Source organism: Anser brachyrhynchus (genome assembly GCF_964034855.1).
Source record: "Anser brachyrhynchus genome assembly, chromosome: 12".
Taxonomy (NCBI): Eukaryota; Metazoa; Chordata; class Aves; order Anseriformes; family Anatidae; genus Anser; species Anser brachyrhynchus.
This window is the reverse complement of record NC_137707.1, coordinates 21777272-22049996: the sequence shown is the minus strand read 5'-3', so window position 1 is coordinate 22049996 and position 272725 is coordinate 21777272. Positions and strand designations below refer to the sequence as shown.

Here is a 272725-nt window from a genome sequence, read left to right as displayed (position 1 = left end):
GAAGCTGGGCCCCTACAGGAGAGCTGTGGCCTACTTCTCTAAACAACTGGATGAAGTAAGTAAAGGTTGGCCGGGTTGCCTTCGAGCGGTGGCCGCTGTCATCATGAATATACAGGAGGCTCGGAAGTTCACTATGGGACAGAAGATAACCGTGCTGGTATCACACACTGTCTCGGCAGTCTTGGAGCAGAAAGGGGCACACTGGTTATCCCCTCAAAGATTTTTAAAATACCAAGCAATACTGGTGGAGCAAGATGACGTAGAAATTGTGGTTACTAACATTGTGAACCCAGCTTCTTTCCTTAGTAACGCTCCTGACGAGCCAGTGGTCCACGATTGTATCGAAACTATGGAAACTGTGTATTCTAGCCGACCAGATCTCAAGGAGGAGCCCTTGGAAGACGCGGACGAATCATGGTATACTGATGGAAGCAGCTTTGTGAAACAAGGACAACGCAAAGCAGGGTATGCGGTGACGACCACTCAACAGGTAATTGAGTCGAAACCATTACCCCCTGGGACGTCTGCTCAGAAAGCAGAAATAATTGCCCTTACGCGGGCATTGGAACTAGCAGCAGGAAAGAAAGTAAATATCTGGACAGACTCTAAGTATGCATTTGGTGTGGTGCATGCACATGGGGCTATCTGGAAGGAACGAGGATTATTAACGGCCCAAGGAAAACAAATAAAATATGCTGAGGAGATTTTGAAGTTGTTGGAAGCGGTAAAGCACCCAGAGAAGGTGGCTGTTATACATTGCCGGGGACACCAAAAAGGAACCGCTGACTTCGAGGTAGGGAACCGATTGGCTGACCAAGAAGCAAAAAGGGTGGCCGGATTGGCTGAGGCAGAAGCGCTCACTTTAATACCAGACGGTAAAATACAAACTTTAGGTGAAGGACAGGAACCTAGGTACACACAGGAAGATCAAAAGTTAATTGGGGACCTGGGAGGAAAAGCAAGGAGTGATGGATGGGTATACCTGAAAGATAATAGGGTTGTACTACCCTCTAATTTAATATGGCCTATGGTCATGGCAGAACATAATAAGACTCATTGGGGAGCAGACACCTTATATAAAAAATCTGAGTCGAGTCTTGGTGGGAAGAAATCTGTATACTACGGTAAAACAAGTAACCCAGCAATGCAGTATTTGTTTGCATCATAACCCTAATACAGAAAATAGGGTAAAGTTCGGAATAATCAGTAAAGGAAACTATCCAGGACAACAATGGCAGATAGATTTTTCAGAACTGCCAAGAAAAGGGGGGTATCGATACTTGTTGGTTTTGACAGATACTTTTTCCGGGTGGCCGGAGGCTTTTCCCTGTCGAACCAACAAGGCAAGAGAAGTGGTTAAGGTTTTACTGAATGAGATAATACCGCGTTTCGGAATTCCGGCAGCAATGTCCTCGGATAGAGGCTCTCATTTTTGTGCGCAAATAGTTCAAGAAGTAAGTAAGGTCTTAGGGGTAGACTGGCAACTCCATACCCCTTACAGACCACAGGCAAGCGGACAAGTGGAAAAGATGAATCATCTAATCAAACAACAAATAGCCAAAATAGGGCAAGAGACTAATTTATCATGGCCTCAGTCTCTCCCTTTGGCTTTACTTAGAATTAGAGTAAAACCACGGACAAAGGAAAATCTAAGCCCTTTTGAAATATTATACGGAAGACCCTATCAGTTTTTGTTCAGCGGGGAGGACCTGACGCAACTGGGGTCGGGATACTTGTATAATTATTTAATAGGACTCCAAAAACAGTTGGATCAAATATCTAAAGTTGTCTCAGGAACCAGGGCTAGAGGGCTGGACCAACCAATCCACCCCTTTAAACCTGGGGATTATGTGTATGTAAAAGCATTTGCAGGTCGCCCTTTGGAAGAAAAGTGGACGGGACCATACCAGGTGCTGCTGACAACACATACCGCCATCAAGATTAAGGAGCAAACGGCCTGGATCCATTATTCGAGAGTGAAGAAAGCTCCAAAAGCCCCCTGGAAAGTAACGCTGGGTGACGGTGAACTGAAACTAAAGTTCAGTCAAGCAAAATGAAGACACTATGGTCAGGAGTATTTAGTAATGTAGTTAGCAGAAATTTAGTTAACAGAATTGTTTTATTTCTGTGGCTTATAGTTGTAATTGTGATTCAAGAATTGGAAGGTGCTTCTATGATGATAGAGAATGGTGGGTGGCCTTGGTCTGAAGCCGTAACCACGGAGGATAAGAACATTAATGGAAAGTTAGCTGTTGTGGTTATTTGGCGAACAAATGGTGATCATTTACATGCATTATCAGAATGGCAAAATTTAGGGGAAGGGTGGATACACCAAAGAACTGTAGGGGACGAAATTGAAATAGGGTGCCGAATGATTAATGGAACAGCCCACGAGAAAGCAACGGGGATTTTAGTAAAACCGACTTCCAAAAGTGGCCAACAAGAAGGTTGTATCCGCCCAGGTAAATTAGATTGTTGGTATAATTTTATATTAACACAGACTGTAGCAGTTAACTGTTTTTGGACTAATAATGGTCAAAAGCTCGAGATCAAGGAAGGCGAGAGCCTCATGATAAATTTTACAATATATGCTATACTTCCTACGACAGTGAGACCCCCTATTGCACTTCCTTCCCCTACAACCTATGCCCAAGCCCCAGTCAAGCTGGAACCCAAAATTTATGAAACAGGCCCATATGTAGTAAGGAACACAGGCCAACAACAATTGTTATTTAATCCAGAATGGTCTCTCAAGCGTGTTGAATTGCTAATACAAATTAACATCTCAGCAGTTCAACCAGCCTGTTCTCCTTTCCTGAAGACATCATTAGAAGGCTGGACAATATGGTCACAAAAGCAAGTACACCTCAGGGGCAGAACACAAAGAGACTTAACTGGAATGCTAGGAACAGGATTAGGAGTTTTAAATGGAATTGATTCAGAAATACTAATGAATAAGCTAGCCACAGCAACAAGCGATTTGACAAAACTAAAACAGCCCCTGCAATCATCCTTACTGGCATTGGGAACTAGCCAATGGCAAGTTTCAAAGGTGTTACCAATATGGGAAAAGGCTGAAGACCAGGACCACAGACTAATAATAGATGCACTTAGTATGGCACAAGATAATGTATCTTTAGCTCTTAGTTGTATACAGGTACAGTTATGGATGCAGGCAACGGCTGCCTTGATCATTAGGGAAGGAAGCGAAGGCATTTTTCCGGCTGAAGTCCGAAAGATTGTTTGGGACAATGCCAATGATTTCGAAAAGAAGTTCCAATCTTGGTGGACTCTGGTAAATTTTACCTATGATCCCATTATTAACATGGCTACTGCCTTTGTGCTTACTATACGTAATGCTACAGTTTATGTTATCCACCCCATTGTTGCACTAGGGTTAAATCATGAGGAAACAGTGCTCTATCCTTCGGAGCATAGAAGCTGGGCCCGGATGAAGAACGGGAAATGGCAGTCTGTGAATCTAGAATCATGTGTTACCCGGGAACAACAAGGATTTATTTGTGAGAGCAACACAATTGATGCTCAGGATGTCTGTCTTGACACTGAGCAAGGTGTTTGCCACTTTGAAATTCATCCAAATACTAGTCAAAAGACTGTGCTTGTATATATTGGTCAAGGCTGTGTGTGTTTAAGAACTGCTTGTGCTTTTGTAGAAGTAGATGAGGAAAACATAACTCTACCTAGCAAAAATCACTCTAACTTTTGTATTTGTAACTTTGTTAGAATCATCGGGTGTGATTTTTTATATTCAGCACCAGTGGTATCCCACCAGTTGATCAAGTCCAACCACACAATGTATCACAAGTTATTACCCACACCTATTGGGATGAACCTCACGCTAGTGAAGCAATTACTTAAACACCAAGACCTGATCAAAATTTTAAAAGGCATTCAGGAAGATGGAGAGAAGACTTTAATCACTGTCCACCATGATACAAAAGAAATAAACAGAGTTTTGCAAAGAGTAAAACAAGACACAGATCATAGCTGGTGGGACAAACTCTTTGGATGGTCGCCAACTGCAACTGGGATTTTGAACACATTGTGTCACCCAATTATTGTTCTATTGATGTTAGTTGGTATAAGTTTAATATTGTCTTTTGTAATACTTGTTTGGAATTGGAAATTGTTACAACGAATGGCAATATTAGCTTCCCTGACGAAAGTACATGGCAAGGTATTGAGAGATACATATCGTAGAGGCTGGGAAGAAGAATTTTTGTATTCGGAAAGGTCTCTACCGACATAGAGGAAATATAGAAACAAACAAAGGTTCTGTATAAGATTAGTAAGGATAACATTTCATGGGGCTTTGAGGAAATATGGAATAAGTTAACCTCATGGTTACCCAACTTTCAATAGTTAGAACAAGTTTTTACTGATCTGGTTATGTTATTGGTAGTAGGAATATTTGTATGTATGTCACTGCGATACTGCTAATGATAAGGGCATGCAATGCAAAAGAATTTGCATGGGGAAAAGAAAAGGGGGGATTGATTAGGGAAGCTGAGGCGATTCCAGATAAGAAAGGGTTAAGAATGAAACTATTAAAGGAGAACAGAACATTAGGTGTAGGGCAGGAAACAGATGTACGGACAATGTATCTCAAAATAGGACATACGGGCAATATATCTCGAACAAGACATTGGAATCCAAGATAAGAAAATAATGAGCAGAAGATTCGAAGAAAAAACAGTCCTTGCGGTTAGGAAGAAAGCTAATTCAGCAGAATCCTGACCAAGGGTGAAAAGTACACTGTGAGGAAGACTTACGGCCTTCCTCTCTGAGACCACCGACCACAGCTCGACGACCCCTGCCCAAGACCACTGAGAGGATCTGCGCAGGCGCAGGACACAAAAAACTGATTAGCATGAGAAGCGAGAGTAGGCGGGGTTAGATAATGAATATGTATAGGCGTTAATAAAATATTAATCACTGTGATGTATAAATTTGGGACGGCTTTTCACTTCGGGATGCACGATAGGCGGAAAGATCCCCCGTGCATCCGGCGCCGTCAATAAAGAATAAATCACTTAAAGAAATTGGATTTATGATCTTTGAATCAATGGGGAAACAAAGGGAAAGCTGCTTACCTTTGAGAAGTCGTCCTTGAGCTTCGTGCCACGGACATTTGTCTTGTGGGCTTGGCGCACAAGTTTAGGGGTCCCCATACATTGAAGGCTTCTTACCTCTGAGAAGTCCTACATGGCTCCGCCTGCCTTACTGATTTTTTTCGCCAGCAGGTGGTGGCAGAGGGCGCTACCGCCCTCATCCTGAGAACGGCAGACACAGCTTCCCAAACCGTTTTCTCAATAACGGAAGCAGTGCGAATGGCGTAGAAAACCACAAATGAAAACGGCAGAAAAACGCACCCCATGTCGTCTCGGGGAGGAAATAACTGCCCTGAGCAACGTGCCCTTCCCAGCTAGGAAGCTGAACAGCAATGTGAAAAACTACATTTCCCGGCATGCCATGGAAACCAACATGGCCGACAGGTAGCTCAAAACCCAAAGACCACGACTCCCAGCATGCTGTGGGGCAAGACCCTCAGGTCACCTGACGCTGCGGATGCCCTGGAGCCAGTCCCCGGCTTCCTGACCTGCAGCCCGACGCCCCTCCCCACCCCCCGCCCGGGGCTTTCCCTGCCCCAGCCGCTCCGCCTGCAGTATCACGTTTCCAGCAGCAGGTGGCGGCATAGGGCGACGCACCACTACTGCACATGCACGCCGGCCCCCCCGCCGGAGGTACTGCTTTTTAGCCAGCTGACTCCGCGCATGTGTGGAAGCAGGAACGGCTTCTCAAAACGTTTTCTCGTTAACAGAAGCAGTGGGATCCGCACGGAAAACCACACGGAAGCGGCAAAAAGAGGCACCCCGGTCCACTGGTGCAGAGAAAACAACTGCCCTTCCTACCTGTCTCCGTGTTGCTCCCGGCTTGGAAGCCGAGCAGCAACGTGGAACGACATTTCCCAGCATACCGCAGAAGCCAAAGTGGCCGACAGGAAGCTCGGAGCCCAAAGACCACAACTCCCGACATGCTGCGGGGCACGAAGCTTGGCAATTGCTAAAGCGCATGAGCATCTCCTCCGCCTGCAGTACCCCCCTTTCGCCAGCAGGTGGGAGCAGAGAGCGACGCGTCACCGCAGCGCCCCTTCGCCTACAGCACCGCTCGCTGTTCGGCCACCAGGTGACACCAGGCGCCGCCGCGCCACCCTGCTCCGTGCATGGGCGGAAACAGAACGGCAGGCACGGCTTCCCAGGCCGTCTGCTCGTTAAGGGAAGCGGCGGGAGCCGCGTGGAACACCACACGAAAACGGCAAGAAAAGGCACCCCGCTCCACGGGCACGGAGGAAGTAACTGCCAATCCTAAATGGCCCTGTGCCGAGCGGCAACATGAAACTACAGTTCCCGGCGTGCTCTGGAAACCAACATGGCCAACCGGAAGCCCGGAGGCCAAAGACCACAACTCCCGGCATGCTGTGGGGCAAGATGCTCCTAGCCACCGCCCCAGAGCCAAATCCGTGCTTTCTGACCTGCCGCCTACCCCCCGCGGCATTCCCTACCCCAGCCGCCAATCCCGCAGGACCCAGCCTCCCCAACACCCTTCCCTCCACCTCACCAGGGACCCCAGTCCCTCTCTCACCTGCTCCTCCGCAGCAGCCACAGCCGAAGTCACGCTCGCCAATCACTCCCTCCGAGCAGACCAGCCCCACCACACCTGGCCCAGGAAGCAAAGACAGCACAGGCGTCCCCCTACCATTGCTGCCCTTACTCCCCCCCCCCAGCCTGCAGCCTCCCCAGCAGGGTGGCCCCCACACCCAGATCGCTGGTCTGTATCCATCAGCTCCCCCACGGACAATGAACACGGGGCCAACGCCCCAGCCCCTGCCCCCTCCACACCCAGGAACCTGCAACCAGCAACACGGCCACTTACAGTGGCCACAAACAGAGGGCAGCACAAGCCAGAAAGCGAACTTTAATTAAACTCTTGCGCAGGACTCCTGGCAGGGAGACTGCGGTGGAACTCCCTGCCCAGACGTTCTCCCCTTCCCCTGTCGGGCTGCGGGGCTCAGGCATCGAGCAGGTCTGTCCGTCCGTCTCAGCGTCCATCTTATGGGGAACGGTTGCCTCCTGCGGAAATGGGCTGTGATGCACAGAAGGAGGAAAAAAAACAAAGGAAAACGGCACAAGCGGGACACAAGCAGCAAGAGAGGAACTGGGTGGACGAACAGCCAGCGGGGCAGAGGGCCAGAAAAACCACCAAGGGGGCAAGGAGCAGGACAGGGGTGATCGACAGGGTTGGACAGAGAGCCCAACAGAAGCACAACTGCGACAGCCAGGATGACCAAGATTAATAGCAATTTTACTGACATCAGAGAGTGTTGGTTTGGAATGAAATCAGAGTTTTGGTTTTTGGATCAGACATGACTCTGTTGAACAGTCTCTGCCTTTCCAGTATGCGAAAGGAAAAGCCACAAGGATAAGAACAGAAGTATGAAGCTATTATTACCAACAGAGATGCTGGAAGTAGGCTTCTCAGTATCACTTTTGGTACTCGTGGAATAATTGCCTGAAGTAACTAGGCAAATTAAACTAATATTCACATTTTAAAGAAAATGTACAGCATTGAAGAAGCTTTCAGAGTGGAGGGTAGCTGCGCTACCTAAGCGTTCCCTAGGCCTCCAACTTTACATGCTATCGCACTAGGGGAACTTGGTGTGCTGACTCTAAGGAACAGTACAGAGCGTAGAGCGGAGTGGAGACACCACAGATAGGCTCTGTGACGAGATGGGGACCCGATGCTCTTGTGCACACCGAGACCGATAAGCTGCACATTTGCTACCCTGAGCCAACGACCTGTCATGTTTTTGAAAAAACGCTGTACTCTAGTGAACTTTTGCTCATTATAGCATCATCATTATATCAAAACACACCTCCATCCCAAAAGCTCCGTGCCTCCAAGGTGCAACCACCCCTCACCGAGCACGCGCTCTGAATTTCTCCTTTAAACAAAAGCGAGATAACTTTACCAATCATAACCAAGATATGCCTGACTAGAGTCACTCAAGCTCCACCTAAAAGGACAGAAAATAATCATAGAATCATAGAATATCCCGAGTTGGAAGGGACCCACATGGATCATCGAGTCCAACTCCTGGCACCACACAGGTCAAGCCAAAAATTCAGACCATGTGACTAAGCGCACAATCCAAACGCTTCTAAAACTCCGACAGGCTTGGTGCAGTGACTACTTCCCTGGGGAGACTGTTGCAGTGCGCGACAACCCTCTCAGTGAAAAACCTCTTCCTGATGTCTAGCCTGAACCTCTTCTGCCACAGCTTGACACCATTCCTGCAGGTCCTATCACTGGTCACTAAAGAGAATAGATCAGTGGACAATGTAAATTGGCTTAAGTGAAAGGGGATGTTAGGGAAGATACCATCACGAAGGATATCCTTCCGACTTCCGGGATCAGTCGACGGGCTGAGCCTCTCTTCCCCTTGCACTGGGATGTCGTGGGGTAAGATTTGAACACTTGGTTGTACCAGATGTCTCCATGGAAACTTAGAAATCTCTAGAGCCTTTATGCCTTTTAACGCATTAATAGCCAGGATGAGTACCTGTGTATTTCATGCGTGCTCGCTTGCTTTTGCGGACAGTGAATTTATCTCCAGCAATCCAAAGAACCTGTGTCCCTGGTTGCTGTAATAAACTGCCCTTCATTGCATTGTTCCTAGCCATGATAGTTCTCATTGAATGCGACTAAATCAAGGACGTGCTACGTTATTGGTGAATCCGTGACCGTAATAGTTCAGTAACTTGAATCCGACCAGACCCATAACAGTTAGTCAGCTACGCCCCTTAACACGACAGTATTTCATAGGGAAAAACATAAAGCCTAAGATTTCTCATCCCTGAGGCCTTGGGAGGCAGGCAGAGAAGGAACCCGAGACTCTTAGTGTCTCCTGAGAATCGCAGCTTACAGTTACTCCATGTCTTCTGGTCTCACAGGATGAGGCAGAGGTATAATTAATTCCTTCTCCGTCTTGCTGGAAAGAGCTTTTCTCCTCTCTGTGACAAAGGAAAAAAATGTTATGATCATGGAAGTCATTATACAAAGCCACACTCGGTGAATTCACTATTACAGTTAAGATCGTTTTTAATCGAAAACACCTTGGCAGCAATGTTACCACTGCAAATGTAGCGCTGCAAAAAAATTCAACTCAAGATAAAGGGCGAGCTAAAAGGACAAGTAACGTGACCAAAGGCATCTGCAACAACCATCTGGTAGATGGTTGTCCACAGCCCTCGGATTTCATGGTCATCTTTCCTGACAAACGAATCCTGGAAGAACAGAAAAGATACACAACGTGTCCACAAAAACTTTTGGGGAGGCTACTGAAAAGAAAAACAAAAAAAAAAATAGAAACAGGAAGTGGCTAGTACGTCAGCTTTGTTAACAGAGTAACATTAACATACTAGAAATTTCCACGTTATGTGTAGCCCCAAGGTGGTGCTCGGTACATCCACTGATATTAACAGGGTGGCACAATATAAGAGATAGTTAATAGACCAGGTATACCTGAGGTGCACAGATTGCATATTCCAGGCAACAAAAAAGGCAGAGCACCCAGTTTGGATCAGCCTGCACGAGTCTACTGATAGATGAATATATGCAACAAGCAGAGAAGTCTTTTACTCCACAGACTCAGTTTCATTATATATATATATACATACATATACATATGTATGTGTATATATATATATATATTTATATAGATATACACAAACATTTTGAACTTTATAACCACTTCAGTAACCATCATTAGCTACACCTACGCTTAAAGCCAGGACTACACTTAGGTGATTAAGTAAACATGGAGCCTTATCTGTGAAACGCTGAAAATGCCCCATAACCGCTGGGCATCTCATGCACAGCGTACATAATTTTTGCACAAACGTGCATCTTAATACACAAAGAGGAGGGGCAAGGCAGACAAAGGTTTTAGAGACGCGTCAAGACCAGAACAACCACTGGGTTCAGATGTGCAAAGCTCAGCTAAAACCCCCACAATTCCACTGAAGGAAGGAGGCTACCTACTTGTCTGCTTAAAATAACCTCTACAAAGAACATATTACAAAATCAAAAATGAAACCATTGTCCAGCAAAACAAACATCTGGAATACAAAGGGCTAAAACTGACAGCTGAGGTTTGATTCTTCAGCAATGTCAAAGGTGTTCAAATCCTACCTGACTTCTCGTGGATGGTGGTGTTGCAGCACAGAAATGAGGAGATCGGGAAGATCGCAACAGGCCAAACGCGGTGCTGAGCTCCTAAAGGAGCTGGTGGGATAGCACTGATGAGAGTGAGACAGGCTGTCAGCCTTCTGCACGAGCTGAAGAAAAGGAGCGCAAGTGTCGGAAGAAGCTGTTTCTTCTCATACTTCATTTAATACACATCATCTTTAAATCCGGGACATCATCTTAGGGAACAGATAAAGAGGTAGAGTTAGCGGCTCCAAGGACACTTCAGGATCTTAGTTCTTTCTATAGTTAGCTGCTATCCATAAAACCGAACCAGTTAAAATAGAGTTATATTAAAAATTCTGGATAATAACAAAAGTGTGGGTTAAAAAAAAAATAAAAAAAGTCACACGCTTGCATGGAAAAGAGGTTAAATTATCTCATTCATTTCCCAATTCCCCTGCAAACTCTATGCTCAGCTCCTCTTCTCTCACTCACCTATCCAAACACAAGGCAGATGCATCAGTTCTCATCATTCTTGGTAAAAACACAACATTTTCATCTCTTTCCAGCACACTTTCCTGCAAGCTATGCTAATTCCTCCAGGCTTTTTAATATATGCTAGAAACTTCACTGTTTTATCCTAATGACCATCTCGGTGGGAGTCACCGAGCTGCTATCTTTCATTCTGCTGTCTTCACAAATACAAATAAAACAATACTTCAGCAATGCTCTATGACAAACTAGGCAATATGTGCATCGACCTCTTACATAAGGAAGGAAAGAATTCATAGACAACACCCAGAACGTATTACTTTGTTAGATATCAGAGTGGTGGGGCAGAATGACAATGCTACACAAGACTGTACCTACGCTCCTAGGATTGTACACAGTTTGCTGGAATACAAAAAAAAAGTAAGGTCGCTGTGTGGAACAAGTTCACTCACTCCATTATTATTGTGAATGGCAAGAATATTTTAGTAAGCATTCTTTTAAACCCGCAGAAATTTTTGGATTTATCTCAACTTGGCTTCATGAAAACTGAAATTTGCAGTGCAAAGATCATTTATAAAAGCTTTTAGCAGCTGACCTTTTTAGGCATGGATTTGGTCACCTTTCTGGTGGGTAATATTCATCTCTCTCCCCCTTCCCCCCCCCCACCACCAAAAAAAAAAGCTTAAAGACCACAAACTGGGACTTCTTGGAGGTGTGACTCCATTTTTCACCTTACCTAGTATACACTGTTTCTTCGCTATGCTAAGCTTTCACCATGACTGCATAACAGAGTCTCACTGATATTGTTTCTGTCTGCGAGTTTCACGTGACTTCCCCAAACTGAATGAAACGAGCATTTTCCGTTTTGATGGACATCAAAACCAGCGATGTCTGTCGTCAGCTGTGGAGTCCTGCTGGCAGTATCACCATCCCACACAATCCCATCTAGCTTTTGGGGTCCGCCCCATCCATCCTCAGCAGTGGGAAGTTCTTCCAGAAGCAAACAGACTGTTATTCGTTCCTTGGTGGAGCTGAGGCTCTGCAAGGCTTTGCTTTTTTTCTTCCCTCACTCCCCCTTTATTTCCAAGCTTAAACTTAAAACATAAGCTCGTGGGGCTGCAGCGGGAACCCCCAAATCAAATCCCAGCCCCAGCATCCCACAGTCCCCTACTCTCAGGCCCATCAAGCTACAAATGCACACAATGCTACTGACTGCAGTGGGCAGGTCCTTCAGGGCAGGGATGTCATCATCTTTTCAGGTGATGTTCAGCTCCCTGAAAGGGCTGAAATACCACGCCCATACTCACTTCCCCTACTTGATTCACACAGGTGTAGTCAGGGGAGCAGGGCCACGCCAGCACTCCCTGCTCACAAAGCTGACTGCCTACCTCCAGGTTTGCGTCATTTCCCTGGATTACTGCTACTTCTGACACATTCCTGCTACGAAAGCATAGCTCAGTGGCATTAAGCAACCACACACATGGGTTGTGCTGTCTGCAGTATTTTGTCCCACACGCTCCTGCCCCAGGACAGTTATTTAATCAGCTAGTGAGCCCATGCCTCGAGCAAGCATCTTGCTGGGTAACCAGCTCCTAGCCTTGAGGGGACACATGAAAACTTCCACCTTTGTTTCCTGGTAATGTTTGAAGTAAAAGCAGTAGGGAAAATCCCTGGAAGAAAAGTCTTCCTTAAGCTGAAGACATGCAATATCGCAAAACTGCTATGAAATATTACAAAGGCAGAATGATGGCTCAGTCAGCCCACTCTGACCAAATATCAGTGACCTCCCAAAGATCTTTCTGTTTGCAGGAGCCCGTTTTTGAGATACTTTTGTGCTGCTACCCTAGTGCATGCTGTGTGTTTCTCAGGCCACCTAGAATTCTAGAAATGCAACAGTTCTGGTTTTCCCACCTATTTATTATTAGTACCATTCTTTCAAGACAGTCAAAAGAAGTAATTTATGGTTTTATTTGGTAGAGAGTGAAATCACTTTCACTATTATGCTGTCACCAAAGTCAGCTGGAACTATTACAGAATGATAAATGAGAGATATAATAATTTTTCTTTCTTGGATAGCGTTTGCTTCAAATACTCATGCCAGGGCCAGGTTAAGGAATCCACGGGAGGATCCAAGGGAGGGAGGCTTGCCAAAACAGATTCTGTCTTTCTGATAATTTCTCAATGGAGCATTTCTCCCTTCAGTATTACTGGGGTAACGACAACGACTTGGATTTCAGAGAAGCAAGGTTTGCAAGGATAGTTAGTATCTTGAGATAGATGAGATTTCAGGGGTACAATATCAATACCTACCAAAACCTAAATTCCACAGTGCTGCTTCTGCAATATGAGGGACAAACTCTTTTGCCACAGACGGGCAGGGATATCGGACCAGCGCAGAGGATCGCTTCAGGAGTCAGCTGAAGTGGTAACGAGAGCTGCATCCCTCCGTAATAGATTCCTCGGTTTACCCGGTGCGCCACCTTCGCTCGACAACAAAACCCACAGGGTTCCTAGCGGCGGGGAGCTGCTTCTGCCCTGGTGAACCGCAGAAAAAGGAGAGAACCGGCTGTCAGAACACAGGGAGAGGAAAACCTCCGAGGCGCAGTCCAACGATCAAGCGCAGCAAGGACCCACGCCCGGCCGCCGCAGCCCCCACCCCTCCCGGCCCGACGCTCCGGGGAGGCACCCCCGAAGGCTCTCGCTCGCCTCACCGCCGGCGACCGCGCTCGCAGCCAGCGGCAACCTGCGCCTCCCGGCGCGCACAGCCCGGCCCCGGCTCGGGGAAAGACCGGCCGCGCGCCCCGGAACCCACGTGGCCGCCCGGCACCACACAACTACAGCTCCCAGCATGCCTCGGGACGGAGCAGTCCATCCAACCCAGAGCGGAGTCGGCCAAGCGCACACAACCGGCCCCCCCGCCGCCTCCCGCCACTCCGCCCCCCTCTCCCCCAGCCCCCGAAGCCCCGCGCAGTGTGGACTCCGCAGTACGCCCGGTCTGGTCCGGTCCGGCACCACCCCCGCCCCGCAGAAGGGCCTTTTCCGCAGAAGCCGGCGACCGCGTGGCATCCCGACCACCCGTCCACTCAAAAATGAGTGTTGTGGGCCTCAAGAGTGCGCAAAGAGCATAAGGAGGGCTCCTGAGAGGACGGGGAAACAAAGGGAAAGCTGCTTACCTCTGAGAAGTCGTCCTCGATCTTCGTGCCACAGATGTTTGTCTCACACACTCGACACACGAGTTAGGGGTCCCCATACATTTGAAGGCTTCTTACCTCTGAGAAGTCCTCCTGGGCTTTCTTCCACCAGACGATGGCTTTCCCAGGGACTCAGCACCATGCCACAGCTGCTCTCCCCACGTTTGTTTTTTTTTAATTTTAGTTTTAGTTTTGTTGCGTGTTCAAAATTACAATACAATCAAAATCACACCCCACCTGTAGATAACCACATCTGGTTTTCTACAATGCAGCACCAGTGGCTGTTTTTGATCTGAAAATAACTCCTCAGACCAGTGAAAAAAAAAAGATTAAGAACAAAACAAATAACAAGTACTTTAGGAGCATAAGCTCAGGTGGGGAGCTACCACCTATCAGAGCTTCCAGCTGATTCTAATACTTTCTTCTATCTAATTACAGCCTCTGTTACCAGCCTTCCCTTTCGTTTCAGCAGTCAGTCAAGCAAGCGAGCTTCCATCACCATGACACAACTATTGGATGCAGCATTTTGGGTGGTGCTTATCAGCCTGCTATATATAGAAGCAAGCTCCCTAAGACTTTTTTTTTTTTTTTTAAGAGGGGACTGGTCCAGCTTAAGGTACATTGGTGTCTTTGGGTGGTTTGTTAAGCTTTAAGAAGGAATGAAGTGCTGAATTGTCGTCTTATGCTGCTGGAGTACACTTAAGAAAATTAGATGGTGGCATTTTGTGCTTAGAATATGGGTGTATCCAGAGGAGTGGATGTCTTCCAGATCAATAGGTTCCTGGTTTTTTTGTTTGTTTGTTTTGTGGCAATCTACTTGCTGAAAGGAGTGGAAACAATTGTGATAGTCTTGAAAGAAGCCAGAAGGAAAAGGTTTGTTAGCAGTTATATTCATCTCCATGCATTTCAGGTGGTGCAGCAGCTACTATCTTGTTTTAATGGAATCTGGAGAGGCAACCTCTGAAAAATAGGAATGGGACTTATAACTATCATAGTTGAGGCTGTAGCATACTTTAAGTGTCTTGGCAATAGAGCGATGCCCGGGTGGGGCACAGAGAGGGTGGCTGGGAAGAAAGGGAAAAGAGCATGCTAAATGGTGTTGGTATGGCAGTTACACTAAGATGATTTTCCCAAATGACTGAATGCGAGTGAGTTTTGAATTAAAAAAAAATAATAGTAATGTCAGTTGTTTCTAGCTGCTTTTGAAAATGGTTATAACTTTTCTTCCCTGTGATTAGTCAAAATGCTCTACTCTGTCCTTCACATACATTTGCATGTCTGACAAAGTTTACTTTCTTTTCTGGTAATACTCTGCAAGCCAATTATGTAGAATACAAGTTCAACAGAACTAGAAACATCAATACACGAGTAGAAAGCTTTTGAGCCATACAATGCTGCAGCCATTTAAACATGCAGGTGCTCTAAAATAGAGCTGCTCAGGTGAATGAGTTTTTGACATACCAAGTTTGATATCATTCAATGAATTATAGTCTAGTTTAAAGTAAGGATATGCGTATTGCAGAGTAAAGCGGAAGCAGTCTGTGAGCAGGGTTCCTGGTGTGAATTCAAATGCTCTTGTCTCTGTACAAGTAATCACAGTTGACTGTGCTAAATCATTAATAAATTGAAGGTCACATCCTATCCACCACTTTAATCTGTTTCCCATGGGAAATAAAGTTTAGAGATAGAATAACTTATTCTATTTTATAATCACTTTTTATACTGGAGAAGTTCATGCAAATGTTTTCCTTCTTGGGCTTAGGGTTGATGCAGGAAGATCATGTTACTGGTACGACTGGGGTGAGGTGGGGGATTCGGATGTTCTGAGAAGTTGAGTGGTTTTTCTCCTGGCATCATCTGCTAAGCACATCGTATGTTTTTAAGGTGGTCAAGAAAATGAAAATGCACAGTATTAATACCTTGAAATGGTGAAACCTGAATGTAGATGACTTCTCTAAGTATGCATCTTGGTGTGTGCACCATCAGGAGATGGAACACTTGTAATTTACAATTCTCTTTTGTGCCTCTGTACTGCTTTTAATCCAGAAAAAAAGTCTTAGACTTGTACTAAAGTTACATTCTGAATGATATATTTACATTCTGTTCTGAGGCTTTATCAAACCTGACTCTGGACAGCACTGTAGCAGCAGCAATGTAGAGTTCAAAATACTGGTGAACTTTTTAGCTGCGTTATGCTGAGCTACCACTGTTGCAGATTCACAGAATGGTTTGAGTTGGAAGGGACCTCAAAGATGATGTAATTCCAGCCCCCCTGCCAGGGGCAGGAACACCTCCCACCAGACCAGGATCCTCAAAGCCTCATCCAGCCTGGCCTTAAACACTTTGAGGGATAGGGCATCCACACCTTCTGGGAAACCTGTTCCAAGTGCCTCAGTGCCCTCTGAGTAAAGAACTTCTTCCTGATGTGTAATCTAAACTTGCTCTCTTCTGGTTTAAAGCTATTCCCCCTTGCCCTATCACTATTCCCCTTGGGGAGTTCCTTCCCACCTTTCCTGTAGGCCCCTGCTAGGTATTGAGAGGTTGCTATAAGGTCTCCCCACAGCCTTCTCTTCCCCAGGCTGAACAACCTCAACTCCTTAAATCCTGTCCTTGTAGGAGAGGGGCTCCAGCCCCTTGGTCATCTTTTTGGCCCTTCTCTGGACTCGTTCTAATAGGCCCATGTCCTTCTTGTGCTGGGGGCCGCAGAGCTGAACACAGTGCTCCAGGTGGGGTCTCAAAAGCAGTAAGACCTTGAAATCATTTTCTCCAGGCAGTAAGCAGTTTAAGCTGGCTCACACAGCAGCAGTGCTGCTCACCACAGCTGAAATATATTCTCAATCCTGGGTGCTTGTAAGAGGCATGAGTGCCTTATGCCACATTCTAGCCAAACTTCTAAACCAAGTGCAGGTGTGAGATTGTGATGCCTGTCCTGGCTTGTGCAGGTAGAAAGGTTAGATGATTAAGTCTAATTCTGTTGTGGTCTACATGGCCCCCACTTTTCCCCACACCTTTTAGACATGTGTGTTCTCAACAAGGACTACTGTGAGGAGTAGTTTTCTGTCAGTGGACAAATCATGGCTCATAGTAAAAGCTGTTGTTGACTCACTGGGAGTATATGCATTTTTCTCTTTGTGCAGGAAAAGAACTTACTGAGCTTTCTAGAAACTCTTCAGCTCTCTTTCTCTTACTTAGACAACCCTTACAACCCTAACCCTACAAACTCTTGCAGCCCCCCCTTTCTTTTAACTCCTTTTTAGAGAGCTGAAGAGTTTCTCTTACAGAACCCTTACAGACCTAACCCTAAAAACCCTTACAGCCCTAGCCCTAGAAACCTCCCCCCTTGTTGCGCACCCCCACCCCCAGAAACACCCCCCCACTTGTTGCTCCCCTACCCCCAGAAACACACCCCCCCCATTGTTGCGCACACCTACCTGCAAAAACACACACACCACTTATTGCGCACCCCTACCCCAGAAACACACACACACACTTGTTGTGCACCCCTATGCCCAGAAGCACACAACCCCCGCTTGTTACACAACCATACCCTGAGAAACACACCCCACCTTGTTTAGCTACCCTACCCCCAGAAACACACAACCTCCCCACCTTGTTGCGCACCCCTATCCCAATACACATACATCACACCCCCATTGTTGCGCAACCCTTCCCCCAGCAACACCGCCCCCCCCTTGTTCTGAAACCCTAGCCCCAAACACACACACACCTCCTTGTTGCGCACTCATACCCGCAGAAACACGCCCCGGCCCCGAGGAAAAGCCCCATTCCCGCCCCAGCCCCGAGGAAAAACCTCTTCCTCTCTGTCCGAAACCCTGAGGAAAAGCCCCTTCCCCTCCGGCCCCAACCCTGAGGAAACATCCCAACCCTGAAAAGGAGCCCCTTCCCCCTCCAGCGCCAACCCCGGGGGAAAAGGCCCCACCCGGAGGAACAGCCCCTTCCCTACCCCCTGCGGCCCCCACCCGGAGGAGCAGCCCTTTCCCCTGCACATTCTCACAATTTCCACTTAGTGAAAGTGATGATAATGCCACCAGTATCTATCCAAATCTGTTCCTACTTACCACAAGACATCATTTGAGGTCACATTAAGGCACCTTTTTCACACAGTCTGTTGTTCAATCTTAACAAACGCTTAAGAATATTCTTCAAAAGTCAGGCTTACCTGTAAGCACTTGAGCTTCTGAGTTTGTTTGTTTTCTTATTATTGTTATTTTATTTTTAATGGCTGGAAAGGGAGCTTAGAAACTACATAAGTAATTTCACTGAAAACAGGCAAGGTGAAGGAAGTACTCAAACTCCTCAACATTAAACAACTGTAGAACCCAGGAACACTTACCTGCCACCAGCTTCTGAACTCGAGTCACTCCCGAACTACTTCATAGTGAAGCCATACCACCAAGGTTTTACTGTACTGAGAAGGCACCACCAACGTAGCTAGCTCCTAGAGTCACTAAAACTATTTCACAGGGATGGTAAAAAACATGAAGAAAAAGCAGTCTCCTAGGGAATACAGAGTCCGTTTCACTACGGTAGAAAAGCACCCTAGATAACCCAAGCCTCCAGCTCCCCTGGGGAGGCAATTCCACACAAGTCCTCATGATTCCTATAGAGCAAAGGTCAAATGATCCACACCTGGCAGATTTCACTTAACAAGGGTGGAGCCAATAGACCTTGTGGAATAGGCTCATCTACCTGGCTTCAGTCTTTTAAGGTCAATCGCTCCTTATCACTAATAGAAATAGCCTGAGTTGGGGCTTAGTGGTTAGAGTTGACCTAATGAATTAACTACAAAAGGTGCACAAGGGTCCTATTTCTGTTAGTCATTCTGTGAGGAAAATTAGTACAGAGCCTGTTAAAATCAATCAATCAATCAATGTATAAATAAATAGATGAAATAAAAGAAAAAAGAAAATGACCTTAAAGGCAAAATTGCTATTATAGATTTTCATCTGTCTAGTCACGACAGATAAAGAATATAGCAATCAGAATTACTTTTCTTGACATTAATGTTATTTAAATTTGCTTTTCTAAGATCTCTTCTTTACGTAGGACTTTTCAAAATCTAGCCCCATGACCTCTGACTACACTATTTACTTTGGGTGCATATAAACTCTCACGTATAAATGCAGATGGATCTCCAAATGCAGATGGATGGATATCCAGATCCTCACTCACTATTCAGGTCAAGGACTGGGCTGAAGGTTTGGGCCTACCCAAATGTATTTGGGTTTATGTAACCTATTTGGTTACATGCCTACATTGCTGTTTCCTGGCAGGTCATGGCAAGAAGATTGGCTCGCTTGGGGGAGCTTATGTACACGTGGCTTATAGGCTGCAGCCAAAGTGTTCCTCTAGATCTGGAAGTTAGAAGAGGGTTGCAGTCTCCAAGCTCAAATACAACCACACATTAGTCTGGCGCAACTGATTTTTGTGTTCCTTGCGCTAGCTGTTCCTTCACCTCCTCTTCAGAGACTAGGACACGCATCTCTTTCGTGCTCCTTCATTAGTAAACAAACCAGGAGAGACTAAAGCCTCTTTCTTCAAGTCAGGAAGATACTGGGCTACAAAGATGGTGAAGGGCCTAGAGGGGAAGACGTATGAGGAGCACCTGAGGTCACTTGGCCTGTTCAGCCTGGAAAAGAGGAGGCTGAGGGGAGACCTCATCGCAGTCTACAGATTCCTCACGAGGGGGAGTGGAGGGGCAGGCGCCGATCTATTCTCTTTAGTCACCAGTGATAGGACCTACGGGAATGGTGTCAAGCTGAGGCAAGGGAGGTTTAGGCTACACATCAGGAAGAGCTTCTTCACTGAGAGGGTGGTCGCCCACTGGCACAGGCTCCTCAGGGAAGGAGTCACTGCACCAAGCCTGCCAGAGTTTAAGAAGCATTTCGACTGTGCACTTAGTCACATGGTCTAAAATTTTGGGTAGACCTGTGTGGTGCCAGGAGTTGGACTCGATGATCCTTATGGGTCCCTTCCAACTCAGGCTATTCTATGATTCTATATCTGCCTTTGGTTTCAGCGAGAATTCAGGACCTCACAACTGAAGTTTCTTCTGGATGGTGTTTCTTCTGAATAGTATAATATCATTTCCCTTTTGAAGACTTACAAGGATGTAGTAACAAAAGTAAAGGCCTAAAACAGTACCTGAGGCATAGGCTACTTTTCAGCCTGCAGCAGACTATAGGTATGATATTATCATTTCAGACAACTATGATTTACGTTATGTGAAGTGTTCTGGCATGCTTACAATCTGCCAAAGGCCAGAAAAGGGGACCTTCATTTTAAGACTATATGGAAAAGAAAACAAAAACAACAACAGAGAAGGAACTTTTCCTTCACCTCAATGTTATTATTTTGCGACTCCTTCAAGTGTCCACAAGGAATTCTGCCCCTCTCTCCACCCCCCCCAGAAAAAAAAAAAAAAATTAGAAATTGTGTCATAGAGGTATAATTTCAGTTCACACCAGAGGACATTCTTCTCACTGAAGTACAGTTAAGCCCCACAAAGTGCCAAAAAGCCTGCCAAAAAGTAATGTATTTACAAGTTAGTTTTACATGTTGGCATTATTTACTTGTCTGGTCTTGCATTCAGGGCTTGATCTGTCGGGGGCAGGGGGGGAACATGTAATGCCGTGCAAGGTTGTTTGGTTGTATGACTGACAACATGACTTTAAAATTTTGAACTGGTTGTGTAGAAGCAAAATACAGAAGAGTGCATTATCCCCGAGGGAAACATAGAAACTACCTGTTGCTTCTCAGCTGTAAAGTTAAAAGGTGTAAGCATCTGTTAAGGTTTAAGAAAAAGTGTAATCAGCTGTTTGAGCACAATTCTTACATATACATGAACATTTTCCTCTCCAATTTCCAACTTGGAGTGCAACATTTTTCATCATACTCTTAGATCAGGATTCTGATTCTAACACTGGTTCCTACTGCAAATTTCCAGAGAAGAGAGAAGCAAACCAATCCTGACTGCTTTGAATCTGACTTTGAATCCTGACTGCTTTGCTCTGAACAGATTGGAGAGCTGGGCGATCACCAACCACGTGAAGTTTAACAAAAGCAAGTGCCGGGTCCTGCACCTGGGACGGGGCAACCTTGGCTATACGTACAGACTGGGCGATGAGATGCTGGAGAGCAGCCCTGCAGAGAGGGATCTGGGGGTTGTGGTTGACAGCAAGTTGAATATGAGCCAGCAGTGTGCCCTGGCAGCCAGGAGGGCCAACCGTATCCTGGGGTGCATCAAGCACGGCATTGCTAGTCGGTCAAGGGAAGTGCTTGTCCCACTCTATTCTGTGCTGGTGTGGCCTCACCTCGAGTACTGTGTGCAGTTCTGGGCACCACAGTACAAAAAGGACATTAAACTGTTGGAGAATGTCCAAAGGCGATGAAGATGGTGAAGGGCCTAGAGGGTAAGACGTATGAGGAGCGGCTGAGGTCACTGGGCCTGTTCAGCCTGGAGGAGACTGAGGAGGGACCTCATCGCAGTCTACAACTTCCTCGCGAGGGGGAGTGGAGAGGCAGATGACCTATTCTCTGTTATCACCAGTGACAGGACCTGTGGGAACGGTGTGAAGCTGAGGCAGGGGAAGTTTAGGCTGGACATCAGGAAGAGGTTCTTCACCGAGAGGGTGGTCGCCCACTGGAACAGGTTCCCCAGTGAACTAGTCACTGCACCAAGCCTGTCTGAATTTAAGAAGAGATTGGACTGTGCACTTAGTCACATGGTCTAAACTTTTGGGCAGACCTGTGCGGTGCCAGGAGTTGGACTCGATGATCCTTATGGGTCCCTTCCAACTCGGGATATAAAACCTGCAAAATCTAAATGCTTTCCCTTGTTCCCTGTCCCATGCAGACTTTATCCGCTACATCACCCTTCCCAGAAGCTATGCGGCAATTATAAAAGACCAATTCTAAAGACTGATGTCACATCCCACCCGCAGCACCTGGTGAACAAAAGAGAAAGCAACCGCAGTGCTTGGAAGTGCTGCTGCACGTGCTGCTCCTTGCTGCTCTCTGGCCTCGCCTCAAATCCTCAGCGACATCAGTTGAGAGCCTGTCATGCCACCTGTAAAGCAAGAGGGAGACCCTTCTCACCTTGCGCTACTCAGCCATTCTGCTCCAACCTAGCTGATGACCAGCCCACCGTCTCACACTGCTCTTCAGTGTGCAGTGTGCCCCTCTGAGGCTGTGCAAGACACCTGCCAAAGAGGAAGAAAAGCACAGGATGAGGTAGCAGCCAAAGCCACAGCACCCTTAGCACAGTTACTCTCATCCGCTCCCTTACTGCAGCTGCTCACCTGCCCCCGAGGTAGATGATTCTACCTGCCCTCATAAGCGAGCTACAGCACCCCTAAAACACAAACAGGATTTTTACTGTATTTTATGTAGTAAAAGAACTGCAGTGACAACAGCACCCCAAAAAATAACTGCTACATCTCTTCATCACTCACCTTGCCAGAGGCAGCTCAGGTCATGACATCCCATGTTGAATGCTGCATTTCAGCTTTAACAAAAAAAAAAAAAAAAAAAAGAGAGAGAGAAAAGAAGATAATCATTCCTCTGCCAGCATTAGCACCCATCCCTCAACACCATGAGTGACCCCATTTCTAATTTTATCGTTTCAAAACAGCAGCCCTCTTGCCTCAGCACCTGGAAGAGATGGTTTCAAAAAATAAAATAAATTAAAGGGAGAAACGCTTGTAAAAGTGATGGAATCAGGCTGGCAATGCAAGAGCAACACAATCAAAGCTACAGTCGGGGAGAAGAGCAGAGCTCTGGCACTCTGGTGAGGCTAGCTACAGTACAATTTGCATAGGGTCAGGGTCCTGCGAAAAACAAAGAGAGAACACACCAGGAAGCAGTAAATTATTTACACCCAAACCATCTGGCCAGGTCCCAGCCTGGACACACCACAGGGAAAGAACAAGCCGTGGTGTTCAACGGAACCCTAGCACCGCCAAAACACTACAGCACAGCAAGGCTTGCCCTTGGCAAAACACTTCTTGGCCTTTTGCTGCAGTGTGCTTTGCCCGGGGCAGGGGTGGGGGTCTGTTTAGGGCCTAGGTTTTCAGAAGCGACAAAGCTCAGAGTCCTGTTGTGTGGGGGATTGTATTAAGGCTGCCAGTTGTGGTCTCCCAAAAGGCTGTCATCATCATCATTTCCTAGGTAGCTTAGGTAGCTTTAATCTAAGGTTAGGGTGAGTATTAGGGGAGGGAAAGGTTTGGAAAGAAAGTGCAGAGACCTGATGGGAGAGGGGATGCGTAAAGCTTGCTAAATGAATTTCAGGTCTCCTTGACTGCAGTGTAAGGTTCTTGCCACTTTGCCATTAAAAGGTCACGGTCCCAACTTCAGAGCAGCGCTTTATGTCCACTTCGGAAAGGATAGACTCCTGAAGAAGAAGAGAAGCATTAACAAAAAAGAAAACCAATATATCAGAGAATATATATTTGCTCTGGCAATGCCAGAGTGACAAAATCAAAGGGGTAGTCGGGGAGGAGGGCGGGGCTCCAGTGCTCCTTGGCAGTAAGCTGCAGTGCACTTTGCCTGGTGTGAGGATTCTGTTTAGGTCTTAGGTTTTGGGGCGCGACAAAGCTCAGAGTACGGTTGTGTACAGCTTTCCAAAGGAAATTCAGTATTCTTTGAGTGCAGTGTAAGGTTCTTGGCATTTTGCCATTAAAATCTCGGAGATCCAACTTTGGAGCAGCACCTGATATCCAGCTTGGAAAGGATGCACTCCCGGAAAAAGAGGAGGAGCATTTAAAAAAGAGAAAAGCAATGAAACAGAGAATAGCTTCTAAAAGTGATGTCCTCAGCCTGGCAATGCCGGAGCCACAAAAATCAAAGCACGTGCTGGGTGTCTTGAGCTATGCTTAGCGAGGCGCAATCAATACGCACGTCCAAGCCCTGTGAACACTGCTGCAAAAGCGAAGAGAGAGCACACCAGGAAGCAGGTAAGTTAAGTGCATGCAAACTATCTGGCCATGTCCCAGCCCGGACACGCCACAGGGAAAGAACAAGCTGTGGTGTTCAATGGAACCCTAGCACCGCCAAAACACTATGGCACAGCAAGGTTCCGGGAGACCAGCACAGCCGGGCAATCCTGTCTCAGTTAACTGTGAGTTTGGACAGCATGAATTGTTAAGCCTGCTTTGTTCATATCTTGCATATCTTGTAGGATAGGCTTGCAGAAGGCTTTATGATTATTTCTTCTATCTGTATACCTCTCTTTGTTGTTTTAGTATCATCCAGTGAAAGATGTTTTTGGGTGGCCTTTCTCCTCACCTTCCTTGGCAGGGGAAAAGGAAATGAATCTCCAAACATTGCATGGGATTTATGCAAGTACGGAGCTATTACAACCACAACCCCCATCACAACTGCTCTCTCACTCCTCCTCCTCAAAAGGAAAGGGGAAGAAAATACAATGGAAAAGACTCAAGGGCCTCAAGATTCAACACAGGGACATTAATGCAATTTATTACCTATTGCTAACAAGCTAGAGCAGTGAAAAACTAAAACCAGCTTCCCCCATCCACCCTCTTCTACATCCTTCCCCCTGAACTGCATGGGGGAACAGGGAAGGGGGGCTGCAGTCGATATATAACACTTCACAGTCTTCACGGTCACTCTCTGTCTCTTCTCCATTGTGGGGTTTCTCCCACAGGATGCCATCCTTCCCAAACTGATCCTGCATGGACTTCACACAGGCACCAGTTCTTCAAGAACTTCTCCAAATATACCACAGGGTCCATCCATCAGAAGCAAACTGTTCTAACACAAGTCCCCCACGGGCCACAGTTCCCCCCAGATCTCCTCCTCCTGGTGTGGGCTCCTCCAGGGGCTGCAGCACAGAAATCTGCTCCACTGTGATACCCTATGGGCTGCCACCATGGTCCTCTCCACAGAATCATAGAATCATTAAGGTTGGAAATGACCTTCAAAATCATCTGGTCCAACCATCACCCCACTGCAAATGTCACCCACTAAACCATGTCCCTAAGCACCACGTCCAACCTTTCCTTAAACACCTCCAGGGTTGGTGACTCTACCACCTCCCTGGGCAACCCATTCCAATGCCTGACTACTCTTTCTGAGAAGAAATGTCTCCTAATTTCCAAACTGAACCTCCCGTGATGCAACTTGAGGCCATTCCCTCTAGTCCACTAGTTAGCTGTGAGAAGAGGCCGACCCCCAGCTCCCCACAACTTCCTTTCAGGTAGCTGTAGAGAGCAATAAGGTCTCCCCTGAGCCTCCTCTTCTCCAGACTAAACAACCCCAGTTCCCTCAGTCGCTCCTTGTGTTCCAGGCCCTTCACCAGCTTCGTAGCCCTTCTCTGGACACGCTTCAGGGCCTCGATGTCTTTCTTGTAGTAAGGGGCCCAAAACTGAACACAGTACTCAAGGTGTGGCCTCACCAGAGCTGAGTACAGGGGAATGAGCACCTCCCTGGTCCTGCTGGCTACACTATTTATGATACAAGCCAGGATGTTGTTGGTCTTCTTGGCCACCTGGGCATACTGCCGGCTCATGTTCAGGTGAACATCGACCAACTCCCCCAGATCCTTTTCCTCTGCACTGCTTTCCAGCCACTCTCCCCCAAGCCTATAGCGCTGCATGGGGTTGTTGTGGCCAAAGTGCAGGACCCGGCACTTAGCCATGTTCAGCCTCATCCCATTGGCCTTTGCCCATCGACCCATCCTGTCCAGGTCCCTCTAAAGAGAAGGGTACTCTGAAAGACTGGGCAAAGTAGGCAGCAGTTTGGTCTTCTCCATTCCAAAGCAGCTATGCCAAAAGCCCACTGGTACTCTTCTGGGTCCTCTCCTGGGTCTATGCCATGGAGCTTCTGCACCAGTCACAACGGTGTGCTTCTGCCTCGCACTGCCAGTTAGTCTCACTTCAGCCTTATACTCCTCGGGGTCTGATGTGCCAGGTCATTGAATCCAAACATTCCAATAAATCTGGTCGTCCCTTTCCTCAACCTGATCGAAGGCAGGGCTCCCCTAGTCTTGGTCATAGCAGCTTTTACTCACTTCTTGTAAATGAAAACAAGAAGACCCTTCATTAAGAACGGAAGAAATATCAGCCCTTCTACTCTGGGGAACTGCCCGCTGGAAACTGGAGCAGCAATTTTACTGGCAGAACCGTGCTTTTGCTGCTGTTCTTTCTTGCGACTCACTTATCTGTGCCTCTAGTGTCAAGGTAGATTTTCCCATCCCACTTCTCTGGTCCCACAGGCAAAACCAATGGACAGAGGAATCCTTACTCCTAATAGCTGAGATACTGGTCCATACAGGCAGGGAAGAAGATATATTCTCTTTGAGTTGCTGGACCTCTCAGGACAATTTCTCCACAGCTGATACGCAGGTCCATAGGGAAGCAGAGAGATTTTCTTTGTGTTGGCAGAGTTGGCTGGCCACTACATCCACCGTTGGTTCCTCTCCATCTTCCCAGCTCATCACTGCCAGTGCACTGGTATAAGACAACAGTGCATTCCATCATTTCCAAAGGCTGAGGGCTTTTTCCCATTTCCCAATCACTTTGTCAATGACCTTTTCCCTATAGAGGGATCTCAGCTGCCTGGCTTCCTTGCCCTCTAATTCATGGCTACTGTCCCCATTATCCCTGCATCAGAGCAGCCAGGTGATAATGTGCTTACCTGGATGACAGCTGAAATCTTTTAATATATCTTGCAGTTCACTCTGAGATAGAGATTAGGTGGTTTCTGACTTTTTAAAGCCTTCTGCGCCTTCTTCTTCCTCCTGTTCTCACAATGGCCCTGCATAGCAGTTTGCCTCTTCTAATTCTTCCTCCTGTTCTCTCCTAGGAGAAGCTTCTTCTTCCCTTACTAGACAAGCTGACTTCTGCTTCTATTGCTTCTTCTTGACTATAGGGGCAAATGATACTGACACCATTTGACTTTCTGGTTGAGCCACAGTTTCTGTCATCGAAACAGACATATAACAGCCACTGTGTCTGTTATGGGAGTTGGATTAGCCCCAGTGTGCTATTTTGTCATTACATCCAGAAACCTCTTCCCATTGAGGATGCTGAATAGTGTTGAAAAGGGCTCGGTAGGCATGGGCAAGGCCCCAGCACATTGCAGTGATTTGTGACTGTCTGGAATAGCCAGGGCGACAGCATACTTTTTCCCAAACATTTTAACAGTTTATTGGGATTTTGCTCTCGTTCAGAGATGAAATTCCAGAACACTGGAGGTGTCCTCTATTCTAGGTGCCTGGCCATACTATCCCACACACCCTGTCACTTCTAACTATTCAGCCTCAGGGCACATGTCTGGGTGTTATACTTAAATAGTTATTTATACGTAAAAAAAAAAAATCAATTTCTTGTACTGAGATCGGGACAGTTTAATTAAAAAAAAAGGAAGAAAAAAATAATATTAACAAAATGAATACACAAAACAAGTAAGTGATGCATTGACACCACTGCTCACCAGGTAACTGATGCCCAGCCAGTCTCAGACCAACAGTAGCCTCCCTGGCCAACTCCTCCCACTTCCATTGTTCAGCATGATACAATATGGTGTGAAATACCCCTTTGGCCAGTTTGGGCCATCTGTCCTGTTCGTGTCCCCTTTGAAAGGTCCTTGACTCTGTGTAAGTACTGCTCAACAAAAACTAAAACGTGGTGTGCTATGAGTATTTGCTATGAATATTATTCTGATCCTAAATCCAAAACACAGTACCATGCCAGCTACTATGAAGAAAATTAACTCTATCCCAGCTGAAACCTGGACAGGAACGTTTGTATGTGAGGAGAAACCTTTCCTCCCAATGCGTTTCAAAGAGCTGAGACTGCCCACTCAATGCTCACCCTTCTCTTCAGTGGGAGAATTGTTGCTCTTTTTTTTTGTGCTTCACACAAAGGCCTTTGCAGTGAGCAGGATGGGTTTTCTAAGCACATTTTCTGAGTGTAGAAGAATGTCTGTCTTTGAGACCTGAACCATGTCTTCCTGGGACTGTCTTCAAGCTAGTGCTTCTGATGTCACTTCTCCCTGATTAGGGGATAGATAGGGCAGAATCAGAGATGTGGCTTTTGTATGAACTTGTATGGTCACCTGTGCCTGACTGCACAGCAGCAGACAAGTCTTGTGTGTGTGCTCATGTATGTGATATTCCTTGGTTGAAGAATAAATATAAGCATCCATTAGCTTTCACAGATACCATTCAAACACAGATGGAGCATCTGTCACAGATACACTCTGTCTTTAGGAGAGGGCAGGCAAATACAGACTTCCAAAAGGGCTCATCATATTGAGGAAGCCTCTAGGCCTGAGTTTGTGTGTAAGTGGGTGGTCTGGATGAACTGAATCGCAATGTTTCATCCCTGTAAATCCTGAGCAGGCAAAGCTCTGAAGACATGTTCAGAAATGTGAACTAGACCTTTTTTTTTTTTTTTTTTTTTTACCCATGAATATGCCTTGTCAAATCACAGCTGCTTTGTGGTCACCTAAACCTTGCTTGTTTATAGGTTAGACCAAAGTTCCAGAGCAAGTATTAGGGTGCAACAGACTGAGAATAAGTGAGGTGGTGGCATTCTCTTAGCATGCAGTTACTGAAGGTCTAACTAGCCCATCTTGCTTCCAACTGTTGCAAGAGATTGCAATTCTGAAAATAAATTGCATTTGGTATTTGGACCAATTCCAACCAGATTTTTTCAGGTTTTCCAAGGTGTTTCTTGCCCGTGGGGGAGGTCTGGTGGGACCCAGAGGCATCCTCCTTGGTCATGTTTATCTCTGCAGGGGACAGGCAGGTCCCACGTTGATCATGACCACACAGGAGCCCTGCCTCCACTTCTTGGCTCCAACCTTGAGCTACCTGGACCAGCTCAGCCACTACTACCTTCTGCCAGGCATCAGAGACAGGGGAACAGGAGGCACAGGAAGACAGGGCTCAGGGCCTGACACCAGGGAGACGGAACACACAGGGGGACATGGGGACAAGGAGGGGATGTAAGTGAGGTCAGAGACTAAAACTGGAGGTGCATGCAGACAGGGCATAGAGGGTAACAGAGCTCAGGAGTTAGGGCTTGGAACCAGTGACTGGGGAAGAGGGATCCAGGGAACACAGGGAGAGGGACAGGTTAAGGGCCTGGCAAAGGATACAGCAGGACTGTGAAAACAAGGGACATGTTCCACCAGGAACACAGCAGGACATCGAGAAGACAGGGCTCAGGATGAAGCTGCTACTGGACAGTGAAAGACATGGTGGAACCAGGGGAACAGGGGGACATGGAGCAAGGTATGGCCTGATCCTGTGGGTTCCCAGGGCCATCCATAGTCCTGGCATGCCCTCCAGCCCTCTCCAAACACCTCATGATCCTAAGTGCCCCCCTTGATGCTACCAGATGCTGTTGTACTTCACATGACCCTCCTTAGAACCCTAAGGTGCCATTTGACCCCTCCAGACCACTGGGTGCCCACAGGTACCTCCCATGACCCTCCACATGATCCTCCATGCCTCTGAGATCCTACAGTGCACCCCAGATCAGGGAGTGCACCCCCACTTACCCTATGGTCCCTTTCATTGCCCTGTCTTGCTCCAGCCCCCTGAATTCCCAGCATTTTCCACATAACCTCCCAGTTAGGGAGATCCCACCTTTGTTGGGATTCCCAGGGATCTCTCCTTCCTCCTGGGGGAGGGCAGTGGACACCTCTACCTCTTCACCATGCTCAGGGCTCCCCACATAAACCAGGGTCAGGTCAGGGTAGGTCTGTGGGCAGGGACACAAGACATGGAGTGAGGTCAGGGCAGGTACTACCCCCATTGCATACTTCCAACAGTGCCAAACTCACCTGGGGTGTGAGGATGTAGCCATAGAGCTTGTCATGCTGAAGGACTGTTTAGAGGCGACCCCCGGCGGACGGACCCCTCCCCGGCGGGAGGTGCCGGCCAGGGTCTGCCCCAGGGACTGGGGGCCTGTTGGGAGTTGGCGCCTGGGGTCTGCCGCGGGGCCCGGTGGCCCGACGGGACAAGTTTTCTTACTTAACTCTAGGATTTTCCAAGTATTATGGATTTCTCTTTGTACCAATTTATATGTTTGCCTGATTGAGGCAACAATTTTAATGAAGCAAACTTCAGAAAATTATCTAACTTCTTACAGAACAGTATTTTCTTTCAAGCACATAACAAGAACATTGCCCACAAAAAAAAAAAAGAAATATGAGGTCATGGTCATATCTCAAGCAATAGCCCTAAACGGGGATCTGAAATAGTATGAACACACACTGCTTAGTTCTTAAACATCTTATTTCTAAAAATAAAAAATCAGGAGAAGTCTGCACACCTCAGACTGGAGGAAAAAACAGAAACAGGTTGCCCTCCTGCAAACTTACAAAGTGAATGCACATGAAGGTAAATTGAATAACAGTGAAAATCCTCAGTGGAATAACCTGTAGCAGACACTATATCCAAACTTATCCAAAAGATCCTCAGTTCTGAACTAGGGATTTCCTAACAATCATCTTTTATCACAAGCAATCAAAAGGCATGACTTGGTCAAAGATCTGCATCACTCAGGTGGATGGATGATAAAGGTAATTTCGCATTAGTCTATTCAAAGAATAAGAAGAAACTCCAATAAACGTTAACCATTCTGTAGCATAAGGACTATTTTGTTTTCAGGGCAGCATTAAAGTTTACCTTCTTTTATATTTAGAAAACTGAACATCCCACTGTAGACAGCTATTATCGTCACAAAACTATAGCAAAGGAGTGAGAGAGTAGGCACAACCTTTTCAAGGATTAGCGTTTGTTTTTTTTAAATGTTCTGCATTTTAAAGTAAAGAAACAACATTCCACTCCAATTTAACTCTATCAATAATTACTACAGTCCCCCAGATCCATTACCCAGAAGAAACAGCTAGATGACTACAGCATTCCTTATCTGTCCCATATACGCGTAATCAAATTCACCTTTGACACAATATGATACTTACAGATTCGGTACTTTCATTTAGATCTGTGCTTGACCTTTGGTACGTCTTCTCAGGAAAAGAACTAGAAACACTATGACCTAAGAAGATAATCAGAAATTTTTAAGTTATCTGAACACATGAAAAGCCAATATTGTTATTTACAGTGAGTTGCCACTGATTTGCTGTTTAGTTTCTTCTATAAGTTGCTGATCGCAAGTATTTGAATCACTATAAAAGAGACAACTTACAGTAAACCCTTCAGTTGTATAAGTACTTCTGTTCAAATAATCCCCTCCAAACTCAAAAACAACAGTAACACACTACACAAGTAATTTCAGCAATATCTAATGCTATTAAACATATCAGTAAATGCCCACGGAACTCACCTCTCAGCCTTCCTTTGTCTTGTATACTACAAAAAAAAAGTATTCCTACATCTGGTGATTTGATAACTGTTTGTGAAGTCATAAGCAGCTTTTGTCAGGATACCATTTGATCCAATTGTTGATTCAAACTGAGACAGTAGAGTAGGTTCGTGTTCAATATATCCAATTAAAGACACAGCATATTGTCTATTTGATTGTTTCTGACATACATGGTTCCTACCTGTTTCAAGATTCAATGGTACTTTCTCCTCAAACAGCACTGGCCTGAAAGCAAGTGTAGGATCAACGATTTTTGCTGGAAAAGACTCAACATTTAATGATGTCTGGTTCTCTTGATCTTTTTCAGGACTTCCAGTATTCTCTTCAGTTTCCACAAAGTGAGTGAAGTTCTTTGCGACAAGATCATCATTAATGCATACCTAAAAAACAAACAAACAAAAAAAACCAAGATCCTTATTGACCGGAATCAACATTGCATACTTATTTAGGGTATATCTAAAGTTTTAGACTTGAACGGATAGAAGGTATTAGACTTCATATGTACCTTCAAAGTTATTGCCTATGGCAAAGACCACAGCCACAGCGTTATCAGCCTTTAACACTGAGTGATCCAAGCAGATACAAGTGAATTATTTTATAACTACCATACAGCTGCTTAAGTCTAACAGTAACTACAGCACATTACTGGCAGAAGTTAGACATTTTGACAAGTGGAGCTATTTTTCCCCCTGAAGATTTGAGGACTCAGTCTTATTATAGAATGGTTTGGTCTGGAACATACCTTAAAGATCATCTAGTTCCAACCCCCCTGCCATGAGGAAGGACACCTCCCACTATATCAGGTAGCTCAAAGCCCCATCCAAAGCAAGCATGAACTGGTATTTAAAGACACTTGAATAAAGTAGTTGCAAAATACTCTAAATATAACACAAAAGGCATGAAAAATGCAGTAAATAATTCACATAGCTGTCCATTTGAATTGCTTCCTGTATATTTATATTTTTAAAGGCACATCTCATTGTAGGAGACTCAAAGACAGTATTTATTTTAAGCAAAGAAAATATCATAATGCTTGAAAACAGGTACCAGATTCTGAAAGACACAGTTTTACTGCACAGTTCAGTGTTACAATCTCCAAAACAGCTATGCATTACAGCTCCAGGTAATCGAATGGAATAGCAAAAACCAACCAAACCAAACAAAAACAACAGAAAAACAACACCTCACCCAGGATAATTCTAGTTCATTTAAAGTTATCTCCAACAATTCCACTTTAAAATGAAAGTGCTCTGGTTTTAACACTAAAAATATGTTTGCACATTTTTTATGCATTTAATACATTGTTTGGGCCAATTTTTTTTTAATTCAAGTTCCATAAAATATTGATAGCCCTAAAATTTTTGTTATTTGCTCTTTTAAAAATATATATTTTTTTTAAATAGTGAAGAACTTAATGTATTACTTCAAATTTTAAGACATCACTGAAATAAATGTGATTAGGACAATGAGGAAATAAAGATGAATGACGTTGTAGTGAGTAGAATTGACTCTGTCAGGTATCCACTGTTGCTCAGCCTTTCACCAGACTAAGTTAGCAGGAAAAGAGCTTTGGGAACACAACATTCATTTTCTGTGAGCCTCATCTGTGATTTTTCTTGTACCCTGTCCTATAATTCTAACAGTTGTAATTAGACCTAAACCAAGCCAAATTGTAAATGATAAATTCATAAAACAAATTACCTTCATCAGAAGTTCCTAAAAATGAAAGAAAAACTTGAAAGGGCAAAAAGAAATTTGCATGAAATAACCTAAATGTGCAGTTCTTATGAGAATGTGTACTTTTTGTTACGCAAGTTATCCTTGTGCAGTGCTACAGACTTGTATTTCATTTGCCTGCTAATACCTTCAAAAGAAAGGTACACATGAATGAAAATGGAATTTCTGCCTCCTGGAACACCTCCAGAGAGCTACATCAACGCAAACATAAAACAATACCTTTAATAAGTTAATGATTTAGATTCTACTGTTATCTGGCAAATGACAAAACTCACTTGCAGATAATGCTTTTCAGTCCTAAGCTGATAACAAAGTTATGATTTACATAATAAAGCATACAAATAGGTTTGTAGATCTAGAAGTATCTTACCTTTTCATCTTTTATTGTCACATAAAGAATAACATCAAATGTATTATCTTCTACAGCACATAACTTGGCTTTGATTTGCGTAGTTGCTAAATGTAGTAGTAAACAAGGAGAAATATTAACCTTGTATCATATTATCAGTATTTTTCAAGCTATACAAAAACAGAAATAATAATTAAATGAATGCAACGTATTTTTTTGAAGAAAAACTAATACAAATGTTGTAACTTTTAAATGAAACAAGAATCTAACAAGGCATTAAGATAACAGAGCTCGAAAAATGAAGTTGTCCTCAGTCTTTGAAGGAAGATTGAGAACTGAAAACCATTAATGACCTGTTCACAGAAACTAGTCTTAGTCATACACTGAAATTATTTGTATATTTATGCATAATTGTGAAATCAAGTTCCATGTTGCTATTGCTTCCTATTGACCTTTACTTTGCATAATAATGCATTACACTTAGATGTGTGAAAACCTGTAAATCATGAAAGTGCCATGCTCCATGAGTATAGGAAATTAACAGCCTAAAGACTCTTTACTGTTTTTATAAATTCATCCTCTCCTCCTCAAATATCTGTGTGTATTGTATTGTACTTGCAAATAAGCAGGTAGGTTGTTTTTCAGGTAGAGGCACATAAACAAGATTAGACAAGAACAGTAAAGGGCTGCTTTTCTAGCAACACCAACAAGTGCTCCCACACCAAAATAGAATGCTGGATATGGAAAAGACTGCATGAGCTCCTGAAACACCACACATGGAGAAGGACAACAGACTGGAAAACAAGCATTTCTACTTCACTAAATAACTACTTGGAGCAGTAGATAGTTTCTTCCAAGATAGTTTCTTTCAAGAGAGTTCATTCCAACCTGGCAACCACCTAGTCACCTTTAACAATTTATGCAGTCTGGTAAAGATGCAAGTCTACACACATTGTGGCTAAGTCAAATCACACCAAAAAAACCGAGTAACTCCCTTCTCCTTAGGATGCTGTGAAAATTAAAATTAAAAGGAAGTCCAATCAAATATATATTCCAGTACTACATCTCTGTCAACTTACTTCCCAAAACAGAAGGGCCAATTATGATTTTGACAGCATATTTACCTTTCAGAAAACTTTGAAAATACTGAGTAGCAGCATTATCCCACCTTTAGGCTGGCCTAGGAAAATAAACACAACCAATTATCCCACATCATCAAAACTTCAAACAATAATCTGAAAGGTGATGTACGTTCAAAAAAAATGTTCTCAGTTCATGCTAAGTCTCAAAAACTGTCTCTAACAGAAACATTAGCACAATCTTACTACTTTGAATGTAATTTCAGTTTTGATGTTTCAGTTCATCCATAAAATGAACTGCCTGAAAATTACTAAATATTGATTTGTCGAAGTATGATGGTTTATATCCAACATAAAATAAGGCAAATCAGGAAAAAAAATAGATTAATTAGAGTGAGAATCCACTTGTAGAACATATTAATTACTTTGAATAAGTATGTACCAGTTTTGAACAAGCACTTTACAAACATTGTAAAGACTTTAAGGTCTATAACAGAAAATTAAGTTCTTTACCATCTTCAGCAATTGCAAATAAAAAAAGAATCAAATATAAAGCATTGTAAACAAAATATAGTAGATATATGTAGAGAACTTAAGTGATATTTTGATAATTCACAAAGATGGCCCAGTCAAGATGTATGCTATTCCCATCCTAACTAAACTAGTATTTGTTTTGTCAAAGTATCTAAGGAAAATACTGATTCCTCCTTACAAAGGACAGTATAAAAAACAAACCTAACTGTCAAACAACGTGTAGTTTTAAATATTCTTTAATAACATAAATCAAGATAGGTTACTTGCTATAATGCCACGTTCTCCCATGATCTGGCAGGTCTTTGACAATAACATCCTAGAACTCAAAGTAAGGACACACAAGCACTTTTCTTTACCACTAGATCCCAGGGAAAACCTTATTCCACTCCTTCAAAACTGGCATAAATATGATAAGGAAAGTACAACAGAAATCCTAAGTATTTCAAGGAGACAGATATAATGGGGAAAACCAAAGCTATCTATAATGTTTATACATTAACAGAACTTCAGTTCAGGCAGAATGTGTAATGACCACAAACAAGATTGTCAGGAATAAGATGAGCACCTGTAAGAAACTGCACACGGATCAATTAGTAGAGAAGCTCATGTGTTGGAATCACAGTTCTGGGATTGTAGATGAAGTGCAACAACTGCCAAAAATTTGTCTGAATTTCTTAGTTTCTAAATAAACATCAAAAGATTCAAATAGATGAATAATAAAACCCAAACCATTAGGCAAGTTCTGTTTATGAATTGCTCTTGTAAAAAAGAAATTGTTTTCCACATTTTATCGCCTATGTTCTTATTGAACAGTAGCCTCTGAAGAAAAAAAAAATATTGTGATGAAATTTCACACCTAAGAAATTTATGACTAGAATACAATTATTCAACTCTACTTACACTATTTTTGCTGTATCTTCACAAAAGTTGATACACAACGTCACTGGCTTTGTGCAATACAATCTACATTTTTTTGCTCTATATGGGATTTGCATAAATGCTTTCACTGCAACTTGAACGCTTAAAAACAAAGCAGAAATACTCTCATTTTACAGAGCAGACTTTATTCTCCAGTGATGTTTCAAACACATGCTTTCATTATCCTGTATGCAACAACACATTTCTTCTAGAAGTTTGGCTCCTACAGTGAAACTCCCTGGAACCCCTGTTTTATTTATTTATTTATCTAAGACAGGTCCTGTAAGGAGCAATTAATAAACACATTTGCCCTGAATATGAATACACTTCCCATTTAGTAGAGAAACCTCAGAAAGGTTTGCAGTACAGTTTAAAGTCTTTTCATGATATTTAGACCTCATACACTATATATACCATCCGGCACTGCATATGCCATTTGGCAATTCTTACCTCTGAGTGAGATACCAGGTATGACTAAAATCAGTAAGAAGGAAATTAATAAATATACTAACATGCATCTGTACTCATTTCCCTAAAAAAAAAAATAAATCTTTGTATAGCTGTCACTAGAGCCTTGATCTATACGTAATTACCCCTTATAAATGGTTTGATGGGAGACATTTAGTAACCAGCAAGACACCACCTATATACCAAGCTTTTAAGATCCATATAGTTATCATTTTTATTCCAAGTTATTTCATAATGAAAAAGCAGTATATCATGTGTTTAATTCTATTAGAACGTATTTTAAACTCATGGCATTATCAAGTTGCTCTCTGATACAGGCACATTCCATTTAAAAATGTTATTTAACTTAAGATTTTAAAATATTTATTCTAAAATATTTTAAATAAGCTTTCTTAATTTTGTTGAATACTACAAAAACACTTGGTAAAGATTCTTGTACATGATGTTGGATATTTTATTAAAGAAATGAACCTTAAACATGGCTGAAAGCTGGAAGAGATTTTTTAAGACACATTTTAAGATTTTAGAAACATATGGTTTCATAGTGGTTTTATTTATTTATCCCTTAATAAGGTATGTTTCAATAATGTTAAATGATAACCATAAATCTCAATCATATTAAACTGACACTATTCCAGTTTGACGTCTTTAAGGAAAAGAAAAGTAGAATAGAATACATCTTTAAAAATTAACAAAACAAAGACTGGTTTGCATCCACACTGACAAGGGCCCATCACACGGCTAGCAGTTTCTTATGGACTCACACTTCAATTAAACCAAAGCCTTGTGACTATGAAACTAAATAAACACTGATTGCCAACAAAATACATTTCAGTGACATTCTCAAACACTTACTCCTTTGTTTTAACAAAAGTGTATTTGGCATAATCCACAAGAAAGCATTCTGTTTGATAATGACCTGCACAGTACATGATTGACTTAATAACTGCTCTACACCAGCATTTCAGTTCTTCACTGAAAACCACACAAATCTGAAAAAGAAAGAACAAGACAACAGGTTCTTGTAAATAGAAGAAACATCACTGTCAGTTTTCTTAGAGGCAAGAAAACGGTGTTTACAATACAGCCCCAATTTACTTTATAAACTGCAAGTACTGCAGCTTCCTTAGCGATAAAGCTTACAGACAATATAAACCACGTAGATGTCCTTTTCTACTACAAAGCAATAGTCAAAAAAAAAAAAAGAAAAAAACAACTTGGATACTTCACCCCCTAAACCAAAAAAACCCAACAAATGATCTCTTTTTATGTACACAACATAGCAATGTCTTCACCTGGCCTTTTTCTAATGTTACTGGCTTTACTTCATCCACATTTTCACAAGATTTGTCATAGAACTGATTCATTTCTGCATTCAGGTTTTTATACTCTATTTCATCAACTATGTACGGCCCACATCCTTTCATAGTAACCCAAAAGCAACTCGGATCTTCAATCTGGTGCAAACGGTAGATTAAAAAAAAATAAAACACAAGTAGTATTATCTCCTGCTGAACTGATAGGGTATTTTCATGAGCATCTGAGCAGTAAACATGAATCTTAAAACCTTCAGCAAGGCCCCTTACATTATAGGAATAGATATTCAGCATAAAGAATGTTAATAGGCATAATACATCTTTCATGTTCAGACAATAAGTTCAATAAAAGACTTTTAAACTTGGAAGTTTCTTTAGCACTGCAATTAATGACATGCATTCTGAAAGGTAGAAGCATTATTTTAAAAGTTTGTTAAATGAAATATAGTGACTTAAGTGCAGATATATAAACTTTTTACTTCCACAGTATTTTCAGAACATGAAAAAAAAAAAAAAGCCACCAACAGGCTTTTATTCAGTCTCAGAGGGTCTATAAGACAGCCAGTTTCTTTAAAATAGGGCCACAGCTTTCTGCTCAGCCTTTGTAAGCATTTACATACCAGTCTTGCAGCTGATAAGTGTACTCACTATTCTGGGGAAAAAAATAAAATCCATGATCTCTTGCAGCATTAATTAGAAACCTATTACTACACTCAATTTAAGATTACACAGGATATCTTCCATTTTAGATTTTAGCTGCATCCCTACTAACCTCTTTTGAGAGGAAACCAAGGTAAACACATGGAAAGAATGGGAAAATGTATATAATCTGTCAGTGACCCCACCATGTGTAAGAAATGACTGCTGAACAGAAATGAAGGCATAATCTTATTTGTAAATCTGACTTCTATAGTTTTATTGAAATAAACACCAAGCCTTTAAACTTTTAAAAATACCAGCACACCTGTAGTATGAAGACTTCCGTATTGCCCAGCTGCTGAGTCTTCTTTGACGCTACTGTAGGAAAGCAACAGATGTGTTCTAAAGCACATCTAAAAAGTGTACTTCTAAAGCAGGCCTACAGATTTTTGCTACTTGTGTAAGCAGCATTAGCCTAGACAACTGATTTACACGTACGGAAGACTTCTAGCCAGTTTTCTTAATGGGGCTCTATGTTGAATCCCAATGAAGATCCACCATCCATATTTATTCACATACAACCACACCCATCTTCAGCATGCCACAACATACTTGTTCTCCTGTCTCAACCTACTTGCAGCACATAGCCCATTACCTTACATCCAAAGGCCAACAAAAATATCTTCAAGACTGGGGCTGGTACAATCTAGCTACTTGACCAAACGGACAGCAAAACCCCAAAAGCTTACATCACTAAAAAAACAAAACACATAAATCCCAACGTTCACCAATAAGTTCACCAATAAATGTAACAAAATTTTTACTCATTTTTCACAGCACACTTATACTGGAACAGATCTTCTGCGTGCCATTTCAGCACAGCCTTGCACATCACAACACCCCTCATCATGGCAGCACTTAGCCTACCGCTTCAAAGCATTCACACCACGAGTGAGTAGCTAACGAAATATTCCAGAAGACAGAAGTCAAGGCAATGCCCTTCAGCTCGCAGAGCCAGTGCCACACAACCATCACCTGAGCCACTACCACCATCCCCACAGCCATGAGGCCCGAGCGCAACCCTCAGCACACAGCCCGCCCCCCCTTAGAAGCCTCCAGAAGCCACCCACGAGCCCCCAGTGCGCATGCACCGCCTGCAGGTGGCCCCGAGGGAGGCGGTGGCACCTGGTTGAGGTACGGTGGCTAGAGGCGGGAAAAGGCCACGGGTAGGGGATGGCGCGGGGCTGACCTCGGCTTGCTGAGGGCGGCGGGGTGTCAGTGGGTATGAGGAGGGAGAGTCCTGCCTTTCTTTGCCTTCCTGCTGCTCCTGCTTCAGAGGGGCTTTCCCAGATCCCAAGTCTGAAGCGCAGTGTATGCCTGAAAGGTCTAAAGGAGGCAGCTGGGGAACAATGGCACCTGGCACATCTCTGGTGTTCTACTAATGATAAAAAACACATGCATCCCCACACAGGCAGTTGTTGGAAATGTCCCCTGACATCTAGGCCCTTACAAAAGTGTTACTTCATTCTTATATCAAGCTCTGAGACAAAGAAGCAACATTATTATTATTATTATTATTATTGCTCTCCTACACTCCCCTTTCCATTCAGGCTTAATGTTTTTTTCGGCCCTGATTTAGCTTTATGCAAGGTGCCAACTCAAGGGGATGAAACATCGAGCTGGAAAGTAAAGCCCACCTCTTGGGCAGCAGCCCGTATTTGGAGGGGCTTAATATTTTGAAACTACAGCTTTAATGATCAGTATTTTTAAGTTAATATTACAAGATATTTACAGTATGTGCATTCTAAAACATATATGCTTCTATTTAATGATTAGCTTCATTTTCTAGGTAAAATAGCATCGTTTAGTTGCCTTTTTTTTTTTTTTAATAATCCTTCAAGCTCTTTTTTTGCCTTTTAGCTCCCCCTGCTGGACCATTTTGCTTTTATTAGTGACAAAAAAAGTGACAGCAGCCAATCTGAAGATGGAGAGGCAGAGTATTGACCTAGAAGATAGATTTAATATTGAAGTAACTGCTTTTGACACACAGCAGAACTTGTATTATATAGGGCTAGTATAGGAATAAATATTGGAACATGCTGGCTTGTAAAACACTTCTCTAAGAATCCAACGTATATTTAGGTTGCTGAATCATTTATTTCCTCAAAATATTTTCTTAGTAGCCACCTTCTGCCACAAAACAAAACAACAACAAAAACCTGTAGAACCACAAGGTACAGACCAATAAATAATTATCAAGATAGCTCTCCAGCAACTATGATCATAAGCATGCTTCCCCCTTTTATATTCATTGTACTACTGTGGCCAGTGTTCATGTCCAAAAGCTAAAAATCATGTAAGATAGTATACAGGATACTTTATTTGCCTCCTCCACTTTCCGTTTTTCTAATTTTCCTGTCTTCTTCATGTTCAGAAGAATCAGCCAGACTATTGTGAAGGAGATATTAAGCATAATATACTACTTAATAGAACCCATACATAGCAGATGTATAGAAGTTTCAGCAAGGGTCTGCAACCAAGAACCATCTGAGCATGTTTGGAAAGAACAGAATAAATAGGTACATATTTTTCCAACAGAAATGAATGCTACAAAACAATTCAACTTAGTGAAAATATTACAGATGATTTTATTTGAATTAAATTACAGAAGTTGAAACATAGCTTTCAGAACAGCTTTACTGGATAATTTTGTCATCATTCATTCTTACTCTTCCAGATAAAGAAAATACCACATCACAGCTCCATATACTCCACTTATTGTACCACTCACAAAATAAAAAGACCAAAAAAATAAAGTAGCAGTCCTTTCTCTTAAGTCTTTAAATCTCAAAGATATGTTAGGTAAAAAATTTAAGAAGCAAAATGTGGAATACTGAAGTGTGGAATTAGGCGTTTCCAAGGCAGTATTTTATTTTCTTTAGTTGGTGGCATCTTTTTGGAGCTGAATAATTCATTTTTTCTTTTTAAATTCCGGTCAACTTGAAGGTAAAAAAATGTCATGAATAGAAGTATCACAACTACCTTTGAAAACTGTAAAGTTTTTAATAAGTTACCATTAATAGAAACAATTTAGCTTTATCAAATATAAATATTCTTTGTAATAAGTGAATGTTAGCTAACATCTATATATACACATATACATTGGTTTTCAATTAAAATAAGATAGACTGGAATATTTTAGCAGAAACAGAATGAATTTCATTCATTTCTAGACACGGATTACAGTTGCCAAACAGGTAACTTTAGGAAGCATAGTAAAAGAATTTTTGAACTCAAAACATACTTGTTCTGAACATAAGATGTACTTTAATTTTCAGTGAGAAAAGAACCTGTGTGACCCAACAGAACGGCACTACAGCATATTCCATTATTACTGTGTAGGTAGAATAAGATGCTAATTGTTCAGTATAATCACTGTCAAATCACTTTAAAGTTTATTCAATTAATTAAGTTGATAGTTGTGTTTAATTTTCAGTATCTTTACACCATACCTGACACAACTTTGAAGTTTCAAAGACTCAAAGACTGAAGTACATATAAATCTCAAACCCACAACCATATGAAATGCTGTGGCAGGGCAATGGAATATTTAAGTCTCTTGTCCTAACTACTTGGCAACTGTTAATAAGGATGAGAAACACAGTGAATATGTAGGTAGTTAAATATATTCTAGCTTAAAACCAAAAATATTATAATCTACTATTGTAGTCTGAATAATCGGTGTTTATCATCAATGGATTCATATGTTTATATTTTGCCTGAATATTAACATAGACAGCAAGACTGTTTATGTTTTTTATTACTATCCTGTGAAATGTACTACCCTCTTTCATGAGATCTTCAACCTTCTTATCTGTTGCCATGACTATTTTTGTTTCCCCTGTATAATCTGGATCTTCTGGGTATAATTCATCTCCTGTTAAAAAAAAAAAGATAAACAAACCCACTTTTACATATATAATGCCTACCTTATTTTTCAGCCTTTGATTGAGTGACACTATCAGTTTTTAAAGTATTTATCAGGACATGAAAATCAGTGGGAATAGATTTGACAATATGAAAGTAAATTGCCTCCAAACATCTTAGTATTTAAATATACAGTCACACATTTCTAAAGTGTCAAACACACAGTGCACACATTCAGTGCTCTTGCTAATACTAACATGATGTCTTGTCAGGTAGGAATTTATATATATATATGATTGTATAATAGATGGAGAACAAGACAAAGATTTTTCTGAATGTACAAAGGCAGCGTACAGAAGGAGAAATGCCAGAATTTGTTCATAAATCAACATATTAATGTCAACCATATGAAACAAATTATGAGCAAGAACAGAAATAACTATGCTGCCCAGGTGGTCCAGTAGCTTGTCTCTGACGGTAGCTGTTACCAACTGTATCAGAGGAAGAAAAAATGTAGGAAAAGAATGCAGTAACTTGACTTCTAATAGTTTTTCCTCACAATTACAGACTAGTTTATGTCACGTGGCTTGAGTATGTATCAATTCCCAAGTTTTTATATACTTAAAAGAACCTTTATCTGTTTTCTTACCTGGTAATAGCTGAATTAAGCCATCTGAAGCAGTTAACATTATAGGCATCCAACATTCACATCCCTCTAGGGCTCGATCAGAGCTGAACTTGTGTAATTCATGAAGTGAAGAAAAGTTGCACAGCCTACACAATTCATAGAACTGAGGGGGAGCAAGCAATATTTCTCGAGATTTAAAGAGTTCAATGGCTTCTGGAGGTGATGACCACTGTTAGAGGAAAGTAAGCATTGAAATACTAGTTTCATAAGCGGATGGCAATTATCAGTAACTTTAAAAGATGTTTGCAAGGAAGTCTTTACAGAAAAAGAGCGTGAAACAGTGTAAGTTATCTGAACACAGTAAGAGCCATGCATAAACTATACTAGAACATAACCAAGACGAAATTCAAAAAGTTTTTATAAAACACAATGAAAGCAATTTGTAAAAATTACATTTTTCCTATAAGAATAAATAACGTTTAATTTTAAATGCAGGCATGCAAAATTTGGAGACTACAAGTCTGGTTTCTGGGCCCTGACTAAGTCTACTGAAATCAACAGAAAACCCTAAGCTCAATGTGAATTCAATCAACAGAGGTTGCTATGGCTTCTTCAAGGATTAATTAAAATTACCAGTGCTTCCAGTGCACATTGTTTTTAGAGCACGAATACTCCACTGTTCCTGCTTAATAAACATGGGGTTTATAAACTATTAATCTTCATCTCATATGATGACTCTGATAATTTAAATATGTGCAAAAACATTTGCAGTACATTTCTGCCATTATTAACAAAAAATTATACCATGAACTCTTCTAAAGATAAGATCTCAAGTGCTTTCAAATTTATATAGCAAGATCTGATAGAAACATAAACATAGAAACATTAGTAATACCAAAAACATTAGGTAAGGCTTTATGGAAGTTTCAGGTTTCTCTTTTAACTTACCTTCATACTTTTTATAATTTTTTAAAAATGTGAAGACCCAAATGTACCTGACTCTGAGCTGTCTTTTACTTCATGAGCAGTCTTTACTCTTTTACCCCATTAAAAAAAATAAGTCAGAAATAATATAGCTCTGAAACTAGTTTTAATAATACAGCGTGTTTTAACAAGTTTGTATGTTACTTAAAGTATTCCAACTATACAAAAGACAAAATTAGGAGCTTTTGCAGCCTTGAAACACAGCACATACCACTTGGATCTCTCTAGGCCTACTAAGTATTAACTGTATGGTATCAGCACTCTGTTGATATTGCACAAATGAATGTGTAGCAAGTGATCTAGATGTCATCTGTCTTCAAAAAATCAGTAATTCAAGGCGTAAATGTTCTGATATGAAACACTTTGAAAAAAAACAAAACAAAACAAGACAGCTTCATGTAAAGGAAATTCCTGTGAAATGTCCCTCAAGAAACTAATCCTCGTCTGTCAGCACGTTTGATTAAAGGGGGCAATCGCAGTTACTAATGGAAGTAGGAATGCAAGCGGGAGAGGACTGTCAGAAGAGGGAGACACTTGTTTTCCTCACGCCTTAAGGGAGCCCCGTCAGGAGGGGGGGGACGCTAGACCTTTGGACCATCTGATCACCTTTTCACCTGCCCTGTACTGGAAGCGAGCACAGCGGCTGGCCTGCGCCCCAGGGGGACCCCTACCGCTGTAACGTCCCGCGGAGGCGGCGCAGCGCTCTCACCAGGCAGGCCGTCACCTCCCGCTCGTCCTCGGAGGCGTGGGCTGGCCGCTCGTCCAGGCAGCACAGGTAGAAAGCCGTGTCGTAGCGGCGGCCGCCGGGGCCGGCCCTGCCGACCGGTGTGAGCCAGTTGCTCCACTCGTGCAGCGCCCAGATGTTGGGCACGCAGCCCAGGTGCCGGCAGAGCTGCAGGAAGCAGCCCGCGTCCTCCCGCACCCGGCGCCGCCACTCGCCCAGCTCGGCGGCCGGCAGCAGGCTCTCCGCGGGCAGCGGCCCGGCCCCGCCGCCCTCCCCCGGCCCGCTCCCGGGCACCAGCAGCAGGATTCCCGCCTCCTCGAAAGTCTCCCGGATGGCGCAGATACGGAAGGCGACTTCCCCGGGCAGCGGCGAGCCCAGCTGCCGCCGGTCGGTGGCGAAGATCGGCGCCCGGCCGCTGCCCGCAGGCGGCGGCTTCACGGAGCCCAGCCCGCAGAGCGGCGAGGCGGGCAGCAGACCCAACCAGGCCGCCGAGAAGTCCGCCGCCTCCACCACGCCGCCCGGGAAGACGTGTGCGCCGGGCGCGAAGCCGCTGCGGGAGCTCCGCTGCAGCAGCAGCACATCGTAGTCGCAGGGACCGAGCGCGGAGCGCCCCGGCCGCGCCGCCGTGCCCGCCGCCAGCAGCAGCGTGGCAGCCTCCCGCCAGTGCCGCAGCCGCGGGTTCATCGCGGGGCCGGCGGAGAGCGGGAGGCGGAGGCGGCGGCTGGGGCGCTGAGGCGCCGCCTGGGCGCCCGGAGGAGCCGCTGCAAAGCGCGGAAAGGGGACGGTGACAGACTGAGGGCCGGGCGGGCGGCAGCAGCAACGCCCCGCCCCGGGTCCTAACCCGCGGGGCCGTGTCACAGGGCACAAGCTGAGGGTTCGCCGGGCGGTGGCGCAGGGCACAAGCTGAGGGTGACGTGGAAGGGCTTCAGGCGTGCGGCCGACGGCGGCCGCTGGCAATTTATTTGGGAAAGTAAGGGTTGGGGCACTTTGCAGTTCACAGTTGTTCCACTCTTCCACTTCATACACCGAGTGTGACGAGAAACTGTTGAATCTTTACCATGGACCCCAAGTGTGACAAGAAATTGTTGACTCTGCTGATTTAGTATAACCAGCTGATTATACTAAAACTGGGGCAGAACGCCAGCTGTGATACAGCCAGACAGCATTCAAGTCTGACCTCCGTCTCTCCTTTACTTCCTTATGACCAAATGTATATGCAAAACTATCTTGTAACTGTGGCCTCTTTTTTCATACTTACTTAGCCAGTGTTGCTCATCGGTGATTACAGTCTTAGACAATGGAAGTGTGAGTTCCACTGCTGCTCTTATTTCCTATTGGAAGGCATTTTGAACCCAAAATCATGGAGTTTGCCTTGCATTTGCTCATATTTTGCACTTATAGTCTATTTTATTGAGTTAAATATGCATCTTGTTAGGAATGTGCCTTGTCTAAAAGCTGCTTTAATGGTGAAATATTAATAAACTATTGAGGTTTTCCAAGATTTAATGTCCGATGAGCTTGACTGCTGATCAAAAAGATTTAAGGTCCATTATGTCAGACAATTACCACATAAAGGCATTTTAAGTAGAAAGTAGTCTTGTACCAATAACGAACAGCACCACTTTAAAATCAGCTGTGTGATATATGGAGTAATAGTTCGTGTCAAGAAGATGGTTGATGTTAATAAAGAAGGGGGAGATGTGGGAGTGTGGCCACGGGGGTCGACAAGCCCCATGGTTGGTGTTAACATCAGACTCTTAACGACGAGGCCATCAGGAATGTAAAGAGTTTAGAGGGAACAAAGAAGGGTGATTCAGGAGACGCCATGCCGTCTCGGGTTGCTGTTCTTGCTGGGTGTTTGCTGGTTGCCGGGCAAAGTTGTTTGACCAATGAAGAGTGAGTGGGAAAGTACTGCTGTGGGGCGAATAGTATAAGAAGGGAGCCTGTCCTCAATATTGGACGGAACACGATATGATGAAGTTCTGTCATCAACAAAGTAGTAGCAGTTACTGATCCTAAAAGAACCCTGGTGTCCGTATGATCGTTACGCCACAAATGGCACCCGAACAGGGACCTGAAGAAAACGAACAGGGACATGAAAAAAAAACAAACAGGGACATAAACAACAGGAACAGGGACAGGCTCACAGAACAGGGACCAGGACAGGAACAGGGACATTGATCGCCTAATGAAGATGGGTTCGGCCAAACTCAGCAAACCGCTCAAAGAAGCTCGCATAGGAAGTCGCTGGAAATAGGCGCACGGGAGCTGGAAGGAAGCTCAAGCTGAGAGAAGCGGACCCGCGCGCACAACTGCCCCTCGCTGGCCGAAGGTAAGCAGTTGCACATTATGGGGAATCATACGTCATTAGAAACAAAGACTGTCCTGGTAACCTTACAGCTTATTCCCTTTATTAACATTCAGACAGTTTATGATCCTGAAACATGGGACCAAATTGAGGTCAAGGTGTGGGACTCTGCTACTAAAAACGCCAAGGTTGCGGTGGGACCTGCTCGGCACCTGTCGAGCAGTCTCTGAGGCCTTAAAGAGCCATGTGCGACCACAATCAGAAACGTGTGGTTTGCCAGATACTGAGGGACCTGCGGGCTTGTCCACCGATACTTCTGCTACACCATCGGCCCTCCCGCCGCTACTGCCATCGCAGGCCTTTGCTGTTACGTCCCCTGGTGACCTGGACGTTCTTTTGGTCCAGGCCCTATAGGCCCTGAAAAGGAGCCGGATCTGTTTCCCTTCGATCCAGGAGGAATAGGATACACAAGGCCCAAAGGCCGAGTTGCTTAACAACTTAAAGCGAGACGTACTGTTCGCACGACTAGCCCTGGAACTCTCAGGTGTTTGTAATCAAGAAAAGGAATGGAAAATGGAGACTGTTATATGATCTGAGAAAAATTAATGAAGTCATGGAAGATATGGGAGCACTTCAACCAGGATTACCAACTCCAACTATGCTCCCCAGTTATGGACATTAATAGTAATAGACTTAAAGGATTGTTTGTTAAACACTTGCCAGAATTCGGAAAACTTTGGCATGTTTATGATTCAGTTGATACCTTTTCTGATTGTACAGATTGATTCAAAGATCATAAATCCAATTTCTTTAAGTGATTTATTCTTTATTGACGGCGCCGGATGCACGGGGGATCTTTCCGCCTATCGTGCATCCCGAGGTGAAAAGCCGTCCCAAATTTATACATCACAGTGATTAATATTTTATTAACGCCTATACATATTCATTATCTAACCCCGCCTACTCTCGCTTCTCATGCTAATCAGTTTACTGTGTCCTGCGCCTGCGCAGATCCTCTCAGTGGTCTTGGGCAGGGGTCGTCGAGCTGTGGTCGGTGGTCTCAGAGAGGAAGGCCATAAGTCTTCCTCACAGTGTACTTTTCACCCTTGGTCAGGATTCTGCTGAATTAGCTTTCTTCCTAACCGCAAGGACTGTTTTTTCTTCGAATCTTCTGCTCATTATTTTCTTATCTTGGATTCCAATGTCTTGTTCGAGATATATTGCCCGTATGTCCTATTTTGAGATACATTGTCCGTACATCTGCTTCCTGCCCTACACCTAATGTTCTGTTCTCCTTTAATAGTTTCATTCTTAACCCTTTCTTATCTGGAATCGCCTCAGCTTCCCTAATCAATCCCCCCTTTTCTTTTCCCCATGCAAATTCTTTTGCATTGCATGCCCTTACCATTAGCAGTATCGCAGTGACATACATACAAATATTCCTACTACCAATAACATAACCAGATCATTAAAAACTTGTTCTAACTATTGAAAGTTGGGTAACCATGAAGTTAACTTAAAACTCCTAATCCTGTTCCTAGCATTCCAGTTAAGTCTCTTTGTGTTCTGCCCCTGAGGTGTACTTGCTTTTGTGACCATATTGTCCAGCCTTCTAATGATGTCTTTAGGAAAGGAGAACAGGCTGGTTGAACTGCTGAGATGTTAATTTGTATTAGCAATTCAACATGCTTGAGAGACCATTCTGGATTAAATAACAATTGTTGTTGGCCTGTGTTCCTTACTACATACGGGCCTGTTTCATAAATTTTGGGTTCCAGCTTGACTGGGGCTTGGGCATAGGTTGTAGGGGAAGGAAGTGCAATAGGGGGTCTCACTGTCGTAGGAAGTATAGCATATATTGTAAAATTTATCATGAGGCTCTCGCCTTCCTTGATCTCGAGCTTTTGACCACTATTAGTCCAAAAACAGTTAACTGCTACAGTCTGTGTTAATATAAAATTATACCAACAATCTAATTTACCTGGGCGGATACAACCTTCTTGTTGGCCACTTTTGGAAGTCGGTTTTACTAAAATCCCCGTTGCTTTCTCGTGGGCTGTTCCATTAATCATTCGGCACCCTATTTCAATTTCGTCCCCTACAGTTCTTTGGTGTATCCACCCTTCCCCTAAATTTTGCCATTCTGATAATGCATGTAAATGATCACCATTTGTTCGCCAAATAACCACAACAGCTAACTTTCCATTAATGTTCTTATCCTCCGTGGTTACGGCTTCAGACCAAGGCCACCCACCATTCTCTATCATCATAGAAGCACCTTCCAATTCTTGAATCACAATTACAACTATAAGCCACAGAAATAAAACAATTCTGTTAACTAAATTTCTGCTAACTACATTACTAAATACTCCTGACCATAGTGTCTTCATTTTGCTTGACTGAACTTTAGTTTCAGTTCACCGTCACCCAGCGTTACTTTCCAGGGGGCTTTTGGAGCTTTCTTCACTCTCGAATAATGGATCCAGGCCGTTTGCTCCTTAATCTTGATGGCGGTATGTGTTGTCAGCAGCACCTGGTATGGTCCCGTCGACTTTTCTTCCAAAGGGCGACCTGCAAATGCTTTTACATACACATAATCCCCAGGTTTAAAGGGGTGGATTGGTTGGTCCAGCCCTCTAGCCCTGGTTCCTGAGACAACTTTAGATATTTGATCCAACTGTTTTTGGAGTCCTATTAAATAATTATACAAGTATCCCGACCCCAGTTGCGTCAGGTCCTCCCCGCTGAACAAAAACTGATAGGGTCTTCCGTATAATATTTCAAAAGGGCTTAGATTTTCCTTTGTCCGTGGTTTTACTCTAATTCTAAGTAAAGCCAAAGGGAGAGACTGAGGCCATGATAAATTAGTCTCTTGCCCTATTTTGGCTATTTGTTGTTTGATTAGATGATTCATCTTTTCCACTTGTCCGCTTGCCTGTGGTCTGTAAGGGGTATGGAGTTGCCAGTCTACCCCTAAGACCTTACTTACTTCTTGAACTATTTGCGCACAAAAATGAGAGCCTCTATCCGAGGACATTGCTGCCGGAATTCCGAAACGCGGTATTATCTCATTCAGTAAAACCTTAACCACTTCTCTTGCCTTGTTGGTTCGACAGGGAAAAGCCTCCGGCCACCCGGAAAAAGTATCTGTCAAAACCAACAAGTATCGATACCCCCCTTTTCTTGGCAGTTCTGAAAAATCTATCTGCCATTGTTGTCCTGGATAGTTTCCTTTACTGATTATTCCGAACTTTACCCTATTTTCTGTATTAGGGTTATGATGCAAACAAATACTGCATTGCTGGGTTACTTGTTTTACCGTAGTATACAGATTTCTTCCCACCAAGACTCGACTCAGATTTTTATATAAGGTGTCTGCTCCCCAATGAGTCTTATTATGTTCTGCCATGACCGTAGGCCATATTAAATTAGAGGGTAGTACAACCCTATTATCTTTCAGGTATACCCATCCATCACTCCTTGCTTTTCCTCCCAGGTCCCCAATTAACTTTTGATCTTCCTGTGTGTACCTAGGTTCCTGTCCTTCACCTAAAGTTTGTATTTTACCGTCTGGTATTAAAGTGAGCGCTTCTGCCTCAGCCAATCCGGCCACCCTTTTTGCTTCTTGGTCAGCCAATCGGTTCCCTACCTCGAAGTCAGCGGTTCCTTTTTGGTGTCCCCGGCAATGTATAACAGCCACCTTCTCTGGGTGCTTTACCGCTTCCAACAACTTCAAAATCTCCTCAGCATATTTTATTTGTTTTCCTTGGGCCGTTAATAATCCTCGTTCCTTCCAGATAGCCCCATGTGCATGCACCACACCAAATGCATACTTAGAGTCTGTCCAGATATTTACTTTCTTTCCTGCTGCTAGTTCCAATGCCCGCGTAAGGGCAATTATTTCTGCTTTCTGAGCAGACGTCCCAGGGGGTAATGGTTTCGACTCAATTACCTGTTGAGTGGTCGTCACCGCATACCCTGCTTTGCGTTGTCCTTGTTTCACAAAGCTGCTTCCATCAGTATACCATGATTCGTCCGCGTCTTCCAAGGGCTCCTCCTTGAGATCTGGTCGGCTAGAATACACAGTTTCCATAGTTTCGATACAATCGTGGACCACTGGCTCGTCAGGAGCGTTACTAAGGAAAGAAGCTGGGTTCACAATGTTAGTAACCACAATTTCTATGTCATCTTGCTCCACCAGTATTGCTTGGTATTTTAAAAATCTTTGAGGGGATAACCAGTGTGCCCCTTTCTGCTCCAAGACTGCCGAGACAGTGTGTGATACCAGCACGGTTATCTTCTGTCCCATAGTGAACTTCCGAGCCTCCTGTATATTCATGATGACAGTGGCCACCGCTCGAAGGCAACCCGGCCAACCTTTACTTACTTCATCCAGTTGTTTAGAGAAGTAGGCCACAGCTCTCCTGTAGGGGCCCAGCTTCTGTGCCAGCACCCCCAGAGCCATCCCTTGTCTCTCATAGGAGTACAACCAAAAGGGTTTAGACAAGTCCGGTAGACCCAAAGCTGGTGCTCGCATTAACTCCAATTTAAGCTTCTTAAAGGCAGCCCGTGCTTCCCCCGTCCAGACCAATCTTGATTGGTTATTCTTGATGAGGTCATATAGGGGTTTTACAATTAGTCCATAATTATTAATCCATAGACGGCACCAACCTGTCATCCCTAGAAAAGTTCGTAATTCCTTAATGGTCTGTGGTTCTGGGGTACGGCAGATAGTTTCTTTCCGTTCTGTTCCTAACTCCCTTTGTCCCCCTGAAATCTCAAACCCCAAGTAAGTTACACGTGACTGAATCAGCTGAGCCTTCTGTTGAGAGACTCGATACCCATTCAAACCCAGAAAATTAAGGAGACTTATCGTCCATTGCATGCAGCTGCTCCTATTCTCAGTGGCTATCAAAAGGTCATCAACGTATTGCAGCAGAACTCCTTCGGTGTTTGGGGCCTCCCAAACCTCAAGCTCTTTTGCTAGTTGATTCCCAAAAATCGTGGGGCTGTTTTTGAATCCCTGCGGCAATACGGTCCAGGTCAATTGAGCCTTTCGTCCTGAGTCTGGATTTTCCCATTCAAAAGCAAAAAGCTTCTGACTTTCTGGGGCTAAAGTCAGGCAGAAGAAGGCATCTTTTAAATCCAGTACGGTAAACCAAACTAAATTATCTTTTAATTTAGTCAGTAATGTGTACGGGTTGGCTACCACAGGGTGTATATCTTCAGTGATCTTATTTATAGCTCTTAAATCCTGCACTAATCTATAGTTCTTCCCATCTGGCTTCTTAATTGGTAGTATAGGAGTATTATATTCAGATTCACACTCAACCAGCAGTCCATGTTTTAAAAACTTATCCACTATCCCCTTAATTCCTTTCCTGTCTTCTAATCTTAGGGGATATTGCTTAATCTTAACTGGCCTTTCCCCTGGCTTTAATCTCACCACTATCGGGGCTGCATTTTTGGCTCGCCCAGGGATGTCAGTAGCCCAGACTCCTGGGTAAACTTGGTCTAAAATCTCCGAAGGTACTTTACCGATGGGGTCTGCTTGTATCAGCGTTAAGCTTAGCGCGGTTATCAGCTTTTCTTCTCTCACCTTTAACCCCACCTTCCCTTTTTCAAAGACAATTTCCGCTTCTAATTGTTCTAGTAAATCTCGCCCCAGCAAAGACTTCGGGGATCCTGGTAAATATAAAAACCTATGTATTCCCATCTGTTTCCCTAACTTATATTTTAAAGGCCTTAGGAAAAAGGCTTTCTCGTGCTGGCCTGTAGCTCCTATCACCGTCACGAAATCCTCATCCTCTGGTATCAATTTCTGGTTTAACACAGAATAAGTCGCTCCTGTGTCAATTAAAAACTCCACTTCCTGTCCTGATTTCCCTAGCTTAATTTTAACCAGCGGATCTGCTAGGGTAGAATCCCCCGGTCCACTTCATTGGTCGGGAGATACACTAGCTACCATCAACCTGTTCTTCTCCCGTTGTTTTGGACATTCCCTTTTCCAATGACCCACTTCCCTACAATATGCACACTGATTCAGTCTCAGGGGAGGCTTTACTGACCTTCCCCTTATCCCATTCCCTCTTCCTTTTCCCCGAAAAGGTTCTTCTTGCCTCTGTAAGGCCGCAACAGTTGCCGCAGCAATAGCCCTACCCAGCCTTTGTTTCTCATTCCCTTCTCGATTCCTAAATACCCTCCATGCCTCTTCCACCAGCCTTTCTAAATCTCTCACATCCGGCTCCTTCACTTTCTGAAGCTTCCGCCTTATATCGTCCGCAGACTGACCCAAGAACAATGATACGAGCTGGACTTTACCTTCCTCAGAAGAGGGGTCTATCGTTGTAAATTTTTGCATTGCTGTCCTTAGTCGATCGAGAAATTCTGATGGGGTCTCAGTTTGCCCCTGTTTTATGGTATATAACCTAGACCATTTTACAGACTTTGGTATCGCACTTTCCAAGGCGATCCTAATCCATTCCTGATATCTTTTTAATAACCTATAATCACCCTCATCATCATAGTCCCAGTTTGGGTCCACTCTGGGCACATATACCTCCACAGTTCCAGGTAAAACTCCTGACGTTACCTGGGTCTGTACTTGAGTTTGTGCATTCTTAATTACCAGTTGCTTTTCCGTTTCCTATAATGCTGCCAGCATTATCTCTATATCTTTCCAATCGGGATCTAAATTCTTTACAATCAGCTCAAACCTCCGGGCCACTGATTCTGGATCATCCCGGTATCCTTTCACAGCTTCCTTCCATGAATCTAACTCAGCAGTTGTGAAAGGTACTTTTATCCGAGCTGGTCCGTTAGCCCCCATAGCCTGTCGTAACGGGGCTTGAATAATGGGCCCGACCTTACTTCGGGTTCGAGCCGTGATCGGGGTAAAGTCTCCATTCCCCCAACTCTCATTTTTCTTATCTATTCTGCCGTTTCCTGAGCTCGCCCCCACGCCTCGTTCTATTATCTGGGGCGGGAGGACATAATCCTCCATTCTCTCCTCTGACTCATTCAATTTCAAACATCTCTGCCCGATACTGCACGCCGAACAACATCTTTTCATTTTTCCTGCCCCTTCCTTCTTCATATCCTTTTCTATTGCCAGGATCAAAGGATCCTGTGGGGCTAAGTTAATTCCACACTCCTTCTGCCATTCCGGGTGGTTTCTCAAAGTGAAAAACATATCTGCGTATGACACCTCATCCCACTTTCCTTCTCTCCTTAGAAACAACATTAACTGTAGTAAAGTATTATAATTTAAGGTTCCATTCAGTGGCCATTTTTCCTCACAATCCAACTTATAAAGTGGCCACCATTGATTACAATATTTTATCAACGTTTTCTTATTTTCAGTTCCACCGGGGGATCCCCCTATATCTTTCCAATGACTCAAGATACATCCCAACGGGCTTTTCTTTGGAATCCCACTACTCTGCTGCCCCCCCATGTTACAGTTCAGAATGTTTCTTGTTACACAATACAAGCCGGCAGCTTTCCACAATAACACCAAGATCCTAGTAACGTTATAAAGAGTATAATCAAAATCCCAAAGACAATAGCCAAGGTCAAGTTCCACATTTAAACACAACGTAATACCAACCTCGCATGCAAAGGTTACTTGTTTCCCAACAGCAACTGAGTGCTTTCCAAAAAACCAAATGCCGTCCTGCAGAAAACTTTTACTTTCTGACTTACAGACGACCCCAATTGACCGGTCAACCAAATAAACCAAAATAAAGAATATAATCACTTACAATGATGGGGTCCGTGTCTGCCTCCGCAGTGATCCGTTGAGTCGAGGAGTCCCTCCGGGAAATCCCGGGGGTACCCTAGGGAGTCCTGTTCCCAGCGGGTCCTGCGGTCCGACAGAGAAGAAGTCCCATCTGGGGTGCCAGATTGATTCAAAGATCATAAATCCAATTTCTTTAAGTGATTTATTCTTTATTGACGGCGCCGGATGCACGGGGGATCTTTCCGCCTATCGTGCATCCCGAGGTGAAAAGCCGTCCCAAATTTATACATCACAGTGATTAATATTTTATTAACGCCTATACATATTCATTATCTAACCCCGCCTACTCTCGCTTCTCATGCTAATCAGTTTTTTGTGTCCTGCGCCTGCGCAGATCCTCTCAGTGGTCTTGGGCAGGGGTCGTCGAGCTGTGGTCGGTGGTCTCAGAGAGGAAGGCCATAAGTCTTCCTCACAGTGTACTTTTCACCCTTGGTCAGGATTCTGCTGAATTAGCTTTCTTCCTAACCGCAAGGACTGTTTTTTCTTCGAATCTTCTGCTCATTATTTTCTTATCTTGGATTCCAATGTCTTGTTCGAGATATATTGCCCGTATGTCCTATTTTGAGATACATTGTCCGTACATCTGCTTCCTGCCCTACACCTAATGTTCTGTTCTCCTTTAATAGTTTCATTCTTAACCCTTTCTTATCTGGAATCGCCTCAGCTTCCCTAATCAATATGTATAGGCGTACTCGGGTTTCTTAAGAATATGTAAAAGCAATGTTCTATATATTTAGAAAGTTTGACGGGTGTGTGTGCGTGTTGGTAGAGTGTAGACTCCTCGCACACCCAGCGCTGTTTACTTGCCTTTTATAAATATTACTAAATTCAGATTGAGTTGTATCTTCATTTATAACAGCTGTAATACCATAATACCACCACATAAACAAATCTGTCTTGCTATGGCAAAAATGTGATGTATAATATCTCTGGGAGAGTATTTCATAATGTTATAAATGGCTGAGTCCCAAATAGGATTACAATCAAAGTTTACAATTTATTAAACGAATAGAGGCAAGCAAACAGCGCTGGGTGCGCCGGGAGTCTCTGCTCCACCAGGACGCACACCTGTTACGTAAGGCGGTTGGTTTTTATGCTCCTAGGCTAATACATATTCATTACTACTTCTAGAAGAGGCAGGGTTACTATAATTGGTTTCCCGAATCCGAAGTCCTCCCAGGTGCAGCCTGCTTATCAGTCTCTGTTAGTTTCTCGGGGGCCGCTCGGACAGGGAGGCTCATATTCTTCCTCCTTATCTAGTGGTCTCTTGGCCGGCTGTCAGAAGTTGCTGCATGTCCGTGCAAAGTCAGCAGTTTTTCTCTGAAGAAATCCCTTTGTTCTCTTCTCGCCTAAACCCAGGCCTCAATGTTAACCCTTCAAACCCCTTAGTGGCACGAATTGCTGGACCATTCCTTACAATAACATCTAGGAAAATCTGATACCAGAGAATAGTGATTATGTTGTTTAGTTTCTATACAGGATATTTTTTATCTTTTTTTTTTTTTTTTTTTTCTAAGCCCAGAGCAGTCTAAAGTCTTGCCAGCGCTCATATGTCAAGCAGGAATATCCTGGACAATTCCTCCAGCTTCACTGCTATACAGCAATAAATTTGGCAGATCTACTTTCATAGGCATTCTTGTATGGAGGGGTAAATGTAGATTGTGGCTGGCATACACACTGCTGTTTGCACCCTCAAACACACATAAAATACAAGGATTGCAGCAGAGAAATAGTTGTGTGGTTATAGCATTATTTATGGCTGTTGTCAGCACCTGGAGCAGTCCTTTGGGACCAGACAGCCAAGTGCAAGTGCGAGTTAAGACACATGGATTATTCTCCACTCCAGTTGCTGCATTTTTCCAGACAGTCCTGGGGTGTGTAAGGTACCTCCTCCCCCTAATCAGGGTGACATCCCTTGCCTAAGGGTCAGCATATTCACCCTATAGATGGCAATTTTTAATCTTCCTTTCAGTACTGTCTTAGAAGAAGTAGTTCAATGTTCTTTCATGACAAAGTTGAAACCATCTCAAGCAAAGTTCCAGAAGTATATGAGCATATGAGTCTTTGACACAGTTATCAGGACTGGGGGTGGCAGGAAGTTCTGAGGATGAACCAACTGACGCCCAGAAACTCCTTGAACAAAAGTCTAGGGTGCAAAGGGATGTTTTGTCCCCTCCTGGTTTCCTACTAAGAAAGGCAAAACCGAAGCGCTGTGAATGTGCATCCATCTCCTCTCTCAAAGCTATATTTAGCTTGCTGGAGAAAGCTTAAAGGAGTATGGAAAACGTCCTAAAGCCAAACTAGATTTAAGGTTATCTATGAGGCATGTTTCTTTTCATCTCCAACTTGGATGACTTCTTTCTTCAACATATTCTGTTGAAATGCAGAGCTCATCTCAACTGTACCTAGAAAAATACTCTATTATCAGGAATGCCAGTCCTAAAATGAGGATACTAGTTTATGTCACTGCTGGAGTAAAAGCATTCCAGCACAGGGGCATTCTGTGTTCAGCTGGGCTTTCCTGCATTATGGGCAGTATGTAGGCAGGGAATACAGTAGACTTGTATATTGTTTAAGCTTGTGTAATAGATTGAATAGGTGGACTTACCAAATAATATAAAAAAAATATAACGAATTCATTGTACACTTTTCCAAGTCTTGTCCAAAACACGAATAAATATCAAATCTAGAAGATGCAGGTTTGTAATTATAGCACCATTATGAAGTTTATAGCTACCTTCAGACAAAACAATTTCCAACAAAACAGATCAGAAAACTAGGGTACAGATAGTATTAACAATTGGAAATGTTTTACTTCCAACAGATGCTTAATGGATTACATCTCTTGTGAAAACTGAAATTATCGTTCTAATTCTGCAGCCTTTAATTACGTGAGTAGTCTTTGCACATGTAATTTCTGATGAGTAGTGATGGCACGTATAAGTAATGATTCAGACCACTCCCTCTAAGACCTAGAACTCCAGTGTGTATTTATATATAAAGTTACACATGCAGTTAGCATATTAGATTAAGTTGCGAAGAGAGTATCATGTTTGGTGTGTCAGCTACTCCTCAGTCACATTATATGTTATAAATAGTTAAATATTTTCTTTTGCCTTTTCTCATTTCCATCTTTCTCGCTCTTTCCACCCCCGAGGATTATGCTATATATATATGGGTTCTTCAAGATTGTACAAAGGAATTGCATTTGAATTTTTAAATAATTATTTTTTCTTAAGACAATTATACATGACTGTATGATGTTATGCACTATTCTTATTAAAAACAAAACAACAAAACAAAAACAACAACATGATTTTCAAAGTCATGTTTTAGGCTCTGTAATTGCTTAATGCTGACACATCAATGAGTTTGACTGTTACATATTCTTTGAACATTTGTGTGCAAGACACAGACTTGCCTGATCATATACTTCATTGAAGTTCTTAACATATCGTGAAAAACTGACCAAAATAAGTTCCAAGGAGGTGAAAGGCACAGCTCATGCGTTTATTCTGTGATTGTGACTTCCCTTACCATGCACTTGAATTTGAACTAGCTTTTAGAGGATTTGTTTGTATAATTTGGTGGAGATGTTATTAGTAGTATGATAAACAATGTTATGTAATAATAGTATAAATAAAACACACTATTCAATCAAAACCAACCAAACAAACAAAACCAAACAGCACTGTAGAGGCTCAGGAAGCAGATTTTCTGACAGAATTACTAGAACAGAACAACATAACTGCTTTTCCTAACTAGCCTCTGCAGTTCACAGAATTTCAGAAATGCCGTAATTTTATTTATATTTGCCTACACGGCTTCTAGTCACACAGTTTCCCGCATGCAATGTTTGTCCATGGCTGTATATAGGAGATTGCAGAGGAGACTTCACATTGATTAAATGCCATGTGACTTTTCACCTTCTTAAAGGTTTAATCAGTGGTAGCTGATTAAGTTGCATTTCCAACTGCATCACAACACTGCAACAGCTAGCTGCCAGAATGGATGGCAGAATCCAGCCTTCTGCGACCACTTTATCCCAATAGCGTGAAACAGTGATAAAAGGGGCTGTCTTTGGACTGGGACTGATACCAACTTGTATCACAAGAAGTCAAAATACTGTAATCAAAATATTTTTACTCTTATTCTGTACTGAGTTAATCAGAGAACAGGTAGCCACTTCCAGTTAGAGATACTACATTTTCTTGGTCTCACTAGATTTAAGACACTACCTTCTTATAGAGAAGCCATAGCTTAATATTTTGATGCAGTTACGTCCTATTTAACAAAAAGCGTACTTAGCTAACATACAATGAAGACACTATTTGCATACATCCATCTTTTTTCATTACCTTGTCCTTCCCTCAACACATATGGATAATTTTATATGAGAAAGACACTCTTTTCTAATCCCACTTTTACTGTATGCTTACATATGCATACAGCATATGCAGCAAATGCTGCTCACGTGTAGACTACTATTTTGTCCAGATTCCTTCCTGCATTAAAAGACTTACATAATCGCATTGAGAGAGAGCACTTAGAGATCTATAATCCACTGGTCTTCCAGAATGACTTTTTACGTAATGAAAATCTGTGAAGGGTAAATATGTTTACTAGGAGTTCCATTAGTACTTAAATATAATGTATTTCTGGAAAATATACATAAACAACAGAAATCTTATATAAGATGAAAAGGAAAGCCCATAATCAATCCTTTCAGACTGCAAACTATAAGCATGTGTTTAATTTTGAATCCAAAAGCTAATGACGTCAACCAGTTTACTCAGTTTTTAAATAACTACATTCACATAAAAAAACATGCTTATGTGACGAATTTTGAAACTAATTTTATTTCATATTCATAAAGCTGTTAAGTTTAAAGTGACATTCCGCTGAGGCAACATGAGGACTGACACTTTAATTTTGGTTCTGTGTTCACTTTGTTAGCAAATTAAAAAACTGTGTGCAATTTTCTTAGATTGATAGATTGGGAGTCCTGGAATAAAATCACACATTGCTGCATTTAACAGACTCAGTTCAGATAGTTTGATACGACTGTTATCTTTGTTGCTATCAATACCACAGGACCAAATTTCACACTCCTTCAACTGTGTATATCTTCTGTTAAAGCAAATGCAAGCTTTGCTGGATGAACGAGGATAGAGTTTGGATCCTAATACAAGAACCTCTGTTAGTCTAGCCTAGTATGTTCTCTAGTTTTCAGTTTCCAAAGCCAACTTGCTTTTACTCAACAATACTGAGCAGGCAGTGCCTAAGACAACATCATGCCTGTTATCCTGAATGTTGGTGTACCTGTTTCTTACGACAGAGATTTTTTGACTTTCAAATGTCCGATTTCCCTACAGTATAAATTAAGAAATATTAATATGTTCATCTGCGGGTGTGTGAAAAGGGCGTGTTTATTTAAAGAAAACTCTAACATGAGGACTTCGTGTATTAGTTTGATCCCTTTGGTTGAAATAGGAACTTTTTCTTTAGAGGAATGAATTGAAAAGCTGTGTCAATATTTCAGTTTTTGTTTGGTTTTAATTACTGCTGCAAGCCAACCAATAAGCTACAAGAATGTTCTTTATTTTAAGTTAAATAGTGACAGTAACAAGTTTTATTCAAAGTGTAGAAAATACCACCCATGCACAGGCAAAAAAAAAAAGAAATTCAAGTCAGCAATAAGATTTTAGTATATAGCAAAGTTAACATATGTATCCTATAAATAAGAACAAAAGAACCGAAGTGGAATAAGATTCGAATTAAGCAACCAGCGTCTTCTTTTGTATTGAAAACGCAGTATCATTCTTGTTCACTGTTCAGCATCAGAGTATCTGTATTCTCATCATGCTATCTAAATATAGAATATTTTGAAGTTTGACTTCACATTATTCACTTACAAAAACAGCATTTCTAGTCTCCTTCCAGTTGTATTCCAGTGGGGAAAAATCTAAGGCTGTGAATCTAGCACATTTCTTTATTTCTTAATTTAAAAGAAACATAAGTATCTTTGAGCAGTGGTGGCTTCATATTGTTTTGATTTTGTGTGCTCTAGTGCCTGAACCCTGTCACATTGAACGTACACTTGTATCAAGTGGTTTTTTTTTTAATAGTAGATTAATAGCAGGAATGCTATCCACTTAGATGGTGCCAATCCTCTGTTACAATTCTACTTCATCTTTTAATTTCACATGGCTGAAATGTGAGATAATACATATTTTTAGGAACAAATTCATGATGAATAAATCCACAGTCAGCTTTGTCTTAAGATTTGAAAATACAATATTTTTTCAAGGTTCAATCCTTTAAATATTAATCGTGTGCATACTCGAAGTACAACTTACATAATTATAAGCTACTTATATGAAGTCTTTGGGTCCTGTATTATTCAAAATCCTCCCCACCCCAAAAAGCCATGGACTGAAAATTTACAACTTCTGAACTCACTGAGTCTTGCTTTTGAAGATGAGATTACCTAGTCTTAAACACAACTCTATAAAAATAACCATTTTTAAACAGTATATCCACTTTAGGATACTAAAATACAAGATAATGGATGCTGTAGATGCTACTATTTACTTATCCACCAGAAACTAGACTTCCATTACTTGGATTTTCAGAAATGTCGTTAAATGATCTGATTCCAAAAGGAACATGAACTTTTCAAGAAGTGCAGAATAAAGTCCAACTTCTGATCCACCTGCATGTAAACTAAGTAACGGGAGAGTGCAAAGAGTGAAAATACGCATGAATCCTTAGTGACTAGTGGTGGCAGTCAAAATTTGTACATTCTCCTGCAGCTTTTGCTCTATTTTCCATAAACATGTTTACTCAATATTATTGTGAAGGAGATCTTGACATTTAAATCAACAGACAGACTAAAGCAGTAGCACTGATAGAAACAGACTTGCCTAGTAAGAATGATGCTGGGGATCTCTAAGAACCTAAGTTAGCTATTTACAAGACACATCCTATGGAATGAGTGAAATACATAAGAAAAAAATGTGGAGTTTTACAAAACCATGGATTTCCACGAGAACAGGGTCTAGACTGGATCAATGTGCAAAACTCACATTATTCTTCAAAGTAATGATAGTCATTAGCCTTTAATTCAGGCCTCTATTTCACATTCTTTGTCCTCACCTGCAAGTGGCTAGATTCAAATTTGTTACTCGCCTTTTCTCCCCATATCCAGTTCTCTTAAGTTCTAAAGAATCAACTGGTGCAGTTTTTAAAATTGGTTAGTTCTCAACTCAAAAAGATCAGCTGTCCACAAGTGTTGACAACATAATTTTATTTAACAAACCTACAGATTATTGTCTAGTAACATCACCAGACACATCTGATTGTTACTTTTTGATAATGTGTCCATAATAATCAGTGCGGCAGAGTAATTACTTATTAAAGCCCCCACGTCATCAGGTCCTTTTATTTGCCTGTGGAGTCTGGAATGGATACTGTGTATTTACAGGAACAGAACAAATCTCCTTAGGTTACATAATAAAGGAACATAACACATGGGTCTTTTTTCAAGACAATAATAGAGCTTCTCTGCAAAGTTAGTGTCTCCCCAGTTCTACATTTCATCACTGACAATTTTTAGGTAAGCATTGGAAAAGTTTTCTGCTGCTCTTGCATTTATCCTCCAAAACTGTAGTGCATGAAATTGGACCAGTTATGGGTCCAATCCTATAGACTTCCTCTTTCCCACACGATTAATCAGACATGAATGAAATATGAAACCAAGACTTTTTGTTTTAGCTTTGTCTGTATTTCTGCAAAGAACTCAGAGGTTTTTTGGAAATGTGACTGTACATATAAAGGGAAAAATCCCTTCCCATCAATGTAAGAGATAATCTCTTTTGGGACAATTAGAAAGGTCTGCCTTAACTCTACATCATTTTTGTTTGCCAGACTACTTTCAAAAATTATTGCATCTGTTTTGGGTGGATTCACTGCTTCTGTCCTCATAGTTAACTGTGATGTTCAGACAGTTTCCTTCTACAGAAAGAATCTGAACCAGTGGCAAGAATCAGCCTTTCTGCAGGGGAAGATCGTGATAAACATGGAATAGAACCATGAGGCTTGCTAGTATTTTTCCAAACATGCAACTCTGCCTTTTTCCAATCTGGATGTGGAAAGCCATTAGTCATTAGTGTGCGCTGTGCCAACCCACGTAACTGGGTTCTGTACAATGCAGTCTAAATCTACCATCAGTATTTGCTGAACATTGCTTGTTTTCTCAGTCCTGCTCCTCGCCTCCCCTTTCCCTAATCATTAACTTATCTAGAATAGACACTTACATTCTTTTATTGGGGTTTTCATCCTTCCCCTTTCCTCCACTGAAATAATATCTTGTGTATTTGATGAAAAAAATCTCAGTGCATTCTATTCACTTCGTTAGCCTCCAAATTTGTGTTACTCCCAAATACTGTAAACAGTGAGCAGCAGCAAACAGCAGAGCCTATTCGAGAACAAAAAATACAGGTTTCTGAGAATCATGATCTATTAATAGCAGACAAATCCCTGTTACAGCCAGTAGTGTTAATACCCTGATACTTCATAGTTAACTGTTACAAGTCCAACAAACAAACACATCCTATTTGCAGGCTGATTTACATCTGTTTTCTTCAAAAAGCACGCAGAAAGAAACTGTGCATTTTAGGATTTTGAGAGGGAAAAGTTTTCCTTTATTTTTTCAAGTGCTAGGTTTCAATTCTCAGCTCACCCGGGCGACCTGTTTTGAGAAGAAACGCGAGGCATGAAGCGCTTCACAGGCAGCCATGGGGGCTGCTTTTCAGAGCCCGCACCAGCCTAAGAGAGTTTTACCACGCACACTGCCAGGACAATGGCGATAATGAGGACAGCGGAGAAAATAATCCCAGCTAGAACTTTGCTGATATCGCAGAAGGATTTATTTTCCTCCACAGAGATCATGCCAATAGAAGATGCGCCCATGCTGATGGTGGATTTGAGTTCAGCCCCAGGGTCTTGCTTAGCCTCTACCGTCCACTGGGGGACATTGACCTTCATTTCCATCTCGTACATCATTTCTCCTACCTGGTTGATTTCATTTTCTAGGTCTTTCAAATCTACCACGTCTATATTGTGCTCAGCCTCGTATTTCATGTTCTGGATGCTCATCGCCCTGGCGGCCACGCCAGAGGTTCCCCCGCTCATGCCCGTCTGGATCAGGTGCTTTTTGGGGACGTTCAGCGGGAACTCGTGGCCCAGTTCCAGGGCTCTTCTCATGTCAATCTCCAGGATCTCTAGGCACGTGGAGAAAATCACCCATAGCCTCTCGAACTCGGCTTTGTCCTCTTTACTTACGCTTTTGTCCTTCAGGACCGCGGTCAGCTTGTTCCTGTTGGCCACTGCCAGCTCCTGGGCTTTCTGCCGGGTTTTCTTGAGCTCTTCGCGCAGGTTCTGCGAGTCTGAGGTGCCGCCGATGGTCAGCACCATGTGCCGGTAGCAGGCGGTCACCTTACTGAGCGCGTCCAGCAGCGCCTTGCATTCCTCCTTCACCATGGCTCCGCCGTCCTCAGCCGCTGCCGGGACCGGGACCAGGCAGCTGCCGCAGCCCGGCACTACCAGGCATGGCGAGGGGCGGCTCCGGGTCGGGCGGGCGCTCGACACCCTCTCACCCTCCTCCGGGTCCCCTTGCGGCTCCTCAGGCGCCTCCAGGAGCCGGGGGTGCGGGCAGCATCCCTCCCTGCCCGCTACCGCCGGCGTGCGGAGGGACCGGGCTGCCTCATCCCGCCTCGGAAAAGAAAAGCCAAAGCTCCGGAGGACGACCGCCGGCTGTCCCGTCACATGGCGCCGCGCTGGGAACGCCCGTAGCCCGCCGGGCCCGGCCCTATAAGCCCTCGCAGACTCCGCCTCCGCAGGCTCCGATCCCACGGCCGCCCGCCCGCCCGCCCGCTTCCTCGCTCGCTCCCCGCCGCCGCCCGGCCGTTGGCTTCGTGCGGCGCCGGGCCCGGCCCGCCCTGGATCCCGGTAGGGCTCGGCTGAGGCGCGCAGCGGCCGGGGGAGGGGGGCGGCCGACGGCGGTGGCGCACCGAGGCTGGGTTGTTGGTGAGGTGGCCCCGCCGCTCCAGGAGCGGCCTGCGAGTCGCCCTGCGGCCGGGGGGCGCGGCGGCCTCCGCCGCGGCCTGCTCGGGGGCCGGAGCCTCCTCCCTCAGGAGGGAGAGGCGGCGGCGGAGCGCTGTGCCCGTGCCCCAGGGCCCCAGTGTGTGACCACGGTCCTCCCGCCGCCCCCAGGTTCACAGGGCGCTGCTGAAGTGGGGTTAGCCCTGGTGCGGGCGGTGGTTGTGTGCTATGTGCGCTCCCCGGTTCCTGCCCTGCTTCGTGGTGCGCACTTTGGGTATGCCCAAGTGTCTCAGGTGCTTGGGGAAAAAGGTTTGCGTTGTTCTCGCCTCTTCTGTTTGTGTTTTTTTAAGAAGGCCGATAGGAAGTGTGAGTATGCAGTCCAGAACTGCTGTAGATAGCTGGAGTCAAATCTTCGTATGTCAGAAGGGGCAGAAAACACTGAAGTTTCTTACCAGTGAATGATATTTCACAGACTGCCCTTGCACATATGTTGAAATCGTTACTACAAAGAGCAGTGAGCTCTTGACTTGTGTGTTTATTGTACATCTGAGCCTTCTAGAAAAACAGATAAAACTGTGTTGAGCACTGCAGAGCAAAGTTATGTTGTCTTTATTACCTGTGATGTGCTTTTGCCAAAGCAGACTTCTGGAGAAATTACTTGTCATAACATGTGCTACTACATGTGCCTTGATGTTTGTGGCTAACAGAATGGTTTTCTGATGTGATAGTAACTTAAAAGATGTGAGAACATACTTCCACAAGAAGGGGGAGTGTGACCCACTCCCTTATCGTGCTGCTGCCACGGTGTGGTGCGTGCTGTAGGCAAGATAGTTGGCTGTGAGGAGCAGGCTCCAGACAAAGCAGCTTTCAGGTGCTGAGCCTGGTCTGGAGAGTCTGTCCAGACTGCGCTCCCTCTTCTGGATCTCAGTAGTTTTGGAAGTCAGTCGCTTGCTCCACTGACTTTTTGTTCTGCCTTAATTTTGTACCTAGTTACAAGTCAGGTAGCTTCTGCTGCAAGCTTGCCACTTGTGGAAGAAGCTACCTTTTAACTTCCATGGCAGGCTGCCAAGTTACTACGGAGTGTGCTGAGCAGCTCTCTGCCAACTTGTGCGTTGATAGTCAAAAAGTGATGAATCAATAATGTCTGGCTCCTTGCTGGAATGAAGAAACACAAGATAATTTTGACCTTGTAAGTGACGTCTTGTAATTGCTTAATTATTGTCGGGTGGAAGAAGGATTAGCTCTAGCTTTGAATCTGGAGTCCTGTGTGACTTGTGTTAAATTTAGTCCTAACTAAAGAATGCATTTGTGTGTGTAGTAGCTGCATTCAAAGTCTGCTACACCTCACTGAACCTGCTATTCGTTGTGGCACACAAGGATCTTGGAGCTCAGTTTCTCTGAAAGTATCTGAGAAGGAGAGGGGATGTTATTTCAGCCACATGTGACTACTTAGAATTGCTGGCACCTTTGGGTTTTATCTGTATCAGATAATGCCTCAATACATCTTTAGGAGTATTAGGTGGGAAGAAAGAGGCTGTTCTTTAGATTAGTTCTAAATTAAGTGTAGCTGTATGCATTTATCCAGTTCAGGTAGATTGTGGAAACTCCTAAAATTCAAGCTGTAGTTCATCAGGCATGATGTTAAGAAAATCTAGACCTTGTTACCACTTTGATACAATGTGCTGACTAGGTGAAGTATTGTCCTGGAAAAACTATTAGGAGCAGCATAATGAGTAGGAACAGAAATGTATTTGCTGGTTCTGTGGAAAGGCTTCCTTGCAGCAGATGATGATGACCATATTCTTCCTGTTCCAGTACTCTTAAATATTTGCGAAGTCTTCTGTGGTGCATCTTGAACACTACTACTTGTTTAATCCTATATCGTCGCTGTAATAGACTTAAGCAGTATTTTAGGTAAATACAAGTCTGTTTTGTTTAAATGGCTCATAAACTTTGTCTGATGGTGTTGTTTTTGGAATAAGCTCACAAACTGAATTCAGTTGTGCTGTGGTATGAGAAAGTTGAAAGCGAAAGCCATTGTGAGATGAGGAAAGAAAATAAGAATTGGATACAGTGAAAATGAATCTGGTTGTGTGTCTGGTAACACTATGCAGTTTCCTTCAGCTTTCCTTTGACTTGTTTTCTTTTAAGCATTTTGCCAGTAAAGTGTCTAGTAATGGTCTGCTTTTTTTCCTCTAAGCTTCTAGCAGTGATGAGGTAAGACTAGTGCCGGCCTGCAGCAACTTGGTTTTCCTATTGAGAAGTGCACAAAATTGATTAAATTCATTAAATATGAACAGTATATGATATGCTGTCAACAGTGGTGGTCTGTAATTCTGCAGTCAAGAAACAGCATAAACAACTGTGCCCCGCATCCCTGTATGTTCAGTGTTCAGGCCCCAGTACGCAGGCTGGGGAAGTCTACCCCTGTCTTGCCTCAGGAACTAAAGGATCAAAATAACTGGTCTAAGTAAAATACTGCTTATCCTCATATTTCATCTCAGCTTGCGTTTGTGTGGTCCATCCAGGTGTCCCCCAGATAAATGTGTGTGCTGATACCTCTGCAAGCCTGAGGAGGTAAATACATTTCACTAATACTCGGAAGAAGCATCCATATTTGATAATGTTTTGGGAACTTTGTACCTTTTGTTAATGTTTTTCCTGTAAACATATTAGTTTTAATGTTTGTGTCTCACTGGTCAGCATTTTCTGCATTCTTTTTCCACAGCTTGTTTGTGAATAGCTCAGGCTTCCCTATTTGAGACTTAAATGCAGCTTTAGTAATGATAAGCCAGAGAATGGATATGGGTGGCGGACTTGTAGCTATTCTAATATATTTTTAAACCTGCCAGAATTAAGAACTGAGAATCTGGACTATTCTGTTGTGGGGAATGCAGCTTGTTCCTTAATACTTGACTAACACTGAGAAAGGTGATCTCCAAAGTCAGGGTAGGTGGCTGGTTAAAAGCTCGCCTGTTGAAGGATGAGGTGCTCATAAAACAGGTTCCCTGGAGGAAAGAAATAGGTGACTTAAGAGTCAAGTCCATGTGTTCTTTGGCCTCAAGTCTGAGGCAAATAAGGTTTCCACATCAAGCTATAGTGCAAATACACTGTTAAAATTGAAAGGGTGAACTTTTTTTTTTTTTAAAGAATGAGCTCTGTTTTAGGTTACAGGAGGGGGATTCATAATGAAAAGCAGCGTGAAGAACTGAAAGAAACCTGCTTGCATGGTGCTGCCCTGCTGCTGATGGATGCTGTAGTGTTGTGGGAGGCCTGTGTGAGAGCATGGGGGCAGCCGTAGCAGAAGTGGTAGGGGAGATGGAGCTCCTAGACCCTAAAAAGGGAAGTGGTGTCTGCATGCGGAGGGGTGGGCAGAGACAAAAATAAAATAAAGAGCTGGTGCTGGGAACTGGAGATGTTTTACCTTTCACTTGAAGAAAAATGTGACTGCAGGGGAGATGCTGAGAGAAAGGAGCACCTTCCTGGAATAACATTGCCCCTCCTTCCCAGAACCTGCTGCATCACTGTCACACTCAGTCTGGCATAACAAAACTTAGTTTTTCCCTGGTTTTTAGGAAGCTTTAAGCTGACTAATGCAAATTCACCGCTCCATAGTCTGATAATTCAGAGGTGGTGTTCTGACTTAACTCGCTTTCACAGAAATCTCTATAAGCTGCAGCTGAACGTAAAGGGGTAGAAGTAGGTTGTTTCCTCTCTAACTGGCCCTGGTAGTGAGGTGGGTGCATCAGAACGTGTCTTAGAGCTGTATTTTGTAAGATGCTCAGTGTTATTCCCTTAGAGGAGGGAGTGGGCTTTCTTGTGTGTCTGGAAACTGAAAAGATCTTTTGTTTTTCTTCCTTGATGCAAATGCTGATTTGAGGTCTCAAAGTCCGGACTGTAACCTTTGCCTTCAAGTAGTGTAAATCTGAGGAGTAACACTGCAGGTAAAACAGTAGCTAAAATGGTAACTAGTGTTTTATTTGGACTGAGACTAGTTAAATTCCATGGTTAAATTCCTGTCTGCTTGCAGAGTGCTTTAAGATGTTCCTGCTAACAAAAGGTGCTTTTAAAGTTTTTTGGGGAAAAGCAATTCTGTTAAAAAATAATTTAGAACTGGGCAACAATTGCTTCCTCTGGGTTTCTTTCTACAGAGCTCTGGGGCTTGCTAATATGGTAAATAAATACGAACTTTATCAGAGGTGTCTCTGTATAATGATTAGCTACTCTGAGCTGAACATCTCATAGCTGAATAATAAATTATTGCTTGTTCTGATTTTTTTCATTCTTCTGAGCCTTTCACTGAATGGTATTCTAGTTATTGGTTTATTCTATAGTTGTTACTGCTGTAGAGCCTGCAAGCCAAGATGGAATTGATGTCAATATGTGAAATGAACAAGCCAAACACAGCCTTGTGCTGTTCAACACCGAATCCGAAGTGTTTCTATACAGAATCCTTGATTGTGTTAAAGGTATTTTCTCTGTAGTGTGTTTTAGGTCCTTAATGGTATAGCAGAATATTCAGAAGATGTACTTAAGAACTGAGTAAATAGTCATATATCACTTGTAGGATGTGGATGTAATGTAGCTGTCAAGTAAATGCAGTGACATCTACATTAATGACTGTCTATTTCAAAATGCTTCTTAAAAGGATCTGAAGACTGGTAGGTCTGTAAATGTACCTGACTTGAGCATCTCTAAAGGAAAAATCATCAGTGAGAAAATAAACTTTCATAGTTAAGTCTTGCTCATTGCTTTCAGTACCAAAGGTTGTAAGACTTTGTTTCCAGTCTTTCGGGAAAAAGTGACATGCTTGGATTCCATGGTGTATAGCACAAAGAATAGCTAAAGTTAAAAACAACAACAAACAAATAAACAAAATCAACATACATGTCGTTAGAATTATCAGTCTGTTCTTAACCTATAAAGGATTTGGCTGTTCTAAGGTTATGCTTTTTTTAGAGAGTAACATAATGCCCAATGGATTCTCTGATCAGCTAGCTTCTATTCTTCTAGCACTTTGAGGGTTTTTTTTGTGTTTACGGGCATGAAGCCTCACATTTAAGTGATTCCATTTAAACATTCTGAGATTAGTACTTGTGTATTGCTTTACAGCTCAGCATGATAGAATTTAAGAAACTTAGTGTGTATGGCTTCTGACAATTTTTAATGGACTTTCACTTAAGCATTAAACAGTTCTGATAATGTATATATGGTTTTGTGCTTTTTTCTGCCCTCTTAATGTTAGTAAGTCTAAAGCTGTCCAAGGTGCAGCTAGAGGAGTAAGTCCACCACCTGCCACTTCAGTGAAATTAGATTGAAGTTGGATGTTGTGTTCTGCCAACAAATTCTCAATGGAGTGTTCTAATGTATTCCTAGAATTACTGCAACGCATTAGCTGGTGTATTCAGATGCACTTAACTTCTGAGGTGGAAAGAAATTGACTTAATCTCAAAAATGCTTGAGCCAATATTTGGGGAATCTAATGTATTCTTCTGATTCTGTGGACTTAATCTATTGAAGTGTAGCATAAAGGACTTGACTTTGCTCTAATTACTTATATTGTACACAGCTTATACATCCCCATTTCTGCCTCTCCATCAAGAATGCTGTGGATAGGTGAAGAGGAGGTTGAGGTGAATATAGCAACTTAACTGTTCAAGCTAATGAGCACTTTATCTTTCCTTTTGCATACCCACGCTATAATCATATAATATAGCCATCCACTAATGTAGCACTGAGCAGATGAAGCACTAAGAGAGGGATATTCAGAAGTGATTCTTAAATCAGTACTTGTTTGTTTACCGGTAGTTACTTGCTGCTGTGTGCAGCTTCACGTGTTCAGCTAGTAGTTGAGTCTTCAAAGTCTGCCTCTGCTCAAGCTGAGTGACAAACACTTGGATGAACTAAGAGATAAGCTCCTTTATTGGGGTTATGGCATGCTGATGGCATCTTAGTTGCATTACTGTAGCTAAAATGCCAGAATTGAACGTTTCAATGCAGTTTCTTGTGACTTGACTTCTTTTTGGAGCTCTCAAGCTCTATCATTCAACACAGTCGTTCAATAGTTGTGTAGTGAAAGAAATGTCTACCACTGAGTGTTTTAAAACTGCTTATATGTGGTAACTCATGAACCAGAACTGAAGATTGTTTCAAAATTACTGTGGTGGTCTGTGAACTGAAACAGTTCAAGTCTCTTAAGTTGAAGACTCTAGTCTCATTTTTTTCAGGTGCAAGTGATGACTTAAGAGCTGTGTGAATCAAATAATAAGTTTCATAAGAGCAAGGTTTTCTCTGGGAGTTTCCCTACCCCTCAATACATCTCTTCCACCTGTTTTGCCAAGGTGTTAAATGTTGTTCTTAATTTCTTCTTAGACAAAGCTTCTTGCTTTTTTTGATAATGAGGTACAGGTTTCTAGATAAGGGAAGTTTAAAGGATGTGTTCCTCTTTCCTCTTCTCTGCTATGGGAAGAACTCCTTGGACTTAGATTCATTAAGCTGAAAAGCTGGCAATATAGCTACTGCAATTGGAAGCACTTGTGCAGTTTTGCCTCTGCAGTCTGATGCTCAGCTGCCTTTTTGTGTCAGTGTGCTCTTATGTTATCTCCTCTGCTTCCCAGTGCATGGCATCCAAATCATCTTCTCCCACATTGTTGTGTGTAGAAGGTCTTGGCAGTCTCATCTACCACTTGACCAGATACTGAACACGAATTCACCAGTAAAGGCAGGTGAAGATGTGTTAGTGGACTAACTATGTTAATGAAAGCTTGAGAGATCATATAATCCAGCCTCCTAGCCTCACTATATCCATATCACCTTTCGTAGAGGTTTGTCTAACAGGTTCTTAAAGATTTACCATATCAGAGGCTTGATAGCTTTGCTAAGCAATCTAAAACATGTTTATCTTCTTTTGAAAGGTGTTCCTGATTTGTAATCTGAGTCTCTTTACTTAAGCTAAGGCCTGCAGATATGTTAAAAAAAAAAAAAAACTCTTATCTGCGGATACGGGGGAAAAAAAAAAGCTCTTTACTGAGACCTTGGTGCATCTGGGGATTTTTTTTACCTATTTCATGCAGTTTCTTCACCATAAGGAACATGTCTCAGATCCTGCTTCCCAGGCATCTTGCCTTTCTTGCTTAAGATTCTTCAGTCAGTTCAATCTTCCCTGAAGTGTAGCACCCAAAAAAGAGCACAGGATTCCGAAGTCTTGTCACAGCAGACTATTTTATGGGCTGCACATGTGTTCATACAGCCCTCTGCAGTGTTCAACTTGTTTGTAAGAAGTTGATGATGATTCATGTTTGGACTCCAAGCTGCAGTCATGTATGGTCTGTTGCCTAGCCTGTTGTTCAGAGAAATGTTTTCTGTAGCTGATAAGTACTGCTTAGTGAAGTCTGTCTTATCACACACCTGTGGAGTATCAGTGCTGAGATGTTCCTGCAGCAGACCTGCTGCTGCTCTGCATTGCCTCTCTTCCTTCCCACACTGCTGGCCTAGGACCTTGCATTGCATCTGCCTGATGGGAAGTGTTTACAGCAATCAGCTGTGAAATCGCTACTGATAATACTGTTGACCCATGGACTGCAATAGGACAGACCTTGTGTGAAGCTGTACTTTTACAGGACTGGATGTCTTTTACTTGCTGAACTTGGCTAGTCTTCTGAAGGTTTCAATGGATAATCCTTTTCTCTCCCATCCTCTAAGTAAACTTCAAAGCTGTGTTCCAAAACAGTTTTGGGACTGCTAACTTAATATTCTTTCACAGAAGCTCTTAATGTTGTCATTGTTTGAAAGTGGATGAACTATTTTGTTTAGAACTTCACAGGAAAACTCTGCTTGAGGCAGTTGTCTGCCACTGCCAAACTTCAGTGGTTCATGCTGAGGTTATCCAGGCTGTAAGTAACTGCTGATAACTTCATAGTGGAAATTGCCTGCAGGCTTATCTGATCATGTTTGTGTTAAGTTCTCCTTGTGCCTAATTATAAGGAAGCTTCAGACTATATGTAGATCAGTTAACAGACTGTGGATGAGGTAGCAGCATAGCTGAAACTGAAAGACTATCTAAAAATCTGTGGGATTGGGTGTATTTTTTTTCCTGCCCTATTAAACTGCCATGCAATGTTTTTGTGTCTCTTTCCTGATCTATGGAGAAGGATGTGGTTTTGGTACCGGTGCAGCATGAGGTGGTCAATATTATGAACACAACAGAATAAGCATTAGAAGTTCACACTGAGCAAGTAATGTGTGAATTATAACACTGTTGAAGAAAACAAGAAAATACTAGTTGTCTAAGGATGACCTGCTCAAACTGAAGTTCTCTTGCTCTTCTCACCTATTCCTGGGACATACAGGTGAACTTGCAGGAGGAAGTCATCCAATTTCTGTTCCTTGACTCCAGGGGGAAACGTATAAGACAGACTACTTAAGCACTTGTAAGCCTGTTAATCTCCATTCTTTAGAATAAAATAATTTTGAAGTTAGTTCAGAAAGGTCCTATTAGGATTTTTCTTGCCCTTGTGTCTAGGACATAGTTTTTATTGAGAATTAAAATGGAGGAAGTAAACAAAGGGTTCAGTGCCTCCAGAAGTCATCTTTGTCCTGTGGCTCACCTAGTGGTAGCTCTTCCAGTGCCTAGAGATTCGATTTTCTGTCTCCAGGCACTTTTGCTCACTGTTTTGCCAGATTTTGTGTCAGACTGACTTCAGATTGTTTAGACCTTTTCCATGGGAGTGGAATTGCCCACAAACATTGAATTTCGTGGTGTCTTTTAAATTATGACTTGGATATTCATATCTTCTTGTTGTACTTCTTTCCTATAAGTTCCCCTGGAAAGTTGAGGATTATTTTACACAGATTCCTGTTACACTGTCTGGTTGTCTCATTGATCTGTGTGAGTCAGTAATTGTTACATAGATAAGTCTTAAGACTGAAATGAGCATATTGTGGAAGCATCAATGTCTTGTGATGCAGTCTAATCTGCTGCAAAGGAGCAGTCAATTCATCTCTTCTGGGTTGTTTTAGAAATTAGCAGTACAAGTTACCTAGTGTGTCAAAGTGGTAATAAAGTAGATCTAAACTTCTTCCGTAAGCTTTGTCTAAACATATATGCTGTTAGACTTTTAACACCTGAAAGGGGTAAGGAAACATTATAAGGATAGCTGTGTAAAGGAAACTTTTGTGGAAAAAAAAGTTTTGTGAAAACTTCTTTCCTAATAACTTTTGTGTGACTGTAGTTACATTCATGTTAAGCATGCCATTCACAGTTCATATTAAGACCTGAAACTGCTTTTTCTCTTTGGACAAGGAATCAAACTGTTTCTGTGGTATTTCCCTATATTGTACTTTCACAGATACCATGTATGATATATTAACCATTCTTTATATGGCTTTTTTTTAAGAAAATCTCCTTGGAATATCTGAAGTCCATATGGCTATGTATGATGAAGATATCTTGAAAAATCCCTTTTATTTGGCCATTCAGAAGCGCCGTCCTGATCTCTGTACCAAAGTTGCAGAACTCCGTGGTATTGTAAGTATACAGTGTATTTAAAAGTTGCTTAATAACTAGTAGTGATATGTATTTAGATCATGTCTCCTAAGACTCATAATGATCAGTGCAAGCCTACCTGCTAACTACATGCTTATCTGCTAACATGGACCTCTCAATAAATGCATGGTAGTAAAAGATGGAAGTGTGTGCTCTTTCTAAACTTCACACAAAACTATTTTTCTTTGGTATGAACAGAGTTGTGTGTTCTTCTACTTGCTTGTAAAGCTTAAGGTAGGACTGACCTCCCGAAATTGTTGGTGGACAGACAATCACTTGTTTCTGACAGCATTTTACATAGCAAAACAAAGTTAACAAACTGAACTGGAATAAAAAAAAAATCCAGTCCTTTAAGAAGTTTGATTTGAATATTCTACAGTAAGTCTTGATCCAAATAACCCATTCCAAATGGAATATATATTTTTTATATATATTTGGAATATATACATATATATATATAATATATACATATATATTCCAAATAACCCATTTTATTGCTACTAGATTATAAATTTAAACCTTAATTGGGTAGGGCTCTTTCAATTTTTATTACCAAGGTGGTACAGGTTAGCAGAAATGCTAAAATCTGTTCACTGGTCTTATCTGTATGCTGTTATCAAATATCCTTGACATCCTTATCCTAATCTTATCCTTAATTCTTTGTATTAACTCTACTGCAGGTTTGTATGAACTTGCTAGCTCTTAGTGGGTATGGCTATTGCAGTGTTCATATGTAGAACAACAAGCATATTTCTAAATACGTGCTTACTAAAACTGAATATATAGTGATTTGTATAGGTTAAGAAGAATACAGGAGAACGTGAACAATGAATGGTTGAGCACTTAGCTTGTTAACGCAAGAATCTGTCAAATATTTGCAGAACTCAGTGTGCAATTAATATTTAAAAATAGTCTCTGTTCTCAAGTCTGACCTCTTACGCTGGTGATTCTGGTACTGATAATGGCATTGCTTTACATTGCTAGGATAAAAGTTTTTGTATTGAGTCATTGTCATTTCTGAAGAAAAAAAATCTTATTTTAGGAGTAGAATTGTCTTGAAGGCACCATTTCTGGAAGTTTCTAAGTACAGGAAGAACTCGGAACATTTGCTTCATGTTCCTTACCAATGAGAGATCTTTTCAGCGTGTATAATGTGTACCTTGTATTGAAGGGAACACCACTCTTCTGTTAGAGTACTGACTTCATGCTTCCTTCACTTTTTTTTTCTAATTGCATTATACTTTCCTGTAATTAGAAAGTGCCGATCCATTGCTATACTCCAAAGTACTTAAGTTCCTCTGATTGAAAAAATTTAGTCTGAGTGGAGAATAATATGATTAAAAGAAAATTCTAAGACTGATTGGGTTAATAATAGGAATGTAGATTTTGTACTGAAGTCAAGATGCTTAAGATGACGTTATTTGCCAGCTACTGGTAGTTATTTTGGTTACCTCAATAGACAAACGGTGAGTTCGGGCAGGCTCTATTATAGATAAATGCCTGTTACTGTATTAAATCAGATGTGCATGTTAAGTTACGATTTAGTCACGCTAAAGGTTAATGTGACAAAAAGGACAAACTTTCAAAAAGGAATGAAGTTTTCAGTATCCTTTTGCTCTGTTTTGTGTATCAAAACAGTCTAGTTCTGATCTGGTTATGCCTGGAGTATCACTAAGAAATAAATTGGCAGTACCAACAGGTTGTTCAGGTTGAAAACTAGACTTGTGTAGTGTATGCAAATGTTAAAATGTGTCTTGCTTACTAATTAAGAATGTGTCCATCTGCCAATCTTTTAGTTACAGTAGACCCAAGTTGATTTTTAACTTAGGTTTATTCTTCATTCAGATAGGATTTCCTTTTAGTTTGAAAATATATTGCAATTTTACTAGCTGCCATGTTCAGATCATTCAGATGACTGGTGCAGGTAACTTATATGGGATTTCATCTCCTCACTATTGTTTGCTTCAGTTCCATCTGTTGTCATTCAGATAAGTCACAAAATTAAACTGTAGTTAGCTATATGTCTAAGAATGGCTTTTCCTTTTTATTAAAAAAAAAAACAAACTGAAAACAGCTGTCAGTTGCCACACTTGCTGGTAAATATGTATAAGCCAGATTTAACTGCGTGCCTCTAAAGGAGTACAAAAGGCAAAAGCAGTCAGGGTTTAGCTGGTGATGTATTGCATTTGTCTCTGAGTTGTGTGTTTGGTTTTTTTCCAGGTATTAGTTCCATGCAAAGGAAGCCTTTCAAGCAACAGTATTTCTACCTGCCAGTTTGAATCCTATGTTTTGAAGCCACTAGAGGAAAATTTTCAGACCTTAAATGGAAAGGTAGTTCTGTTTTGATATCTGAATGTGGCTTGGGGACACTCCAGTAAATGATTCGCTGCAGTTGGTGACTGACAGTGTGAACTAATGGTTACAGGAGCTAGTGAGGAGTTATAGCTAACTTGCAAAAGAAGTACGTTGCCCATCTAAGCCGGTTCTAAGGGTTATATTGCTTTCTAGCAAAAGCTGAGTTTTGGCACGTATACAAGAATAGTTGTCCTGTTTAGATGGTGTTGCTGCCTCTCATTTTCAGCTTATTACTTTGTCAAGCTTGTCTGTGGTTTTTTTAGCTATTCTATCTTTGTGAACAAAATGGGTCATCCCCACTTGTGGCTGTTAGGAATTTTATTGCAAGGCAGAAGGGCTGTTATCACTTAGTTAACTACATCTTTAGCTTTCAGGCAAATAGTAGCTTGCCTATATTGTATGCGGATTCAAGCTCACCAATGCTTAAGACAATTTGGATGGTATTGAGTTGTATCTGAGGCCTGATTAATTAATTCAATAAATAGAGTAGAAATTTATTCTAAAGACAAGGCATGATAACCAATGCTAGCACTGCATAGGCTTTTGATGAATTTTTTAACTTGTCGTTTTTGCAATACAGTCTGAGATATTGCATTGGTTTGCAAGCAGTCATCTAGATCCTCCTACTGCAGATATTCACAGTAGAATTGCTTTAGAAGATGAGCATGAAAAACGTAGACAAGATATATGGTATTTTTCTGAAGCTGGGCTCTGGACTTCAAATATAAGTTGTTTTTTGGTTTCCTTTCTACTAAAAGTGCTTTAAAATCTGCAAATAGTCACTTAGTTTGTAGGATGTCAGAAACCTCTTGTAATAGTGAGCTTGTAAGGAAAGTGGGTATAAGCAAGGTTAAACTACCTGTTGCAGGCTGAAGGAATTCCAGCTTCAGTCTACACAGCATGAGGATACAAAAAAAATCACAAATCTGTGGCTTTCTTGTCTTGCAAGATTCTCTTCTTTCCTTGAAAATATAACTATGCAATGCAGAAGTCAGTAATTGTTTTGTTTTTTTTTGAAGGAGTTTTACACTATCTTTTTTTTTTGTTTCAGGAGATCTTCATACAAGGAAACCTCATCGTTTTAGGAACTGGTTTTAGTCACCATCTCTCAGTCCCTGTACTTTTTGAAGAAACATTTTACAATGAAAAAGAAGAGAGCTTTAGTATTTTGTGCATAGCTCATCCACTGGAAAAAACAGAAAGCTCAGGTATGTATTGGAGTGATAAGTCTTGTTTGCATGGTGAATAAATTAGTGTCTTTGTTTAATACATTTTCTTCATTCTGAAAAATGCTGGCTTGGTTAAACTCCCAGTACTTACTAACATGCTGATGTGGATGCTGGTATGTTGGTGGAAAGACATATTAAGTTGCTGTAGTTAAGCAACATATTAAGTTGCTATAAGTTAAGACATTAAGTTGCTATAGTTCAGTCTATATATCCCAGTCTCCACAGTTTAAAAAAAAAAAGTGGAAAACCTGATCCAGCTTGATTTTTTTTTTAGCAGTGCTCTGTTTAGTGTTGACTGCTTAAAAGTAGTATTTAATCTCTTAAACATGATATCTGTTTTCAGATGTAAGGTGGATGCACAAGACTGGATTGAAATAAATTTTCACAGTCACTGCAGTGTTTAGATGTTGTATTGCATAGCTACAAAGCAGTGCATCTGGTGGTTGTCTCCCCATTTTGTTGAATCTGTTACTTTTTGGCCTAGCATTGAAAATCCTCTTGATGAGGCCGGAACACTATTTCCAAGGTTATTAAAGTTTTGAATGTATCAGGGTTTCCTTGTGAAATTTTATTAGAAATCTGTGTTAGCTAATTAAAAGTAACTGAAGCTACTTAAAACACATGCTTTTTCTGAAATAGAAGGATCTGGTCTTAATACATAACGTCCATTTGAAATAAATAATGACAAAATGAAGTGATGCCAGACAAGTGTGAAAACAGTACTGTGAGGGAAGTATGAAAGGAAGTTATTCTAGAGAAAATACATATAGACTTAAACTATAAATATTAATGCATGTATAAAAATATTCTTGTGGAGTTCCTTTTTTTTGCTATTATTTACTGTAGTTGTATAGCGGTCTTTCAGAAGTGAGGTAACTTGTAATTTTAAAGTAATTTGAAATGAATGAGAGCTAAGCCTGTTATTAGCTAGCCTTTGGTTGCAAATGAAGGGTTTACCTAGAGAAATTTTCATTAAAAAAATACATGAATTTGAAGTGAGGGATCCGACTGTGTTATTCAGAAGGAAAGTGGATTTGGTTTAATGTTTACATGGAGCAATTTTGCCCTCCCATTCAGAGAAAATTTTTCAGAAAAGAACAGGTTATGTAAAAATCCAAAATGTTTTTTTTACAGCTTGCTTAGAGCACACTGACTTCCTGCATGGGTATTCAGTCAATACGTTGATGTGCTTTTCTTTCAGGCCTGTGCAATGCAAGTTGAGTTGTGTATGTGGCAATAAATTACCACATGGCAAAAAAGCATGCGAAATCAGTTCTAGCTATTCCGAACAAATGCTTGATGTCAAAGGCAAAAGAGCCAGCTCTAAATGTGGTTATTTAATTGCATTAAGTTCTCTTAGTTAAAAGCAACACAGTTAAAAGAATATTAAGTTGAATTAACGTTTCATTGCACACAAGTTGGCTAGGTATCTAGGGACAGAAAGTACTTTACCATGCTTACATATTCAATGAATTAACTCTTGGGTTTTGTTTTAGGTGAATCTACAGCTTCATCAAATTCCTATTCTCTTAAAAATATTGAAGATGTTAGAGAATTCTTGGGAAGGCACTGTGAGAGATTTGATAAATACATAGGATCTTTCTACCGAACATTTAAAGAACATGAAAGGAAAAATCTCCGCCACTACATAGTCAGTATCTTGTTGCTTGATGTTTAATTTACTAAATATAATTCCTGTCACTGCTTTAGATATCTTTGTCCTGAGATTTTGTGTCAATCTTCCAGAGTTGTGGGAAAGGTGCGAAGGAAGAAAGAATTTGTAATTGCGAATTACAACATCTTAACTGTCAGGTTAAGGCAGTTGTTCTAGCTAAAAATCTTATCTTGCTGTGGTTGATACTGTATGCTTCTAAGGCAGGAGAAATTTCCTTTCTTTGCTTGCTTATGCTCTGTTGCTTCGAGCCAGATTAGCCCAAATCTAAAAACCTTTTATTTTTTTCCTCTTCAGGATTCTGTCAATGCGCTTTATACCAAATGTCTCCAGCATCTTTTGAGAGATTCACACTTGGTAAATACTTCATTTAATGCACAGTACATGGTGTTACTTAAGCAATAAACTGCCTAACTTCTGCTGTTTTTTTGGCTTTTCTTTCTTTTTTTAGAAGATGCTTGCAAAGCAAGAAGAGCAGATGAATATGATTAAACAAGCAGTTGAAGTAAGCTTTTGAAATTAAGGAAAATAATTGGCAAACTATTTTAACTGTTCCTTTTATGCTTAAACTACTGTGTTTCTTTCCCCACAGATGTATATCCACCATGCTATTTATGATCTAGTCTTTAAATATGTGGGGACTATTGAGGCAAGTGAGGTGAGTTTCTTTGCTAAAGATTAGTTACATTAGTTCAATGCATTTTAAAAACCTGTTGTTTTTCTATTGATTAGGATGCTGCTTTCAACAAAATCACGAGGAGCCTTCAAGACCTCCATCAAAAAGACATTGGAGTAAAGTCTGAGTTCAGGTGAGAGATGAGTGTAGATTTTTGAGCTGTCACTGAGATCCTATCTTAAATGGGTCTCAGGCAGGCCAAAAAGTGTAATCCTTCAGACAATAGCAGACTTATTTTTCTATTCATTTGAAATAGAAAAATAAAGCTTTGCAAGTGTTATGTTAGGGCAGCTGTTGTGCTGATCTTTATCTCCTTTTCTTTTGTGTTCTTGTGCCTAAGGTTCACTCTACAGGGTGCAGAAGTGCAAATGTACTTGGAGTGGGGATGGAAATTTTTTTATGCCATTTTTCATTTCAGCTCTGAATACGTTCAAACTTTGGTTTTGGACATCCTGCACAGGAGCCGTGATGTATGCTAACAATTTATTTCAAATTATTTCATAGTTTTAATATACCACGCGCAAAACGAGAACTGGGTCAGCTGAACAAATGTACTTCCCCTCAACAGAAGCTACTTTGCCTACGAAAAGTGGTGCAAATTATTATGCAGTCCCCTAGCCAAAGAGGTCAGTAAATAGTGAATTAATTGATTTTAAGCTTTATTTTTCTTAGCCATTATGCACAAAGCACTTTGGTATGTAAACAGCTGTTTGAATTAGTCTTGTGGGCTAGCAGTGAGATTGGGGTCTATTTTGCAGGTGTTCAAAAAAGCAGAATGGATGTGAGATAGATGCTTCCCCATGATGTGAGATGGGGTACTTGGTTAGGTGTGTGTTTTGGCTAGAGCATCTGAGAAGTTTGTACGTGTTAGGACGCTTTCTCATGTAGAAGAAATGAGGGTGATCCATTTTAATGATCTAGCAGCAATCCTCAGTGTTTCTTGTCTGTGCTCTGTGATAATCTTGAAATCAATACTGTTGAGATGCATCTTCTGCAATGTGCACTATTGAGGGGGTGGTCAGACAGGCTTTCCATCTGTTGTATTCAAAGTGCCACTGAATTCACAGAAATCATTCTGTGATAGGCTTGCCTTTCTGTGATGGACCTCCTAATCTGATACTTATTTTATCAAGCCTGGAAAGAGAAGATAATACCTACTAGGTAAATGGAGCAGTATCCTAAACTAGTGCTTCCTTCGCAGCATCCTTTCCTTTCTTCAGGAAGACTCTTGGGATATGGAAAAGCATGTCAACTTAAAGGGTAGCATTTGCCATCAAGAAGTTTTGAGCTAGTGCTTTGTCTCCTCCTGTGTAGAAAGGAGGGAATGCTAATCAAATACTGCAACTGTATTTATTTTTTGGCTCCTGGCAGCCTATTTTGAAGGGACATTGAGAACATACTTTTGAAAGGCTGCTTTGGTTACTTAATACACTGTCTACTAAGAGAGCTGATCCTTAATCTTAAGAGGCATGACTAATATATGTAATTTCTTTCTTCTAGTTAACATGGAAGCTGTGTGTGCAGATGATCTTCTCTCTGTTTTGCTTTATTTACTTGTAAAAACAGAAATCCCAAACTGGTATGTAACTTCTTCGGCTATACATAGCTCAATTGTATTTTACATAACGGTGCTGTAGGGGCAAATGTTTCTGGATATTTAGTAACAACCTACCCAAAGTGTAAGAGGGGCTTCTGTAATGCAATAAGCTATTTTTAGTAGGACAAACAGCAAAGATGTGTTAAATGTAACAGAATTAAGGGCCTATCAGGAATTCTGGAAGTGCTATCAGGAAGTGCTGTATGTTTTGATTCCCAGTCTAGAAAACAATTTTAATGGGGGGATCTTCCATTTGCTGGATCTGCGTGTCCCATATAGACTTCATCTATGATGGAACTATAACCTTTATGCAGTTTCTATGTGCTCGATGCACTTTGTGTAGAGAAATAGTTTGAATGCTTAATTGCTTGCTTCTAGTTCATGCCCTTCTATTTATCTCACACCACTGCCAGGAAAAATGTATCTAAACCTTTCATCTGTACCTGAACTGAGTTGTTGTGTTGGTGTATCCAATATCTCAGATATTAGCATTTTTTCATTAATATGTAGATATTAATTTACACTGGTGCTTATGATGCTCGAAACAGTAACATGCTTGAAACTTACGATGTGCTTTCTTACCACTGTCCTTATCCCGTCCTTCATGTTCTTTATATCCAATTCTTAAATTTTTATCGGACAGTTAAAAGAAGTAGTGTTCTGATCCATTCACAAAGCTCAAAACAGCTGTGATTTTGCTAGCCTAACAATTTCTTTAGAAGCTTTTTCATAACCCGCATTTACTGCATGCCTGGACTGCCTAAGATGAGTTGCTGTATTAAAGCACATCTTGCTATAGTGACATCTTCTTTAGTGGCTTTAACTTTTTATTTCAGGATGGCCAACTTGAGTTACATCAAGAACTTCAGGCTTTGCAGTTCAGTGAAGGATGAATTGGGATACTGTCTAACCTCAATTGAGGCTGCAATAGAATATATACGACAAGGCAACCTCTCTGACAGATCAACAGTAAGCTACTCTTAAAAGTCTGTTAAATGTGATTTTGATAAACTTGTTGGACTGTAACACTGTAGGGGTAAATTGGTCAGAAGAAGCAAACAGCTAATATAAGCTCCTTTTTTTCCCTACTTTAAGGAATTGGTTAGGAGGCAACTGTACCTGAAGCAGAAGCTAAAATATTAGAATGGAGTCCTAGTGCTGTAGCAAAACTTGTTTGCTGTACACTCCTAGAGGAAGTAGTTAAATGTTAAGTTTGCCTCTTCATATGATCAGAAAAAATGACAGATCTATTTTCAACAGCTGAATTTTCAATAAGCTTTTAATACCTCCTGTGGTTGTGAAAGCAATGCAGTATGTCAGAGTAGGCATAGCTCAAGCTTACACACACTTTTGTTAATTTTATAAAACCTGGCTAGCAGAATGGAGATTGCAGTGTAATGTAAAATCAGTAAATCTTCATAGTGTTTAAATACCGAGTGTTTGCAGTGTAGATGACTCTGCACCAAGTTGATAGTTTAATGGGAGTGCAGGACTATATGATATTAGGTGGTGCTTGAAGGTCAAGTTTGGCTCTTAGTGTTTCTAACCTAGCAGGGTTAGGAAGCTTGTGGATGTGTAAGTTATTTGCTGCTGTGCAGCTAGACCTTCTGTTAATCAGGTCAAATCCCTGCAGGCCAATCAAGGATGATACTGATGTGACTTTAGAAACTTTTGTAATCTTAAAACTTTTTAGCTTATTTATTAAAAGAATCCAGTCTTAACTATTCCTCATAAAAAAAAAATCTACTATTGCAAAACTAGATTTTTGTGATCTGATGTGGAAATCAAAAGGAGTGAACTCAGAATTGGAATGAATTCAATATGTCTCAGTCTGCCCAACTGTAAAGCAGGGGCTGGCACTGGCTCAGTGTGCAGTGCTTGGGATGGGACAACATGGGGCACAATCTTTAAAGAAAAAACACTTACCTGTCATTTTATTCATTTGCTGGTTTTGGTTTTGTTCTTTTCTGGGATCTTTCCATGAACTTGTCATGCATGAGTTTTTGTACACAAAAAAAAGCACTTTCATTTTGTGTGTAAAGAGACTGTGGTATTTCTTGTTTGTATTGTATCTAATTCTGTTTAAGAAAAAAAAATAAAAATGTTGGTTGAAAAGGAAAACAACCTGCCAGTCAACTTTGCTTCCTGCAGTCGCTTGGCTGTCATTAATAATCAACGTACAAATAGCAATGCTGATGGTCTGGATGGAGAACTGAAGCCAAAGTAGAACTGTCTTCCACAAAAATGTGAGCAAGTTGGAGAAAATAAACTACTTCCTGTGAAATGCCTGGTCCTATCCTTCCTTACATGGCTGAGGATAGCATTCTTTTACTGGGGTTGCCCTCTGACTATAGCTTCTTGATAAATGCTGCTGCCAGTAAAATGGACTTATTTCTCTGGGAGGTGTTTGTCTTGAAATATGAGAGATGAAATATCTCTGTGCAATTGACATAAGGGCAGTCTCATACTGCTTATATTAGTGTCTGCCTGCTCTTATGAACAATGCATATTAGTGCAATGTTTCCTTCCATATCTCAGCTGGAAGAGCTCCAGGCTTGGAGTGCTAGTTTCCTGCTTTCTACTTTCAGTGAGTGTATAGGGAGCAAACAATGTGAAAGGCAGAGTAAAGGAGGGGAGTTCCCAGGTGTCAATGTGACTTGAAGATTAGATGGAAAAACAGCAGAACCCTGAAGAGAAGGAAATGAATGACCCTTTGCTCTCTAACACAGATGAAAATAAAAGAGCTGCACTACCCTTTTCCCTGGTGTAAATGGAAAAGGAGAAGAAGGTAGCAGGCAATGAGGAGACAAACTAGGTAGCAGGTAGCTCCTTGACAGAAAGTGAGGAAGGGGAGTGAGGAGGTGGGAGAACATGGCAGGAACTTCTGATGGAATTGCTGTCACTTCAGAGACTTATTAGTTGAGATACTTCGTACTTCCTTTATCCTATAGTAAAAGCTGCTTTGACCTTCAAGGGGCAGCAGTTGTCAGGTTGATGTCCCATGGCTTCTGTCTCCAGATTGTGCTCAAAGGGGTTGTGGGATCTGAGCAGGAACATTGCTGTGCCCTTGGCCTTCATTACAGCCCCTCATGTGGCTACATTTAATTTTATAGATGGCTTCAGATGGAGCTTCCGGCAGCTGATGAATGCTTTTTTTCCAGTCCCTAATGAAGCTAATTACAGAAGGAGAACTCTGCAGGGAACTAGTGTACCTTGTGGGATAATGGGCATATCACCTTCATGTCAGTAAGCACTTGGAAACCTGCCGAATTCCTTCACCCAAGATGATGTGAGTCTTGGAGAGACATTTTGGGTGGGGTTCAAGAGGAGGAGAGAAGTATGGAACTGATGGCACAAGAGAACTCCATATTATTTTCTGGTGCTTGTCAAATTTATTTAGTGGGATTCCAGTTAATGAGTATTGGATCCTTGTTAAATTTCTATGCACAGCTAGTATGTAGCAAGACCTAGCTCAGAAGGTTGAGGCAGGGAGCTGGTAAGAGCCATACACTAGAAAATCAGTAGTATTTAGACTTTTGCATAGAAAAAGCTGTAGGTGACCATGAAGTTGGAACTGAAGAAGTGCACGTAGGAGAGATCAGGAAAGGAAGACTAAGGAAGCTGAGGATAATAAAGTTTTTGGGATGAAGAGTGGGAGATCCTGGGAGATCCTTTTTGCAAGTCCTGAATTATCTATGGAAATCGTCTTGGATTAGGTCTATTTGTAGATATACCCTTATAGGTACATATCTTTTTTCTATGTATAGAAAATAGCGTTAGATAAAAAGCTCATTAATATTTGGTTGTATATCCAAATCCAGGGGATCAGATTTTAAATCTAGGTGATACAGATTTAAAATAAATCTGTCATACCAGAAAAAGTACCATTCTAAGCAAAACTTTATGTAACTCCTGGAGTTGAAGTAAAGCTGTTACAAGCAATTTTGTCTTTGAAGGCCTTATTTTGCTTGATATTTCGACCAATATCTAATTCTTCTGCCATTTCTTTTTTTCCCACTTTCTTACTATTTTTAAAACACAGGGTTTCACCTGAGATGGACTTTTTTCTGATTCATATAATAAAATAAAGGTCTTCTCTCTGTGTAAGGATTGCTGTCTTAAATTGCCCTTTGAATTTTCACACGCTGTGGAAGGGACAATATTAAAAGTACGCTAAGTTTTATTGGTTATTTGGATTCTGAGGGGGAAAAATGCAAAACATGGGAGCAGCTCATGAAGCTCTGATGAGAGTTTTCAGAAACTGACATCTGTAGTAAAGCTTTAACATTTTTTCTAGTTAATAAAAGTTTTTGATCTTTTGATCATTTATTCCTGATCACACTGAAGAATCTATGTAAGGAGATCGCCATTTACATGCCTTGTAATTCTGGAAAGACAACACGTAGATATCTTTTGCTGAAGTACTTAGGTTTGAAAAATCAGTGAAGATCATCACTTTCATGCATCTAAACACAAAACCAGTAAAAATAATTTCAGATCAGCCAACAGCTTATTCTTCATAATAAGGTGAAGTCTGTGCTAATGTTTTTTCACCCTTCAGTACAAGGAAAAAAGTGTTTCTTACCTTAGCATAAATAGCCCAATATAGCATGCCTACCCAAATAGTTTATGCTTTAAAAACTGTCAGTTCAATTATATTATAAGGGAGGGAGAGCTTATAAACATACAACCACATGGCTGTGTAGATGTGTTAGGAATGTACAAACTGACTTGACTAGTGAATTTACAAAGAGACCTTTATGAAAGAGATTTTAATGTTGTGATAGGGAACAGATCTATATTATTCTGATTGTAGCTGCTCAGTTTCTACTGTGATCTTGGATAATTTTCTATTATAAAATCTATATGTATATTTAAAGTACTTAAAGAAATTCTGTTTATAGACAATTTACCATAGACAACTTACCATGAAGTACAGATCTCAGCTATTATCTCTGTAGACCTCACAAACACATTTCTAACAATGTTATTGGCTCTAACAACGGAGGGCTTTTTGGACAGTTTTACAAGAGACATCTGTGCTGATTTTTGAAATTCCTTAATGAAATTTCTAGAAAATCCTAACTTAATTTTTGGTGTTCAAGTGACCTTGTTTAGTTGCAGTTCAGTAGTTTCTGAAAGTTCATGCTGACTTCCTACTCACGTTAAGAGCTAAGTCAGACATTATTTATATCTGGTATTTACTGTAGAAACCACAGCATAGATCTTAAACTGTCAAAGTTGATCTGATAATTGTGTGTTCATCTTAACTGCAGTGATCTTCAGTTTGGTGGATGCTGGGAGTCTTGCCATTTTTAGGGGTTTAGTTGATTGTGGTCAACCGCTGCCTGTGGTTGGCAATGAATGTCATTTCTTTGGTTATATTCGGATGATGACTACGTGTAAATGTTTTCATCTACTTTATGTGAAGAAAAGTGTTTTCTTTGGATTAAGGTTTTATTTCATGTGATGTTCAATGCTGCCATTTCAAAATATTACTTGAGAATTTTCTCCTGTTTTTGGAAGCGTATATATTCTTCTAAAGTATATCTTCAGATTTCTCAGAAAATAGGAGCTGCCATTGTGGGGGTTGAGCTACATGTCTGCTTAGATGAATCTGCTCTTTTCAAGAAACTGGTAGGAAACTCAATACAAGTGAGTCTGGTGCAGAGTAATACTTCACGTGGCGTAACCTTTTATTTTCCAGTACCCAGCAGAGAGTTCATGAGTGTCTTTGAGTTAGAGTTACAACTGGGTCATCCCGTTTAGTGGCCACCAGTAGGCGTGCCTTACGTGAATTTGTCAAATGGCTTTTTGACTCTATTTATATTTTTGACATTGGCAGCACCTATGTCAGTGAGTTCCACAGCAAGAGAACATTTTCTCCTCTCTTGCTTCTTTCTGCTCCCTTCCCAAACCTAATATGATGATTTTGTTGGGTGTCACAGTTTTTTGAGGAACAGTGAATAATCATTCTTTCTTTGTTTTCTTCAGACTTTCTGTGATTTTATAGACTACTGTTGCACAGTCAAATCTTTTCCAGAGTGAAGAATCCTTATTTGTGTTCATGAGAAAGCTTCTCTACAGGTCTTAAAAAAAGGCAACAGTTCTTGTTGCCCTTGTCTTTTCTAGTTGCCTAGTTAGCTCATGGAGAACTACAGTAAAGGAATATTCTAGTGAACATCCACTTATTTTTTCTTTGGACAGCAGTTGTGCAGTCCTTTAAGCCTTAGAAATAGAATCCTAAATGTGAAACTGACTAATAGTTAAAAAGTGGTTAATGGATGATGTATTTTTTTTTTTAACTAATAATGTTGTTAAGCTACTTCATTTTCACTTGTGAGTATATGGATAATCGATCTATATATTTTACCTTCAGGAATCTGACAGACTGTGTGACAAGCTGCTTTTAAGACAAAGGATGAACTTGTTGTCCCAGATGTCTGCTACTCCGATAGATTGCTTATTTAAGGTAAACAATGGTGGCATTATGTATGTACTATTTATTTCATGTTTGTATACCATCCTTTCTGATTTTCTGAAATCTAATGCAGTGTTAATTATGTTAGTACTACAAAATATATGTTAGTAGCTGTTAAAAGTGTATTTGTGTTTCTGTGCCAAAACATTACCAAGTTAAAACAGTTTTATGGATTTCAGTGCCTAAGAAATTTGGACTCAGATGAGGATGAAATGCTACTGCTGTTGGTGTTGATCAGCCCATTAAAGCACATATAGCTGCTTGTCTCTCACTACTTTCAGTGCTTAAAATTAAAGAGGTTGATAAAATAATTTAAATGCAGTCACCTGACAGCTACTTCATATTATGCGCTAATCTCATATTGTCATTCTAAAGGAATTTTGCCTATACAAGGAAATAAAGCAGAACTTCTAATAATGTGTGTTTGCAGCTTATGGCTAGAGACTTAGTAATTGTACAGAAATGTTTTTTGCACAGGGAGATCAATTTTGTGACTGAGTCTAAAGAGAATAATGGGAATTGTTTTAATTTTTTTTATAGAAAGCGTAGTAAGCCAAGAACATTCTTTTTAATACTGAATGCCTGTTAAGGGGTTTTGTGCTGTGACATTGTTAATTTCTGCTTTCTAATGCTTGAATACATGTCTTTAATAATCAGTTCCTTTGGTTTTGTGCTTTAGTAAATTACTTTTTTTTTCTGTTTTTTTTTTTTTTTAAACGCTTTTTATATCGGTTCCTCATTCTCTCTCTTTCCTTGGCATTTTGTAGCATATTGCTTCAGGTAATCAGGAGGAAGTGGAGCGATTACTAAGTCAAGGTGACAGTGACAAAGACACCATACAAAAAATGTGTCATCCACTTTGTTACTGTGACAAATGCGAGAAGCTAGTTTCTGGGTAAGCACTTTTCATCTCTGCAAATACAGAAAAAGCTAGGTACAAGTCTTAATCTAAGATTTCCTTTAGAAATCATGCTGCTTTCAGTTTCAGAGGATGTTGGGAGCACTTCAGAATATAAGAGAGAGTATACATTCATATGGTTTGAAAAAGCAGAAGAAATATTGGGAGGGTACTGAATACCCTGGAACCAGGCAAATTTTGTGATGGAGGCTATATGTCTCTGGATGAGTGTAGTGCGGAATGTTTCTTCTCTTGAGCCTAAGTTACACATCATGGAGAAAAACACTCTCAACAACTATAAAGCTCTGTATAGAACAATTTGTCAGTGTGTAAAGATCTGTATAGAATAATTTATCTCTTCATCTCCTCATTCCCCTGCAGCATAGATAACTGAGCTGCTTTTAAATCGTTTTACAGGAAACTGAATGATCCTTCCATTATCACCCCATTTTCCCGAGATGACCGGGGATACACACCACTTCATATAGCTGCTATCTGTGGTGAGTATTGTTGTTTTCCTTCATTAATACCTTCTTCTCCTTATTATCTTTATCTTCATGTTAGCATCACTTCCAACATTGCATTATACAGTGAATTTTGCATTAACTTGTTTTCTGCATATTAGCTATGGGAACTGGTATCTTGGCCTACACTGAGGTAACTGAATTTTCTTTTAAGCTCAGTTTCGTAAGAGTAGATTATTGTTCATTTGCTGACTGTTTACTTTTGCCTTAGTGTTTACTACAGTAGTCCTTCAGTTGTGAAAAAAGTAAAAATGTGTCATCAGAAAACAGTCTCGTTTTTAAAGAACTGGCAGATTGAAAAATTAATAATTTCTTTGTACTGCAGCCGACTATGCATGGGAGATCTGTACTATCTCCTGACTTGTAATGTTCACCATGCTATGGATGTTATATTTATTAGAAGATACATTAACTTTCTTTTTGATTTTTTTTAACTACCTCCTTTCTTTTATTGTTATCGTGAATCCCAACATGAGAATGCTTTGTGTGACATGACTTTATTTCACATCCTTTTCTTACTCATAAGATACAAATGTCATTTGCTTTTAGCTGGAGATTCTTTTATAGAGCATTGACCTTGAGATCTGACTTTACTATGCAACAGGAAAAACAAATACCAAGGAAGTAGGAAGCAAATATATAGTATGTAGAAACATAGTATGCAAAATGCAGGATATTATGTTTGAGTATGAAAAATAGCAATATTCTTTTGCAAAGTTTACTTTTCTCTTTTAATGACTGTATGTTTTTCAAGGGCAAACATCATTAGTGGATTTACTAGTCGCAAAAGGAGCCATTGTCAATGCTACAGATTACCATGGTTCAACTCCGCTTCACCTTGCCTGTCAGAAGGGATATCAAAATGTTACAGTAAGTACTAAAAGGCTTAGTTAGAAATAAAATCAAATACTTAACCTAAATAATAAATGTATGACTCTTACTAAGCTGTTCTACTGTTACTGTCGTTTAGGCCTTCTGAGGTTTTACTTAGATTTGTATGTGTTGTCAGAATTGAGAATCTCAGCGTCTGTATTTGCATATTTTATTTTTTCCTATATTAGAAGGTTTTCTGCCACTTATAATAACCAAGTAATTGGCAGGTATGTATGCCTGATAATTCATCTGTTTTATTAATACAAACCTCTGGTACATAGTACAAATGGAGAGCCTGTTAACTTTCTGCTCTTGATTAAGGCAAAAGAGCCACTGCAGTCGTTGTGATTAATTAAACGACTTCAAATTCTTTTTAGGATAGACTGTGTATGTTAATTATTGTGTACTTGAACGTTGTATATCTAAGATCCTTGAATTACTATTGCTTAAATTAATTTATCTTCACTTCTGTAGGCTCTTAATATATAGGGTAAATTAGCATGTAGCATATATGTTGCAGTGTTCGCTGCAGTAGGTGATTCATTTTTTCAATGACAACTCTGAATATGTAAGCAGCAGCTTTTATTTGGTTCTCAGGGTGGGGCAAAAACAGTGCAGTAATGCCAAGAGGGACTGTATTACTATTTGAAGCAGGAGAGACCTAGACAGTTTTTCATGAAGTGCTTCATCATGCTAGAAACCTAAAGGAATATACAGAGTAGCAATTGTTTGTCCATTAATTTTTTAGTTACTTAAATGTCTATTTTTCATTTTTCTCCTAAGCTTCTCTTATTGCATTACAAGGCAAGTACTGACGTTCAAGACAATAATGGAAATACTCCGCTTCATTTAGCCTGCACTTATGGTCATGAGGATGTAAGTAATTGTTTTGTGACAAACTAAATGGACATCCTAATGGAATGGAATTAAACTGTGATGCCAGTTTGCACTAAACTTGCATGTTTGAAAAAGTAAATGAAAGAAATTCGGAGGGTAGCTATTTAATGCTGTAAATTAGGACTTTATTCAGTAGTTCATAGCAATTTTTATTACGCATTCACATTAAAGATAGTATTATTGTGCAAATTTAGTTATTTGATTTTAACTTTTTCGTTAATGGCACTGAACCATAAAAGCTTGCCTTTTAGGCAAAGGATTATATGAGTAGCTGTGAAAACAACCTGTTTAGGATTGCCCATGTTACATGAATTGAGGGATGGTACTATATTTTATTGATGGCTTTCCTTTTTTTTCCAGTGTGTCAAAGCTTTAGTCTACTATGATGTTCGTTCCTGTAGATTAGATACTGGCAATGAAAAGGGAGATACTCCTCTCCATATAGCTGCTCGTTGGGGTTATCAAGGGATCATAGAAGTGCTTTTGCAAAATGGGGCAAATCCAGATATTCAAAACCGGATGAAAGAGACGTCCCTACAGTGTGCATTAAATTCCAAGGTACTCCTGTTTATCTTCCAGCTTGAGTTCTTTCTGATGCAATTCCACAGGCATGTAGATGCTTACCTGTTAACAGGTTTTTGTGGTCTAGTATGAATAAAGTAGAAATGTATGCTTGCCTTTGAGGAAGAAGGGTCATATTTTAAATCTAATAGCATGAATGCAGTCTCTCTGTAGTACAGACCATAAAATTGTAAACTGGTACTTTCAATTTGCTCGGTGATAATCTGTTACTAGTATTAGGTTGTCAGCTAATTTGTGTTTCCATCAGTGGAGTTACATTGGTTTTCTTTATTAATATTTTTATGCAGATTTTGTCACTGATGGAATTAAACTATCTTACGTTTGAAAGGGGACAGAGTGCTTCTGAGGTAACAACCAGTACAAGTTGCTAAACTTGTTTGTGTTTAACATGCTTAATCTGATAATGTAAGTTTCTCTGTTTGCTTTTTTGCCAACTTGAAGTCACCACTTAGGTCTCCTCAGCACTCTGTGGAAACTTTCAGCAGAGGATCATCTGTCTCAAGCTTGTCATCAGCATCAATTGATACAAGACAAGAAGAAATAAAAAACAGTTATAAAGAGGTAAGACTGAGGTATAAGCAAAGTGAAGGAAGCTGGGAGAGTGATACTTTGCAACTCTGTTTTAAACTGGTTCTTCAGAAAGTAGCCTTTTCTTAGGCTTGGAAAATGAGAAGCTGCTGTCCTAAGGTGCTTCTCACCTTAGTATCTCAACACTTATTTTTCTATCTTATCAACTGCTCTGCTGTATATTTCTGGGGAAAAATTGAAAGCTCGTTTGGAGTAGTTGTTCAAATTTACCACAGTTAATGACATAATTTGAGATTTTGTTGAGTTTTAAAATAATTATAACGGCAGTCAGTAGTCCCAAGGACCTTGCTGTCTTGACCAAGAATTAAATGCTATTGTTAGGTTACAGAATCTCTCAGAGAAAACAAACTAATACAAGCATACTGGCAAGCAATGTATCAAACTGGAATGTTAGGACAAGTTTTTAAAATAGGCATAGGATATCAATTTTGTGAAGTGTGAAGAAGTACAGACTGTCTACTGAATATATTTCATATGTTTTTACTGGTTTTGCTTTGTTTGTACCAACCAAGATTTCTTCTCTGAGTTTTCTGTCTTGGCTTTTTCTTGTGTGGGATCTCAAATCCATACTTTCCATTTATGTCTTCCCAAGATTGTCATATCATCACTCCTGATATTTTTCTGTTTATTTTTTCTTGATCTTCCTGGTCCATTTTTTTCCAAAATGACCTTCTCAGTATTTTTGTTTCTTTCCATATAATTTCTTTATTGAAATTCTTCCTTCTGTTGAAATGTTTTTTTCTTTTCAAAAGTTCCTGTTTTCTAAAAATCTTCAAGAAACTCAAAGATGTAAAGTTTGATTGGACAATATTAATTCATGCTTCAGTGTCATTTACTCTGAGAGCCTTAATGTAGGAGTGTACCTCCCTGTTTGTGCAGAGTCAAGCTCTGTAAATAAGGTCTAATATACACTTACTAGGTCGAGGATTTGCTTTTCCTTGAGGGAACAAACTTATCACTCCTGAGAGCTAAGACTGTAGTTTAAGCCAGGGAAAAAGATTACAAGCAGTTTACACCTTATATTCTTGAGGTTAATGACCTCCTCCTGTAATCCAGCTTTAGGTCATTTCTGTTTGCCAAGTTTCACATGGGCTCACTGCTGTTACTCTTACTAAGCAAAGAGACACCAACCTAATCCTGAGAGATCTCCATAAAGGGAATGCCACTGGAAGTATAGGAAATTGGTAAGGTTGGTTTTCCAGATTTCAAGGCTTAGATAATGAATTAAAGGAATGCAGTGAAATCTTTATTAATCAATACTGCGCATGAATTAAACTCTTTGCTTCAATGAGTCAGTCATGGCATACGTCTTGTCTTGTATGTGGCTTGTTTACAACAGAGAGTAAAAGAACTAAGCATGTAAATTTGGAACTTCCTCTTGTCGGAACTAGTAATTCTCAGCATAAATTCTGTTCAGCAACAGGAAAACTGAGTATGCAAGTGAATTACAGTAGATATCATCACCTGGCTTTCTGTTTAATCTATTTTTATATTTAAAGGAGAGTTCTATTCTTCCACAGGAGGGAGAAAGCAAGCTGGAAAGATGGAGAAATGCAAGTAGCAGACATTTTACCCAAAGTACTCATAATAAATCATCTATAAGCTGCATAACAGATGTTGTACATTTCTCCACTGCTAGGGCCTGAGATAGTTTTTAGAACAAGGAAGTTGTTATTTCTGGAAATAAATTAGGGGAACTTGTGGGTCTTAGGCATCTTCTGTGTGATAACACTGACCCCTGAAAATTGTGAAAAACTTTACATTCTCTGGTGACATTATTCTATATGATTAGGGAGCCGTGTCAAGGGAAATCTGTGGGAAGTACAGATCTCTGTAGTACATATTGTCCGTTTTAGGTGTACATGTGCAGAGGCTGGGATACAGCTTAACTACTTTCAGATGCCTGACAGACAGTCGTTTAGTCACCTATTTTCCTCCTTAATCGGTAGAGAGAAATTAGTACCTCCAGAGAGCAATTCATCTCAGACACCTTAGATGTTTGTTTGAGCTGAGTTGGACTCAGGTGTTGTTTGTGACTGCCTTCTATTTTGTTGTTACCAGAGAGGCAGTTTAGATGACTGGCTCAGATTTAGATCCTCTGAGATCCCCTTTCTACTCTGCATGGTTGCAGAAAGATTCTTAAGTTTCCTTAAAAGTCACTTTCTGTTCTTGCAGAGTTGGCTGCTCTGCATCTGTTAGCTATGTCTGGGCCTACCTAACCATTCTGTTTATCCAAATGTAACATTATTAAATATATTTAATATCGTTGGTATTTGTAACCTGACATTAAAGCAATAAATGACATAATTCTTTACAGAAATGCTGTAGAAAGAAGCTGATAGTTTCTACACAAAATGTAGAGTTTATCATAAATAATTTGTCCATTCGTGCCTTTCAAAAAGTTAAAAACAGTATTTTTTTTGCTATCAGCTGTCTGATAAATATTTCTGATTCACAGAATATGCTAGAGTTATAATGAGAATAACAACTAGTTTGTACTAAAGTGGACTACGTTCAACTTAGTTAAAAATAAGCAATTCCCTTCCTCCCCACCCTTCCAGGAAAGTGAAGACTACTTGAAGTGCTGTAATGGTGAAACACAAGCTCAATGTTACTGATGTACAAGTTGCAATTAGTAACATAAGTAGAGCTATGAACTCTCAAGGTGTGTCCATTTATTTCTATTCTATGAATAATAATGCCTCCTCTGAGTGATACTGTCACATGTGCTGTCTAAAAGGACTGCTCCAAGAATAGTAGCATGCTTTCTGGAACAGTGGGAGGTAAAAATATTTTATTGCTCTCAATTATATCTTTCTGTACAGTATACAGAACACTTGATACAAGCATGTTGAGATGCAGCTGTAATGAACAAAGTAGTCATTTCCAGAGAAAGACAGAAGTGTGACTAGCTCCATGACATCTTCAGCTTGCATGGTGTTTCTTAATATTGAAACAACTTTGCTCACACAGCAGCATCTTTGGTGATAATGGCACAGTACTAGAATAATTTGCTATAATGATGAATCAGTCTTTCCCAAAGCTTATTGAATGATTCTTCAACAATCTGCAGATGCCAAACAAGTTGCCTAGTGATAATGTTAATGGAGTCTCCATGACCTTTCACTGGCAACTGTGCCATTCGTATCAGATCAGATCCCAACTCTTTAATGTGAAGGTAGAGGATCGGAGAGGTGCGGAGACAAGTACATCTCATTCTCCTGCTTTCATGAGCAATAGGGAGGGATCAATGGAGTGGCATCAGTGCACTGCAGAGCAATTACCATCTCTTTTGCAGGGATGCACCACCTTGTTCCCTCTGCCCACTTGCCCCTTTCTTCCATGCAGAACTCTAAGCAGAAGAATACCTACACAAAGCAGGTGTGCTCAGACGTTAGCTGGCCTGAATGTTTTTATTCAATTGGACTTGTTGCTCCCCTGGGAAAACTGTCTTGAGTTGAAGAGGTTTGGCTTTTGCTGGTGCTAACCTAGCATACCCTTTGATATTTAAATATCAAACATTTTAAGTAAGAAAACAAATGTATTCCTTACAATCAAGCTACGTTTATAAATGCTTGTTTTTAATATAGGAATAAACCAATAATCTGCAGATGTGAAGTGGGCAATTGGAAAGCATCTTATCGATCTTAAACTGTTCTTTGTTGTCTAGTAAAATAAAACAACTTGCCATCCTTCGTGCTTTTGGTAGCATATAGTAGCTCAGCAAGAGCCCAGTCAGTAGTAGTGTTCATCAGCATAGGAGTTTGTCCTGAGTAGATTTTTTTATAGTGTTAGGTTCACAACAGAAATGTATGGTCGGTTCCTGCTGAAGCAGAATAATAATGTGTATTAGCTTACATGTCTTTTGTTTAGGTAAATGCTGTTTAACTGAGCAAGTCAGAGATCATCAAATGGCTGCATATTCACAGCTTTTGTATTTCATAAAGGAAGAAGTTTTTTTTTCTTTAAAATTTTATTAACAAATATGAAATGGGCCAGCACTAATCCTACTACGTGAGCTTAGAGGGTTAATAAAGGACACAGGATTTTCCATGTACAGCTTAATATTAACAAAGCAAATAAATTGTTTTCTTCATACATAGGTGGAAAAACTCCTCAGAGCAGTTGCTGATGGAGATCTGGAAATGGTGAGTCTTAGAATGGCTGTTGAATATTCACATTTAAGTCATTCAAATTGAGGAAGCTATTTGTAAATAATACTAAATGAAGAATGCTTTGCTAAGTATCTTCCTTCAGAAACAGTCATGTAGAGCTCATTTTCTACCAAGAATTTTCACTCCATATCCCCAAGTCATTTTAACTACAGTACTTTCCACATTACTCAAGTTCATGTAAAACTGTTCATTGTAATGAGGACTGTCCAACTGGATGGCATGTTTACGGCTTGCATATCTATTAAAAAAAGGGTTATTTAAAAATTATCTTCTTCTGATGGCTGAGGTCTGTCTCCATAGGAACAGAAGCATCAGAAGGGTCTTTAGCGCTGTTGTAGATTTCCACTGTGACAGCCAGTTGAGCTTTACAAAGAGGAGGCATTAAAAAAAGTGCTATGCAACTGGAAGATTAATAAAATAAAATAAAAAAATATGCTGTGATTGTTCAGGAAGCCAAAGAAAATAACCTGTGTCATCATCATAGCACCTGCAAACTTCAAAAGCACTTATACTTTAGATTGGAGATAATGTTGTTAATCTTAATTAGCTGACCTAATGACAAACAATTCTGCATTTTGAATATAAAATTTAGCTTGCTTTGATAAATTTTCTGTGTCTTTAGTGGGGAAAAAAGTATATGAGGACAGCATGGAGGGAGGATCTACCTAGAATATGTTAAGCTTTATTCTCAAAATGTGTTTCAGAGTTCTGTAGCAGTTTTTGGGGGGGAGGTTCTCAAGCTATACATTTTATATGTTTAGTGGCTGCTGAATTGGTAGATGATTATAGATCCATTGTGGGTGGAGATTGTTAAGAATTGCCTTAGCCCATTGTATGTTGCTTGTAAGAAAGCTTTATATGACCCTAAAAGTTAGTATTGTGTAGTAGTAGTCAATACTGCTTAACATCAATTTTTGGTCTTTCATTCATAATGATTGGATTTGGTGGTCAGCAGTACACTGTGGCAAAAAAAAAAAAAAAAAAAAAGAAAAAGAAAAGTCTTCTCTATAAAAGAACTCCTGTGGAACAGCTTAAAGTCTGGCACATGGTACAATTTAGCTCTGCTATATATTCTAGAAAGTGTGTTATTCTGAAATGTAAAGGAGATGTTAGATGATAAAGTTAACTGGCAAAACGAGATTATGAATGATTTCCTGAGATACTTCAGTATATGTACGTTCAATGTTTTTACCACAAATGAAAAAAAAAAGGCTATTTCACTGTTATCATAGAGATAATGCATGGGATTAGCATGTTCAGATTTTTGGTGAGACTCCGGTATCAGAATATTGAGAGATGTGCATTTGGATAATGAGAGTACCAGTACTGAGTTGTGACAGGAGGGGAAAGTGGCTGTTGAAGAGTCTTGCCTCACTGAGCGTAGTACAAACCCAGAATGATACACTAGATTGGTGTCGGGCGTAACATGGTCAGATGGTGCAATAATGGAGTCTTAATACAGTCACTACTAATTCTGAGATGTCTTTAGTTTACAGTGGATTAATGAATTTCAGTGTAAAAATGTATTTCCTTTTTTTTTTTTTTGTTGTTGCATAGAATTTAAGGTCAGAATGAAATGCAGTAAGCATCGCTGCTGGAAGATAGCATAGGAATGCTCTGAATCCTAAAACTAGCTTCACTGAAGGGCCTCTCTCTTAAAAAGGAGGCAATATACATTGAAGAAGAAGTAAAACTGTCAAGCTCCTGCGAAGTTACAGGCCTAAGAAAAGTCAGTCCCCTTGCAAAGTTTGGATATTCAGTAAATATCATTATCCTTGTCACTTCTCATGTTTGTTAAAGCAAAAGATGAAACAAAATTCATGTTGATGTGAGCTGACACAAATCTTGGTCTAATCGTCATCTCAGCTGAAAGGATTTGGAGGGTTTGAGCAGAGGTGAACACTGAAGTCTTGATTAGGCAGCAGGAAGTCATTTATAATTTACTTCACTGCTATACTTGGTGAACTTTCTAGCTGCTTTGTCAACAATAACATTTGATTTTTTAAATTTGTCCTTGGGGAGATGATGCCAGGAAATAGATATATAGTCTTCCTGAGTTATTCACAAGTACATGGTTGTAAATCTTGCTTGTGTAAGATGCTGATATGCAGATTTATCAGGCTGTGGAACCTTTGGGCTCTATAAAGAAAGACTTGCTTTTTATACCAGGTACGTTATCTATTGGAATGGATGGAGGAAGACTTGGAAGATGAAGATGACACAGTCGGTACATCAAAACCAGAATTCTGCCATCCATTGTGCCAGTGCTCAAAATGTGGGCCAGCACAAAAGGTTGGAATATTCATTCTATAAAAAGAATAATTTGTGTTCATATAATTTAACTTCTAGCTCTAGAGAAACAGCATTCATATTACCCATTATCTCTGTCCAAAAAGTAATAAAATATGTACAGACCAAAGCAGAGTTCACCTGATGATATTAAATTTTCTCTTTTTAACTAAACTGTGGAAAAGTTTGGGCACAGGATTAAGTGTTCAAAGGCTTGCTTGATAATCTAATGGAGTGAAAAAACTTCGCAGTTTGCTTTTAGAATACGTGGACTCCTGCCATTAAGGTTTGAGCACCTTTGAATAAATGGGAACTATACTTTCCTGAGCCTCAGTTTCTTCTGGTCCTCTTATAGTTTATGTTGCTAACTGTCGGAGTATCTACTTATCTGTTAGTAATCAGTTTAGCAAGGAATATTTACTAATCCTATAATCGATGTAACATTGATAAAACCTTGTTTTAATTGCACGATCTTTCATACAAGATGTATCCAAAAATTCTTCAGAGATTAAATAAAATTGCAAAGACTTCCTTTTCTTTATTTATCGTGGAGTGTAGAGGAAAAACAGGTTTTAAAATACACATTTTAAAAATAAGGAATGATTCAAGCTTCTTGGAAGTAACCAGTTACTTGCCCTTCAGTCAGGAAGAATTGCTATCTTTTAAGGTGTACATAACTGGCTAAGTCATTGCAAAATAAACTGAAGTATAAATTTTCAGGAAAAAAAAAAGGATTAAGTTTTTCTAAATTCCTCACTGCTACCTTACATTTAATTTGTGCAGGGTAAGAGGATGCTAGTTGTCCTTAAATGCTTCACATGCCCACAGTAGTTTATTCTCTGACAGCCTGTGTCCTTGCACTTCTGAGTACAGAGGTCAGGTGATAAAGATGCCTGATCCTGAGACTGAAGTTTTACTGGTATCAGGGGAAGGAATAGCACTTGCAGTGGAATTTACTTGCCTACTGAATGAAAAGCAGAAGGAACTTATTAACTGATCTGGTTAGGCACACATTTGAAAAGAATGCTGAGGACAGGCAGAATGAAGGATTATCTAGTACTGTGAACATTAGGCACCCACACAGTTTTTGAGAGCAGTTGAAAATAGATTTTCTGTACTGTGTAAGCTGTGTTCCAGGTAGTTTTCTCATCTTTACTCCCCAGGGGTGTCTGTGCTCTGGGCCAATGTTACTTCCATATGACTAAAATTGATTTTATTTTCAGTTTTTGTCTGTATTACCTAGAACTTCATGTAGCAGTCAAGTAGGTGCATAGTGTCTTTCTGCAAGAGCATGAGGGTCTGTTTATGAAACATAACTCATAATATTAACACCAACTCTCCATATGTAACAGCATCCTAACAGCTATAGTTTTACATTAAAAAAATAAATGTGCATTTTACTTCCATCTCAACCTGCACAGCTTTAGCCCCTTTTTAATAACATAAATACTTTGACTGGAATTTCTATATAAGTATTATTATATAAGTAACATATTATTTTAATATAAAATTTTATATTTTTTATTTATTTATTTTATTTATATTATTATTTATTATTTATTATTATTTTTATTTATTTATAAATTTTATTTATTTTTATTTATTTATTTTATTTATTTTTATAAATATTTATATTTATAATATATTATAACATATTATATATTATTATAAGTATTATTATATAAGTAACATGATTAATTATATAGTTTTGTTGTATATTTTCCTCAACAGAAATTTGCAAGGATCCGTAGTAAAGGACTTGGTGTAAATGTTTCAAACCAAGATGGTTTTACACCACTGCATATGGCTGCACTGCATGGACACTCTGAACTTGTCGCTCTCTTGTTGAAACATGGAGCCAGTGTCAGTGCCAAGAATGCTAAACATGCAGTTCCTCTTCACTTAGCCTGCCAGAAGGGTCACTTCCAGGTAATTGAGCCTCTTCTTTAAATAAAAGCTATTTAACATTTAACCACCAGCAAAAAGCTGTTTTGTTAAATTAGGAACAAGACTAACCCAGTACCAGTTAAAATTCATTCAATGTTTGCTTTTTCGTTTTCATTTCTAAAATCTTCTGTCAGGCTCTTTCCAATGAAGCAGTTTCAGTAGGCAACCATTTTATCTTAATGGTATAAAATACCATTTTGCTGCCAATAATGGTACCATCTTAAATCAAACATTTAAACATACATTGTGCAGCTGAATCTTTCTGTATGTTTTCTTTTTCCCTTCCTTTCTTCTTCCTGTTCAAGGAGGATATGTATGCATCTGTTGATGCTATAGACTTAGAAATTTCAGTTTGCCACGCTGTTAAATATTTACTATATTTTCAATAAGGTAACTCGTTTAGTAGATTATGGGACAAGTGAGCTCTTAGGGTAGCTGATAACCTCATCCCTAACTTGAGGTCAGGGAGGCAATAGCAATGAAGGAGAAGCATGAGCTATTGAGAGCAGGATATTAGTACAGGAAAGGAAGTACATGAGATAGGAAGAATACCAACCAGGAAAAAGCAGGTGCAGATAGGAGACTGGAAGTAGGAAAATGCACAAAACGTGGCTTAAGAGTAAGGAGCTGAGAAATGCAAGGAGTAAAAATAGTGAGAATCGTGAAGCTCATGGGGAGACAAAACACTACAGAAGCAAGAAGGAAACAAGAATACAACACAAACTTGTAGGTTAATGAATATTAATTTATTTTTTGTTGTTGTATTTTTTATTTTCTAGCCTTTCTTCAACTTGCCTTTTTTTTTTTTTAAGTATGAGCTAAAATGTGAAAACTGGTATGATAGTAATAGATGCTTATGTTTACCCTCTGTTTGGCAAAGGTGAGATTTTTCTCCAATCTTTTTTTTTTCCATCTCTTTTTTCATTCTAAGTTAAAAAATAACTATATATATTTAAAGACAAGTGGGAGGGACTTTCACTGCATGATCGTGGTTAGATCTTAAATTAAAAAGTTGTTACTTCTTCCAACAGGTGGTAAAGTGTCTGATGGATTACAATGCTAAACAAAATAAAAAGGATATATATGGAAATACTCCTTTAATTTATGCATGCTTGAATGGTCAGTACGAGACTACTGCCTTGTTGTTACAGGTAAGATCACTGAAAACAATGTTCAAAATAGTATTTTTGTATGTGATATCTGTGCTTATGTAGTACTCGGGATTAGTATATTTTTAAGCATTTCTCCATCAAAACTACTCAGAAAAAAATGGAGAGTATTTGTTCTTGTCACTTCCATCAACCCCCTCCATTCATAGCTTTTGATTAGATGAATATTACTTTGCTATTGTACAGCTAACTGCTTTTATGGAACTTCTCTGTGGCAGATGGCAGGTTTTCTTGCTTAGGACTATATTGCATAGGGTTTTTTGCATTGTGTGATTTTTTTTTGATCTCTTTTAAACTTGGAATATATAGTAGATACATGCAAAAAATGAAATGAGCTTATCCATGAAATTGTGGCTGTGAGAGAGAAGGAAATAATATGACCAGGTGGCTTATTGTTCAGCTGGTGATTGCTAGCATATGCTTTCTGTTTTTGCATACAGCCACAAGGCTGCTGTTGTATTGTTCTCATTGATGCATGGAAACTGAAAGGGGAGAGAAACAGAATAATAATATGCTATCTCCATTTTATGCTGCTCTTTCTTTATAACTTCTATTTTATTTTGCTGTCCAGCATGGAGTTTCTGTTAACCTTTCTAATGCCAAAGGAAATACAGCACTGCACGAGGCAGTTATAGCGAAGAACGAAGCCCTGGTAGACTTGCTGCTTCAGAATGGTGCCATGACGCACATAAGGAATGAAAGGAACTGTACCCCTGCAGACTGTGCTGAGCCGGTGAGTACAGAAAGTTTGTTTCCAAGGTTTGATTTTCTTCAGGTTCCATAGGCATAATATAAGAAAGAAAACAAATATAACTGTTTGTCACAACATTTTCAGCCCATCATTAGCCAAGACTTCTGTATTTAACAGTTGTATGACATAAAGACTAAGATGTCTGTTTGTTGCCCTATGTACAATATACTTGTTGTGTTTCTAAAATAAATTATCCTAGACAAGAAAGATGAGTGTAGAAAGAGTGAAAGCACATATGTGTATGAAAATGACATTAAAATCCATGCCAGCAGTGGCAAAGTGAGCAGAAGAGATGCGTGGGCTATAGGAAAATGAACACCTTGTTCTCATCAGTAACATTGCCAGCAATCTTCTTGTTCTACCTACTGTGTTTCTTCCTTTGTGCTTTTTGATACCTTTTATCTGACCATCAACAACTCTGATGTTGAAAAAAAAAAAAGACGTTCTGCAATACTAGATTATACAGCGTTATTTCACTCTTTAAATGACTTGATGCATGATCCCTATCTTTATACATTAAGTAGCTTCTGAGGTGTAGCATAATGGCTGCAGAATTCTGTATTGCATCAATTTCAGTATGTGTATTATAATTTAATCATAAATATCTTAGTTGTAAATAGTGTAATTTAAAATAGTAATCCAGGACTACAAAAGCATTCCGGCACAGCGCAGCTTAGAGAACACTGGTTTTGTCCCTAGTCAGACTGATACAATTTAAAGTTCGTATTTATAAAGAGGTACTTTTGTGTTTGTTAAATTCATTTTGGCAGTTAACATGCTCTGCATAGACTAGAATCCTAAATTGTACTTTTTATTCCTTTTTTTTTTTTTAATACTGGTGAAAAATTTCAAATTAAGAATTCAAATATCATTAAGTTGCTGGAAACAGCACCAAGCTATGTACCTACATCAGCAGAGAGAGAAAAGGAATATGAGCAGAATGCTACTATCAAGATAAGAAAAAAAGGTACATGTCCAATTTCCACTGGTATGAATAGCAAGATTTAGGAATTCATATGTGGCAATATGATTTACATACCATTAACGAAAACAAACTATTTTTCATATTTATTACTGGAACACCTAAAATACTATAACTAAACTCAGCAGACTTGCTTCCACAAACTCAATTTTCACTTGTTTGGTGCATGGTGGGTGGAATTTTACATACAAAAGCATTTAACCATGTAATTCTTGTCCATTTCAGTGCAAAGTAAAACAGATTAGATCACCTGGAGTTACCATTTCTATTGCGCTAAAACAGATTAGGGAGTGATACTTCAATTTGTTACTGTCTCTCAGGTTATGGGACAGAAATTAAGAGCTACAAAGCTTTCTAGGCCAACAAGCAAGATTTGCAAAAGAAGGTATTTCTATAAATGGCAGCATATATAGTGCAGTCTAAGCAAATATGTTGAGACACACGGTACTAGTTTGACAGCACAGCTGAGCTGATGCAATGGCTCACTTAGAAGAGAAATGGTGTTACTCCTGGTCCATCATCACCTCTTCCCTCCCTCCCTCAGCTTCTGGTTCTCTTTATTCACTGCTTCCTTACGCTGCCTCAGAAGTTTCTCAGAGGATTTCCCAGCTGATATAATTCACTAACGTGGGGCAAGAGATGTAACAACTTTTGAGCTGAGCTGGATAACTCAGCATAGCAAAGGGTCTGCTGCCACCACAACTGTGGAAAGAAGGGAATGAGGCTGTGTGACCAGGAAGTAGGGAAAATAAGGAGAAGTAGTGCTCATTTCAGCATCCACAAGTTTTAGTTAGACTTTTCATAATAACTGTTGTCTGCTTCCTGAGGAAAGAATGTAAATATTTTGTTAAAATTTATCACTGTATGCTGATGCCAAAGACTGAAACAGTCCTTTCAGATAGTATGGGAATAGCTTTAAAAAGACCAGTAGAAAGCATGACTAAGTAATATTGATGAAAAGGTGGAGTAGCACGTGTGTGTTAGTTACTTCAGGTTTGTAAAAATTGGAATTAAGATTCTTGAAAGTCCAGAATTATATAGGGTCTTCAGAAGCTTGGCCAGTCATGATAATCTGATCAAGAATGCTTTGTCCCAGAACATAAAATACTTTGAAGTTTCCAAAGAGAAATGGTGACTGATTCAAGTTACTACTATTATAGTTTTACCGTAAAAGTTTAAATCAAATGTCAGTAGATATCACTTTTCATTCAGAACTGATCTTTAAAAAAAAATCTTGTGTGCCTGTAATTTTATCTACTTGTTCTTTTCAATCCCTAGTGAATTCTAAGCCATGTGAGAAAGCCGATGATCCCTTAAGCAGACAACATCAACTGGTCCAATCAATTAACAGATTTAACAAGTAAGTATAGAAGCTTCCTTGGAAGTACATTTATTGTACTTGAGGGAGGGGAAAACCTGGCCCGTGAAGGAGTACTTGCAAATGTATTTAAAATTGTTTTTGCATTGTTACTTGGTGTACTATAAATCAGGAGTTTCTGAGCCAGACTGTTTTAAAAATACCTTCTTAGTGCTTCACTCAGAGGTTGGGTTTTGCTATGATCTTTTTAAATTTCAATGTATATTCTGCGATAAAACACGGAATAGTAGCAGGCTGTCATTTTGCAGAAAAAAATTGTTGTAGCCCTTCTATGTTGAGACAGTGCCACCTTGTGGATTTTCAGTGATCAAGACTTGTGAAAAGACTTGAGGTATGTTTCTTTATGAAGATAAATTTATTTTTTTTAATGTGTTTTAGAGGGAAACATTTACGGAGAACAATAACAAGAGACAAAAGTGTCCCCAGTTTTGACTATCAATTATTGTATCAGGTAAGAGGAAACACTTACTTGAATTATTTGTATAATACTTGTTTTATCTGCTATTAATGTAGATACGTATAACTTTACTAGTGGTGGTCAGAGAATTCTGAAAGTTCTGTCCTATTTGCTAAAAAGCTAATGTTCTATCCTTGTCTGAACTTCAGTGGTGCTTCTCTACCATCTCTGAAGGTTCTTATTCTTCCTTTTAAACCTATTAAGTATCTTATTGCAGGCTTCATCTCTTTGTCTTGTTTTCTCTTTCTTGTCCAGCAAAATCTAGGATGTACCAATGCTTGAAAAATGGCATCTTGTGAGAATAGCTGTAGCCAAGCAGAGGTGCTATTGACAGGGCAGAAAACTTTCAGTTAATTAAAATTGGGGTTTGTATGATAAATCTGCTTCTAGGAGGAGAGTGTTTGCAAGGGAAATAGCAAGCTACATGTTGCAATGTCAGCTGTATCACAACTATATCGTGTGATTAATTCATCTATGGTTGGATGTAGTAACTGCTGGATGCTGCCCTCCCCCTAGAGCATGTACTCCCTCCTCTTTACACTGGCTGTGACTCTGACTGGAAATTTTGCTTACCGATTTCAGCACACTAAATCAAGAAAAAAATCTGTTCAAAGTAAGCAGTTGTCTACTACGTTAGTTCAGTAGCTGCCCATTCTTAGATTGATTATAGCCTTAGAAATGCAGTCTCTGCCTCTCATCTCTATCTATGAAACGGAATACTGTTCTATTTCATGGATCCCTTATGAGATTTAACATTTGCAAAGAACCTCGGGAATGCCAAATTAATGTTATAAAAATTGAATATTTTACTTGTTCTTTCTAGTATTAATGATAATATCCCACTACTTAATTAAACATGGCATTTAAATTTTATAGTTGTGGATCACTGAAGGCAGTATGTCATGCAAATACAGCAGGTGTCAAAAAACTAATATGCAACTGATATGTAGCACTTTTACTATGTGTGACTGTCACGGCTCTCTGAATTTACGAGCCATACAGGTCTGAATTGTTAGTTTTAGTCATACATAATGTCCTTCTGAAACTTTTTCAAAAATGTTGTCATTATTTCAGTAAAAGGGTATCATAATTTCTGCCTTTAATTCTTATCTTAGAAAACCTGTCATTAGCATACTTGGCATCTTATTGTTTTTTTTAAATCTTAGTTAGCATTTGCAAAGTGACCAGTAATCAAGGAAGGCCATCATCTTTGAAAAGGAAAAATTAGGAGCAATTATGGAAACGGAAGATGAGAATAGTTGTAATAACCAAAAAGAGTCTTTAAGAGGCAGTAGAGGGGTGTCTTCCCTGACAGACAGGATCTGGAAGCAGACAGTTTGGCTTTTGTACACGGTTCTGCAGTGTCCTGTCTGTATTGCTGCTTACTTATTTCTTAATGTTAAGAGAAATGGCTGTTACAGTACCTTGAGACCCGTATTATAAAAGCTATTCAGAAGAGTTAGGGATCATACTAGCATAATGCAGTGAAATGCCTCGATTATCTTTTCAGTTCTGGTACTGATTTATGTGTAGCCTGGGGCAGGTTGGTCTCTTCTCATCTTGCTTCCTCACATCTAGACTGAAGATAGTATCTGTCCTACAGAGTATGCTATTTCTAATCCTTGGCTGTGTTCTCACTGTTGAGAATACCATGAAATTAATGTGATAATTACATTCAAGAAACACTATGTTCACTTACATTTTTGTAATGAAGAAACTAGACAATGCTTTTAATGTACCATTTTTCTGTTCTCACAGTTAGCTATTAAAAGCTTTGACAAAACCAAGTTAAAATCTGTTGAAACGCTGGACCAGAGCAAAGTTAAGATGATTGACACAGGATGCAGTGCTGAGTTTGTGAAACATGATGACATGCTAGAAGCTCCTCAGAGGAGTAAATTAATGCACCGAAGACACACTGTTAACGTACCGCTTTCAGCAGAGAATGTCAACGACAATAGTTTATCCAGCCCTAGAAATCCAAGTATTTCACAATCAAGAGACTGTTGTGATGACTTGCTTTCCAAACACTGACAAGGAAGCGCAAACTTGGTGTCAAAAGCTGAGGAACTAGGTGGTGTTAATTTCTATATCCCTTTGCTGTATATCAAAGAATTCAGTGACGATTGCAGCTATGCCTTCAGAACAGAACACAAGGATGACTCTTCAACAGAAACAGAATGTTCCTAGCACTTTTGAAGACTGAATCCTCTGTTAATGTTGGAGGTAAATACACAGACAGATCATTACTGATCTCGACAGGGAAGTACTGAGAGGCAGACAACAAAATTACTTTCCTATTCTACTTAGCACTTACTAAAAAAAACTATATGTAACGGTAAAACAAACCAATTCTTGTATTGTATTTTTCAGCCACCCCCTTTGTTTTTAGAAGTCTTTAAATAATTTTTGCATTTTCAGGTTTTACCACTACATCGGATAAATATATATAAATATATAGATATTTATATATATAAAGATATATTGGATAACAAGCTATTTATTGCCAGAGGTAAATGAAACGTCTCTATTTTTATTGTAATATTACAAACCATTATAGTATATATTTCTGTATATTTCAGTAGCTGGGAAAACAGTAGTCTGTAACATCTGTGACACCGTGTTAGACATTTATACATGCTATTAATGTGAAGGGAACTAATCCTTGCTAATTTCTTTGTAATGCTCCCCTGTATTGGATCTGCAAGATGAAGTTCTTTTTAAGAGCCAAGACAGTGGAGAAAAGTAGAGAACTCTTGCAAACCTGAACTTTAGATTCACTGTTCACAGCCTAATTAGAAAATGTGCAGAAGCAAGCACGTATAAGGACACACTTTTTTTTTCTTCTTCCTCTAAAGCAATTCATTCAAAAAGATGCACAAATATTCATGATTCTGAACCTGGATAACATCTTCAGACAAAACTGCTGCGTAAAAACCTGTTCTGGACTGTTTCTTAAACAGGTAGACTTCTATTTCTGAAAGGTACCTCTCATATCAGTACGCACTTGTTGGAATAGGTCAGGTATTACACCATTCCTAGAGGTGTAGACTGAAGAATCGAAAGCTCCTAAGCAACTGAGATGACTGCTTGGATTTGGACTTCATTTTCTACTGTTTGATTAAGGGAGGAGAATGTGTAAATCGCACAAGACAGGTTTCTAAGTGCAGTATTCTTCATTCTTGGCTCATCACATCCAGCCTGCATTTTATTTCATAAAATATTTGTATGAATAATTCTGTTCCTTTTAGCTGTAATATCTGTAAACTGCCTGGCAAAGTACAAAGCTGGAGGACATACCGGTGATTTTTTTCAAATAACTTTTTAATTGAAGAGATAAAATGTGCATTAAGTGCACATATGGACACTTGGAGTTTGAAGGTCATGTGTTTATTTTTCTAATAATTTATGAGTTTATCTGATTTTTCTAATGTGCCTTGGATTTGTGCCAAAAGATGGAAAGAAAAAGCTAGTAAAATAATACTTCAAAACACTGTTTTCTTTGAGTGCTTATTTAAAACATTGAATCTTTTAGCAGATTTACTTCCATTTGTTTTTGTGGACAGTTGAAGAGTTCACCTCACATCTCTGTGTAAATTGAGGAATCTGTTGGAATTTACTCTCAAGTTCAATAGTACTTTCTTCCCTCTCCCTACATTCATAGATTTCTAGTAGGTAATAGTATTACAACTAGTTAATGGATATATAGTTACTGCTACAAGGTTGTATGGTTTTGGATTTAAGGTATAGAGGTGCACAATGCAGAATTGTTAGTAAAACTGAACATTTTCACTTAAAACTTTCTTCTCCTGCTCCACATTCCCATTAACAAAAAGAAAATGGTAGGATCGATGTTCAGCTATGGCAAACCAAAAGAGCAAGAGGAAAAAGAGATGAGATGAGACTTTTCTTCCTGATGTCTTAGAGTAAGTCACTTATCCTTACCTATAATAAAAACAAGAATTATTACCTTAAAGCCAGGCAATGCTGTTTTTGAAATAACGTAGATAATACTTCTAAATTTTACTTAAACTTTTATTTATCTGATTTCCAAACTAAGTATTGAGAATTTAGTTCATCTTAATTACACTATCTTTTACCTAAATGATTCTTGTATCGAGATTTCCTCACAATAGGGATAAGAAAAATCAACTTAACAGCTTTTTAATACCGGTGAGACTATGCTCCAGTATGCTACTAAGTACAGATTATACTGCTCTAACTATGAGTCAGCACAGTGACAGTAAGTTCAGTGTCAAGTCTGTTTTCTTAGTCCCTAATAATGCTAGTGTGGTTGAGGAGCTTTTGAATGACTTTGTTAGATAGGTTATTAAATAACTTTGAAAAGCGTGAGAGGTAAGTATCAGAGGATGTGAACTCTGAATTTACTTACACTTTTTTTTCCTTCTATTAAAAACAACTTTTAACTGCAATAGATTATGAAAAGCAAGACGTTAAATTATTCTTATCTTTGAAGCATAAAATGTTTTGTTGTACTCTGCAAGCAATGAAATAGCTGCAATAACTTGATATGAATGACTATATAATTATTTAATTAATTTTACTCTTAAAATTTAGTCTGATTAGACAAGTACGCATCTACCTGCTATACAGGGATACTCCTGCAACTACCTACTTGAGGAAGTGTGGTGGTTTTACTGGGGTGGGTGGCTGAGCTCCACCACAACCGCGCTCTCACTCCCCCTCCTCAAAGAGGAACGGGGAGAAAATACGATGAAAAGGGCTCAAGGGTTGAAATAAGAAGGAGGAGATTGCACAGTAATTATTGTGACAGGCAAAACAAGACTCAGCATAGGGAGATAGTAAGATTTATTGCCTATTAATATCAAGCTAGAGAAGCGAGAAACAAAGAAAGCAAAAGCACCTTCCTCCCCATCTACCCTCTTCCACCTCCTCCCCCTGAACAGTGCAGGGGAACAGGGGAATGGGGGTTATGGTCAGTCTATAGCGCTTCTTCTCTGCTGCTCCTTCTCGATCTCTCTTGTCCCCTGTGCTGTGGGGTCCCTCCCATGGGATGCAGTCCTTGGTGAACTGATCTGGCATGGGCTGCCCACGGGCAGCAGCTCTTCAAGAACTGCTCCAGGTATGGGTCCGTACCATGGGGGTCCATCCCTCAGGAGCAAACTGCTCCAACCTGGGTCCCCCACGGGCAGCAGCTCCTGCCAGCTCACCTGCCAGCTCACCTGCTCCTGCGTGGGCTCCTCTCCACAGGCTACAGGTCCAGCCTGGAATCTGCTCCGGCAGGGGTCTTCCACAGGCCGCAGCCTCCGTCAGTGCAGGTCCACCTGCTCCACCATGGTCTCCTCCACCGGCTGCAGTGTGGAACCCTGCTCCACCGTGGTACTCCATGGGCTGCAGGGGGACAGCCTGCTTCACCACAGTCCTCACCACAGGCCACAGGGGACTTCTGCTCCGGTGCCTGGAGCATCTCTCCCCCTCCTTCTTCACTGACCTTGGTGCCTGCAAGGCTGTTCCTCAATCCTCTCTCTCTCCCAGCTGCTGTGTGGTGTAGTGTTTTTTTTCCCCTGTCTTAAATATGCTATCACAGAGGCGCAAACAACATCACTTATTGGCTCAGCTCTGGTCAGCAGGGGGCCCTTACCTAACATGGGGCAGCTTCTATATTCTCACAAAAGCCACCCCTATAACCCCCCCCCGCTACCAAAACCTTGCCACGTAAACCCACTACAGGAAGACCTAAGGTTCTATTCATTCTAAACTCGCTTTTGTATGGTGCTAAACACAACAGAGAACTAATCCACAATAAGCAGTCACTGAGCATGGATGTAGGAACAACAGTGTTCTAAAGTGCCACAAATCTCCACGTCAACTTGATACTATTACATTTGTGGGTAGTACAGATGCCACTGAAAGTATGCACAAGTGTAAAACGTTAAGCCAAAAACTATACCAATACAAGGAAATGGGTTAGCTAGGAAAAGTATTGCTGATAGATTTTACAGGAACTGGCCACCTGTTAAACTAGTACTTACCTTTGAAAAACTTTTATCCCCGCAAATGAAAGAAATTTACACACATACCAACAGTAGCTTACTAATGCAACTTAATGCTAACTCGGTGCATATTGCCTACGGTAGCTTTTAACAAAATCTGTATTTTAATATAGCAAATATGTAAATACATTTTTTTCTTCAGAGTTTTGTAGAAAAAGTTCAAATTCACAGGAATTAACTTGTGTTTTCTGTTGTTACTGTATCAAAACAGTTGTCCTGTTGAACCCGAAACCTATTTAAGTGACCAGGCCGTTGCTTCGCTTTTACTTCAACGTTAAGTCTAGGATAAAGCTTATTTCCAAGCATTTTAGACATATAGTTTATGAATAAAAAAGGACTTACATACTGACCAGTTCCAGATAATGCCTAACAACTGATTCAGGTAAACGAAATAGTTTACAAGATTCCTTTGACATGCCTAAACAAGCTTATCAATTAAACAATATTCAGAGATATGATGATCAAAGGCTAAACTGGAATAGGATTTGAAGGGAGCACCCCTAGAAGCACCCATCAATCTGTAGTATAAACATGCTAAAATCAACTTCATAACCTTGTTATGATTTGTCTGCAAAGCATGTTACTGTACAGTCCAGTTTATTTCTGTTTTTGGTAACTGAGATCCTAGAACAGCCTTTTTAGAAGAACAGCAAGGCAATAAAACTTAATGAAGTAGCATGTAATAAACTTGGGAATAGGAATATGAAACATGGATACTTAAGATACACCCAAAGAGAAAACTTTTCAACAATCTGTGACCACACCTTGAAAATCTTCACTGATAAAGGGTCATTTTAAAGTCTAAGTAATTTAGCATATACCCATGAAATTACTGAAGTTAAGGAAGCCTCATTGTAAACAAAAACAAACAAAAAACAACTAGTCTACTCCAAACCAGACAAAAATAACTGTTTAAATACTTTTTAACCACATTTGCACAAGATGAAGAACACACACACTAATGCTCACTTGAAAGGATTTTATTCCATTCCAAAAAAAACACTGCAGTTGAGATCATACATGTTTCTATTTAATAATGTCAGAAAAGGGCTTTGTGGTAATAGTGTGTTTATCAGCACAACATTACAGTATTTATCTAGCATCTTTCCATAACCATATTTTTGAACAAGTGTACAGCACAAGTTTTACTTTATGCATGCAGAGTTGCAGAAAATTTAGGAAAACTGCCTTTTTTTTTTTTAAGTTAGGAAACACTCCAGCCATTTCACAAAATGGAGGTAGTTTTAAGAATATACAATAACAAGTGCCTGAACAGTGCTATATTACACAGTTAATTTTAACTTGCTTTTTTTGAGATAGCTTGATAATTTCATAGGGAAACAGTTCATTTATGGGTTGGTAACAATTTTACACAGACTGCCTGATAAGATGCCCTCTGATCCACATACCAATAATCGCCACTTTGAAACTTTCACTTTATTTTGTAAATTTCCAGTGAAGACTTCAGAGTCAGAGAGTTGCTGGAGAGGCTTCCTTCAGGGGCTCAGGAAATCTTGTTTCTAACAGTTTGTAATTTAGACTCTGGAGCTAAGTCTTTTAAACTCCTATAGGGACTGGCTGTTCCAAGCCTTACACTTAACATGAGGACAAGTTAAGGTACGTCCAATAACAGTAAGTTAAGGGTGTGCAGGTGCTGAAAGCACAGCTTACGCACTGAGTAAGGGGCAACAAAACGTTCATGCTAATGAAGCAGTGGGGAACTCCACACTGCTCAGGCTTCTTATACTACAAAAGTTTAAGTTATAAAATTCCCTTCTCAGGTGTATTTTACAAGACAAGTTCATTTGTTTGGCCTTTATATAGATTTATATTAAAAAAAGTAAAGAAACGTAAACATTTTCAGGTTTTCCGTTCTGCCTGACAACTGTTGCCCTTTTTCAGGCCATTTACTTGGCAGACAGTCTAACAGTAGTATTTATTAATCATCCTCTTCATCAGAATCCAATACCTTCCTTCTGTTGAACTAAAATGAAATATACAAAGTGAAAACACAAGGGTCACAGTAAGCCCAACATAGAACAAGCCTTTCAAACTCTGCCCACTTAACAATTAATATATTACAAGGAACAGAAGAGTCACCCCATCACAACCTTCCAGTCCCCACCTGCCATAATGGTACAGTACAAAAGCACAGCAGTCTGTCTCACAACAAAACACCAATATCCCAGTGCTAATATCTGCAAATTAGATTATTGAGAAGGACTTCTATAATATAATCCCAATACTTATCGGTGTGTGTAGCAGTGATGGTAAATAAGAAGTTCACTTCTATGCTGAACTGAAATGGTATACTACATGCAGTTTTTCTGCTCTCTTTTTAACTATTTAAAATTATATTTAGGAAATGAAGGTTACCTTTACTGTTGTTGTCTTCTCTGTTTGCTGACTCGCTTTCTCAAGTATTTCTATCAAAACTTGTTCTGTTATCTAGGGAAGAAGTAATATAAATACATTCTGAGAGATGTTTAGTAACAAAAAAACTGAATTACACTTTCTCTTCTTGTAAAAGTTGTTTGATAGAATTCTGTAATAGCCTTCAGAAGTTCTTAATTGCCTTTTTTCAGTTAATTTGCAAATATTAAAAACATTCAATATTTTTGAGGGAATTAGGTTTGAAAATGAATGTATGTGAGAAAATTAAAAAAAAAAAAAGCCATAACTCACCTTTCCAGGTAGCTGTCCATATCTTGCCATCTGTATAAGGTAATTCTCTACTGCTTTTGCTTTGTCTGGTTTCACAAGTGCCAGATTGCTCACTGCAATAAAAACAGGCTCTATTCAATCATACCTGAATAGCTTCACTAGTAACTAAAGAGTGACAAAAGTCCTTATGACTTCATGCCAGGGTAGTGAAATATAAATCAAAATCACAGAATCGCAGAATTGTAGGGGTTGGAAAGGACCTTGAAAGATCATCGGCTCCAACCCCCCTGCCAAAGCAGGTTCCTTAGAGCAGGCTGCCCAGGTAGGTGTCCAGACAGGCCTTGAATATCTCCAGAGGAGGAGACTCCACAACCTCCCTGGGCAGCCTGTTCCAGTGCTCCGTCACCCTCACCGTCAAGAAGTTCTTTCTCATGTTGGTGCGGAACTTCCTGTGCTCCATCTTGTGGCCATTACCCCTTGTCCTGTCCCCACAAACCACTGAAAAGAGGTTGGCCAAATCCCTCTGTCTCCCACACCTCAGGTATTTATACGCATTGATGAGATCCCCTCTCAGTCTTTTCTCCAGGCTGAACAGACCCAGGTCTCTCAGCCTTTCTTCATAGGGAAGATGCTCCAGGCCCCATATCATCTTTGTGGCCCTCCGCTGGACTCTTTCCAGGAGATCCCTGTCTTTTTTGTACCGGGGAGCCCAGAACTGGACACAGTACTCCAGGTGAGGCCTGACCAGGGCAGAATAGAGGGGGAAGATCACCTCCCTTGACCTGCTGGCCATGCTCCTTTCAATGCATGCCAGGATCCCCTTGGCCCTCTTGGCCACCAGGGCACACTGCTGGCTCATGGTCAACCTGTCATCCACCAGGACTCCCAGGTCCTTCCCCTCAGAGGTCCTCTCCAGCAGGTCGTCCCCCAGCCTGTACTGATACGTGCGGTTGTTCCTTCCCAGGTGCAGGGCTCTACACTTGCTCTTATTAAACCTCATTTGGTTTCTTCCTGCCCATCTCTCCAGCAGGTCCAGGTCTCGCTGAACGGCGGCACAGCCTTCTGGCGTGTCAGCCACTCCTCCCAGCTTTGTGTCATCGGCGTACTTGCTGAGGGCAGACACTGTTCCCTCATCAAGGTCGTTGATGAAGATGTTGAACAAGACCGGACCCAGCAGCGACCCCTGGGGAACACCGCTAGTCACAGGTCTCCAGTCAGACTCTGCGCCGCCGATCACCACCCTCTGAGCTCGGCCAGTCAGCCAGTTCTCAACCCACCTTACTGTCCACTCCTCTATCCCACACTTTCTCAGCTTTGCTAGCAGGATGTCATGGGAGACAGTATCGAAAGCCTTGCTAAAGTCAAGGTAGATGACATCCACTGCTCTCCCCCATCTACCCAGCTGGTGATGCCATCATAGAAGGCAACAAGGTTGGTCGAGCACTACTTCCCCTTGGTGAATCCATGCTGACTACTCCTCATAACGTTCTTCTCTTCCAATTGCTTGGAGATGGCATCCAGAACAAGCTGTTCCAACACCTTTCCAGGGACAGAGGTGAGACTGACTGGCCTGTAGTTTCCCAGATCCTCCTTCTTGCCCTTCTTGAAGACTGGAGTGACACTGGCTATCCTCCACTCTTCAGGCACCTCTCCTGTTCTCCAGGACCTTTCAAAGATGATAGAGAGTGGTTCGGCAATCACCTCTGCCAACTCCCTTAGCACACGTGGATGCATCTCATCGGGACCCATGGATTTGTGTGTGTTGAGCCCACTCAGACGCTCCCAAACCACTCTCTCGTCAACCAGGGGGGAGCCCTCCATTTCCCAGACCCTTTCTCCTCCCTCCAGGGTTGAGGAGTCCCGGGGGGGAGTCCTTGAAGCAAAGACTGAAGCAAAGAAAACATTCAGTATCTCCGCCTTCTCGGCGTCTCCCATTACCAGGACACCCCCCTCGTTCAGCAAGGGACCCACATTATCCCTAGTCTTCCTTTTACTGTTTACATACTTAAAACCTTCTTATTGTCCTTTATCTATTTTGCAAGCCTCACTTCTAGGTGGGCTTTAGCCTTCCTCGTCGCGTCCCTGCAGGCCCTGACAACACTTCTATACTCCTCCCAAGTGGACAACCCTTTTTCCACATTTCATAGACCTTCCTCTTCTGATCTTGTCGATGAGCTCCTTGCTCATCCACACAGGTTTCCTGCCCCCCTTCCCCGATTTCCTACTCTTAGGGATGCACCGATCCTGAGCTTGGAAGAAGTGCTGTTTAAACGTAGCCCAGCTCTCACAAGCACTCTTGCCTTCTAGCAACCTAGCCCATGAGATACCCCCAAGCAGGTCCCAGAAGAGGTCAAAGTTGGCTCTCCGAAAGTCCAGGGCAGCAATCTTGCTTTTAGCCTTACTTCTTCCACCGAGTTCCATCTTGAACTCCACCATCTCATGGTCGCTGCATCCCAAGCTGCCCCCAACCTTCACATCCCTAACAAGCCCATCCCTGTTGGTAAGGACAAGGCCCAGAAGCACCCCCCCCTCATCAGCTCCTCCACCACCTGCGTCAGAAAATTATCTTCAACACATTGTAGGAACCATTTGGACTGTGCGTGCCTGGCCGAGTTGCTTACCCAACAGATGTCTGGTTAATTGAAGTCCCCCATAAGAACCAGCGCCTGGGATCGTGAGGCTTCTACCAGCTGCTTGTAGAAGGCCTCATCGACCTCCTCCTCCTGATCTGGTGACCTGTAGTACACACCCACAACAGTGTCTCCCATACCAGCCCACCCCTTAATTCTCGCCCACACACTATCCACTTGTCCTTCACCCTCCCCCAGGCTGAGCTGGGTATACCCTAATTGCTCCCTCACGTAAGGGGCAACCCCACCCTCTCGCTTTCCCAGCCTGTCTTTCCTAAAAAGGACATAGCCCTCCATGACAGCGTTCCAGTTATGCGAGCTGTCCCACCATGTCTCTGTGATCACGACGAGATCGCGGCCCTGCGACTGAACACAGATCTCGAGCTCATCCTGTTTATTTCCCATGCTCCGTGCATTGGTATACAGGCACTTTAGGGAAGCAGCAGGCACAGTTACCCCTTGGAGGGATGCAAGAAGATTCCGGATGGGGTAACGGGATCATTACCTTCTCTGAGGAGCCCTTGGACAATCCTATGGGACAACTCAGAGGTTTTTCCCTACTATCTTCAACAGTGTCAGCAGTGACAAGTTCCCCCAGCCTTTCTCTGTCACTTCTAGCTCCCCTCACTTCCCCCGTCAAACCAAATCCCTTCTTCAATATAAGACAAAGATAAAAAAGCTGTATTTTTTTACATATTTCTTTCTTTAAATACTTGTTCTTAACTAATTTTGAATCACCACAGTTCCTACTATTAGTTCAAAAAAATTGGATTAATGTCATTCAGAAATCAGTTAACCACCCCCTTCATTGGTATCACCAGTTAAAAAGCTGTAGCGGTTTCCACCTCAACAATGTTTTCTATTTTAGCCTCTATACAGGCATGTATGTTCTTGATTTAAGCAGCACTGAGTACATTAGGTGAGAAGTCTTTATTAGAAAGTTACTTGGATACTTACATCTCGCACGTGCTGCTTGATCGAGAACTTGAGCTAAAATAGTATTTCTTATTTCTGCTTCCCTGTAACAAAAAATTAGCTACACATTAAAAGTGGGATTTCAAACACCTAAAATAATACGCGCAATACAATAAAATTTACAGAAGACTTTCCATTCATGTAAGTGACTTTTTGAAGTCCCTTCAAACCCTACATTTTATATGGTTTCTTCTATAGCGTTTTCTGTCATGGAGAGCTGTACATACATCAGCAATAACGTTACTATATAGCTGACAACTTATTGCAAGAAATTGAGATGGAGTTTACTACTTACACCTTATTAAAGTTGATTATTACATCCTGCTAGAAAAACAAAAGCCACGCTACCCCCTGTAAAGATTCTAAATTAATTTCCATCTAGAATTTCACGTAAGATAGTCTGTTAGAGCACGAGTAACAAATAGTCTGTGCAACTCCAAGATGGAACTAAACCTCATCATTTATTTAGCAGTTTTCAGTAAGTCTTCATGTACTTACTTGCCTAGGTGTTCACAAAACCGGAATTTTACTTTCAGTATTTCAGTTAATACAAGCCATGACTGTGCGCTCTCACCTCAACTTCTCACAAAAGTCTGGCTCTTTAAATATATAATTTTACTTTGAAAAGATGAAAATTTACTTTTTTTTTTCCTTCTTAAATCTCTCACATTTCTGTTTCTTTGCTGGTGTTTTTCCAAGATCAAAAAATTCAGACAAGTATTCCAAAGAAACACAATATTAAAAAAGAAGTTAGGAAAAGATTCAAAACTGTTAGATTTAAGACACTACCGAAAGTCAACAGTTCCCATTTATACCTCTGTTTTGCTTCCTGTTGTGACGGATCAGCAGAAGAATCCTAAAGAATGAGATCAGAATAAAATACTATTATAATTCAAGGACATTCCACACACGACAACAAGTTTAAGTATTTTAGCAGAAATCAATATCAGCCAAACCTGCCTGACCACAAACTAGATCCTAAAAATAAAAATCTACTGCCCTAGCAAATACATGTGCCACACTAGTTGTTGCTTTCCTCACAAAGCAGTAATGCAAACTAGTCTGGTGACTGCTGCTACTGGGTCTAGCCACAGATTGTTCTAGGTTTGGAGATTAAAAGGCCTCCTGGTTAAATCTAAGACAATAAACTTCCCTGAAGTCCAGAAAACAAAGACATTAAATCCTTTAAAGCAACCTATCGAGAAATGCAATGCAATGCTTTGCATTTATCAATGCAGAAAAAACACAATCCTATCAGAGGATTTCAGGACTAAATTGGCAGGTAACTATTCAGAAGTAATAATGAGATTAAAGTGAACCTAACGTTGCATCTGCACCTCAAATTTTACAGGTGACACTTTAAAGCGTGAGAGCGGAATGGGAAATCTGAGACACTTCAGCTCCCAAAACAGACGTGACTGAAAAGACAGATGGCAGGGACCCACACCGCTGCGGGTGGCAGGGACAAAGGCGGGCAAAGACTGCGGGCAAAGACTGTGTGCGGGGCCTGGCGGGGCGGGCAGCGCCCCTCAGAGACCTCCTGCTCCCCCAGCAGCAGCACCAGGCGGCCGGGGGCCGCCGCCAGCACCTCGAGGCCGCAGCGCAGGGACCGTCAGGCCGCTGCCGCCTGACCCGGCCCGGGCCCGGAGCTTTCACTCAGGGGTACACCGCGCCCGTCCCCGCCTTGCTGATGGCAGCGGTGGGACAGACCCCACAGCGGCAGGGAGCGGGGTCCCCCGTCCACGCCTTACCCCGTGCTTGGCCTGCAGCTCGGCCAGCCGCTGCTGCCGGAGTGCCTCCAACTCCTCGTCCGCCATGGCTGAGGGCGGGCGCCAAGCCCTGCGCCTGCGCCACCGCTGCCAATGCGCGGCCGAACGCGGGGCTTGATGAGGGGGACCGGGGAGCCGCGTGGGGCCGCCCTGGAGGCCGCCCGGCCCCGGCAAGAGTGGTAGTGCGGGGGGCTGTGAGCCCTCACGGGGGTCTTTTTCTGTCGGGGGTTGCTCCCGTCGCTCCCCCACACGTCGAAATGGTTCTTTGTCCCGATATTGAAGGCTCCGTGCTGGACGGAGCAGCTCACGGGGGAAAAAAAATTCCCGCTGGGCTGAGGGATGGTCCTTCAGCAGGTTGCCGTGGGCAGCGTTGCCCGAGCTCCTGGTCAGTGAGCTTATGTCCTTGAGACCTGTCCGGCTGGTGAACCCGCATGCAGTTCAGTTTCTGTAACATGACTGCAGCTGTAGCAGTGGTGGTGGCGTGAGAAGAGCATGTAGGAAATTACAGCTCCTTTTTCGAGGGGGGCTGACACAGCTGATCGATGCTCAGGGAGCCCGAATCAGGCCAAACCAGGCCAGGCTGCCTTGTGGCTCTGCTTCCATGAGGGGTGCTTATCTTATGCCAGGTAAGCTGCTACTGGGCAGGCAGAAACAGTTTTGCTTTGATGTGCCCGTTTGTCTGTATTGGTGCAGCTTGCCATAATAGTATCATAGTGCTTCAGCAGTGTCTTCATCTGTTTTCCTTAAAAAAAAAAAAGGGGGGGGGGAGGAGGCAGTGCTTTGGTTATGCTTCCCACACGTGCTGCCTTGACTTATTTCCACAATTTGTTCAGCTGTGACTCCCCAAGGAATAACTTGCCATGCTCTTACCACACCTTTCCAGTTCAATCTGTGGTTGGCAATTAGGACTAAAAAAGAATGAAATGATACTGCTTCCTGCCCCTCAGTCATGAGGTCTGGCCCTCTCAGGAAAGAAACCAAGGGTGTAGGAAGCTGACAAAAGGAGCCAGCCTTCATCAGACTGGTGCATTCATTTTGGTACAAAGTCACTCTAGTATCTAGTCAAAGTGGCTGTTGCAGGCACACTCCCTTGAGAGCTTCCGTCACATCAAATGGGTAACTGTCATGGAATCATACAATTGGAGAACGACCTGAGTTGGATCACTGAGTTCAATTTTGATATCTGAGATTATACCTTTTGATGTTGATCATTCACGTGTTCTTTTTAAAGGCTATATTTTTTTAGTCATACTTAAAGATTTTACTTAACTAAAGAAACAACCTAAACACCAAAAGCTGTTTTTTTTATAGGTAAGTCACAATTTTCTAAAAATAGAGGTTTCTATAGAAATACATTACCAAGTATTTCTAGTCTAGTTTTAAAAAATAACAAAAAGTATCAAGGGCCTGTCTCATTAATACTTTTAATTAAGACCTGCTGCAGTGAATGCAGAGACAGTTAATGGAGTGGGATTAATTTTCCTTGAGTGGAGCTTTCCATGCTTGCATGTTTGATGTGGGTAACATGAGCCTGTCAGTCCTCCCTTAAAACCTTGCATAAACCAAATAGCAACCTGTCCATCATGCTTATAACTCGCTATTGCTAAATTTAAAATCAGGGTCTGTTTCAGGAGCATGTGGATTTAGTTAGGTTTTGTTTTTTACTTCCATATTAGCAGCAGAGGGAGCCCTAGTTCTACAGAAGAGTATTTGTTGCTCATTACACTATAAAGCAAAAACCACAATCGTTGTTTTGCTGTGCAGTATGTTCTCACAGATGAAGCTTTAATCTGCATCGTACATCTCTGTTGCTGTAAATTCATGCTCCATTATACCACCATATGCTTTGATTCAGTCAGAGAAAGCTGCAGTAATCCTAATACTTCATCTAGCTTTACAGATATTTGTGTTGGGTGTTTAGTTGCATATTGTTTGCTCACACACTTAAAGGTTATGTCTTAATAAGTTGTTTTAAATGTTTTTTTTAGCGTGAGCTGGCAGTTGGTGAGTTTTTATGTTTTGAGAAGGTATCATTGTAGTTATTGTCAATTACAATATGAGTTTCAGGAATCAAAAAAGGAAGGTATGTTTTGTTTTAAAAAATCTGGAGGCATTTTAAAAAATTGGAGGCAAACGCAACCCAGTGCTTTGAGTTGTATTTCATTTTTGTCTAGTCAGCTGCCTAGTTTCTTTTTCATCAGCTTGGAGATTATATATCAATACCTCTGTAAGCTGAACAGTTGTGAATGTGGAAACATGAAGGAATAGATACAGGTTTTTCAAAACTGGCTGAGTTATTTTAAATTGTATGTAAGTGCTATGTAGTTGTTAACTACACTAGATATAAAACATACTGTGTAGAATATAAATGTTACAGATAGCTAACTACTATATACAATCTATATAATTATATATTGCTGTAATTATGTACTATAACATAAATTAGATATGTTATACATACTACATATAATCTCTCAACGATATAAATATATTTGGAGCTATAAGTATTTAGTATATACTTAAAGAAAAAGATTTTAAGGATTTTTTTGGGTATGTACTGTTTTGAGTTACTTTAAGAGACATAATTTTCCAGTGATAACTGGGCTATTGAACGCTTCTAAACTAAATAATCATTGAAAATTTATGCTTTGTTGCTTGGCCAATGAGGGCTTAAAAGGTGAAAAACGGGATTGTGTTGTGGTAGTTAAATTTTAAACCACTTTGTGTGGCTACTATTTTGTCCTACCTGAGACATCAGGTCAAATTTCACAGATATAAATGAATATCAGCAAATTCTATGGGAGTTAAAATTCATGTCATCAGAAGGCAAGACTTTATTTCAGACACTGGAGGGCCCAAGAAACATTTATATTTTTTTTCACAAGGTTTTGATCTCAATAAATAATACTTCTCTTTCAGTAATGTCTACATTAGCTTTATAATTATCCTTAAAAATTACACTGTATAATAGTAGTAACAAATGAATGGCAACAAATGAATAAGCTAATAAACAAAACATTCTCCTTCTATAAGCAATTGTAAATAAAATCAAATATCTACAGGTATGACAACACTGCAAAATCTGTGTAGTAGTTCTGATTGGGAGATAAGCTAGAATTCCTTGCTTGATTAAATCCTTGTTTAGTCATTTCTGAACTAAATTGTAACCATCTAATTAGTTATGTGTGTGATCACATCATGCCTATTCCAAAGGGAAGCCATAGAAAATCTTTCTTTTAACTCACATTCTATAAACACATTAAGGCTAATAAGAATTACTTGCATCTCAGCAATCTGCACAGGTGCTTCAGGAGTGGGCTCTAAATCAATAAATCCAGTCTTGAGAAACATTGTGCCCTGTTGAGGTCACAGATTTACAAAGATTTGTATGCAAAAATATAAAAGTACAAGAGAATAGTCCTGGAAATTGAATGACATGGACATGTGAGTCAGAGATGTGCAATCTCAGACTATAAAGGGCAGGAATAAAAGAAAAGAAAAACATTATTCATTAAATTTATGTTGATAGATTATTTTTTGTATTACATTTTTTTTTCCCAACTCTGGCATTCCTGAAACAATATACAGCAAATGTTTTGAAGGAATATAATCCATATGGTGCCATGAAATCTGCAGAACACGCTCAAACTTCTTCTTGTATTATACATGTAATAGTTTGATACTGAAGCCTGTAAAATCCTTGAGAGTATCCTAGAGAATTCAGTAGGAAGTGAATCAGGGCTTAAGTCCAACATCTGTAAAGTGCTTGAGTTCATTCCTGACTTTCAGCCTTTTGCAGTATTTCTTTAGGATTCTCATCCACGGATTTGCTGTGCTACAGAAGTGCCAATAGTTTTTGGAACCTGGCTGAAGTCATTCATGTGACTTTTATTGCTTAAGATGCTATCTTTGCCTTATTTTTTTAAACATTATATATTTTTTATTATTATCATGAATTTAAAGCATAAATGCTTTTGGTTTTTGGCCAAAGGCTTATACCTTAGATTGTTCATTCTCTTTCTGGGTAAAGTATCTGTGCTCATATGAAGCAGCTGTGTTTAATGAGCTGGAGCACAGCAAAACCAATAAAACGCTGCATTATCAGCACATATATGAAGTGAGGGGAGGACTACAACTTCTTTTTCAACTTAATTTTTTTTTAATTGTAATCATATCATCACATTCTTTCATAACAGTATTAGATGTATTGTAAAATTCCTGCAAGATGAATCGCTTATTTGTTGGCTTGATTCATGACAAATGTTGACTGTATTGTCCTACTGTCCTTTCTTATGGACTTTCATTCGTACCATACTTCAGATTCAGGCTGTCCAAATAAGCTTCAATAAGGATGGAGGCGGGACAAGCTGGGTTCGGGGGAGCTGTGGCTAGCGGGCAGCTCCCTTCCGGACGCCCCGCGGGGCTGTGCTCGCAGGAGGGCGCCGCACGGTGCCGGCCCCAGCCTCCGCCCCGTCCCGCGGCGCTGCCTCCCGGCCGGCCCGGCCCCGAGGGCGCGGCGATCGGACGCGGGGCCGCCCCCCCCCGCGCTGTCCCTCCTTCCTCAGTCCCGGCGCGGCTGCTCGCAGCGCCCCAGCGCCCGCCCGGCCGCCGGCATGGCCCGGCGCGCGGCCGTCTGCCTGCTGCTGCTGTGCTGCGCTCTGCCGCTGGGCTCTGCCCGCGCCGCCCCGCAGAGGACGCCGTCGTTCGGCGGGCGCGTAGCGGAGAACCGCCCGGCGGGCACGCGCGTACAGGGGCTCAGCGTCCCCCTGACGCGCCTGGGCGCCCAGCCGTGGTGTGCCCAGGTGCGGGGCCGCCGCTGGCGCCTGCAGCTCCTGGGCGAGGGCCACGCGCACTTCCAGGCGGCGCTGCACGCCCGCACCGCCCGCGTCTGGCTGCGCACCCGCCGCCCGCTGGACCGCGAGGCGCGCCCGCTTTACGCCCTCCGCCTGGCCTTGCGCTGCGCCCGCCGCCCCGCCGCGCCCGCCGAGCCGCTGGCCGCCCTCACCGTCCGCGTGCTGGACGCCAACGACAACGCCCCGCGCTTCGTCGGCGCCCGCCCCGCGCGGCTCCGCCTGGACGAGACGCTGCCGCTCGGCTCCGCCGTGTGGCGGGCGCGCGCCGAGGACGCAGACGCGGGTGCCAACGCCGAGCTGCGCTACTTCGCCCGCCCGCCCAGCGAGCACTTTTTCGTGGTGCCGCGTAGCGGGAGCGTGCTGCTCGTCCGTTCCCTGCTCCACCTGCGCGCCCCCATCCCGCTGCGCCTCTACGCGCGGGACCGCGGCCGCCCGGCGCTGCTCAGCGCCCCGCTCGAGCTTGAGGTGCTGCCGCAGGCCAAGCGTCTGCCCTCGCCGCCGGGCCCCGCCGACGGCCCTCAGCGCCGCCGCCGGGCCCCGCCGCTGTCGCTGTCACCGCCGGTGCCCGAGGACGCCCGCCGCGGCCGCCCCCCGGGCCGCTTCGAGCCGGCGGCCCCGGCCGTCGAGGATTCGGCGCTGCCTGTGGAGACGGAGAGCGACGCGGCGCGGCCGGCTGCTCGCCTGCACGGCCCCGGGGCGGCCGGCGGAGAGCGCCTGGGGCGCGGCCCGGAGCGGCAAGGTGGGTGCCGGGCCCCCGTCCCCGCGGTCCCCGTCCCTGCGGTCAGCCCCTCTCCTGGTCAGCAGCCTCGTGGTCCGCCTGCCGGTAGCGCTAAAGGTGCCGAGGACCACAGTTTGGTGAGCAGGGACCCGCAGCTGTGTCATGGCAGTTATCGGAAATTAGCAGCTTCAGCTCTTAAAGTTCTTTGTCGTTCATGCGCAGCATACAGCAAATTTATAGACAGTTAAATAGCAAAGAGTGTTACTTGTGTCATACACGTGCAGAGGTGAAGCATGCCCTGCTGCTTACAGCCGAGTGTCTTCCACTAAAACCCTTCCCGACCCTGTGCACATTCGGCTGGAAGCATGCAGCTAAAGTTGAGATTTGAGTCGGTGCTGAAGTTAGGCATGTCTGACTCACAGATACAATGCGAGTTTTTGCAACATTGGTGACTTTGTATTTGTGGCGGCTCTTTTAAAACAAAATATCAGACAAGTCCCATGTGCACCATTGAAATGTCACGCTTCTGATTTAAATTGCCATCAGCATTCGTGGAAGCTTACTCAAGTTAAATAGGATAGCTGATTTGATTTGTCTCTGACTGATTATATTTGGTACTTTTAAAACTTCTTTTTAGAAAAAAAAATGCATTGTCTTGGTTAATATTTTCCACCTATCAAAACGCAGCTTAGTTTAAGCATACTTTCAGTTCACTGGATGGTGAATATCTCTATCCTTTCCTGTCTTTTTGTTGTTTTGCATAACTGCAACTTTTGTTAATCACAGAGCAGCACAGGCAGGAGATGTGGAAAGCTGCCCTCAATATTCCTTTCCATCCCTCATCTTTTTGGTTTTCTGACTGAGGGGCAAGCCATAGGAGTGAGAGGCAGTTCGTTCCTTGGTGCCTATTAAATCCCTGAGGATGCCTGCAGGGATTCTAATTAGCGCTGACAGTTTCAGTGACACGGATGTATCTCCCTGTGAAGTGGGGCAAGATCACCAACTTGTTTCACTCAGGTCCTGAGCAACAGCTCTCAGATCTTGCTCTCGTTCATTTTTGACATTTGTTATGCTTATCACAGCATATTGATGTCAGTCCCTTGTACCGTGCTTGCACAGTGCTCTGGCTTGAGCTTTGGCTGCTAACCAGGAGGCTGATGGACCAATTTCCAGAACACAGATGCTTTCTGTGTCCTCTCTTCACTACTCAATCCTGAGCAAGGCTGTACGCCAACGGGACTGTCATTACTCAGAGGCAGTGACAATATCTATCGGGTCAATCTGAGCGTGCTTTTGGGCTTTTCTCTCTCTCCATCATATAGCTCAAGTTTCAGCCCTTTGTTGATGCCACAGCTCCCTCTGTCAGGATCAAGAAGATGTTGTTAGAAAAGTGGTAGCTAACCTTGCCCCAGGTTACGACAAGTCTCACCTTTGTGACGGTTTTCTCTCTCATCTAGTCTGAATATTGAAGTCTGAGATTGCCTGGAACAAGGCTTGTCACACTGTCATGCCAGAGATGTGTTTCCTGAAGCAAGGTTTGCTAACCCACTTAAAAAAAAGACCAATAAACTTTAACTTATTTTTAGGGATTTTTTTTTCCTCTGTCTTGAAGTTCTAGTAAATAGCTTGTGTTTTCCACTATCTTGATATATTACTGCTGGTAGGACCAACTATATAAATAATCTTTACAGAATATGTAGAAAAGAGAGACTAGGCAGAGAGCAATTAATTGTACACAGTATAAATGGTGTTCTTTAGATGCTAGTGATTGTAAGTTTCTTTAAAGGAGCCTAAACTGAAAAATATGACTTTATTAATAATAATTTTTTTGATCAGGTAATGGTTAACAATGACTTAACACCTTTAAAACTCAAGTTGCAGAATGCTTGCTTTCTCATTTTATAGGAGTTACAATACATAAATACTTGAAATAGATTTAGAATGCTATGCCTCTTTCCTGAGAGATGGCTAGCAGAACTAGAAGTTTCAATTAAACTGAAATAAGGACATAAGGACCACGTACAAGATTGCAAAAGCTCCAGGAGAGAAAAAAAAAGGTATTTACAGAAGTACAGAAGTGAATTTTCGGGGTGACTTCGCTGTGTATCTTTTCATGGATACTTGATATTTTGTAGACTTAGTTTTTAACATAGTTTATGTCTTTTCTGGAAGCAATATACCGAGGCAATATACTGTACCATACCAAGCAGCAACAGGAAATCTGGACCTATTGTGCAAAGTGCCAATTTACTGTATGAGTTCTGCTGTACTTGCAGAGGAGGAGATACAATCTTGTTGTGTAGTTCAACTTCAGGTGAGTTCCTTATGTGAACTCTTAGAAGGCAGGCTTAAAATCTTGAAGAGGTTAGGGAATAAATAAATCACAGATCAGTCAAGCCTGATAGATTTCAGAGTTTGTGGCCTCTGCCTCACGTCTTGGGAGCTGTGCTTAAGCAGCAGGGGTCCCTTCCCCAGCTGCACCAGGACACGGTGTGCTATACCTGGCCATGTACCTTGCTGACCCTGATGCTGCCTTGCTGACTGGCATTCCAGCTTGGCCTCAGATGCACCTCATCGCTGCACACTTGTCTGGTGATGGCTGAGCTGCTGGATGAAGCAGATTTACATCACAGGACCTGTTTGACTCTTCTTGCTCAGTGACACTGAGGTCCCTGCATACCTTGCTTTCACTCTGTACTCCTAGTTCACCTTCAACAGGCAGAGCAGCCTGTCCTTGCTGCTCCTTAGCAGATGAATTCTGCAACTTCAGCAGCAGCGTACATACAGTTATATAAAATATTGTCTCTACCTTGAGAAATATTTTCTCTGCCTTGAGAGCTTAAATTGCTTTGTGTAGATGCTGGACAGGAATGGGGATGTAATCTTAAGAGAGCTGAAGCCACTAATCTGAAATTAAAATAAGAACCAACAGTATTTACATTTTTCATACCTTACAAATATGTTGTTAAAATACAAACAAAACCAAAGAAAAACACCAGGAAAACTTGTACTTAGGTTCAACAGAATTCCTAAATTCCAGGGCTTGACTTCCTGAGCAATTTTTTTGGTATGTGGTCCTTGATGAGCACATTCCTCTTGTTGACCCCAATGCTCATCCAACCCTGAGCCATGTTCTTCAGTTAACCTTTCCTGGAAGAAGTGATGGTTATGCTCATGTTTTCTGGAGCATTTCGTTTTTTATCCCATATCAATTATTAGGGCACAAATAGTTTATTTAGTCTTCACTGAAGCATAATACTGTTTCAAGTTTTTACCCAGTAGATAGAACGTAAAATACCTTAGATTGTTGTGCACATTAATATTTTAACATTGAGCTAACATCTAATTTGAGAAGGAGCCATTATTATTTCAATAATGCTTGGGGGAAGTGCATGAAAGATCCCATCTCTCTAATCATCTGTCATCTCAAGCTCCTTTGACCTTACTTCATCCACAGGCATTAGCCATGTAATCCCCTGTTGTTCATTTTTTCTTACCAGAGGATTTACTGAGGGTGATGTTTGGCATGCCTTCCCAATAGTTAACAGCGGTCACTTATATTTGTCCCATTTAAATCAACATACAGAGTGGAGGTACCAACAATTTTAGTGATGTGTATATTTTAAATCTTGACGGTTTTCATCCTTGGAAACCGAGGATGATCTGTTTTAATTTTATCTGCAGCCTTAGTCCCCTGCTAGCAGTATCAATTCTCTCTGGATGATCCCTAAGTACTAAGTAACTCCTGGTTGATCTTTTTCTTCTATGATTCTTATTACCTTTTCTTTTATGAATTATTTTAACAGTTATACATCAAGCAGGGCTTAAGCTGAAATCATCATCTATCATCTGGCAGATGTGTTTCTTTAACCCACAATGGGTTTCATGCTAGGAAGTTGAAAGAAAATGTACGTTCTGTGCATATTTGGCACAACTGTGGGTGTTTACAGTTTTGGGATGTTACTCATTTGTGGTAGAAAGGAATATCTCAGGAAGCTTCAAAGCACCATTTTGATGTTTATTCATTCTGAACATTTTGATGCTATGTACCTTCTATGGCAAGCAGTCAGATTAAAAATATCTTTATGAGACTACTGGGATTTGAGCACCGAAGCTGTTTAGATCTTCTGGCTGTTTATCATCTCAAACATTTAGTTTCTACAAAAGTAATACATTTTTTGTTTTTTTTTTTTTTTTCAAAGATCTAACTGAATTTCAGTTACACAAACTTCAGTTACACAAATGTGTTAATCTGAGGGAAGCAGTAAATTAAAGAGCATATAGATAGGATCTTTCTCAAAGCTGGTTTCTAGCATAACAAATTGGATATTGATTCCATGACTGACATAGCAATTATGTTACACTTTGATTATGAAATAGTTTTATTTCATAATCATAATAGTTTATTTTTGCTGACCTTTCTTTTTACAGTTAGTCTCAGAAGTGAAATCCCCAATTTGTAGAAAGACTATCTCAAAACTTTTTTAGTATATTAAAGTTTAGATTTTAGAATAAAAGAGGCTGAGACTTATCCCATAGTGTGGTGGTTTTACTGTGCTAGGCAGCTGAACACCACAACCGCTCTCTCACTCTCCCTCCTTAGAAGAGGAGGGGAAGAAGTAAAGGAAAGAACAACTCACGGGTTGAGATAAGGATAATTTAATTAAAGGGAAAAAATAATTATTAAGGAAAGATTATTATTAATTAAACAATTTAACTAAGGGGGAAAAGGGAGGGGGAAAGGGAAAAAACAAAACAAAACAAGTAAAGGCTATGTGGAAGTGCAGAGGAAAGAAATTACTCTCTACTTCCCACAAATGAGCGATGCTTGGCCATGTCCTTGAAGCAGGGCCTCAACTCACGTAGCTGGTGTTCGGGAGGAGGACAGATGTTTTCACAACGAGAGCCCACCCCTCCCCTATTCTTCCTTTTTCCACCTTTTATTGCTGAGCATGACATCATATGGTATGGAATATCCCTTTGGTTGGTTTAGGTCAGCTGCCCTGGTGATGTTTCTTTCTCACTTTTTTGCCCACCCCCTAGGAGGGTTAGAGAGAGTCCTGATGCTGTGCCAGCACTGCTCAGCAGCAGACACAACACTGGTGTGATACCACTGCTGTTCTAGCTACAAGTGCAGAGCACAGCACTGTATGGGCTGCTGCAGGAAAAGTTAACATCCCAGCCAGACCCAGTAAATTTTCCTTTGACTTCCAAATATTTGGTTGTAAACAGGAAACAAATTCAGTGTTTGGAAGACTTTTGGTTCACTTAATAATATACAGTATTCAGACATGAACTCCACTTTTTTTCTTTTTTTTCCTTATTCTGGTAAGAGGTCATAATTCCTTACTAGGAATTAGATGGTTAATCTTATGCATATAAAGAAATTCTACATCTTTAAATGGGAATTGCATATAGAAGTATTAGATTTGAGAAAGCTGTTCCATTTGGTTTGACTATTTGAAGATACATAGTGGCCTACAACACTTCCATTAGGGGTGTAACAGTAGTTATTAATACATTATGCTATGGAGGTATTTCACAGTTTCAGGTTTGCTGCTGTTTTTTAGAGTTGCAAGGTTTCCTGCAAGATGGACACCTGCACGATGAGCCAACTCAATGTTCCTAGCCCATTTTCAAGGCTAGAGTTTGGAAAAATGGCTGGTGGAAGAAGGTGTATGTGGCTGTGGTGATGGAGGCTATGGTGAGGAATCCACCTGAAGGCTGTGGTCCAGGAGAGAGCTGGACTGGATGACAGACCAGATAAGAAGGAATGGGTGCTGATTAGGTGGGGATTTTGGGTGTAGAAAAGTGGTACTGGGAATGGATGGTCAGGGCTATGAGGGAACCTGAGAACAGAGCAGGAAATCTGGGGCAACAGAGAGGAGGGCAGGTGGAGGGAACTGGGACAAGTGTTAAGGAAAGGCCAGCTTTGGGATAAGGACAGTTGGGGGTGGTAGAGCAGAAGAGAGCTGAAATAGATAGGAAGGCTTTGTATATGTGACAGCTTACTCCTCACCACAGCTTGTAATGGAACCTGATATTCTTCAGTCTTTCTTCCGTGATGCCAATAAATGTTTGTGAAGTCTCACAGTGAAGTATCCTTTCTCCCTGGAATAACAGTGCACTTAAAAGATATCACTTTATTGCTCTTCCTTAGCTCTAGTGAGAGGAGTTCTCACTTGAGTGACATGAATTGGCTCAGTTTACTGATGATACATGTACATTTTGATACAGGATATGCTATTATAATCTTTCTCTTTTTTATTATTTTTTTTTCTTGAAAGTTTAAATTAATCAAGGTTTCCTGTTTTTCATGTATTTAGGTTAAAATCAGGTAATGCTAGTTCAAATGACTTTCTGTGATGCAGAAGTACAGCAGCTGTGCTTGTGAGGCTGCTGATTTCGGTGGCATTTTTTTTCTTGCACATGTTGGGCTGCAGAGAAACAAGCCAGATATTTCCCCCAAAATTTAAACAAAACTTCAAGATGTCTTCCCGTCTTGAAATAGTCCAGTAGCTGCTACCTGTTAAGCAAAGTCCTCTCATTATAATGCTTTTTGGTAATCAGTCACCATTAATTAAGACACATGATTTGTTATCTAAGGATGTCTGTTGTGATTATTAATTTGCAGTCATTTATTTCACATCTGGGCATGCTTGGTTTTTCTGCCTGTTGCTGTCAGCAGATGGATACCGCACTGGGATGTCCCTGATAAAATGGTTATCATTTTACTCTCTTTTAACTGGTAATTTATGTTAAGATCCACCCTGCCACGATCATGTAGCTCTGACTCTTTCTTTACTTTTGTTTTCTGGTTCTTTTTTTTATGCTTTAACTTCTATTTTGAAAGCCAGATGAGGGTAAGGACATGACAGACTGTCATTATGCTATCTACAAAAAAGATGAGGTGTATTAGGAGGGAATGTGGGCTGTCCACAGCTTGAGTCCATCAAAGTTATCTGTTTAGAAGGTTTATGTTTTATGAATGAGCAAGCTACTGTACTTAAAAGTGGCCTGTCATATACTTCATGAATTTTCCAAAATGACATTAGAGAAATGTTTGTACATTATTGCTCTTTTTTTTTTTTTTGAAGGCTATATGGTATGATTGGGTATAATAACCAGTAGCTTTTATCTCATGGTGTGGCATGAAAATGGGAACAGAGATTTCTCCTGATTGGAGCTAGAGGCTTAGGACACTAAGAATTTTTCTGGAAATGTATCTTCCCAAACTTGAAGTCAGCAGATAATTTACATGAAGAAATATTGTGAGAATGATGTTTTAAAAAAGTCCAGTGTGATATTTGCAAAGCCCCCTCAAAACAGCAATGCTTTCTCAACCCAAACCAAAATATTTCATAGAATCATAGAATATCTTGAGTTGGAAGGGACCCATAAGGATCATCGAGTCCAACTCCTGGCACCACACAGGTCTACCCAAAATTTTAGACCATGTGACTAAGTGCACAGTCGAAATGCTTCTTAAACTCTGGCAGGCTTGGTGCAGTGACTCCTTCCCTGGGGAGCCTGTGCCAGTGGGCGACCACCCTCTCAGTGAAGAAGCTCTTTCTGATGTGTAGCCTAAACCTCCCCTGCCTCAGCTTGACACCATTCCCGTAGATCCTATCACTGGTGACTAAAGAGAATAGATCGGCGCCTGCCCCTCCACTCCCCCTCGTGAGGAATCTGTAGACTGCGATGAGGTCTCCCCTCAGCCTCCTCTACTCCAGGCTGAACAGGCCAAGTGACCTCAGGTGCTCCTCATACGTCTTCCCTTCTAGGCCCTTCACGATCTTCGTCGCCCTCCTCTGGACACTCTCCAACAGTTTTACATCCTTTTTGTACTGTGGTGCCCAGAACTGCACACAGTACTCGAGGTGAGACCGCGCCAGTGCAGAGTAGAGCGGGATTTTATTTGTCCTAATTCAAATAAATAACAAACCCCGAGTTTTCAAAAAAAATTTGTATATCTAAGGTAAATGTGTAGAAGTTGGAGCAACATCAAAAACAAAAAGCAAAATACTAACTTGAATAGTTAATTTTCTGATAGATGTAGATGAGAATGCAATAACGATATTGACTTAAAGGCTTGCAAGACTTCTAACGCCCTCAAAATCTCCATTTAAAATAAATTGAAATGACCTAAAAATGCCAGAGCAACCTTGCTTCTTACTCATAATTGTTTAATCATAATAATACAATACCTTTTCCCTCAGTAAATTCAAGGCATGTACTGTATTTGTCTGCAATTGTAGAGACATGTTCACTCAAGTAAATATTCTATATTGACAGACTTTAAAAATCAGACTGTCTGGCATTGTCCGTTTTATCAATTATACGGAGGCAGAGAAGCCTAAATTTTTAATGAATACAAAAATTTTAGTTTCAAGTCTTGTCTTACAGAAGTATCCATTGGATTTTTGAGAGAAAAGACAGTCATGTAATCCTAATGAAATCAGAAGTCTGAAAATATGTTGTATTTCATAGATTGACAGCATCCTTTATAATTTGACATGGTGAAAAGTGATGGGTTTAGGGGCAACTCCAACCTACACTATTTGAAATTGCAATCGAACTATTTCAGCATGGATGAGTTTTGAGGCTTGGTTTAACCAGTGCTGCATTCAAAAGTTGTCAACTGAAAGGCTAAGTATTAAAGCCTTCTCCTCCTTCCTGCCACCCTTGGTCTATCTATGTAGATAGGTGGGGAAATGTATATATTTTTTTTTCTTCTAAGGATGAAAATTGTGAGACACTGCATATTGATAAATTTCCTGTGAGCAGAAACTTGGATCAGCTAATCAGTTTTTTTACCCAATGTAGTCTGAATTCACAATGTGTAAGTCAGTATATGAAGTCCTTCCTGTGTTTACTAGTTTTCAGCCACAGATAAATACACATGAAAATTAAATTTCAATATGCATGAAAAATCATAGGTAGATAACTGTGATGAGGTTTCATCATTGGATTAGCAAGATTGATTTTGGTGATAGGGAATGAATTTCAGTACTGCAGCTCTTGTCAGTAATACTAAGTTAAAAAGAAAGTCATTCCAACTGGAGGGACTATCAGAGAAAAAGCAGACTTCAGAATGAGCTGCCCTGAGAAGGACTTTTGGTGAGAGACAAATTGACTCTAATAGGGAATTAATCAGCTAAAGCACGAGAAGCCTATGGATTAGAGATTATAATTTTACTGTTTTGGGTTTTATTTTTTTTAATACATAAACTCAAAAGGAGAGGCTGAGTTTTGATATTGCAAAGGGCAAATAAGCGGTGTTTACAAATGTGTGGGAAAAGCAATCTGCTTGCATAACCTGTTTTCATTAGTTTCAGTAGTGAAGAAAAATAGAGGGAAAAATATTTTTGATCAGATAAAAAGGTGATTTTATCGTTTTGAATATGAAGCAATATTTTCAGTATAACGTCTAAAAAATTTTAAGTGTTCCAGTGTTATGTTATTGTCATCATATGCAGCAAGAGGCACCTTGAATTTCATCTCTTGTTGCTCATTATATGAGAAAGCAATTATTTGATTTTTTTCTCTGTTGTCTGAAGAAAGGGAAAAAAACCTGTTAAATGCAAAATCTGCTTGTGTGCCAATATAATCAGCAGAACTATAGGAGGATTCTTTGAAAGAATGAAATTGTGTAAGATATCTTCAGTGTACATGGCTTGAAAGTCAAGTATCCTGTGTTTAATATTGAGAAGTTCTTATTGTCAGTGTGTTACAGAACAGTTTGACAAATATTTTAGGGATAATTAGGCCTTTGTCAGATTCCTCATGGGGATCTCAGTAGTGGGTTGACTTACACTGCTGAATGTGGTTGTAGGTTTGTGTACTTGCTGTCAGGGCCTGGTATTCTGAACTGATAATTTAAGTAGAACCTGTTTGTGTGCTTGTAGGACTTAACCCAAGTACACAGAGGATTACCAGTTTTAAGCTGTTTCTGCTAAGATTTTGAGTGGAATTGTAACTTATTATGTCCCCCATAGTGTAGTACTACCAATAAATTACTATTAATCATAAATCTAGTGCAGATGTAATAATACAATAATTTAGTACTACTGTTAATATGCTAATGTACATGTATAATTAGTATAGCTGCTGGGTAAATATTGGGGATGGTGATATGTGTTTTGATGGAAGGCAGCATTGAGACACCTTAAACTATCAAGTGAGGTACTGTTGGAAAATTCTTTCTTCCACTATCTTTGAAGCACAAATAGTGTTCATAAAGGATAGTGTCTAACCATAAAATGGGGGAAAATGAATTTCATATACCATATTAAAAATAGTTAGAGGTCCATTTTAAGCTCCATTCTGTAGAAAATCAACTATTTTGTAGGAAAATGACTATGTCAGTTAAAAAAGATGACAGTTATAAGAGACTGCATTTTGTAATGTATATGTCATGACAATTACAACAAATGGAATGCTGCAGTCATTGGAGTCTGAAGTTATCCTTGAAACAAATCACATTCACGTACTTACTTATACTTGGGAATTCTTAATGTTTTGTCCTGCTTGAAATGCGTATGTTACACATTATCGTTCATGTCAGTCTCTTCATCACATTTGTTGTCCTCTGGTAAGTCCTTGTCTGATCATGCTTCATTGGACACCCTGATGTTGTTTCTACAAGTTGTCAGGTCGCATTTGTAGGTCTCTCTGCAGACAAGTACAGTCCTGTGCAGTTCTGTTACAGTTCTTGCTTTAATATATGGTATACAGTCAAGGGAAGACTTACATATAGTCATTTTCCTCTGGTCTGCCTTTATCTGAAAGTGAAATCATGTCTAAACTTGATGATTTATTTAGTATTTTTGCTTGAGAATCAGATAGCCTGTGGTTGATGGAAGAAAATAACATACCACTAAGACCTGCAAGGTCATATGCAGCAGATACTTATACTGGTCAAGAGAGACAATTACGCCTGTCTGTCTGATGGTGTGCATTGCAGTTCATGCTGACTATCCTAACGAGATTCTTAAGAATATTCAGATGTTTCAGAGGTAGCCAACACATTACTGAAAGCTTTGATCTTGCCAAGATGTCAAATGACATTAAGGTCTCTTAATTATTAAAACACAGGTACTTGGAGGAACTTTTCCAAGTCCTTTTGGTTTCTGATTAATAAAGCTTATTAGGTCATTAGAGGATTAATCTCAGTCTTGATGCAGTTTTCCACAGTATTGCAAGAGGTATTTCCCAGTTATAATTAGGTACTGAGAACCAGCTTATTAATGTTCAGTGAAGTGGCAACCATGACAAGAGTGGATTTTGTATCCAGGTTTGTTAGTACTTGTTCAATTCAAAACAGTTAATTTTCAGTAGTGACTTAAGTTTTGGTAGATGAATACATGCATGTTAAGAACATCAGCAGAACCTGAAATCAAGTCAGTTCACTTGTTGATTAGGATACTGATTTCCAGACTCCAGAAAGACAAAAATTGGTAACCTTTCTACTCCCGATTACGTTGCCAAGGTGGCACTCAAATCCTCAGTAGGTCTTTCTGTGTTGGAGGCACATTTTCAGAGATTCTTAACTCAGCTTCTAATTTAGTGCTTGCTATCTTAAGCCTGCAGTATGCCCTGGCAAACCAAGTAGTGGGTGTTTACAAACATGTGACAGCTTCTGTAAGATCTGTTCTTTTGAGAAAAGTCAGGCAATTTTGACACTAACTTCTCCCCTTTACACTTAAGTCTTTTTGGAAAATCTTGTAATTAAAATCTTCAGAACATTCAAGCAGACATTGATCTGCTTCTGATTTGGCACTTCTTATATTGAACTCTTCTTGTTCTGAGTTGTCATGGTATATTTCACCCTCAGACACAGATCAACAACGAACAAGTTTTCTCCTTTGCATTTTCTTTAGGTTTCTCAGACTGCTTGTCATGGGACTGATGGAAAGCACCTTCTGAAACATGTCTCTTTGAAACACATCTGGTTTTATTTACTAGGGTAGTCAGAAAGAATATCCATGCTGCTGCATTTTACATCCTCATTTTTGAATCCTTTTTTGTGTTCCTTCTGGCTTCTTCTATGATAAACATTTAAGCAGCATCTGCAAGCAGAGGAGAAAGTATGCAACTGCTTTCATAGAGTCTTTCTAAACGTTGAAGCGACTTATATCTAGGTACCCTATGATGTCAGTGCAGTAGGCTCACCTCGTGGTCAGTCTCTTTTTGTGTTGAGGCAATCTCAGCATATCTTTGGAAATGGGGGCTTCACGTGCAGTATTATATGCTAGAGAAGTCAACCTGCTCATCCTTACACCAGGACTTTCAGCACTTCTGGCTGCTGAAGTGCAATGCATAACACAGTTTATTTCAGAGTGTAGAAGACTTGTAAGACTTGGCTGCACATTGTAACTGGATTTTTTTTTTTTTCATGAAAATGTAAAAAGGGGAGTTGTATGTATTCATAGCCTATGGTGATGCAAGAAATGTTTCAGGTTCTCTTTCAGGAAACTGTTTCGGTGACTTACTATTCCATAAATCAGAAGCTTGTTTTTGCTGTAGCCTCTGTTTTTATACACATGTTGTCTTAAACTAATATTAATTCACTGTAACATTAGATTCTGAGTAGAGGATATAATTATAAAGAAATTCATTTGAATTTAACAAGTTACCATCAATTCAATTTCTATGCTAGAATTTAGATGAATGAATGCAGTTTTACAAGTGTAATGGAGAAGAACTTCTGTGATTGTCTTGGGTGAGTGCTGATTTTTATACTAAGACGGTTTTCTTGGTAAGAACAGAAAGTTCTCAGAGGTCATGATGGGTTAAGTTTCTGGAAGCTGAACTAAGAAACTGGTATTTGACATTGTTAATCACAGCATCAAGGAGTTTTCTTTACGACAATCCACTTACTGGTTGTTTACAGACTGCAGATTATGATAAGGTGTGCTAAATATGCCACTTGCTATCAGACAGAGGTTACTAATTATGAAAAGCTGAGACTTCCAAGAGGCAGACACAAAAGGTGCATTAGTACTGCTGCGGAAGTTAAGGGGTAACATCAGTAAATGCATACATCAGGTGAAAGTAATATATTTTAGATGGAACATTGGTGTGCTTTGGGAATTGATGCAATGCTGCAATTAGGAAAGAAGAGAGGGAGAGTACAGTCGTTCAACCCAAGTGGCAAACCTTCCTGGAATAATATCCCTCCCTAGCAAGACAACAATATTTACAAGATTAGACCCTTTGGTAACACTATATTTAGTCATAAATACTTTGTATTGCTAATTAAAATTAAATTAAAACTGAGAAATTTAGTTGTTCCATTCTGTACTTACAGGTATGTTGTTTCAGTTCTTGTAAAGCCATTTTGAAGATGTGTGTGTGTAGAAGTTTTTATGTATGTATATATAATAAATACACAGGGAAATCAAATATTAACACGATCATCTTATAAAATTCTGACTTTTCATCCATTATTAAACTTGTGGATAAACCATTTTGTAAATGTAGACAGCTGTTCTTGCACAGGCCATATTCCCTTTCAATTCCCCAGGCTTGTTAGCTTGGGCATAGTGCCATGTCCGTGCAGCTGTAATGCTTTCAGAGTCAGATTGGGTGTGTGCTCACTGCTTTTCTGGAACCAGGAGCATTAAACATGGATGGCAGGAACACTCAAGTTGGCCTCTGTAGTGCGGCTTTCTACAAGTACGGTGCCAGTCCACTTGCAGCCAAGCTGGCCAAAAGGCCTACATTTGTTTATACTGTGCTCTTTGGTCTTACTGGTAAATATCATCAGTTACAAAAAAAAAAAAAAAAAAAAAAGTATTTGTCATAGTCTTATCATAGTTTGATGTCTTCCCAGTGAAGTTGCTTCAGAATCTGAGCTAGCTGTGTGTATTTGGAAGAAGCATTTACCAGCTGGAAGTATACACGGGCTGCTGATTAAGGAGCGCAGAGACAAAAAGGCTTCCTGTCTGCAGCAGCATTTTGCTTTCTTTGACACTGAAGCTTTTAGTCTATGCTTTTGTCTTTCATTTAGAAACATTTTTCACCCAGGGTTTTTTTCTACTTCTTCCTCCTTTAACTTAATGCTTGGAGACATCAGAACATTTTCTTCGATCTGACATTTTTCCTTTTTGTTACTTTTTCAATGATGCCTGCCTGCTATTTATTACTTGTTCAGGAGCTCTGTTGCCCTCACTGGTTGGTTTAATAATGGCAGCAGCATAACAAGTACTTTTCCATCAATTTTTAAGGATATTCTGTTTCTGATTTCTGGATAATTGAATAGTTCCATTCTCTGATGGATTTTTTTTTTTTTTTAAACAGCATTCAATTTTTAATAGAAGTGAAAACCATATTAAGACTTAAGTGAACTTTCCATCTCGGAAATTCATTATTTAGGGTAGATTGGTTAGAATCTTTTTGACGGCAAAAATGTAATTACTTTCAACGTTCAGAATTGTTGTAATCATTGAATATACAAAACAATATTTTTTTTTTCTTCCAGCAAAGTGCTTTCAGGAAACATGTGTTTAAACTAAACTTTGAAAATTTAAGAATGTGTGAACTTTCCTAAAAAGAGATATTGGTAGGAAATAATATGGGGTGGCCCTGATCTTGCAGTTTGGCAGTACTTGTGCTGGTTATTTTATTTTATTTTTTCCATTGTGTCTGGATGCTGTTGGTTGTAGGAGAAGAGCCAAAGAAGTCTTTCTGAATTAAATGCCAACCATATTGCAGACAGTACACCCTCAGGAGTTGATATGTGTTTGCTACTCTGAGTACCATTAAATAGCTAAATATTTATTCATTTTTCTTACTGTTAGGAAAAGATCAGTACTTGTTGCACTTAGCACTTACTGCGACAGATGCAAACGACAATGTACCTGAATGGGCCATGGAGCCCTTCCCGTTCTTGGCTGTGGTTTCTCCTCAAGCTGCCAAAGGTACTCAAGTATACAAGCTGCTTGCGGTGGATGCAGATGAAGGGATCCATGGAACTATAGAATATTTTCTCTTGGAAGGTAAATTTAAATCTCTTTGTTACATTTGTATGAAGCTTCACTATTTTAACTTTTTTTTTTCTCTTATCCTCAGTTTCTTTAGTAGAAGATGTTCCTTTCCTACTCAAAAAGATTCATAAGCCTTTGGCTTTGTGTGTGAAAAAAATAAACTTTTAGTGAGCATATGGACAGATTGGTCAGATCGGAAGTGAGTTCTCTCTGTAAAGTTGGGTTCCTGCCCAGATTATTGCCCACAGGGGTAATGGGGACTGGAGTGGTACTGGATTGCAGGGCTTTGCAAGGGGGTGGCAATGGTAGCCATAGTCAGCACCCTTCTGCTGCACTGACTGTTTATGAGAGAGGACACTACCTGAAGCAGAGTTTGTTGGGTGGAAGAAGCTGATGTTTCTTCTCCTTTGCGGGAGCATCTGGGTTATGCCTTATTTTTGCACAGCTACTATAGGCTCGCTGATGTCGCCTCTTTGTTGAGGCTCTTAAAATAAACTTCAATAGTAATTCAAAACTGTCTAAGGAGAAGGGGAGTGGTGATACTACTCCAAAGGTGAATCTGTTCTTCTTGACCAGGACCCTAACAGGGTGTTTTCTGCTAAGGGATAGTTAGGGGTCAAATAGCAGCAAAGTACTGGAGGATGAAGAAGAAGAATAATTGCCCAGGAAAGTAAAATGAGATTAGAAATGTAATCACTGATGTAGATAATGAGTTCAAAACAAACTCTTGATATTTTTGTGTGTACGTCAATTCTAAAAGAAAACCACTTCAGGAACTGATACCCCATTTTCTTCTCCATTTTACTGAAGTAAAAGTGTTCGTGCTGACAGCAGTTTGTGGATCTGTCTTCTTAGGTGGAGAAGACAGATTTGAAGTTGAGAGGGACACAGGCTGGATTAAAATGACAGGTTTGCCATTGGTGAGGAACAAGGAGTATTTACTGACTGTACTGGCAGCAGATAAACTTGGAAACAAAGGGTCTCCAGCCTCTGTTTCTATAATTGCTGGATTTCGACCACCGCAGTTCAGCAACATGTCGTACTTCGTTCATGTTCCTGAAAGTATGGCACAAGGAAAATCGTAAGTAACAGTAACAAATAATGCAGTGAGATTGTGTTCTTAGTTTAACTTCTGTTTGATCTCTCCAAAGCCTCAGTATCGTTTATGAATCGTAAATAGCAATTTAGATATCTTAATTGAAGTGATAAATATCATTTGATTGATGTATTCTTAGTATTGTATGATATATAATGTATTCTTTCTTCTTATATAAAGAAAAGTGGTAACGAATAATTAGAATTTCTTGCTTTTGAAATGATAAGAAAAGTATTAGCAGATGATGATTGTGTCCTAATTTTCAAAGAAAATACGAATCAGAACCATTACATCATAAAGAAAGATACCTTGTGTAAATGCATGTATGAGTTCTCTGTGCCAACATTTGAAAAGTGCCTTCTCCACCAAGTGAATATTGAGAGTAGGGGGGGAGAGGGGAGACTGTCTTTGCTGTCTTCATTAATCACAGTGACAAACTGAGCAAAAATGAAGATGCCACAAAAATTGTCATTTTATTTTTCCATCCTTTGTCTAACCACGTGGATCTAAATATCACGGAAAATGTTAGTAACGTAGGTCTACCTGAATACTCAGTTCCGTCTTTCACAAATTGTTTTGGTTTTAGGGCAGACATTTCCTTTTCCAGTTGAATCGAGAATACTTTTGTCCAGTAAATGTCTTCCTTTTGCGGCCTTTCAACTGTTATTTAACGCTATGTTATCTGTAGTATTCTGTTTTACTGTTGAGTCTACAACAAACAATTGTACAGTGTCTGAGGTTTGATAAGATAAAAAAAAATCAGCAGCTGTTAATAGCAAATAACAAGTTGTTTGTTTTTTTTTTCTTTTTTAAACTGCAATAAATTTATTTAGCACAGGTATAAAAGAAATTAAAGAACCGTGGAATGCTACAATACCTAACTGGTATCTGCTATATTGGATTCAATAATGTTTAGGAAGAAAAATAGTGGAATTCGTAGTAAATATTTTTGTCACTATTTAAAAATATGTTTGCACAATTACGTTGATAGTAGATTAATCAGTTTGTGAAGTTACATGGCAATATCCACAAGGAATTAAATATTTCATATGGTTGTTACTATGTCATAAGAGGCTTGAATATAAACAATGTGCCCAGCGAAAGTGATTTACTGTTGTGTGTTAACCCATGTGTGGTCCTGAAAATCAATGCAGAATCCTGAAATTCTGATATTTATATTAGACCAGTTGCAGGAAAACAGAGTCGCTGGATTTCTGGGGTAAGGATTTCACAATTGTAGGTAGATTTAAGACTGCTGCTGACAAGAAGTGTTACCAAGTCTTTCTTTTCTTCTCACCTGGCATTGGCTCTAGTATGCTAGCTGTGTTGGAAGACTGATCCAATGACCGACAAAGCAAAAAAAAAAAAAGATTTTTCAGTTGGGTTGTTAAATGTGTTCACAGCAGGGCATCGTGATTGTTCGTGGTGACAGAAGGAGAGGAGAGGTGGCATGAACTTGCAGCAGGGGTAGGGAGTTAGAAAGAGGGCAAAGTAATTCCTGTTGGCAGGAACACTGACTTGTGCTGGTTTAAACTGACTGTGAGACCACATCGCAGAAAAATAAGCAGAAAGAATAAAGCAAGATAATGACCTACAGCAAGCTTTTGCAGTATTTTTTTTTTTCAATGTTGCACCTGAGGGAAGCTAGAAGACAGCAGCATGAAAATAACAAAAGGAAAAGAAGTGTTCAGACAAACTGAGGTTTGTCTTTTTGAATGCAGTTGTCACTGGATCTTAGGTGTTTTTGGGTTCTCCTGGGAAGTGGAATCTTTTCTCCTAAGAAATCTTCACAATAAGACAACAAACGCTTTTCCTACTTGAAGCACTTTCATGGGAAAAAAGTGCCAGATGAGCTAAAAAAAAAAACACGTCCTGGTATACGCTGTTACATGCACACTGCTAGTGACTGGCTGTTTTCCTTTTGCAGGTATCTGAAACTATAGAACAGTATGCTGAAGCGTATTATGCTGTTAGTAAAAAGAATCTTTTGTAGCTTATTTTATCTTTTAGTTTCCTTCCTGAAAATCATCACTACCCTAGAAGAAAATTATAGTAAGCAAATTCAGTTGCAACAAAAAATAAATCTTCTGTTTCTGTGTTTTTAATCCTTACTGTGTTCTGCTTCCAAAAATCCTACCTTTTTCTGTTTAACTTCAAAATGATAAAAATACAGTATAACAAAATATTTGAATTTGGAATTTAGGTATAACTATCATGGACTTTGGTGGGTACTGCTCTAATCAGACCTACAGGCTTGCACCTTCCCCTCTGTTGTGTAGCATTTTTTGCCTTATTTTTTATTATGTTATATTACATGCTTGAGACCTTTTTTTATATTACTTCATTTTTATGCAGCTTTCTTCGAGTCACTGCTATATCATATCAAAACAAATCCCTGAGCTACAGTTTGCTAACTAATCCAAGTGGTCTGTTCAGCGTTGGTCAGGCAACAGGGGATATCAGTTTAACTCGGAATGTGGATTATGAGAGTGACCAACACCAGTATCTTCTGGTGGTCAGAGCAGAGGAAAACGAGGAACAGCTCAGTAGCGCAGCTGAGGTAGGTGTTCACTTCTGCCATTCGGTATGTATTTGTGTTTTTCTTGAGTCTTCCCAAATACCAGCACAGATTCACTAGGAGCTTTCATTTCTCCAGCTCATACTACATATTCTGTTGTTCATTTTTAAAGTCTTTTTAACTCTGTATAGATTAGGAGGGCTGGTTTAGGTACTATTGGGTAGAGCTCATTTTTGCTGATCCTGAAAAAGCTGTTGCTTAGGGATCAGTAATGCCATCCCATCATAGGTCAAAGTCTTTATCCAAAAAGATGGGAGTAGATGCAGTCAAGGCTAACATGCGGTTTTGTTTTACTCTCAGCCTTCATAAATGATGCAGATTTGTGGTTACTCCAATTTAAAACAAAGGCAAAACAGAAAATACAAAGACAATTACTAGTTTCGTTTCAAGAACACAAACTGAACTTGTAAAGACAGGAGGTAATAAGCCATAGATGTTGAAAGATGATAGTTCATGGTATTTTAGAAAGCTGTTTGACAGCAGAAAATATTTCTAAATACAGCTATTACAGTTGTTTGAATTCAAAGATTTGCCAAGCTTGGAAATGCATGTAATATAACAGTTTGTTCCTGGTGTGGGAAGTAGATGTTCGCTGTCGAAGGAATGGGACGTAGAATTATTAGGAACAGGTGAGAGGACACAGTACATCAGTGTTAAAAACAGTGGCTGTAGCACAGTGGAGACTGATAATTTCTGTTGACCCTTTTAGGTACCACAAGATGAAGAATGACAGAATAAGACTTGAAAGAGGATTCTAAGATGATTTTATAAATACATTTAGCCTAAATGTAATTTTATATGCCTTATACCAATAGAACTTCAGCAGTCATGAGAAGGCAACTTCCATTTTGTACTAACATAAGTAAGCGTAGAGTGAGTATAAGGCTACCTATTGCATTGTGAGGCCAGAATACCAACTTCAGACTTCAGCGTGAACTGTAGCAGTATGAACTGCTGGAAAGGCTAATTTAACACACTCTTTACTGCTTGGATTGTCAACAGTGCAACAGTGGGCTCTCATTTGACACAGAAATAAGAAAACATTTTTAATGGTGGTAGAAGCAGAATTGTATTTCTTACTTGTCTTAACATGAACAGTTATCTTTATCTACTTCTGATTTACACTGCTGCAATTGAATTCAGAACTTGGTCTTGGAGATTTATACTGCTAGAATGTGATATGCTTGGCAGTAGAATTTTTAGTATTAAAAATAACAGAAGAGTGGGAAGATAAGATAATGGCAAAAGAATGCTTTGAAAGCAGACAGTCCATTTCTCTTTAAATTAATCACAGGAAATAATCAAAGGAGGTGAAGGAAAAATAGAAGATGTTGATGTACGCAGCCTGACAATTCCAAATGTTTTGGAATCTAATATTTAAGCAACTCTCAGCAGGAAAAGAACAACCTAAGAAAAATGTTTTTTCCTATATGCTACAGCTTCAACCTCAACAATAATGTGTTTTTTTGTTTGTTTTTTTTTTTTTTTTTGACAAACTCTTCCATCCAGTATTTCTAGAGCAATGAAGTCATTGCCTTGATTCACTTTGATGCCATTTAACACTCTCTTGTTTTCTGTTCAGGTTTCAGTTGTAATCACAGATGTGAATGATTGTGCCCCAGAATTTCGTCAGTCAATCTACACCAAAGTTAGTGTTCCTGAAACAGTTACTAGGACAACTGCACTTCTACAAGGTTGGTACTTTTAAAACCATTTGTTACGCTCGTCAGGAGTGTTTTTTCTCTCCCCACTAATTAGATTTCAATTAAGAAGGCAAAATCCTGCCCCAAGAGGGGGTAGCCACAACTCTCTGAAGGCAATTGGCATCTTGTAGAATTGGGTCATAATTACTTACTATTGCCACAGCCCAAATAATTTTGGAGGATGAGAGATGAAGTAAACAAATCTTCGTAGGATTTTGAAGTAACAGAACTTCACCTGTTTTATAAATTATTTCAAGCACTATGTGCCAAGACGAATGCTATTACAGTTTTATGCTATGCACTAATTCTTTTGTTAAAGTACTCAATGTTCCAATTCATAGACTTTGATCTACGCAGTGTCTTTATCTTCTCTTTTAACAGTGACAGCCACTGACTGTGATTCAAAAGAGAATGCCGAAATATTATATTACTCTTTGAGTCCAGACTTTAGTATTACTTCTCATGGTACTATATTTCCAGCAACAAAATTGGACTATGAGCGACCTAACCATCTGTATGAGTTCATAATTATGGCTGTGGATAAAGGAGAAGAGCCGAAGACTGGGACAGCAACTGTTAGGATTCATATTTCAAATGTAAATGATGAAGCACCTGAGTTTTCCCAGACAACGTAAATGCATATTCTTAAAATTCTGTTATCTTTGTCTTTTACTGTTGCCTTTTTTATCCTGGTCAGAAGGCTGATCATTATAGGAGGGTAACTGGCTTATGTTCAATCAAATTTCAGAGTTAGTCTGACTAAAGCAGGATAATCTTTTGGCTCTGGGATTTTGTTACTACCGGTTAAAAAAAAAAAAAAAAAAAAAAGGCTTTAAGTTTGGTTAATTGTAAGGTTTAGACATAGTTTCAATGTGCATAGAAAGGGGTGGTATATAGACAGTCTCTTTTGGCAGATCTTGTGTTTCTGTTTTTCCAATATGTTTTTCCAATTAGTTTTGAATTAATTAGAAATGAAATTCCATTAGTAGCCTACCAATTAATGATCTTCCATTCACTTACTCTGCTAAAGTCAAGATGTTTGACTGGAAGATCTTGTCAGTTTATAAATAAGTAAACAGTACATTCCAGTTATTGCTGTGTTTTAAGTAGTTTTTTCCTGCACATCAGATGGATGGCTTACATTGCTATTCACTGTGTGGATGCTTGGGAAGGTTAGCAGTGGGAAGCCACTATTCCTGCTACTCTATGGGAGATATGATAGACTATTGTTAAATGATATTTTGTTCCTATTTTTTTTGGTAAACCTCAGTAATGATTTTTATTATGTATTTGGGACCCAGAGGTATCTGAAGCAATGTCAGAAGTGCTGTAAACTTGCATTCAGGTTGTAAGCTTAGTAATGAAATTCATTGTGAACTTCTGCGTTGGCCTTCTAGAGTAGAAAGGCTCAGAACAAAACCTTGGAAGAGATTTCAGTGATGTGGTTTAGCTGAACAAAATTTCAAAGCTGACAGTCAGTTTATGTAAAAGTAACCTCTGGCTTCGAAATCTTATGCCTTCCTTTTGTTCCTAAATGTTGCTTAGGAGATATGGCTTAGAAAAAATTGATCTTTTGTAAATTGTTAGTGGATATCTATATATTGTCAAATACTAAAACTGATTAAGTTTCTCACTCTTCAGATGATGCCTACTTTTCATTTATTCGTTTTAATATTCAGGGTCATTGAATTTCAAGTCCTGTATCTATTCCCAATTTTTTAATCAGAAATGAGAGATAGCATAAAGATGCTGTAAACATCTTCATAACATACTGGAAGCAGAGATCATAGTTAAACAAACAAACAAAGCAAACAAACAAAAAACCACCAGTTCTTATATTTAAAGTTTACTGAAGAACATGATTAAAATAAATATTATTTTAAATTGCCAAACATAAATAAGAAGCTTTTCTGTTCCCTATGCAGTACAAATTATATCTGTATAGATTGGTGATGGAACTGAATCCAGCTCTTACAATTCGAATTGTTTCAAGTTTTTGCTTAACCATGTTAACCAGGATTTGATTTTACTTTATCTTTCAGGTAATGAAAAAAATCTCAAAAGATAAATTTCAAACATAACTTAGATGAAGTTTTCTGTGAGATAGATCATCATGAACACCCATAAATTGGCTCCTGTTGAGAGACTAATTTGCAAGGCTAGTACAAATCAAGATGATGATGATGTCCTAGTCCTGTGTTTAAATAGATTTATAGTCTGGTATAAACTCTAGATTCCTTGCCATGAGCTTTTCTTCATCAGTTATCTTGTGTCTCAATTATTAAATGCTTAAGGCTATCACTCTTTCATTTTGTCAGTTTCCACTTTCTGCTTTTTAAGAGACCTCTTCTGATGACTCGAACTCTTCTGTCCCTAAATTTCATGTTCACAATTATCAGAACTGCTGTTCATTTGCTTTTCAGATGCAGAGTTAAAACAGTGTCCTGAGGGTTGTGACTGAGCTAAATCAGAATAATCTACTTCTACTTCATTGCATATTAAATTGAGGGAGGAAAAAAAAGCTGTCACTACAAAGGTTTTGGTGAAAATGGATATCTAGACAGCAAAAGCTAAGGGAGAGGTTTTCTCTGCACCCATTTTCTTTTCCTTTGATATTTATGCATTTCTCAGCGTAATGACAATAAGGTGTGAGAGTAATTGACTTCATGTAACAGCTGCAGTCACTGGGGTTGTATTTGCAATGAAATATGAAAAGTGGGCCCATAAGCGGACTCAGGTACTCTGAGCGCAGTGATACCCATGTGTATTGTTGGATAGAGCCAGCTGCAATTCCTTGCTATGGCTGAGCTTTGGGATATCTACTACGGGCTGGTCTGTTATATGCTTAGCCTGGCCTATGCCCGATCTAGTCAGATAAAATAATGAATATTTGGGACTTTACTAGGGCAGAGGGATTTCTACTCCTGAGAGCATTAAGCTTAGGCTGATAATGCCTCTTAAGAGCTTACAGTGTCAGTGATGTGTCCAGTCCTGAGAAGAGATTTTTTGTAAAACTGGAGTTATGCACATATCCTCTGGATCTGATTCTCATCTTAGTCATGCTGGTGCAAAGACTACACTGAAAGCATTTGACAACTTGTGTCAGAAAGTATATTATAACAAACAATGTTTTTAAATGTTTACTTTCATTCTGTGAATCTTGTAAATTAAAAAAAAAATTATACATTTAGTGTAATTGTTGTCATGAAGCTAAGCTTGAAAGCATCAACACTACTGAAAGTTTACAGTGGAAATTTATGGGAGGGAACAACAGAAAGATGGTTGGATAAGTCATCTATACTATAATTTCCTTTGTTTATGAAGTAGCATCTTAACAGTGCAATTGCATTAATAAATTACAGATCTCTGCAGTACCCTTTGTATAGGTAATCATTAGATGTTGTAAAATATTCCTCTATGTATATATTTTTTTTCTGTCTAAATTTGTAAGTATGTTGTCATAATTTCATTTAACAGCTACAGGAGTTTTGTTTCTGAAGATGCAGGCCCAAATACACTGGTTGCTACAGTTAATGCTGTTGACCCTGATGGAGATGGTGTGAACTATGATATTCTATCTGGGAGTCAAAAAGGAAATTTTGTTATTGACCCAAAGAAAGGTAATACTGTATTAGCTCTTTGCTGCTACAGAGCCATAATGTTGATTCTGATGTGATGCACATTAAGATTGTTTTTTATTAGACAACATTTATAAAAACTGAATAGCATATACAATTTTTGGAGCTAGTGCTAATCTAATAAAAAAAATGCAGGAGAAATGTGCAAGTGTTCTAGACTCTCTCGTAACATTAAAAAATTGTATCATTTTCCTAAAACCCTTGTATAATTGACTACTCTTATTTGTTTATTGTCTGATTTCAGTCAGTAATTTAATTGAGAGCATTGTTATTGATAATGGGTAACTTAAGAGACGGATCTTTATTCGATACCATCTCTTATGATCAGATCCATTGTTTTTTATATAGATGACTGTGTATAAGTAAACTTAAATGTTTTATCAATTAATTTTTATAGTCTACCAAGCTTAATTCAGAAACATTAACATTTTTTTTTCAAAACATTTTTTGGCTTTTATTGCTTAATAAGCCAATAAAAGTTTGCAGTGGCTTGCAGCAGTTTAATTTCACAAATGATATCAGAAGAATAGTCTTCACTCCCTTGTCACAGAAATGGCAAGGAGAAGTGGAAGTATGTCAAGAATAAGTGAAGCAGCTAAAACAGTACATCTGTAAGCACATTGAGCGACATTGATGCTGTGATAATACTCTATTGTAATGACAGTTGCTGTTACCCCTGATGAATAAGTGAGGTGACTGATGGATGATGAAGTGGATGAATGACAGCTTCTTTCTACATGGTCTCAGATAGCTGCAGTCTGGTTTGCTTTGGTAACAAATTTTTCATACGTCTTTCTCTGAGAGTCACATCTAGCAGGGTGTATCATTTGGGTGACTTGGAAGAGTAGCAAAATGCACATTTCTGAGGGTATGTCTAAACAGCCTAATGTTGTGGTGATTGTGTTGCAGGAAGGAAAACTTTTACTAATTTCAGTTGAGCTAGCATGAATGACTGCAGCACAAAGGAGACAAGACTTAATTGCAATAATAAAGGAATGTACCCAGGCTCCCTGGTAGGGCTGAAACAGATTAAACAGAAGTTTGCCACAATGTTTCTGGATTTTTTTTTTGTTTTGTTATCTTCTGCAGCAGATACAGTAAAGATAATGTGCAGGTCAGCTGAGCTGTAGCTGTTGTCTCTTTCAGCTGTGTAGGCATACGTGCAGACCTGTTGTTTTGCTGTCTTCATTTTACTATCAGACTGCAGTAAAAAATACCATAGTAATTAAAATGTATCAGTCTTGTGAATAATTAGAAAGGTTGGAAGAATAACAGGAATTGGGTAATACACTAAAAAATAAAAAAGCTGCAACCTGTTGTTTTTCAGGGCTAGTTAGACTTCGTTCAAGTCCATTTCCAAAGTTGCATGGGACAGAGTACATACTTAATGTCACAGCTACTGATGCCTCTGGAGGGACCTGTTTTCTTACAAGTACTGCTCAGGTTATTGTGAAAATCGATGATGTCAGCAACAACAAACCTGTCTTTCACAAGGTGAATAAATGAGGCTACATGATATACATTAGACTGTGTGGTGAATGTTTAAGACTGTTGCCACTGCAAGTGGTGCAGCAGATAAATTATTCAAGACGTGATCCACTTTATTTTTCTCCTCTTGATGCCACTGTCTTCTCTGTCTTTCCCGTCCCTCTCCTGAGCTTTATATGGTTTGTTCTTTTGTGGCAGAGCAGCTTCTGTAAGCAGACTTTTTCCTGAACCCCACCTCATCTGTTGTTTTAGAAAAGATTAGGTTGGGTGAATAACTTTTGGTGTTTCAGTATGACACATGAAGGATCAATAGGTGTATCTATCCAGTGGACTTGTTCCATAGTGTTCCAAAACACCTCCCTAAATTTCTTTGTCTTCTTGTGATGATTATAAGTCTGGAATTGATGAAAGAAAAGATGGAAGGTATTTTAGCTTGAATTGTAAAGTACTGTAAAAATAAATGCTTGAATGTGTTTTCAGAATGTTCACTAGTATTTAACATTCCATTGTCTAAAAATTTCAGGTTTGATGCTAATGGCTAGTATGTTGATGAATAACGTTCCACGTTTTAAAAAGTCCGTGATGGCTCAATTCAGTCTTGCAAATTATCATTAATCTGTTCTTGACAAACTTACTTTGCATAGAAAGCTGATTTTGACCAGAGCAATTCTATGATTTGGGCAAATGTATACTCTCTTTTTTGCTAACATAGAAGTATATTTGCATTCGGAAGTGTATGCAACTGTAACTTTTTGTCCAAATATTTTAATCAGTTGGAGTTGCATAGTATTCGTATAACCACAAAATAGCAAGTAAAGTGCTTAAGTTAATCATGATACAGATAAAAACGTCAGCATATCTGAATGGTAGTGTGGCTAAATAGTGTTTTGTTTTGTTTTTTTTTCCTCTCTAATGTATTATTAAATCATATGGCAAGTTACATGCTTGATTGTTTTTGTTTTTGTTTTTGTTTGTATCCCCTCTCAGTGTCAGTATTATCGGGAACATGCTTCCGTATTGGAAAACCAACTTTCAGGGACAGTTGTACTGCAAGTTGAAGCCACTGATACTGATGAAGGAGCCAATGGTATAGTGAAATATGGCTTGATGCACAGAGATGGTATCCTACCAGCATTTAGTATTCATCCTGACACAGGTAAACTGAATATCATAACTGATACTGGCACATAGAAACCACTTCATTAGGCTGATGGAAAACAAGCTTAAATAAGATCGGACTTTGTGCTTTGCATTGAGGTTTTTTCATAGCAGACAAAATGTAAGGTGTTTTAACTGCGTAAACATTCTGCTTTTAATTTCATACATGTCCAGTAGAACTAGAACTAGATTTGATATTTTCCCTGAAACGTGGAAATTCTGCAGTGTGAAATAACTCCTGTGTCTTTGTAAGTAGATTTAAAAAATACATATTTTAGGTGCACATTATCTGGTAGCATTGTTAATGGCATATAAATGACTTATCCAAATGACAGAGTAGTCTTACAAATGACCAAGAGACTAAAATTTTTGGAAGGGCAAAACTAAATGCAGGCAGAATTTTTAGAGGATAAAAGACATGAAACTTGGTCTCTTAAAGTTAGTTTGGTATTACCTTTCTGAACTAAAATCAATTGTATATAGATATAAGTGTTTATGAAGTTTGTGTCTGCCTGAGCAGTACAGTTTAAGTTCTTGAAATTGTTAAATCTTATGACTGAAGTCTTGAACCTAAAATTTGCATTATAGGTATATTCAGCCTACTGACTTGTATCTCAATGTATTGACAATCAAATAAACGTCTACATACAGTATTGTCAAATGCGTAGTATTTTAATTCTGGTATTTAATTTGTTTTCAGGAGTTCTGACAACTATACAGGTATTTGATCGAGAAAAACAGAGGGAATATTCTATCATTCTGACAGCAACAGACCAGGCAGCAGAACCACTCATTGGAATATGTCAGATAAATGTTATCATTCTGGACCAAAATGGCAATGATCCCAGATTTGAAAACACCCACTATGAATGTAATTGAGAGTCATTGGATAGAGTTTCAGTGCCTTGAGTGTGAGCTTACCTGATGTCTAAGATTTTTGGATTTTTGTCTTTCGTAGCAGTAAATCCTGTGACTAATTGGGTGATTGAAGCCAGAGATGCACTTCTGGCTGCAGAGATTTCAGAATTGCATGTATAATATTCATTAAAAACCTGGTATTTCTCGGTTAGTTATAATATACAAATCCAAGAAAGTAGTTTCTGATTTTATGCAATAAGCTAAAATTCCATTTGCTTATATTTCATACAAAGCAATTAGTCCTTTAGTTAAAAAAAAAAAAAGCAAAACCAGAAAACCTGAAAAAGTATTAGATTGAATAAGAATTCCAGTTTATGAATGTGATAATACAAATTTCAAATATGATCCATAACTATGGAATCATAACAGCTCTTGAAAACATTGTTTGATTTTATGGGCATTGTTCCAAGGGGAATAAAGTGATATCTTCCATACATTTTTACTGTAGTATTTCTTCATATTTCTTAGTAAGGTGTTCATGGTACTTTAGTGAATTAATGATCAGTTTGAAATAACCTTTCCTTACATGAGATTTCCTAAGAGAAGACACAAGAGTTGGGACCAGCTTTCTTCATGTTGCAGCCCATGATGATGACTACGGCTCAAATGCTGTCATTACATACTCCATAGCGAATGAAGAACCAGATTATTTACAAATTAACCCTGCTACAGGCTGGATGTTTGTCAACCAACCCATATCTCAGGTATGGTGCTTATTTTCCTTTTGAAGTGGTCATCTCAATATATCATAGGAGGGATGGAAGTCATGACATTGTTCTCATTGCCACGTTACCCCTTCACTTTAAAGGATTAATATGTTCTGTTTAAATTAAACCTGAGTCTCAGGCTTTTAGCTGATGAGCTCCTTGACTGTGAATTGCATGCAAGCAAGCCCTGATTTCAGTTTGAAAGTAGCTTGAAAGTATTGAATCTAAGAACACTACAGACCTAGTAACAAAAACGGTTGATAGGTGAACTTAAGAACTCAGGGATTTGACAAAGATTTTGTTGTTGTTGATAGTTTATTTTAAATTTAGGATGTGTTAAATTTGCTAATTTTTTTTGAGACAAATACCAGTGTTTACCAACAATCATGAATAAAGAAAAGAGCAGATTATTCAGCAACCTTGCACCTACTTCATATTCTGAGTTGAGTCTTCTCCACTTATGGATGTTTTCCTTTCATGCAGATTTTCTTAAGTATGCCTTTAACTCATGTTTTCATTATTTTGCTAAAAAACTCATCTGAGCCCTGATCAAAACCCTCTGTAATGAACCCTCTTTTGCTCTTCAGAGATCATCTATAATTCAAGAGATTATTGCTACAGATGGAGGTAATAGGAGCAGTAAAGTTGAACTTGTGGTAACTATTACCAGTGCAAAAAAACAGCCTCCACAGTGGGAAAGGGACAGCTATGAAGTTGTTATTCCAGAGAATACTACACGGGATACGTCAGTTTTGGTAAGTTTAGCACAGACTTGATTATTTTTGTGGCTCTAGAGTATCTGAATGTGCTTATTTGCTTAAATATAGTGAGCTGTATAATTTTGTGTATTGCAGTGGCCGATGATTTGCTATTAGTTTTATTTCAAAAATGCTAACAATAACCAGCATTTTTGCTTTAATTTATGTGAGTGCAACCACTATTTAATTTCCTTGCCATTTGGATATTCAAATTTTTTGAATGCTGCCATCTTACGTGAGGTGATTATTGGACTTAAAATACTTAGACTTGATTGGTTTGGCTCAGAACAAGTAAACAGAACAGCTTTACAAAGTAACTCCAAAATAAATGTTTGTAGGGTAAAACAGTGAGTAATCAACCCTGTAGTAACTGTTAAACTTTGGCTACAGCTGTTTGTGGCCTGGGGATGTATCGAGTAGGGTTAAGATTTGATAGCCAGAAATACTTGTCCTAGTGTTTTCAGTTGAGAGCTGGAGATCTGAAAGAGTTGGTACACTGAAACTTTTAGAAACATTGCTGTACTTAGAAACCTGTTAATTACACAAACTCTTTGAACTGTGCAGGCAATCAAAGCAACTTCTCCCCTTGGCGATCCCCGTGTGACTTACAACCTAGAAGAGGTACTTGTTCCGGAAACCAACATGCCAGTTCGTTTCTACTTGACTCCAAACAGAGATGATGGTTCTGCTTCAATCCTGGTAGCTGAGCCACTGGATTATGAAACTACAAAGAGCTTTCTGCTGAGAGTTCGAGCACAGAATGTTGCTGCAGTTCCCTTGGCAGCATTCACTATGGTCTATATTAATGTAACAGGTGTGTAAGCTGTTCAGTGATCATATAACCATAGTGCATATTTTTTATTCTTATTATTTCTGTTTTATACTTGTTTATGTGCTCTGATGTTTTAGATGTCAATGACAATGTCCCATTCTTCACTTCATCTGTTTATGAAGCCTCAGTGGCAGAGGGAGCTGATGTTGGGACATTTGTCATTAAGGTCTCTGCCACCGACCTTGACCTTGGTCAGAATGGTGAGGTAAGCAAGTGTGGACCTACATCTTCCGTACAATGGAATAACTTCTGTATAAATAATGACTAGATAGACTAGGAGTCTTCAGCGTAGAAAAGGGATGGCTACTAGGAAAACATGAGGTGTAATAAAGTAGTTAATTACAGATTTCTCTGCCCTGTCACTTGAAAAATGCAACTGAAAGTAGTAGGTATGAGATAGAAAACAGGAAGAAATATTTACAGATGGGCAAAGTAGAAGGAAGTTAAATGACTTAAAACTAGAGACTGCATTTTTACCTAGTTTTCTTCGATCTCGTCAAATTCTCAACCATGACACTGTTCTTCTCTTTAAGTACTACTTTAGTTATGAGGTATCTAATGAAAGAAAAGTACAGATTAACATCTTGTTTTTAATCCTTTAGATAATTTATTCTCTGTCACATGACTGCAGCAGAGACTACACGTTTTCACTTGGACTCGCAGACAGGTTCAATATATACTACCTCAGTGTTTGATAGAGAGAAGAAGAGGTCCTATCTCCTAGAAGTCAAGTCAGTAGATGGCTCTGAGTCAGCTCGACCTGGAAAACATGGGAGGCCAAACTCTGGTAAGAAACAGATACCTGTGACAAGCATGATTTTACCTGGGTTGGTATCTGAAAACAGCAGCTCTGAAATGCAAAAATAATTTTTTTTTCAATTGTACTTTTAAAAGTGTGTGTTTGTTTAAAAATTTTTTGACTGCAACAGTTGTGTCAGAGCTGGGAGAGATGTTTTTTATGACGATCAGGCAAGTTTTTTGTTCTGAAATAGAAAGAAAACTGGAGAGTCATAGTCAGAGTTTAGAGAGCGTTTCCTACCTGGCAAAGATGCACCCATTATCCTTAGAATACAGACCTTGTTTAGGTAGTGGAGGAGTTTCTCAAAGCACTACATATGCTACTGTATTAATTCAAGAGTAATTATGAAGTATGAAAGTTCAAGACAGAAAATCCTATTCTCAATTGACAGTTGTGCTTAAATAAAAAAGTTTGGCTTTTGTGGTTTCAGGACAAGAAGTTACGACTTAAAACTATACAATTGCCATATTAGGCATCAATTATTCACATACTATCTGCTTAAACAAATTGGATGTGACATTTGTTTGATACCCAAATGCTTTTGAGTAATGTTGGTATATATATTGTCCACAACCCTAAGGGTTTGTTCCTGTACTGTCTCCATACTCGTCTTCACTTAATGTGCAGCTAGACAGTTTAAGGAATTGTAGCTGACAGAAGTGGCACAGATGAGTATTTTAATCTCTTGTTTCTTGTCTCTCTAGACATGGCCTACGTGCATGTTTTTATCACCCATGTGAATGATAACAAGCCTGTCTTCTCTCAGAGTGTCTATGAGGTAAACGTGGATGAAGATCAGGATGTGGGCTCACCTCTCATTACAGTCAGTGCTAAGGATGAAGATGAAGGTAAAGTAGTGGAATTTCACATACCTGTGTTTAAAATATTAATGAGTTAATTTCAGTACCCCAAGATGTATTTGGTGGGGTTGGGAAGGAAAATGTCTTCTTGTCTCTAGATTTTAAAACTAAATTTAAAATTTAAAACTAAATTTAAAAAGTGTGAACTGATCGTGCATTCACGCATGAATGTTAGTTGATAATGGAGCAGTGACACGTAAGTGAAAGGACTTACATGAAGCAATGTGGGATGATGGGAAATAATTTATGTGCCAGCAAGTACAAATTTATTTTAGATCATATCTTTTTTTTCTTTTTTCTTTTTTTTTTTTCACAAATAAGCACCAATAAAAATGTCCTGGTTAACTAGAATGTATCAGACTTGTACTCAATGAGATTTGTTTACTTTGTCTGCAGACTGTGTAGTTGTAAGATTCTTTATTTTTTTGGTACCTGTTGTCATATTGGAAATGAGACTTTCTAAGGACATATGTTGAGTCTTAGATGTGTTAATTTACAGATCTGTCAGGAATTCAGCAGTAAGTCATGTAAAAACAAGTACGTAACCAGTGCTCATAAATTAGAGAGGAAAAAGTGCAGGCTTCTGTCTTTTGTCCATGGTGGACTACTAATCTGACTTTGCTATATGGTGAAACCATATGTGTTGTTGCACAGGTCCCAGAGGATTTTTCTGTCAGCATGTCTGTAAAGTGCAAGTACATCCTGGATACATTTGATTCCTCCTCCATTCAAGGAGATTGAGGCAGTTGTGGCTAAGCTATATTGAAGGTTTTACCTACACCAGGAACTCTTAGTTTATTACTTATGCTGCCTGCAAATCTACTCTATAACGTTGGATCAGGGTACTGAAGTTACAGAGATATGACCCTTCATTTCTGTCCTCTTAATAATGTAAATGATTAAAGGTGTAGCTATGAAAGAAGGGGAGAAGAATGGTAACTTCAAGGTAGAGCTTTCAGAATGAAAGGCTCTACATCTTTACTTGGTCTGAAACCATTGGCAAATTGGGATTGCCTCTGAAATTTTGTGAACTTCTGTTCACTATTAAGCCAGAGGAGAAAGTCATAATTATCCTCTTTGGTAAAATCTATGCATAAATAAATGAATGGTTCTATTTTATGAAGTATTTTTTGATAACTCATTCTTACATGCTGGGTGTTAGCAAATACAAATTTGTCTTTTTGGTCCCATAGTCTTGGCCAGTCATACTGATTATTGAGTGAATTGAAGGGATCATAAGTAAAAGCAGAATTAATACTTCATTGCAAAGATACATTTCATAACTAGACACAAGTTGTAATTGGGCATAGCAAAACTGAAAATACTAATCAGTAATCTAACATAGTTGCAGATTTTAACAGACTAACAAACTGTAATACCAAAAATCAGTTATGATTTGTACTTCATCGTAACATCCCATGTTTTCGTGTACTTACAGAAATTATGTGTTTTCTGACACTGTTGGTAATTGACAGGAACAAATGCTAAGTTACGTTATCAGATCACTGCTGGAAACACAGGAGGAGAGCTTAATGTAGAAGCAGAAACAGGAACTATTTTTGTTGCCCAGCCACTGGATTATGAAGAAACAAAAATACATGAGATACACTTGTTGGCTTCTGATGGGAAATGGGAAGATTATGCAGTTATCATCATCAATGTCATGAATAAAAATGATGAGTCTCCAGTTTTCTCTATCAATGAATACTATGGAAGTATAATTGAGGAACTGGATGGGTTATCAGTCTTTGTACTTCAGGTAGTGTACTTTCATGCACATTCAGAGATTATAATATTTTAATGAAAGAGCACAGATTACTCTGGTACAATTACATGAATAATAATCCAGCACAGATATATTATTGTAATTTAATTTTACTGAGTACTTTTTGTCAGTTGGAGAAATTGACTTTTAAGGAAGCATAATTGTGAAGATATTAAGCAGGATAAGCAGAGTGGATCATCTGTGATCCTAAAATGCAGATCATTAACATTTTAAAGTAGCTATCAGAATAGTATAGTTAAATTAATTCTATAAATAGAAAAAATATAAAAGATGATTGTAGTAGTATAATGTACTACATTGTTATTGTAGTGCAAAACGTAGTTATCTACTCCAAATTGTTGCTCAGCCACCTCTTATTTGCCATTCATCTAACATGCACGTATTAGTAACATGCCATATACTTTTGCTTTGACTCTGCTAGACTACAGGAGCATATAGTATATAATGCAATCACTTTATAATTACTGTATCTTTTTTTCCAACACTTTTGCAGGTTATGGCAAATGATCCTGATAGCAATGTGGATGAAGGAGATTTGAGATACTCATTGCATGGGCGTGGTGCAGCTGATACTTTCACAATAGATGAGAACACTGGAAGCATTTATGCACACAGGATGCTGGATCGGGAAGAAAGAGCACTGTGGAGATTTGTTATATTGGCTACTGATGAAGGTGGAGATGGACTTATGGGATTTGCTGATGTGATTATTAATGTGTGGGATATAAATGACAATGTACCTTTCTTCACGTGCATGCCTGATGATTGCAATGGAAGTGTCTTTGAAAATTCTCCTGCAGATACATTAGTCATGGCAATGAGTGCAGTTGACTGTGATGATCCAAATGTAGGTCTTAATGCTGTTCTGACTTACAGAATTACAGGGAATGTAAAAAATGAGTTTGGTACTGACATGTTTAGTATCAATCCCAATATTGGTACAATCCATGTAGTGAGGGGAGTGCTTGATAGAGAAAGGACTGCAAATTATTTTCTTACTGTTGAAGCAAGAGATGGGGGAGGGCTAACAGGAACTGGCACTGCTACTATCTGGATTGCAGATGTCAATGACCATGTACCTAGATTCACAAAATGTTGTGGCAGGCAACAATTCCTGAAAACAGTGCCATCGACTCAGAAGTTCTGCAAGTGTCTGCTGCAGATGCAGATGCTGGGGAAAACGCTCGCTTAACATTCAGTATCATCGGGGGAGACCCGGATCAGAAGCTTTTTATTGAGAATGACAAAGAATGGCAATGTGCCACTGTCCGACTGAAAAAAAAATTGGATTTTGAGAAAGCACGTGAAAGGCAGTTTAATCTTACTATTAAAGTGGAAGATCTTGATTTTTCTAGTACTGCTGTTTGCCTGATTGAAGTTGAAGACTCTAATGACCACAGCCCAGTTTTCCCTTTTCAATTTATTCAGGCAAAACCTTTTTTTGAAAATATGCCTGCAGGTACTACAGTAACCACAGTGAGAGCTACAGACAAAGATTCTGGTTTGAATGGGAACATTATATATTCTGTAAAGTCAAATTCAGATCCTTTGAGACAGTTTGCAATTGACAAACATGGTCATGTGATTGTGGCAAATAAACTAGATCGTGAGGTCATTCAGAAATACAGTTTAATTGTGCAAGCTTCAGATCAAGGGATGCCCGCCCAAACTGGAAGTGTTACAGTTTTGATTAACTTGCTTGATGTTAATGACAATGGACCAGAGTTTGAGGCACCATACCTGCCTGTCGTTTGGGAAAATGCATTGAGGCCTGAAATAGTGCATATGAACCATACCTCAAAGCTGCTTTATGCATTTGATCCAGACAGTGAGGAAAATGGGCCACCTTTTACATTTTCGTTGCCACCAGATTACCAGAATTCTTTGGATTTTTCTCTTACTGACAACAGAAATAACACGGCAACCATAACTGCTTTGAAGTCCTTTGACAGAGAAAAGCAGAAGGTGTTTCATCTGCCAATAGTTATAGCGGATAGTGGGATTCCAGCTATGAGCTCTACAAACACCCTAACTATAACAATTGGTGATGAAAATGACAACTGCCATGAATCTGGCCACAAGGAAATATATGTGTACAGTAACAAAGGTAAGTACTGTCTGGACATTACATCACGTGCATTAATATAACCATTTTACGGTTCTAGCAGTTCTAAATTCTATTTTTTTATGGCTTACGTATTTTTAAACTAAAGCTCCAATTCTGTAAACTACTAAATAAATCAGAGTGAGTAGAGTATATGTTCCAAAGTTCAAACCCTGATGTGTAAAGATAATCTACCAAGAGACTGTTAGCTATCAACAAATACATACTGCATGTACAGAAAATGCAGTATTTTTATAAACCAATAAAAACTGTTTTCCATTCATTAATTTTTGCCTCTCCAGAGGAAAACTTTTATGCGTACACAGGATTCAAAAAGTATCTGACATAGAGTGATCTGGAGATGAGAATGGTGGAACTGAAGCAATTTTGAGAAATAGCAGAGATTCATAGTTGAGTCAGAAATCGTAGACCTACAATGCCACAGCTACTGTGGGGATGAGCAAGATATAAATCTTGAGGAGGGAGGTTTTAGCTGGCAAGAAAGGATCTGAGAGAAAGCTGGGTGTTGTGCTTTAACCCGGCTGGCAGCTAAACACCACACAGCCGTTCGCTCACCCTCCCCCCTCCCTCTCTGGGATGGGGGAGAGAAACGGGAAAGTGAAGCCGGTGAGTTGAGATAAAGACAGTTTATTAAGACAGGAATATAATAATAACAATAATAATAATAATAGTGATAATGATAATAGTATTAATAATAATAATGTGTAAGAAAACAAGTGATGCACAATGCAATTGCTCACCACCCGCTGACCGATGCCCAGCCTATCCCTGAGCAGCCGGCCCCCCACCCCGGCCAGCCACCCCTATATATTGTTTAGCATGACGTCAGATGGTATGGAATACCCCTTTGGCCAGTTTGGGTCAGCTGTCCTGGGTCTGTCCCCTCCCAGCTCCTGCTGCACCCCTAGCCTGCTCGCTGGCAGGACAGAGCGAGAAGCCGAAAAGTCCTTGGCCTGGTGTAAACACTGCTCTGCAACAATTAAAACATCAGCATGTTATCAGCGCTCTTCTCATCCTAATCCAAAACATAGCACCCTACCAGCTACTATGAGGAAAAATTAACTCTGTCCTAACTGGAACCAGGACAGATATCCACCCCTTATTCCATACCATTTATGTCATGCTCAGGTTACACTCTTTTCAATACCTTGTAATTAATCACCATTTTCATCTATGATATATAGCAATCATGGTAGTGATGACATACAGTATTATATAATAATTAACATACTACAATTCAACTCATGGGCTATTCTCACCCAGTATCAAATCCCCTTGAGGTACACACCGGACCTCCCCATTCTTTTGCATTACCCACCAAGTGCATCCAGGTCCCTGAGCAAAAGCAATTCCACGAATGGGTTTGCCTTTTCCTGAGGCAGGAGTAGCCCAGACTGTTTTACCCAGCATGTTTCTTACGTGCACTACAGGAACTTTATCCCTTTCTACAGTGCGTAACAGGTTTGATTGGGCAGGTCCAGCTCGGTTGGCAGATCCCCTAGTATTGACTAACCAGGTGGCCTTTGCCAAATGTGTATCCCAATTTTTGAATGTCCCAGCACCCATTGCTTTCAGTGTAGTCTTCAACAGTCCATTGTATCGTTCAACTTTTCCAGAGGCTGGTGCATGATAGGGGATGTGATACACCCACTCAATACCATGTTCTTTGGCCCAAGTGTCTATAAGGTTGTTTCGGAAATGAGTCCCGTTGTCTGACTCAATTCTCTCTGGGGTGCCATGTCGCCATAGGACTTGCTTTTCAAGGCCCAGGATAGTGTTCCGGGCAGTGGCATGGGGCACAGGATATGTTTCCAGCCATCCAGTGGTTGCTTCCACCATTGTAAGTACGTGGCGCTTGCCGTTGCGGGTTTGAGGGAGTGTGATGTAATCAAATTGCCAGGCCTCTCCATATTTATATTTCAGCCATCGTCCTCCATACCAAAGAGGTTTTGACCGTTTAGCTTGCTTGATTGCAGCACATGTTTCACAATCATGAATAACCTGTGCTATAGTGTCCATGGTCAGGTCCACCCCTCGATCACGAGCCCATCTGTATGTTGCATCTCTGCCTTGATGGCCTGAGGTGTCATGGGCCCATCGGGCTATAAATAATTCACCTTTATGTTGCCAGTCCAGGTCCACCTGAGCCACTTCAATCTTAGCAGCCTGATCCACCTGCTGGTTGTTTTGATGTTCTTCAGTAGCCCGATTCTTGGGCACATGAGCATCTACATGGCGTACCTTTACAACCAGGTTCTCTACCCGGGCAGCAATATCTTGCCACAATGCCGCAGCCCAGATGGGCTTGCCCCTGCGCTGCCAGTTGTTCTGCTTCCATTGCTGTAACCACCCCCACAGGGCATTTGCTACCATCCATGAATCAGTATAGAGATAGAGAACTGGCCACTTTTCTCATTCAGCAATATCTAAAGCCAGCTGAATGGCTTTCACTTCTGCAAACTGACTCGATTCACCTTCTCTCTCAGCAGCTTCTGCAACTCGTCGTGTAGGACTCCATACAGCAGCTTTCCATCTCCGATGCTTTCCCACAATACGACAGGACCCATCAGTGAACAGGGCATATTTCTTCTCATTTTCTGGTAGCTTGTTGTACAGTGGGGCTTCTTCAGCACGGACCACCTCCTCCTCTGATGATATCCCAAAGTATTTGCCTTCTGGCCAGTCCATAATCACCTCCAAGATTCCTGGGCGACTGGGGTTTCTTATTCGAGCCCGCTGAGTAATCAGTGCAACCCACTTGCTCCATGTAGCATCAGTTGCATGATGTGTAGAGGGGACCCTTCCTTTGAACATCCAGCCTAGTACCGGCAGTCGGGGTGCCAGGAGGAGCTGCGCTTCAGTACCGACCACTTCCAAAGCAGATCGAACTCCTTCATATGCTGCCAATATCTCCTTTTCAGTTGGAGTATAGCGGGCCTCAGATCCTCTGTATCCCCGACTCCAAAACCCCAGGAGTCGACCTCGAGTTTCCCCAGGTTCTTTCTGCCAGAGGCTCCAGGTGGGACCATTCTCCCCGGCTGCGGTGTAGAGCACATTCTTTACATCTGGTCCTGTTCGGACTGGCCCGAGGGCTACTGCATGAACTATTTCCTGCTTAATTTGTTCAAAGGCTTGTCGTTGCTCAGGGCCCCATTCAAAAGCATTCTTCTTACGGGTTACTTGGTAGAGCGGGTTTACAATCAGACTGTAATTTGGAATATGCATTCTCCAAAACCCCACGACACCTAGGAAAGTTTGTGTTTCTTTTTTGCTAGTTGGTGGAGACATAGCTGTTATTTTGTTGATCACATCCATTGGGATTTGACGACGTCCATCTTGCCATTTTATTCCTAAAAACTGGATCTCTTGTGCAGGTCCTTTAACTTTATTCTGTTTTATGGCAAAACCGGCCTTCAGAAGGATTTGGACTATTTTCTTCCCTTTCTCGAAAACTTCTTCTGCAGTGTCACCCCACACAATGATGTCATCGATGTACTGCAGGTGTTCAGGAGCTTCCCCCTGCTCCAGCGCAGACTGGATCAGTCCATGGCAAATGGTAGGGCTGTGTTTCCACCCCTGGGGCAGCCGATTCCAAGTATATTGGACTCCCCTCCAAGTGAAAGCAAACTGTGGCCTGCATTGTGCTGCTAGAGGGATGGAGAAAAATGCATTAGTGATATCAGTTGTGGCATACCACTTGGCTGCCTTTGATTCCAGTTCATACTGGAGTTCTAGCATGTCTGGCACTGCAGCACTCAGTGGTGGCGTGACTTTGTTCAGGCCACGATAGTCCACTGTTAGTCTCCACTCACCATTAGACTTTCGCACTGGCCATATGGGACTATTAAAAGGTGAATGAGTCTTGCTGATCACTCCTTGGCTCTCCAGTTGACGAATTAGCTTATGGATGGGAATCAGGGAGTCTCGGTTGGTGCGATATTGCCGCCGGTGCACAGTTGTGGTAGCGATCGGCACTTGCTGTTCTTCAACCCTCAGCAACCCCACAACAGAAGGGTCCTCTGAGAGACCAGGCAGGGTAGACAACTGTTTAATGTCCTCTGTCTCCAAGGCAGCTATGCCAAAAGCCCAGCGGAACCCTTTTGGGTCCTTGAAATATCCTCTTCTAAGATAGTCTATGCCAAGGATGCACGGAGCATCTGGGCCAGTCACAATACGGTGCTTTTGCCACTCATTGCCGGTTAGACTCACTTCAGCCTCCAATACAGTTAACTGCTGGGATCCCCCCTCACACCATAAATACAGATGGGCTCTGGCCCTGTATAGCTTGATGGCATTAGAGTACATTGTGCACCGGTGTCTACTAAAGCCTTATACTTCTGTGCGTCTGACGTGCCAGGCCATCGAATCCACACAGTCCAATAAACTTGAATGTCCCTTTCCTCCCCCTGGCTGGAGGCAGGGCCCCTCTAGTCCTGGTCAGAATCTTCGTTTCAGTGTTTAAAGGACTGCCTGCTGGAAGTTGGAGCAGCAAACTTTTCAGAGAACCCCTTTTTCCCAATTGTTTTCTTTTGCAATTCACGTACCCGTGCCTCTAGGGTCGCAGTAGATTTTCCATCCCATTTTCTCATGTCCTCTCCATGGTCACGTAGGTAAAACCACAGGGTGGCGCGGTGTGTGTGCCCACCATATTGTCTTCCTTGCATAGATGAACGTTTACCCCTAATAGCTGAGACACTGGTTTGTACAGGTGGGGAGGAAAATAATCTCTCTTCAAGTTGGTGGATCTTTTCAGAAAGTTTCTCCAAAGCATTCTCTTTTAGCTGGTGGACACTGGTTCGTTCAGGTGAAGGGGAAGATAATCTTTCTTCAAGTTGGTGGATCTTTTCAGAAAGTTTCTCCAAAGCATTCTCTTTTAGCTGGTGGACACTGGTTCGTTCAGGTGGAGGGGAAGATAAATTCTCTTTAAGTTGGTGGACCTCTTCAGAGAGTTTCTCCACAGCCGAGACACAGGCCTGTAGGGAAGAGGAGAGATTTCCTTCGTACTGCCGGAATATTTTAGTCACTTCATTCACTGTGGGATTCTCCTCCTCTTTCCAGGTTAGTATTGCCAATGAGCTGGCATATGATGATGGTGCACTCCGTACAAACTTCCGCCACATGGGTGGTGTACACCGGCCTGCATCTGGATCTGTGGATGTTTGTGCGTCGTCTAAGTCCTTATAAATGACTTCCCGTACGGCCAATTCCCTCAGGTACTGAATTCCCTTCTCCATGGTGGTCCATTTGCCTGGTAGACATACAAGTTCTTCCTTGAAGGGATACCTTTCCTGCACAGCTGACAGGAGATGCCTCCAGAGGCTGCGAGATCGTGCTCCATCTCCAATTGCTTTGTCAATGCATGCGTCCCTAGCAAGGGATCCCAGCCGCCTGGCTTCCTTGCCCTCTAATTCCACATAATTGGCTCCAATGTCCCAGCACTGGAGCAGCCAGGTGACAAGCTGCTCACCTATACAGCGACCAAAATCTTTTCGCACATCTCGTAGCTCACGCTGGTATAGAGTCCGGGTAGTTACTGTTGATTTTTCGACATCCCCATCCTCATCTTCAGTCTCCTGCACCTTTGATGGCCCAGCCTCGTCTTCACTATGCCCAGACTTAGCAGAAGACTGTCTGCGTTCTAAACGACCTGAGCCTCTATACCATTTCTTCACCTTGTCTACAGGGTCAACTTGCACTGCTACAGCTCGTTTCTCTGACCCAGACACAGGGTCTGCCACAGGGGTTGGAATACCCTCTGCGGGGTCAACTTGCACTGCTACAGCTCGTTTCTCTGACCCAGACACAGGAGTGGGAGCGGCTGCAGGAGCTGGAGCTGCTGCAGGGGCTGGAGTGGCTGCGGGAGCTGGAGCTGGAGCGGCTGCAGGGGCTGGAGCGGCTGCAGGAGCTGGAGCGGCTGCAGGAGCTGTCGCTAGGTTGATAGTAGCATCAATTGCAGCTCGATAGGCACAAGCCAGACCCCAGCACGCTACAGTGATTTGTGTCACTTTGGAACTGCCAGAGTCATGACACCTTTTTTCAAGCATTCTGCCAGCTTTTTAGGATTTTGCAGTTGTTCAGGGGTGAATGTCCAAAACACTGGAGGTGACCACTGCTCTAGAAACCTGCCCATATCCTCCCACACTCCCTGCCACTCGCAACTATCCCGCCTCAAGACAGATCTCCGGATGAGATTCCTAAGTAGTTGTTTAACCCTCAACAAAACCTGAAGTGCATTCAGGAGACATAACAACAAGAGCAGGCTGGTCTGAGTATCCCAAGGATATTCAACATCTCGGAGAACCACCGTAACTAGCTCGGGGGATAAGAGGGTGGTGAAGGAGAAAGGGAGAGTGAACAGGTAGGGAAACATGTCTTCCCCTGTCCCCTTCACAGATTGGCTCCCTAACGAAAACAGGCAATAGGTGTAATTGCTAATAGTTTCCGAGATATGGGTTCCAAAGTATAGAGTCGACGTCAGTGCTGAGTACAAATACCAGATTAGAGTCATGACCAGATATTTAATCATTTCATAAGCCACTGTTACACCGCACAGTACCATAACAATCTTAAACCAGGGCCCAGAAAGGATAAACAGTGCAACAGGGAGCACATACAGAAAGTAACGTGCTATAAAACTCAATTTGGAAAACAGGCACAGCAGACTGGAGATTAAGGCAATCAACATCGTGACTAGCAACTATTAAGCAGGTCCAATACTTATACCAATTTTAGTTTAACACACTCTGGTCAAATTTGTCGATATCTCAACCCTTCGTGCCCCACGTTGGGCGCCAAAAGGACTGTTGTGGTTTAACCTGGCCGGCAGCTAAACACCACACAGCCGTTCGCTCACCCTCCCCCCTCCCTCTCTGGGATGGGGGAGAGAAACGGGAAAGTGAAGCCGGTGAGTTGAGATAAAGACAGTTTATTAAGACAGGAATATAATAATAACAATAATAATAATAATAGTGATAATGATAATAGTATTAATAATAATAATGTGTAAGAAACAAGTGATGCACAATGCAATTGCTCACCACCCGCTGACCGATGCCCAGCCTATCCCTGAGCAGCCGGCCCCCCACCCCGGCCAGCCACCCCTATATATTGTTTAGCATGACGTCAGATGGTATGGAATACCCCTTTGGCCAGTTTGGGTCAGCTGTCCTGGGTCTGTCCCCTCCCAGCTCCTGCTGCACCCCCAGCCTGCTCGCTGGCAGGACAGAGCGAGAAGCTGAAAAGTCCTTGGCTTGGTGTAAGCACTGCTCTGCAACAATTAAAACATCAGCATGTTATCAGCGCTCTTCTCATCCTAATCCAAAACATAGCACCCTACCAGCCACTATGAGGAAAAATTAACTCTGTCCTAACTGGAACCAGGACACTGGGTCAGTGCCTTTTTAGAAAGAAAAAAAAAGTGAAAAATAATCTTTGAGATGCAGTAAGTAACTACTTTCTAGAACATGGAGCCTTTGGACTGACAAATAAAAGATGCTATTCTGGATGTTTTCTTGAGCGGTGCACAGTACCTAGTTCAAGAAATACCAGCAGGAGAGCTGCTCTGTGATAGCAACCACAATACTAAGAGGTTCACTTTGTAGTGGGAAAGAACAGAGCAAATGCATCCATTAAGTGAATGCTTAACATTTTCTCATTGGAGTGGTTTAGCAATGCGTAAGCAGTTGAATAATATTCTCTAAAATTTGTCTTGAATTTCTATCACTGTGTTTGTTTCCTGAAATTATCTGTGTAAAATTTGACCTTAAATAAAACTAGCCCTGGTGGCCTTTATAGGTACGGTTTATTAAGCCTTTTCCCATATACTCTGTTCCAGATAAACCTGGCTATTCTCAGTTATCATTGCAGTGGTAGAATTTCAGATAAGTGTTAGATTAATCTACAGAAGATATTTTTTCAGTGAGTTATTTTTTGCTGAATTCAGAACACCTGAATTAGAAAAAGATGTGATGAGATCCTACCATAGAAGTGAGAGAATGAATTTTCTAGGGTGGTTTGGCTCCACATATGAACCTTAAAAATTTCATATGTGCTGTAGAGTTCTAAGGTCTCCTTCCCTGGAGTAGTTCCCTATACGATGCTCCTTTTGCTATTTTAGAACTATTTCTCTATTTTTAGTGTGTGTTCCACTTCTGTGATGGCCAACAGAGACCTGAAAAAAGGGCCAAGAACTAGCACAGCTTAGTGGCTTCTTGCCCATTTCCTGGCCATGTCCTTCTCTTCCAGCTGCAGCCCCCAGGATGTTTTCCCTTTGTTGCTGGGTTCCAGCAGTGTGCTGTCTGAAATACCAGAGTAGCAATTGGTTTAACTCTTGATACAGTGATTTATTTATTTATTTATTTTTGTTCAGAGAATTTTATATAGAGTTGCATTCATCTTTGTGTTGGTTTGAATCAGTTTTGGCTTCTATGCCTTCCTGTGACATCCACAGTGTACTCACCTTCCCAGAACTGACAGAAATCAGATGGCAAGCTGTGAATCATGTTAAGAATCTTGGATCATAACCATCACCAAATTGAGCAGCAATCTGAAAATAATAAACTCTGTAATGAATGCTGCGGAATATAAAGTGTACAAAGCAAATATAAAGCAGAATATAAAGTGTATAAAGCAAAAAATTAAATGCAGATTTATTATAATTTATCTCAACAGGAAAATGGTCAACAACAGCGCTTGGGGAAGTGTTTGCACCAGATCAGGATGACTGGGACAATAAAACATTTCTCTTTGAAGGAAAACTGCTCAAGTGAGGATTGTATTTGTGTCAAAATTAATAATACTTATGCTTCTGTAATTATTTTACTCACCATATATTTCTCTATGTTCAGGATGCACACAAGACAACGTTATTGAGTGTATGAAGGAATGTACCTTTGAATGTGCTTTTTCTTGTTTTTAAACTTGAGTAACTAATTACTAAGAACTTTCAATGCATTGTTTTATTTTATTTTATTTTATTTATTTTAGACAATGCAGGGTCACACCATGATATTTATTTTTAAACCTTAATTTATTTAAACATGCACATTCTGTAAGACCCAATCTAACAATAGGCAGAGTTTTTAATGCCTGCCCCTAACTGTTAAAGTTGATGCAATACAAATCACAAATTCAAAAGGGCAGAATATAATAATTTCATCAAAAGTGGAAGTGAATTTGGTGATCTTTGTTGATGAATACATTTAGAATTGCAAGGGAAAGCCATAACTTTTAACTTAGTGGAGTTATTTCTGCTAATTCAAATATCGAATTGGATCCTTAATTCCTACTAACATATTATTTGTCCATATCATAAACTGAGATGGCATATAGCAGAATTATATACTGTCTTATGTACAGAGGATAGATGTGAAAATGATTGTGAATTTTTGTCCCCACTGTGAAGAACAAGAGTTTAAAAGGTGTATCTAGACCAAAGTTAAGGATTGACTTTCTGTCTGTCAGCAGCCACTAGGCCTGTTTCCATTTTAGGAGGTTACTGTTCCACAGTAGTGTTCATGGAATATTTCCATAATTACTGCTTATTGTCCCTTTGAGGTGGCACATAAAAATGAAATCAGAGATTTCATACAGACTTTGCCCTATTCCAAACTGATAAATGGGAATCAGGGATTATTTTGTGTGTTTTTGTCACTTTCTATTTTTGTATAGACCTGTACATGATGGCTATGTTGAACCCTGTGGTTATACTGTCTCCTGCAGACTGGTTGTTTTTATTCAGGATTGGGAAGGCATAGGGGTCTGGGAGTGGAAGAAACATCTATTTATAAGCTCTGCAAACTGTCACTTCTCAGCTGAGTCATTTTTGGTGCTTTGTTGAGGTTGTTCTTGGATTGCCATAAATTTTAATCCTGTAACCTTCATAGCAACATTTAAGGCTTTGTGAGTTATGTTAATGAATAATATAAGTTCTCAGTTTTGATTTATTAAGTTTCCCTAATTGAAAGTTTATGTCTAGATCTTTCAGGTTAAATCAGAGGACTGGTTCTTTGATGATGGTGGATAATGCTCCTGAAGGAATACACAGTTTAAAAGTTAGAGTTTCTGATGGAGTTTGGCCTGATGTTATATCTACAGTACAAATCCATGTCAAAGAGCTGGAAGATGAAGCCATACAAAACTCAGCCACTGTGCGTCTATCAGGTTAGTTTTCGTTCCTGCTGAGAGTTTAGATCAGCTGCTTGTATATTTGAATGATTACATGATGTAGGTATTATTTTATGATTTTGATTTAGATGTCATTATAGGGCACATGCACTTTCCAGTATGTTTTCATATTGCTAAATAAGAAGTTGAGAAATTAACCTCTATTTCATGTTTATTTTTGAATCCCAAACTCAGATGTCACAGCAGAGGAGTTCATATGGAGAGATAAACACAGCAAAAAGAGATATGTCAAGTTCAAGGAATTACTAGCAAAAATGTTATCAGTTCAGCTTAGTGATATCATTGTCTTCAGTTTGATGAACGTTGATGGAAAACAGGCAGATGTACGATTTGCAGTCCTTGATGGCTTAGCATGTTACAGACCTTAGAAACTGCATGCTGAGATGGCAGCGTTTAAAAATGAGGTATGTTCTCTAGGGCTGTTCTGCAGACTTAATATTTGGGTGAATGACATAGATGCAAGTTATGTATCCCAGACCTCACACAAACCTCAGTGGAAGAATATGCAAGACCTACAGATAGGTCTTGCTTCACTAAGGACAAAAAATTTGTCAAACAAGTGCTAAATTCAAGTTGTCTTCATTCTCCTTAATCCCATACATTTTGTTATCATACAGTTGTACTCAGTTTCAATAGATACAATTACTTTTAGTCATAGAAAGATGGCCCTCCATTCCCAATTGTAGTACAGTTGCCTGTGTCTTCTCTAGTCAGTGTCTTATTGTATAATCTATCAGACTTTTGAGTATGATAGTAGAAGAATCATAAAAGACAAAGTGGCACTGTAATACAGAGAATGTCTTGAAACTGACAGCTCTTCGGACATTTTAGATGCTGATGGAAATACCAAATCATGTGCTTGTGGTTAGACACTTACCACAGGCTTGATGTCACCCAGATTGAAATTCTGCTATACAAAGAGATGACAGTCCATAGAAAAAATCCTGCTGGAAGGATCATGCAGGTTAGAAGAACAGTTAAAGTGAGATGGAGAAAACCAATTTTATCATTTTTTTTTAACTCACCAAAGGTTAACTCTTAAATACAATGTGACACCCCTGTCCTTTTTTTTCTATGATAGGAGTAAAACAGTTTTTGAAATGAGATATTTTCTTTCCCTTCCTGATGACACTTAACTCCTACTATTTTACCACATTCTGCATGCCCTCTAAATCAGTTACCCATATGCAGTCTGTATTGGTCCCACTCTTCCATTTTCAGCAGCCTTCCAGATTTTGGCTTTGCTGAAGTCCTGCAGATGCTATTGAGTAGGCAAAAAGCTGCTGCTGCGCACAAAGGCAAGGTGCTGCTGCTCAGTTGACTGGCAGTAACTTGCTCTGGACAAGATGGCACTTCTTGACATTTCATTTGTGGCTACAGGAGCGTATTTGAATTTAATACATGGCATTTATGGTGGATTTTTACTGAAGAGAAAACAGCACTTTCTGTTTGTGTAAATACCATGATTCTTGGAACTAAACAGTATCTTTCTTACCACCTGCCCACGTTTTATAATATCTTAAATAGTGTGGATTGTGAGAATCTACACAATGACCAAGCTGGAAATACACAGAGGCAAATTCTATTCATGAAGCTTCTTCATGAAATGACTTCTTCTTTTGCTTATTTATAGAATTACTGCAATAATACTATGGAAAATTGCATAGATTTCAAATATTCTACGCCATAATAGAGTTGAATTCATCAAAGTGGTAACAAGGGATTGCTTCACATATTTTAATGAAAAAGTCATGCTTGTATTAATTATATATCGTCTTTCAATATTTAATTAATAGCTCTAGTGAGTAATCACCAATAGTCTACAGAAAACTAATCATAACTGAACAATTTCTGCAGTAGTTTTTATATATAAATAGAGAAAATAAGTAATTAGAACTGGAATTATTCATTGAATTGCTAAATATATAATATGTTTGCATTACTTCCTTGGGGTACAGCTTTACAACAACTATTTTCAGCAGCAAAAATAGTCCTCCATAATAGTGCAAAGGAGCTAATGTTGTTTATATATGCTGGTTTTTTTGTGACAGTACTGCATAGCTGTTTGTTTACTCCCTGCTAATGGTGATTGATGTGGGCAGCAGACACCAAAAAGCGATGACAGGATGCATGATGTCATTATAGAGTCTATTTTATGCCTTTGGGGACATGGTTTTCCATAGGTTATGATATTTGAGGGTATATTGACAATTGATTATAAAGGTCAGAGTTCTTAGAGTGGTAAATTGATGTGACAGTACAAGTACAAGTAAAATTTTTAAAAAGAGCTTCAGTATTTATGCATTTGTTTTGGTCTTTTAAGAACTTACTTTTAAAATATTTGTCATGCATTTTATCCTTTTAAAAAATACTTGTTAAATGTGTAAAGAAAGAGTCTGATCTCATTTTGTTAGTTTTACATTCGTATGTTTCCATTGTCCATGACCATAGTGAGGCCTCTTCTATTCAGGTTTGGGCACTATATGCATGTCATTCAGTGTATTTGAATCTTCAAATACAAATCAAACTTTGAAGCTTTATAGGCAGCTGTGCAAAATCCCAAAACAAGTGAAAGGAACAAACCTGTTATACTATGGAACAAACGTGGTGATACCGTAGTCCTGTGCATAGGCTACTGGCTGAAGTACAAGAGGTGTGAAATAGTCACAGCTCTGTTATTTTCCTAGGGGTTATTGTGAACAACTAGCTTCCCTTGTGCCTTAGTATAGTTTTTTATTTCTTTTTTTTTTTTCCTGTTTGGATTAGGAGTTGCAAACTGTGAGAACACTATTGCTATGTTACAAAAACTATATATATATATATATATATAGTATATATAGTGTATATATATGTGTGTGTACACCCATATATAGTGAGGCTCTTCACTTTATTTGGGCCTTCAGATGCAAGCCCAATTCATGATAAAAATAATGAAATAGCAAAGATTAATGTAGAATAGAACATAGTATCCCATACGCTAGGTTGATTGTGTTTTCTTTGAGACATTTGACATGAAAAGGAAGCTTAAAGGATGTGAATGAATAGGCCGAATCCAAATTGCCACAGACTTGTCAAGTCACTTTCTGTGGACGTTATTATTAAATGCAGCTCAGCATTGCATTTTCCAGTGCCTGCATCCTTATGGGAAAGTTTACTTAAGAAACACTGGGTATGAATTACTAGTGCGATCAGAGTGCAAGAAGTGTGACATAGACCACACAGCTTTGGTCCTGAGCAAAAACGTTGGTAGTCCGGTACCAATTTAACACATTCAATATCAGTCGTGTCAGTGATTTAAGTTTTCAGGAAATATTGCTACTGTGATTTTTTTTAATAATTCCTGTATTTATGAAACCACTTTGCTTGTATAGTCAGAGATGTTACTAATGCTCAGAAAACTAAAGCATTCCATTAACTTTACGATAACTTAGATTTTTTTAGAAATGAAGCAGTAAATAAAAACATTCATTAGGAACAGAATGGTAATTTGTTAAACTGTGTTTTCTCTTAGATCCAGTCAGCTTTACAAGCGAGCATTTTGCAGATTGATGTAGATGAATGTAGGAGTGCAAACTGTAGTGAGGGCAGTGGTTGTACAAACTACCTCAGTGTGAGTGACATCCCCACAGTGATGGATACTGGAAGTGTCTCATTTGCCTCTGTAACCAATCACTGTCAGTGCAGTCTGCACTTGCTCAGCTAGGGACCGAGTTCATCAGTCTTGTTCCTCCTACTCTCGAAGCCCTTGTCTCAATGGTGGGATGTGTATTGACACTTTGAATGGTTACAGGTGAGGAAACTTGGATTGCACCTTAACTTTTTCCTTTTGTTTTTAAAATGTCTAATGTATTTAAAAAGATACAGGTCTCGAAAAACAATGAGTGCAATGCTGACTGAAGGAAAAACAAAAAAACTACAAGTATACTGGAGTGTAAACTTAATGACAACAGTGCCTTTACCAGTGGCCCAGTAAATCAATGGAAATACTGTGTGTAAGAATGAAAACCTTGGGAGAAAACAGTGGCCTTATTAACACCTCTCATTATAAGAGCACTTAATTCAGTAGGAATTAAGTAACAGCAGGGTGGAGGGGAATAAAATATAGTTTGAAGAATGGGCAGTAAGGACTTTAGAAAATATTAGATAGGAAACTTGCTTTACTATAGCAGCTGGCATGCACCAGTATTCCTTTGGTGAAATTAAAATGTTCATTCTAGGTAGGAATTTACCTCCCTGAGTTTTTGCTGCAATAAACAGGCCAATTGATGTTTGATGTTTCATGTCACTTACCTAGTGAAATAATTCATTATTCTTTAAGTCACAGACTCAGAAATACTTTCTGGATAGAGATAATATGGCGGATAAATATGCTTTGTACTCGTAAAGTATTTTAATAATTGCTGAGCACCACTGTATACCTGAGATGGTTAAAATTGTTTCACTTCTGCTTGTGAGCGTGGCAAGTGCTATATTGGTTACATGTAGAACCCCACAAAAAAGTTGAACATTTGGGAATTCTGACAGTTTTGGTTTTTTTTTTTGTGCTCTTTCAGATGTCTATGCCCTGCTTCGTTTCATGGACCAGACTGCCAGCAGACTAAGCACAGTTTCCATGGAAATGGTTATGCATGGTTTCATCCCATCAGGCCTTGTTTTGAAAGCTCACTTTCTCTAGAGTTTATTACTGCAGTTCCAGATGGACTTCTATTATACAGTGGTCCTTTATCAAATCCAGAACCTGGGAGTACAGAAAACTTCATTGCAATAGGTACTTCAGCAAGTGTGTGGAAAAAATTAAACGTCTTTTGGGAACGCGTGGGTTGTGAACAGTGTAGCAGGTCAGAGTATGAGTTCTATCTTTCCATCTTATAATTTATTTTCTGGGTTGAAAATGAGGAAAATAGTTTGAAACATTCCCTAATAGGTATTTCTTTTTTGATGTAATGTATTTTGTAGCCTGCAGCTACGGCTTTGGTCCATTGCAGAATTGTAGAAATCAGGGGAAAATAAAACAGACAGATTTGTATATTAAAGAGAAAATCTCCCCCAGGAAAACTCTAGTACTATAAAAGGAATTTAGGTACTTTGAAGATAGGTATTACATGATTAATGCAGTCTTAGTCGCAGGACATTCTCATCTAGTTTAGTGAGAAAGGAAATGCACTTAAACTTCCTCCCATCTCAGGAAGTTTTTTTTGCACTTTTTTTTTTTTAAATGGGCAATGATTTGGTAGATGAATCCAGTTCCAGTGTGGCATTGCAGGAATACACAAGTAGAACTCATTGCTTTAAGTTGATACATATTAAAAAGGTTAGTACTGCTTATTTTAGTGAATTAATTAATATACAACATGCACAGGATAGTTGGTATTTTCTTAATTATTTGAAAGGTAATGTTGGATATTGTTAATCATTAATATCTCTATTTTTCAATTACTTGTAAATTTGGGTAGAATTGAGAGGGAATAAAATCTGCATATGTTAATTGTTTTTGAGCATTATAAAAATACAGATTGATTACCAGGAATTAGTTCGTGTTTTACTTTTGATGAAGAAGTAGCACAACCTAAAGTATAAAAATACATACTATATTAAATTAGTATTTCTGCATAATAAAAGTCATAGAATATAATTCCAGTTATTTTTGTACTGAACCTTCTATGCTGAACCCCACTTCTTGGCAATGAATGGACTGGCAATGAGCATTAAATCAGTACATTCATTAAATGTGCTACAATACCCAAAATGGAAAGATACTTGTTGCTAGACATAATTTCTTTTTTTTTTGTGTGTGTATATGTGGCATTAGAACTCACCAGTGGCATTCCTGTGCTGAAGATGAGCCATGGCTCAGGTTCTGTGATACTGCAGTTTCCAAGTCACCTGAATGTAACAGACAAAAAGTGGCATCAACTGGAAGTGAGAACCAATGGTCAGGTTAGTTATTTGGGTTTTTGCCTAAGAATATTGGTTATTTCCAATAGCATTTGCCTATGTAGCAACAGGACAGTAGAGAAAAGAGACTGGATAATTATATGTATTATTCTAACTGTGCTTGTAGATTTGATGAGTAATACAAATTTTGGAAAGACAGCATTGTCAATTCCAAATCTACTTATGTTGTAATCTTCTATATTCTGGGATCAGAGGAATCTTTTTTTTTTTCTTTTTGTAAGCTCTAGCACATGTGGAATGTGCATAAAGGCTTAATTGTAATTTGTGCACTCAGGTATCATTTGAACACTGAGATCAATTACCTATGCACAAAAACCAGATATTATTTACTTGCAAATGCAGTAACATATTTTGTAAAAGTGGTTGAACTACTCAGAGGTATAAATTAAATGGAAAGGAATGGTTCCATTTTGGCTTTACTGTTTATTGTGAGGAGGAAAATGTGGAAAAAGAAACTGCGATACTTTTTGGTTGATGCTCTGAAAAAAAAAAAAAGATGAAAATTCGATATCACGTGCTTATTGAAATTTACAGTAATTCCTAATTCAGTAATGATATGTTTTGATGTAGGATGTTCGATTCACTTTGGATCATTGCAGTACGGCTGTTATTTCAGAGATAGAAGGAGTAGGCAAATGGCTGTCTACCAAAGATCGTACAAATTGTGAAGTCTTTGGGTCTGTTCCATGAAGGGCAAGGTATATTTCTGGAGATTCACTGAAAGGCAGTTTAGTCTAAGGCCTTTGAACATACAAAGCAATTACTACATTCAAAGCAGAAGGGAACATTCAGTTGCATTCTGCAAGTGTTTGGATCCAGTGTAATTCAATCCTTACTGCCCTTGGAGGTAACACCAAACTGGGAGAAACAACCAGTATGTTGGACACATGGGTCAAGTTACAGGGCCCCAAGTTACAGTGAGGGGTATTCAGGTTATTGGGAAAACGTTGTACTAAAAATACTTGAGCGTGGGATAGTCAGTCCCAGGAAGTATACTGATGAGAACTGAGATTAATTGACATCTGCCACGTCAGCAGATGCACGTAATGCTCCTGTTCATGAAAGGAGCACACAAAAAAGTGAAAACTATAAGAACAAATGAAAACCGAAAATGGAAATTGAGCTGACAACTTAGGGAAAAAGCAGCTCTCTGAGGACTGAAATAAATGGAATTTTTTGGCTCACAGGGGTAATTGGGAGAAATTGCAGAGCATAAGCATGTGTACGGTACCTTTAAGACCATGTTGAGCCAGCTTTCAGGTTTCTGGCCCCTGTCAAATGCAAAATCATCTTCGTTGTAGTATTGCTTTAGAATAGGATGAATGTGCATACACGGCAGTTAAAGGAGAGCATGGATTCTAGGGTATTACAGCTTTTCCTGACTTGAACACAGATATTTGAATTGTAATAAAGTATCCCACAGTTAAATTCCCAGTAGACTTCACTGTCATGTTTGAAAAATACATTACCCCTAATTTTAAAGGGCCAGAGTTTCTGCTCACTGACTGACTGTATTTCAGAGGAAGAAGCAGATAAAGTTCTGTTATTGTAGAGAGCCTCTGTTCATTGGAAATGCACTGTAGATGTTTATCTGTATTGTTATGTAATGCCTGTGTTTGAAGGTAAATTCACATTTATTTTTGTTATGCATATCATTTTAAAAGATATTTGAATGTGAACCATGTTCTTCAGCTGGGTGGTGTAAAAGAATCGTTACCATATTCCTACCCACAATTGCTACACAAACACTTTACTGGTTGTTTGCGCAATTTCATCTTGGATACTCAGGTAAGAGAAGTGTAATGTTTTGCTTTAGCAAATGAGAAAATTTATTTTTAAAAATTTTAGTATATTTTTATTATACCTGAAATTACCGCTTCCATTAATACATTCAAGGCCTGTGGGCATCAGTGTGAAATATAAGGAAATTCTGGATTTTTCTGTCATAATTAGAATAACAACATTGGAAAAAATGTTTCTTAATTACAAACAGGTGTATTTGTGAGCCAAAAACTCTGCCTTTGTTTATCCCCCTACTTCATGCATCTGTCTTTCAAGCTTCTTTGCCCATTCAGGGAACTTCTGAATGGCAGCAGTATAATGGTATATTTATACCAGCTGTCTGCTTTGTTAGGAAATATTAGGGTTTTTTTGCTTTTGTAGTCAGTTGAGTTTATTCAAAGCAAAATATGGTCTTGGTGTTTAATATTTAAAAATTGGACTTCACTAAAAATATGTTAAAAATCTCACTGTTAAAAAGCAAACACTATCTTAAACAATGCAGATGAAGAACAGACTAATGTGGTACAGCTATTTCTGATTAAGAATGAAATGTAAGTACTTTTTAAATAATATTTTGGTGTGATACAATTTTCTCTTGAAGGTATATGACCTTCAATCTCCTGCAGAATCCCTGAATAGCTTCCCTGGCTGCACACTTATGGATGGAAGCTGTGAGACCATGGGGTCGTCTTCCTGTGGTGTTCATGGGAGGTGCCTTGGAGACTGGGGCTCATTTGCTTGTCATTGTTTGCCTGGTTACTATGGCTATCGATGTGATAAAGGTGAAGTCTGTTTTTTCTGTTATAAAATTGACATTTCATTTTACAATGCAGAAATGCTGGGTCATTTTACAATGCAGAAAACTTAAAATGTTTGCAAGTAATGCTTGCTGAGTTGATTTCTGATGTTTAAATTGTGTAAAGCTATGTTTCAGTGTAGTTGCTGTCCATTTTTAACAATTTCTTGTAAAACTTACTTTGAGATAATGACTTTCTCGGTATTAGATCACTTCTTTAGTTCTGAAGGTGTTTGTGCATTCACTGTGTAATGGAAATTGCATGACAAAGAAATAGTGAAAAAAATGCTTATTCTCTTTACGATTTTTTGAATTCGTATCTCTTTACACTTTCAGAATAACCTAAAACTTAGATGTGAGTGTGCTAGTACCACGTATTGTGCAGAATTAGTATGCAACTGGAATTGGAAGTTACTGCTCTGATGATGTCTGAAATAGACTCTACTGCCTTAAGGGATCTATGTTTTCAGTATAGAATCCTTCTTTAATGTCTTTAGCCCTTATGGAGCCAAGTTCACAGCAAAAGATGACTTAAAAAAATACCAGGTTGTGAAAATAGGTTGAGGTATTTTGTCTGCGGTCTCTTCTTTTGTCTTGGTCAGAGCTTCTGCTTTCCTGCTGTCATCCTGTGAACATTGTAAGGAGAAGCATTAGCAGGATCAAATTAGGAGGAAAATCGCCCCTTTACAGAGGAAGACAAAGTAGGAGAGTGAGTGGGGAAGTTGTGGAAGTAGACAAAAGGACAGGTACAAGTTATGTCTCATGGATTCCATGCTCTGCACTATAATCATTTATTTTCCTTTCAGCTCTAATTATTATGAAAATAATGGAAACAATAACGTTTCCTTCTCCCTATAGAATGGTTTAAAGGTCTTTATCCCCTGTCTTTTTAGTTGCCAAAGAATATATGTTTGGGCCAGGAAGTCACATTCGCTATCAACTTCCCATCAGCGTGCCTGCCCGCAGGACACGGTTTGAAGCTATGATTAGGACATGGCAGCCTGACAGTGTCATCACAAGCATGTTGTCTCGAAATAAGGATGAACATATAACCCTGCAGGTGAGCAAGTCATCCCAGACAGTAACAGCATAAAGTTAAATCAATCCCAGCCTATACCTAGCCCAGAGAAACTAGTCTAAGAGTTGGAAATAGAACCAAAAACCTTAAGCCAAGCACAAAAACCTTTGGAGTTCTTTTTAAAGATGCTTATGGATCTGATCCTTCACTTAAGACATTGACCCTACAATCATGGAATACTGCTGGATTTAAAATGAATTTATTGCCTGTGACATTGAAGTAGCATTTGCTATACAGAACACTATGAGTAATCTGTCTACCCTGGTGTCCTGTTCAGCCATGGCCAGAATTGGCTGGTTTTGTATAGTTCATACTCTGCCAAGAAAGTTGCCTGTTGCAGTTCTAATATTGTTGGCCTTTGAAAATTACATCCTGTTTGTTTTATGTATACCACTGAATGCATTACCTCTTGAGCTAAGTTAGCTTGGGTTGTCAGTGTAGAAGTGATACACCAGATTCTCAACCATCTGAAGAACCCTGTAAATTTGTCGAAGAGAGAAGCAGGGTAGAATTGCTCTGAATGAATTACATACTGCTCTGAGTACACAGCTACCAGTATTTAGATTGTCTGGTTCAGTAGTACCTGAAGTACCTTTATATTATACTGCAGTCATATCAGTATGTGCAGTGTAAATGTACCCTAAGTTTAAATAAATGCTTTATTTAAGGTTGATGACTATGTACAAATTTTATTTCAAGTAATGTGACATTTACAGATCAACATAAACTGTCAGGTGGTAACTTCTCTTTTCTTTCTTACTACCTTGTTAATTATCCACAGGTTGTTCAGGGATTCTTAGTGGTCTCATATAATCTGGGTGATGGAGACTATTCTGTGAGGCTTCCCTCCTACAACATTGATAATGGTGAATGGCATCATATCACACTGAACAGAAATGAAAATGAATTTACCCTTCGCCTTTATGAAGGAGGTGGGAAGAGAGAAATTCTGAAAGCAGCAGGAGTATACAAAGAGATTGTGATTGACCCCAGCAGTTTAGTCCTTGGAAACACCTACCCATTCAATCTAAACAAGAGTTTTCAAGGTAAGGAATTCACGATCTCACTGTTCAGAATATCAACCTGTGAAAATGAAGGTTTATTGTTACAACTTACAATGTAAGCATATCACAAGTTTTTTAGAAAAAAAAATGTTTTCTATTGTTTTACTAGAAGTATTTCCATAATTGTAATTTATGATGAGAACTAGGGACTGTGTTTCAAAGTTTTATTTGTGGGACTAGTAGTATTTGTTTTGAAGTAAATAGATTAAAGAAGTTAAGAGGTTACACAAAGATCATTTTAATTAGTACAATTAATGCTGCTGTTAAGCATCTGAAATTTTAAGGGTCTTGAATTTGTAAAATGTACTTAATTCATCAAGGTTATATACTTTCATGCTGAGGCATTTCATACATACAAAATGAACGCCACACATCTTCAGTACAAGATTTCTGTCAGTGACGCAAGGCTGTCTCACCCTGTTATTTTTTTTGTTTGCTCTTCTTTAAAGGTAAGCTGTAAACTACAGTTACAAATCAACCAAGCCCAATTTATACTGGTACACACTGAAAAATGTAGCAAAATTTCCACAGTATTTGGACTTCTCTTTTGAAAACACAGCGAAGAGGTGGTATATACTTGGCTGTCTTGAACACAAGCAGATAGAGGTCTGCAGCAGCACTTGGTTTTTGTAGAAGACATTTTGAATCTTGATCAAAAAATGGAGGACAATACTATGAAGGTTTAGGTAAATTCAGTCCTAGATTTAAACTTTGGTAGCCTGAGTCCTTTGTTAAATGTAAATTATGTCAAAGCTTACAGCTGCTTCAAATCATTATTGCTGAAGGGCTTTTAAAACAATCTGTTTGTGTCTTTCTTCAGGATGTATGAAAGATGTCAGATTTAATAACTACAGGATCCCACTGGATACTCACACAGAGGAGCTGGTGTCAGTATTAAGCGCCCAAAGCATTAAAGAAGGCTGTTCTTCAGAGGCTTGCAGGAATAACCCTTGTAAGCAGGAATTTATTTGTATTGATTTGTGGATGATGCATGAATGCAGGTAAGTGGTGGAAATGAAAACCTCCAGATTCAGGTGGGAAAGGGTGGATGCTGGAGAAGCGTGCAACTTGAAGGCTGTCACTGGCAATCTTACCAAATCAGTCAAACTGCAGTAGAACACTAAGCTAGATGTTTGCATTGTATTGGGTTCCTCAGAGAACACTCTCCTTTTAGGTACTGACCTTAGATGATGCAAAGCAGTGTCTCCACTGATTCTGTAATGATTTCTTCTGCCTGTCTTAATTGAAGCTTGTGCTGTGCAATGTAAATGTGCTTTCTTTTGTTAATATTGGACTTCTTATGCCATCTTAAGCTATGACCTTTGTTCCCTTACAGGCCTCTTGAGTTGAATTAGAAAGAACCATATCATTAAGCTAAGAGTTCTGTGTGCCTGGGGCTGAGTTTAGGACAACAACTTCAGTTATAATTCAAGTTAGCTGTGCAGTGAAAATGTACACCTTAAGCGTTACTGACTGGCACTGACCACACAAAGGAAGTTTTCTAGATTTTTTTTTTTTCCTCCTTGGAAATTCACTGTAGTGGAAACACAAAGAACATAGCTTTGCTTGTCCTGCTGAAACAGAACTGCAGACCATGGCCCTAATACAACTATTTTTACATATGGATAATCTTGCAGAAGCCAGTAGAACTACCTGAGTTCTGAAAGCCCCAGCTGTAAGGGTTTAAAGTTGTGGAGCACATTGTTGTATGACTGCTTTAGAAAAGACTGCAGTCCTATAATTATTCTAAGACAAGTAACTTATAGCAGCTACTTTGGAAACTATATAGAGTCATCGAAGACTGTTTTAAAGACTTAAATGATGTCTTTCATGTCTACCTTTCTCAAAGTTTAATGGTTTCATTTTGCCTTCATCTTTTCAGTTGCCCTCCAGGACACATGATCATGGAGAATGCCTCTGGTTGACAGTGTGTCTACACTGCATGTGCTAAAAGGCCCTGTAACTATGGTACCTGCATCTCGCAGTCACCAACCACGTTCCAATGTCACTGCCCTGATGGCTATACTGGACGTAACTGTGAAATCACACTGGCGATCTTTCACAAGGACACAGGCCTGACCTTTAGTTCCATGCTTGCCATCTGCATTTGTTTTTTTGGCACTGTTAAGTAGTTATGGCAACTACATATTGTACTACCTTTGGTGAACTCATTTATCCATCTTGTCCTGAATAGTCATCATCTCACCCACCTGCTGAAAAAAATCAGTTTCCTAATGGAGACTTGACTCTGCCTTCACTTCTTTGCCATGCTCTCAGCTCCATCAGCAAACTTATTTCTCATCCGCATGTGCATATATTACTAAGTGAATCAACGTTTGATAGCTATGGAAAGTGTTTGCAGTTTATTTTATGCACATTTTCACTTCTTTGCTAAGGAACTGTTCAGATGCATAGCTGGAAGCAAATTCATTTGAACAGAATGAGGAAAAAATGCTACAAAATAAGCAGTTTGAAATACTACTGATCATGAAACAGATTTTTCAGTCCAGGAGAAACACCTTGCGCGATAGAAATGTACTTGGTCAGACAAGAATAGTCTCTTGCACCTTGTTGTGTCACAACTGACAGCTGCTTTTGGCTTCTTGAACTGTTTTCAGGTATTTGGTTTCAGAAGGAAGAGAAAAAGAAGGATCTCACTATTCAGGAAGGATCACATCTGCTAGTTCTTCTTGTTTATTCAAATTTCATGAAGTCAGGACACATTTTTTTCTCATAGCTTTTACAGTTTTTATTAAGTTGAGTTCAGAAGTTGTAATAAGAGTATGAAGGTTTTTTGCAGACTATTTTGAATCAATCTGTAGCTACGTGAAATACTATCTCTTTCCCCAAGTCTGCTGGGTACTATGTTTGCTGTGCAAATAGGAATAGCAAGTAACATGGGAAGCTAACTAGTTTTGCAGCTTTTGGAATCAGAGTTACTTAATGTTGATAGGAGATCATTATGTTAAAGGACTTTTTTTTTCCCTGTGTCATAGCAGTTTTGATGTGACCTTTGTGTTGTTACCTGTGCTTGACTGAATCTGGCTGAGAAACCAACAAGAACTTTATATAGTAATCCTCCTAATCTTTCAGGTCTAAATTATGTTAGAAAGAGTTGTTTTTAACCGAGTGGTGTGCATTGTTGTGAAAGTTTTAATAGATGTGGTTAACTATGGTATTATCACACAACTGCAACTTTTGTTAGGAGAATTTTTAATAAAATCACTGTTCTCAAGATTTCAAGTGCCCTTTCTTATATATAGCTTCCAAAAAACTGGTAATGCCCTTATGAAGCGATAAATTCATGCAATTTTAAGTATAAATTTGTTAGCTTCCAGTAGATGAAAAAAGCTGCTTCTCTGACATTAGACTATATCTTTGAAAATCAAACATGGAACAATTTTGCAATTAAAATGATGCTGGGGTGGCTTCACCTTGGTTTGATATCACATGCTTTTAATAACAACCATGTGTAGTGACAGCTCAAGATCATAAATTCATTTCTAGTTGAGCAGAGAATCAAGCAGGAACTTACAGTGTTGGTATCTGTATGAAAGAGGTACTATCCTCAGGAGGAATCCTTCAGGTTTGGAATCCATTATGTCTTGGAACATGGGCTATATTCATTTTAAGAACTGGCTTTTTATTAGCAGTCACAATAATTGAATAGGAGAGATGTAGAACATTAAAAGACTTACCAAATATCTAAAAATCAGCTCAGCTAAATGACCGCCAAAAAATTACCATGTGTAAAAATTTGTGTGTTGTGTTTCTGGTAATTTGGGGGTGGGGTAAGAAGAAAAGGTAAATATTTATCTCAAGCGCATTGATTCAGCTTGAAAAGCATAGCTGCACAGCACAGTGCAGGGCATAGGTCTCAGCGTACACCAGTTTCAGTTCAGAGCTCATCCAGGTTCTCTTACAGAACTGCACTCTGCAGTAGGTGCTCTGTAGGAGATTCCCGTCCGTTTAATTCACTGCAGTGTTAGTTAATGGTACCCAATAGTTTAAGGTCTTACTATGAACTTTCATCTGTTTTATGAGTTTGTAGCACACTGGTACGTAAGCTTCTATTTACATAATTTTCAGTATCTTATGTTGAAGTTTTATAAGTCTGTGTATAAAATGCACCTAAGCATTTAAGAAAAATGTTTATATTCATGGATGCTAAGGCACAACGTGCCTGATTTTTTTTTCTAGTAGTATGTATAGAAGTCATTTCCTCTTTTGTCTCATGTCTTCCTACGCTTCATTTCTGTCTGATTGTATCGGTGACTCTCAACTCATTGTTATTTATGTGCTACCTCTTTGTGCACATTTTCTCTTAAAAAGTTTAACTACAGTAAATAGGTCTCTGAACACCACTTGCGTCATTCAGTTAAGCTTCTAACTCCAAAGCTGTACTTTAAAGGGTATTTTAAAATACTCTCTAAAGGCCTTTTCTTATATCTTTGGTATTCACTTGTAACTACAAGTATGCAAAGAGTGCAAAAATCAAACATTTGTTGAGAAACACAAAACTACAGCCTTACTGGTTCTGATTGCACGCCATTGCTGCAGTTCTCATTAAGAGTGGCTGTTGTCTTAGCCACACTGCAGTACTTCTCTATGTAAATGTTGTATTTATTTCTGAATTGTTGTTTTGCTCCTGTGTGTTTACACAGTTCTGTTCAGTGCTATATTCTTGTGGGCTCGCTGGAAGAGTCACAAAGGTGTGAATGGAGGTGTATACCATGTATCGGCCCATCACGATGATTTGGAGGACATCAGAGAAAGTATCCTGAACTACAGTGAAGAAGGGGGTGGGGAACAAGACCAAGTAAGGACCATTGTGTTACGTTACTATTACAAGGGGACTGGGGGCTCACCATGCTAATGAATATATGTATTATGCTGTTCCTTTAAAACGAGGACCTTAGCCTTTGTTCTGCTGATTCATTACTGCAATTGATAATTATTTGCAATGGTTTGTACGCAAGAGTTCATGCTTTTTAAGCAGAGGTAAGTGCCAATCAATTTTTAATTTCTCTCAAAGCAAGTGATCTTATATGCGTATTTAAAATTATTGTAGTGTGAGTTTAGAAGTGAAGAACCAACAGCTGATATCCTTGGTTTCAAGACTCAGGAGATGCTGTGGTACCCCTGTAATTACTGCTGTAGCACCGAGGGTTTGAAAGAGCCTAACATGAACTGTTCTCCTTAGACATAGGCTGTCTGTTCTTGGAGACTGTTCATTAGAGCATTTTGTCTGTTATTCTGAATATTAGTTTTCTCAAAGGCCTCAGAGTTACTCAGACTTCACTTGTTAAGAAATTCAGGTACTCCATTTAAGCCTTAAAGTACATGGGGGTAGCTGTGGAAGAAGCTGTTTTAGGGATTTCTACACAGCGTTTTAAGCCAGAACTTTGAGAGGAAGTTGCAGGTATTATAGATGAATAATAGATTATTTGCTGACCCACAGATGTTTGCCATGTTAAAAATACGTATTGCCTTCTTTGAACTACTTAATTTCATGGGTTCAAAAGGTGCCATGACACTGCAGAGGAAATAATTGTCAGTGCATTAATGTGACAGATCAAAAAAGCCAGTGCTAAAGAAAAAAAAAAAGTGTCCCAAAATGCAACATATCTTCAAGAATTTTTAGTCATAAAATATTAAGAGTGTTTTACAAGGCAATGTGAGAAAACATTCTTACTTGTAGAGTGTCCTTAATTTCTTGATAAATTACTGTGAGCATATTAAATAAAGGGACATCTTTCCATGTGATACATACAGCTATATACATAAATTCTATTTTCTTTAGTAAGATGAATTTTCTCTGCAGCATTTTGCAATTTTGCATCCAGAACGTCTATAGATTGAGGAAATCCATAGTTACTCTATGACAAGTATAATTACTTCTGGAGAGATCTTAAAAATACACTCCTGATTTTAAGCAGTTGAATCAACTAAACTAATGACTTGATGATCTTAATCTGAGGCTATTACTCCATCTTGAATAAATGTTTTGAGTGAAGCCTCTACAGGTTCTATATACTGATCCTAAATTATTCAGATTTTGTAATTGCTTGGATTGCAGCTTCAATACTCTAGTATTTTTAATACCTAATTGTTTGTCTAAATTAAAAAAAATACCTGGAATTAAAATAATTTAGGTATATTCTAATGTTATCTTAACAAAAGGATCCCAAAGGTATGTGGAACAGAGAGTTTTGTCTTTGGAATGTTAGCTGAGGGTAGATCTACTGGGACAAGAAAGAAGGCTGAATTACTAAGGAGTTTCTGCACCTGAAATAACCATTAATATCCTTCTGAGAAATTAGAGTTTGGAAAAATTGTAGTAATTAGTGCACTGTTGAGTATATACTTAACATTTTATGTACAGTTGCATTAAAAGCCAGCTTTGAAGCCAGAGGCTTGTAGACTGCCAACTAGTAATGGTATATAATCAAAATAAATGTTATGTCATTTTAATGAACAACTAAGAGCAGTGAAGAACAATTTTAGTATCACCCAGTTCATTGAAGGGATGATCCTTAATCTATATTTGGACAAACTTCCACTTAAATTTTGTACGGCTGAGTTGTTATCTTTTCTTTTTATACTGGTAGCCATGCTGTTACTGGTAGCCTACACTTAAACATATTTAAGATATGCACAGGCTCTGTAGGTCTCATTGTCTACCACTAACAGTATCCATTCTCTGGATGAATGGAAATCAGCAGCTATTGTTACAGTCCTGTCCCAAAGCCTAGTTTTGACACTTATTTGGCCTCTTAATTGCAGGTGATTTTTTTTTTATTTTTTATTTTTTAAGCGGTTTTCTGTCTCTGATTGAACTTCAGCAATGGCTCACCAAGATTAGTTAGAATAATCTCTTGTAAAAACATTACGCACGATTCAGCCTAGGAGAGTAAGTGTAATCTTCTGGAAAGTGCTGCTTTGACAGCTGTGACATCAGCGGTTGCTATTTAGATGAGAAATACAAATAATTGTTTGCTCTACTGCATTGTCTCATGCAGCCTGTCAACATTCTTCTGTGACTAACGTACTACTGTCCTGGTAGCTTTAGTGACCGAAGCTGCACTTCAGGAGTTGCAGCACATCTATCAGATGGCATTAGCTGCTTCTTCGCTAGAAGAAAGGAAACCTTTTTTTGGTGATAATCAGTTATTTGGTTTTTACAATCATGCCACTTGATAATTGGCAATTACTCCACATTGATAGATCTTGAAATCACAGTAGATGTTTGAACTTTAAATAGCTACTTGTGAACTGTATTTTCTTGCCTTTGGTACTATATACAGTGTCAGGGTTTAGTGATGAAAAACACTCAGATCTGAATTTCAGAGCAAAAATTGGGACGCTTTTGTCATTATTTGGCTTCTAATAGGAAATTAGACTTGATTTTTAACCGGACTCTAGCAGTGCAGGGTGCATGGTGTTTCTTTGCTTTCTTATGCTCATTGTAGGTGGCAGAGTTAGTTGAATAAGCCAATCCTCGTGTAGTGTTCACACTAAACAGACTGCCTCAGGATTGCTTGTTTCTTGTTGATGTCCAATAGAATATGGAATTTGGGGACCTATAGAGAACATAATAAATTTAACATGAATGGTTTCTCACTCCAGGATGCATACAACATGGCAGAACTGCAGATGTCTATTCAAACCAGCCCAGCCTATTTCCTCTACAAGAAGAAAGAAAAAGCAACAAAACTGAACAGCTTCTATAGTGTTGCATCCCCAAGCATGCAGGAGCAGACCAAATCATCAGTGCCTACGAAAGTCTCTTTTTCTAGGGCAGACTTTGGTCAGTACTTGTCAGATGTTGTTAGAAATGCTGACCACCACCCCCAGGCTGTACCGTGACTCGCTGCAAGTGTTTTACACCGAAGGAAAAGGCTCAGTTGCTAGCACTCTCAGTGCTCTGAGCTCCTCTGACCTGGATGAGGGTATAATGTATGATGACATTAAATAGAGGGGACCAAAGTTTGAGAAACTAAGTGAACTGTACTTGCATACAGATGCAGAAGACCTGTAGCTTACCAGGTATGCTATTTTCAGAGTTTTGGAAGCAAGTGTGATGGACTTCATGCTCTTGCTGCTTACTTTCAATAATTGTGTACTACTGCTCTCCCCCTTCCTTTTACTTTTTATTTTTAAAACAACTTAGCCAATTGAAATTCCTACTTAACTGATATATTTAGTAGCAGGAGCTTGTCGTTGGTCATTCTGGCATTTACTTTGGGGGATATAAAGTAAAGGGAAAGAATACAGACACAACTCGGACTACTTAAGTCATTTACATAAACTACCTGAGAAATAAACAATTTTTTGTCACTAAGGTAATATCGGGCTCTTTGAGAGTTCCTTATGTTAGCTCATGTACACAGCATCTCTCAAAGAGCCCGATATTACCTTAATGGCAGAAAAAATTGTTTATTTCTCAGATAAACAAAATCCTGCCAAAAGGTTAATAATTAAAAGATGGTAGTTTTCCAAAAATTATGCATGAGCTATCCTGGCTGCTTATGTATCATAGCAGTATGACAGCACAAAATGATGCAGCTCTCAGATACATGTTAGTAGAACATCATGATCATTTGGGGGACAAAGAGAGGCAGGAAATAACAGCAGTTGCTAGGGGTGAAATACCTTCTAAATTACCAATCCTCTTTTCAGCCTGTTTAATGTTCAGCTAGTATTCTTTTTTTTTTCTTTTAAATAGAAAGTATTTGGAACAAAGAAGGCACCATTCATATGAGGTGTTGTAAAATGAAGCCACTAAAATAGCTTTGCTTACAGTTACACCAATAGCTTGTTTGGGAGGTCTGGCTTTTATTTTCATTTTATAGGCTGGATTAATTTGCATATTTTCCAAGTGAGAAATGGCCATGCAGTATCTTGTTTGTGCATGCATTTGTGACATGCTTTGGACAGTCTTGAGCACTCAATCAACTAATGGTTACAAATTTCAGATAATGTGACATTTTCATCAGGAAAAGCTACGTGCCATTTTTACCCATGTCTAATAGTTCTGATTTACAGACGGTACATGGGCTGTGATTTTATGATTTTACTGATATGCTTACCTGGGAGGAAACACAGGTTCAAATATCGTGTCATGTTCACAAGTTGGGTATGTCAGATTCTGTAGTTCATTTCTTTAGCAGTTACAAACAGGATACAAAAAAATAAGTAAATGGCTACTATGCACAAAAAAATGTTTCATTTCCCCAGACAACACTAATTGTGTGTGCATTCCTTGTGTTCTTGCCACAACTCTGGACAGACTGTCATTTTGGTCATTCTCATTTAATTTAGCTTGTAAGCTCCTTGGGGCAAGGACTGTCTTCTTATTTCCCTGTGAAGTGTCATACGTATCTAAAGCATCGTATGAATAATAAATAAGCCTTCTGTATATGATGTCTCTTCCTTGCATATATTTAAGGTTGACTGAAGCTTGGATTCTGCTGAATTACTTCCCTCAGCTTTGATCAGACACTTCCACAAACTTCAGTCGTGCATGTTCCTCTGTCTGAAGAGGAGCTGAGGGAGGCAGCAGTTGCTTCTGACTGACATGTGGACTCAAGCTTTAGGTACTCACACAACTGTTAATATCTCTGAGTTTTCTAGACAGACAGCTGCAAGCTGGCTGGGGCCACAGGCCAGCACTATTCTCAGATACGAGTGCTTTTTGCAACAGACAGACCACTATTCTGAGAAGGAAATTACTAACTTTACATGCAATATGTACTCAAGTTGTGTTCCCCATTGGCTTTACAATCAACCCTCTGGCTGGGATTAGGGAGCTAAGAAGCTGACGTAGTATGTCTTGCTGCTCTGACCCTTACATTCACCAGGAGCAACAGGACACGTACAAAAGGTAGATGGTTAACAGTGTCAGGTGTGACAGGCAGGACAAATGGCAAGAAAACCAATATATCTCAAAGTTCCAGTTGTTTTCCTTGCTCTTCCTCCCTACCCTGTAATCTTAATTCATTCCCATGACTACCAGGTTGAGATTCACAACAGAATGCAATAAACAGAGGAGTCAGTGGTGCTTTGCTCCAACTCCATTGCAGTTAAACACATTTCAGGGTATTCTGTGACATGGAGAACTCAGCACTGTTTGTTTAAGTGCTTAGCCCATCTGTGAAATACTTGACTGGTCACTGGGTGGGAGTAAAAGCAAGCCAGACCACAATTCTTGTATCATGGTGACTTTGCACTACATGAGCAGCTGGGTTGCTCAGCACAGTTGTAGAGTCACTCCGGTTGAGATGTCTCCAATTTCCATTCCCAAACACGCAATTTGGAAGCCAAGCTGAAGTTGCTGCTCTACTACTTCCCCAATTGCAGCTGTGTTGTGATTTGTAAACATACATACAAATATAAACAAACAAACTCTCACAGTTGCTTGCATTTGGAACTACAGTTACACAAAGTGTTTTTTTTTTCATATATTATACAATGTAAACCAAAGGGTCAGAAAAACATTTAAAACGCTATAGGAACTTGTGTAGATAGAGCCTCAGCACATACTCATTTGCAGCTGTCATGCCCTAATAAAAACTGCTTTTCCTCTTCCTAGGGATTACGAATTGGTTCAATTAATTTATCTGTCTTAATTTGCACGTTGCTCTTTTAATTACCGAGGAAATCCTGAAAGCATCTTTGCTTGTTCCTCAAACACACCCAGGCACAAGTATTTCAGCCCCTCTACAGAAAAACCTTATCAAAGCCCAGCACCGACACCTCTCAAGAACAGGGACAGCTGCTGCATCAACAGAAAGCTTTGCAATGAGTGGAGGGGAAGAAAAAAATTTAAATAGAAATCATTGGTCCCTAGGTAGTTGGATTTTCAGTAATCTGGTACTTTAATTAATCTTCTTCCACGCTCTCTACAGAATTTAGCATGTAGTAAGAACATTTAGTATAAAATATTTGTAGAGGTCTGAAATTTAAATAATCATGTAGATATTAGTATTTAATCTGTCTGCTTGCCAACTACATTAATCTTCGTGTTTTTCCCCTTTTAAAATAACATTTCCCAGTATATATAACATGTAGCTAAGCCATATGAAAGCTGATTGTCTTTAGGTCTGACCTACTGGCTAGTACCAGAGTGTCTAGAAGAAAAAACAAGGCTATGAAATGAGCAGGATTAGGAGAGTAGGAACAAGCTGAGCAATTTCTTAGTTATGGAAATGATTAAAAAAAAAAAAAAGTGGCCATTTCCTGGGGACTTACTTAAATTGTTTGCACCATGCTATTGATAACTGTTGGTGAAGACGTTTCAAAAAATGTGGTTCTCTGGAACACTGAATCCTATTTACACAAGCACACTATATCACGCTTATATTCTATTACTTAAATTGATCTTATGATTTCCTGTTTGTATCTAATTAACATTGGTGACAAAACTCAAAAAGTTCCTTAAAGTTCCTTCTAGGACTGGTAGTACGTGTGAAGATATTCTGCACTCAGGCATCACAAATTGGAAAAAAAAAAACAACACACCACCACATGCTGGATTATCATATACGTACTTCTGCCCATTTTGCTTCTCCCTGCCAAGAGAACATCTAGATTTTTGAAAACATATCTGTGTCAAGACATCTTTATTCAAATAAAGCACATGAGATCTGTAAGGCTTTTCTCCTAAAAATGTTTCATTTCTACTAAAGCTTGAGTTACAACGCAGAAACAAGCAAATCCCTACTGGTTAAAGCAAGTTGGTGGAACACAAAGATGATTCAAAATCCACAGTAATAAATGCCATTTAACAAGCCTGAGAAAGGTCAAAACCTGTCTGCTGAAAAATCTTTTCCTTTCCTTCATATGGACTGAAATAAAGCAGATTCCCTAACAGCGCCTTTCTCAATCCATCCCACCATAAAACCCAAAAACATCTGATCTTCAAATTATGCAATTTATTTAGTATACAAGAGTCATTACATCTTTTTTACAACAACATATAAAATAACTATGTTAGCTCTCACCAACAGAATTGTGAAAGACAAAATGAAAATATACTTATGGTCCTCAAAGGCTTTTTCTCCCCTAAAAACATTCCAGCCACTTGGTAACGTTTTTGCCTCTGTGATCTAAATACGTCATTCAGCGCCAACCAGTCCACTGATAATGCACAGCTTGAGTCCTTCCAGACAATATGTAACAGACATGAAATCACAACGGTGTCATTCACATAGCTAGTTATTTCAGATTTTTGGTAAGTGCATTGCCACGAGTGTTGTTCATGGGGATGCATCATACTTAATACTACAAAACAGTGATATCACTACAGCCACTTGGCAATAAGGTGTATCAGGATGACATAGATCAGAACAGGTGAAGTTATAAAAAAAAAAATGCACATTTTTAATGCAGTAAATATATACCATAGTAAGACACAGGAAGTAGAGAAAATAACCAGACAAGTAAAACACCACGTACCTCCTAGAAGTCTCCCGGACTTAGAGCCAACCTCTAGGAACAGGAAGCGTAGCCCTTTGTACCACCAGTCCCCACAGCCCAGTAGCTTGGCCAATACCAAGTTTCTGGTGTGCTACTTTGGGAGATGTTAGTGTTATACAAAAAATTGTTACTGTGGTAGTTCTGGACCAGGAGAGTTGTGGTTTTTATGTGTACCCAAGAGCAAAGGTAGTTTGGATTTTATTTTAAAAAACAAATAAAACTTTTTGTTTTCTATAAAAAGGTTTAAATTTCTCTTTTGGCAAAATTACAGGCTGTGTTTTTGAAGAAAAAAGCCTACTTAATTGTTATAGTCTGGACTTCTAGTCATAGCTGTTACCTACAAATAAATTGTGAAAATCTTGGGGTACCACTGGATCTTGGAATCTCTCATTTCAATCACAAGAAAGTTACTGCACCTTTAAAGAAAGATAAAACCACATTTTAAAATAAGACAGTACAGCCTAGATATACTTTACCTTACATGTGCTTGTTTTCAATTACTGTAAGGCACTCATTGAGGAGTTCACTGACCCATGCTCTCAGCAAGAACAGGCATGCATCATTACGAGCCTAATTAAAGTTTTAATACTGATTAAAATGTTTTATTATTGTATTACGTTAAACTGCAGCAGTCTCCAACCTCATTAAGAGATACAGGATAGAAATTACTCAGGAGTTTCAGTTGCTCAGTTTAACAGCCTAGCTACTGTCAATGTTTGATTTAAATACAGTCTGATTAAAGCATGCTTTCTTTTTGTGTTAGCATGACAGTGTAGAAGGATGTTGAACACCGTTAACGAGTATTTACTGAATATAAAATTGTTTGAGCATGTGACATAACCATCTCCATCTCTTCAGTAATTTACCTTAGTACAACTGAAAAGGGAAAACATTTAAATCATTTGGAATTGGAACACAGCCTAGTTTTGGAAGCTAATCTCATTACACATCTTGATTAAATTAAATGTGGAATTTGCTATCAGTAGCACTTTAAGTTTCCCATCACTAGAAATTAATTGCAGTGGTAATTATTATAACAGAGTTATTTGCACAGGCCACAAACACTCCTATAGGTGTTCAAATGTTAATTCAACGTTGGCCTAGAGGCACTTGATTATTACAGTTCTGTTTTCCATAAGAAACAAATGATCCTAGTGGATGTCTAATTAAAGTTGGAGAGTACTGTTAGACTTTCAATCAGACTTAATCTCTAATTTCAATATAAAACCAAAGCAGTGCTAAAACACAGTAAAAGTGACATATTATCTACAGAGCATTTAAAAAGTCAATACAATCCACAAAGTTCTAGCCTGGTAAAAAGACAAAGACTACAAACAAATCACAAATTCTCAGGATTGAGGACTGCTTTCATGTAATTTTCCAAACCAATTTAAAATAATTGTAGTATCTTTCTTAGGCTAAAGAGCAAGGATACAGTGATTTTTGTGATAAAATAAATGGCCTTGTGACTGGAATAATGCAAAGCAAAGCTCTAATACCCAAACATATTTAAATACCTAAGGTTCCTGTCAATTTTAGGGGTGAATGTTTCTTCTGTAAGGTTGGCAGTGTTCAGTTCTGGTATCTGGAATTCATGTGGGGAGAAAATCGCCCCCCTGTAGTTCATAAAGTACATACCGAAAATAATGCAAGAGTCCAAGGTGAGAAATTCGTGTTTTGTTTGTCCTGAGCATTCTACAAGGATATTGTACAAGGATACGTGCAACATGTATCAAGCATGCTCCAACCTTAACTCTCATTAGAAATAGGTAACACTCCATTGTTATATGCATAATGTTATAAAACAGTATGTTTCTGTATCACTAATAATGCAGGACAATGATTGAAGTTTTATTCTTTAAACTTGTTTGCTGATTCTGTAATCACACCCACAAGCTTAGAAACTCATATCCACATACATTCCCAATGAATTCAAAAAAGAGGCACTCAAAGAGCATAAAGATCTGTCAAAGTAGATCACATCGTTCAATTAAACACTATTTTTTTAATTAAAGATTCACAAAGATAACACATACTTAGTATAGGAGTAGCATAGCCTGCTTTCATTGCATTTCTGTAACTTTATAGTAAAAATCCAAAACAGTGAGCAGAACTTCATAGGCTAGCTATTCTGCAGTGGTCATGCAGGCCGCTCATTTTGTGTGTTTTTCAGCTGGTTACAACCTGAAAACAATTACATCCTAGGTATTTCACAGGTTGGATTTTATAATCAAAATGGTCCCGGTTAGCATTTATGAATCCAAGACAATTTTGGCAACATCAAGAATGTTACCAAAACTAAAACTGTCTTAAAACAAACAAAAAATTGCAGTAATTAAACAAGAAACCATCAATGTAAAATGTCTTACAAATGTGAAATGTTTGTAAACTTCTGTATTTTCTAATGTGGGTCCTGGCATTAAAAAAAATAGTGAACTTGAAGACATTGTTGGAAATGTTATTTATGCTTAGCAAGTTTGTAAACATGGAATGTTTTGTTTTGAAACACTCTAGTGAAGTGTAAGGTGTAAGAAGGCAGATTTTTTTTAATTTCCTCACAGAAGCGAGGATACAATGAAGGCTTCAAATCAGGTTCATTCTCTCCCAAACCATCCATGATCTGTAATGAAATTGAACAACTTTGTGAAATATCTTTAGCCAATTCAGTTACAAAAAACAACAAGAAACCGAAAACAACCTTGGTGATACATTCAGAAGGTCAGACTGGCCAGATTTGTTAACAGTGACTGTGTGAAACAAGTGAGAGGAAAAAAGTAACATGAAACCAGTAAGATTTACATTATCATTGTCTCTACTATGGACAAAATGCTAACTTGTCAGTGGCAAGTATCTGCTTTGGGTTATGTGGTCTGCTACGGTTCCATGTTATTAGCTCTAGAAACGTTTGACAATTCTCCTTACACAACAGAGTAATACAACTGCTTGCTTTTCCTGAGGGAACCAAAGCTATGAAGTGATTTACCCTGTGAAAGGGAGCATTATTTGTATTCTGTTCATCTGATGTTCAGCAGAAGTGATTGCTTATTTTGCACAGGTTGAATTCCATCAAATACTATTAAAAGCAAGGAGGGTTCAATTTGGCAATTTTGAGAATGTCTAAAAGCTCCATTAGGTTTTACTTACTACACTTATGATGAAGTGGAAATAACCCAAGCTACTCCAAATCTTAACTGAGCTTCAACAAGAAGCTAAGCAAAATATTTTCTGTATAAATATTGTATGAAATACTTACGTGGCCATTAGCTATATCAAGTAGGTCACGTAACCTACAGCCTCTACTATGTCTTCTTTCATAGCAAATACTGTCTTCTAGGATCACATAGTCCGTGCCAAAGGATCGCAGTATTCTGTAAACATCTTCAGGAGATCTCTTGGCATAGATCTGATAAATCTATAATAGAAGAAAACTGAGTCGCAAGGTAAGTGCATAATCACTACCTATTTGCTTTTTCATGATTCTGTTATTTTGAACCAGAGGAAGAAATGAGATTGATAAGTGACATGATGTGAATTAGGTATTTCAAAAACAAACAAAATAAACACCAACAAAACCAACAACCCATCTTTATTCAGTATCCATTTACAGTCTCTACAAGATGGTATGCATACTATGATGCACAATAGTGTTGCTGCTGGCTATGAAACTGAGAGATACTGCTGCTGTTTTCAGAAAGGCCTTGGTAGATGCCTGTAAAACTTTCAGAAATGACTAAATTACAGGTAAGGATTGCTCTACACAGTCTCCCTGTGTAGAGTTTCTCAAGGTAGTTTCTATATAAAATATTATGTGCTGTTATGTCTGGGAACTCAAGGGACTATCAGGCAAATCAGAAAGTGCTCCATGTGAGTCTAACAGCCCGACTGGGCAGCAGGATCTGTAAATGCCAACAGTACCTAACAGTTTGTTCAGAACTAGCCATCTAGTTCAGTTATTCAGACATACACCAGCTGTCAGAAGTGACTTAGCAGATGCCCAAAGCACTGAGTTTCACAGATGAAATTATATTCTGGAACTGCATCTGAAAATCAGTTAGAGCAATGCATAAAGCACGTGATGTCACTTGCACTATGCCATTAGAGATTGTATGTGTTTTCCTGAACGGAGCCAGTGACATGAATAGGAATTAGCTTAAGCAATTGCAATACTCTTACCTGTTTTGTTCTCTCTCTCAGATGTTTATCCTCATAATGGGGATGATTAGTTAACGTCCGTCCAGTGCACAGTTTGACTCCTGCTAATAGCTGCATGCTTCCAGCAAACACTGCTGTGTTTGGAGTGTTTGACCTAAACAAATGTTGATAAGTCTGAGGAAGTCTCTGTGGGGGTATTTTTGCATCACTTGTTATAGATCCAATGGAATGAAAAAACATTTTTCGGTCTTCATTATTCAGGGAACAAACTGTTAAGCAACCATCATTTTTCTCAAATATGAGGCCTTAAATTCCAATATTTCCTTTAATGATGTACTCTTAAAAGTGTACAATAAATCACATACTCTGGAAATAAATACATACTCTGGAACTGTAAATAACAAATGCATTATGAGGAAATTTAGGGAAAACATGATCCTGAAAATGTTAACTAATTCCATATTTCATATGTTTCTTGGGCTCACAGAACCTTTCAATATTCATAAATTTCTACATCCTAATTATTTAAAAAATTCAGGAAACTTATTGTGACTTACATTTGTATGTGATGCAATGTATTCTACGTACAACAGATAATCTGAATGCAAAAACTTGTTCCTGGTATTCATATGGAATGAAAATTTTGCCGTGTCACACACATCAATCTTCCTATTCCAGCAATTGTGGGAGAGAAATTATGAGGAAAGTCACCCTCGCTGCAAAAAGCATGGTTCCTGTTGGAGGATCAGGGGGATGCAGTGTGGGGGAAGAGGCCAGACAGAAATACTATGGATTATTGATACAGTGATCTCATCTGAAAATCAAAACCAATGCCTAGAATTGTCACTTAAGTAAGTCCTGGTGTTCTGGGATTGTTTAAACACCTCCCCAAGAAAGCACTGTTTTGTCCATACTCCCCCAACAAGTTTAGAACCTGAAATATATTAAGACACAGTAGAAGAAAAGAAGTGTTAAACATGCCAGGCAAGAGAGGCTACTATAATTTAAGGCTAATAAAAGTGGTGATAGTATGCCAATTGCTTAACTGGTTTCTAGCTCTTAGTGGGCATATAACTAAGGGATGTTCTAGGAAGAGATTAAAACAACAGAAAGAAGCATATACTAAGCCAATTAATTTTAAATTGAGGGAACATGAATAGATACCTAAAATCCAAATGCATGCACGCATGGCACCTATGATAGTCAAACAGGTGTGACACTTCAGGGTGTGCTTAGGGAGCCTTTTGAAATTGCAGCTACAAACTCAGTCATCTTTAAGCTCAATGACAGGCTTGAAAATGTTGAAACAAGTATTAGCTTTTACTATTCCTTTGCAAGAGATTATGCTTATAAATGAATTAATAACTACAAACCCTTCCTACAAATTCTTGCATTGCTATATTGATCTCATCTGGGACAGGCAGAGATGGTACTTTTAATATGATAGTTTAACTTTACTGATTTACTAGTTCTTCAGTAGCTTCACTTGGAATTCTGCGAATATTTTATCTCCTTTAAAATTTCTTTTACTTAAAACATTGAAAATCATTAAGTGTCATGAAGTAAATGTTTTATTAAAATAAATTAATTCATCTTAGAATATTATGAACATGTAATGGTACTGACAGGCTGTCAGCTAGGATTCATCCTTGCATCTGCAAGAAAGTACAGTTCTTTAGACTAAGCTGAAAACACGTGGACTAGGTTCACATGGGAATTTCAGAGAGCTTAAGACACCTAAATAGAAAATGATGATTCTGAATGCTTTCAATATGTCTGTGTTACTGTGGGAAGTCTGTTTCAGTTCCAGATTAGTTCAAGTTTTATAGATCAGCAATACTTATCTCCTGACTTGGCCTCATCCAGGCAATTTGGCACCTGTGATTCCTGAAGTGCCCAAGAGCAAACTTGCAGAATCAAGCTTTTCTTAAAAAAAACAAACTCACAAGCAAACAAAAACAGCCTACAGCCTCTGTTCTTACAAAAGAAATCTTCAGGAGATGGCGACGGTTTCCTTTTGTCATTACTCACTGGTTAAAACGCTTGTCCAAAATGTAGAAGATGCACAAGGTTCAATTCCCCTGTTCCTAAAAGTAATTCCTCTTGCCCAGGAGGGGGTGAAATACAGTTCAGTGCATTCTTTATTTTTTGGGCATTAAGAGCTTTGACCATTTTCCCTCCTGCTATACTTTAAAAGCAATACAATGATCTTCTCTTGCTTTCCAAAAAATTGGCTTACAGGCCTTGGTCCTGGATGGAACTGGGAACAAGGTATTCCAGGTGAAGTTAGATGTTTCCCCAAGACTTAGATTTACGTATCTGAAGCCCTACAAGTACCACTGCCCATATTTTACCCAGGCCAGCTCAGACAGTTCCCAGGCCAACAACCACTGTGACCTTCATGTGATTCTAATCTCTAGTTATTATCTTAAAGAACTTTAACTGGCAGCTGCTACTGAGCTTTCATCTTCTGAAACAACCACTAGAGGGGGACGTGACAATTAACTAATATTTTTCAGGTACAGGATAATTTCTGCATTTCATGCAAGCATCCTTCTCTAATACTTCTACCTACGTCAGTCACTAACTGCTGTGGACTGTATCCAAGGCAGCTAATGTGCTTCAAACCACTGAATGACACTTCTCTATTATAGAAAAATGAAGCAATTTTTACAAATGTCTGAAGAAATGATGTATAAAATGAAAGGATAATTTGTTTTCATAGCTTTCCGCCAAGCTCCATACCACACTGCCAAACCTGCAAACGATTTATTCTGTATGAAATGTCACTAAATAATGACAAGGACTTACAGGTCAAACTGATTTACATTATGTAATTTAAATGTCATTCCAAGCAGACTTAATGGCATTTTGAACAAATAATCTCATTTATTTTTGAAGCTCTAAGCCTTCAACAAGTTAATTACAGCTCAACTAATGCATAAACTAACCACTACAGTATAACGTGTGAAGGTTTTCTTTATCTAAATTTAAGAATGTAGAGAATTATGTAAATACTAAAGAATAACTCATTAAAAAGAAAAGGGCTTCACGGGAATTACAGGTCTATGCTCAACTTGCACAGATTCTAAAAGTTGTAGTAATTCTTTCTGTTACTAAGCTGCTACAGAATTATTGCAAGTTTGTTTTAAGGAAGCCCTAACGAAGTGGCAAATGTTGTAATCACAGATTGTATCATTAGAAAGAAAAATAGCTATTTCTATTTACTGAAAGTCCTCCGGAGTTAAACTCAGTAGTCAGCTTTCAAAGGTATAAAATCAGGTAAATCTCAAATTATTCCTTTCTTAGCACTTGGATGTGAGATGAATAAACAAAGCAAAGGGACTTGAGAAAAGGAAATTCTGAAAAGGACTTCTCAAACGTGCCACTCCAGAATCTTCTTTTTCTTGAAAACAAGGTCTTTTTAATTGCAGAACGTTCTACTAAAATATAGCAGAAACTGGTAGGTAGTAAAGCATATGCAATGAGACTATCACGGTTTTCCCCCTCCTCTCGTTTGGAAAGATAGAAAATAACAGAAAATGACAGCCACAAAGAAAGAGCAACAAGACGCATTTTTGTTAGTTCCAGCCTCAATTTCTTGCATGCACATATTGTTCACATAAAGGAGTGCACCTACACTGGTGGGATAAACATCGTTCTCAGGCACTACCAAGTTCGTGCTTGAATTTTACAGGCAAATCAGAGTCAATAGCAAAGGATAAGCCCAAGAATTTCAGGAAAGAGTAATTTAAACAAGTGTAATATTGCCCTTAAAGTCTGGAATATGTGTTGATTTCAGTATGATTACCCTTGAAAATCAGTCATGTTGGTAAGAGTGAAGAGTTAAAATTTATACCTGGCTTGAAATTAAAATATAGCCATTAATACAAATTACTGGATAAAAGAACTCCTATCAAAACATGGGCATGCCATTTTTGTAACCTTAGCTGCACTTTCAAAATCTGGGGGGGGTCTCCACTAAAATAAAATTTGCCTGATTGACCCCCATGTCTGAATCAAATCCATTTGACACACAACTATGCTCTGCCAAATCTTAGTCTCAGTTAACTTCCCCACTATTTTGGCTGTTGTCTGAAATTTCTTAAATTAACAACAAAACCAAAAAAAAAAACCAAACAAAAAAAACCTTTTCTATGATTTTTATTAACTGTTGATAAAATATTCTACAATTCTAGACAGCTTTCCCCCTTAAAGGCAGAAGACATTGCTTCTTAAACACTTACCAGAAGAAAACAGAGTAGGGAAGTTCACGCTACTGATTTGCTCATTCTACTGATATTCTTCCCCATCTCACAAATGAGCATGTTGTTCCTGTTGTCTTAGGGAGAAAGACCAAAACTAAGAATTTTAATATACCTCCCATCTGGGAACAATGCTATGAACTATCCCTGTGTTACTGGTAGGACCCCTTTTTGACCTCTCTTTTTTTTTTTCTTTACTAACTAGAAAAATGAGGTGGAGGGTAGGAAACAACAAGACTGGGATATGCCAAAAATTGTGCTCTAGAATAGATGCAGTCCGATACTATGCAGGCACTTTATTTTAAAGATATAAACCAGTATATCTTCCTGAAAACGTTATGCTAATGTTAGTAAGGGAAGGAGTTAATACATCTGAGACCCTTCATAGTGGACAGACTAATAGTTGGCTATGATTCAGACTATATATCTGTATATTTGGCCAAGTTAATATGCATTTAGATCTAAGCAGATCAAGAGATGTGGAGAGACTGCAACACAGATGAGTTATTCATAATTCAATGCTATATGTGACAAATTAGAGCACCTTATGCTGAGTTTTAGTAATGAATGATTAGTTCCTGATACCAACCTTGCCAGATCATTAATTGTAGCAGTTATCAAGTGTCAGTATCATAAAATACTTTTCTTACGCATCGAAACTTAAGAAAATCAGTCCCACTTTTAGAAACTTACCATTATTTTTTGTTGGCTTGTATTTAATGCACTAATAATTAACTCTTTGTATGAATAATATGTCTAAACAAAATAAATTCCAAATAGAAAATTTACCTCTAATTGTCTGTCATAACATGAAAAGAGGACAAGCACCGGTTTAGCATTTTCAGCACTAAGAACATATGAAAAAATATTCTCATTGGATCAAGTCAAATCCAGTTCATGACTGGGAGTAACTCCACATGCATATTTTATGTATAAATCCATATATATAACTCCATATATTGTACACAGGAGACCTGAACTATCAGACATTTACCATCATTTAATAAAACAGTAGTGCTAAATTGAACTGGCTGGTAAACATTAGTCACAAAAATGTGTCAATATGGCTGCAGAGATTCTAAATGATGGAAAAAACATGGCCTGCTTTCAAAATAAGTCAGGGAAGGCTTGTAATGCATTTTACTTCTAAATTACTCCTTCTAGTTTATGGATTAAAAATACAAGATTATGGAGTACAAATATGCTGCTATGGGTAGAATGGTCTGGGTGAGTGGCTTCCCTGAAATTCACTGCATATGAAAACACGACAGAGGGTTCCAAGGTAATACTAGGTCAGTGCTAAATGTAGTATTTCTAGAATAGAAACTGATTTTGAAAAATAAATAAAATGCTCCAAATAAATAAAAATCCCAGGAATATCTCTATATTAACCTGAGCTTAACCTGAAAGATTTTAGTGGTTAACTGTGTGTTAATGGAATATATCTCTTAAATTCACAGTCCTCCAGAAATGTCCTATTTGGCCCTTTTTATCAGATCTTCTACTTGTAGCGTTCTATTTTCATCAAAAAAGTACTTTCCTATGCTTTGTGAGAAAGCAGAAGTGATGAGGTGGGGCTGAAATGATTCTCACACTCCTGAAACAGATTTTGTACCTGTGTTTAGCCTTGTCAAGTTCAATTACAAATATTTTGTTTACAGTTTGGAACATATGCTAGGATTCATTCTATTAAGTAATTCTACTATTTTAAAGGTCAAGAAACATACTGTAGGGTACAGATTTCCTGGCCCTACAACTGTACATAACAGTTTTTTACTATTATAAACATTCTATTTTTTTCTTAAAGAAAAAGAAAAGGGCGTGGGAATGGGTGGAGGACTGGGAAATCAAAAGAAAATTGTTTCAATACAAAGAAGTACTAATGTAAATAGGTAGACATAATATGATGGAAGAAGCTTGACACCCCCAAAATGACTCTTTCAGTTGGGAAAACTGTGCTTATGGGAGCAAATGGCATCAACTGCTTTCCTGGCACACATGCAATACAGTAGCATGATACTGAACCAGAAAAAAAGCAGGCTGGGGGTACTTTGTATATTGTTGTCCTCCACAGTCGTTAATATGCTAACCTCTAAATACCCCATTCATCTGCAACTATCTCTGTGGGTCACCAGAGATCACTGATGACCTGTGACAAATAAAACAGAGGACTATAACTAAGAACATTAGATTTACATAAATAGCATTTAACTTAAATAGAGAAAAAATCCTCTTACTTAATCCAGTTCATCAGCTCCACAGTGTCTGGGTCATAGAATTCTCTCAGCTCTGACAGTTCATCCATTATTCCTGGCCAGAACTACAATGAAAAGAAAATAAACTGAAGACAGAATGAACAAAACAACTTCTGGATGTTGAATTATTTCCTCTCAGTTGGTAATTGATCTTGTCCAGCTCATTGATTGCAAGAGTTAAGCATATCTACCCTTCTTATGAAGGATATGTGACTGTCATTACAACATAAACACATAGTTTCAAAGTTATAGATACGCAGCTCTTGCTAGATGACCAAAAGGAACTTAATAACCTGTTGTGGTGAGCTTCAGGAGCTTTTCTCAGAGCTCTGGAAAACTCTCACTGGAGCGGGTGGTTCTGGTGAGAGGTTTTCAAAACTCTGTTATAGTTTAAGATCAGTTTATATCTTAATACTTGTGGGAAACCACAAGTTGTCACCAAATGTGATTGTTGTGCATTGTATCTGCTTTACACAAGCCATTTCCTTTCCCTGGACTATAGAATGAATGGTAATATTTTAAGTTATTTCTTGACAGGGCAAGCTTTAAGAAAAAGATCAAGAAAAAGAGTCATCATATAACAGTTCAGTGCACGACAGACAAGCCATTAAATAATGTCAATGATTATAGGAGAAGGAAAGGCACCAAAATGTGACATTAACGTTAGAAAAGCAACTTACAACTAAATGCAAAGAGGTAGGAGATGTGTATCAGAAGTTAAAATCATTACATGTGCTAAGGATGCCTTTAATGGCATTTCAGAAGTTTGAATTAAGAGAACCACTAAAGGAAAAAAGGAGAGTATTAATGGATGGTGACTTCCCATCTGGGGAAAACATTTCAAAACTTACTGAAGACAGTACATAAATCAAAGTTGGAGGAAGGAAATGGGAAGGACTGAAACGGATTTTTGAAAGCTGACCAAAAAAAGAAACAACCAACCCACCAAACTAACAGAACAGAGATTTATTTGAAGAGTGTCTTGTTCAAGCTAGAGAATATTCAAGAGCAAAAGGGAGCAATTAAGAAACACAATGACAGTGTTAATGACTGATAGTTTTACATCTGTCTTTACTACAGAGGACATTGTGGTGAAACCTATTCCAGACCTGCTTGCTTAGATAATAAGGATTGCTGGCTTGCAAAGTCACTGGAAAAAAGTGTAAGAAAAACCTCTTGATGATCTAAAAAAACATAAATCATCCAATTTAGATAATTTTCATCCAAGAGTTCATGAGGAATTTGAATGTGATGCTGCTGAGCTACTTAGCAAAAATATGCATTCTTTTACTACAAGTGTAACTATGTAGGAGGGCTGGGGAGCAGGAGATATAATTGGGTCATCTAAGACACTTATTAGCTTAACTGTCTATTTGATACATTTGTTAAAGTAATACTGACTGGTAGATTGAGAAACGTCTAAAAGACAGTTGTGGCAGAATCATGGCCTTAGTAGTGTTTTGGAAAGTACTGCAGTGTTATATTTCTGCTCTTCTGAAGATCTCCCAAGAGACTGGTAAATAAATTAAGCAGTTGTAAAATGAGACTTTAGAGTCTAATAACAGAACAAAAATTCCTCTCTTCACTGCTGAACTATCCCAGGTAGCCAAATGTTTTGAAAGCTTGGAATGCCAATTGCCTGGAGTCCCTTCAGACTGGAGACAGAAGGAAAAGGACTCTGCTTTGAGTTTAGATTATGTTGCGAACCTGCCATGCAATGGATATACACCTTGAGGATATACACTGGGCAATTTAAACTCAATGCTTGCAATAAGAACTCAGGAATTTTTAAAAGCTCGTAGGTGTCCCCACATAAAATCTTTTAATTCTATCTAGAAAGCCTAGAATTTAAATAATTATCCCAGCCATAAATGTGGAGGTGCTGAACAGATCACTGAGGTTCCTAGCAGTTCAGCACTTTTCAAATACAAGGCTAGTAATTTTGAATTCAAAAAGTTTAAGTATTAATTATTTGGCCTCTAAGTGTAAAGCAGAAACTACCACATTATAAATATATACTGTTGGCCTAAGAATGAAAAATAACAATCTTCTTAGGAACTGAATTAAATATTATGAATAAAAATAAACATATTTTCTTTTGTCATTTCTTCTTCAGACTTTCACGTTCACAAACTTTAGGTGTAAAGGATAAATACATACAGTACATACAAGGAGCTCTTCAGCCAAAGACAGCTCAGATCATTAGTATATGTTGAGCTATGAGCTCAAACAAATGTATGTATACCTTTGGAGCAAAAGGACTTGGCCGTGATAAAGATAAAAATGCAGTTTAAGAAACTTTATGAATTAATAGTTTAGTAGCAAAGCAAAATCAAGATTATTTGCCAGAAACAGTAACTGCAAACTTGCTGAAGCTCAGGAACCAATTTCCAGTACCAACAATTTATTTAGGAATGACTGACATGCAAACAATTTGATGGGTATTCTGTATTGAGAAAAATGCAGTGGACACTGATACAACCAAAATCTATCTATAAAAAAATATGAAGTGAAATATGGAGAATATTTAGTACTGCATTATATCCACGTGTTTATCTGTGACACAGCTAAAGAATGCACAGAGATACTACAGTACGTTTACATGAAACCTGAAAGACAGTTAGCATTTTAGCTGAATCTGTATCCAAATAAATTATTGTTCAAGTGATGTATTTAGGACTCTGGTAACCGCAAGCCTCAAAAGAAGCTTTCATTAGCTTATTTCATTAGCTTATTCAGGATTAGGTTAATAATCCCATAAAACTCCTATTTTGAGAAATGGCACTGAAGGGCTCTTCTGACAAATGTATGCGTAACAGGTAATGTAGTACAAATTTACAGACACTACTAGCACAAGAAAACTAGCTATGATGGCCAATTAAACTTTGTGGTGAATATGTAGGACACTTGTACATCTGAGCAGTTACTGTGCATGAACAGATTAATTCTTAACTGGGAAGGAGAAAGATGAGTAAGTCTCTTATCAAAAACTCCTTGCTCCGTCAGTTTTCATGTAAAGGTTCTGTAAGAATAATAAATAAATACTTTCTCAAAGAACTGATGGATAGTTTCTGGATCTCTCTCTCTCTAAGAATTTTTATTCTAATCATTGACAGGGAATCTAGTGACAAGTTTTACCTGTCAGCTAGGCTTCTTTCCTGAAAGCTCACTATTATTGCTTTGTGGAAAAAAAAACACGAACAAACAAACAAATATATCCATTCATCTGTACTTGCAAGAATTGACTTTTGAAAGACAAAAATACCAGGTTGATGTATATTTTTATTCCCACTGAGCACTTCTAAAAATTGTATTTTTAATGTCAATAAAAATGATTTCCTATATTTAGAAGAAACACAAAAAATAAGGCTCATCAGGCAGACTGACCACAACTACAACTGATCTAAAGCATATGAAAATCATTTATTTTTGTTGACTTTAGAATTGAATCTGACAGATTCAGGAACTTTGTATCTGCTCATGGAGAGTATGAGGAAAAGTATTTCTAGCTGATCTGTCACATTAAACCATTAGATTGTTATGCTCTTAGCATCATCCGTGTCAAAAGAAATGGCATTATTTTGATTATTTTCAGAGATGATAGAAAGGGAAAAGATGATAGAAAACCTCCTCCTCAGCTAGCACACCAATGAAAAAAATCCTAAAAAATCCTCTAGCAGAGCAACAGGAAAATTTAAGTAGAATTCATCAGTGTAACTTTGCTAAATAAACTTTTTTTTTTTTTACTTTTTGTTTCACTGTATTAAAGTGGAGGAGCAAAGAACATACTTCTGGAGTGAACTCTTAGCAACTTTCTTAACTGTTACGCTTTACTACTACCTTTTTAACTTTAGTAATGCACGTTCACCTGGAGTTTTTCTGAAGGTAATTATTTAACAGAAATAGTCTCATCTCATACTAGGTCTTGCAGAAAAAATCTCTGCAACCAAGTGGCTTCTGATTTTTTTTTCTTTGCAAATGCAGATTAAAAGGATGGTATGCCCATTAATTTAATGATATAATTCTCACTGCTGTGACAGACTAATAAATTTGTAAAAGTTATTATTTTAGCCTATTATTTATGCTTTTTCGGTCTGTTCTGTATTTTAAAAATGTCAGAGGAGGCACTACAGTAGAGAATGTTTTGATTATTTCTACTCCTACAATGCATCATCACTCAATATAACAATCTGCATCTTATCTGCACACTATCTGCAACTTAGTTAAAATCAAAACAGACAAATTTCCAGAAAGTAAGGCATATAAATCATACCTTCTAACTTATGCATATAATTAGACAAACATTTGTATCTATGAACAATCCTTTGGATAAAATGAGTAATCCTTTAAATGTAGTATCTTATGAATAAAGATATATGCACTTCAGGCAAATCTATCATAATTTTTAAAATTCAGCTACAACTTTCTATGCAATTATGTACAGACAACATCTCCTTAGTAAAAAATGAAAATCGAATGCAATTAAAAAATGCCAAAACACTGAGAGAGAAAAATACTTACCTTATACGAAATGTACAGCAATGTAATTATTGGTATGGAATATTTAATCACTTGTGTCTAAAAGAAATCACAAAAGAAAAGGTTATTCTGATGATACATCTTTTCTATGCTTTTCAATATATTGATATATGACATGCTTATGTGGTAGAATTTACACATTTTGAATTTTAAGTTCATATTCTCATTTTGTTTTAAAGTAAAGCCCTTATTATACATCTACCACAAAGTGAGGGATTTATATCTGATTAATCAATCTTCTACCAAGGTAAAACACCGTATTGTTGAGTTTAACAGACTGTAAAGTTCTCTTCAGACTGCTGATGATTTCTTAGTATGGTGACTAAGACTTTTTTAAATAAAATTGTAGTTATTTTTCACAGCTACATCAATATTGCCATCTAGTGTATTCAAATGGAATTGTTTAATATATAAAATACTGGAAAATGTATTTTACTTGATAAGCTTATACAAATACACTTCAGAAATAACTAGTTTAAGAGGACTACAAACAATATTTGTAGTTTTGAGTCTTGATTGACTTAGCTATGAAGCAAAAATTAACTTCATGAAATCCAGTAAGTATAGTGCCAACCCGCTGTGATGTGTAGAGATGAACACATTTCAGGATTAGTCGCCATACTTCTGTACTACACAGGCCAAAAGATGCAAATACACACATGTGGGACGTCCACAGGTACTTCATTCTGAAAGAATGCACACAAATTTTTTGCTTATCATCTGGAACTCTGCTAAGCTGTACTGATGACAGCAGTTATATTACAGACATTTTGAACACAGTGTTCATGGACTTTCAAGTCTCTGAAATAACTTAATGAAAGATCAACATTACACTTTGCTATGTGCTCTTGAATATGTATCTGCTCCCCAAATTCCAAACAATATTTTTTGGCAGAATTTGGGGAAATGTCTCAGTCAAGAGGAAGTTGATACACCAGGGAGAGCAAAGAAGATTCATGGCCCTATCAGTTCATGGTCAGCATTTTACACTCTTACTAAAATATATTGTCTACAAAAACCTTTAGAATAATAATAATAACAACAACAATAACAACAAAAAAATGTACCTCATTGTGCTTAATGCCAGACACCCAAAAAGAACTGTGTGAATTAAGTTGTAAGCAGCATCAGGCTTCAGTATTATTGTGTATTCTTCTGCTTTTTCCTGAACTTGATTTGAACCACTGATTAAACACAAGAAACAAAGTGTTATATTAAGTTCTGTTACACACCTCATATAGTAGTTGGCAGTATTTCAAAAAAGCACATTTAAGCCTGATTCCAAAGAGCAATACTGCTACTATCAGCCCAAAATCTTATATTACATCTACGATATAATTAAGCCTGATAGCACCAACTTGATAGAGCAACAGGTATCTATTTTCATGTCTGCTTTTCTGCATGTGTAGTGGGTTTAAATAAGTTGTTTGAGAATGAGACACAATTGCTTACAGAAAGGTATACTTGAACAACTTGGTCTATTGCTTGAAGCAGCTACTCTCACAGGACTCACAAGGCTTTTGATGACAGTAAAAAACTTTACTATGTTTTGTGGGGGTTTTCCTGTTTGTTTTTGGGTGGGGGGGTAGTTGACATAACTGGGTCAGTATTAAAAACTGCAGTAAAGTCTTGGATTACATTAAAGGTTACAGAAATAAATAGCTGTAGTCTTTTGTTAGTTTTTAAAAATTGACTACTGCAATTAGTTTCAAGATGTCATCTGAATGCCACCAAAATGCCTCGTAGACAACTGACTTCACAATCACCATATCATAGTTTTAGAATCATTATGTGTCAGACCCTCTCTCACTCCCCTTTGCCCTCCACACCTTTTTCTTATTTTCCATAAAGCCTACAATGATTGATATTAGTAATACAACACTCCTTGATTTTTGGTTAATCAGGTTTTCTATCATCCCTTCTAACTTTTGCCCACATTATAAATGTAAAACTGAGTAGTCTGTAATTAACCATTTACTTAAAAAAATATATTTAAATTAGTATTTAGTACTAATTTTCTTCTACTGTTCTGTAAATTCCTCCAAATCCTACACCTTAGCTACAGGAACTAATCAAAATTATCTGGTGGCAGGTGATGGACAGTTCCAGTCTACCATTCTTGCCACCTCTTTACACAGATTGCAACAGTTCAGGTAAGAGTATGTTAGTTCCTATCTGGGCAGCTTGAGGATACCCACCAGGGAAATCTTTGAGTACCTTGCACAGGGTAAATGAGATGAACTATAGAAACTAACATTGTCTTGTATATTAAAAAAAAAAAAAAGCACACCTTCTCTGCCCCTTCACCAGAAAAAAAAAAAAAGCCTAACCATCGAACAACTCTGCATATACTGTAGAACTTCAACAGCAAACAAAAGAACTAGGAAGAATCTTGCGAAGATTATTTCTTTGTTCAGTCCTGTTATGCTGATTTTATTTTTAGCTTTAATAGGAAATCACTTATTCTGCCTGATCTCTATGCAGTACATCCTATTGTTTCCTTAGCACATGTGGAAAGTCATACTGTATGCTGCTGCATTCAAGTGTCAGTTCCTTAGCCTGCTGAAGAAGAGAAAACTGATTAAAAAAAAAAAAAAGACTTATTTTTAAAACATATTTTACCTGAGGTTCCGAAAGGCAACAATGAGAGCTGCTGCTGTCATAGGGAAGAGACTGAATATGTAGATGTAAAAAAGTAATGTATCCGAAAGTCTTGAAAAAGTATTTAATGGTAGTAAACCAAAAGCTTCTTCACAAAGATAGAGGTTAGCATCAAAATCTCTGAAGAAAAAAGAATAATACTTGTCATCATGTATTTCATAACTTGATATCAAAAAGGACCAAAGTTTCCTTTTTTCCAAGCAATTATACAGCCACAGTTGAATAGCTTTTTATGGAAAAAAAAAAAAAAAAGTCCAACATAAACACAGGGTAAAAATTCATGATTCATTACTAAGATTTTAAATAAACAACAACCTGCGGGCTTCAGTTATTGGAGCTTTACAACAAAAAGTAAAATTGCAGCTAACTCATACCTTGTTGCCCCGAATCCAAATTTTGCTTTCAGGAATTTGAATATATGTTCATCCGATTCAAGATTAAGACTTTTCTACAAAAGGAAAAAAAAAAAAGCAATCAATATTTTTAAGTACTGAAAAATTAAGCTTCACCTAGTAAACTTGTTTTTTACTTTTGAAATTAAACTATGAAGCACACAGGCTTACTGAGATAGAATGAGTGCTTATTCGATTGCAAAGCACTCTGTAATATGGTGCTGTGATTCAAAGGACAAGTTATTTACCTTTTCAAAATACATATACTGCTTTCTTATTTACAGATAAATTTTACCCATGACAGGTTGGTTTTAGCTATAAGTTTTACTTCAATGACTTATTACATATTACCATGCTATTTTATATTACATATGTACTAAGTTTTAATGTCAGTTTTACAATCTCTTGAAAAGCAGAAAACTGCTACTGTCTGTACTATTGTGCAGATCTCTCTATGCACAAGAATAAAAGTATGGAGTAGTCTACATCAGTTTTACAGCAAGCATTTATTTTAACTGCATTCATTGAAAAGTAAATTAAATGAGATTTTGCAAATGCTCAGCAGTATCATAATGCAGTATAAATATACTTTTTTATAAATTAACACTACATATTCAAATACACATTCATAACTTGAAGTTCACCTGTAGTTTTATGTTAAGAGTTTTAAGATTGTATGCTTTATAGTATACCAAAAAGATTAGCAAAGCAACATTTTAATTTCTGAAACCTATTCTTAGAAATGCAGTGATATCTTTGCAATTTTTATTTAAAGATATTATTGTAGATGACCTCTTTACAAGTACCTTTCAATATTACAAAATTAAATTTTATAGTATTACTGTATTAAAAAATATTTCCTTACCTTAATGAATTTATTTACTAGAAGAGTCAAGCTTAAGACTAATAGTACATGGAGGATAAGTTTCCCAAGCCTATTAAGCAAGTTGCCCTTCTTTAAGTTTTTCTAGACAGAAGAAAATATTAGTATTTCAATATTTAAAATATTTAGGATTCGTATGTATTTGGAACAAAACCAACAAAGACTGTTTGGATCCACTTATTTGTTAGGCCTTTTATCAGGATATGTATTAGGCTCATGTAAGCAAAAATTCAGACATAACCAAGTATCCAGAATAAAGATATATTTCTTCCCTGAAACTGAAGGGACAGTATCATGAAAAACTCTCCAGCATATTCTTTTGGCACAGTTATTTAACTAGCCAAATAGTCTTCATTTAGAGGTGGCACCAAAAGGAATATTTACACAATTACTGGCACCCAGAGAAACTGCGGTTGTGATCCAGGATTCCTCTAACTTCAGTAGCATGATGTGCCTTTTCAAATATCTATTCATTAGACTCTCCACCTAAATGTGGCAAAAGTGTATTCTGACTAAAAATATCAGTTGATGTGATTTTGACCAATTTTCCAGGTCAAAGCTCCAGATCCAAGAACTGTACTTCTCATGCTCACAGGCAACTCGGATTAGGTGCAGACATTGTCTAACTATAAAACAAAACCAAAACAAAAAAAACATAGTCCTGATTTTAAAAAGTCACAATAGTGAGAGAGAGCAGGAAAGGCTCTACAGGTTCATATATCCTGGTTAGAGGCAGTCAACAATGCTAGTAATAGGAAAAAAAGAACTGTAAATAGGAAGAATTCCCAATCTCTGAAAGAAAAAACAGATTTCAGTAAACTGAATTTAACATATATCTAGATCTCATAGAATATTTTGCTAGAGGCAGATCTGTAAATCTAAGACAAGTCCTGCTGAAACAAACGTAAAGTCCATTTATGCAATTTTTTTGCAGGATCCAAACTGAAGCTTGCACAATCATATGTTAACAGCAATCACAGAATTATGGTCTTCGATGTGCTCAGTTACACTGTAGTTAGTGTAATTGAATTCATTATTTGTTCATGCAATATTTTTGTTCCTCTACTCTAAAGTAATTCCTATAATTAGTATTAGTAATTTAAGATTACAATGCATACAAATTATTCATTTGTAAAATATAATGTGTAATACACATATAGTATATAGTGTGATATATACTTCAAACAATTTCAGTACATACCTGGATTGCTCTTGCTATCAAGACAGAAGCATTAAAGCTTATAAGTAACGATCCAAGAATCATAGAATTAAAAAACTGTAGGACACAGACTAGCAATAATCCAGAAATTTGGATGATATACAGCCATGTAACCTGTAAAAATAATGATACTTTTATGCCTACAAAATTTTAGTCAGCTCCTTTTCTTAGAGTATGTTTTATAATTTATTTCAACATCGATTACTTTTACAAAAAATATATTTTCTTGCACTATATCATCACGCCTAGATTCATTACTATACTCTTCCTATATCTATGTCTTGAAGTAGATTTAGTATTTTATACCTTTCCTATGAAAACCTGATGCTGTAATAAATTGGACAAGTTAAACACTTGCAGAGTGAGGAAAATATTAATTAGTTAGGATTTGGGAGATGTTACCTGTTTTCTTTAGTCACAAAACTCTATCTGCAGCCTCTGTAATGTCTTCACAACCAAAGACATACACCACAGTGCAGTATAGCAATTAAACATTATCTGATTTCTGTGTAACTTCATTTATGTCTTTCCAAACTACACAGAACTATTATGACAATTCACTTGAATGCATATGCTAAAAAAGTGAGCTGATTTTCTGATACAGTTGTACCAAAACACAAATTTTACCTTACAAAAAGTGAAGTTTAGCCTTGTACTACTGCAGTGGTCAAAATCAGTACCAAATGGACCATCGAACTCCAATAGTGTTAAGTAGCACTTTTGGAAAATTAACATGGAATAAGTGGTGCAATAAGTCCATTATAGTATAACTGGGGGGACTGGACTAGACGGTCTTTCAAGGTCCCTTCTAATCCCTAACATTCAGTGACTGCCAAACTTTAAGGTAGCTAATTAGTCACATTAATTGCTAACTTCAGCTTACATTTGAACCCATAATGAAAATTTTAGATTTCATCTCAGTAGAATTTCACACTGACATTGAGTTCAATGTTTTCATCTTTTATAGCGTGCTTACATTTCTGAAGACTGACAGTACATGATCCCTTAATTTCCTAGTGACATTTTTTTTGATTTTTTAGCTCATTCTGTTTAGCAACATAGTGATAATGTTGTTATTTTGCGGTGAATTTCAATGCATGAAATCTAACTGCTTCTTTTGAGCCCTCCAGCCTATTTTCCTCTTTTGTGGTACAGTGCCTACAACCTAACTTTCAAACAAGGATGCAGAATGGTTGAGGCAAAATGCATAGCCTGTTATGTCTTCAGCTTAGGCAAAGATTTCTTGTACCTTTTTTTTTTTCTTCCTGGTCACTTCCAGAGGACATGCTCAAGCTGTGGTATTAGATAACTGTTGAAATGGTGTTTAAAAGCATTCCCTTAGTAATGTCAAAATATAGTTGGGTCTAAACAAAACTAGACTAAAATTAACAGGAGTGAATTATATGAAGTGAAATAAAATCAGCTAAAAAAATGTGTAATTTAATTATTCACTTTTCCCACTTAAAATATATGCACTATGATTATTCAAAAGCTGAAAGGCATACATGCAATGCTTCCATAGCTTGATGATGGAAAAGAGAAAAGTCTGGTTCTTACCTTTGCTGTGGGAAGCATGTCAAAGCAGTCCGGTATGAATAATGCCAACGCTTGTATCAGCATCATAAACTGATTAAATTGCCAAGTCAAGCTGAAGAGGAAGGTTGCTATGAATACAGCCAGAAGTGTCAGTCTCTGGGAGGGTGGAAAAAAGTTTTATTAAACTTTATTTTCCTTCATCAGAAAAAAAAATCAGGGATTTAATTTATTTTAAATCCATTTTTAAAATGTTAATACATGCTCTCTGCAGTAACTGCTTGTAAGATAATATTTTTAGACCTTTGAGCTCTTGTATTTACACCTGTATTTTATCACTGTAATATGTTCTGGTTTCAGCTGGGATAGAGTTAATTCGCTTCACAGTAGCTGCAAGAAAATGGTGAGTTTTTAGATATGTTCAGCCCATAGATTGACATGCAATATGTTTTACTATGCTACAAATAGTAGTTGACTTGAACAAATTGAGGAGTAACGACTGTCAGAGTTTATCATCAATTTACTTTTATTTCTGCAGATTGGCACAACCTCCTATTTTTGTAATACAAATGATAGCAAAGGAAAAGCTTTATTACATGAGTTTCAACAAGCTTTTTTCCTGTCCCCTGTGCTGCTGTTTTGTACTCTATATAGAGCTTAACTTTAAAGTTAAAAGCTTCACCATATTTTCTTCAATGCTGAGCATATATATGCTTGTATTCCAACTAAATCTAAAGGATATTTTAATCTTTGTAAGCAATTTTTGTGTGTGTGTGTATACACATATATATCTCCAGTGCTACAACTGCTTTTTAAGTATTTTCTCCTAAGTTTTGGAGACAGTTTTCTGATACTAGTTTTGCTGTGTCATACTTGTAAGAAATACTCACTTCTTGAGCTGGCTGCAAATGCGTTCTGAGTAGGTATGTGATGGCTGCAATCTGAACCGCAAAGAATGGTAGTGCCCAGTTTTCTCTTAAGGGAATGGTGAATTCTACTCTTGTAGTATCTATTCTATACAAAACAAACAGTTTCATAAATTTAAAACAAACAGAACACTAACTTGGGTGACAGAGAGGCTGCAATGACAGGCATGTTTTGTGGTGTTTTAGAAATGGAGACTCTATACTTAACATGCCTGGTTCTAAAAAAAATACCATTATGAAGGTCCTGCAAATCTGCAAGTTGTTTCTGTACCTCAGCTGCTGTGCTTTAACTTTACTTACAGTGAGAAAAAAATATAGTATGGATTAAATCTCACTTCTGAAACACAGCTTGAGTAATTAAAAAACGAAAAAATCAACCCCCCCAAAAAACACCTCTGTAGTCCAGCATGTGGAATTTAAGTTACAGGTAATTTTACTTTGTCTTTTGGTTTCTGTAAAGCACATATCAAAATATTAAGACATCAAGTTCTTCAATGTGATCCCAATGCATTGGATTTGAATACCACTAGACTGGTCAGAAACTTGAGGTAATTTTTTGAATATTCTAACATAAAAGGTATGTTACAGGAATTAGTACAAGCTCCCCGATAGGCAGTCATTACAAAACCTCAATTAGAAGTTAAAAACACCACCAATACAGAACAGCCTATGTCACTAGTCTTAGCTTCATTCCAGCAGCTTAGTGCTGATGTAAAGCCAGTTCCTCCATGTTTCTCTCTGAATGGAGAAATCAATTGATAAAAAAGATTATCTTAGGTTGTTTAAAGAATCCCTGGTGGGTGGATAGTAAGGCGAGACCTAAAGGGCATATTAGCAGATGTCTTTAACATCTATGGGACCCTAGGCTTGAAAATACATGATATATCATCTGGAGATCCAGGCGTATCTGAGATTTGTAGTCCATTTTCAGAGACTAATTTACACAAAAATTTTTACTCCAATTTCTTGAAACTTTAGTCTGCATCTTCAATTCATTTTTGATTGTTTTCTAATTATTTTCTAATATTTTTTCCATTTTGTGTCTAATCTGGAGAGAGACCTTAAAGTTGATTTTTTCCTCTAATGAATCATGCATTCGAAGGTTTAATGCCCTACCTTTGACATGAGGTAAAAATTTTTGGAAGACTGAATGCTGAACCTCACTTACCTGTTTGTAATATACCAGCAAGCTGCCAATAACCCTGAAAGCCATGTTCCACTAAGAAGCCAGCTTGTTACATACAGAGCAATGACATACACTGCCTGAAGTCCAAACAAAGTGTAGATATAAAAATAAACAGGCTCTAGGTATTGCTGTAAAACACAAGAACACTGATGTTGACATAAAACACTTGGGGAGAGGATTATACTTAATATAAATTAGGTTTTGCTTTGATAAATTAAAAAAGTATCAGAAATATTTCTAATTAGAAAATAACTGAAAAGGGGAGCTATGATTCACTGGGCAATCTTCATAATGCACTTACAATCTAAAGCCATAAATAAATGCCTACCTGAATTGGAAGAATCCTATACAGAATGCTGAGAAACACCTCCTGGTAAACATTCATTCTTTCAAGTATGTTAATTGTCCTCACAGATTCAGTTTTATTGTCATATACTAAAGCATGTAAACCTTAACGATAAAGAGAAATTGAGATAGGAGATGGTCATTTTTCCCCCTCCATCTTCATTTGAACAGTGAATAACTTTTTCAAAGGTATTTTAGGATCTTTCACCAAAAACTGCATATGTTGAGCCAAGGATTCAGGTCACATTACCTCTAAATCACCATGACCTTCTGAGGTCTTCAGCTTTCCTGCTGAGAATGTGACTCAGAGTGCTAATTCAAGTACTATATATTTAGTAATGTATAAAACATTTATTTTTACACTTACATTCCTAGTATAGAGTTTGTAGTACGTACTGGATCTTGAGAACCATTCTTGTCACTACTTTGAACACATGTGATGTTAATATTGACAAATGTAGTATAAGCAAAATTGGTAGGGAGCAACATTTAATTATCTAGAAAACACGACACTATCACAGAAAACCCTGTCATCGTATATGGTTTGCTTTAGAAAACTGCCATTGTGTCACTTACTGTATAGGCATACAACAAGAAATTGTCCCTTCCCACAAACAGCTCATAATTTAAGTTGAACAAGAAGAGAAGAGTGAAAATGAGAGCAATATACTGAATAAACCAGCAAGGCTGAAATCTGAACAAAAAGTTGTCTCCCAAAGAAATTGCCTTCCTCTGAAGATGAAGGTGTGGCACAGAAACCAATGTATCTCTGTGAAAATGATTACGTCCGTAACTTAGTGGCTCCCTGGTGGATGAATAGAACAAATCTGTCTCCAGTACTACTGTTACACCATCTCTCACAGTTATGGTATTCCTTGTCCTCAACTATATTTGAAAAAACGTTAAAAACAGTCAGCTGGCAACACGAAGTAAAACTTACTTTACAGTTTACAATACCTTGCTGGATGGAAGCAGCCTGAATCATCTGTTTGTAGTAGGAGTAATAAAGTCCACATTCTGTTCTGAATGAAATTTCTCTTTCAACTTCCTGCAAGTTAAAGTTCAATAATAAATTCACTTTCTATTTGCTTTTTGCAATCAAATGAAGCTGTCATGTTTTTCCATCAAGTCAACCCAATGGATACGGTAAGTATGGAATTTTGGTACCAATTATGTTAAACTTGCCTACGTAAGTAAACTTCTAATATTCTGATCTAATTAATTTCATTGGACACTCATCCAAATAACAATTACTAAAGAGTCAATTTTAGAATGGAAAATTTATTTCGAATTTCAGTAAAAATAAAAACATAAAATTCTAATTCTGTCTACACTGGGGGAACTGGCCTATTCAGTAGTTTGAGTCTTTGGATTTATGTACTCTGTGCAACTTAGTTTAAATAAAATACATGAACAACTTAGGGTGAGAGGCAAAGGGCTGAGGTGTTGATGCTTCTGTTAACTATAGAAATGTACATGCCTTTGGTGGTTCTGATATGCAGTTCTGAAACATTTTGGATCTTTTACTATTTTTGTATTATTCAATGTTTAGATAGGTGCAGTGGCCAAGGGGTGGACTTTAAAACTGCATACGCATGCTCCATGCATTTAACCTTTTCTTCCAGATGTGGTTACACTGTAGTGCTCCATGGCTTTGCCACCTTAAGACTTGATTAAATCAATGTGCTATAGTTGGGACTACATCATAATTCCAACTCTGAGATTTCAGCTGGCAGGGTAATCTGCTGCCCATTTCCTAAAAGCTGTTTCTTGCAGGAAGCCAGCTAATCGTTAGTCTCACACTTAATATATATGTTAAAGAAAAAATGATTATTTACTTGTTTTTAGGCACAGGTAGAGTTATTTTGTAATCCAAAAATGTTTAAATTATCTAAATTAGGTGCATTTCAAACTCTACCTTTTTTTACCTGCTAGAGCAGGCGAGGTCTAGTGAAGCATGAAAGCTTTCCTAGATAAAACTGCTCTCGGACAGGATCTTGGCTTAGGAATTTGTTTCCTTCTGTTAACTTATTAGTTATGAAGACCTAACGAAATTTTTAAAAAAATCAGAGCCTTGGATGACCACATTTAACCAAGATAAGACTGCACGAACAGCCAATTTGATGAGAAATAATAGGCATCTTATACAAAATTATTTTCTTAGTAGTGGTCTTTGTGGTAGTTTTGATAAACACATTCCTTCAATTATCTCTGTTAAGCAGTCAATTAGAAAAGGTTAATATCCCAATTTAAAATCCAATGAGGTCCCCATATGCGGTGTAAGGAAGTCATACGTTAAGAAATTTTGGTAAGATTTCTAAAGATAACCTTATTAATTCATTTTTTGCTTGTTTTTTACAAAAATACTGAAATAACAGAATGATACTGATTCTGATATTTTTATGAATGCCATTCTGGTTAAAGCAACCTTGCGCAGAATTCCAGGACCTTCATCTCTCTTAAACAGTCTCATCTCTTCTGCTGGCACAGAACTCATAGTATTTCAGAGTTAACATCAATCTAGACAAAAATCATGCTCCTCCTTTCTCTACTGCCCAGTACACCATATCTTAAATCAAAACACGTATTTTATTGAAGTTAAGTATTGACAGAATAAATCCATATTAGTTCTGGTCTGAGAAAAATCAACAGATAAAAATGCATCTGATTCAAAGTAAGTCCACAATTAAACTCTCCAGCTGTTCTGCAGCATACAAATAATTATAATACCAGCAGAAGAATCTGATATTGGCACTAAATACTAAAAGCTACATACTTAGCAAAATGAGAATGCTGGATTTTGAATGAGCTCTATTTTCAAATTCATCACTACTGAAGTCTTCTAATACCAAAATACCAAAAAGCAGCTGATTCAAAGTGTTTAAAAAAAAAAAAAAGACATGTTAACATTTGGAATTTATTAAGGGGGAGAGCATAGTCACAGAGGGGGATCTAATTAGCAAAAATGCATTCAAACGTGATTAAATTGTAATCCTGGCACCAGCTGTATTCAACCAAATGCTATACTTTATGAGACAAACACTAGTGAGTTTTACATCTGTTTCATGCTAAGATAACATCTGTTTTATTCACTTGCAAGACTTTTCCGGTTCTACAGAAATTTATACTTTTTCTAGTATACCATGTCAATAAAAACATATGGACTTATGGGTAAGCATTACAAAAGTAGGTTTGCCTTACTGTATATTCAATTTGTACGTGTTCTACAAAGAAGTTATCACTGTTACAAAAAAAATCTTCCGGGATATAGTATGGCATATGATTTCAATTTATGCAATTGTAGTCTCATAGTATTAACCATTCAAAACAAAATACAAAGGACTCTTCCTCTCTAGAGCAGTACAAAATTCTGGAAGTCAAATTTCCTCAAGCTCCCTAACCGAGTCATCCCAGATACTGAGCAATCAGCCAAAGTCTGAGTTGAGCTTTTCTACAAATAAAGAACACAAGCAAAGCTCTAATTTGTTTTACCTTTTGACAAAGCTAAAGCACAATTTGTGTTACTGGAAATATTCTTTAGCTGTTCAATTTAAGATCAGCGAGATTTGAAAACCTCCTCAACCGTACAAGTGGCAACTCAATACAGACGGCTGCTGCCATCATTTCCGGTTGCAAATCATGCCTTCAGCAAATGTATTTAATCCATGTACACGGTCTGTTGCCTTGTTAACCTTATGCCCATCTGTTAGGATGGCATGGCTCCTACTCAGATGACTTTTGATCTGGAATAAAAGCACTTAACAGCCACTCAATAGATACTTCTTTGGAAAAATACCACAAAAGTTTTGGACTGCCCTCCCCCTGTTTATGGCTTACATACTCACTTTGGGAAGTTCTAATTCGCTGGCTAGCAGTTTCTCCACTTTTTCTCATCTTTGTTTTATATTCAGAATGTAAAGAGGTAAAATAGAGGCACTCAGAGAAAGAATGCCAGGCTTTTTATGCTGTATGTCTGAAAGATTTGAAGCTTGATATTTGTATTCCTGGTTTCTTGCAAGCAGCAACTTTATTAAAGGAAAATTGAACAGCAGTCATCTAAATGCTTACTCAGAGGGGATGAAGAACAAATGAAAGCTCTGAATGTTTAACTGTTTGTGTTAGAGTATTAATTTGTTGTGTGGCCTTGGCTCATTCCTGTTCAAGGCTTCTTCTGAGTTTGCATTTGAACAAGCAATACAACAGCTGACAGGAAAGGTGATGCAATTCCCCCCTTTTTTATTTCTGTAGAACAGAATGTTTCCAAAACGATACTACGCTTGAGAAGCAATCAATAAACTATCAGAATTACTGAAAAATACTGGAAATAGACTTGCCAGAAAACTGAGAAAGGATTTTTGGCTAAGAAACCTGTTTTGGCCTGTACCATCACAAAGAGAAATGTTTATTGTTTTGATGCATATGAGAGGAGATTCAAGCTTTCTTTCTTCAAATAGCTTGACCAAGATAAGTGATTGTAATCTTCTGTGATCCCTGCTGGAAGTGCATGAAAACACTGCTTCTGATTATGTGACATGGTATTTTGCATTCTAATTTTTTTCTGCAGTTTTTTCAGGAGGTCTTGGGATATTTAAAAAAAAAACACGCAAATACCAGTCATGCACCACTTTCATAGCATAAACCACTCTTCAAAATCTGCTTTTTCAGTTTTTCTGATGAGGAAACAATATTATAGCCTTCTCCAATGACCATGGCAAATTTATAATAGCAGGCATATTTATTAGCAACTAGGAATAAGACTCACACGTACTGAACCAGCTGAGATCACTACACTGTTGAAAGCCATGTTTAAAATAGTACAAAACAGTGTAACAAGCACAGACCACAGTACTTGGTAGTTCGGTGAACCATTGCTGGAAAACACCCAAAACTGAAGCAGCTTTCTGTTGACTGTGATTGAAATTACAGAAAGGCAATCATTGCAAGTGCACACACAAGTTGTGACTTCAATTACATTGAAGTTACAATTCATGACTTCACACAATGAACGCTTTTTACTCCAATCTTTAGGGCTGAATACAATTGGCAAAATGCGTAATTCTGTAACTAAGCGATTGTGATGTTCATGTATCAATGTAGTCTTAATTCAGAAAAAAAATCCACCTTTCTACCTGAACAGTGTATGTAAAAGCTTCTGTCTAGTTTAGTCCAAAAGTCCAAACTTTTAGTACAAAATCTTTCAAAATTCTTATATTTGCTTAAGATAGGCAAATATTTATGCTTTGGCTAAACTATAAAATGCAAGAGAAAAAAAAATTAATTTACTTTCAAAAAAAATTGTGAGGATCTCATACAGCTTAGATTTTTTACCTTGCTAGTCTGACTTCTCACCATAAAATAGGTATACTGGCAAGAAAAATGTATATAAAATATGGATACTGAGATGTGCATACTGGCATGAAAATTAGTCTTGCCTATATTTAAGATAATGTTAAAATCTTAGAAATCTTTGTGTTAACCAAAGTGAAAGCACGGTCAAACTCTGGCCTGGCAGACAACTGCAGATGTTATCAGACTTGAATCATTCTCAACATTCTTTGTATTTGCAAATAAACTGCAGAGGTTGCTACCTGTTTGTTTTCAACCTGTAATACATCATTTAAGAACACGTCTTTTGCAGTATCTTTGAATCCTTCTTGGAAAGTAAGCATTTACAAAACTAAATTGCATTTGTCTGATCAATCAAAGTATAGTGATAGTCTTCTACATAGGAAGATATCCTTAGAACCAATGTAAGTTGAGAATGTGCACATGCAAAACATAAATAGACTATTTTCACTGAATAATACATACATATTCATACAAACATGAATACATACTGCTTTTCACTGCTCCAAAAAGCAGTATGTATAAAGCCTGTCTGATTTTGGCTCTGTGTTACAACTGGTTATTTTATCTCTAATAATATATGAAATCCCATTAAAGCTTTTCCTGTTGCAGTCAGCTTAAAATTAGCCCTGGGGGCACCCAGATTCTCTGGTGGAGTAAACATCTTTGACCTCATATTATACATTCTTCAGTAAGAGTATCTGTATGTTTTTCTCAGTTATCCATCTGGTAGATGAATTTAATATTTTTTAGAATATTTCCATCAAACTAGCTAAAATTGTTCAACATACTCCAATGTTACTAGTTATCATATCAATTCCTTAGGATGGAATGAGAGCTACAGAGAAAACAGACCAAAAAATATCTATATGGTTACGATGTTTTCCAGTTTTGAAATCTAATGGCATTCTGTACTTAATGATCAAATAAAATGGTCATTTCATCCACTGGGGAGGCAACTTAATTGCAACTACAGACTTGCTTCTCTCAGTGTGCTTTGTCCCTCTGTATCAGTTCAATAGAAGAAAAATAACATTCAGACATGGACTTGTAGCCATTTATATTTGTACTTCAAAATACCTGTGGAATTCATCAATACTTGCTTTTGGAAGGAAAAGGCAAATCTGAGGTGCACCTTATATGTATATAATATACGCTCTATCTCTATATTCAGAGAAAGATGACGGCAGGTACAAAACACTATTATATGTATAATACAGCAGTAATCGCTTCAATAAATACCAACTATTTTTATTTTCAATACGCATATGTGTCTTGGACAGGAAAAGTGCCTATTATATGGAAGAATCATGTTGCAATATAAGTGTTTCAGTTAAATATAGATATTCTTTGAATAACATAATACCTGGAGACCTAACAGAGCCTACCAATCTTAGGCATTTTCAAAGAAAAATTACTCACCTGTTTCTTTTCTCTGGTTAAATTTAGATGTACATACAGCAGTATTATTTTCCCATGCAATGATTCTGGGGAGAAAACTAGTCAGTTCTGGATCTTGGGAATAAAAATTCCCCTACAGTGTTTTACATTGATAATTGTCTGAAATGTATTTTGAGATTTGCGCATTTAGGATAGTCTTATATAAGATTAGTACTGAATAGTAAGAGACTGTGCCCAAATTGTATTACAGGATCACATTTTAAATATAACTAAAGAACTGTGTGCCAGGATCTTGTGTATTGTTTTTAACTCTTGTTTTGTTTTTTTGGTGGTGGTGGTTTTGGATTACTTTTGCTACAAGAGATTTTTATAAAGCAACATATAGCAGATTGTTAAAACTCTCTTCTTGATAAGAAGAACCATTGCTGTCCCTCAGGCAGCAGAATAATGGCACAGCTGTGTAACAAGGTGTTTAGAGGAAAAACTGGTGAAAGGTATTTACAGAAATGACTTGAGTACTTAAAAAGTCATGGGGAGGGAAGCACAACTTCTGATTTTACATAACAAACAAAAAAAACCCAACTGAAATATTCTATGTTTTTGAGCAAGTTACAAGACAAATAGATAAATAAATGAAACTTCAACTAACATGCTTATTAAAGCTCTACAAAAGCACCGATTGATGAAACTATGAAAATGACTGTTACCTTAATATTGGAAAACCACAGGTCATTTTCATGCAGTGTAGCAACATAAACAGAAGTAAGAAGTCCAAGACCAATGGCAACAATTCCACCAAGAGTTAGTGAAAGTATGTTCCGCAGCTTTCCACCTGTATGATCTTGGAAGAGAAATATTTGACTGTGTAACTGTGAAGCACATAATTCAATTTCAATGAATTTTGGAAACTCACTGATACACTGCCTGTGCTAGTACAGCTTCCATTCTGGCGGCAGGACACAGGGTTTTGAGAGCTCTATAAAGTTGTGTTTTTTGTTTGCTCATAGCAACTCAAGTACATGCAAAGTGAAATAAGGTGTGCCTTACTTGGAAAATGTAGTTATAGTTTAAGAACACCACAACTCTATATAAATCTAGATGAATATCATATCTAATTTGTAAATCTAAATTGGAATATCCTCAAGGGCATCTTTTCTAAATTAAGGCTATAGAGGATGACTGTTAGATCACTAAGACATCAGATCTTCACACTTCTTAATATCTCTGCCTGTTTTTTTTTAAACTTAGCTAGCCAGTCTGTCCTGCAGCCAAAAAGCAAGGGTTTGTAGTTCAAGTAATATTTCATATGCAATCTGCTTATATTTAAGTACAATCAATTAGAAGTTTTCAAATCTTTTTATGTTACCAATGATTTGAACTGTGATTCCTTTAAAAACTGATGACAGCTATGAGAAATCTGACAATGCATCACTATTAGTAAACAGAAAAAAATTGTTTTCACCCATTTAAATTAGAGTTTTAAAATGGAAGTGAGATTGCCATGTAGTAATCTGCATCTCTCTGTCTCATCCAATTAATTTTGGTAATAGATATTCAAGTATGAAAATTTATTCGGTACTTAACTATTTCTAAACTGTGTCTAAGACAGATACCAGAAGCTGAACACTACTACAAAGTCATAACGTCCTAATCATTACCTACCAGACAGAACTTTCCCATCAGACTTCACATTCTTCTCTTCTGAAGGCTGATGTTCAGCTGCTTCTGTGACTTTTCCACCCCTTCTCTGTCTTATGGTTGTCATGATGACAGTCACTTTAATTCATTATTCTTCAGTCTGACTCCTAAATGGACACATACAAGCAATGCATCTTCCTACCCAACATTCATTTAATACTGTATGAAATGTCTGAAAACAGAAACATATTTTATGCCATCAGAGACCTTAAATTACCTGAGTTGAAATGTATCTCACCAAGAACTTTTTTTTTTTAAGAAATTTTTTTTACAACTCAGATTTGAAATGAAAGTATAGGAAACATTACCCTAAATCTACTCATTAAATTCATAATTTTCCATACTCTTGACAAGGTTTTAGAACGGATCATAGTTTTGACTGCCCTCACTTTTTGGGTCCTTGACTCAAAATGCCTATCAGGCTCCACTTCTTTAAACAGTATGAAGTGTAAGCCCTTCACAGAAAAAATTGTTCTTTTAGGCTATTTTAGTTGGGTACCTAGAATAGAGAACCATTTGTTTAAATCCTGGCTTTCAGGAAATCCCCCCAAAGTGGGCCATAAGATGCAGACATGTTGCCGAAGAACATGTGCTATAAAAGACTACAGCGACAGCATTAAAAAAGTTTGATGTTTTGTACTATCAAAGCCTCGTAAAATTTGAAAATGTTAAAAAAAAAACAGCTAGTCATTCTCTTGTTAATTCATAGTTCTCTCTGTTCTGTGAAAGCAGGCCAGAAGTAAAATTGCTTTACCCTGCCATTCTGCAATTGAAAATCAACAACGTCCTGTCCTGAATGCAGGCACGTTATCATTCCCGGAGTGCAGACAGGGGTACTTGTGTTACCACTGGTGTGAGTGAGTGATAACGGAGGTGCTCTGAGAAATATGCCTCAGCTGCATGCTTTTTGTGGTTTTAAAGTTTTTGCAATGAATTAGCTTCAACTCTTTTCCTTACCCCTGGCGAGAAAAACACACGCACACACACCAAACAACATGCACGTGGATGGAACTATGCGAGCATGTTATCTGTTTGTAACTAGCTTGTTTGTATAAAACCCAACAATAACGTAATAGGGGGCAAGAGGGTCCTCGCAACCACACTCTTTCGCACCGCCAGGCTTTCTTTAAAACGCCCTGTGCCGGGGGGAATGCTTTTTTGCCAGGCACGCCCGAAGAAGCCAGTAGCTGAGGGAAGGAATGGGACAGTCCCGCCTCCGACTCCACAGTGGCCTGCGGCGGTGAGGAGAGACGCGGCGGGGCGGGCCAGGGCCTGCGGCCGGGCCCGGGGCTCCATCAGGGGAGGTTGGGGCGAGGCCGCTCGGTGGCGGCTGCGGGCAGGCCGAGGGATGAAGCGGCCCTGGAGCCGGGCAACGGAGGCAGGAGGGCCGGGCCTGGGGCTGCGGCTCCCCTCAGAACGGGCTGTGCGCTGCGGCCTGCGCGGCCTGGGGCTCGGCTCCTGTCCCGCTTGGGCCCGTCACCCCTTCCCCACCGCTTCCCCCCCACCGCCGGCGGGGCCGCTACCTGCCGGCGCTACGAGGGCCAAAAGTCTCTGCAAAACGGCGGCGGCCGCTCCTGGAAGCGGCTCCAGCTGCGCGGAACCGCCAGGGCCCCGCCGCGAGGAGGGGAAGGGGCGGGCGTGGGGGCGGCCGCGGTGCGGGCTGCTCGGCCCCGGCGGGCGGAGCGGAGCCGGAGGGAGCGGGGTTGGGCGGCAAGGGGCGAGCCGGGAAGGGGGAGCCCCGCGCGGGGAGGAGCCCCGCCATGGAGCCCTCTTCGGCCTGCGGGCCCCGAGTGAGAGCCGCCGGGGGACAAGGCCGCCAGAGCTCGGTTTTGGGACCTGTACAGCCCAAGTTTCTCGTCCTGGGCGCTGCCGGTAGCGACCGGCCGCAGGGCTCCTCAGAGGGAAGGCGGCGGTTTGGGTGGTGCTGCCCGTGCTGACCTAACGCGGCCACGGATTTCTTGTGTGAAACACGGCAGATGGGTCGGGAAACCAGCGGGATCGCAGGAGCAGGATGCTTAGGGGGAAATAACTTCTGCTGAGGTTATTTTCCCCCCTGGTAGGGGGAGTAATTTCTGCTGAGGCTCTTCTGTTGTATTAAGGCAAAGGGAGCACGGTATTTCAGCCCAGGGATTAGGATAATACCCGGATGCCATGTCCTGCTACAGAGACTTTTTTTTCTCCAGGTTTTACATTAGAGAAAATGAGATAAAGCTGCACAACAGTGCAGTGTATTGTAGCGTAGCATCTAAACCCATTTGCAGTTCCAGCTTTTTTACTGTAAGGTATTTGGCCCAGGGCCATAACAGTAACAACAAAGTAAAAGAAGATAACCTGTCTATGTCAGTGTAAGCCAGATAATACCAGGAATGGACACTCTGGTGGTACTTTATCTCCTTTGCCAGCAGTAGCAGTTAGAACTGTTTTTTTTTTTTTTTTAATTTTGGTTCCATTTTTTAGAAAAAGATGGGAAGCAAAACTCCAGCGAGGCCAAGAAATGTAGTGTGTATTTAAAATTAGGTTGCAAGATTTAGCTTACATGATGGATAAGCATGAGTCGGTCACTTGAAAAAAGCTATGTAAGGCTTTCACTCCATTTAAATTAGGGATAAAATTCTCACTAGCTTAATTGTGAATTTTGAGGACACAGTTCTGTCCTTCAGCATTGTTCCACTGTAACTGCATGCAGGCTTCCTTGTATTCAGAACTTGTTTTAATAGTCTCATATTTCATCACTACCATTACTTTTACAAAACTTGTATTAACATGATTAACTAGTATTTTGATACAAGAGTGTGAAATGGCAGTAAAGTATTTCAAGTACTTTTTGATATAAACAGATTCCCGTCTCTAAACACTGGTTCATGTCTCTGTTTTCTGTATTCATAACCCTATTTCATGCAGGTCAAATAAAAGTGACTAAAGCGTTTAACAAAAAAAGTTTATTACCAAAATACATTATTAAAGTCAATACGTGACAAACTCCTGTAAAGCAAAATAAATTATTCTAACATTGTACAGTATTTCAGAAGGTAGTTAAAGTAGTACTACAGACTTTGCTTCATAGTTCCAAACAGTCATCTATCAGGAACACAATCCTAGAGAGAGCTTAAGGCATGCAGCTTAATGTGCTGGATAATTTTATAAAATGGAAGTCATCCTATTTAATAAGATACAGTATCAGAATTAACTGTACTCTTTACATGTCAGTTTTCTAAATTTTTTGTACTTTGGCTATAAAAGCAGTGCCATAGTGTTACAATACCTTTTCTTAAAAAAATACACGTACCCATGTCCATGAATATCAAATGCAAATGTAAATTTCTATTAAATATATCTTAACAAATGTTACTTTCAGCACCAACTGTACATTTTTAAAAATGATTAAATAAGTGCTTCTGAAAGAGGAAAATACAATAACTCTGACTGAATCCCACTTTATTTTTCCAGGCCAAGCATAAATCAGAAAGATGAAATACGCACCTATTTATTGGTATTGTCTAGTATGAAGTTTTCTCTTTAGTAGAAGTATAGGCTTTTAAAATCAAAGCTGCAAGTTACAGTTCATATCATGGACCAAACTCTTAATTAAAACAAACAGCAAGTGACATAGCTGATCAGCTCATAGTGCTGTGACAGAAGATCTGAAAATATGTTAAAAACTTAAAGAAAGGGGGAGACTGCAGAGTTAGTGACTTTGAAATGTGCTTGAAAAACCCTTATATAACATGCAACTAAGCCAACCATACACTTTCTAAAGCAGATAACCTGAGAAATACTTTGCTTTCAGAAACTAAGCCTGTAACTACTTCACATGCAGAACTTCTGATAAAGGCCATGGGAACTGTGAGTGGGTAACTAATGGCAAGCAGCATGGAGATGGTTAAAAATACCTCTGTGCATATGGGAAAGAATTATTTGTTGGCATTTGATAGGACTGATAACAGTTTTTAGAGGTAACTAACTTTATACTATTTTATAGTAACACATGGTCAAAGCAGAAAAAAGCAACGAGATGGCAAAGAGCAGATGTAAATAGATACATCCTGCTTAGGAATCCCATTACTGTCAGTCTCGGTGCATTATATTTAACGCTGCAAACATATACACCAGAATTGTTAACTTTGATTGAAAGCTACTTGCTTTTTAAGTCTTGGTTCACTGCCATCTTCTTTTTAGCTTATGAATGCAAGTTTTTCACCTTTCTTTTCTTTTGCTAGCAGAGCAATGTTAAAATAATTATCCCTTTATGCAAAAATAAGGATATGGCAAAATACTGTTTCTGTGAATGCTGGCTGGTAGTTTAACGTTACTGTGGATCTCTTCATACCTTTAATTTTTTCAACAAATAGGATCTCTGAATGAAGAAGATCAGATATGCTGCAAATAGTTTACCACTTTCGTATGAATTCTATACTGAATTCTATATCTATAGATAAAATACCGGTGTCAATAAGACAGTATGAATATCCCATTAGAAGTTTACTATCTCTAATTGATTTTGAGATGTGAATAAATCTTGTTTAATATTTCTACAAATAGATTTTTCTTTTGATAAAAATAACTTTTAACTGAAAATACAAGTCTGTATTTAAAATATCTCAAATATGACACAAAAATGCTTTGACATTATATCGATTTTTAAAGTAAAATGCGTACTTTCTGATACCAATTTATATATGAAAAAAACCTGCAGATATTTAACTTAAAGAACAAGTTAAGGAAACCACTTAACAACAAAAATTGCTGAATGTACGTGGAATCTTAGTGCCTTTTACACTGACATTTAGATTTTGTGCTGCTTCATAAAGTAGTAACCAGACTTGTTTGCTTCTCTTCCTGTTCGCCACTTACAGTCAGCAATGCACAACAGAGTGTATGCTACACATACCACCTTCTTAGACTTACTGTTCTAGCTCATTTCTGCTAGCGGAAATGTATAAATATGAAATAAATGTAAAACACTATTTTTCTAAAAGTCATTTTTTAAGTAACGAGCTTCTAAAAAATCAGGTAACTGCATTCCGACGTCAGGAACTAGGTATGCTTCTGTGCAACTGCCATTCTTTAAAGCAGAAATAAATGGCCACACTAGAAAGCTTAAATTAGGTTACAAAAGGGTTTCTTTGGAAGTGCTACTGCTTCTCTAGATTGAAGTGTATATTTCAAACAATTTAAGTAGCCAACTTTATGAATGACCTCAACAAAGCTGCCAGGTAATTAGCCTGTATAAAATATTTCCAACTGAGTTGTAGATGAATGTTGTCTTCTGCAAACTGCTGTAACACACACACACAAAAAGAAAGCACTGTAGTTTTACAGTGCTTTACAAGGGAGAGATTTCTATCTGTTTTTTAGAAAACAAAGTAATCCCTAATTCCCCTTATGAGCCTGTATTATATACATTAGTAAAATTTATTCTACAAGTGACTGTTTTTGATGATTTTGCTTAAAATATGGTTTCCATATTTTATTTTTTGAAATATAACTTTCTATAGGAACATTACTATGATTATCCTTCTGTGAATTATATCTGCAGTTACAACCCTGCCACACAAGTGGGAAATTTAGACAGCCGGTGCGATTTTCAAGGAACTCCAAAACATGTAGGCATTTCTCAAAATCCCCTTCCTTCCTCATCTGCATCCTTAGGAATCTATATAGATTTAAAAATATCTTTGTGGCAATTACTGTTAGTACCTTGTTCTCATTAAAAAACAGTGCTCCTATGTACTGAAATCACCGCAAGTTAATAGTGACATATGAGGTGATTTGTTTTGGAGGTTTAGTTTAGGTTTTTTTTTAATTATTATTTTTCTTTTTCTTAAATAGTTCTGCTGAATGTGTTAAGAAAGCCTTTAAGAAACAACAGGCCATTATTATGAAGAATCTTTTACACACTATCAATTAAAAGATACCATCTTTTAGTTAAGATCCAATCAGAGAAACAGTTATTAGCGAAATACTTCTAGTTTACTCAGCTCCTGGTGCTCTAAATCAACAGATAGGATACCACTCCTTTTTGAAAGATAACCTGGAGTTTGTAAGGTCTTAAAAATAGATTGGGAATACACATACACGTGCATGCAAGCACATACATGCCCTTATCTCCCCTCTCTCTACCTTCCAGAATCCAGGCTCAGTTTGATGAAATCATGTTGCAAAATTTCTATTTGGTAAGTTGCCATCTTCAAAAAAGAGGGTAAAAACATTCTTGCGTAACTATTTGGAAAGCAACAAAGCTGATCAACAAAGTTGATACAAAGCTTTCATGCCTTTAGGTTTTAATATACTGTACTAATGCATTATTACTGACTAGTGCCTGACAGTAAAAGGAAAGAAAAAAGCAACAATCCCACATTCTTGGCACCATACAGAGAAATAACAGGTTAAAATGGATCATTCTATTCCCTACTCCTGATATTTATCTCTAAAATGATTCATCGGTCCCTAGTTAAAAATTTGTATTCTTATTGAAACAAGGACTTAGAATGGGAAATCAGCAAGTTTTGCTTGCAATTCTTCTCTTTACCAAGTTTCTCAGGCAAAATTAATAAAGATAGAAAATATTTACTCTAGGAAACCCCCTCTTTAACTTAATGCTTCACCTAGTTTGTGCTCTGATTTGTGCTGTTGTCCTTATTTAGGATGATGTTTATGATTTCACCCTCATGTTCTTTCATATGATCCAGCAGATTTTCTTTATTGGTAGACTCAAAACCACAAATGCAGCAGCAGAAGAGAAGAACACAGTATTCTGTGCCAAGATAGGGTAGAGTGGAGTTCTTTTCTAAACCACATGAGGTATTCATCAAGTTAGGTTTTTTATTTTCATCAGAACCTGAAATTTCATTATTAGTCTGGTTAATAGACTCTGTAAAAGACACCAGGTTGTCTGAACTTCCTAGTATAGGTACTGTACTTTCATCTGTGCCTTCCAATAAGGTTTTGTCAGGAAGCTGTCCTTGAAACCTGAAATAATAATAAAAGAAACAACTATCAAAATGCACAGCTGTTGCTTTTTGACAGGAATTGTACTTTGGATCAGAGGTGGCTCCTTTGAAAATTCTAGGTAATAGGACTTGAAAATAGATAAGACATACCTGCTACTTTGCAAAATTGCATCGTTAATAGCCTTGTTCACTTGTTCATAGTTATAGTTTTGGTCACTTGCATGTTTCCACATGTGGGACTTCAGGGATGGAGGATGGCTACATACATATCCACAGAGAGAACATCTAGAGAAAAGATGTGGGGAAGAGATGCATTTAAAAGTTAAGTTTTACTATTGTACTAATTCACTACTTCTTCCAAAAGGATGAGTGAACAGGAAGACACAAGTCAATCTTCTTCTTAGTTGCCCTGTTCAGTTTCATAACTAGGTCAAAAAAGTTTGTAAAATGTTATTCCAAAATTTAAGACTATTTATACAGTCTGAGAACTTAAAATTGGCTCTTCTGACTTCTTAAATAATTTAACTGAAATCTTATATGTTGGCCTGATAAAACTGTTTAAATACTTCAAATATACAATAGTTCAGAAACATGGAGATGTCTGCGTGGTATCTGGCAGCCAGGTGGGGAGCTCTCTTCGCCATTGTTCTGAACCAAGGAGGTGCTGTATAATTAGCAGTGCTAATTTTAACGGAACTAATAAAGCCTTTCTTGCTGTAGCATACATTAGTGTATTTGAGGATCACAGAATCATCGAAGGTGGAAGGGACCTCTTGAGATTACCTAGTCCAACCCAGCTGTTCAAGCAGGATCAGCTAGAGCAGTTTCCCATACAGTGTCCAGCCAGGTTTTGAAAACAATTGCAGATCGAGACTCAGACAGATAATTTTGTCCATAGAATTTTCCAGCAGCCTGAGGTACTAGAAGGCTTAATCTTCTATCTCCCTATAAAACACTGACTTATACAGTGAAGAACAACATATATATACTGACTTGTTCTTCAACTAAGTTTGAATTTTATACATAAAATTCTGGAGAAAAAAACAGCCTAAGTAATCCTAATTATTAAGCTATGCTTGATCTTTTCAAGAAAAATGGTTTGAGAAATGCTTTTCAAGTTTGAGAAGTAATTTTTTGTCCCATTAAATTTAATTTACACTCCTAGTGTTTAGGAAGTAAGGCCTTTATGTACGCAATCCCAATTACCTCTTGTAGGAACAAGATTTTAGCCCATACTTAATTAAATGCAACTGAGAATGTTTAATAAAGGTAATACTTCGGTACTTCTTTCTCTCTTTCTCCCAATAGTCCAATCCCTTTTCTAAAAACAGTTGCAAATTCAGACTACTATGACACTCAGATAAATACATAGCAGAATTCAGAACCGAACACAAAATGTTTCTTCCTCTGCTAGAATTTGATTGGATAGTTCAAAAGCATCAAAAAATGAATTCCATTTACATAGACATATTGTATATTTACAGACAAATAATATGACTGATCAAATCCCACAGGACTTTTCTCATACATGAACATACAATGGAGGAGTTTGTTTTTTTTTTAGTAAGTGTTTTCTGAGTTGATAAATTAGTTATTTCAGCATGAAGGAGATGAGTGATACTGTATATCATCACTCTGGATCTGAACAGTACTCAGGGTAAAGATGCGGTAGCTCATCGTCTCTTGGACAAGGAAGCTGCTTTGCTTAGCTACTTAGGAAGTTTCTCAAATCACACAGAGAAGACCAGGATCAAATTTTTCCAGATACTGAAGGTGTACTGTTTCCAACAAATTATAGTTAGGAATGCATCTCAGTCTATCTCATTCATTTGTCAATGAGAATGAGATGATTTCTACCCAAGCAATGGGATCCCCTGTTAAGTTGTATTACGATAAGTCTATTAAAATTACTACTATACTAGTAAGTTTTTGTAAATTTGTAAGAAAGACTTCTTCAGAAATAGGACGTGGAAACACAAGAAGGCCCGCATAAAACAGCGTTTAAAAATTACAATGGTAGACTGCCTTCCTTATGTAGTGAGATAATTCTGTCCTGCTGGGGAACAACTGGCATGGCCGCCTAGCTTACTTGTCTCTATTACGTGATTTGGAATGTACTACTCTATTTTTTCCTCTTCCTTCTGATTTGGAGTCTGGAAAATGGATGTTTTCAAAAATAGGCAAGCTCACCCTCAGATTGAGATTCTTAGTATTTCAAATAAGACCTTTTCAAAACAATGCCATCATTAAAAATAAAAGGCAGACCTTATCATTCATTTACAGATAAAATTAGGTCACAGTGAGTTTTTGCAAAACACAAGAGTCAAAAAATAATCTTAATTCTGTTCTGTATGCACATGTATTCCACTAGTCTTTTATTATATGATGCTATATAATTTTTCTGCACTACTAGCACAGCTTGGTCAGTGGATTGGTACACAGTGAATGAAGCAACAGTTGAGTGACCTAACCCTTTTTAATGACAGTCTCTTTTTTTGAAGTACATCAATTTTCTCTCTTTCTCTCTCTCTATGTATGTAAACATGTATGGACAGACTAAAAAATACACTCATCAGTTAAACATAATGACTATTCATACTCACTCTTAACTAGGGCAGTGTGATTCCAATCTGGATTCTAACTAATGTGTATATACTAAGGCTGTGCCTAGGCTAGGGTATTAAACAAAGCCAGAGAACATTCCTGGGTGCTGGAATTTAACAATCTATATTGTTACACTGTTAGAAGTGCCCCGGCATGGTTTTGGCACATACATTCTCCTAAACAATTCCAGCCATACTTTGGCAATTAACATGGTCCAGAAACCTCTTGCAATAGGCATTTTATATACAACCACCCCATTTTGGAAAGAGAGAGTGGAATACTGTACCAGAGGGATGCCATGGACCTATTTAATTAGCTAGCATAATTATCACCTGGGAACACCACATCAAATCTTTTTCCCTTTCTCTCTCCCTTTCAAAAAAAAAAAAGTCACTGGAAGAAAGAATGAATATAGAAGGGAAAAAAATAGAATCTAAACTCTGCTTTATATCTTAACACAACAAAACCACTGCTATCATAGCTTTTTGCTAAATCAGAACTGTTACATACTTGTACTGTTCCATTAGCTGCACTGCCTGATGCTCCTGGGGGTGGCGCCTCATATGACATTTCAAGCTATTCATATTTGTGGTGGCGAAGTCACATACTCGACATCTAAAGAGACAACAAGAAGTAAACTAATCTGACAATTAACTACTAACACTTCCAGAAATAAAATCTAAGAGAAAGCAGAGGTATCTGGAAAGACCACAATTAAAGGCTAACAATATTTACAGAAGTCCAAGTGATGACATCTAACTTTCAATTTTTGGACCATGAGAACCTTTTGCACTCCAAAGAAGACTCCAACTTTGAGCTAGAATCACTATGAATACTGACCATGGTCCATCCTTACATCTACCTTGTGCACCTCTACTGAAGCTGGTATGCCTCATGATCTGTAAGGGATGCTCTTAAAGTAGCTGTGATGTAGATTGCTTGGCTATGTTACGCAAAGGCAGAATATGGCCATAAAAGCTATAGGGGAGACAGTGTACTTAGAAGTGAGTCTTGTTCCTTAAGAATATGTGTTCTGCTTAATGCAACAGGCATTTCTCATGACATTTTAAATGCCAAACTATCTATTAAGTAATAAAACATCTAAGTTTCAGAGCATTATAGCTGAAGTAAGTCAGGGACAAGATCAACACGTTTAGATTCGAGTGCCCTAAGACAAGTGAGTTTCATCATGCTGTCTAAATTTTTATTTTTTTTGACTTTTTTCATGGTATCATTGTCTAAAAACAATATAGATGAGATCCTAGATCGAGATCCCTGGATTTGGACCCCAGAATATTACACAAAATACTAAGGTATGCATAAGTATCAGTATACTACCATATAACATACTAGAACAGATCTAATGGAAGCCATCAAGATCAGCTAAACCTTTGCATATTTATCAGGATTTTAATTGTCTCTTTTTTGAAAAGGCAAAATGTCCAACATTTACTAAGTCTGGTCTACAGAGTGAAAAAGGTTGAGATTGCAGGATATTTAACTAGAGGTTACTAACTTTATTTTTGAAAGGATTTGTGTAGTATTAAACTCCAGAAGGTATCAAATCAATACAAATGAATCATTAGAGGCTATACAGTTTAATTTCCAGCAATTTTTGTTAAACAAATAATAAAATACCTTTATGAGTGTGAAAATCACTACCATGTAGGTTTCTGTCTGATCTAGCAGAAAGGCTTGAGGAATACATCTTTCAAAAGAAAAAAATACCATAAATACTGGATCTTTACGGTTTTTAAGCTGTGTCTTGAGTATCCTACCAGGTCTGCAGATGTGTCTAAAGGACTCATGCATAAATAATAAGAAAAGCAAGCTGGATCAGTAGGCTTAAATTTAGTAAGCAGCAGTCTGTATCATCAGTGGAAAACTTTCAAAGGTTCCTAAATCAAACAGAGTGGGCTAACACTAATTCAGAAAGCTACCAAATACCAAAATACCATGATACTACAGTATCTGCTGTTCCAACCAGACTAAGTTAACAAATAATGGAAAATAATGGAAATAGGGAAGATTCTGAGAAGAAAAAAAAATCTATTTGTATTCCAAATTTGCTTTCAGAGCAAACATCTTGCAAATTTTTGCTAGTGATAATGGATATTGTTATAATGCATAAATCAAAATACAACATGTCCTGTGGTTGTTGTTGTTTGTTTTTTTTAGCCAAAAGAGAAATTTACTGGCTCAGTTAAGCATTTCAATGTGTTAAGATGAGTTTCCAGAATTTGCATTAAAAAGACGGAAGTTTATTAGCTCAAAAATTGCATTAACTCAGATCTATTTCTAGCCACTAGAGAGGGACAGAGATCCAGACATGAATGAGCACAGATTGAAATGGCAGGAATTTATACAGCAACCAGTAGAAAAATGCATGATTTACTTTTTCTGCTGAGAACCTGTAGTACTAAATGTAATTCTAGATATCCAAGTTTCTCTATAAATCCATGTAACACCCATCTACAAAAGCTATAAAATTTGATCCTAAATGTATTAATATTGTTTGAAACCTGTAAAAAAGGTAAGGGGACAGGACAAAGGGCAGCAATTTGTGAAACTGCAGAAGCCAAGTCTTTATGGATGTACCTTGACTCCTCCTCCTTCCTTCATTAAGGAATGTGAATCTTGCTGTTTACCTTGCTGCTTTGAAACAAAGCTTTAAAAGTAGCAATATGACAATGGAGAACACTTTGCAATAAGGTAAATCCAAAATAAAATGAAGTATTTAATGAATCTGCTAAATAAATTATTGCTGTTGGCCAAAGTTCAATATTACAAGGTAATTATTTCCCTTTCCACATCTGGATGCTTGAAACTGAAAACCAGCAGTTTTCACATACGATGCATCCTGGAGACACTAGGAAATCTTAATTACATAAGCTTGAGTCAAACAGAAAGCATGGCTCCTTCAAATTTTCAGTAAAATTATAGTATTAACATTCTTTAATATATCTTCAAAATTGCATTAAAACAAGCAGACTAAGAGCCTAGCATTAGTTAGCAATAATTAAGATTCTTACCTATATGGCTTATCAGAGTTATGAATTCGTCTGTGATTTCGTACACCAACATAAGTTGTACTTGTGTAGTCACATACATCACATCTATGCAGTTTCTGAAGTGAAGACTTATTTCCTATATGAAAAAACACGACGTTTTAGACAGTTGAATCCATCATTGTCAGTTCTCAGATGATAATTTCAGCACAGCTGAATTATGAAACATGAATTAACACTTAAAAGTAATACTTTAGTATCTGGAGCAAACTGGCAATAGACATAGAGATAATAAAGGTACATTTTATTTACCATGCTGTTCTGCATTTGCCCTACTTTCTACTGGAAATACTAAAATTTTAGGAAGACACATTCTTTCTATGAACTCTTCCCTTCTTTCAGTTGAGTCAAAATCCTGAGTTACAGCAAAAGGTGAAAAAACGTGGGAACTGCTGAACCCAGCACTTTTCACTGCTTTGTAGAATGAATCAAATGAGAAGATGGGCACTGAGAAAGAAGTTTCTAACTGTAGTCTCACTACATTCACAGCCATTTTCAGAAGGATCTGAGATGATCCCAAAAAACAAAAACAACAACAAAAATCAAACCACTAAAAAAAAAATACTGACCAGATGTATAAAGAAATAATTTGGAACGTCTCCAAATTACTGAAAAGAAATAGCGACAAAAATCATTTTTCCTTCCAGAATAAAAGAGACTCTTGAAAAATTAATGGTTGCAGAGACAAAGGCTAATGAGTAATTTAACATAGGAAAATCTGTGCTCACAAGTGCACAGTTCGAACATTTTTGGGGTGTGACTGTGTAGACTTTAACAGCCCTATTCCTGCTCCCTCACTGAATAATGTAACTGATCTGGGTTAAAATATGAATATTTAAGAGCAGGGATGGTATTTTTTATGCAGGTCATTTTCCGACTCCAGCCCATCATACAGCAGCTTTCATGCACTCTTCAAATGAGGTTAACAGCAGAAACACAAAGGAATAACAAACTGGAGCTGCTTAAATCAAAACTACTTTGACTACTGTCAAAAGAAACATTTAATTAAAATCTAAGGTCTTGCTTTCTGCATCTAACCTCTTCACTAGTTGAAGTTTTTAGATTTTTCCTTTTTGAAGAGCAAGTAAGGTAGGTGCTCGAGTTCATTTCAACGTTACATCAAGTTCTTGTTCGCTGACTGAACAGTCAAGCCATTTGCAGTTCAACCTTAAAGTTTTTAAAGGAAAATATATCAGAATTTTTCCTACTATATGCTCATATAGCTTTTTAAAATTTACTACTGTTAAAAAATCTTTAATTCATATTAAAAAAATAATCTTAATTTCACCCTTGGAGACATCAGAGTTTACATTTCTGTAGTTATTCTTTTATGAATATATATTTATGCAGAACGCAAATGAACACAAAGACACTGGGCTGCAGATCTTTGGTAGAGCATGGGTTTTGTGAAGGTTGGGCTATTGCATGCTCCACCTGAATGGGTTTTCCTCCTTAAATTCTGCAACTTTAGTATAAACCTTTTCTCAATGTATTTTCTGTTATGAATTTGGCATTTTATTGGGCAGGCTGCTTAAAACAAACAGTATCTAATGAGATTTTTAATGTTATGCAAACATATTATCTATTGCACAGTTGTAAGTGGCTAACCACCCAGTAACACATACTTAGGAGCAATTATTTATATCAATCACTACATTAGATTTAGCCTTTCAACAAAATGCACATGAATTATGTAACACATATAATCTCTAGCCGCAGTGAAATAGCAGTCATGTCCCCTGCCTCCTCCAACAGCTTATTTGTTGAGGTTGTGGGGGTTTTTTGCTTTCTGGATTGAGGACATTAGGTCTCTTAAAAGTGAACATGGAAATGACAGATCTTTATTCTCGCAGCAGTAACAGGTGCTCCTGTAATTCTGCTTATTACCCTAGTCCTTCATTATTAGACATTTACAATCCAATCATATCCAGTGTCATAATGCTCTCTTTTAATTTATAGTACAACCATGATGAATAAAGAGACTTTTAGGACTAACTATTTCATAAACAAGAAATGAAACTGTTCCAGCTCAGGCATCTTTCACATAAACAGATGCTATGCCATAAACTTCTTTGTTCTGTGTTGCTTTATAGGGATGACATCTGTTTGACAAGAGATTGCTGTACTGCAGTGGTGTTGCAATTTGATTATAAATTGGTTCTGAAATAATTTAAGCATTCCAAAGTATGAGTTAATAAAAGTTTAAAAGGAGAACTGTTTTCATTCAAATCACATTACTGAATTTCATGTGGGGTAAACATTTAATTAAGGTGCCTGGATGTAACACTTTTATAAGATAGTAATGAGCACAAAATACTTTTAAATTGAAGGCAGGTAGTTTTCACAAACAGAGGTTCCTCCTTTGTGGAAGTTAAGTTACCAGGTCAGAATATAACATCTAACAACACCTTTTAAAATGTAGTATTTTCAAAAGCAGCTAGCTATCTTGATTTTCAGTCACCTTAGAAGGACTTTAGCTCAAAAGGTACAGTATTCACAAGTCTGATATGTTTCAGGCATCTCAAAGTACTTACTGCTTTATTAGGTCATCTTTAAAAAATCTTGGTTTAAAATAGTCAAAACAGTGTCAGAACTACTAATCCAAGCTGTGCTACCATATATTTGTAACCAGCTAAACTCACAATGTGTTTCCTATCACTTCTCTTGCATTTATGCTATTTCTTCCGAAGGAAAAAAAAAATACTTAATGTTCTCACTACCAGCAGACTCTCCCTAGCCTTTTTTCTGCTCCCCTGGAATTCAGATGGTTATCTGAAGCTTAGGTCTTATGGATGTAATAAGCACTACAGAACAATTTCCTGAATTTAAATGTCTTAATGTCTTCTGCATTGATGAGAGCAAAAAGGAGCTGGGAAGGGTCATTCTACCTGAGGCTAGTAAGGCAATTAACTTTTAATTTTCCATCATGTAGGCTGAAAGCCAAAAAAAGAGGCAGTGTGAGCTAGCAGAACAAGAGTTAAGGATCAGTCAGGAGTTAAGGATCTCACTTTATTCTGATGTGTACCATGTTGCTTTGGACAAATTGTTAATGGTTCAAGCCATCCACCTGGCTCATGCTGCTTAGTACCTTTCTTCACAAGTAGCTGTGCTAATGTCAACGAGGTGAGAGTAGAACCCAGATATTTCAACTGCAATCTAAGTACTATTATAGTACACATTTTGCTATATAAACAAACAAGAGACATAGTTAGGACAGAAGAGAGCTATGAACGCAAAATGTGAAATATTTTAGCTCACAGTTGTTCAGAGGTGATATAATTACTAGCATTTTTCAACAGTGCTCTAAAATTGCTAAGTACAAAAAAACTACAGTTCTGCCTATAAAAGCTTTGTAAATATTTTCAGGAGCTTTATCTAAACAGAAAAGAGGATGCATTGAAGTTATAACATTAGATACTGGGCCTCCAGAGTACTGAAAGGATTTTAGGACCACATTTCCCTTAACTTCAAGGATTAGCTATTTTCTTCCTATTTCACTACCTTTACAAATCAAGTTTGTTTTTCTTAAGAACACTATTAAATTATAAGCAGATACGCAGTTAACCAAACATTTAAGAAATGCATACCTATGGTTACCCTGGTGACTATACCTGGTGACTATATATTACATATATAGCTTGCATTTTTAAAATGTTCTACATTTTCCTCTCCAGGACTAAAACAAATGACTCATTTTGGACATTACTGTAATTAAACAAACTTCTAGTCGCAGAATAGACTGTATTGTATGTATATGCTGATAGAAAACTGTGTTACCACAATTAGTTTAAAAAAAGGGCGTTATTTTGTTTACTCTAGGAAATCTGGAAAATACTATAGCTGCTGAAGGAAAGATAAAAAAGATTTTTTTTTCTTAAAAATGCTGAGTTATACTCCATACCATTTATTATCTGTAAATACTTAAATTGTTTTTCAAAAAGAAGAAATAGAGGATCTGATTAAATGTGCAAAGAATGTCTTACCTACTAATAACTGTCAGTAAGAGATCTCAAAACTGATCATTTATGGTAAGTTTGCACACTGAAAAGGCCATGCATTTAGGTTAGGGATAGATGTGAAAACATTTTGGCCTGAAAGGGATCTTAAAAACAGTAAGCCTGCAAGTATAGCAAACAAGTCGTTTTATGAATGATTTTTTGTAGTCTTAAGTAAAAATATAAACAGTACCTTCTCTTTCATCTACGTCATTTGAAACAATTAGTTTGTTAGATGTGGCTGTTGAAAAGATATCTGGAAGACTGTGTTGTTCTCTCTGATGATTTCGCAGTTGGCTCTGAAAAAACAATTGCCCATGTTTAAATATACATTACAAACATTCACTGGTCACTTCAGACACTGCAGTAATTTATGACATTGATACTCAACTTTTAATGACAACTGTTATACAACATACATTAGCATATATACAGATTATCCCTCAGTTAGTTTTACTAGAAACAAAACAAAATACATAACATTAATTAATAACATAAACGATTGATGAAAATGACTGATATGATTGTGATTTTTGTTAATTTAAAAAAACCTATTCACTAGAAAAATGACTATATACATTACATATTATCTGTAACTGTAATGTGTCATGTTGACTTTCACTTTTTTCACTTTTCAAATCAAATGATTTTCAAGCTTTTTCTTTTCCCTATTTCCTTCTTCCCCCTTCTTCCTTCTTTCCATCTTGTACATTCTCATGTACAAGTGGCAAACAGTTCTTCCTCCAGAATTATTATACTCCAAAAGCAATGTTAGATTAGAGGTTAGAGGATGGCTTGTGTAAATACTGGCTCAATTTTCTTTTTGCCTTGTGACTTAAGAATATGTTATTGTGGTTTCTACTTGCCCGAGGAGGAGGAGGGAGAGACAGCCTCTTTCTACCCAACCAGTATAGCTTTTCAAACTAAGACCAGACAACAGGAAATACAGGAAAATTTGCACTACCACTGCCTAAAAGAGTTTCGGCTTTAAGACTGGGTACTGTTGTTATGTATTCTATATTTGTAACTACTAAACTGAGTACAGAAGAACACACACACCACCAGTATCAGTGCTTAAAATGGAGATGATAAAAAAAAAAAGGCCCAAGTACAATATTCTGCTCTGGCAACTCATCTTTCAGCTCTGTTCTACAGAACATCCAGCCCAAAGAAAAAACAGAGAAAGAAAGTAAAAAAAAAAAAAAAAAAAAAATCTGTTTTGCAGTTTCTCCCGTTACCCCCAATTACTATTGCTTTTGCTCACACTCACAACTAGTGGGCACGTCTGAGCATTCTTCTAAAGTTTCTGCTATTAAGTTCTCTGATGCTTCCACTTTTTTAGTTGCTACAGGTTAGCAGAACAACAGGATATTAAGATGTCCATAAGATGGTTCTCATGAAAGTAACTTATGTGAAGAAGCAAGTTTATTTCATTGGGTAAGGCAGAGTAATTATAGCTGAATGGTATATTCAGAAAGTGCTGCTAGCAATAATCCTCAATTATAATGACAATGAAACCAGGATGTCAGACTGAATCGAGTTAGAAAGAGGGATCACCAGTTATAAAAAAAAGTAGCAAAATAGATTATTTAGCAATTATAGACAGGCACAGGAAATAACTTTACCTTATAATGAAAGGATTCTTCACATTGTTTGCACTGATACATTCTTGTTTTGCAGTGGTTGATCATGTGGCTCTCTAAATCCTTACTATTGTCAGCAATGTGTTCACAGATAGGACACTGATAGGGCTGCCTCTGACGATGGACTCTCAAGTGTTGTTTTATGTAGCCCTTATTACCACTACTATAATGGCAGAGGCGACAGCGGTAGGGCCGATCTGCATTGGGTATATATTCTACTAGGTTACTTCCTGGAATATTTGCATCATTTGCATTTTGGCATTGTGCATTGTCTTGTAATTCTTTCAGAATGTCATCATCAGAAGCATTTTGATCTGTCCTCTCCTTCAGTTTTTCAATGACAGTGAGTAGTGACATACTAATGCCCATTTTAATTGGTGTTTCTGATAACTCTGGCCTTTCTTTCTGTATTTCAACTATTGCACATTCAGTTTGGTTTAAGCCACTAAACTCCTCTGAAGGATTCTTAAGCGAAGATACCAATTTAGAATGAGCCATGCATGGGCCATCAGCCTCTCCCTGCCCTGTATCTGCAACCACAGTGTCTTCCCCAGTCAAAGTCCTAAAGCTAGACCTTGTTAGTTCTGCAGCTCTGATAGGCATTGTAACAAGAGCTTCTGCAGCTAACGAGTGTAGTCGTAAAGATTCAGAATTTGTCCTTCTTCGTACAGGAGGTGCATTTTCATCAGTTGTTACATTTTTATTAGGGCTTAATTCATTCTCTTTCTTCTCGGTATTATTCCATCCTATTATTACTTCTTGTATTTCATCTGAATGATAAACTTCATCAGGTTCTTCACAGGTAACGTGGGATGCTTCTGAGATTAATTTTTTTTCTGTTTCAATGTCAGTGTTTATCAAGAACGGCTTTTGTAAGACACTTTCTTCAGCACCTGGCAAACGTTCAACTATTACATTAACGTGACCCTTTGTATTTGAACTACAATTAATAATTTTTTGTGCTGATGAAAGTAGGCTATGAGTTACCAAATTATCCTGTTCTGTATCTGATACAGTCTCCTCTAAAACCTCTGTACTAGGAGAATGCACTACAGACTGATTTATCATCTCTTCCTCTTTTACATTTGTTCCTACTGGCGATTTACATGACAGTTGCTCAGAATTGCAAATCTGAAGTTGAAGAGTAGGTTCACCATGGATATCTAGTTCATTATTTTCCAAAGAAAGAACAACTGCATCCATGCTGTGAGGTGTATGAGTTACAACTGTCTCTGACAAGTTGGCAGTTTCATTTTCTTCCTCAAAGATAGGATAAGAACAATCAACTTCACCTGCATGTTTCCAAGCGTGAGTTTTCAACATTCGTTGCTGACCACAGGTGTACCGACAGATTAAACACCGGTACATGCCATACTGCTCGTAAGTATACCATTTCCTCCTACCCATTTCAGGCATATGAGTAGACTGCGTTATATCTTTAGATTCCACATTTCCTGTCTGATCAGTCCCTGATTTGACACTTCCTTCCACTGGCCCTTGCAGAAATGAACTTGAGCCATTTACACATTGCTGCATTTTTGTCTGGATGCTATTTTTACTACCGTTCTTGTGGTAGTTTTGGAAGTGAGATTCAAGTTCTTCTTGGTTTTTAGAAGCAAAATGACATTCTGAGCACATTAATATCACTTCATTTTTCTGCCCATGTTGTTTTATATGTTCTTGTAGCATTAAGAGAGAAGGTGATAGAAACTTACATAGACTACATTGGTAGCATGTCACCTTTTTTTTGCTTTGGGGAAGACATTCGGTCACAAAATAATCAGCTTGTAACTCTTCAGTCTTTTTAGTAGCAATAACAGAGAGCTCAATTGCTTTAGCTGGGATTTCACAAAGATCGTCTGTTTCAAAGGACTGTGCAGAAGCATTAGGATGGGAACGTTTTTTCCCTATTAAAAGGCATCTTTGTGACTTCTCACTTTCAACTATTTTGCTTAGCTTCTGGATAACATGGATTAGTGGATCAGTTTTACATTTCCTCTGATCTTCACTGGCTTGCAGCGTTGGGCCAATGACTGTTTCAGAAATCAGTACAGCTTCCTGTTCTCCAATGCTTGGCATCAATACTGCAACGTTGCTTCCTTCTTCCATAATATCTAGGATAGATGAAGTATTTTATAAAATATTAAAATTAATACAATAATAAAAATACAAACCAGTACTATTTATCTACTAAATGAGGAAGCCCAAAGCCACCAACTTCATTAAAACTTTCAGAATGGCTATTAAATAGCCAAATATTTTGAGGACTAAGTAGCTAGTATAGATATTATTCAAAATAGTTGGACAGAGTACTTCCAGGACAGCCTCTAACTGCATGCCTCCAAGTTGTATATTGGCAAGATAAATATTTTTCAAGCATAAGCTGATTAGCATTGTTACAACTATTGTTTTTCTTTACAAGGTCTAACCATTTGAATGCTAAAGACTTAAATAAACCAATCAATAGTACCTAGCACATTTATGTGTAAAACTCATGATATGGTACGAAAATGTATTCCTGATGTACTCACTCTGATACACTGATGTCTCCTAAAACAAACGTCAATTTACAACATAATTTACAAAAATAAGCATTTTTTTCCTTGAAAGTTAGTACAAATAAGTAATTCTGGTATTTAGTTACAACAGTCACTTCACTTTGACTGTATTAAAGACCATTCAAATGTCAAAGCATACTTAAAAATGTTATTTTCTAGAAAAGCTACTAATTGTAGCTTTTCCTATAATTCCTTAACTGTAGGGAAAATCAATTCATACATTTTTTTTGTTTGTTTGGTTTGAGGGAAAGCTAAAGATAGTTAGTATTTCCACTTACACTTTCTTTAAACATATCTAACCATAAACCACAGGCAATAATGTGGTAGTGTCGGAGGTTAAGTTAAAAGCCAATATGTATAAATTTACATGAAAAGATACTTTGTGATGTGGGCAAAGCTGTGGGGTAGAGATGGGGGTGCTGGACAGAAAGTCTTCCAGTGGAATTTACTTCTGAAAAAATGTCTGAAAATAACCTATTCAAGTTCCACTATATATATATATACACACACATACACATAAATGGGTATTTAATATACATTTTTATACTGTATTTAAAATGTAGAACATAGAGAGATGACAGGTATTTCTTGTATCAGTTATCCTTGAAATTTTATTCCAAATTTTTCTTTTTTTTTTTTTTTAAATCTTGATTTTAATTTTTATTTTTTTTCAAGAAAAATACATTGGCCAAACCAGAACTTCCAGAACTGGTCCAAAAGGCCCACAAAAAAAGAGGGGACTCTTCTACTTGTGGATGTAGTATACAGCTGTAATTTAAAAACGAGAATGTATTTCTAGATAGTTTTGCTGACTCTGGCACATTAATAGGAATAAAAAGCACCACTGGCCTTACTTTCCCGTAGGCAGTGGAAAGAACAAAGACGAAAGTGCCATGACGACGCTTCAGGGCAGCTTTAGGCCTCAACCATGCCTGCATGGCCTGGTGGGGTGGCCCTCTCAAAGAGGCAACTGCAGCAGGGATCTGTTGCTACAGCTGGCACTACTTCAAAATGTTGTTTAGACAAACATAAGAAACGTATTTCTATTTTTGCATTGCAGGAGATGCAACAACGTTGGGGAAATTTTTGTTTTAACACTGGAAGATTTCATGGGATTGCCCAGTGTCAGCAGAAGATGCGCAGGCTTATTTGCTGAGGCAACACATAGGGTATGAATGAAGCACCTTCCAGTTACTGTATGTTCTGAAGATAAAAAAAAAATCACACTTACTGGAATTTAAATACAAACTGTAAGAAATGCCTTTATTGTAAAGCACTGCAGGTGTTTTGATTTTTAAATAAATCTGTTACTACTGGACACAAGAACATACAATTTCTGTTTTAATCGAATATAGCAAAGAAATAGAATTAGAATTTCTTCTTGTTATTTGATACAGCCAGTGATGTTTATTTAAGACGTGCCTTTCTTCTTATTTTCAGATTTCTATTTAAAACACACTAGTTAGAAAACGTATGGGACTTTATGATACTATTTCTTCCTCATCTTTTGGAATGTAAGCATAATACATTGCTTACCCTAATATTTTAATGTAATTTTAATATTTTTAAGGTAAGCAGTACATTAAGGTCTGAACACGTATACAGATTTTTTTTGATCTATCAAGAAAATAAGTATATATAATAACATGTAATTATTCCACAATGTCAGTTAAATATTTCCACCAATAAAAATCAGGTTGTTATAGCATTTCTGTACTAAAATAGAAATTGTTTTAAGAATTTCTTTAAAGTGGAGACAAATCTCAGAAGGTATTCATTCAGAATAACTCAGATTTATTTTCCATGTGGATTTGGTAGAGCTACTGAGTGTTGAATTTATGCGCAGATAATATTTGCAGGATCATAAAATTTGTCAGTCTGAAGGCCACTATACTTTTTTCTTTTATTTCAAAAGCATATATCATAATTTTGATCTATAGAAAAATTCTGAGCAGGAGTAAGTCAAGTTATCTTTATTTGCCATTCACCTTACTACTGAGGTTATCTATAGAGTCCATTATAATTGAAAAGTTCAGTACCTGTTGGAAAACACAAATTCACACAGAAAAGTACATTTGGAACATTTCCTTGAAATAGTTGTTCCAATATGCATGGATTCTCTGGGAGTTTTTAGTATTTAATTCCCAGTTGGATCTGTCCAATTGAAGCAATCTCATCTATTACAGAAGAATCACAATTATCAATGTAAGCAATGTTAATATCATCACACTTGATATGCTTATGTATGTTAGATGAATGTGCAAAAATATTATTAAATTCTGAATTATTAGGAAAGACTACTGTCTTCAATGTTACTATTTTGCAGTGTTAGTTTGAAGAATATTTACCTGGTAATGGCTAAAATCTAAATTAAAATTGAAAAATAAAAATAAAAGAAGCCATTAAGGTAATTGGATTCATAATAATTAGAAAACAAAACAACTTAAGGCCTTATGCCTTTAACTGGATACATGTAAGCAGATTAAAAATTATCAATATTGTACTGTCATAGTAAATCAACTGGGGGAAATACAAATTAAAAAATAAATCTATTTAAAACAAGATAGTATCATTTTACATATGAGTATACCAAATAACCTGCTTATTTAATTCAAGTTCAGTATTATCTTGCTAACAGGAATCAATGTATGTGTGTCCAGAGTTACTATTAAACTGAAATATCCAACTATTTAACTTTTTAATATGAAACAGTAGATGTCTTGACGTGCATTTTCAGCTTCAATTTCTATTGCCCGCTTGGTACAGTACATTGAATGACTAACTCTTGTCTATGTGGTTAGGAAAAAGTACATCCCATTCATATAATATTTCCCATTATACATAGAAGATGTTGCAGTGGCAAACGGGTGACATGTCAATAACAAAGTTAAGAGTGACTGATCTTCCATTCAACCACTTCTTTTATTTCACTTATCTATTGTTTGAAAACCATCCTATTTAGTTATAGAAAAATATTTAGCTGTTTGTTTCATACTGCCTACAACATGTTTAATAATATTGTAAAAAGTAAATAAATGTGCTTCCTCCCCCCGAAAGCAGACTTGCCATTGCGTGAAGCCCTTCAAGGAATAATATCAAGCTGAAATATTTTCAGAGTCATTTAGGGAAAATTATAGGAATGTGGCACTACTTTAAATCAAACTTAGTAATTTTAACCCTTTGTAAGTAATGCAAAGCAGGCAAATATTTTCCTTACCTGTTTCATTTGAAAGCAGCATACGAACTATGAGGAAAGACCACAAAAGAAAGGCACTGCCATTTAACACTGCTATGTCAAAGCTGAAAACAGAGTATGTTCAGATGCACCGATTGTGGATGCTTGTAGCTCATGTGAGTTATCAGCTGTGCAATTACAGCACATATATGCACGTTAGTTAAGTTATGCGCTCCCCGTTTAGCGCAGGTTTAGCGCAGACCGGTGCTCTGTTGTACAGACGGACGGCCAGTGCGGAACCCCGATTCCTGCCCCACGCAGCGCGAGTCCCTGGCCTCACGGGAACGGGACCGGATAGGCGACAGGTGGCGGCCCCAGCCCAGGACCTGCGGCTCGGAGCCGAGACCCCGAGGGGAAACGGGGAGGGCAAAGAGGGGCTGTCCCTTCCCTTTCCCCACGAGGTGCCGCCAAGCCCCGCGCGGTCCCCGCTTGATAGCGCGCAGGTGCCGCCGGCGCGGCCCAGAATGGGGGGGGGGGGGGGGGGGAGAGGAGGAGGAGAAGGAGGAAGAGAGGAAGAAGAGGAGGAGGCGGCGGCGGGCAGCAGCCGGCGGCTCCCCGAGAGAGGCTCAGCACATGGGCTCGGCTCCACGCGTCGCTCCAGGGCCTGCCTGCACGCCGCCGCCGCTCCCCGATCCCTCCCTGCCGGCTGCCGCCCCTGGGCCGCTCTCCGCTCGCGCCGGCGGCGCCGAGGGCCGGTTATAGGATAATTTAAAGAAAAAAGCAATAAAATAAAATTTAAAAATTCCTCACCTCCGGACACCGCTTCAAGATGGCGTCGATGGAGAGCATATCACGTGACCGGCAGGGCGGGTCAGGTGACCGGCGGGTGGCCGCTGCCTCCGTGCCACCGCCTCCTCGCCGTTGCCATGGGGACGGGCCGGGCCGCCGCCAGCCCGCCCGCCGCGGCCCAGCTGCTTCCTGCCGTCAGCCTGCACTGAGCCAGCATTGGGGTGCCGTGGTGTCCGTGTCCCCTTCTCCACACACAGCGCCACCGGCCTCTTGCAAAGGCCGTAGGGGCTTAGATCGATGCTCCGTTAATATTTTTGTCTTAAATTTCCGACCAGCGCGAAGCCCCACAGCAATGTGTGGTCGCTTCTGACAGCACAGTGCAGCTGATTTGGTTTTAGGCTGTCTCAAAATAATTGGTATTTACCTTTCAGCTCCCATTTTACATAATTCACCTCTCTTGCCTGCCACTTGCCTGTATTAGAAGTTTGTAAGCATTCTAGTACAGGCTGATGCCAAGCCAGGCAGCACGAGGTGTGCTTCAAGAAATGATACGTTCTTCCAGGTGATACTTTCAGCAAAACTTGCAAATGATAAACACCTGTTGTTAAAACAAGACAGCTACTCCCCCCCACACACACACCCATATTTTGGGTCCAAAGCGAGAAATCAGTGCTAATGTTACCAAGCATAACCAGCAGAGAACTGCCAAGAAGATTTTTGTAATTCAAGTTAGCATGAAGATGGAGTTGGAAAGCATACTCTGCATGTCAGGGACAACCTTAGAAGCTACATGCCAAAAATGTTACATGCATTTGAGATATTTCATATGGAAAGTCAAGGGAATAATGAGTTTCAGCAGTGGTTCACAGCTAAGTGATGACAAGTAAAATCTAACATTTGGTCCCAGAAAGTGACTTGAAGTGTGTTGACGTGGATGGGTCTACAGTTGAACTTTGGGGGGACCTTGTAAAATTGTAGGAACTTTTTGCAAGTTTGCTTCCTTCCCCATGTTGCAGCTTTGTTAATGATTGTGCATTGTTTTGTAGGAGTAAGAGATGCATTTGAAATACTGGCGAATAAGAAATACTTGTTCAAGAGATGGATTTTGCCCTGCTTTCAATAAGCATTATTTCCTTTGTCTTTATTTACTTTGTTACCGTGTTTGGATTCACTGATTTATGAAGCTCTGTTTGATTGTATGAAGCTTTAGGAAATCTCAAACCTTATCCTAGTCTGTGACTTTAACCTGACCCAGAGCCCCAAATCCAGTCCAACATATCTCCTCACAGAGGTCCAAAGTAATCTAGTCTCTTTCTGTCTTTCTGCCTAGTCAGTAATATACTGAAAGGATGATTCTTCAGCCACTGCTTCTTTTGATTAATTATTCTTTTTTTTTTTTTTTTGACAGGTACAGTGAATGATATGGAGTTTAAAGAACAAGGCCTGCTTAAAAGCTGATGGGTGATTTGAGCAGGAGGGTTGTGCTAGATGACCTTCAGAGGTCCTTTGTTACCTCAAATATCCTAATCTAAATCTTTGTACAATTTGTGCGCTTCCCACCCTACACCTACACATCACCTCTTTAAAGCGCTGCCTTCCATTATCTTGCCTTTATGACTCAGCTGCATACTAAGGGTGGCATGAAGGGTGTTGTACTGAGTGGCAGATATATGCTAGTTGTGCCAAAAACACCTGTGCAAAAGACCTGCTTTGCTGCTGCTACAGCTGGTGTTGCAATTTCTCTTGTGCCATGAGAAAGGTCACTGGTTTCTCTTTTCTTCTTCCTAGTCATGTGACGTGTCCGCTCATATATTGGGAAGGAGGGAATTTTGAGAGATTTGGAAAAGGCACTGGAAGATGACCAGCACTTACAGACTTGGGTCTGCATCCACAATGTAAAGTTGCAAAGACAGCTGGCCTAAGGAAAGTGCATGGATATTGGTGCTGAGTGCAGGCCCAGTTGGGCTTTAGGCTGTGCCCAGCAAGTACACCGCTTTAAATCTAAAGATGAGAAGTCTCTAGGTAAAAACAGCTTATGTGGAAATAACTCAAGGGTTAAAACTGGTCCTGACTTTTCAGTAGAGAAGCTCTAATGACAACTTCAGAAACTGGATCTGTCCGTTCAGTTCTGAGTGTGTGAAGTAGTCCAGCTGGTAGGAATAATGGACTGCTGCTGGTAGGACAGAACAAGACTAATTCTACCTCTCCTGCTATTTAACTACCTTGGGTTTAGAGTTAGGATTTTCATTTCACTATCCTGCAGTTAAATAATACAAAGATTTTAGTAAGATCTCCTTTTAAAGAAATTTCTGTAGGGAAAATGCAGGCATACAATCTGACAATCTTCTTAACAGCTACCAAAATGCATTTCATTAAAAAAAAAAAAAAGAAAGAAAAAGAAAAAGAAAAAAAAAACAGTTGAAACTGCACAGTGTTCACAATTCAAAATGTTGTGGTAGTAGTAATAATAATAAAAGTAGGAGCTTGTTGCATTTTTTTCCTGCTGTATTAATTGGGGCCTTTCTGTAGAAATGTGATTATCTTTTGTGGACGCTGTTTCTTTAAAAGCTTAGTTTCCACAAATACAGATATTTGTCATAGTTTAATTAACCAGTTATCTGAACTGAACCACTCTTGTAGATATTGAACTCGCCCTCAAAATATGCCAGGATTTGATATGTCTGAATTAAAAATACTGGGTTGATAATAAGTAACAGTCTGTGTGTGCTCTGTTATTGTTCTTTGTTATAATTAAAGCTAGACTAAGTTAAAGATTTCATTCTCCTTGTAAGTATGATTGTACAACAAAAAAACAGATTTAGATTTTACACTTTTACATTAATTTGAAAGGCTTCTTAATTCACAAAGTTCTTTTCATATTTTTCTATTTCATTGCTTTCAAGTTGAAGGAAGCATGAAAACAAATGAAATTTGGGTAAGGCAACTATCCCTGAGTAGTAGAGATGAGACAGTTGTATTGAGCATAATATGTTCAGAATGTTGATATTTTTGTAAGAAGTTTATATAAAATTGCTTTGTAATTATTGTAAATATGTACAGAATGTCAGTGGCATAAGTTTTATGGTAAACATTATAGGCTTAATTTAAAAGAGTAATGCATAGTCTAGAAACACAAAGAAAATTTAGAGCTACATCAGCAAAGATGCTATCTTGAAGTAAATACATGCAAAATATACGCTTCTTTGTCTAAACTTTTTAAATAATAGCAATATACAAATAGTAACTATAAGGTCTCTGTTTGTTCTTCGTGGTCTCAGTCTCAAACTCTTTCCAGTCATCAAGATTAACGATTAGGCTTATTTTCATTAATGGGTTGTACAGTCATGAGTTATATAGTTGTCAATAGAAAATTCAGTTTAGTCCATGAGTTTTGTGCACCTTGGTGACTGGCTGTTCCAAAATCATTTCAAAAGCTTTATAATTTGCACATTATTATGATGTATTATATAACTGAGGTCCCTGAGTCTCTTGAGTGAAGATTAACTAAACTTCTTCATGGCTCAATGTACAACAGTAGTGAATCGTGCATGGTGCACAGGTTGGAACAGGGTCTTTGGCTTGTGCATCTTCTGCTGGGTTGCTAAGTGGTACTGTCTGAGCACTCTGAGTGGCATGTGAAGAAATAGTTTTTGCTTTTGTATTTCACTTAAATTTTAGGTCTTGGCAGCCTGGAGATGGCCTTTATCTATCATGAGGTAGATCCACAATAAAAAGGTGAAATTAGCAGTTGCATTGTAAGACTGTTGGCGTCTAGGAATTTTTCTATCATCTTTATAGACTAATTGCAACATGTAATCCTGGACTTACTCTTCTCATTGTTTTTGGCTGATTTTTGCTTATTAGTCATAGTTCTCATAGAACTCATAGTTCCTTGGCTTTATCTAACCATTTGCATAGGATTCCCATATAACGTATATTTACAATACAGTCTATTTTGGAACTGCAGAAACACTGTTCTGGGAGAGCATGACTGCTGACCAGTGTGAAGTCTGTGCAGTTTCTTGTAGGATACAAGGAACAGAAATTGTACCCGTACAGTTTGGAGAAAATGTGGTTTAAAACCACCACGTTTTGAACTGCCTCAGTGGCAAATTTAGTACCCTGCATAAGGTTAAAGCAGATTTAGATACAAGTCAAATATCAGACTTGCATTTCTGTCTGCCTACTGGTTGCCCTGTAGTTCAGAATTGCTCAAGTCTGACCACTGCCCTATCCTAAGATGTATTTTCTACCCTAGAACTTTGTGAATTAAGAAGCCTTTCAAATTAATGTAAAAGTGTAAAAAAATGTTTGTACAATCATGCTTACAAGGAGAATGAAATCTTTAACTTAGTCTAGCTTTAATTGTAACAAAGACGAATAACAGTGTACAGAGTATTCCATAGCTCCTACATGGCTGAGAGAGCTTGGGATGTTCAGCCTGGAGAAGAGAAGGCTCTGTGGAGACCTCATTGCGGCCTTTCAATACTTAAAGAGTTCTTATAAAAAGGATGGAGAGGGACTCTTTTCTTGTGTAAATAATGATAGGACAAGGGGGAATGGTTTTAAACTGAAAGAGGGGAGATTTAGATTGGATGTTAGGAAGAAATTCTTTACTTAGAGAGTGGTGAGGCACTGAAATATGTTGTCCAGAGAGGTTGTGGATGCCCCATCCCTGGAGGTGTACAAGGCCAGGCTAGACGGGGCCCTGGCAAACCTGATCTTGTGGGTGGCATTCCTGCCATGGCAGGGGGGTTGGAACTAGATCATCTTTAAGGTCCCTTCCAACCCAAGCCATTCTATGATTCTATGATTCTGTGATTCTATGATTCTGTGATTCTATGAATAGCAGAATCTGTTCAGTATTTTCTGTATCTGCATACTAGGCTTATGTATATATATACTTTTTTTTCAGATGCATGAAATCATAAAATACTTATATGAAAAATAAGGTTTTGCAAGTTTCTTCATTAGAAAATTGCAAGATAATATGCTTACATAGTTGCATTTGTATCGGCTACATTAATTTATCAGGCTGGCAGCTTGGGATTCTTTAGTGGGAAATGGAGCCTCATGCTTGGGATGTTTTGATCCTCACACTATATGAGCTTGCAGCCCTGGTGTATAACATACAATAATACAGAGAGTAAGAAAAAAAAATGGTCAGAACACTATACAGGAAAAAAATGATACTATTATTAGTTTATGAAATAGGTCTATATTATACTCTGAGAGAAAATATTGCAGATGGATTCAGAATTATTAGAAGTACCAAAAATTTTATGCATTGTTTCATTTAGGTGAATGGTGTGGTACAAAGAAAATAAATTACATTTTAATTTTGATTCTTGTACCATTATGCTAATTAGATAATCAGCAAAGTCAAATGGTTGAACTTTCAAAACAGGTTAAAGAATTTCTAGATTTCTTTTCTTATACATGTGTAAGTAAGCTCTGGAACCCATTGCTGCCATGATATTGTAGAGAACAAAAGCTTTGTAGAATTAAAAGAAATAATTCAACTTTTGTTTATATAGTGAGAACATGTACAGCTGTTCCAGATAGAATTAGAGATGTGTTAATCACATGAAATGTCAATATTTCATACCATGAAGTCTAGATTCCAAAGTCCTTCGAGGTTTTTGTGTGCACCTGCTGTTGGAACCAGAATTTAGTGCATTCTTCTGTATTGTTAGTTATCTTTGTTGTTATGTTGTAGCCTCAGAGGTTTATGTGCTTTACTGAGACATTAAAACTGAGCAGAATTTATATTACAGAGATAGTTTATTTAGCTTTACACAGCCCTTTCTTAATACAAAACTTACCTAATTCCATAGGAGTGGTATTTCAGCTGCAGCAATGACATGTAGGGGCTGATTTATATGAATTTAATTTATACTTGTATCTTCCATTTTTTAAGAAGATGGTTACTAATATGTTTACTAAATCTAAATTATTAGATTGCTAAAAAGTTGTAAATCTAACACGTTGTATATGCAGACAACAGCCTTGACATTTTTAACTTTTTTGTTTTGTTTTTCCTTGTGTTTTAATTATTTTAGAACTGCTAACATTGCAAATCAGTGAATCTCTCTCATTACACCTTATATTTTTTCATGACACATTATCAGATGATGATATTTTTTTCCATCCTGTACTTTAAGTATACTTTTCTGGGAATTAAATGGAAATCTCTTTTACTTTGCTTTCTCACATGACTTATTCTGTCTCCTAAAATCACATTTACTTTACTTCGTACAGAAAATTAGACTAAAAATCCTTATATTCAATCCCCTGCTTCCCTCAGCTTTATGGTTGTAGAGAAAGAGTTTTGACTCCAGATTTAAACCCTATGATTCAGGGCTACCTCTAAGCTATATGCAAATCCAATTTTATGTATGAAAGTAAATGTATATGTAAAATATGTAATTACAATTTAGAGGTCATTTAACAGAATCTGTCCTATTATTTGCAAATCTGCTTTTTTTCCCCTGAATCTTAGTTATCTGACCATAAATCACTTAGAATTGCTTTTTGCAGAAAAACAAAGAAAAAAACAAAAACAAACAAACAAAAAAACCAAGTCCACAAGTCTATACTTCTTTCTCATTGGCTTCTTCACTCATATTTACAACTTTTCTCAGGAATATCTTTTTTTTTTTTTTTTTTCTTTCTTCAGAATTCCCCTCACGCCATTCTGTGGAATATACTGTACTATCTTTAAATTACTGACTTTTCATTGGTATTAAGAAGAAAAGAAGAAGAGGCCTGAGTGAGAAATCTCGTGTGTGATGTGTGAAATAGGGAAAGGCTCCTTTTTTTTCCTTAAAGGCTCCTTTTTTTCCTTTTTCCTTAGCTCAAATCAACATACTGAAGTGTTCTTTACATTCAGAGTTGAGCAACAACTTGTTGCTTCTTTGGGCTTAGTTCTACTGTGAGCACAGGCAGTGAAAACCTTTGAGATTTAGTAGAACCTACCCTTCTGGTTAGCTTGAACCTTTACCAGCTTGAAGTTCTATTAAGTCGTGGGAGTGATATTGCCCAACCAGACTTTACCACCATCTTTTTCAGGAAATGATAAATTAGTTGGTGTGATTCTTAATAGAAGTTTTACCATTGTCCTCGAAAGACCCAGGCTTTCTCCTAGCCCTTAGAATCTGCAGTTTTCCTTATGCCTTACATAAAGGCAGTGTGGACAGATGTTTTAGTCTAGTGAAAATCATGAAGAAAGCTTGGACTGGTTTGTATTGATGAATTGGCCATGGGAATGCTACACTTAGAATAAAGAAACACAAAAAATACAGGTAAACAGAAAATACCAAGGCAATTCAGAGACTTGCCATATGATGTACTATATTTTAACATCCATGATTATTTTCCCTTTTACTTCTTTGTATAGATACTGATATTTTTGCCAGCTCTTACTCAGAACAGTGCTTTCTTAGGTATGTAATCCAATTAAAGGAGTGTAAAATGTGATTTATTACTGGCAGATGTAGCAAGGGGAGTCGTATGCACAAAAGACTCCTACAACAGTGACAGCAAACTACCACTCTTCTTTCTTGTTACAGTTGGTGAAAATACATAAGTGTCCTTCGCATTTTTAAGAAAAATTAGCTGTGCATGACGTGTTGCATTATAGCAGGTGCATACTGATCCCAGTTTTTGAATTTGCCATTCATATATGCCCTAGTAGTGACTGTCTTCAGTGTGTTTTACACATTCAAGGGAATTCATTTGTGAATGATAAACTATGGTAAGCCTGGAATCAGATTCTACAGTACATAAATTAGTATATCACATATAAAAAGAGGCCTAAAAAGAATTGGACTCACTGGAATTCTGAATATAGCTAATATTTCTGTAATTGATATAATTGTTGGTTTGTTTGCTTGCTTGTTTGTTTTACAGTTGTAGTTAAAAGTCATTGCTTTTCCTCCTTCTTAGATCCATCATCATTAATTAAAAGACACTAATTTCCTGGTGCAAGAAATAACTCTTTGAGTATGTATTACATGTTAGCTCCCAAAGGATAAAATACTACCAAAATTTTTGTAAATCCAGTCGTGTTTAACTCTGGTATATTCATGACTTAGTTTCAGTATCTATTATCAATATACGCCAGAATAAAAGTATTAAGTTTTCCTGCTCAGCATGGAAACTGTGTAATTTGAATAAAAAATAACAAGTGCTTTTGAGTAATTAAAAATATTACATGGTCTTGTATTTTGTAATTGAAAACTAAATACAATGGTACTTAGAATCTATCCACGTCCTTGAACAATCTAGGACTGCAGACAAGTTCATAGTACTGAGAACTTTGCACACCTGGGCCTAAGTGTCAACTGATGGAAAACATTTTGGGAGAGCACAATAAGTTCCTTGTTATGGGTAATTCAGGATAAAAGCTGAAAGATCTACATGGCTAGGTCTCTTGTAGGGTTAAACTGGACATCTCGTGTGATAGGTCAACGTAGTTATATTAGTGTGCTGGACTGTCTGACGGTACCCTGAATCCCTCATTATTCAGTCTGTGTACCAGTTCAGGGTGTGCTATGGCATCTCTTTGACCCATGGACTTGAATTGCCTTTCACAGGTATTTCGTAGTTGGGTACACATTTGTGGTTATGTGTAAATGAGTAGATATGAGGTGGACAGAACAGAAATCACTTTTACTGCTTCTAAGCTGCTGCACTGAAATGGTTAGGTATGTTAGTGAAAAGTTCATCCGAGCTTTGGCTTTGTAAGATTTGCGTCTGAGTTTGGTTATAAACATACACGTGCACAAATACATTTTAAGCTTGTCAGCTACTCTTTCAAAATATTGACTGCTATCAGAAGCTTGCTATGAAAATATTTGTAGCTTTTTTTGGGGGCGGAGGATTTTTTTCTTAAAAGCATGTATTTCAGTAAGTGACAACGTGCGTCTTCTTGTGTCAGTTTAAGTTGGAGATTCATTTTGAGAATTATATGCATAATTTTCCTCCTATATTCTAAGCTGCTTCTGATCTGTTGAGGCTCTTTTTGACATCTCTACTTAGGTAAATTCTCCAGCAGACTTCTTTACTTGAAGTGCAATCCTGTTTTTTTGCCAAATTATTATATTTATTATATTATTATATTAATATAATATAAATATAAATATAAATATAAATATAAATATAAATATAAATATAAATATAGATATAAATATAAATATAAATATAAATATATATATTTATATAAATATATTATATTTTATATAAATATATTATATTTATTAATTATTATATTTATTATATATTTTTTTTTCCGAATCTAGACACATAGATGCTTCAGATGGATTTTAAGCAGTAGATGGAAATTTTAGTGTAACATTTTTCAGATAGGCTCAGTGTAGCAGTCACGTTGTCCTTGATAAATTTTGCAAAATATACAGCTGACCACGTTTGTCATCTGTATAATGACGCTTCTGTTATGCTCCTCTAGAACCTCCAGGAGTACAAATTTATGTATTTTCTGAACAACTGTATAGACTTGCAGCACTTTGCAGAAGTTTCATGGCACCCAATAAATACATTGTTCAAATTTTCTAAATAAATATTTATTTCTCCTTCAAAACCTTAAATGAGAAAATTTACACAACTTTTCTGCCTGTGCTACAGAACTTATTGTACATTTACAGCTTTGCTCCCTCAAATACATATTAAAATAATAATATAAATAGGACAAACTGGAGTTCTACATCCTACCATGATTTTCATCTGAATGTAAAATAAATAAATAAATAAATAAAAACTGGGAAGATACTGGACCAAATTTTAAAGTCCCTTTTCAATCATACTAAGTCAAATTCTTGTTTGTGAATTTCTTTATAAAATTAGGAACTCAGGGTTTTGCTCACTTTATGAACATTCCTGAATACCCAATGATTTTCTTTCAACCCTTAGCACTATATGTACATGCGGGTCTACAGGTACATGTGTATGCATATGCATGTACACAGAACTATGTTTTCACTGGAAATATGTACCTGCACACAATGAGCATTGAACAGTGGCGTGAAAACAAAGGAGTCCACTCGTTCTTAGTTACTGAATCTTGCCACTGCTTATTAGATACGAGCAGACCAAAATGAACCATCATACTTTTCAGTAGTGACCTTGAGGTGGCAGCAGCATTACGTTCAATTCTGCCATACACCAAACCCATCAAAGGTGAAAGTAAAATCTGCAATATATCAAAATAATACTGATTGTTATAATTTTATTACCAGAGCATTAAGTCAATAAAACTTATCTGAAATGTCATTTGCATTGTATACAATTTTTACTAGTTATCAAGTATGTTTTAAAAGCATGTTTAAAACAACCAAATGAAGAAATTGGTGATAAATTGTTTGAAAGCTGGGACTTGTCTAATGGTGTAGTAAAACTAAAGTCTGTTTTGATCTCTTGTATTATAAAAGACTCTTTCTGAAAGCATTTGTTAATACAATAATGTCTTGTGTCTTGACTAACTATATTTAATGTCCTAATGCCTGATTAAATATTTTCCTGCAAGTTGTCAGGTCCTTTTTCATTCATGGTTTTATGTAGGAAGGTCATCTAATTATATGACACCCTTTCGGTGAAGGAGAATGTGTTTGTTTCTTTTAATAATGTGGAATAATGAAACTTATTTATGTAGTAAGTCAGAGAAATTTATTGGAGAATTACAACATGAGAAATATGGAAATTAAAAAACAAACAAACAAACAAACAAAAACTTTTAATAGCATTTTCATTACCAAGAAGCTTGCAGGTAATGAAATAGTTGTCTGAAAGCCAGTATATTGGGTGATATAATATTGCTCATGTCAGTTTTCTGGACATGGTTACTATACATTTCTATGTTGTCAATTACTATTAGGTTACTAAATTATTATTAGCTAATTAGTCAAGATAGAAGGCACTAGAAGAAAAGGTTAAAAGCATTTGTTTTTACAAACTTTTAAAGCAACTTGTGGCTGGCTAGCCAGTTAGTGTTGTAATACTCCACAACGATCCTGCCGTTTGGGCTGCATCACTAGTCATGTATTGCTCTTCAGCAAGGCTAACAAAAGCTTGGTCTAGAAGTCAAAAGTTGTAGTATCTATTATGCAACTTAATGTTAAAGAAATGACATTCAAAAGTATTGACCTTAACAAATGCAGAAAACTGATAGCAATGTGGTTATACATGCCACAAAATTATTTGAAGGAAAACATGTATGTAACCACTGCTAAAGGTGTCCCAATAACGGATTAAAGACAAGATATTTAACAGATAAAATAATTCAGCAGAAAATAAAGCAGAGGTAGAATCACAAGCCAAATGGAGGTTAGAAAGCATGAATGCTGTTAGGGCTGTGCCAGTGGTTACCAACACCAATACAAATATTGACTGTTACTTCACTGAGACGTAGATCTGGTCTTTTACTTCTGATATGTACTGTAGTTTTCTCTTTGTCACAATTTGCTTTTTCTGAAGCTAATTTCTGTCATTTTACCACATTTCCAAATGTATGGATGCAGTGATTGACAAAGGAGGCAGAATAATAATAGTATTCTGGTGAGGAATTTAATTCAATGTGAGCTTGCTTTCTTCTTTCTAATTTTAACCTCCTGGCTCTTTATTGTCAAAATGCATTTACCTCAGAAATAACAGTAAGGCAAGAATATCTATGAGACAAACATAGTTAACACAGGAACTAACATGAGTAATGTCTTAGAAATAAACAGAAATGAGATTTAGAGGGTACCCCCTAATCTCTGTAGGTCAGGATACTAGATTATCAGTATCTCAAAGGCAGAGACGTGCCTTTTATTTGTCTTCAGAGCACCATAAACACACATGTTGTTGGAGAAAAAAATAACAAGACTGTCACACTGGGGGCTCTTTATAAGTATACAACATGCAAATAGACTGTTTGTCCTCACCTTCAGTGAGAGAGGAATCTATTACAGAAATTGCCAAATATCCCAGGCCTTTTGACCTGAAGCCAGCATTTTAGGTTTTGCTCAAGTGTTAGTTTAGCATTTGTCTAATATTCATGCACCAATGCTACATGTCACCGCGTTGTCCTGAAGTCACAACATTGCTGTCTTAAAAAGTACCATTGCTATACTTGCATGGAAGGTATCTGATGTGATCTCTTTTGGTTAAGCTGTCTAGTGTCTTATAAAGTTTATTTTATTATGTTGTGGAATAATTTGGATAGCAAAGAATATGTTGCAAACTGTTCAGTTAGAAATGCTACTGTTCAGTAAAATCACATTACCTAGAACATTAAAACAATCATTCTAAAACATGATTTATAATGATTTGAACATGTTTGTAAAAAATAGATGACCATTGTACATTTACAGTTGACATAGAGGTCCCTAATGTCAAGAAAGCACTCTTGACCTTGATGGGTAGTTGCAATTCCATTTAAATCAATTGCCAATACAAGTCAAATGAAGTTCTTATGGCTGTCTAGTGTGCACTTCCCCGTTCTTCTGACATTATTGGTCTACTCCAAGTCATTCTTCAATCTTTTAACAGCTGAAAGGGACCTGCATTCTGCAGCTTTATGGGAAGTCAGCAGTAAGTTGTACTTCTGTGTTTTGAAAGCTTCCACTCTTTTTTTGCTGACTTTATGTCCAAGCTAAGCAAACTGCATACTTTTCTACATGAAACGGAGTACCTGATCTGTTGATAGCAAAGCCAAATATTTCAGTGAATATACAATGCATCTTCTATGACTACGATTTCACTGGCCATTCAATTCATTTGATAGAAAAGAAATTATTTTTTAACTCTGAAAATTGGAGATCTTGTTATTAGTTTAGCTTTAGAAAAAGCTTTTACTATTTTAAACAGTGTATTTTCTAAACATCATTTATGTTAAAATGCCACTGAATACAATTTTCAGGGTGTTTTCTGGGGTGGAAGAAAAGGGGACACCACAACTCAGAAAAATGACTTGAAAACGTATCCTCTGTGCATGTCTGGATACTAATTTTTTCAAAGGATTTTGGTAAAATTGGTGATGAATATAGGAAAAAAGACTTGAGACTGTTAAACACATTTTACATAAAACAAAATCGTTGTATATACTGAACTTTCTAAAGATACCTCTTTTTTTTATGTTATTAACTTACTTGCAATGTTTTTACTCTTCTAAATGAATCTCTAAGTGTTAGTGTCTACCTTTTGACAAATGGGAGAACTGAAAGGACACAACGTGACACTAAGCTTACAAGACAGAAAAAAAACAAGCAGAGATACTTCTCAAAGACAGGTAATACAAGCTATGTCTAATCCCCTCCTGCTCCTCCAGCCCCTCAACCTCTTTCATAAGTAGTCCAAGCCTTAAAAAGATCCTATATTAATGAGAATAATGGGAAAACTCAACTGGACCGATATGTGAACCTAAAAAACCTAAAACAACAAATAAGAATTGATAACAACAACAAAAAAGTGTTTCTGAATGCCAGTGGAAGCTGGCATGGATAGTATTAACAGGTTGCTGCAATTAATGTAAAACTAATCATCAACCCTCCATGGAGAAATGCAAATTGCAAGTTGTTAGAAGGCCTGTTCTGTTCAATAGGATTTGTATTGCAGCTAATCCATTTAGCAGCATCTCATGTTTCTCTGTCGATTTTTTTTTTTGAAGTAGTGAGGTATTATCTCTTTCTAAAAATTCTATGGATTTCTTTAATTTCTATATTTTGACTCTTCTTGTTTGACTAAATATGTAAATATATTTGCTTGGTCTTCCTTTCCCATTTTCATTGGTTCTGATCATTTACGTTCCTATGCTGTTGGAAACTGTATTACATGAAGCCTTAGCTGTAGAATCAACCCTTTGGCATACAGGAATGTGTTACCCATACTGCCCTTATATATGCAATTGAAGTTCAAAGATTCTGCGGCATCTGATGTTCCACTCATCTACTGGTGGGCAAGAATAGCTGCCTAAAACTGGCATTAGATTATAATCTCAAGGGAAGACACATCTGAAGGAAGACATTGAGTCTCACTTACCTCCCTTTGAAACAAATGATAAAATCATAGTAGCATTTCTGTTTAATTCACTGGAGAGGCAAGTTCTGGTGTAGTGTTGAAATGCAGAACACTGGAAGACTAATGATTGACTTTACAAATCCAGTGTCATTGCTTTTAATTAACTATGAGGAGAAGTTCCTTTCAGAGCAAGTGTAGCATGTGTTGTAAGTAAAATTTGTATACAGAAGGACAATGTTATTAGAATGTTTAAAATGAAGATTATTGAATGTTTAGCAAGTATATTATCCAAAAGTACATGCATAAGTTGAACTTTTTTTTTTAAACACATTTTCTTTTGTAGCCCTTTTGAAGCTGAAGACCCCAAACATACGAGGTTATAAAGCCTGTTATCTTCTGTACACCATTGAATGTTTGGCCTTTTATCACATAGTCTTTTCAGACATTGAAGATTTTCATCCATATATGCAACGAAACAAGAACAACTTCCAGAAAAAAAAAGATAAATTTCATTTGTGCAGCCTTTTACTCAGACATGAAAGCCATGTCTGAAAAAAGCCACCTGCTTCTTTATTGTTTGATATCAGAGGCAGAATAATGTCTGATTTTAATATCGTACTTCACTAATTTGTCCTGTGACATCAATGAATCAAAGTAGAGTTCCTGACAGAAGAACATCAAGAGGAAATTAATCTCTCTGTGATAGTATTAATAATTTCAGAATGCCCATGTTTTGCTCAATTATTGTAACCATTGAAAGCTGTGTTTTTGGGGACTGTTAGATCAATATCACAATTGCTACACAAATCGAGTGTGTAAGAGTGGTACTCTTTGGTGGCCAGTCAGGAGTGTCATTACTGATAGGAAAGAAGTTTGCTAAGCCTTCTTGGGAGAATTTTGTGACAACTTAAGGAAAGGAGACATGAAATTGGTGGGGAAGGGGGGAAACTGGGTGAAAAAAGTCACTTTTCAAAATATCAGAGAAGATGGTAGGCCTGTGATTCAAGGTGGAATCAGCAGAGTGTAACACATAACGAACTGTGTGATACTGGAAAAAATGAGTATGTATTATGCCTGTTGTAGCTACACAGTATGATACTCACTGACTGACTAGGACTGTATTTAGGGTTCCAGTTCTGTGCTGAGAATGGAACTAAATGAACACACAGGTCCAAATGTGTCACTGAAATAAATATTGGCAGTATGGATGTGTGATCAAAATATCCAAATGTATCAGAGACTGACTGCAGATTTTAAAGTTAGTAATAATCCAGATAGGGATAAGATTTCAAGTAAAACTCGCATTTCCCTATTTTTATATTTACCACCTTTAACTTCACCCCTTTTCAGTCCTCCCCCAGCTGCCAGCTGGTAGTATCCAGCAGTCTGTGGAGGTGGAGGTGCTCACCCAGCTTCTCTCTCACTTCTAAGCTTCTCAACGGGACAGGGGAATAAGAAAGGGTGAAAAAGCTCATATGTCAAGATGAAGACTTTCCGATTACCATCACAGTAAACAGACTTGACTAATGAGAAAATTAATTTAATTTATTGCCAGTTAAAATAGATTTTGATGGTGAGAAACAAAGTCAGAATTGAAGAACCACCTTCACCTCACTCCCACCCTCCACAGGCTCAGATATGGCCAGTCCATAGAAGCTCTTCTCTGCTCCTTCTTCCTCCTCACACTTGCTTCAGTGTGGGTCTTCTCCATAGGCCACAGTTCCTTCTCCACAGTTCCTTCAAGAAACAGCCACCAGCTCCACTGTGGTGGAGAGCTGACTTCACCCTGTGAGGGTAATGATTCTATAAAATTCCTAACAAGAGTGACATACTTTCTTTGCAGTGAAAATGATTTTTTTTTTTTTTCTGTGTTGACTATGACATCTGATGTTTTTACAAGCTCTCTCCATCTATGACCATGGAATATGATCTGTTATTAAGGACATTAGTTAGGTGAGTAGACACAGGACAGTGGAAAGGCTGCCAGTGAATGTCAGTACAGAACTGGGGAGGAGCAATACAAGTCAAGCCATCTGTATGTCTGTTCTAGTCCTTTCTTCACTTCCACCTTAGCTTTCTTTCTGCCCAAGCTGCAGTTTTCAATGGCAAATCTACTCATAACGTGTTTGATAGTATGACCGTGGAAGGAAAGGTTTCACTACTGTCACAGATTCACAACATACTGTTTTGACCATTGCAAATTTGCTGTTTGGGTTGTTCACGCCTGTCTCATGAGTAATAAAAAGGACAGGAATGGGAGGAAAACTGTGAGGTAATCCTCATGTAAGCATTTACCAAGAGTTTGTTCCAAATTGCTGTAATGGAAATTAAAGGAAACCTTCGTGGTTCTTCTGGTAGTTCCCAAGGGACAGAAAAGTTTTTGTCGGTGGTTTTGCATGCAAATCCCAAGGATCCATGTTATCTGCAGAAGTCACAAGATTTTATTTTATTTTATTTTATTTTATTTTATTTTATTTTATTTTATTTTATTTTATTTTATTTTATTTTATTTTATTTTATTTTATTTTATTTTATTTTATTTTTTATTTTTTTTCCTCCTTTTAGACATAGATACATGCTTTAAATAGCAGTGACATTTGGAGAATTGTCAGAGTAAGAGACTGTACCCAAAGAAGTCTTGGAAAGTCATTCAGGTGTACGCCCTGCACGTGCCATGTTCTTCTGTTGCTCTTCTCTAGAAAGCACAGTGATAACGTGCTTTCAGAGAACAGACTTAACCACTTCCCCTGGCAGCCTAGTTCATAAAACCGTCCTCTTCTCTAACTTTTAAATAACTTCAAGTCTGGAAAACCATGAAATCTAACTATGCCTGTATCTGAAGTTATGTTTTGACAATGTTTGTAAGCATGGAAACAGTACATGTAATTAGGGCTAATAGCTTATTTTCTTTATAAGAACAGTTAAATATCATACCATATATAAGCATGTAGACTCAATGTCCATTTAGGTTTACTAAAATATTCACTGTCCACAGAAAAGTGTAGGTTATTAAATGCATAATGCATGGTAACTGTATGTACAATAGCTATCTATTTACTAGCTCTCTGCTTTTCTAAATTACTTCTGCATAATATGTTTTATAAAGATACAACATGCAGTGTTTCCGGTGGAGTCCTACAGGGAGAGATGCAATTACGAATGTTATGCAATAATACATTATTTTTTACACGGAATGTATTTGTGAGCATCATACATGCAAGCAGAAGCGCTGAGCTCAGTAATTCAGGTCTTTACATCTATGCACCATATTGTCTATTTTAGCAGTTTTAGCACAAAGGTAGTAGTTCCAGAAACTGTATTGATGATAAGAAGTAGACAGTAGCTTATTAATTATTTGTACAATAATAATGAATATGTTACAACATAAAAGTTTGCCAGATATTAGTTACATTTTTCCTATTTCTATTTTTAATAGACAGTTTATATATGAAAAAATCTGTAAAAGGGTGGTGATGAAGCAGAAATAAACTTTATTTTTGACAGCCAAATGCAATGGCATTGTCAGTGAATACTTTTTCATAAATTATAAAAAATAGTGAGAAAAACCTATCTAGTCACTAATCATTTCTTTTTGTTAAAGCTGGACTTTCCTCATATTTCTTGTCTCTTGTCTAGGTTTTATGCTATCCAGACACTGGACTTCCTGAACAATCTTTTTGATAGATTTTCTGCAGTTGTGTAAACGTAAAATGAAGGAAATCTTTTCAAAATATTTACCCTCAATCTTTCTTCTCCTAACAATAATATAACATCTACTCTCTTCTCACAAAAGTTCATAGTGATTTCATTTTACTTTCTCCAAAACCAGGTCACCTAATTAAAATAAAAAAGAAAAGAGCTTGCTTTATGATACTGAATGCAGTAGATCAGCAGAAAAAAAATATCCAGTGAATGAGTTTTTAATACTCTGATAAATCATAGCAATACCTTTTATTGCCCAATTAATTTACTACTGCATACTGTAAATAATAATAATTAATAGCAGTGCTGTTTTCCTAACTTGGCTGGAGTTACCATCATGACCCTTGGTAATGCTGCAGTAAAAGATTAAACCTTTTGAACTGTAGATGTGGGTGAATGTCTTTTGTGGGAAATAAAACACAGTTTCAGAAGCTGAATTATTAGTCTTTTGTGAATTAAACTTGAACCTGTTAGATAATTGTGAAAGCTTTATAAACAAATATCTGATAGGTAGCAAACACATTTGTAAGAGTTTATTAATATTGTACCTTTAAGAAAAAAAAAGACAGAACTGAATGCATTCAGTTGTATAGAATTTCTGTCATATGATGCATAAATGTTAGGTAGAAATGTCTAAGTTAAAACTGAGAGGAAATAAAAAGTAACGATCCCCCCTGCCTCCCCTTTTCATTTTTTCGGAACATAAAAGTGGTAAGACTAACTTCACAGAGTAATTACAAAACATTTTGTTCTTATGGGACATGTTAAGTATCCATGGTGATACATTCCTGAGTGCTCACTGACACATTTCTTTGAATTCTAGGTGGTGGTTTCCTTTCAACGCTTTAAAGCAAAAAAAAGGATTCCACCTTAGCAGATAATCCATAAGGCAAGGGTAACCCTGATTTTTCATGGGGTTTGTCAAGTCTTCACAAACTGAAACTGTGATTAATTTTACAATACCTGTGATCTACTTATAGTGTTTTGGAAGTAAAACTTAGTAGTATGGTTGATAAGTTGATCTTCACGTTCAGTATTTTAAAGCAGAAGTTTTCAGTCTCTGTGATGAATATGTATAGAACACCAGTGGTGTCAGCTACCTGTAATCTTTATTATAGGATAATTCAATAAAATATGGGAAATGTCAATATTGGTGTCATGCTGGTATCTTTACACTCTTCATTTTTATTTAATGTCTATTTTCTCATATTATGCTAATGATTGTTTAAGGGCTACATATTCCTATGTCAAAGAATCATACGAATGACTTGATTTCAATAAACTTTGTGTTCTTTAGTTTACATATTTGAGTGATCAGTAAAATATATTTGAAGACTAGCTCTATTCCTGTGGAAATTTCACTGAGACAGGGCAGGAAATTTAGTCAAAAACGTCCAGGTGAAGATTGTGACTGGAAAGATATTAACTAGTGTAACAGAAGTAATTCATAAATCTCCCCAAAATAGATATAGTCTAGAAAGATTTGACATAAGCTGATAAAGTAGATTTTCAATTGGGTCAACAGCATTGTAATGTGCAGGATCAGTGTCTCAAAATTTAGAATAATTTTTAAACTTTTAATGTGTTTACTAACATTTACGTGATTAGAAGCTGCCATAGTTATAGAAACTAGACAGGATAGTAGTATTGGTGATGAAGATCTTTCTAAGGAAACAGTGACTCCATTTTCTGGCTGAAAGGAAAAACTTATGAATTTTTGATTCAGTCTTACTTGAGGACATATCTAAAAAATACTAAAACATGTTCTGATAGTTAGCATTCAGGAAATGAAATGAAAATACCCTCAGCAAATGAATATTCCATTAATTCATCCCTTATTAATTACCCTGTTTTTTGACTGCAACAGTAAGTTTCATATGCTAGGACAAAGCATATCTGGAAAAAAAATCTTTATTGCATTAATGTTATTTGGGAAAAAATGGTTCAAATATTTTTTTTAAGAACAATGAATGCAATTTAGAAATGTCATTGATACTATGCGTTATTGATTGATGACAGATGGGAGTATACCAGGTGTATTTATGTGGTAATGAGCACCTGTTAGTATATGAGACATATGGTTAAAATTTGTAAAAAGTGATTTAGGAACCTAATTCACTTCTCTCAGGTTATTTAGTTATTTCTGAAGATATTATTATCCCTCTGGTAGGAAGTAAATTGCATGAGGAAGGTCTGTGATCATAACAGATGGGCTGAATTCTGCAGGTCAATTCCACACTCATCCAACATGAGTTGCTGCAGAGAATGAAGAAACCTTCAATGTACCTTGTGTAAGGGAAACCATGAAGTTACATAAGCTGTTCTTTCCATTTCCTCTCCGCACTGAGTCCATCTTCAGTGCAGAGAGGAAATGACCATACTTCTTGATTTTGTGATGTTCTGATTTCACTTTAGTATCTAGAAATGCCTATTTTACCACGTGGAGGCACAAGATAAAACTGTACATTTTCTCTTAGGTGTTTTTAATCTGGATTTATGCTGAATTAAAACTTACAAAGACAGCACTTTCAAGATGTGCTTGCTCCCGAAGAGCTTCAGAATGTCAACACCTGTGATCTCAGAATCACCTAACATTAAAAAAAAAAAAAAACAACTAAATAATCAAAGAAAGTACACATTTAGACTTTCTATTATAGACATGATTTTGCAAATATTTTGTTATTTTAGTTCACATCATTTTTTAAGAGGATCAGGATGTCTGTAACAAAATAAAATTACCAAATTATATTGTAGCAGTATGTCAATTTCAATGGATCTACAATGTGACAGTAAAGATTATTTGTACGCATTGAGCTTTATGTATGTGTCTAAACAACAACACAATTTATGGTAGCTTGTAACCTATGTGTACAGTTGAATAAACAGTTTAACTATTCATGTGCATTATTTTTATATGATGGAGTGCAGTACAGTAAGTACACCCAAAAGGATAATACTGCTCACTCCTCTTGTGCTGGAGAGACCAGCATGGACTGGCCATTTAGGGCTATCAGTAAGCCAATACTGTGCTAGGGTGAAAGGAAGCATATGAATAATAAATGTAGCATGCTTCACCTGTTTTGTTGCTAGCTTT

The 272725-nt window shown here is 38.7% G+C and overlaps 7 protein-coding genes and 1 pseudogene across 24 annotated transcripts; 2 read left to right on the top strand and 6 right to left on the bottom strand.

The window, feature by feature from the left end:
• Positions 1 to 19941: 19941 nt before the first annotated feature.
• Positions 19942 to 39422, bottom strand: LOC308176503 (putative ATP-dependent RNA helicase TDRD12). The gene is made up of 13 exons (XM_080552299.1): positions 39409 to 39422; positions 38699 to 38751; positions 37714 to 37875; positions 37274 to 37410; positions 35933 to 36052; positions 34544 to 34599; positions 33441 to 33526; positions 31515 to 31713; positions 27806 to 31006; positions 23218 to 23364; positions 22427 to 22479; positions 22274 to 22326; positions 19942 to 22174 (listed from the first exon to the last, which is right to left on the bottom strand). Exons 3-6 carry the CDS (start codon positions 37843 to 37845, stop codon positions 34590 to 34592), a joined length of 399 nt encoding a protein of 132 aa, XP_080408425.1. The 5' UTR covers positions 37846 to 37875; positions 38699 to 38751; positions 39409 to 39422; the 3' UTR covers positions 19942 to 22174; positions 22274 to 22326; positions 22427 to 22479; positions 23218 to 23364; positions 27806 to 31006; positions 31515 to 31713; positions 33441 to 33526; positions 34544 to 34589.
• Positions 39423 to 40991: 1569 nt separating this feature from the next.
• On the bottom strand, positions 40992 to 45432 carry NUDT19 (nudix hydrolase 19). The gene is made up of 3 exons (XM_080552296.1): positions 44622 to 45432; positions 42950 to 43157; positions 40992 to 42310 (listed from the first exon to the last, which is right to left on the bottom strand). Exons 1-3 carry the CDS (start codon positions 45318 to 45320, stop codon positions 42084 to 42086), a joined length of 1134 nt encoding a protein of 377 aa, XP_080408422.1. The 5' UTR covers positions 45321 to 45432; the 3' UTR covers positions 40992 to 42083.
• Positions 45433 to 45493: 61 nt separating this feature from the next.
• Positions 45494 to 109404, top strand: ANKRD27 (ankyrin repeat domain 27; the record flags this gene model as incomplete). Of its 7 annotated transcripts, XM_080552270.1 has the most annotated exons (30): positions 45494 to 46968; positions 57570 to 57636; positions 74245 to 74375; positions 76614 to 76724; positions 77800 to 77956; positions 79474 to 79628; positions 79947 to 80006; positions 80101 to 80154; positions 80242 to 80307; positions 80382 to 80458; positions 80830 to 80951; positions 81826 to 81904; positions 82759 to 82891; positions 88302 to 88394; positions 89171 to 89298; positions 89719 to 89801; positions 90580 to 90695; positions 91482 to 91574; positions 91956 to 92153; positions 92465 to 92524; positions 92619 to 92738; positions 96869 to 96913; positions 99110 to 99232; positions 100961 to 101158; positions 102208 to 102327; positions 102917 to 103078; positions 103955 to 104063; positions 105357 to 105438; positions 105835 to 105907; positions 107672 to 109404. In XM_080552270.1, the coding sequence occupies 28 exons, from the start codon at positions 74274 to 74276 to the stop codon at positions 107945 to 107947; spliced, it is 3195 nt and encodes a 1064-aa protein (XP_080408396.1). In that variant the 3' UTR covers positions 107948 to 109404. The 7 variants fall into 7 exon arrangements, 6 of the variants coding, with proteins under 6 accessions (XP_080408396.1, XP_080408398.1, XP_080408397.1 ...); XM_080552272.1 differs by lacking the exon at positions 57570 to 57636; XM_080552271.1 differs by lacking the exon at positions 45494 to 46968 and having other exon boundaries at positions 55427 to 57636.
• Positions 62036 to 64288, bottom strand: RGS9BP (regulator of G protein signaling 9 binding protein; the record flags this gene model as incomplete). The annotated part of the gene is made up of 1 exon (XM_080552297.1): positions 62036 to 64288. The coding sequence occupies one exon, from the start codon at positions 64286 to 64288 to the stop codon at positions 63575 to 63577; it is 714 nt and encodes a 237-aa protein (XP_080408423.1). The 3' UTR covers positions 62036 to 63574.
• Positions 109405 to 112912: 3508 nt separating the features above from the next.
• Positions 112913 to 120111, bottom strand: PDCD5 (programmed cell death 5). The gene is made up of 6 exons (XM_080552301.1): positions 119969 to 120111; positions 119033 to 119073; positions 118200 to 118261; positions 114634 to 114725; positions 114325 to 114396; positions 112913 to 113932 (listed from the first exon to the last, which is right to left on the bottom strand). Exons 1-6 carry the CDS (start codon positions 120032 to 120034, stop codon positions 113888 to 113890), a joined length of 378 nt encoding a protein of 125 aa, XP_080408427.1. The 5' UTR covers positions 120035 to 120111; the 3' UTR covers positions 112913 to 113887.
• Positions 120112 to 124464: 4353 nt separating this feature from the next.
• Positions 124465 to 194276, top strand: LOC308176506 (neural-cadherin-like; annotated as a pseudogene). The gene is made up of 33 exons (XR_013956147.1): positions 124465 to 125578; positions 140362 to 140559; positions 141403 to 141628; positions 143999 to 144203; positions 145804 to 145915; positions 146306 to 146555; positions 149402 to 149544; positions 150890 to 151056; positions 152038 to 152206; positions 152909 to 153079; positions 153658 to 153830; positions 154421 to 154588; positions 155156 to 155405; positions 155501 to 155628; positions 156026 to 156210; positions 156927 to 157070; positions 158558 to 158841; positions 159362 to 160975; positions 169664 to 169757; positions 170970 to 171154; positions 171353 to 171582; positions 174690 to 174968; positions 175732 to 175946; positions 176988 to 177115; positions 177704 to 177831; positions 178798 to 178921; positions 179517 to 179697; positions 180605 to 180771; positions 181571 to 181835; positions 182674 to 182854; positions 183736 to 183981; positions 186518 to 186672; positions 189483 to 194276. The product of XR_013956147.1 is annotated as a neural-cadherin-like (transcript).
• Positions 193770 to 228815, bottom strand: DPY19L3 (dpy-19 like C-mannosyltransferase 3). Of its 7 annotated transcripts, none has more exons than XM_080552289.1 (19): positions 228658 to 228815; positions 227099 to 227241; positions 226144 to 226277; positions 219647 to 219737; positions 218673 to 218794; positions 218327 to 218472; positions 217123 to 217246; positions 216257 to 216391; positions 214682 to 214813; positions 213463 to 213564; positions 212580 to 212653; positions 212167 to 212325; positions 210612 to 210728; positions 210119 to 210230; positions 209527 to 209583; positions 204988 to 205070; positions 198507 to 198639; positions 197587 to 197745; positions 193770 to 196953 (listed from the first exon to the last, which is right to left on the bottom strand). In XM_080552289.1, exons 2-19 carry the CDS (start codon positions 227199 to 227201, stop codon positions 196792 to 196794), a joined length of 2145 nt encoding a protein of 714 aa, XP_080408415.1. In that variant the 5' UTR covers positions 227202 to 227241; positions 228658 to 228815; the 3' UTR covers positions 193770 to 196791. The 7 variants fall into 7 exon arrangements, with proteins under 7 accessions (XP_080408415.1, XP_080408419.1, XP_080408416.1 ...); XM_080552293.1 differs by having other exon boundaries at positions 193770 to 194749; XM_080552290.1 differs by having other exon boundaries at positions 227099 to 227306; positions 228658 to 228810.
• A 1243-nt stretch (positions 228816 to 230058) lies between these two features.
• Positions 230059 to 252385, bottom strand: ZNF507 (zinc finger protein 507). Of its 5 annotated transcripts, none has more exons than XM_080552284.1 (8): positions 251938 to 252378; positions 251170 to 251196; positions 245377 to 247508; positions 243945 to 244050; positions 239721 to 239835; positions 237199 to 237303; positions 234235 to 234369; positions 230059 to 234103 (listed from the first exon to the last, which is right to left on the bottom strand). In XM_080552284.1, exons 2-8 carry the CDS (start codon positions 251189 to 251191, stop codon positions 233740 to 233742), a joined length of 2979 nt encoding a protein of 992 aa, XP_080408410.1. In that variant the 5' UTR covers positions 251192 to 251196; positions 251938 to 252378; the 3' UTR covers positions 230059 to 233739. The 5 variants fall into 5 exon arrangements, 4 of the variants coding, with proteins under 4 accessions (XP_080408410.1, XP_080408412.1, XP_080408411.1 ...); XR_013938285.1 differs by lacking the exon at positions 230059 to 234103 and adding an exon at positions 238327 to 238396 and having other exon boundaries at positions 251938 to 252385; XM_080552286.1 differs by lacking the exon at positions 237199 to 237303 and having other exon boundaries at positions 251938 to 252379.
• Between the last annotated feature and the right edge of the window lie 20340 nt (positions 252386 to 272725).

Coding starts and splice junctions, on each gene's coding strand:
- LOC308176503 (XM_080552299.1), bottom strand. CDS start 37,845: ATGAAAGGATGTGGGCCGTACATAGTTGATGAAATAGAGTATAAAAAC. Junction 37,411..37,713: donor TAACATTAGAAAAAGGCCAG/GTGAAGACATTG, acceptor TTTCTTTTTCAG/ATTTGTGTGGTTTTCAGTGA. Junction 36,053..37,273: donor ACTTTTGTTAAAACAAAGGA/GTAAGTGTTTGA, acceptor TTTGTTTTTAAG/CGTTCAAGTTGCAGTGAAAG.
- NUDT19 (XM_080552296.1), bottom strand. CDS start 45,320: ATGAACCCGCGGCTGCGGCACTGGCGGGAGGCTGCCACGCTGCTGCTG. Junction 43,158..44,621: donor GGGAGGTGACGGCCTGCCTG/GTGAGAGCGCTG, acceptor TTCCTCTAACAG/TGGTCATCACCTCCAGAAGC. Junction 42,311..42,949: donor CTTAATTCAGCTATTACCAG/GTAAGAAAACAG, acceptor TTTTTTTAACAG/GAGATGAATTATACCCAGAA.
- PDCD5 (XM_080552301.1), bottom strand. CDS start 120,034: ATGGCGGACGAGGAGTTGGAGGCACTCCGGCAGCAGCGGCTGGCCGAG. Junction 118,262..119,032: donor CAACAGGAAGCAAAACAGAG/GTATAAATGGGA, acceptor TTTTTGTTACAG/GGAAGCAGAAATAAGAAATA. Junction 114,397..114,633: donor ATGGACAGCTACCTGGAAAG/GTGAGTTATGGC, acceptor CTTCTTCCCTAG/ATAACAGAACAAGTTTTGAT.
- DPY19L3 (XM_080552289.1), bottom strand. CDS start 227,201: ATGACAACCATAAGACAGAGAAGGGGTGGAAAAGTCACAGAAGCAGCT. Junction 210,231..210,611: donor CTGGCATTAAGCACAATGAG/GTACATTTTTTT, acceptor GCATTCTTTCAG/AATGAAGTACCTGTGGACGT. Junction 209,584..210,118: donor ATCTCTACACATCACAGCGG/GTTGGCACTATA, acceptor GATTTCTTTTAG/ACACAAGTGATTAAATATTC.
- ZNF507 (XM_080552284.1), bottom strand. CDS start 251,191: ATGCTGCTTTCAAATGAAACAG. Junction 237,304..239,720: donor AACTCTGATAAGCCATATAG/GTAAGAATCTTA, acceptor TTGTCTCTTTAG/ATGTCGAGTATGTGACTTCG. Junction 234,104..234,234: donor GCAATTTTGCAAAGTAGCAG/GTATGTCTTATC, acceptor TTATTATTTCAG/GTTTCAAGGACAGCTTCCTG.